The sequence below is a fragment of the Bubalus kerabau genome, chromosome X (assembly GCF_029407905.1).
Source record: "Bubalus kerabau isolate K-KA32 ecotype Philippines breed swamp buffalo chromosome X, PCC_UOA_SB_1v2, whole genome shotgun sequence".
In the NCBI taxonomy this organism is placed as follows: domain Eukaryota; kingdom Metazoa; phylum Chordata; class Mammalia; order Artiodactyla; family Bovidae; genus Bubalus; species Bubalus kerabau.
Window position 1 is genome coordinate 101,597,446 of NC_073647.1, and position 288,358 is coordinate 101,885,803.

The 288,358-nt window shown below is 39.5% G+C and overlaps 4 protein-coding genes, 1 non-coding gene and 3 pseudogenes across 13 annotated transcripts; 6 read left to right on the plus strand and 2 right to left on the minus strand.

Annotated features, from left to right (window-relative positions):
• The first annotated feature begins 279 nt into the window (after positions 1-279).
• Positions 280-46,927, plus strand: RP2 (RP2 activator of ARL3 GTPase). 3 transcript variants are annotated; one of them, XM_055563616.1, is made up of 5 exons: positions 285-554; positions 19,124-19,789; positions 24,974-25,088; positions 42,962-43,047; positions 44,497-46,927. In XM_055563616.1, the coding sequence occupies exons 1-5, from the start codon at positions 453-455 to the stop codon at positions 44,578-44,580; spliced, it is 1,053 nt and encodes a 350-aa protein (XP_055419591.1). In that variant the 5' UTR covers positions 285-452; the 3' UTR covers positions 44,581-46,927. The 3 variants fall into 3 exon arrangements, with proteins under 3 accessions (XP_055419592.1, XP_055419594.1, XP_055419591.1); XM_055563617.1 differs by lacking the exon at positions 42,962-43,047 and having other exon boundaries at positions 280-554; XM_055563619.1 differs by lacking the exons at positions 42,962-43,047; positions 44,497-46,927 and adding an exon at positions 33,685-35,809 and having other exon boundaries at positions 281-554.
• An 18,516-nt stretch (positions 46,928-65,443) lies between these two features.
• Positions 65,444-67,180, plus strand: LOC129640115 (60S acidic ribosomal protein P1-like). Its single transcript, XM_055565351.1, has 3 exons — positions 65,444-65,468; positions 66,843-66,907; positions 66,968-67,180. The coding sequence occupies exons 1-3, from the start codon at positions 65,444-65,446 to the stop codon at positions 67,178-67,180; spliced, it is 303 nt and encodes a 100-aa protein (XP_055421326.1).
• A 3,266-nt stretch (positions 67,181-70,446) lies between these two features.
• JADE3 (jade family PHD finger 3) lies at positions 70,447-207,995 on the plus strand. 7 transcript variants are annotated; one of them, XM_055565578.1, is made up of 14 exons: positions 70,509-70,595; positions 89,539-89,622; positions 90,904-90,966; positions 134,580-134,656; positions 140,701-140,757; positions 141,517-141,596; positions 160,019-160,176; positions 176,403-176,593; positions 179,784-179,995; positions 184,508-184,675; positions 187,148-187,264; positions 200,392-200,862; positions 202,617-202,734; positions 206,956-207,995. In XM_055565578.1, the coding sequence occupies exons 5-14, from the start codon at positions 140,709-140,711 to the stop codon at positions 207,864-207,866; spliced, it is 2,475 nt and encodes an 824-aa protein (XP_055421553.1). In that variant the 5' UTR covers positions 70,509-70,595; positions 89,539-89,622; positions 90,904-90,966; positions 134,580-134,656; positions 140,701-140,708; the 3' UTR covers positions 207,867-207,995. The 7 variants fall into 7 exon arrangements, with proteins under 7 accessions (XP_055421552.1, XP_055421553.1, XP_055421557.1 ...); XM_055565582.1 differs by lacking the exon at positions 134,580-134,656; XM_055565580.1 differs by lacking the exon at positions 90,904-90,966.
• LOC129639447 (4-hydroxybenzoate polyprenyltransferase, mitochondrial-like) lies at positions 146,343-156,575 on the minus strand (annotated as a pseudogene).
• On the minus strand, positions 173,938-174,952 carry LOC129640327 (histone-lysine N-methyltransferase SETMAR-like; annotated as a pseudogene).
• On the plus strand, positions 185,252-185,323 carry TRNAY-AUA (transfer RNA tyrosine (anticodon AUA)). Its single transcript has one exon. It is a non-coding gene; the product is annotated as a tRNA-Tyr (tRNA).
• Positions 207,996-232,672: 24,677 nt separating the features above from the next.
• On the plus strand, positions 232,673-233,619 carry LOC129639157 (serine/threonine-protein phosphatase 2A catalytic subunit alpha isoform-like; annotated as a pseudogene).
• A 5,565-nt stretch (positions 233,620-239,184) lies between these two features.
• RGN (regucalcin) lies at positions 239,185-255,953 on the plus strand. The gene is made up of 7 exons (XM_055563332.1): positions 239,185-239,258; positions 241,124-241,304; positions 244,225-244,407; positions 252,197-252,412; positions 253,992-254,123; positions 254,479-254,633; positions 255,545-255,953. The coding sequence occupies exons 2-7, from the start codon at positions 241,136-241,138 to the stop codon at positions 255,593-255,595; spliced, it is 906 nt and encodes a 301-aa protein (XP_055419307.1). The 5' UTR covers positions 239,185-239,258; positions 241,124-241,135; the 3' UTR covers positions 255,596-255,953.
• The last annotated feature ends 32,405 nt before the right edge of the window (positions 255,954-288,358 follow it).

Below are 288,358 nucleotides of genomic sequence, written 5' to 3' on the forward strand. Positions count from 1 at the left end.
GGCTGTCGCAGATGTACTGCCGGCAGCCGGACAGTCCGGTTGAGTTCAAAGAGGGGCGGGGCAGGTTGGGAGCTGGGTCGACTGTGCGGGAGCCGAAGCCGGCCGGACCAGCCCCTGGAGGCTGGCGCAGGAGCCCGGCGAAGATTGGTTGTGTTCGTGCGTCGACCTCTCTTCATAGGCCGCGCAGGGTGCTCGCGGGACTTTGATTGGTTCCCCGAGCGCTGAGCAGTCATTGGCTGCGGTGGGTCGTCAGGACAACTGAGAGGAAAAAGAACAGGGGTGTTGGGCCTGGCGGGCAAACCTGGGCTGCGGGCTACTGGGTGGTTCCGCGGGTCAGTGTTCAGACCGCTTCGGGGCCCAGGCGCCCGGGGTTCACGTCACAGTTCCAGGAGGTGTCTGAGCCAGCAGGCCGGCGAGGAGTAGTGGCCAGTGAGACCCGGCGGGCCAAGACCATGGGCTGCTTCTTCTCCAAGAGGTGGAAGGCTGAGAAGGAGTCGCAGCCGGAGGACGAGGAAGTGCAGCCGAAGCAGTACAGCTGGGACCAGCGCGAGAAGGTAGTGTCCCTTAGCGGCTGGTCTCAGTCCTGCTGAGCAGCTCGGCGAGGGTCCCTCGCGGCCAGCAGCGCTAAGGGGGCAGGCCCAGCAGCTGCTGCTCTTGCGCGCGTGCTCTCTCCCGCGAGTTGTTGAAGTCGAAGTGAATGACTTTTGGGGGAGCTGTGAAATTGAACGCTAGAGAAGGCTTCAAGGAGGGCGGTGCAGCTCTGGATGGGGCCCTAGAGCTCATTGTCCAGGCAGTCGGACACTGCGGGCTTTCCCTCCTCTCTGCATCCTGCTCTCTGGTCCAAGAATGGACTCCAGAGAAGGAAGGAGAACCTGGAATGCCCCAAATCACGTCTGCTCATTTCACTTGCAGCGCCGAGCAGGGTTTTGTCCAGTCCTCGAGTTACACTTGGGACTGATCTCATCTCTTTTGCGGCTTATGTTCTTTCTGTGGCTGTTTTCTCTTTTGTCTGCCTTAGTCAGTAAATCTCTGGTGCCTCCTGATATATTCCACTGCAGAATTTTCTCAATGACGAAGTGGACCATTTGACATATACAGCCCTGCTTTCCCTCCTCTTCCCCGAAAGGAATAATGAAAATCAAATCAGTCTTTGGAATGTGTGTTAAGACTGTAAGGTGAAAATAACCTTCATAAGCTAGACAGTATTTTACTGTTAAATGAGTGAAAATGCCCTTATTTTTACTTTTCCCTATAGCCAGAAACGAAAAACCTTTGAACACGTCCACTACCTTTGAACAGTTTCACAGTCTTACACAAAACACACTTAGTCATAAATTTCACAATACTTCCTCTTTCTACATAGTTCTCCATTTATGTTTAGAAAAATACTTTGATAGATCCATTAATTTTTTTCTCTTCCAAACAAAATGATAAGAAGTTTTAAATGAGTGTTATGAACAGTTAATACAACTCCTTGCTTAATGAAACATATCTTTATCAATGAATGCTTTATAGTAAATGTTTTATTAATGATTTGTTTTCATAGACCATCCTACATGATTTCCAGTCCCCCGCAGAATTTATTCACATGAACTCGGTTCTCCAAGTGTCAGATTTTAAAAATTGGACGCCTTTTTACAGACTTCTCAGCCCCATCTTTCTGCCCCTGCTTCACAGGGTTGCATAGTCGGTTTATTCTATTTTATCCATACTTGATAGCCGCATTTTTAAAATTATATTTATTTATTTTAATTGATTGATAATTGCTTTACAATATCGGTTTGCTTTCTGTGATAATCAGCATGAACTAGCCATAGGTGTACATATTTCCCCTAGCTCTTGAACCTCCCTCCCACCTCCCACCCTTTCCCACCCCTCTAGAGCCTTACAGCCTGGGTTTGAGTTCCCTGAGTCATACAGCAAATTTCCATTGGGATAGCAGCATTTTATAATGTAGGAGTGGAAAGTACTGTACTTTCTGTCTGAAAGCAAGCCCTTTTAAAAATCTTTTATACTGTTAGAGAATTACCAGCTTACATTTTGAGACAACAGAGATACCACATTTCCCAACATTGCTTTTTCTTTTTGGAGTTTTTTGTTCTTTTGGAATTACTAAGAATTCATTCTTGGGCCCCTCTAATTTATGATGACCTGCTAAGGTTTTATATGATTTTAAAGTTTTTTTTCTGCTCCTTAACTCATGAGCTCGATATGGGTAGTGTGCATATGTTCTATATTAATCCAGTGATACTTTTATTGAGTTTAGCATGGTCTTGCTTGCTCCTAGACGATTTTAATTGTACCTTAAAAGAAACAGGATGTAAATACAGCCCAGAGAACATGAATGAGATATATTGAAGGTATATAAACAGAATGGTTTGTATTAAAAGTTTAGATCTCTGTAATGTGATCATGAAATATAAACAATTTTAAAGTTATATCATACAATTACCATTCAACTTGTAAGATTTAGCTGTAAAAACAAAGTGCATTGCCTGAAAAGTTTCCTTACAACTTGGAAAAGTGGTGTTTAGACTTTTCCTTAGGTTGCATAATCAGTATCCTTATTGAGAGGCACCCTCAGGGGTTTGGATTTTGAGTTGTGTAATTGAGTCAGTCTTAAGGGACTGAAGCTAGAAGAAATTGTCTCAATTAGAAAGAATGTTTGGGGACTTAAGTATTGTCATGACAACTGATTTACTGTAATCAACAGTGTAAGAAGCTCATTTTCTGTTGCTGACTTTGAAAAAGAAAAAAACATCATACAGTTACTACATTGATAAGATGCAAAGTATTTTTGGATTGTAAGATCTGTGTTTAAGTCATTTAGAAAGAAATGCTTGTATCCTTATTATCTGTATGCTGCTTCCCATAGCTAGGCAAATTATTCAATATATATGTCCTCAAACACCAAGGAAGACTCACAATAACAAGAATTATTTTCCATGCCCTTGAAGAGCTAACTGGCATTTTTAAATTAAAACAGGAAATATTTAAGTACAAAGGAAGGATGAGTAGTACAGAAAAATAGCTTTCATTTTCTAGTTACTTATACCATTCTCTTCCTAGATGATAGAAATGGTGGCATAGGTATGAAAGTTGTGATTTTGAGCACAGACAATACATATTATATCCACTCAGTTTTCTGAGCTACAAAATGAAACCTGGTAAAGATTTCTCTACTATTTAGTAAGATAGACGCCTGTCCTGAGGAAGAGAGGTTAGACAGTACTGGCTACTTCTGAGGACAGAACTTGGACAGGCAGAACCAATCTTAATACAAGGCAGATCATAACTCAAGAGTTGTTCATCACCAGAAGGGGTGGCTTTGTGAAGAAACAATCTTCATGTTCGTCAGAATATTCACATAGAGGTTGGATGGTGATTTACTGGAAAGAAGTATCTGCATTGAGTAGGGGGCTGTTTTTGAGTAGATGATATTTTTAACCTCTTAAGTACCTAAGGTATTCTGTTATCCATGGTTGCCTAGCAAACTACCCCAAAACTTAATGTCACAGAATAATGGCAAGTACTTATTTTGCTTACAATTCTGCAATTTGTGTGGGGCTTAGCCTGGTTGGCTGTCTGCTCTGTGTGTCATCAATCGCGGCAACTTGACTGGGGGATGGAGGATCTGCTTTCAATATGACTTAATCACAGAGGTGGCTGGCAAGTTGATGCTGGTTTTGGCTGGAAGCTCAGCTGGGGCTAAGGGCCAGGGGCCTCGTCATGTAGCCCGGGCTTCCCCACAGCGTGATGGCTGGGTTCCAAAGGCGAGTGTCCTGAGACTGACAGAAGCTGCATGGCTTTTTCTAACTGCTCTCTTAAGTAATGTGACATTACTTCTGCCCTTTTTTTTTTTTGGCCATATCGAAGCATGTGGAATTTGGGATCTTAGTTCCCCAACCAGACCAGGGATGGAACCTGCGCCCCCTGCCCAGAGTCCTAACCATTGGACAGCCCGGGAAGTCTCTGCCATATTGTTTATTAAGGCAATCACAGGTGTCATCTACATCCAAAGGGAGGGGTTCTCTTGATGGGAGAAATGTCAAACTTGTCGACTTGTTTTAAATCCTTTACATAAAGTTGTTACTTAATGGAAATAACTAGTTCTTTCTTTATCCATTTAAAAATAGTTTTATTGAGATATAATTAATAGGCATACAACAAGTTCACAGAGTTCTGTTTCCATCACTGTGATGTAATTTTTTAACATTTCATCCCTCACAAAAGAAACCCAGATCCATCCCTACTCCCCCCAGCCCCAGGAAACTATAATTTTACTTTCAATCTCTAGAGATTTTGTCTATTTGGAACATTTATCAGTGAAATCATGCAGTGTATGTTCTTTTGTATACTTTCACTTAGCATGTCTTTGAGATTCATCCATATTATAGCATATATCAATAATTTATTCCTTTTTATTGCTGAATAACCTTAAAATAGAGTAGATATTTTATTTAATCTTATTTATAAATAAATTTTATTTATTTTACTATCCATTTTGTTAGACATTTGGCTTGTTTCCACTTTTTGGCCGTTACATTCCACTCCTAAGTATATCCCAGAGAAATTAAAACATACTTCCACACAGAAGCTTGTACACCAATATTCGTAACAGCATTATTTGTAATGGCCAAAAAGTGGGAATAAGCCAAATATCTAGAACAGTACGATCATTTCCTCAAATTTCCTCATGCCCTTTTGCAGTCAACTCTGCCTCTAGCCTCTGATCAGTTTTTTTTTTTAATTGAAGAATAATTGCTTTAGAGAATTTTGTTGTTTTCTGTCAAACCTCAACATGAATCAACCATAGGTATGCATATATACCCTCCCTTTTGAGCCTCCCTCCCATCTCCAGCCCCATCCCACCCCTCTAGATTGATACAGAACCCCTGTTTGAGTTTCCTGAGCCATATAGTAAATTCCAGTTGGCTATCTATTTTACATATGGTAATGTAAGTTTCCATGTTACTCTTTCCATACATCTCACCCTCTCCTCCCCTCTCCCAATGTCCATAAGTATATTCTCTATGTCTGTTTCTTCATTGCTCCCCTGCAAGTAAATTCTTCAGTACCATTTTTCTAGATTCCGTATATATGTGTTAGAATACGATTTTTATCTTTTACTTTCTGACTCACTTCACTCTGTATAATAGGTTCTAGGTTCATCCACCTCATCAGAACTGACTCAAATGTGTTTATTTTTATGGCTGAATAATATTCCATTGTGTATATGTGCCAAAACTTCTTTATCCATTCATCTGTTGATGGGCATCTAGGTTCCTTCCATGCTCTAGCTGTTGTAAATAGTGCTGCAATGAACAATGGGATACATGTGTCTTTTTCAATTTTGCTTTCCTCAGGGTATATGCCTAGGAGTGTGATTGCTGGGTCATATAGTGGTTTTATTCCTAATGCTTTAAGGAATCTCCATACCGTCTTCCATAGTGGCTGTATTAATTTACATTCCCACCAACAGTGCAAGAGCATTCCCTTTTCTCCACACTTTCTCCAGCATTTATTGTTTGTTGAAATTTTGATGAGGGCCATTCTGAACGGTCGGAGAAGGCAATGGCACCCCACTCCAGTACTCTTGCCTGGAAAATCCCATGGACGGAGGAGCCTGTTGGGCTGCAGTCCATGGGGTCGCTAAGAGTCGGACACGACTAAGCGGCTTCACTTTCACTTTTCACTTTCATGCATTGGAGAAGGAACTGGCAACCCACTCCAAGTTTCTTGCCTGGAGAATCCTAGGGACGGGGGAGCCTGGTGAGCTGCTGTCTATGGGGTTGCACAGAGTCAGACACGACTGAAGCAACTTAGCAGTAGCAGCATTCTGAATGGTGTGAGGTGGTATCTCGTAGTTTTGATTTGCATTTCTCTGATAATGAGTGATGTTGAGCATCTTTTCATGTGTTTGTTAGCCATCTGTATGTCTTCATTGGAGAAATGTCTGTTTAGGTCTTTTCCCCATTTTTTGATTGGGTTGTTTGTTTTCCTGGTATTGAGTTGTATGAGCTGCTTGGATATTTTAGAAATTAATCCTTTGTCAGTTGCTTCATTTGCTATTATTTTCTTCTATTCTGAGGGTTTTCTTTCACCTTGCTTATAGTTTCCTTTGCTGTGCAAAAGCTTTTAAGTTTAATCAGGTCCCACTTGTTTACTTTTGTTTTTATTTCCATTACTCTAGGAGGTGGGTCACAGAGGATCTTGCTTTGATTTATGTCATTGAGTGTTCTGCCTATGTTTTCCTCTTAGAGTTTTATAGTTTCTGGTCTTACATTTAGGTCTTTAATCCATTTTGAGATGATCTTTTTGTATGGTGTTTGGAAGTGTTCCAATTTCATTCTTTTACATATAGCTGTCCAGATTTCCCAGCACCATTTATTGAAGAGGCTGTCTTTGCCCCATTGTATATTCTTGCCTCCTTTGTCAAAAATAAGGTATCCATAGATGCATGGTTTTATCTCTGGGCTTTCTATCTTTTTCCATTGGTCCATATTTCTTTTTTGTGTGTGCCAGTACCATACTGTCTTGATGACTGTAGCTTTGTAGTATTACCTGAAGTCAAGAAGATTGATTCCTCCAGCTCCATTCTTCTTTCTCAAGACTGCTTTGGCCGTTCGGGGTCTTTTGTGTTTCCATATGAATTGTGAGATTTTTTGTTCTAGTTCTGTGAAAAATGCCATTGTTAATTTAATAGGGATCACACTGAATCTACAGATTGTGTTTGGTAGTATAATTATTTGCATAATATTGATTCTTCCTACCCAGGAACATGGAATATCTCTCCATCTGTTTATGCTATCTTTGATTTCTTTCATTCAGTTGAGTTCAGTTCAGTTCAGTCGCTCAGTTGTGTCCGACTCTTTGCGACCCCATGAATTGCAGCAGGCCAGCCTCCCTATCCATCACCAACTCCCGGAGTTCACCCAGACTCAAGTCCATCGAGTCAGTGATGCCATCCAGCCATCTCATCCTCTGTCGTCCCCTTCTCCTCCTGCCCGCAATCCCTCCCAGCATCAGAGTCTTTTCCAATGAGTCAACTCTTCGCATGAAGTGGCCAGAGGAGTTTCAGCTTTAGCATCAGTCCTTCCAAAGAAATCCCAGGGCTGATCTCCTTCAGAATGGACTGGTTGGATATCTTTGCAGTCCAAGGGACTCTCAAGAGTCTTCTCCAACACCACAGTTCAAAAGCATCAATTCTTCGGCGCTCAGCCTTCTTCACAGTCCAACTCTCACATCCATACATGACCACTGGAAAAACCATAGCCTTGACTAGACGGACCTTTGTTGGCAAAGTAATGTCTCTGCTTTTGAATATGCTATCTAGGTTGGTCATAACTTTCCTTCCAAGGAGTAAGCGTCTTTTAATTTCATGGCTGCAGTCACCATCTGCAGTGAATTTGGAGCCCAGAAAAATAAAGTCTGACACTGTTTCCACTGTTTCCCCATTTATTTCCCATGAAGTGATGGGACCAGATGCCATGATCTTCGTTTTCTGAATGTTGAGCTTTAAGCCAACTTTTTCACTCTCCACTTTCACTTTCATCAAGAGGCTTTTTAGTTCCTCTTCACTTTCTGCCTAAGGGTGGTGTCATCTGCATATCTGAGGTTATTGATATTTCTCCCGGCAATCTTGATTCCAGCTTATGTTTCTTCCAGTCCAGCATTTATCATGATGTACTCTGCATAGAAGTTAAATAAGCAGGGTGACAATATACAGCCTTGGCATACTCCTTTTCCTATTTGGAACCAGTCAGTTGTTCCATGTCCAGTTCTAACTGTTGCTTCCTGACCTGCATACAAATTTCTCAAGAGGCAGATCAGGTGGTCTGGTATTCCCATCTCTTTCAGAATTTTCCACAGTTTATTGTGATCCACACAGTCAAAGGCTTTGGCATAGTCAATAAAGCAGAAATAGATGTTTTTCTGGAACTCTCTTGCTTTTTCGATGATCCAGCGGATGTTGGCAATTTGATCTCTGGTTCCTCTGCCTTTTCTAAAACCAGCTTGAACATCTGGATGTTCACGGTTCATGTATTGCTGAAGCCTGGCTTGGAGAATTTTGAGCATTACTGAGCCAAGACTATGGTTTTTCCAGTGGTCATGTATGGTTGTGAAACTGAGTTGGACTGTGAAGAAAGCTAAGCGCCGAAGAATTGATGCTTTTGAACTGTGGTGTTGGAGAAGACTCTTGAGATTCCCTTGGACTGCAAGGAGATCCAAGCAGTCCATTCTAAAGGAGATCAGTCCTGGGTGTTCTTTGGAAGGACTGACGCTAAAGCTGAAACTCTAATACTTTGGCCACCTGATGCGAAGAGTTGACTCGTTGGAAAAGACTCTGATGCTGGGAGGGATTGGGGGCAGGAGGAGAAGGGGACGACAGACGATGAGATGGCTGGATGGCATCACCGACTCGATGGACATGAATTTGGGTGAACTCCAGGAGTTGGTGATGGACAGGGAGGCCTGGCGTGCTGCCAGGCATGGGGTCGCAAAGAGTGGGACACGACTGAGAGACTGAACTGAACTGAGCTTGCACGTGATTATTTTTAGTCCCATGTAGTTTCTTTGTATTTTGTTGCTGGAGAAGTGTGTCCAGGTGCAAGCATTGCAGCACTGCAGCAAAGGGTCCCAGGTCCCAGGCCTGTCTCAATAGTATACAACCCTCATGGGGGTTTTTATGAGGATTGAGTGAATGATTATAAAGCACTTAGAATGGTGCCTGGTACTTATGTAGTGCTTCTTATACTCCTGAGTTTTATTTTGAGCCTCTACCAAGACCAGATTCCCATTGAAACTAACAAATTCCATTATTTCATCTCAGACTACTATGGAAATTTAACTGTGGTGATGAATAATAATGAAAAATTTCCATAACGGCTCAGTAAAAAATAAGATGTTCACTTTTGTTTTCAGTTAGGAAAATAATACTTAACTTTGTTTAGTAGCTGTATCTGGGGAATTCCAATTCCTGAAATGTTTCATTGATTTTGAGAGTATATCCACTACGTTTCAAAGATTGTAGTTAGAAATATGGACTAAACTAAGCTCACTTCATAAGTAATTCTTGTGAAAAAGTAGTTTAATAACTTGAACTTTTGTGTTTGTGATTTGGGGCACTTTGAAGACTAGTAACTTTTGTAAAAGTATTACAGTACAAAACTTCAAGTTGTTTATCACTTTTGTTTTGAAGAGCTTTCAGGAATTGTTGAGAAAGTAAGTACAGCAACATAAATCCTAAATTTCTTCTTTTGTAGATCATATTGATAGTCCAAATAATTTTATACTGTAGAACTCTTTAGCTATAGGATTAATTTCTGAATAAATGTGAGAACTGAAGTGTCCAGGTGAAATACTTAGAATAGTAAATTACATTTAATTCCTCAGCATTGGCAGCTGTTATAGACTGATTGTTGGTGGTTCCCCACCCCCACCTCCGAATTCATAAGTTGAAATCCTAACTCCCAGTTCAGTTCAGTTCAGTCACTCAGTCGTGTCCGACTCTTTGTGAACCCATGAATCGCAGCACGCCAGGCCTCCTACTCAGACTCACGTCCATCGAGTCAGTGATGCCATCCAGCCATCTCATCCTCTGTCGTCCCCTTCTCCTCCTGCCCGCAATCCCTCCCAGCATCAGAGTCTTTTCCAATGAGTCAACTCTTCGCATGAGGTGGCCAAAGTACTGGAGTTTCAGCTTTAGCATCAGTCCTTCCAAAGAAATCCCAGGGCTGATCTCCTTCAGAATGGACTGTTTGGATCTCCTTGCAGTCCAAGGGACTCTCAAGAGTCTTCTCCAACACCACAGTTCAAAAGCATCAATTCTTCGGCGCTCAGCCTTCTTCACAGTCCAACTCTCACATCCATACATGACCACTGGAAAAACCATAGCCTTGACTAGACGGACCTTTGTTGGCAAAGTAATGTCTCTGCTTTTGAATATGCTATCTAGGTTGGTCATAACTTTCCTTCCAAGGAGTAAGCGTCTTTTAATTTCATGGCTGCAGTCACCATCTGCAGTGATTTTGGAGCCCAGAAAAATAAAGTCTGACACTGTTTCCACTGTTTCCCCATCTATTTCCCATGAAGTAATGGGACCAGATGCCATGATCTTCGTTTTCTGAATGTTGAGCTTTAAGCCAACTTTTTCACTCTCCACTTTCACGTTCATCAAGAGGCTTTTTAGTTCCTCTTCACTTTCTGCCATAAGGGTGGTGTCATCTGCATATCTGAGGTTATTGATATTTCTCCCGACAATCTTGATTCCAGCTTGTGTTTCTTCCAGCCCAGCGTTTCTTATGATGTACTCTGCATATAAGTTAAATGAGCAGGGTGACAATATACAGCCTTGACGTACTCCTTTTCCTATTTGGAACCAGTCTGTTGTTCCATGTCCAGTTCTAATTGTTGCTTCCTGACCTGCATATAGGTTTCTCAAGAGGCAGGTCTGGTGGTCTGGTATTCCCATCTCTTTCAGAATTTTCCACCGTTTATTGTGAACCACACAGTCAAAGGCTTTGGCATAGTCAATAAAGCAGAAATAGATGTTTTTCTGGAACTCTCTTGCTTTTTCGATGATCCAGCGGATGTTGGCAATTTGATCTCTGGTTCCTCTGCCTTTTCTAAAACCAGCTTGAACATCAGGAAGTTCACGGTTCATGTATTGTTGAAGCCTGGCTTGGAGAATCTTGAGCATTACTTTACTAGCATGTTAGATGAGTGCAATTGTGTGATAGTTTGAGCATTCTTTGGCATTGCCTTTCTTTGGGATTGGAATGAAAACTGACCATTTCCAGTCCTGTGGCCACTGCTGAGTTTTCCAAATTTGCTGACATATTGAGTGCAGCACTTTCACAGCATCTTCTTTCAGGATTTGAAATAGCTCAACTGGAATTCCATCACCTCCACTAGCTTTGTTTGTAGTGACGCTTCCTAAGGCCCACTTGACTTCACATTCCAGGATATCTGGCTCAGTGATCACACCATCGTGATTATCTTGGTCATGAAGATCTTTTTGTACAGTTCTTCTGTGTATTCTTGCCACCTCTTCTTAATATCTTCTGCTTCTGTTAGGTCCATACCATTTCTGCCCTTTATCGAGCCCATCTTTGCATGAAATGTTCCCTTGGTATCTCTCATTTTCTTGAAGAAATCTGTAGTCTTTCCCATTCTGTTGTTTTCCTCTACTTCTTTGCATTGATTGCTGAGGGAGGCTTTCTTATCTCTTCTTGCTATTCTTTGGAACTCTGCATTCAGATGCTTATATCTTTCCTTTTCTCCTTTGCTTTTCGCTTCTCTTCTTTTCACAGCTATTTGTAAAGCCTCCCCAGACAGCCATTTTGCTTTTTTGCATTTCTTTTCCATGGGGATGGTCTTGTTCCCTGTCTCCTGTACAATGTCAGGAACCTCCGTCCATAGTTCATCAGGCCCTCTATCTATCAGATCTAGGCCCTTAAATCTATTTCTCACCTCCACTGTATAATCATAAGGGATTTGATTTAGGTCATACCTGAATGGTTTAGTGGTTTTCCCTACTTTCTTCAATTTCAGTCTGAATTTGGCAATAAGGAGTTCATGATCTGAGCCACAGTCAGCTCCTGGTCTTGTTTTTGCTGACTGTATAGAGCTTCTCCATCTTTGGCTGCAAAGAATATAATCAATCTGATTTCAGTGTTGACCATCTGGTGATGTCCATGTGTAGAGTCTTCTCCTGTGTTGTCGGAAGAGGGTGTTTGCTATGACCAGTGCATTTTCTTGGCAAAACTCTATTAGTCTTTGCCCTGCTTCATTCCGTATTCCAAGGCCAAATTTGCCTGTTACTCCAGGTGTTTCTTGACTTCCTACTTTTGCATTCCAGTCCCCTATAACTCCCAGTATGGTTGATTTTCTTTAAAGATGGGACCTCTAAGGAAATAATTAAAGTTAAATGAGGTCATAAAGGTGGGACCCTTGTCTGACAGTATTAGTACTCTTATAAGAAGAGACATCAGAAAGCTTACCCTGCACTCACCCAGGAAAGACCATGTAAGGATAATTCAAAAAGGCAACCATCCAAAAGACAAAAAGAGAGGTCTCTCCAGAAACCAACCCCAATGGCACCTTGATTTTGTACTTCCCAGCCTCCAGAATTGTGAAAAATAAATTTCTGTTTAACTTAACCAGTCTGTATTATTTTCTTATGGCAGCCAGCCTTAGTGTACTCAGGCCATTATAACAAGATACCATAGACTGGGTGGCTTAAACAACAGAGATTTATTTTGCACAGTTTTGGAGTCTGGGAGGTATAAGATCAAAGTGCCAGCAGATGCAGTGTCTGGTGTCAGAGATAAATACTGCTGGACACTAGTTAAAGCAATGAAAACAGATCTTGTTCAGTAACTCCTGGCAGGGGAAACAGCTGAGTTCCATTCCAATTTGTGCAGAGGTGATTTAGGCCATTTAAGAGAGAATGAGGGATGGGGGAAGAGCAGGCCTCAGTAGAGTCAGAGAAGTGAAAAATTACAAAGTTGGTCCTTGTAAATGAGAATAGGCCAGCCATGTTTGTTAGCTGGCAGTTTAGAAGTTAAGATCTTATCTTCCCACAGAGACTGGTAAACAGAGGCCCTGTCCTTCCTAATAATTACATTTCATAGCAATGGCTCTCAGGTCCTTGAGAAAGACACTTCTAGTAAGGAATACAGTCACAACTGTAAGCCTTTTTCAGTAAATGTTCTAAGAAAGGGAGGTCAGGGGCCTATCATCAGATATTGGCTAGAACAAATAGTAAATGTTCATGCAGGGTTGAGCTTTTCTTGGGCAGGCATTTTAATAGGACATAGCCTTGTGTTACTAGAAGCCTTGCTAGAGTTTGGTCAAGTTTCTTAGTGCAAGGATTTGAATGGGCTTGCAGCGTGCCAAGAGTTCTGTATTTCTCACTGGTGAAAGCCCTCTTCCTGCTTGTAGTTAGCTGCCATCTTCCTGTGTACTCACATGCCCTTCTTTTCCTCAGTGCCTGCCTGCATCTCTTCTTATAAGGGCATTAATCCCATACTGAGGGCTCCTCCTTCATGACCTCCTCTAAACCTAATTGGGCTTCCCTCATAGCTCATTCGGTAAAGAATCTGCCTGCAATGCAGGAGACCTGGGTTTGATTCCTGGGCCGGGAATATCCCCTGGAGAAGGACATGGCAATCCACTCTAGTATTCTTGCCTGGAAAGTCCCATGGACAGAGGAGCCTGGCAGGCTACAGTCCATGGGGTCACAAGAGTTGGACAGAACTTAGTGACTAAACCATCAAGCAATCCTAATTACCTCCAAAGTCCCCACCTCCAAATACCATTAGAGCTTCAAGGCATGAATTTTGAGACAACACATTCAGTCCATAATACAGCCCAAGCCTAAAACAGCAGCTCAGTATTTTTGAAGTTAAAAATAGATTTTCTTTCTGCACTTGTAACAAGTCTTAACTACACTAGTGATATAGTACTAGTTATATTATAATTAATATAGTTGAAATTTCTGTATGTTAAATACTGTATGTTTATAATATATCATAAATCATTTCCCATGCCAAAAAAATAGCTGAATTCCTTTAAGAAGTATTAACTGTTTTATTTTTTATCTTTATCCAAACAGTGGTTTGTTTCCTACTTAATTCTGAGATAAATATGCTTGCAGACTTTTGAACTTGCTATCTATATCTTACACAAAGATAATTTGTCCAGAATCTTGAAGCCCAAATCAATTCCCCAGGAAAATACACACAAACTTTTACCTAAAAATTTTAAGGAGTTTCTGGTACAGTGAGAGTAACCATACTGAAGCTTGAAGATTTCCCCTTGCTCATTGAGTTTGAGGCCTTGGTAGAGACAGGCCAACTCCTGGGCTCTTTTTTTAAAAAGCAAAAAAACCTGTTGGTGGCACTCTAGATCTTCTCATTCCCACTGTGGGAGGTGGACTGGTGCCAAGAGACAAGCTGAAGACTAGAGAGTGTTTTTTATCCTGCTTAAGGCCTAAAGCAGAACCAACTTCAACCACTCTTGCATGTTGCTGACTAGATCAATATCCTATTATCCTGCTCCATGACCACATTCCCACCCCTTTCCACTGTTTGTGTTTTTGTTCTTTTTTCTTCATCATTCTTGACAGAAAGTTACCTAATTTTTAGATCCCCGCCCCCCGCAAAAACAAAACAAAACAAGACACCTATTTGGGGCTTTGCTGATATTTTCTACTGTATATTTGATTTCTAAATCAGTAGTCTCATATTATTTTTATCTATTTTCCTTCTACAGAAAGTCAGTTTATTCTACTTTTTATTGTCTAATTTCTTAGGATGGACATTTAATGCATTAATTTGAGAGTTTTTATTGTGGCTATTTAAGCACCATTTTTGGTGCATTCCATAGATGGTTTTTTAATATTTAATCCTAAATATTTTAGGTTATCAATTATTAAAAATAGAGACTTTCTTTATGATCTAGTACTAGTACATGAAAATGAAGATTATGGCATCTGGTCCCATCATTTCATGGGAAATAGATGGGGAAACAGTGGAAACAGTGTCAGACTTTATTTTTGGGGGCTCCAAAATCACTGCAGATGGTGACTGCAGCCATGAAATTAAAAGACACTTACTCCTTGGAAGAAAAGTTATGACCAACCTAGATAGCATATTCAAAAGCAGAGACATTACTTTGCCAACAAAGGTTCATCTAGTCAAGGCTATGGTTTTTCCTGTGGTCATGTATGGATGTGAGAGTTGAACTGTGAAGAAAGCTGAGTGCCAAAGAATTGATGCTTTTGAACTGTGGTGTTGGAGAAGACTCTTGAGAGTCCCTTGGACTGCAAGGAGGTCCAACCAGTCCATCCTAAAGGAAATCAGTCCTGTGTGTTCTTTGGAAGGAATGATGCTAAAGCTGAAACTCCAGTCCTTTGGCCACCTCATGCGAAGAGTTGACTCATTGGAAAAGACTCTGATGCTGGGAGGGATTGGGGGCAGGAGGAGAAGAGGACGACAGAGGATGAGATGACTGGATGGCATCACTGACTCGATGGACGTGAGTCTGAGTGAACTCCGGGAGTTGGTGATGGACAGGGAGACCTGGCGTGCTGCAGTTCATGGAGTTGCAAAGAGTCGGACACGACTGAGCGACTGATCTGATCTGATCTGATCTAAATCACTATCAAAGTTAATCACCACCCATTTTTCTTAGCTCTTCACCAGCACAGGGTTTTTACCTGAATTTGCTCCCAAGGAAATCTAGACCAGCAGTCTGAGTCCCAGCATGTGTAGGGGAAGCATTGTTGTCTCAAGATTTGGGAGGGGGAGAAGCAAGAGCAGAAATCTGAGTTTCCGTTTCTGTTTTATCTTTCACACCCACCACAGGGGTTTTGCATCATTTCCCCTTTTCTTAGTGTTTTTCTTACTTGATCCATTTGAGATTGATCTTGGGCAGTTGGGAGCCAACAACTATGCTAGTTCGGTATCTTGGTAGAGACCAAACTGGAGCACTGTACCTTTATATATATGCTTCACATGTAAAATCCTAGAAATGGAATTGTTTGAACACCCCTTCCCACTTTAAACGTGTTTTGCCTCTTGTATTTTCTTCTTCTTTTTTTTTTTTCTTTTTGGTGTGTGACAGTGTGCTGTACTATGCAAAGTCACTTCAGTCGTGTCCAACTCTTTGTGATTGCGCAGGCTGTAGCCTACCAGCATCCTTTGTCCATGGGATTCTCCAGGCAAGAATACTAGAGTGGTTTGCCATTGCCTTCTCCAGGGATCTTCCCTGCCCAGGGATCAAACCCGTGTCTCTTATGTCTCCTGCATTGCAGGCATATTCTTTATGACTAGCGCTACCTGTACCACCAACATCCAATCACATAAACCAGAGCAGTGTTTTTTCAAACCTGTGGGTGGGTTAATAGAAAATATTAGGGATTTAACACAAAATAAGTGTAAGTGTTATTTTGTGAAACTTTAATTTCATTGGTATGTGTATACAAATATTCATATATATGTGTACTGGGCTGTGCTGGATAATGTTCCGATGTGGATTGTAGTCAAAAAGATTGAAAAACCAGACTAGAGAGTTAGGTATCATGTTTGACTCATCCTTCTGCCTTACCTCCTACAGCCACTGAATTACTAAATCTGCTGATTCTACTTCCTCAATTTCTCAAATTCATCCTATCTTCCTCTTCCCTGCTAACCACTGATCTAGTTCCAGCCCTTTCTGGATGACTGAAAAGACCCTGATGCTGGGAAAGATTGAGGGCAGGAGGAGAAGGGGACAACAGAGGATGAAGTGGTTGGATGGCATTACTGACTCAATGGACATGAGTTTGGGTAAACTCCAGGAGTTGGTGATGGACAGGGAGGCCTGGTGTGCTGCAGTTCATGGGTTCTCAGAGTCGGACACGACTGAGTGACTGAACTGAAACTGAACTGAACTCCAATCCCCATGCCACTTGTCTTTATTCTTACCAAATAATCGTCCTAAAATGTAAATTTTGCTTATTTATTTCCTTCTGTGGTACCCTACTGCCCATAGATCACTTCCAAGTTTCATAATATGGCCCCTGCCTGTCTCTCTAGCTTTATTTGTTCCCATTGCAGTATCACTGGTAACACCAAACCACTTTCCATTTTCCTCACACTCCCTGAAGAGTTTTATTTTGTTTCATTTCTTTCGTTTTTGCCTGATAAGGGAAGGGAGATCCTTTTCTACCATCCTTTTTACCTGGTGAACTTCAGCTTATTCATTCTCACTTTGAACAGGAAGTCTAATACCCCTACCTTCCCTACCCTGGTGTTGCTTCTCTGTATTTCCAGAATATTCTGGGCATCTCTCATTACCCAGCCACATTATTTTATTGTTTTTTCCCCCCTAAATTCAGATGTCCAATTTATTTATTTATTTTTAACTTTTTATTTTGTATTGGAGTATAACCAATTAATGATGCTGTGATAGTTTCAGGTGAACAGCAAAGGGACTCAGCCATACATATATATGTATCCTTTCACCCCCAGACGCCCCTAACATCAGCCAGGTTGTTTTAAAATTATTTGTTTAGTTAGTGTTCAGTTCTTTTATGGAAAAAACTGGCCATAATCATTTTAGTGCTTAAAACAATGTCTGGCTCTTATTGGGCGTTCAGATGACTGAATGGGTGAGTGACTGAAGATCTAGAAAGTTAAAGTGCCTTTTTCATTCATGTTGCTTATAGGTGACCAAATTGAGGCTAGAAAAGAGGCCTCTTTTGTTGCCTCATGCTACAGACCAATATTTCTTCTAGTACATTGTGTAAAACCAAATGAGTACAACATTTATTGTGTAACACTGAATAAGTCACTTTAAGCTAATTTGCATATGATTAAGATGATTAAATTATTCCTTTGTAAATAATGAAGTTTTTGATGTACTATACCTATGGGAGCCTGTTTCTGGTACATGAATAGTTTTGCTTGAAATTTAATATTCACAAAGAGGTAAGACAGTGCAAGTAGATTTCAAAGTAATTTGGAGAAATCAAAATGGTCCTTTAATGACTACATTTTGAGAGGTCAGCTAAAATTTAAAAGATAATGTGACAGATTCCAGGTATACTGTTTAAAAGATTCTGTGGGTTTTAGTTTAAAATACCTAAAGCTAGAAATGGTGAAATTTGGGGGAAAAAAATTACATTGTAGGAGTAGCTTAATAAATGTTTGAATCAAATTTGTAGATACAATTTCTAACATACAGTGACTCTTATGCCTTCACGTTCTTCCATTTTCTGTAGCACATTGCAGAAATCAGTTGCAGTTTAGAAAGTAAGACCCCAGGCATCAGTTTATAGAAGAAAAAGAGAAGCATATTCCAATCTGGGTGTATTTCCAAATTCAGAAGTTTTATTTTTTTTTTTTTTTTTTAAATTTTATTTTATTTTTAAACTTTACAGTTTTTTTTTTTTTAAGTGAAGCATCAGAAAAAGAAAAGGGTCAAAGCTGAAATATTACTTAATATCATCCAATATGTTGTGTGTATGTATGAGAATTTCCCCAGTTGTTTCTAAAAATTACTTTTACAGTTGATATATTGAAACAGGATCCAGCAGTGTCCACACATTGTTTGGTTGGTATGTCCTTGAGCCTTTCTTTATCTATAACAGTTTCCTCTCCCTTTTCCCTCCCATGCCTTTTATTTATTTATTAAAAAAATGTTGTCATGTTTATTTTCTCACTATGTTGCAAAGTCAGTACGAGTTGGAATATATTATTTTATCATTAAAAATTGTTCCTTCCCTTCTAGGCACCATCTAGGGCTCTGAAAATCTTTCAAGTGAATGTCAAATGAAGTAGGTCTTCTGGGAATCCTAGCTGAGTTCCCGAGGACTAAGAAGGCCACTTTCTTCATAAGTCCTACCCAGTTTAGGGCATCATAAAAGACTCTGCAGCTCTTAGTCTCCCCACTGTATCCACTAGGTTAGCCAGAACCTACCAGTTTGAGATACAGGTAGATGTGCCTGACTGCCCCACCAAGAGATTGGACTGATTGGCCTCCTCCCATGGTTTCAATGACTAGAACCCAAAGGTAGCTTTCTACTTTGGGAACTGGGTACTCAGCTTATGTAAGCTTATTGGAACCCTGTGTAGGAAACTGCCAGGTCTGGTTATAAGAAAAGTTTGTGCCATCACCCCCACGCACATCAACCAGGCATGTCTCCCAGGAAGCAGGTGTCCTGGAGACAGAGTATGTCAGGGCTCTACAATATGTCTGTGTGGTTATTTGTGATCTTTTTTCTTTCCCTGTATTTATGAGGCTCCTGAAGGAGCCAGGAGTGTGTAGACCCCAGCTGGGGAGAGTAAAGATTACTGATTCCAGTTTTCTGTGTGTCCTTAGCTCTGTACTTGCTTGTATCCCTGCTGGCAAAGAGAGCAGGCCTCCCCGTGTCCACGATCCCAGGCTTTCCACTTGTGTATTCCAAGGCTGGCAAACCTTGGAGCCTCTGGGCTCTGACACTAGACAGTGATCATTAAAACCTGGCTTGAGTCTCTGTTCTGGCATTAAAAAAAATTGTTCCTGACACCTAATAGACAGTGTTTGCTGAATAATGTTAATAATACTGAAGGTCTGTGTTTTGTTCCTACAGGTTGATCTGAAAGACTACATGTTCAGTGGACTGAAGGATGTAACAGTAGGTCGCTTACCTGGGAAAGTGGCAGGACAACAATTTCTCATTCAAGACTGTGAGAACTGTAACATCTATATTTTTGATCATTCTGCTACCGTTACTATTGATGACTGTACTAACTGTGTCATTTTTCTGGGACCCGTGAAAAGCAGCGTGTTTTTCCGGAATTGCAGAGATTGTAAGTGCGCATTAGCCTGCCAACAGTTTCGAGTGCGGGACTGTAGAAAGCTGGAAGTCTTCTTGTGCTGCGCCACTCAGCCCATTATTGAGTCTTCCACGAATATCAAGTTTAGCTGTTTTCAATGGTATTACCCTGAATTAGCTTTCCAGTTCAAAGATGCTGGGCTCAGTATCTTCAATAATACCTGGAGTAGCATTCATGACTTTACACCTGTGTCAGGAGAACGCAACTGGAGCCTTCTTCCAGAAGATGCTGTCGTTCAGGACCATGTTCCTCTACCTACTACCGAAGAGCTCAAAGCTGTCCGCGTTTCCACAGAAGCGAGTAGAAGTATCGTTCCAGTGTCCCGGGGTCAGAGACAGAAGAGCAGTGATGAGTCATGCTTAGTGGTATTATTTGCTGGTGATTATACTATAGCAAATGCCAGAAAACTAATTGATGAGGTAAGGAAAAGAGAGAGAACCAAAACAGACATACACCTATATAGGAACAAACCACTTCCTGGAAAACATCCATTCTTTTCAAATTGGCTATTAGAAATACAGGCAATCCTTAAATTATAGTCCTCTGCCCACTATGGATTTATCTGAAGTTAGGCCTCAAATACTTTACCAAAGAAACTTTAAAAACATAATTCAATTCTGGAAACATCCATTAAGCACTCATTATGTGGAAGTTACTGTTACCATATTTCATTGATTATAGGATATGCCTTTGTTTTCCAGTTTTGCTTCTCAGAAATGCGTCTTACAATTGATGGAAGTTTAGAGCTGATGAAATGTAATATATGCTGTGAGGAGAGATACGCAGACAAAATTATCTGCCCTCAAATAATTTCCATTCTTTATCACAAAAGTAGTACTACAAAGTGAAGCATGACCTTTTATAATTACTTACTGGGGAAATTTATCTGGAGTTTTTAATTGTTTAGGGTGTGAGAAAGACATTTAGGAATTCAACTTTTGGAGCTTGTTTTGACTGTGAGAGCAACCTCCACATTACTTTCCTTACTTCCCTTTGCCCTATTGCCATGAAGAGGAAGTTAGTGTGATAGAATGAGGTGGCAGCTGGGACGCCAAAGGTTGTAGGCTCATGATCAGGGGCTTTTAGTGCATTCAGGAATAGAGAAGGGTTCTTTGGGTAGCAACTTTCACTTGAGAAATAAGTGGGAATCTGGAGGTTAGGGATTCCAGAAGGAGTAGTTCCTGGTTGGTGGATGCTCCAATGGGGAGGCAGCAGTAGGAAGTATTGATTATCCATTAATCAAGCTTTCTTCAGAAAGTCTCTTTGAATTTGAAAATCAAACTTCCAGAAATGGAGAGGTGAACGGAAAACTCTTTTTGAATGGATTTTTTTAAAGTTGTAACACTTCTGTCAAAAAGAATGGTTTTAGGGAAAAAAAAACTACAAGTGACTGCTTCTCTGTAGTTTATACATTCCACAATGTAGAAAGCCCATGTCTGAAATCTTCAAAGTATATCTGAGGTCCAGTTTTCCAAACAACTGAAGCCAAGTATAATCTTAAGAATTTGATATTTTCTTTTTGATTATGCCAATCTGATAAACATGTGCTATGGATCTGGTGAGATGTAGAGAAAGTACTCTGGCCTTTGAGCTGTCTAATCACATGTTAATCCAATATCTGAGGTAAACATTTTCATTATACTGTATGGTGATTTTTTTTTTAAAAATCTACATACAGTTTTCAAAAGAAGTAATTATTCAGATTAAACTCCTTTTTGGTTGATAGTTCAAAGAGAACATAAAGAATGTATAATATGTTTAAAGAAAAAAAGCCATCGAAGCAAACACTGTCATTCTTCATGAGTCATCAGACATTCTTAACCTTTTAACTTGGTATCTGATATGTGAAATGACAGGTTGTGTGCACTTGAAAGTAACCTGACCAGGAAGATTTGTGTTCTTTATATAGCCTTCTGGATTACAGAATAACTGAAATAAAAATGCAACAATAACAAAAATAAAAATGATGACAATAATAAAAATAGCTAACATTTATATAGTGTTTATTGTATAATAGTTAAGTGAATTAACTCACTTAATTCAGAATAACCTATGAAATAGGTGCCATTGTTCCTCTTTATACAGATAAGAAATTGAGTCACAGAGTAAGTAACCAGCAAGAGGTCACTCGCTGGTAAGTAGCAGAGCCATGATTTAAATCCAGGGAGTTTGGCTTTGTAGACCATAGTCTTAACCCTTAAGCATGATACTGTTATGCTGCCTCAGAGGTAAAGGAAAGTTGATAAATGCCTGGTAGAGTAGAAATGTGACCAAAAGTGTGTGAAGGCAAAGCAGATACTACCCTCTAGCCTAGAAGGAAGAACCATGGAACTTTTTGGCTAGAGTTATCCTAACTAATTCTGAAATCACAGAATAAAGAGAACAAAAAGAAGAAAATACCAAGTACATGTGAACAGGGTATCACAACATACTGAAAGACCAGTGACTTACATATTAAGAGAGAGATTACATAGTTTTTTTTTTTTTAAAAATGAAGCTAGAGTTCCTTGGAAAATATGTGTAGAAGCTAGTTAGTGCTGAGACGGAAAAAATAAAACAAGTCTTTCCATATCATAACACAAATGTCTTAAAACAGCTTAGACTAAAACTGTGATTGCTAGCTCTGGTTTTGTTAAACCGTAGGAGTAACACAGAATTTTTTTCATACTGTTTTTATAAATTAAAGCTATTGTAATAGTTTTTTGAGATAGAAAGTATAAAACTTGAGAGAGTAGGAAGTCTAGAAAAACTGGGTTAACCAGAAAACACATTCCATAGGAGTCAAGAGAAATTCTCATTGTTCAGTCGCTCAGTCATGTCCAACTCTTTGGGACCCCATGGACTGCAGCACACCAGGCTTCCCTGTCCTTCACCATCTCCCAGAGTTTGCTCAAATTCATGTCCATTGAGTCAGTGATGCCATCCAACCATCTCGTCCTCTGTCATCCAGGATGGTTGGATGGCATCACTGGAGCCTCAATTTTCTCATCTAAAAATCAAATTTCCTGCTGGCTCTTAACTGCATCACAGATATGCATAGGATAAATTAAAGTAAAAGTAGTTTGAGTTGTTTGGAAGTAACCACGTGCATACGTGCTCAGTCATGTCCGACTCTTTGTAACCCATAGACTGTAACCCACCAAACTCCTCTGTCCATGAAATTGTCCAGACAAGAACACTGGAGTGGGTTGCCATTTATTCCTTTAGGGGATCTTCCAACCCAGGGATCGAACCCATGTCTCCTACTTCTGCATTGGCAGGCGAGTTCTTTATGACTGCACCATCTGGGAAGTAAAGTATTGGATAATTTAAGTTGGGTAGTTACTGCTACTTTCAAGTCTTTAAAAGTAGAATTTTCATGAAACAGTTTCTTCACATGTCTGCAGTGAAACATCAAACTAGATATACTAGTTTCATAGTTCATTATTTGTTTTTAGGTAATGGTATTTTGAATTAATCATATTTTTTGTCAGTTTATGTGTCTGACTATAAAATGAGAGGTAATGAGCAGTCTAGGGAATTAGAAACAGATGTCGGATTGTTTCTGATATTTTAAGTAACTTTGCAGTCATCATCTGGCAGTGATGTTTATGTAATTTTCTTCTACTTTTTTAATGGGTGTTTCTTTTTATTTCTGAGGCAGCATTGAGGGCTCTGAAAAAGGATTTGAGTTTGAATCCAATTTGATGAAATAGTATGGAATAATGTAGCCATAGAATGAAATACTATCAAACATTAAAACTGATTTTATAGTAGAATAGTTGGAAAATGTTTACAACTAAGTAAGTGAAAATTTGTAGAATATTATGTATCTGATTTTTTTAAGTAGATAAGTCTGGAAGGTTATATATGCTAAAATGTTAATAGTTGTGGTTCTTCTTAGGAAGTGGATTAAGATCGGGGTTTTCTTTTCTTGTTTTTAGTTCTATGGATTTTACATAAAACCTGTATTATTTCTGTAATGGAACAAAAACTGGAAGGGTAAAAGGAAGTATACCAGGACTTCCCTGGTGAAGTGGTCCAGTGGTTAAGACTCTGAGTTTCCACTTCAGGGGGCATGGGTTTGATCCCTGGTTAGGGAACTTTTAAGATCCCACAGGCCATGTGGCATGGCCCAGAAAAGAAGGTGTACCTATTATAGCAGTGGCATCTTTGAGTAGTGGCAGTTTGGTCAATATTTCTTTGTTTCTGTTTTTTTTCTTAATGTTCTATATTGAGCTTATTTGTTACTTTTATGATTAAAAATTTCAATAGGCTTTAATTGGTTGAGTCACTTTGCATTTTTTAAAAATCTATTTATTTTTAATTGAAGGATAATTGCTTTACAGAATTCTGTTGTTTTCTGTCAAACCTCAGTGAGAATCAGCCATAGGTATACATATATCCCCTCCCTTTTGAACCTTCCTCCCATCTCCCTCCCCATTCCACCCCAGTAAGTTGATACAGAACCCCATTTGAGTTTCCTAAGACATACAGCAAATTCCCACTGACTATTTTACATATGGTAATATAAGTTTCCATGTTACTCTCTCCATAATTTTGCATTTTAAAAAACTATTTTCATAATTATCTTAAAAATTAATGTGTACTCATTTTATATATGACTGAACAGTCCTATTCCTAAATATTTGCCCAAGATGGATGAAAATTATTATCACACAATAAATTGTGTTTGCATGTTTAAAAAAAATATGTACTAACTGTAAAGAACTATAGAAATAGAGTAGAAATAAGCTTTTTATGCTGTACCTTGAATTATCTTTGTAGGAATAATTTTTAATTTATTTAGTCTGTAATCACATTTGAGCAAACCCAGGGAGATAGTTAAGGACAAGGAAGCCTGTCGTGCTGCAGTCCATGGGCTTGCAAACATGGTTATGACTTAGCAACTGAACAACAGCAGTCAGATTACTTGGATTCAAATCACAGCTCTGTCACTTAATAGTTGTGTGATCACGGGCAGATGTCTTACCCACTCTGTGCTTTAATTTCTCATCTGTAAAATGAGAGTAATAATAGTATCTGTCTTGTAAGAGGGTTGAACATGTTATACATATAGAATACATAAAACTGCCTGGCACATAGTAAGTGCTCCATAAACATAATCTATCATTGTTGTGCTAGACTATGTAAATTTGAATCATGGTTTTTAAAATTAACATTATTATATAAGCTTCCCCCATTATTATTTGTTATATTTAATGAACTATGGTATTTTATCATGTGAATGTACCATAATTTACTTAACCATTCTCCTCTCATTGGACATTTGCGCTATCACCAAACTAAAGCTTATATTTGTTAGTTTCAGTCAAAAAAATTTTAAATAATGCTTAAAATTTTGAGGGCTAATTTATGTTTCTTTGGCTCTTAATTGTAACAGTAAGCATAGCAGTACTCATTCTTAACCAGAACCATGCATCTGGAAGGAAGAATCTTGTGTATGTGAAAACTTGTTACAGTAAACACCCTGAATTACAGTTCTAACTAAAATGAAAATCAGAGTGCTGTGTTGCATTTTATATAGAAAAATTGTAGAATAGGAAAACACTGTTTTAGCCTCAGGTCATTTTCAAATCTGAATGAAATTTTATTTCCCACAGATGGTTGCTAAAGGCTTTTTCCTAGTTCAGACAAAGGAGGTGTCAATGAAAGCCGAAGATGCTCAAAGGGTTTTTCATGAAAAAGCACCTGACTTCCTTCCTCTTTTGAACAAAGGTACCTTCTGGATGATTGGTATATTTTTTGTGGTTATTCTTTTAAACTGCTGATTTGACTTACTCTTGCCTTTAGTATTTCTCTTAAATTGTCTTCTCTTTGTCATTTGTTTTATGTTTTTCCTGTTACCATTCAGAAATGTCAAAATTTCACATCATTCAAAATGCCAGATATAATTAACTAGACATTAGTGAAGTGAAAGGTGAAAGTGTTAGTCCCTAAGTCATGTCTCTTTTTGACCCCATGGACTATAGCCTGCCAGGCTCCTCTGTCCATGGATTCTCCAGGCAAGAATACTGGAATGGGTTGCCATTCCCTTCTCCAGGGGTCTTCCCTACCCAAGGATCGAACCTGGGTCTTCCACATTGCAGACAGATTCTTTACCATCTAAGCCACCAGGGAAGCCCCAAAGACAAATGGAAGGGACCTCATACATGTAAAGCACATGCTTTACCACTGATCTGCAACTCCCCCTGCAACTAGACACTACGCATTAGGTTTTTTCCTTCCCCTGTTCTATCATCTTATTTCTTGAAAGTCACATTTTATTATTATGTATTTTATCATCTTTAATTATTATTTTATTATTGTTGTATTATTATACTATAGTGAGTGATCATTTCCTTCTCCCTGCCAGTTATAAAGGACTTGATAAGGATTCTTTCTGCCTTCAGTGAGTGTGCTTTGACCGTACTGGAAAAGAAATAAGAAATATAAATCAAAGGGCATACCATTCTGTGTACTTAACATGATCGATTAAGTTTCTATGCATAATTAGAATTGTTTTCCCCAGTGGGCAAATGCCACCAGTAAATTTCAGATGCTGGAAATATGTCTACAAACAGAGGAACTAGAGTTCATGCGTACTTCTGAAGTGTTGCTGTTTGTCTCCATGTATTTGAAGGTGTCCTGATTCTAGAAGACAGAGTTCATCCGTCAGAGCAGGGATGTTGTTTGCCGAAGGCTCATCAGGCTTTTCTTGACTGGCCTGAGCAAAATAGATAATAATACATAATGATGATTGGATATACCCTGGAAAGGGGACACATCTGCATTCATATGCTCTTTATGTATAAATAAGTTATAATAAACTGCAAAAAGCTATAGGAAAATATTGGAGGATTGTTAGGATAATCTTAATAACTAATGCTGGGTGTGATTCAGTCCTTAAGTATTAATACAATATATTTTATATACTTTTGTGATTCCTCTGGTAGTACCATAGACTGTCTCTAACCAGTGTATGAATCTATCCCAGATTATATATAGGAAATTATGACCTGGCACCTTTGATGCAGCCTTATTGATATAGGAACATTCTGATGGAACCTTGAAAATAAATCTTTAAACCCTTAGCAGCTTTAAGAAAATTCAATCAAATAATAAGTGTAATAGACATATGAAAATGTGAGGATTAGGGATGAAGTGGGCATATGAATAGACCTAAATTAATGATTTATATGCTCGTGTAATGTTAGTGAAGTGGTTTCATAGAATTGCTCTAACACAACCATAGTATGTGTTTTTAAGTCACATAACATTCCACATTGGAAGAAGTGTTCTGTTCCTGCAAAAAGTAGAACTCAAACTAATGGACAGATGTTTTAAGAATTTCAGCAAATCAATATATAAACAGCTTTTAAAATCAGAGATGTCCATAGGAAGTAGTCAGAGACTAATGAGGCCATGTCAAAAGGTCACAGGAGTCAGTTTAAAGGAATCTCAAGGAATTTCCACTGGTCAAATTTGGGACAATTTGAGCATCAAAAGCATAACGAAGTAGGGAGTGTAGGTTCAATCCCTGTTTAGGAAACTAAGATCCCACATGCCACGTGGTGTGGCCCCCCCCCAAAAAAAAACCACAATAATGAAGGGAATTGATTTAACAACAAATCCATGCATCCATAGTGGTAATAAAAAAGAGGAGAGAGGAAATTGGCACTGGAACCATGGACCAGCATACCCAGTCATCTTGGAATCTATCTAACTGTATGGTCCTCACGGATATCATGAATGACTGCTAGATATTCCCATGATCCAGAAGCTTCCTATGTATGTGTTAGTCACTCAGTCATGTCCAACTCTTTGTGACCCCATGGACTGTAACCCACCAGGCTCCTCTGTCCATGGAATTCTCCAGGCAAGAACACTGGAGTGGGTTGCCATTCCCTTCTCCAGGGGATCTTTCCAAGTCAGGGATTGAACCTGGGTCTCCTGCATTGCAGGCAGATTCTTTACCATGTGAGCCACCAGGAAAGCACTCGTCCATTAGCTTGAAATGACCAGTTCTCCAGGACCCCAAATGGTCTCACAGTAATAATCAGTTTCTCATCTAGGTAATCATAAACAAATCATCTGTTTAAAATTTGTTTTTATAATCTGAGGAATATCTCTATAAAATTCATCAGCCCATGCTTTTTACCTAATTTGAAAAATCAATAGTATTCAATATATTCAGTTAATAAATGTGCATCAAGCACCTGGAGAAGGGAATGGCAACTCCAGTATTCTTGCCTGGAGAATTCCGTGGACAGAGGAGCCTGGCAGGCTACAGCCCATGGGGTCACAAAAAGTAAGACACAACTGAGCGAATAACACACACACACACAAGCATCAAACAAAAGGGTGGGCAGGGAGAGAGGGAATAAGGAAAGCTCTTCTGTTCTTTACAGAATACTGTGGGCTAATAAACATAGAAGGAATGATAGACTTCAGAAATCACTATTTTCCAAACCCTGATGTAATAATTAACTCAAAGTTTATCAATGAATGCTAAAATTATTGGGGTAAAAGTTGATGAGAAGTAGGATACACACATTCTAATTCAAATGGGAAGTGTACCTTTACATCAGGGTACTTGGCATTAGTGATGGCAGAGCAACCTGGCATTGTATATCTCCTGATGTGATGGCAATAATATACAACATCATCTGTGAAGTATTCTTGCCAAAAATATTTTACCTGAATCTAATTGAGCCAAGACTTAGCTTCTAGTTTATAGGGAATAAAGGAAATCTGGAGACATGTTAAATGACACCATGAGGGAACAATGAGACAAATAAAAAATGGAAGACATTTTACAAGGTAATTGGCAAGGACTCTGCAGACAACACCCTTGGATAAAAACAATGGGGGACTGTTCTGGATTAAACGAAACCTATATGCAGGTCAGGAAGCAACAATTAGAACTGGACATGGAACAACAGACTGGTTCCAAATAGGAAAAGGAGTACATCAAGGCTGTATATTGTCACCTTGCTTATTTAACTTATATGCAGAATACATCATGAGAAATGCTGGGCTGGATGAAGCACAAGCTGGAATCAAGATTGTCGGGAGAAATATCAATAACCTCAGATATGCAGATGACACCACCCTTATGGCAGAAAGTGAAAAGAAACTGAAGAGCTTCTTGATGAAAGTGAAAGAGGAGAGTGAAAAAGTTGACTTAAAGCTCAACATTCAGAAAACTAAGATCATGGCATCTGGTCCCATCACTTCATGGCAGATAGATGGGGAAACAGTGGAAACAGTGTCAGACTTTATTTTTCTGGGCTCCAAAATCACTGCAGATGGTGATTGCAGCCATGTATTTAAAAGACGCTTACTCCTTGGAAGGAAAGTTATGACCAACCTAGATAGCATATTAAAAAGCAGAGATATTACTTTGTCAACAAAGGTCCATCTAGTCAAGGCTATGGTTTTTCCAGTAGTCATGTATGGATGTGAGAGTTGGACTGTGAAGAAAGCTGAGCGCTGAAGAATTAATGTTTTTGAACTGTGGTATTGGAGAAGACTCTTTGAGAGTCCCCTGGACTGCAAGGAGGTCCAACCAGTCCATCCTAAAGGAGATCAGTCCTGGGTGTTCATTGGAAGGACTGATGCTAAAGCTGAAACTCCAATACTTTGGCCACCTGATGCGAAGAGTTGACTCATTGGAAAAGACTCTGATGCTGGGAGAGATTGGGGGCAGGAGGAGAAGGGGACGACAGAGGATGAGATGGCTGGATGGCATCACCAACTCGATGGACATGAGTTTGAGTGAACTCTGGGAGTTGGTGATGGACAAGGAGGGCTGGCGTGCTGATTCATGGGGTCGCAAAGAATCGGACACGACTGAGCAACTGAACTGAACTGAACAACTAAATGAAAGGAATGAACCTTAATTGGATTTTGGATTAGGGTGGGGTGAACTCTAAAGTTTTAAAAGTCATTTTGGGGACAACTGGGGAATTTTGAAGATAATATTATGGAATTATTCTTGTAGCCTTAAGTATGATAATAGTATTGTGGTCATTTATATAGGAGATGCATGCTGAAGTGTTATGATATCTACTATTTTCAAATGGCTCAGCAATGCAAAGTGTGTGTTTGTGCATGTCTGTGTGCATGTGTGTGGTATGTGTATAGTGTGTGGCAAAGCAAATGTGGCCAAATGTTAGCATTTGATGGGTATAGGTGAAGAGCAAGGGCTTCCCAGGTGGTGATAGTGACAAAGAACTTGCCTGCCAGTTCAGGAGATGTAAGAGACATGAGTTCTACCCCTGGGTCAGGAAGATCCCCTGGAGGAGGGCATGGCAACCCACTCCAGTATTCTTTCCTTGAGAATCTCATGGACAGAGGAGCCTGGTAGGCTACGGTCCATAGGGTTGCAAAGAGTTGGACATGACTGAAGCGACTTAACATGAATGCAAGCGAAGAGCAAATGGATGTTTGTCATTCTTCCAACTTTTCTATAATATCTGAAATTTTTCAAAATAAAAGTTGGGCAAAAATTTTAAGCTGCCAGTAGTGCATTGATTGACATGGAATAATGAACAGGCTGTCCGTGGAGATATTCCTGTAGGTATTGGAGGCATTGGGTCTTGATGTAAAAGTGGCCATCAGACATTCTAAGGAGAGTTTTTCAACCTCACCAGTATTTGATATTTTTAGATAATTCTTTGCTGTGATGGGTTGTTATGTACATTATAGGATGTTTAGCAACATCCTTGGTCTCTACTGACTAGATGCCAGTAGCACACTGCCCCAATTATGGCAACCAAAAATGTTTCCAGACATTGCCAAATGCCCCTTCGGGGGCTAAATTGCCCCCAGTTGCAAACCACTGTTCTGAGAGGGGAGGGGAGTGGACTTACCCTTTGGAAAATTTGCTTTTATTTCAAATAGTTTTTATTTTAGAGTCTCTAAATTTTCATCATCATTTAAAGTAGTCACAGTTATTTCCTTTCTATTAATGAAGCTATTTGACAGCTTAATGAGGGAATTCATTGTGTTTTTTCATCCTGAGAATCTTTCGAATGACTGATTCTCAGAACTGCCTGGGGTACTATTAAAGATTTAAATTTCCAACTCCCACTTCAGGACTGATTGAAATATCTCTGAGATATTCCCTTGGCATCTGCATTTTACAAAGTTCCCCATATGGTTCTGATGATTAGTCAGATTTGGGTTCCTTTGTTTTAAAGGATCATTCATTCATTTATTCAGCAAACATAGATGAGATATGAGAAGTAGTAAAGGAAGAATCAGATAATATAGGGCCATGTGAGCCACTGTAGAGACTTTGGCTTCTAGTTTGACTGAGATGAAAATCTACTAGACATTTCTATTTTTTTTTAAATAAACTTATATTGGAATAATTTTAGACTTTCAGAAAAGTTACAAAGGTAGTACAGAGAGTTTTACTACTTACCTTCCTCTTATGTTGACATAAGCATGGTACATTTGTCAAAACTTTACATTGGTAAAATACTCTTTATTCAAACTATAAACCTTATTCAGATTTCACTGGGTTTTTTTTTTTTTTTCACTTATGTCCTTTATCTGTTCCAGAATTTAATCCAAGACCCCACATTGCACTTAGTCACCATATCTCCTTAATCTCTTCTAATCTATAACAGTTCCTTAGTCTTTCCTTGTTTTTCATAACCTTGAAATATTTGAACAGTACTGGTAAATTATTGTAGAATGTCCCTCGATTTGTGTGTGTCTTAGTGTTTTCTCTGGTTATACTGGGCTTTTGAGTTTTGGAGGAGAGGTGAAGTGCCTTTCTCATCACATGACGTCCCATCACACCACACCGTAGGGCACGTGATAGCAACATAATTTATCACTGGTGATGTTGCCCTTAGTGACTTGGTTCAGGTGGTATCTGCCAGGTTTCTTAAACACTGTAAAGTTCCTTTTTCCCCCTTTCTATACTCTTTGGAAGTTCTTTCTATGTTTTATGGAAGTTGAATCTCTAAGAACAGTCTACACTCAAAAAGAAGGAATTAAGCATTACCTCCTAGAGAGAGGAGTATCTACATACATAATTTGGAATTCTATATGAAAGATTTGTCCCTTCTCTCCCATTTATTTATTCAGTCATTTATGTCTGTCAGTAGGGACTCATAGATATGTATTTTATTCTTTGGGTTATAGTCCAATACTGTCAAATTGTTCCAATTTTACTCTTTGGGAGCTCTTTTAGGTTAATTCCTCTGTCTCTTTGACATGCCTTTTATTTCCTTTTTTGGCATTATTGTGTTGGCTAGGTATTGTTGTGTAAACTAGTGAGAAGAGGACATCTCTGCCATGTTTCTGATCTCAGGATAAAATGTGTTCAGTCTCACCATTAGGAATGATGTTAGTTACAGATTTTTTTCATATATACCTTTTATTAGACTGAGGGAGTTTCATTCTATTCCTGGTTTGTTAAGTTTTTATCACGCATGGATATTGAATTTTGTTAAATTCTTTTTCTGCATTTGTTTAAATGACCATATTTTTTTTATAATTATTGAGTCATTTAATCTGGTCAGTGACTTTTGTTAATTTTGAATGTCTTACCAACCGTATATTCCTGAGATGTATGCCCTTGATCATGATGTTTTATCCCTTTCATATATTGCTGGATCCAATTTGCTAATTGAGAATTTTTACATTTTTGTTCATGAAGCATACTGTGTCTGTCATTTTCTTTTCTTGTAGTATCTTTGTCTGGCTTTGTTATTAGGGTAATGCTGGCCTCATAAAATGATTTGAGAAGTATCCTTCATCTTCTGTTATCTTGGAGAGATTATAGAGAATTAGTATCATTTTTTTCCTTAAATATCTGGTCGAATTTGCCAGCAAAACCATCTGGGCCTGAAGACTTGAGGGGAAGATTTGTAGCTATATGTTTAATTAATTTATTTGTATATTACATATAGAGCTCTTCAAGATATATTTTTCATCTTGGGTGAGTTTTGATAGTTTTTGTCTTTGGGGGAATTATTTCATTTCATCTGAGTTATCAAATATATAGGTGTAGAATTTATAGTATTTCCTTATTCTTATTAATGTATGCAGAATCAGTAGCGATGTCCTTATACTCCTATTGGTGATTTGAGGCTTCTCCCTCTCCCATTGGCCTTGATAGATTTATCACTTTCATTGATAATTTCAAAGAAAGAACTCTTTGTTTTATTGATTTTCTCTATTTCTCTTTTAAGTTTTATTGGTTTCTGCTCAATGCTTATTTACTTTTTATTGTTTTCATTTTTTTTAATTTTATTTTATTTTTAAATTTTACATAATTGTATTAGTTTTGCCAAATATCAAAATGAATCCACCACAGGTATACATGTGTTCCTCATCCTGAACCCTCCTCCCTCCTCCCTCCCCATACCATCCCTCTGGGTCGTCCCAGTGCACCAGCCCCAAGCATCCAGTATCGTGCATCGAACCTGGACTGGCAACTCATTTCATACATGATATTTTACATGTTTCAATGCCATTCTCCCAAATCTTCCCACCCTCTCCCTCTCCCACAGAGTCCATAAGACTGTTCTATACATCAGTGTCTCTTTTGCTGTCTCGTACACAGGGTTATTGTTACCATCTTTCTAAATTCCATATATATGCCTTAGTATACTGTATTGGTGTTTTTCTTTCTGGCTTACTTCACTCTGTATAATAGGCTCCAGTTTCATCCACCTCATTAGAACTGATTCAAATGTATTCTTTTTAATGGCTGAGTAATACTCCATTGTGTTTATGTACCACAGCTTTCTTATCCATTCATCTGCTGATGGACATCTAGGTTGCTTCCATGTCCTGGCTATTATAAACAGTGCTGTGATGAACATTGGGGTACACGTGTCTCTTTCCCTTCTGGTTTCCTCAGTGTGTATGCCCAGCAGCGGGATTGCTGGATCATAAGGCAGTTCTAGTTCCAGTTTTTTAAGGAATCTCCACACTGTTCTCCATAGTGGCTGTACTAGTTTGCATTCCCACCAACAGTGTAAGAGGGTTCCCTTTTCTCCACACCCTCTCCAGCATTTATTACTTGTAGACTTTTGGATCGCAGCCATTCTGACTGGTGTGAAATGGTACCTCATAGTGGTTTTGATTTGCATTTCTCTGATAATGAGTGATGTTGTGCATCTTTTCATGTGTTTGTTAGCCATCTGTATGTCTTCTTTGGAGAAATGTCTATTTAGTTCTTTGGCCCATTTTTTGATTGGGTCATTTATTTTTCTGGAGTTGAGCTGTAGGAGTCGCTTGTATATTCTGGAGATTAGTTGTTTGTCAGTTGCTTCATTTGCTATTATCTTCTCCCATTCTGAAGGTGAAAGAAATCAAAGAGGACACTAACAGATGGAGAAATATACCATGTTCATGGATTGGAAGACTCAATATAGTGAAAATGAGTATACTACCCAAAGCAATTTATAGATTCAATGCAATCCCTATCAAGCTACCAACAGTATTCTTCACAGAGCTAGAACAAATAATTTCACAATTTGTATGGAAATACAAAAAACCTCGAATAGCCAAAGCAATCTTGAGAAAGAAGAATGGAACTGGAGGAATCAACCTACCTGACTTCAGGCTCTACTACAAAGCTACAGTTATCAAGACAGTATGGTACTGGCACAAAGACAGAAATATAGATCAATGGAACAAAATAGAAAGCCCAGAGATAAATCCACACACATATGGACACCTTATCTTTGACAAAGGAGGCAAGAATATACAATGGATTAAAGACAATCTCTTTAACAAGTGGTGCTGGGAAATCTGGTCAACCACTTGTAAAAGAATGAAACTAGAACACTTTCTAACACCATACACAAAAATAAACTCAAAATGGATTAAAGATCTAAACATAAGACCAGAAACTATAAAACTCCTAGAGGAGAACATAGGCAAAACACTCTCTGACATACATCACAGCAGGATCCTCTATGACCCACCTCCCAGAATATTGGAAATAAAAGCAAAAATAAACAAATGGGACCTAATTAACCTTAAAAGCTTCTGCACATCAAAGGAAACTATTAGCTTATTTACTTTTAATTTGCTTTAGGTTTGATTTGCTCTTCTTTCTCTAGTTTCTTAAGGTTTTAGTTTGCATTACTGGTTTCATCTTTTCTAATAGAGTAATTCTCGTTAGTCACAGTAAATATGTTCTATAAAGTTGCTGTGAACATTGAATCAGTCAGTACTGTACTGCTACTCCTAGGAAAAATGTAGGGCTAGGTTCCTGTAAGTCTCTGGTCACAGCATTTCTTTCAACCAATCAGTATAACCTTGTTGTATGTGTATTTCTGTTTAAAACCCTCATTTAGTATATTTTTTTGATTCATTAACATTGAACTCACAGCCAACAGCACTATAACTTGTACCTGAATGAAGCTTATCTGTTAATAACAGATATTTTCTCTGTAAGGCACATCACAGATTTCCTAAGCTTAAGAACATTAGACCGTACTTGAGCACTACATTTGAAGGCCATTTTAAATACCAATATTACCAACAAAATGTATAAAAATGTGGTACTAAATGGACTGTGAAAAAGCCACTTGTTTACAGAATGAATGCTTAAACAAGAAGGCAGAGCATCACTTTGTTCAAATTTACCTTGGAGCATGGATGTGAGGCAGCTCATATTTTTTGCCACTTTGTATATGTCCATGAATGACCATGAAAAAAGTGCAAGTATTGATATTAGGTAAAATATTTTGCCTGTTTGGTAAAATAAATTTTACCAAGTAAGCAATTAGCAAATAAGGAACCTGCAAATAATGAAGATTGACTGTATATATATTTTGTGTTAGAAATTTTCCTTTAAGTGCTGCTGTAGCTGCATCCTGCCAATTTTGATATGATTTATTTTCATTTAACTCAGGGTTTGGCAAAGTATGGCCTACTGTATATTTTGTAAATGAAGTTTTATCAGAGCACAGCCACACTTGTTTATTTATTATGTTTTGCTGCTACATCTCTGCTGCAGAGATGATTAGTTGTGGCAAACATTGTATTTAGACACTAAGCCTAAAATGTTTCCCATCTGGCACTTTACAGAAAATGTGTGCTGACCCCTGATGTAGTAGTTTCCCTTGAGACTTTCCATTTGATCCATGGATTATTTAGAAGTATAATGTTTATTTTCCAAATATTTGAGAGATTGTCCAGATATGTTGCTATTACTGATTTCTAGATTAATGATCTTATGGTCTGAAAATGCACGTTGTATGATTTCTATTTTCTTTAAAAAGTTAAGGTTCTTCCTAGTCTGTGTGCATGTGAGAAGAATGTATAATCTGCTTTCGTTTCATGAAATGTTGTGTAAATGTCCACTAGATTGGTTTGGTTGATGGTGCTATTCAGGTCATCTGTATCCTTACTGATTTTCTGCTTATTTGTTCTATAAATTAAAGAGAGAAGAGTGTCAAAGTCTTCAACTATAATTGTGCATTTGTCTATTTCTTTTTTCAAATCCTATCAGATTTTGCCTTATGAATTTTGAAACTCTGTTTTTAGGTGCATACACATCTAGAATTACGTCTTCTTAAAGAATCCTTTATCATTATGTAATGTCCCTCTTTGTCTCTGATAATCTTCCTTGTTCTGAAATCTGCTTCGTCTGAAATACATCTACTGCAGCTTTTGTTTGGTTGTTAGTGTTTCATCATATATTTTTATCCATTTTCTTTTAACTATCAAAATCTGTGTATCTAAAATGAATTTTTTGTAGACAGCGTATAGTTTGTTCTTGCTTTTCAATCCAATCTGACAGTCTCTGTCTTTTAACTGCTGTGTTTACACCATTCATATTGAAAGAGATTGTTATAGTTGGATTAACATCTACATCTTGCTAGCTGCTTTCTGTTCCATTTGTTCTTTGTTTTTTTTTTAACTCTTTTTCTGTTAAATTGGGTATTTTTTAATAAAACCTATTGACTGATTTATTTATACTTCTTTTCCTAAGTCTTCTTTAATGGTCACCTTTGGTTTTACAGTATACATATTTAAATAATTTCTCCAGTATTCTTGGGCTTCCCTTGTGACTCAGCTGAAAGAATCCACCTGCAATACGGGAGACCTGGGTTTGATCCCTGGGTTGGGAAGATCCCCTGGAGAAGGGAAAGGCTACTCCACCCCAGTATTCTGGCCTGGAGAATTCCATGGACTGTATAGTCCATGGGGTCACAAAGAGTCAGACACGACTGAGTGACTTTCACTTTCACTTTATAATAGTACTGTACCACATTGCTTGTCGTTTATAAGGACCTAATAACATCATATTCTCAAATTTTCCTTCCTATCCTTGTGTCATTGCTATATGTTTTACTATTATATATGATGCTGCTGCTGCTAAGTCGCTTCAGTCGTGTCCGACTCTTCGCAACCCCATGGACTGTAGCCTACCAGGCTCCTCCGCCCATGGGATTTTCCAGGCAAGAGTACTGGAGTGGGTTGCCATTGCCTTCTCCATTATATATGCTACAAACACCTAATGCATTGTTCACATTATTAAACTGTCCATTATTTTTTTCTTTTTCTCAAGGATTTTAATAGACATTCAAGAACACATTCAATTTATCAGAAGTTGTCCCTCTACAAGAGTTGTCTGCTGTTAATCCCCTAACCACAGAAACACTTCTGGGCATCTAATATCTTTTCAGCAGAAACAAGAAATAAGGTTGCAAGATTATTGTAGTCACTCAGGAGAGAAATATTGTCCAGTAAGTCCATTGTCATGGGAAGAGGTGGAGAGAAGGGAACAAATTCTAGATATGTTTTGATCGTTTGTACATAATATCACATATAAAGGCCTTATTTCTATGACTTATATACACTGCTAATCAGCAAAGAGAATCCAAAAGTCCAATAAAAAGAAGCAGTGGATATGAAGCATTCACAGTACAAGTGAGTGAGGAACTCAACATCCTTCATTATTAGAGAAACGTAAAATAAAAGGAATATGTAAAATATCCTTCAGTGGGAAAAAATGGAGATACTTAAGAGTGCAATCTCAGTGTTGAATGACTATACTCTTTATTTCATTTTTTTAAGTTTTAAAAAATATTTATTTATTTTTGGTTGCACTACGTCTTTGTTGCTACACAAGGGCTTTCTCCAGTTCTGGCGAGTGGGGGCTACTCTCTAGTTGCAGTGTCAGGACTTCTCATTGCAGGGGTTTATCTTGTTGCAGAGCACATACACTAGGCACACGAGCTCAGTTGCCTTGTGGCATGTGGGATCTTCCTGGTCCAGGGATCAAACTGGTGTCCTCTGCATGGTTGCAAGACAGATTCTTAATGACTGGACCACCAGGGAAGCCCTTTATTTCAGTTTTAAAGAAAGCTATGGAAGAAAAAGTTTTTATTTTTCTTTTTTATATTCATCCTACTGTTTTAAACTTTTTACCATGGTTATTTCTAAATATTTTCATTTACCATTTGTTTGTTTCTCATGTCATTTATGCAGGGCTTATTTTCTCCTTTTTTGATAATACAAGCTTCAACACAAGTGTAACGAAAGTTCTGGACAAGCCTTATTCACAATCTTAGAAATGAAGTAGCATTGTTTTCCTCCAGAAACAATGTTTCTTATTCTTCTTACTCCTCTTCTCTTCTTTTCTCCCTCACTTTTCCTCCTTCTCCACAGTTGCCAGCATTTCCTACTGGTTTTCTCTATTTTGTTCCTCTTCTTTCTTTTTTACTGCCCTGCTCTTCCCTCCCTTCTCCCTGAATTATGCATTATTTCTCTTTCACAGATGCTTACATGACTTCAAGAGAGCTTCTCAATAAAAGAGGGAATCAGTGTGATATATGAACTGTTTTTCTCAAAGACTATTAGTCAAATATTCTTTTTTAACTTTGGAAAAAAATTCTTTAACAGTTACCATGCACTCCTAACTATAATCTTTCTTTATAAAAAATGAAATTAACAATTTATAGTAAGCTCTCTGTACATCTTTTCTGAAATAATTTTCAAATTATTGAAATAAATGTAAAATGTCATTTTCAGAATCCTTTTTAGAATGTGTTTTCCTAAGTAGAGAGACACAAATTGAGTCCCCTGATGATCTTGGCATTCTGCCTTGAGACAATTGCAGACTTAAGTTTCAAGAAAAGTGATACCAGGAAAACCTGATGGTATCCTTCAATTGAAAGGAATAAGATCAGTTTCTCTGGGTGTAGGCAGATGGGTTTTATAGGAAATAACAGTGAGGAGCAGCTTTACAAAGAAATAACTCTAAATTTCTGCTTAGAGTTCTGTCTTAATTCTGTTGTTGAGTATTAAGCTATTACCCTACCCTATGTGTAGGGTAAAACCAAGTTTCTTCTGCAGTTCTTCTTTTTCATGTTCACTGTCCTCAAGTTTTTCTGCAGTTCTTTTTCATGTTCATCGTCCTCAGGTTCTTTCTGCAGTTCTTCTTTTTCACATTCATTATCATTCTGTGGTACAAATTGATCCATATTTGTGAGAATTGGAACCTTAAGTGTCAACAAGGGACTTCCCTGGTGGCCCAGTGGCCAAGATTCCACACTTCCAATGTAGGGGGCCTGGGTTTGATTCCTGGGCAGGGAATGAGATCTATGTGCCACAATTTAGAGTTCACATGCTGCAACTAAGACCCAGAGCAGCCAAGTAAATAAATAAAAATTTTTTTAATATTTTAAGTGCCAACTATAAAAATATATCCACAACCTAAATGTTAAGAGTTGTGTTTTTTTTGGGTGGAAAATTTTAGAAGTTCAAGCCTGGGAGACAGCATCTCAGGTAATCCTGAGACAACTGCTCCCTAAACTGTCCATTATTTTTAGAACAATTAAAAATAAGAAAAATATAGACATATTTTACTGGAGGTTTTAGAGCATAGGAATGCCATGGTCCCTTTAAAATGTAGCTTTTATCATTCTGGTTACTCTAAGAGAAAAACGGAGAGACCAGCTGGGAGGCTGTTGCTGTAATCTAACTGAAACGTGATAATGGCTTGTTCCAAGGTCATGTTAAATAACATAGAGTTCATTAGATAGGATATCCAGAAATCATTTTTGTTTACTTCAGAGTCTCACATTTTTTTCATGACAGTTCAAATATTTAGATTTAAAGCTACTGCAAGCTGTTTGATAAGACAGTCACATTAAAACACTAAAAACATGACCAGTGATCTTCTTGACCTCATAATTCAGTTTGAAATAATCACTTGAAGTAATCACTTTGAAGTCATTGTAGTCCTCATCATTAGATGACTAGAGATGACTGCTGCTGCTGCTAAGTCACTTCAGTCGTGTCCGACTCTGTGCGACCCCATAGACGGTAGCCCACCAGGCTCCCCCATCCCTGGGATTCTCCAGGCAAGAACACTGGAGTAGGTTGCCATTTCCTTCTCCAATGCATGAAAGTGAAAAGTGAAAGGGAAGTTGCTTAGTCGTGTCCGACTCTAGCGACCCCATGGGCTGCAGCTTACCAGGCTCCTCTGTCCATGGGATTTTCCAGGCAAGAGTACTGGAGTGGGGTGCCATTGCCTTCTCCAGAGATGACTAGAACTGCTTAAAAACGGCATTGTTGGTGGTGTAGTTTTTTTAAATCTAGGGTAATGCACACATGTTAATCAAAATTGATATGCTTGTCCGCCTTTTTGGTTAATGTTTCTTTGTTGGCAAATTAAGTCACTTATCAGAAGTTCTTAATGTTCTATTCAAAGAATAGCAACCAAGTTACATACTTGGGTAATTCTACCAAAACTGTATTTCCAAATTCTAGATTTTATTGTCTTTGTAGAATACAGAAACTTTCAGTAATAAATGTCTGACTTTATATATATATAGTGTGTATATATATTATACATATAATATTTATATATATAATATATGTGTGTGTGTATATATGTATCTATATATATATATGTATCTTTTAGTGATCCTGAATAAAAGCATATTCCATTCTATCCTAATTAAAACTTTCCATTCTCTGCAAAACTGGAAACCCTACATTATCAACTTTTTCTTTTTAGTTCAATATTTATTCAGTTTAAAATGTATTTTTAAACTCTTTTTTGCAAATTTCTATATGTACTATCTCTACTCTAAAGTAGCTTCCAATGACTCCATGTGTACCCATACCCCAGTTTTATCAACTTTTTGCCATACTTTTAAAAATAATCTATATTCTTTTCTGCTGAAGTATTTTAATCAAGTTTTTTTTTTAATTTAATTTTATTTTTTAAACTTTACATAATTGTATTAGTTTTGCCAAATATCAAAATGAATCCGCCACAGGTATACATGTGTTCCCCATCCTGAACAGTTTTGATATGTCCTGTCATTTCATCCCTAAATATTTCAGTATGTGTCCTAAACAAAATGAAGTTAAAAATGACTGTTTTCTTTTTAAATAAAGATATAATTTATATACTACACAAATGTTCTCCTAAGTGGTATGTATTATCACATCCAACATGATTAACAATTTCTTAATATCTACTGACTAGTCCATATTCAAATTTCCCTAATTGTCTAAAAACGTTCTTTATGTATTTTTACAATTAATTTGATCCAGATCTAAAATTGGCCTCCTCACTCACTGGATGTGGTTGTTTTGTATCTTATATCACTCTTAACCAGAAACAGGTGTTCCCCGTCCCCTGTTTGTTTCATGCCTTTGTCTTGTAAAAGAAACCTGGTCAATTGTCCCATAGTATGCATGGGTTTGTTTAATTTGTCCTTCTGTAGTTCTTGTGGATTAAAAGTTAAATCAAAGCCTTGTTTACACTCAGATTTAAGGAGTTTTTTTTTGGGGGGGCGGCGGAGGGTAAGAATATTTCACAGGTTGTACTCTTTTCTGTAATGAGAAGGCACATAATGTTTGATTGTTGTACTTCTAGTGATGCTAAGATTCTTAGGCTCAGGTGGTGACAATCTTTTTATTGTAGTTTCCAGTCAGTCTTCCCTGTGGGATGCTAAAGCCATTGATGATTGTTGCCTGATCCAGTTATTTTATTAACAGTTTCAAAATGATCATTTTCTAATTGTGTCACTACCTCTGCATTTATTAATGGATATTAACAGAACTTCTTCTACACGGAGATATTTGACTAACTTGAAATCTGCTTCATATCAGAAATTCAAAGTAAATAAAGGAAAAATCATTAAACATCAATTTTCAGAGTAAAAAGTTGGTGCCCTAGCAACCTTCAATGGTGTCCAATGAATTTTGTTTGTTTGTGTCTTTTTTGAATGTTATTATGAGCTCATGACTTTATGTATTCAGTATGTTTTAATAAATTGCCATCATTATTCCTTCTGATCTCACTATGTATCATCTTTGGCCATTAGTAGCCTCTTCAAGCTGGCTCCTATATCCTTTTGATAAAACCCTATTGGTCTTTGATAGCCTGATTGTTTTTTGGCTCAACAAGAAATTCCAGGTTGATCTTACTCATTTCTTGCCTCGGACATAGACTCATCCATTTTTTTTTCTGAGAAAATATTCCTCAGTTATCTTCTTTACTCAGCACCTATCTTGATCTACATACTGTGATGCTGCCAAAAGTCAAACTTGTTCACTGTATCTAATTGTATAGTTGACTGTGACGTAGCCTGCCTTTTCTGTATTTGTTGTCTGTATTAAATCTCAAGCCTTTTTCTCTCCTTCTTGTGCCTTGTTCTGAGGCACATGTCTACATTCATCTTAGTATTTCATTCCTTAATACTTCATTATTCTCCCTTGTTCCATATTGTTTAATAGATTTCTGTCTTTTTTTCCAAGAAATTTGTAATTTCCTGGAGGTCAGAACTTCTACATTACTGGGAGATAAAGAGCAAATCTATTAGGAATATAACTGAAAAAATTTAATTGAATTGAAAGGCTTGTTTTGTTTGGCTCACTTATGGCCATGTTTGCCAATAACTTGACACCAGTAGTGCCAGGGCTACATTTAAATCCCCGCCCAAACTGAATCACTAATCTTTACACCAGAATTTCAAGTACAGGTGGTTTAAAAGTAATCAAATTAAGTATGGAAAAGGAGACACAAATGTTCTATCCAGAGAATTAAAAAATAAAATTTGTTCTTTGGTTCTAGAATATAGTTTTATGGTACATTCAAGAAAACACTTTCAGATGATCATGACTTTTGGTACCTGGCCTCAATTCCTACTTGGCTTAGCTTCATTATTGGTGGCCCAAAACTTGGCTGTAAGTAGGAGAGTTGGAAGAAAGACTGGCTGCCTGGCAAAATGACTTGAATAGCTTTTGATCTTATTTGTCATTTTATCAGCTATTTTTTGTACTGCTAAATGGGTGGACTTTTTATGATTTTCATAGAAGAATGAAAACCAGAAAAGCCAGACTATTTACAACACTTAAAAATGTGACACTAGACCTGTAATGGCACTGAAGCTACTTGTCATGTGATGAAACTCTGTTAATTTGTTTTATGATTAGAGTAAAAAGTAGCTGAAGTGATGTGTCCTATCTATCTACTCTCTTCTTTCTTTTCTCTTACCCCCAAAGAAAAGGCTGTAGATTTTTAAAGGAAGAATAAGATTAATTTGAGAATAGATTTGTGCTCATGATAAGACAACACTTCCTGGGTTTGCTTATAGGTCCTGTTATTGCCTTGGAGTTCAATGGAGATGGCGCTGTAGAAGGATGTCAACTTATTGTCAACGAGACATTCAAAGGGACCAAGGTACAAGATACTAGTGACTATATTTCAATTGAACCTTTCATTTCCTTCTCTTTTCATTACAATTAAATAGTACTTTTAGCACATCATGATTTTTAAAACTTTTGGTAAACAATTGAGAACTAAGCTTTGGTTTTTCCTTGCCAAACTGAAATTTTAATAGCTTAAAAATTCACAAAGTGTCCACGTGTTAAAAATCTCAATCATACGTGTTTCTAAAGTCAAATGTCTCACCAAATGTCTCTTCCTTTTTAAAAAATAGTGATATGTTGGGACTTCCCTGGCTGTCCAATGGTTAAGAATCTGTGCTCCCAGTGTAGGCAGCATAGGTTTCATCCCTGGTCAGGGAACTAAGACCTCACAAGCCGCACAGTGTGGCAAATAAATAAAAATAGTGATATGCTGAAAATGTTACATTTCTAAGATTGTATACTTTAAATGGACAAGCCTACTGCTCAGTGTTCACTTTTATTTGCTTCAGTAATACTTCATCAAAACTTGAGCTATATCTAGAAATCATTACATGTAGGTATTTTCTAGATGTGGTTGATGAGTCTAAGAATTTCAAATTTTTACTTAATATGGCTTAGAAACAAACATATAAGAGGATTAAATGAGTATATGTAACTTTTTTTATAAATATCTGAGAGGAAACGTTTGGTTTTGTAGTCTGATTTAGCTTATGGGCCTTTGAATTTGCATAATTTGAAGTACTTTGTCTTTTGTCTCATTTGATCATTGCACAAGTACTAAGGGAGAGGGCAAATATAATCAGATTGAATAGAAAAGGAAACAGAGAGAAAATGTTTATATGATTTGGAGCTTTTAGATCTGAATAAGTTATAGATTATCTAATCCAACTTTCTCATTTTACAGATGTGGAAATGGAGCCCAGAGAGGTTGATTAAATTGTCAGCATCATTCAGCTAGTTATGATAAAGATAAATAGAACTCAGGTCTCCTCTGATTTCTGGCAGACATTTATAAAAGCTGTTTTTGAAGGGTTCTATTGAGTACTGCTTTGTTGATGTTTGGAAAATAGTTAATTTAAAATTAGTAAAATATCTTTAGCAGCTTTGAAAAAAATAATCTCAAATTTTGCTTCTTGGTCTATTGAGATTCTTATTAGAAAATAGAAGAAATTAAGAGTTCTTTACATAAATCTCTTTATTCAGTAGCTTTCATAATATTGGTTTACATATTTTAAAAACTGAAATTCCAAGAGTAGTAAAATAAAACCAAAGCACTATAAAGCAAAGACTTTAATTATATCATAAATGCTTTTAAAAGAGCTCTATTTACATCATAGCTAATTGAAACTATACTGCATGAATTCTACAGAAAATCCAGAATTTCTTTTAAATAGCAAGCTTTTGACTGTTTTGTGGAGGATGTGGGCTTTGGAATTTGGGGATTACTAATATGTTATTTTTTCTCTTACATTTAACATAGATATTTGTATCAGAAAGCAAGGAGACGGCACCTGGAGATGTAGACAACTTCTACAATTTTGCTGATATACAGATGGGAATATGAAGTGCAATGAGGAACCAAGGACTTCGTATTAAGCCCTTTTCAATTTGTGTGTTAGCAATGGGTTTTTTTTTAAACTGATGCTAAAATTGTTAAAGTCAGTTTTTAAGTAAATTGTTGACTACTGCATCATTTACGTGAGATTCGGAAAGAGTTCATTTTAAATTAAGTAGTTTTAATCAGCTTAAAAACCATTTAACCCAGTTCAGTGAGCTTGTAGGTTTTCTCTGCATATGATACTGTTATTAGAAAACAGAAGTGACTAGCAGTTCATTATTTTAATCCTAATTAAACATTCTTTCAAATCTCTAATTTACACTTTACTCAGTACTGTATAATACTTGTTTGAGAATATCTTCCATTTTCTTTTTTAATTTAGAAGGATTCCTTACTAGTTGATCAGTTAAAATGAACCTGTGTACATTTTTCTTGTATACATATCCAGTTAAATATTTGCTTCCTAGTTCCATAATATGGAAAATGAGATTTTGTATACAGAGTTGACCTAATACTTTGTAAATTGAATTTTTTAATTAATAGGTATTTGATAACCAGTTTTGCAAGTAACTCATGTTGGTATAAGTGTTTAAAGACTACTTTAAACAGTTGTGAGTAGTATGCTTATTTGAATATATTCCACATTGTTTATTTTTTGAATAAAACTGTTAAATGACTCTTCTGCTTCCTGGTAGGAAAAGGTATATGGAATAATGAAACTATAGAAGCCCAATCACCAGCAGTTCACAAAGGTGATTACCGTTTTATCAACTCTTATGAGCTATTAGAATTAAAACAAAACCTTGCAGCATTTTTAGGTAAGAATACTTAAGCATCTTGATGAGTTATGCAGATTGTTAAGAAGCTAGATAAATTCCTATCAATCAATGTTCAAGTCTGGTAAAAATTATTTTGGTTGCTTTAAAGCATTATTTTCCAAATCAACCTGAACGTAATAATTTACCAGGGGGCAGGAGGGAGCTACTTGTTTAAAAATCCACATTCTTGGACCAGTCCTTAGGTGCATTGATTCAGTGCCCAGGGAAAACTGATTTAAGAGGGTTGTTGTAACAGAAAGTAATCAGAAGATTTTGATAGGTTGATCTTGTGAGAAGGGACTGAGCCTGCCATCTACATCATGTGCTGTATGCTTAGTTACTCAGTCGTGTCCAACTCTTGCAACCCCATAGATTATAGCCTGCCAGGTTCCTCTGTCCATGGCATTTCCCAAGCAAGAATGCTGGAGTGGGTTGCCATTTCCTTCTCCATACAGAGTAGCTAATTGGAAGTTAGCTTTCATAGGTCTATTTTTAAATTTAATTCTATTTTGATAAAACTAAGACTGAAAAAAATCACTTGCAAAAATTCCTCTTACAATTGTTACTAACAATTTATTTTCATGTTTAAACTCTTTGTGGATATTTTCAGATTCATTTAAAACTACTGTATTGTATGTCCAATGTTCAGAAATAATACATTAAAAGACTTTTCACTTTAAACTAATAAGTAATGTTGACCACCTACCCTGTGCCTCACCTGTATTAGCATCATATCATTTCAGTCTTTTTTACAAGAGCATTCTATATTACATAACCTCTCGTTAAAATCAAAATGATTTTATAAGATGCAAATAAAAATCAGTGATGGATTTAATATAATTTTGATCATAATTTACAAATGAGCTTTGCCAAATAGTGGTCAGAGGGCATTAATTTTTCTCATAGGTAAGCTAAATTAAGCATATTCTTTCTGATCATAATTATATTATTAAATCTCATTATTCACAGTTTTAAAAATCATAATACTTTTTGTCTTCCAAAAATATAGTACAATGTTATGCAATGCTGTAGATTGAGTTCTTTATCTATGGTATTTTAGCAAAAACTCAGGAATATTACATATAAGGCAGATGTTAATTTAAAAATTTCCACTAAATTTAGTGTCTATTAACCAAAGCCTAAAATTTTATACTCTTCAGTTAGGTAAGAGCTTTTACCCAGATTTAATTTGTCTTTTAGGACAGTTCTTGTTTCTGAATGTTTGAAAAGATTTTAAAAAATAAGTAGTACTATGGTTGTTGTTTCTATCACCTTAAACCTTGATTATAATTAGTATTATACATTTTATTTCTGAATAGCTTTTGAATTCATGCAAATGTATTAGCAATGAAAACTTAGTAATTTTATTGAGTTATAGATGTTTGACATTACATTATATTAGCTTATTTCTGTTGTGTCAATAGTACTGCTTTTTACTTCTATATATTTATGTCTAGCTTTTGTATGTAATTTATCTAGTGTTTATACAATGTGATTTGTAATAAATATTGTCAAAATGAAATTAATTTAACACCAATTTTTGAAGAGCACTTCTGTAGTATAAATTTATTCATATGTGTACCAAAATTTGATCATGACACAACTTTTTTAATGATAAAAGTAAAATACAGTGGTTCAATCTGTCTTATATTAGTGAGAAATGAACTGTATGCCATGTTGTGTGTACAAAGCTCTCTGGAGAAATGCAGAGGAAGTAGAAAACTTATTTTAATCTGAGGAATTTCCAGTATCATGTTCCCTTTGTTAAAAGATACATTTTGTTATGATTGAATACTTACTAAGATTAGGCAAGTTTTTCTTCCATACTTGAGAAAATAGCAAATTGTGACATACTTTCAGATTTATTCAAGTAGACCTTATTTTTAAATTACTACCAAATTTACCAGCCTTTCTATCTAGCTTCTCCCTCTCCCAGCCCATAAATCAGAGAAACTTCAGATTGGTGAGTTTTTTTAATAACATTTATTATTATTATTTCTATGTATAAAGCTTCTACATGTACATTTAGAGCATTTGGGGGGAAAAAACAGAACTGTACAAGACAGCAGCAAAAATTACTTCCTGCTTATTGGATAATTCTTGCTGTGCTGAGTTAAATTTTTTTTTCTCATTTTTAACTCTATTTTCCATAGGAAGAGAAGATATTGTAATTAGGGTATGATTCTCCTTCAAAATCCATTCTAGAAAATATTTCATCCTTTAAAAGTATAATCTTAAAAAGTCAAATTTCATTTTAATTTTAGTAATGAAAACTTTTTTGTGAAAATCGTTTTGGGTTTCTTTTTTGGTAGAGTGTTTGAGGAGGGGAGATGACCCCCTGGTGAAGGGAATGGCTACCCACCTTAGTATTCTTGCCTGCAGAATTCCATGGACAGAGGAGCCTGGTGGGATACAATCCAGGGAGTCACAAATAGTCGAACACAACTAAATGACTAACATACTTCATCCACACCTTAAAGTTGGAGAAGCTTTGTCCTAGACTATTGGCTCCTCAAGCACTAAAATCAAGGCTTAGAAACCTTTGTATTCATAGAGAGTAGCTTAGGGTCCAGTGAAAGTTGCTCAATTGTGTCCGACTCTTTGTGACCCCATGGATTTACAGTCCATGGAATTCTCCAGGCCAGAATACTGGAGTGGGTAGCCTTTCCCTTCTCCAGGGGACCTTCCCAACCCAGGTATCAAACCCAGGTCTCCCACATTGCAGGTAGATTCTTTACCAGCTGAGCCACAAGAGAAGTCCTTAGGGTCCAGTAATGTGATCATTATTACATTTAATAAATGTTTCTGACTGAATGAAATAATCCAGTGCTTCATTCTATTCATTCTTTATCAGATCTTAGTCTTTCCTGTAATTCCTCTCTTCACATACTCTCCTTGATTGGCTTTGGAATAAAAGCATTCTACAGTATTTACTCCCTGCTCCCTGCCCCCGTGTTTTGTGTTGAAATAGTAACCAGGGTCTCTGCCCACTGAGGCTCCTAGGGAGCTTTAAGAACATCAGTGGTATGCATTGTAAACAGATAAGAGCACAGCAGTTTCTGACTTAACTTTTCAACTGATGTTCATATTCAGGTTTTATTTAATGAGGAAAGTCAAGTCAAAGTCATTCAGTCGTGTCTGACTCTGTGCAGCCCCATGGACTATACAGTCCATGGAATTCTCCAGACCAGAATACTGGAATGGGTAGCCTTTGCCTTTTCCTTCTCCAGGAGATCTTCCCAACCCAGGGATTGAACCCAGGTCTCCTGCCTTGCAGGCGGATTCTTTACCAGCTGAGCCACAGGGAAGCCCAAGAATACTGGATTGGGTAGCCTATCTCTTCTCCAGCAGATCTTCCCAATGCAAGGATCAAACCCAGGTCTCCCTCATTGCAGGCGGATTATTTACCAGCTGAGCATGATAATTTATTGCAGAAGCAGTTGGAAACTAATAAAGCCAGATTTCTGAAACCATCCAGGCCATATCCCAGTAACAATAAGAAAAGCTTCATGGTATTTCTGTTATTCAGAAATGTAATATATCTATCGCTGAACCAATGTATTCAATCATTATCTGGTAATTATTGGTCCATCCAGTTATATATCCATTTCTCCAGTGCTTTTTATGGACCTCCATTTGGTTATCTAGCCTCTGGTCAATAATATAAGGAGGGGGCTATACACAATAAATACAATCAATGCACACAAATACATAATAAGTACACTGTAGGCTCACAAGTGGGCACAGAATAGGTACTTCAAATGGTTGGCACTGGTAGGCAATACATATGCTGTTGTTAGCTTATTTTGTAGGGGTACATGCCACAAATGAAAGTGAAAGTCGCTCAGTCGTGTCTGACTCTTTGCCACCCCATGGACTATACAGTCCATGGAATTCTCCAGACCAAAATAATGGAGTGGGTAGCCTTTTTCTTCTCCAGGGGATCTTCCCAACCCAGGGATCGAACCCAGGTCTCCTGCATTGCTGCGGATTCTTTACCAGCTGAGCCACCAGGAAAGCCCACTTAATGAGGAAACGTGTTGCATAAACCCGAGTGGTGCACTGTTGATGCTGGGGCTGAGTTAAACAGCAGTCAGCTAGTTGCTTTGGGCTTGTGGGGAAAGTCACTTAGTCCCTCTCAGATGTTATCCTCCCTCTTTATCTCTTGACATCTTCCTGCCTCGAGAGTGCTTAGGGATGAGAGTGGCATCATCATCAACAGAACACGTGCAGGATTATCCAGGGAAGTAGGGGAGGAGAAGAGTAACTCTGAGCTTCCTTTCCCTGAAGACCAGCATTATCATAGCAAGTAAGTGGTAGAGCTGGGGTTTAAATGGCTGTGTCTTAACCATTATTACAAAGAGAGGGGCCTATCAAAATTACTTGTGGGTATTTTTCAAAATATATATGGCCCTTCAGGCAGTTAGAAAGTCTAAACAAGGTGATTGTGTAAAGCATTAAAGGTGGGGGAAGAAGATCAAAGATGGGCAGAGAAACAACATTCACATAGCAAAAACCAAAGATCCATCTTGACCTACTGTGGACAAAAAATGTGGATTGCCATCTCAGTAAACAACAATGTTGCCCACCATTAAGCCGTCAGGCACTGCAGCCCCCAACCCCCACCCCAAGGTGACCCTCAGAGAAATTCAGATGGAGAAAAACAGGATAATGGTTCTAGATAGTTAAGATGCCTATCAAAGGAACAATTTCAATGACCAGTGCATCTTCCCGTACACAGAAAAGCACTAAAATCAGTAACTGGAGATAACTGGATTTTTTGTGATTAGCAGTAATCTTTCGATGTTCAACTACTTTTTTTGCAAAAGCTCCTATATATCCTGGCCCCTCCCTCACCTCTTCAGAACAGTTCCTTAGAGCTATCTGAGTGGCTGGCTCCTCGGCTATAGTCCTCTCTCAGTAAGGTTCTCAAATAAAACATAACTCACAACTTTTATGTTGTGCACTTTTCTTCAGTGGGCAGTCCTGATAAGGAGTAATGTTACTTGTAGGTTACAAAACTAAGGTCTACAACAGTGTAACCACTATGCTACCTTATGTATAAGAACAGGGGAGATAATAAGTACACACACACACACACACATATATTCTTAATTTTGCAAAAAGGACTACTGAAAGGGCAAATCAAAAATTGCCCACAGGAGGCAAGAGGAACCAAGGGGGATGAGGTTAGAAGTGGGAATGAGACTCCTTACAGCTTTGACTTTTGAACTTTGTAAATATATTACCTGTTTTTAGATCTGAGTTGGGGGTAAAAAGCAGAAAGAAGGTGGTTAGAGAGTAAAAGAGGAAAAGAATAAAAACAGATAGAAAAATTCACGAGAATACTTTGCCAAAGACTATTTTTTTAACTTGGGAGGGAATTCAGTTCAGTCGCTCAGTCGTGTCCCCATGGACTTTGGGACCCGATGGACTGCAGCACGCCATGCTTCCCTGTCCATCACCAACTCCCGGAGCCTACTCAAACTCATGTCCATCATGTCGGTGATGCCATCCAACCATCTCATCCTCTGCCATCCCCTTCTCCCGCCTTCAATCTTTCCCAGCATGAGGGTCTTTTTCAATGAGTCGGTTCTTCGCATCAAGTGGCCAAAGTATTGGATTTTCAGCTTCAGCATCAGTCCTTCCAATGAATATCCAGGACTGATTTCCTTTAGGATTTACTGGTTGGATCTCCTTGCAGTCCAAGGGACTCTCAAGAGTCTTCTCCAACACCACAGTTCAAAAGCATCGATTCTTCAGTGCTCAGCTTTCTTTACAGTCCAACTCTCAAATCCATACATGACCACTGGAAAAAACCATAGCTTTGACTAGATGGACCTTTGTTGGTAAAGTAATTGGAGGGAATTTAGGGAAAGTAAAAAGTTAGTACACAGAGATGGCTGGTAAGAGATGACCTTTGGCTTGATACCTTAGACTGAATCTGGGGTCCAGATAGAAAAGATGTTTCCTGAGTGACTGAGAGAGTTGAGGAAGAATCCAACTTGATGAAGGAATAGGAACCAAATAACTATCGAGTCAGTGGCACATCTTCTGTTGCTATTCCTGTGCATTACTCTGCCCTCCTTGGCATGTGTTCTCCCTGCAGTGGAAGCATGGAGTCTTAACCACTGGACCACCAGGGGAACCCCTCCCACTTTTTGCTGTGAGTGTCAATGCCACTTATATTTCAGAAGAGTGCCTCTAAATCTTCTCATGAAGATCCATAGATAGTTGTTGTCTTTTATTTTTTAAGATCACACTTTGTTCCCTGTAGCATTTTTCTCTGATAATCATTGCCTTGTTCTTTAAACTTTCTCCCACCTTGGTTCCTGTGATAATGATGCAGTTATCCACCATCCATGAATTCACTGAATGCTACTTCTTGGGCCAGGCACTGTGCTAGATTCAATTTTTCCTACTTCTTTGAGACTTAGTTTCTTTGGATAGCTCATTTCTTTTTTATTCTCTTACCTTCATTTTCCCTCTTCCATCTCAGCTGTCATCACAGTACAAGGGTCAGTTGTGAATCCTCTGCTTTGATCACCATGTCCTCTCCTTTGGCTCCATGAACCTTTCTCACAGCTTCAACCAGAACCACTGAGGACAGCTGTTTATCTGACTGCTATTGCTCAATCTTCAACTCTACCAAATATGTCCACTCCAGTAGTTAAATTTTAATTGTTCTCCTGGTTTCACCACATACTACACTGAACTCATCACATTTCTCCTTCCTAGATGGTCTCCCTGTCCTGGCATCTTTGTTTTCATTGATGACACACAATTATCTCAGTTATACCATTGACATTTTGGAGTCATAGTAGAATGTTCTTTCCCCACCCAACCCACCCCTTGCTAGACAATTTTTTTTGTTTTTTTGCTAGGTAGCTCTTAACTAGCTCTGATGTTGAAATGTTTCCGTTCTCCATCCTCCCCTTTTCATGCCCATACTCATCAACTTAATGTAGCTGCATGGTTTTTATATCAGTCTTCTCACTAGAAACCCTATTTAAGATCTTTGCTTGCTTCCTCCCATGCATCCCATACACTGCAGGGTTTTGCCCTACATAGTAAAGAGCATAGCCTTTGGGGGTAGTTTTCTAAATTAATTTTTATTGGAGTATTGTTGCTCTACAATGTGTTAGTTTTTGCTGTGCAGCAAAGTGAATCAACCATACATATATATATATCCACTCTTTTTAGATTTCCTTCCCATTTTCGCCACCATAGAGCAATGAGTAGAGTTTCCTGTGCTATACAGTAGTTTCTCATTAGTATGTATGTATCAACCTCAATCTCCCTTTGGGGGTGGTTTTGTTACCATTAATCTCACAGCATCTTGTGACACTTCCTATTGTGGAACTCTTAAATAATTTTATTCTCTCCCAAGCCAGATTGTCAACTTTTGGAGTAATCCAAATGATGAACACTTTCATTTTCAAGTCTAGGACCACTTTCTTGAAGAACAAAAATAACATAAAAAACCAAGTGGAGGGGAGTAGTGGAGGGATGAATTGGGAGACTGGGATTAGCAGATGCAAACTATTATATGTAGAATGGATAAACAACTACTATGGATAAAGGTCCTACTGTATAGCACAGGGAACTATATTCAATAACCTGTAATAAATCATAATGGAAAAGAATATGAAAAAGAATATATACATGTGTGTATAACTGAATCACTTTGCTATACAAGAGAAATTAACATATTATAAATCAACTATAATTCAATAAAATACATTTTTAAAAAACTGAGCAACAATTACATGCCAGGTACTTCCACAAAATTAACTTTGGTATAGCCCACAGCAGCTATCACAGGATGCTGACAAAAGTCAACAGTTACTTGTCTAAAAAGCTCAGTCCTCCACTTTAGCCGTTTGATCTCCTGACTGTCGAATAGTCATGATCAATGAAAACTGATCTTTGCTTATGTTCCTCTCCATGCCTGGAAACTTTGATCATTCTTACTGCCCCCCCTTACCCCAAAGCTTCAAATTCTGCCCTTCTTTCAGGACTGGCCTGATTTCTATCTCCTCCAGTAAGCCACTGGCCTCTGATCATTTGAACAAGTCAGGTCAGAGTTGCAAAGAACAATTATGGATTTGAGAACCATCAGATCTGGATTTGACTTAAATTCTGCTATGTATACTACCTTTGTAGATCTCCAGAAGCCATATATGTCTATAGTTTTATCCTCTGTAAAATGAAAATTATGCCTGCTTTTCAATTATTTTGAGTACTCAGTGAAATAAAGTAAAATTTTAGACTAGTGTTAACTCTTCTTAATTGTGCAGAACTCTGAAGTGTTACTTTTCTTGTGTCTTATTTTTCTAAAATGGCACAAAATTCACTGCGGACAGACACCAAGACTTCTGTACCTGCCATCTGTTAGCCTCAGGCAGCCAAATACTGCCTGATTGTAGATTTGAATACCAATGATTGTAGACTTGAACCATATCTACAAAACACCTTCACATCTCCATCTAGATTAGTGTTTGAATGAATAGCTGGGAACTATAACCTAGCCCTGTAACACTAATGGTGTTGGTTGGTGTTTCATTTTGTTTTTAAATTCCATCAGAACACTTTGATCTTTGTGAAAATAAATCACAAGCCTGAACAAGCTTCCAAGAAGAGAGAATACTGGTTGGATGAATACAAATATAAGCACGTATAGGGGGCTCTAGTACTCTAGTTAGTGTTAGTCACTCAGTCGTGCCGGACTCTTTGCCACCCCATGGACTGCAGTCCACCAGGCTCCTCTGTCCGTGAGATTTTCCAGGCAAGGATACTGGAGTGGCTTGCCATTTCCTTCTCCAGGGGTCTTCCCAACCCAGGGATTGAACCCGGGTCTCCTGAACTACAGGCAGATCCTTTACCGACTGAGTTACAAGGGAAGCCCTCTAGTACTCTAATGCGAATACCTAAGAACATTGAACTTTTATGAGCTGAGATGATGAGTCATATATAACAAAGTCTTAAGCTAGGCAGCTAAGCAGCCCAACAACTCCAAAATGTCTTTAAGATCCTAGGTTGTATCTTCCTGCTCTGCCATCATGTTAACTTTTTTGTTATGCCAGTAACATGTCTTTCATATCTCTAAGTATGTGACTGCTTTCTAGGTAGAAATAACACAGAAGGGGAATGCCAAAAGGCCAGGTAAGTCTGTACTTTTCCATTGGGAAAATAGTAACTTTCCCAGAAGTCTCACTCAATGGACTTCTACTTATATCTCATTTGCCAGAGCTCAATCAAATGGCCATCCTACCTTCTAGAAAGTATTCCCTATTCTTACTGGGCATATTGTCTCCCTGAAAAATTGAGGTTCTGACAGTAGGATCAAAAGATCAAAATGACTATTTGGTAAGCAACTATCAGTATTTGCAACATGAAACTTACAATCTGTATAGTTTAGACAAAACAAATGGGAGGGGGAAAGTTTAAGAACATTTCCCCAAATAGCCCAAAAGTTTTTTCAGAGGAATAAAGAATGGAATGAGTTCATTTGGGTAAAATCTCTCAGAGGAGTAAAAAAATTCCCAAGAAATTTCTGAAGAACTTCAGGAACCAAATTATTGCTGTTGTGATTCAAAGAAACAAACAAAAAAAAAACATGTATACCATTCAGTTCAATTCAGTTCAGTCGCTCAGTCGTGTCTGACTCTTTGCGACCCCATGAATCGCAACACGCCAAGCCTCCCTGTCCATCTCAGGGAGTTCACTCAAACTCACGTCCATCGAGTTGGTGATGCCATCCAGCCATCTCATCCTCTGTTGTCCCCTTCTCCTCCTGCCCCCAATCCCTCCCAGCATCAGTCTTTTCCAATGAGTCAACTCTTCACATGAGGTGGCCGAAGTATTGGAGTTTCAGCTTTAGCATAATTCCTTCCAAAGAACACCCAGGACTGATCTCCTTCAGAATGGATTGGTTGGATCTCCTTGCAGTCCATGGGACTCTAAAGAGTCTTCTCCAACACCACAGTTCAGAAGCATCAATTCTTCGGCGCTCAGCTTTCTTCACAGTCCAATTCTCACATCCATACATGACTACTGGAAAAACCATAGCCTTGACTAGACGGACCTTTGTTGGCAAAGTAATGTCTCTGCTTTTCAATATGCTATCTAGGTTGGTCATAACTTTTCTTCCAAGGAGTAAGCGTCTTTTAATTTCATGGCTGCAATCACCATCTGCAGTGATTTTGGAGCCCAAAAATATAAAGTCTGACACTGTTTCCACTGTTTCCCCATCTATTTCCCATGAAGTGATGGGACCACATGCCATGATCTTCATTTTCTGAATGTCGAGCTTTAAGCCAACTTTTGACTCTCCTCTTTCACTCTCATCAAGAGGCTTTTTAGTTCCTCTTTACTTTCTGCCATAAGGGTGGTGTCATCTGCATATCTGAGGTCATTGATATTTCTCCTGGCAATCTTGATTCCAGCTTGTGCTTCCTCCAGCCCAGCGTTTCTCATGATGTACTCTGCATAGAAGTTCAATAAGCAGGGTGACAATATACAGCCTTGACATACTCCTTTTCCTATTTGGAACCAGTCTGTTGTTCCATGTCCAGTTCTAACTTTTGCTTCCTGACCTGCATATAGGTTTCTCAAGAGGCAGGTCAGGTGGTCTGGTATTCCCATCTCTTTCAGAATTGGCCACAGTTTATTGTGATCCACACAATCAAAGGCTTTGGCATAGTCAATAAAGCAGAAATAGATGTTTTTCTGGAACTCTCTGGCTTTTTCCATGATCCAGCAGATGTTGGCAATTTGATCTCTGGTTCCTCTGCCTTTTCTAAAACCAGCTTGAACATCTGGAAGTTCATGGTTCACGTATTGCTGAAGCCTGGCTTGGAGAATTTTGAGCATTACTTTACTAGCATGTGAGATGAGTGCAATTGTGCGGTAGTTAGAGCATTCTTTGGCATTGCCTTTCTTTGGGATTGGAATGAAAACTGGTCATTAGAGATGCATAATTTATGGATGGCCTTGACTAGAGCAGAGAAGGCCTGGAACAGTTTTCATGGCCTTCTGTCTATGCTATAAGATCCTGGTGCTTATATCTTCAGAAAGTCAGATACAGAGACTTCTGAGAAGTCACTTAGAAGATGGTTTTCAAAAGGATCCACTCTCTCCTAAGCCACACATGGTGCAGTTTACTTCTAATATGGAAAATGATGGTTAGTCTCTAAAGTTGAGCATCCTCTGGAATCAGACTGTTCATCCCTTTTGAAATTTCCAATCTAGAAAAATCCTATCTAAGGAGAGAAAACAAAGTTCTAGATTCTGGATTTATACATAAAAGTAAAGACAGTGGTTGTATCATTCAGGATTCCAGCAGAGAAACAGAATCAAGGAATTGGCTTAGGTGATTGGGGCTGGCTAGTAAATCCAAAATCTGAAGCCTGTAGATGGGGGTATCAGGATGGGCAGGCTGAAGCTCTGAGGCACAAGCTGATGCTGCTGTTTATGGGTAGGATTTCTTCTTCAGGGAAGCCCTAGCTCCTAAGGCCTTCAACTGATTGAATTAGGTCCACCCAGATTATCTAGGATAATCTTCCTTACTTTAAGTCAACTGTTTGTAGACTTGAATCATATCTACAAATTGCCTTCACACCCCTATCTTGATTACTGTTAAATGAATAGTTAGGAACTATAGCCTAGCCCTGTAACACTAATGGTGTTGCTTGGTATTTATTTTGTGTTCAAATTCCATCAGAACACTTTGTTCTTTGTGATAATAAATCACAAACCTGGATGAGCTTCCAAGAAGAGAGAGAGAGCCAATATTATCAGTCTGTGGCATCAGCATTAATACATATTTGGTCTATAAAGGTCATTAGCCAGCTGGTAACAGGAAACTTCATTGATTATAACTCACCCATTAGGTGTATGCTATTGCTTGATTCCACTAAATTGTTTTCAGCTTATTGGGCTTCCCTGATAGCTCAGTTGATAAAGAATCTGCCTGCAATGCAGAAGACCTGGGTTTGATCCCTGGGATAGGAAGATCCCCTGGAGAAGGGAAGGCTACCCACTCCACTATTCTGGCCTGGAGAATTCCATGGACTATCCATGGAGTCTCAAAGAGTTGGACACAACTGAGGGACTTTCACTTTCTATTGGTAAGAAAACTAGTTCTCCAACTAAGTTGCAGTTTCTTCCTAAAAAGGAACAAAGTATTTCAAGGAATAGGTGTGTATTTCTTCATCTGTAAATCCTGTATCTATTTATTTGGCTGTGTTGCACAGCTTTTAGGATCTTAGTTTCCTGATCAGGGATTGAACCCAGGTCCCAGCAGTGAAAGCACTGAGTCATAACCACTGCACCGCCAGGGAATTCCCATCATGCAACAAATGTTTAATGAATATTGGGCTAGATTAATTGACAATTTTTACCCTCCCTTGATATAAAAATGGTGGATGTTTTAAATAATGAAACCTACACAAGAGTAAAAAGCATTTTGTTTGAAGCATATCTACTCTCTGTTAATGGTGTGGGGAAAGTTATTTTCTCTCTCAATCTCAGTCTGTGTACCTGTGAAGTGGGAATAATGATTACTATCTGGAGGGTTTGGGGAAGGATTAGATGACAAAATGTAAGTTGAAACACTTGAAACACACTAGATTCTCCATACATTGATTTTCTGTCTCCTTCCATGGTAGCCTTCACAAGTGAAATCCTGTGAATTAAAAGTTCTCTCCAATGTTCTTTGCAGATTGTTTCTATTTGATAGAATTATTTTGGATATCAATATATAGCAAAGAATCAACTGAGGTTACCAGTGCTTGTGAATTTATCACACTGGCTATACTCTTTCACTGTAGTTTCTTTTGTATTTACTTATGTGCATGTTTACATGTTATCGTTTCAACCACGAGTGCAGATAAAATTCTCCATGTGTTTACAATTGCTTTTTTGTTTGAAAAATCAACAGTTTTTCAAATTTTATCTGAAAATGTTCCTGAGTCATAGACGCGAAGTTCTGAACAAAGGTTAGGTGTCATCAGATTTCACAAGTCTGAAATAATTTTTGGCTGAGGAAAAGGGAGCATATCTTAAATTCTTTTCCTTATCAGTCTTTCTCATGTGGCCTGGCAGATGCACGGGTTGTTTTGTTTTATTATTAATTGTTAATTGTGGCTCAACTGGTAAAGAATCCACCTGCAATGCAGGAGACCTGGGTTCGACCCCTGGGTTGGGAAGATCCCCTGGAGAAGGGAAAGGCTACCCACTCTAGTATTCTGACTTGGAGAATGATGGCACCCCACTCCAGTACTCTTGCCTGGAAAATCCCATGGACAGAGGAGCCTGGTAGGCTGCAGTCCATGGGGTCATGAAGAGTCGGGCACGACTGAGCGACTTCCCTTTCACTTTTCACTTTCATGCATTGGAGAAGGAAATGGCAACCCACTCCAGTGTTCTTGCCTGGAGAATCCCAGGGACGGGGGGGCCTGGTGGGCTGCCATCTATGGGGTCGCAGAGTCGGACACGACTGAAGCAACTTAGCAGCAGCATATAGTCCATAGGGTTGCAAAGGGTCAGACATGACTGAGAAACTTTCACTTTCACACAAATAATACCATTTTATTTTCCCTGAGAAAAATGGAAATAAATCTAAAATCCTCTTTGATTCCTACTCCCCATTGATAACTACCATCATCAATTTGGTCTGTATTCTTCCAGACCATTTGTCTATGGATTTACACATATATTACAGTACACAGACAGATGAAATTATATGGAAAGTAGCTCTTTTGCTTGTCTAAGGACAATGGGGCCTATTATTGATTTTTATCATATAAAATTGGTGTTATGGGTAAGAGAGACTGGAAAGAAAAGAGAAGGATGGAAGGTCTTGCCAAGAGTGATAATTTAGTTCACTGTATTTCTTTGGCCTTTTCACTTTCAGTCCCCCTGAGCCCATTTCGGGCAAGCTACACAACATCATAATGTCTGCACGATAGCATAGGCAGTATAAAGATCTTGCATCCAGTTTCATCAAGGACTGGCTCAACAAAGACAGATACACAGTCCCCTAGGCCTTCTGAAAGTCTCTCTCCACTGAAGTCCAAGCATTAGTACTTCTAATTTACAAATTAAAAAAAGAAAGAAAAAGAAAAATAGTTTTGGCTTTAAAGTGCAAGCTGAAGTCATCATGATGGCAAATTCTTTCTGTTTTCCAAGTGAAACAAAAATCTCTTTGTTAATCATTTCATTAATTTCTTTTAAATGATGAGGTAACTTCATGTTCCAGACAAGATGAAAAGTCCATCATAAAGAGAATCTGGTGCTGGAAAGAGGAATGTGGGCTGGCCAGATACCACAGGACTTGAGGAAACATAGAGGTGAAGTCCCTGGTTTCTCAATATTCCAGATTGGGTGCTGGAGAAGCCTGCAAGCTAGAATCTCCAATCAGAGCAGACCGAAGCAAACAAAAACAAAGTCAAAGAAAAACCTGTTCTTTCTGGCCAAAGTACCTGGAAAGGAGAGAAACCCAGTCCAGCAGGAGAGAAACCTTTTTGACAGCAACTGAGGACCAGCACTAGACTTTGGTCCTCCATTCTGTAGCTGTAGTCAGCTAGGGAAAATGCTTTCCTATGCTTTCTTCTTCCTCAAAGAGCACAAACCATGTGCGTGGGAGTGCCGTAGCACCAGACAGCCTGGGAAGCCCTCCCTACCCCCACTCCACCCCTCATGGAGAGCAAGCTGGAGCCACAGTGGCAGCCACAGTGGCATGGGTGGGAGTTGGGGGGAGGGGAAGGCGGGGGTGGGGATGGTTCTGTGCTCTGCCGGCAAGAAATCCACACCACTGTGGCCCACCCGGCAACACCAGGTAGCCAGGGTTAGCACTATCAGCCCCAGCAGGCCTGGCATCTCCCAACCCCCTCCCCTCAACCTGGTGACATGGCAAGGCCAGGGAGGCACAGGATCTCCTGAACCCCATCAAGTGGCAGGTGGTGGGGAGTCACTTTCCTCTCCCACCACGGGTGTTGGCTGAGAGCACACGGGGGAGTTTGGATCTCTGTCACTCCTCTCCCACAAAGCACAAAGAGAGGATCCAGAGAGCCCCTCCCCCTGCCTGCTGTGTCAGTGGAGACCAAGTGAGAGGTCTAGACTTTTACCCTTGTCTGCCAGTGGCAACTATTGCCCTCATTCTCTCAATAAGAAAGTGAAGAGAGGATCTCAAAGAGGAGGGAGCTGGGGCGGGATTCTTTAAATCTGTATAGAAGTCCTGGAAAGATACCTGACTGACCACAAGGAAAAACCAACTAAATCAACATGTTTGAAGGTCTGAGAACTGAACTACAGTGTGGAATACCTCTTCACTTGTCAAGGTCGTTTCAAATAGTACACAAACAAAGCAGACAGGGATAGTACTGCAAAGGTTCTAAAAACAAAATTGTCATTGGAACCACAGCCCACAAAAGAAGGCTAGCACCTGTGCACTAAACCTAAATAGGATTACTGCCTGCTGAAATAGAAGATTTAAGTAGTATCCAGAGTCTCCTAATGTGCAAAATGTCCAAGAGACAATGGAAAAACACTCATCATACCAGGATCTAGTAAAATCACACCTTGCTGGAAAAAGAGAGTTAACGGATATACCACTGAGATCAGAGGTTATAGTTATCTTGAACGAACTTTAGCGCAGCTGTCATAAAAAATGTTGCAGTGAACAATTACAAATTCTCTTGAAACAAATGGAGAGAGAATTCCCTGGCAGTCCAGTGGTTAGGACTCCCTGCTCTCACTAGACTATGATTGAGGACAGAACAATAATATTTCTCCAATCTGAACAAAAGAGAGAAAAGAGGGGTAAAACTTCCCCTGTTGTTGGACAGTAACAACAAAAGTGCTAATATTCATAAAAATGAAGTCACTGAAAGAGAGGTGAAAATGAATTCAAAGAAATAATGGCTGAAAATGTCCCAAATTTGGTGAAAGACATGAATTTACAAATTCAAGAAGCTCAGTGAAACCCAGATAGGAAAACTAAAAAATATCCACACTAAGACATATCAAAAATAATTTCTGAAAACTAAAGATAAAGAAAACAAATCTTGAAAGAAGCTAGAGGAAAAAAAATGCATTATCTGCAGAATAACACTGATTTAGATGATGGTGAATTTCTCATCAAAAATTACAAAGGCTAGAAGGAAGTAACACATTTTTCAAATGATGGGAGAAAAGAATAGTCATATCTGGGAATTCACTGGTGGTTCAGTGGTTAAGACTCCATGCTTTAACTGTTGAGGGAATGGGTTCAATTCCTTGTTGGGGAACTAAGATCTGCAAGCCATATAGTACAGCAAAAAAAAAAAATCAAACCTGAATTCCATGATCAGCAAAATATCCTTCAGGAATAAAGGGGAAATAAAGACATCCCTGGATAAGAGAAAACTTATAACATTTTTTATTAACAGACTTACTATTAGTGAATGGTAAAGGGAAACTCTCCAAACACGATGGAAATGATAACAGAAGGAAGCTTGGAACTTTAGAAAGAAAGGGAAACAAGAAACCATCACAATATTGTAAAGTAATTATCCTCCAATTAAAATAAATTAATTTTTAAAAAAATGAAGGGAAACAAATGTGTCAAAATAAGGATAAATATAGTAGATTATCCTTCTCCTCATGAATTTTTTTCAATCATGATGGATTGTTGAAACAAAAATATAACACCATCTGATGTTGGGTTTCATGTATACAGAGAAATAGATAAGAAAACTGTATTTTAAAAGTGGGAGGGTAAAGGGATATAAATGAAAATAAGATTTCTACACTTTACTAGAATTGGTAAAATTATGGCCATAGTACACTGTGATATTACATATGTGTATTTTAATACCTAGAGCAAACATTAAGAAAACTATACAAGGAATTCCCTGGTGGTCCAGTGGTTAGGCTTCTGTGCTTCCACTGCTGGGGGCCTGGGTTCAATTCCTAGTCCAGGAACTAAGATCCTTCATGCCATAAGGCAGGGCAAAAAAAAAAAAAACTATATAAAAGGATATACTCAAAAAAACAATGTAAATAAAAATGGAATTCTAAAAAAATATTCAAGTAACCTACAGTTAGGCAAGAAAAGGAAAACAGAGAAATGAGAAATTGAGGGGAAAACAAAAAGCAAATAAGAAAACATTAGACTTTAGCCCTAAGGTATCAATGACTATGCTAAAGGTAAATAGTATAAATACATGAATTAAAAATAGCTCTGTATTTTAATGGCATTTAACAGAAGGGCTTTTAAAAATAACCTACTATATGTTGTCTACAAGAAACTCACTTCAAATATAACATGGGTAGGTAGAAAGTAAAATGATAGAAAAGGATATACTATTCAAACATTAATTTATAAAACTAGGAGTGGCTATATTAATATAAGATAAAGTAGACTTCGGAGCAAACAAAATTATAGGGATGAAGAGGAATATTACATAGTGATAAAAGAGTCAATTCACCAGGAAGACATAGCAATCCTAAATGTGTATGCACCAAACACAGGGCTTCAAAACACATGAAGTAAACTCTAATAGAACTGGAAGGAGAAACAGACATATCTATAACTATAGTTGGAAACTTCAATACTCATTCTCAGCAATAGAACTACTAAACATAAAATCAGCAAGATTATACAGCTCAACAACATCATAAAACAAGAGGACCTAATTTATAGGACACTCCACCCAAAAACATAATTCACATTCTTTTCAAATACCATTCACCAAGATAGCTCATATTCTGAGTCATAAAACAAACTTCAACAAAATGTCAAAGAACTGATATCATACAGAGTATGTTCTCAGACCATAATGGAATCAAATTAGAAATCAATAACAAAGTCAACAGGAAAATCCCCCAATACTAGGAAACTAAATAACACATTTTTCATTAATCCATAGGTCGAAAGGAAATCTCAAGGGAAATTTTAAAAAATATACTGAACTGAATAAAACTGAAAATACAACACATCAAAATTTGTGGAATGTAGCTAAAATAGTGCTGGCATGGGAATTTAGAACTAAATGCTTACATTAGAAAAGAGGAAAGGTCTCAAATCAATCATATAAGCTCCCATTATAGGAGACTAGAAAAAGAAGGACAAAAGAAAATGAACCTAAAGTGAGCAAGCAGAAGGAAGGAAATAACAAAGATAAGAACAGAAATCAATGAAATTTAAAAACAGGAAAACAATAGAGAAAATCAATTAAACAAAAAGCTGTTTCTCTGAAAAGGTCAATAAAATTTATAAACCTATAGAACTAATTGACTAAGATAAAAAAGAGAGAAGACATAAATCACTAATATCACAAATGAGCCAGAGAAATCTTTCCACAGATCCTGCAGCCAATTGAAAGGGAAATAAAGTTCTCAACCCAGTACCGAAAGTCTTTGGAAGAAAGATGCTATGGAAATGTTTGCCTATAGCAAACATATAGTCAATCCGTGACCAAAATATTCATTTAAAAATGTCACTATTTGCTTTTCTCTCTCTCTCTTTCTTTCTTTTTTTTTTTTTTTTAATTTTTTTTGGCCACATTGTGTGGTTTGTGAGATCTCAGTTCCCTAACCAGGGATTGAACCCAGGCCACAGCAGTGAAAGCCCAGAATCCTAACCACTAAGCCACCAGAGAACACCCCCAAAATGTCACTATTTGGAAAAGAAACTTGCAAATTATTGTATTTCTTTGACATTAGGAACCCCCCCCCAAAAAAAAAGCTACCATATGATCCAGGAATTCCACTTCTGGGAATATATCCAAAGGAATGGAAATCAGGATCTCGTGAGATATATGCACTCCTATGTTAAAGGTAGCAATATTCACAAGAGCCAAGGTATGGAGGCAACCTAAGTGTGTCAACAGATCAAGTAATGGATCAAGTAAATATGATATATGTATATATATATTTATTTATATACCATATATTCAAGAATATCATTCAGCCTTAAAAAAGGAGAAGGAAATCCTATTATTTGTGACAACATTGATGAATCTGGAGGGCATTATGTTAAGTGAAATAAGTCAGAGAAAGACAAATACTGCATGGTATCACTTACATGTGAAATTTTTAAGTTAAACTGATAGAAACAGAGAATAGAATAGTGGTTGCCAGGGACTGATGGAGTAGGGAAAACCAAGAGATGTTGGTTTAATGGTACAAACTTCCAGGGAATTCCCGGGTAGTTCAGTGGTTAGGACTCCGTGCCTCCACAACAGGGGACACAGGTTTGGTCCTTGGTCTGGGAACTAAAATCCCACATGCCACGTGGGCAAAAAAAAAAAAAAAAATAACAAACTTTCAGCTATAAAATGAAGAAGGTCTGAGAATCTAATGTATAACATTGTGAGTATAGTTGATAATACTATATTGTATAATTGAAATTGCTAAGAAAGTAGAACTTAAATGTTCTCACGAAAGAAAAAGAGGGAGTAAATATGTGAGATGATGGATGTGTTTGTTTTGTTTTGTTTTTAAAGGAATACTATGGGGAATTCCCTGGTAGTCCAGTAACTAGGACTCTGAACTTCGACTGCAGGGGACATGGGTTCAATCCCTGGTCAGGAAACCAAGATCCTGAATGCCATGTGGTGTAAAAATAAATAAATATATTTTTTAAAAAAAGGAATACTATGAAAAACCCATGTGTATAAATTCGATAACTTAGATAAAATGGACTGATTCCTTGAAAAACACAAATTATCACAACTCAGAAAATATGAAATTTATAATCTGAATGGTCCAATAACTATTAAAGAAATTAGATTTGTAATTTAAAAGGTCTTGGGAAGAAAAGTTCCAGGTCCACATGGTTTCACTGGAAAATTCTACCAAACATTTAAAGAATTAACACCAATTTTCCACAATCTTTTCCAGAATATCAAAGAGAAGGGAGCATTTCTGTGTAAGGGGTTTCCAAGACCATCCCTGTGCTCATGCACAATGATTCACTGGGACCTCAGCATACAATCAGACTCAAGGCTATTATTTATTACAGTGAAAGAGAACGGAGTAAAATCTTCAAAGGAAAAAGGCACATGGGCAAAATCCAGAGAAAACCAGGTACAAGGTTCTAAGAGTCCTCTCCCAGTGGAGTCACACAGGATATACTTATGTCCTCCAGCAGAGTTGTGACAACACATGTGAAATGCTGTCTATCAGGGAAGCTCATTAGAAACTTAGTTCCTAGGGCATTTATTGAGAGTTGATCATATAGGCACTCGCTGCTTAGCACTTACCAAAATTCCAGACTCCCAGAAGGAAAGCAGATGATCAACATAAACCATACTGTTTGTACAGTTTAGGCAGAGTGGGATATTCTTATCAGTCCTTGGAATGGGAGGAACTCACCCCAAATCCAAGTTTCCAGATGCCATCAAAGAACCAACTTTGCAAACAGGCTTTTCAAAGGATAACAGTCAGCCTGCTATGTTAACTCTTCCGCACAGCTTGGAAATCAGGAGACTTGAATTTTAGTCCCAGCATAAATCACATTTGTACAAACAGTTTAGGCATAGTGAGTCACTCTTATCAGTTCTGGGGATGGTGGAAATCCTCCTGAAATCCCAGTTCCCAGAGGCCCACCAAGGGCCTGCTATGTTAACTCTTTTCTGTACAACTTCTCTACTCATATTATGAGGCCAGTATTCACCTAACACAAAAACCAGACAAACACACTATGAAAAAACTCTCCAAACTTCTTTTAGGGACTTTGACACAGAAATCTGCAACAAATTATTAGTGATATAGAATCCAGAAAGGTATAAAAACAATTATACCATCACCAAGTAGGGTTTATTCCAGTTATGCAAGATTAGTTAAAAAATCAATATTCAATCAATGTAAACTAAACTATGATATCCACAGGCTATAGAAGAAAAATCATATGTTCATATCAAGTAATGTAGAAAAAGCATCTGACAAAATTCACCATTCATTCATGATAAAAACTCTCAGAAAATTAGGAATAGAAGGGTATCTGCTCAACTTGACAAAAAAAGCATCTACAAGAACAAACACACAGCAACTAACAGTTTTCTTAATGGTGAAAGATGGAATGTTTCCCCCTAATATAGGGAACAAGGGAAGGATGTCTGCTCAGGCCACTCTGAAAGTTCTCATCTGCACAATAAGGCAAGAAAAGGAAATAAAAGGCATACTGATTGGAAAGGAAGAAATAAAACTGTCCATATTCATGGACAACATGATTGTCTATGGAGAAAATCCCAACGAATCTACCCAAAAAACTGCTAAGACTAAATAATAAGTGAATTCAACAAAGTCAAAGGCTTTCCTCAGCTGCCGCTAAGGTACACGGTCCTTCCAAGGAAGCTAAGGCCCCGTTGGGGTGAGACCCTCACTTCATCTGGGCGACTAGCAGCATTCCCAGCAGCCCCCACCAGGCACTCGCCTGCACCATACTCGCATGCACCATAGCCTCCTTGGAGCTCGCCTGCATCTACTCGGCCCTCATCCTGCAGGACACAGAGTGTAAGATCAATGCCCTCATTAAAGCAGCCGGTGTAAATGTTGAACCTTTCTGACCAGGCTTGTTTGGAAAGGCTTTGGCCAATGTCAACATCGGGAGCCTCATCTGCAACGTGGGAGCTGGAGGACTTGCCCCAGCAGCTGGTGCCGATCCCACAGGAGGTCCTGTCCCCTCAGGAGGTCCTGTCCCCTCCACCATTGCTGCCTCAGCTAAGAAGAAAGTAAAAGCAAGGAAAGAAGAATCTGAAGAGTCTAATGATGACATGGGCTTTTGTCTTTTTGACTAAACCTTTTTAGTAACACATTCAATAAAAAGCTGAGCTCTTTGCTGCAAAAAAAAAAGTCAAAGAATACAAGATCAACACCCAAATTAACTGCATTTCTATATATTAATAATGAATAAAGAAGGTGAAATTCTAAACACAATATTATTTACAGTCACTCCAAAGAAAACGAAATATGGTATACACTTAAAACATGTACACGATCTGCATGCTGAAAATTCTGAAATGCAATGAAAGAAATCAAAGAATATCTAAATAAATGGAGAGATATATATTGTGTTTATGGGTTAGAAGACTCAGTATAGTATAGATTTCAATTTGCCCCAAATTGATCTATAGTTTCAACACAATTCCTATCAAAATCCCAGCAAGGTTCTTGTAGATAGAGACAGGCTTATTCCAAAATTTATATAGAAAGGCAAAAACCTTGAATGGTTAAAACAGTTTTGAAGAAGAATAAAGAAATACATACCTACAGTAATCAAGATTGTTTGGTGTTGTACAGCAGAAACCAATTCAACATTGTAAAGTGATTATCTTCCAATTAAAAATAAATTTTAAGAAAGACTGCTTGGTATTCGCAGAGGGATAGACAGGTATAACAGTAAAACAGAATGGTGAACCTAGAAATAGCCCCCAAACAGCCAAATACAATATGCCCAACTGATTTTGACACAGGTGCAAAAGCAATTCAATGGAGGAAAAAATAGTTATTTTAACAAATTGTGTTCAGCCATCAGACATTCATAGGCAAAAATATGAACCTCGACCTCAAGTTCACATTTTTTACAAAAATTAATTCAAATGAATCATGGCCTTATATGTAAAATATAAAACTCTAATACTTTTACGAGGAAATACAAGAGAAAATTTTGTGGGACCTAGGGCTAGGTGAAATTTTTCTCAGACATGACACCAATTCATCATACATAAATGCAAACGTTGATAATTTGGACTTCATCAAAATTAAAAGTTTTTACCTTCAAAATCTCTTAAGAGGATGAAAAGACCAGTTACAGACTGGGAAAAATATTTGCAGATCACTTATCTGACAGAGAACTTGTATCTAGAATATATAAGGAATTCTCAAAATGTAATGGGCAGGGCTTCCCTGATGGCTCAGTGGTGAGGAATTCGGTTGCCAATGCAGGAAACACAGGTTCGATCCCTAGTCCAGGAAGATCCCACATGCCAGGGAGCAACTAAGCCCCTGTGCCACAACTATTGAGCTTGTGCTCTAGAGCCTAGAAGCCACAACCACTGAGCTCACGTGCCACAACTCCTGAAGTCTGCATGCCCTGGAGCCCGTGCTCCACAATAAGGGAAGTCACCGCAATGAGAAGCCCCCACTTGCCACAACTAGAGAAAAGACTGCATAGCAACAAAGACCCAGCAGAGCCAAAAAAAAAAAAAATTTAATGTTGTGGGCAAAATACATGAGCAGACATTTCACTAAAGAGGATATACAAATGGCAAATAAACATATAAAAAGATGTTTAACAACATCAGCTATTGGGGAAATGCAATTTAAAACAAAGAGGTATCACAACACATCTATTAGAATGATGAAAATAAAAACATAGTCACTATACCAAATGCAGGCAAAGATGTAGAGAAACTGGATCTCTACATTGCTGGTGGAAATGTGAAATGGTATAGACAGTCTGGAAATTTTTGGCAGTTTCTTATAACACTAAACATACACATACCATCCAACCCAGCAATTGCACTCCTGGTTATTTGTCACGGAGAAGTTAATGTTTACACAAGAAACTCTGCATGAATATTCATCGAAATTTTATTCTTATACACAAAAATCGAAAACAACCCTAATACCCATCCAGGTGAATAGTTAAACTGTAGTACATTCATAGCAATACTACCACTCAGCAATAAAAAGGAATGATCTATTGATATGTGCAACTACTTGGATGAATCACAAAGAAATGATGCTGAATGAAGAAAAGCCAGTTTCAAAAGGTATAATCCCATTCACATGTGATAAAATTGCACAGTTCTATACATACAGACACAGAAATGAGTGCATTTAAAACTGGTGAAATCTGAGTAAGGACTGTGGCTTGTACTAATGTCAATATCTTGGTTATGTAAGATATTACCATTGGGGAAAATTGGGTGAAGAGTACTTGAGACTGTTTTGTAATACTTTTTTTTTTTACAGATCCTGTGAATCTATAATTATTTCAAAATAAGTATAATATTGAGGTAGGGCTTCCCTGGTAGCTCAGCTGGTAAAGAATCTGTCAACAATGCAGGAGACCTGGGTTCCATCCGTGAGTTGGGAAGATCCCGGGAGGAGGGCATGGCAAACCACTCCAGTATTCTTGCCTGGAGAATCCCCACGGACAGAGGAGCTTGGTGGGCTACAGTCCACGGGGTCGCAAAAAGTCGGACACGACTGAGCGACTAAGGACAGCACAGTCCAGCAATACTGAGGTAAATAAAAGGAGGATAATAAATAAATGAGGTAAGTCTGAAGGACCACGAATATTTTAGAATTCACATATTTGCACGTTATGAAATAGAACTACATCTTTAATACTGAAAACAGACAAAATACAAAAAGAGCCCACATTTTTGTTTAGCCTAGAAATGTGAATGAAAACGACAATTATGAGTTCATGGTAAAGAGTTTGCTGCTTAAACATCTGTATGAGTCAGTTTTCCACCAGAGACAGACACACAAAGATGCACACACAGTCACACTTTTATTCATTTATTGATTAGAAGACATTGGCTTACAAATGTGGGGCAGGCAAGGCAAATCCAAAATCTATAGGGCGTGCAATCAGAAAGGAACGACCAGACCCATCCAGATTATCCAGGATAATCTCCCTCACTTTATGTCAACTGATCAGGAGCTTTAATTACTCGAAAATACCTTCACAGCAACACCTTGGTTAGTGTTTGACTGAATAACTGGGGGCTGTACCCTAACCAAGTTGACTCATCAAAAAGCCACACCTCATAAACCACTTGTGCCTGCAACTGAATAAATTTATTCTGTGAATAGCCACTTCGGCTTGAATATTATTATAGGTGTAATTTAAGCGCAAACGGCTTAAATCAATAGTGACCGACAACAAGTTGCACACAGGAGGGTCCACTTATAGAACTTCAGAGTTGAAAGGGGCCCTGAAAAGCTTAGGTAGTATTTCAACACAACCCAGGCACCTCCCCGTCGTCGGCGTCTCCAGCCCTCAGAGGTGGTGAGGCGCCTCCAGGCTGCAGCGCACCCAGCAGGAGCTGAGAGGAACCCACCTGGAGCCCCGCGCGGCGCGTGCGGGAGCAGTAAGTGGGCGGGGCCTCAAGGCGCGCGGCGGTGGCAAACTGCGCCCGGCCCGCCAGAAGAGCGCGCGGCGGTCAGAGCGGTCGGACAGCAGGGAGCCAGAGACGGGTAGGGCGAGCGCGGCCGGCGGTTGGCTGCGGGTGGGGGGGCGGTTGGAGTGGAACGCGGAGGTTGGGGAGACGGTGGAGAAGGAAGGAAGGGGAAGAGGCGGAGCGTGGGAGCGCACAGTGTCAGGAATACAATAGTGTTCCGCGCCGCTTCAGCCGCTGCCGCCGCCGCCTCCTTCGCTGCCGCCGCCGCCCAACCGCCTGCCCAGCGCTGAGGCCTGACGGGCCGGGCGGGCGGGCGAGGGCCGAGGGCGGGAGCTGAGGCGCGGGGGCCGGCCCCGGCGGATCCGGCGGCGGGGCGGAGGGCGGGGGGTAAGGGAGGAGATTAGGGGGCAGGTGCGAGGGAGGGGAGAGAAGAAAGCGAGCGGTTCAGGGGGCGGTTACCACCTCCACCGGACTCGCCCGGCACGTTGCCGGGCCCTAGTGTGGAGCCGGGAAGGAGCAGCGGTCGCGCCGCGCTAAGGTAGGCGCCGCTGACGCTGGACGCGGGGCGAGCGGGTTTAGGGGGCGTCGCGTCGGGTGGGTAGCGGCAGTGGCGGCCTCTGGGGGTGGAAACGGGCGCCACGGAGCGCAACGTCCCAGACCAACCTCGCCGCGCTCCGGGTCGGTCCGGCTCCACACGGCGGTGGCCTCCGGCGTCCCCAGAGCCTTGGAGCCGAGAGCGTGTGTGGGCTGAGGTAAAGTGCCCGGTGGCTCCTTGGCCGGCCCGGGGGCGTGGGTGGTGGGGGCGGCCGGCCGTGTTCGGCTGCGGCTACACTCGGGCAGAAATTGAGCGCCATAACTGTTGCGGCCGTTTCCTCCGGTGCCCCCTCCTGGCGCCCCCTCCCTCCCGGTTCACTGCCTGCTCTCGGGGCTCCCGGGGTCCGACTCGCGGCGTGAGGACCCGCTCTGCGGGCCTCCTGGGGCCGGATGCTCCAGGGAGCGGGGGCGCACCCCGACTGTTTCGCTGTTGAGGGGCGGGAAGAACCGAGTCCCAGAGACTGGGGGCCGGGCGGTGCGGGCGGCGGCGTGGTCCCGCCGTTGGTGAGCCCCGGCGTCCCGCGGGCTGACGAACTTTCCCTCCCCCTCGCGTTATTGTTCCAGAGCTGCCGGTCCCGGGCAGCCGCGACCGGCGAGTGCCGGGCGGTCCGGGGGGGCGGGGGTGGGAAAAACGGGAGGGCTTTCCGAATCTTAGGGGAAATTTTTTCCCACAGCTGGGCACGGCAAACTTAACTTTTCTCAGCGATTGAGTTGGTTTTATTCCCCACGCCATGGGGATATCGATTAAAAAAAAAAAAAAGTCTGCCTCCAATCTTTTCCTCTCGCTTTTCTCGAGCTACTGCTTCGGTGAAGTCCGGCTTTAAATTGCACGCGGTAACCAACCTGCGTTTATTATTTGTGAGGGGGGAAAGCGGGCGAGGGACCTCGAGTGTGGGACCATAATGGTGGTATGTGAAGGCATGTTTAAAAGTTGGTATCACTGTGTAGCCCTGGGACATATGCAGCTCCTAAGCATTTGGCAAGAAACTTGTTTGGCCGCTTCTCTGACTTTCTGAGATGCAAGGAAATCCATGCTCTCAGATGTTCATGGGGTTGTTTTTGATGTGAGATCCGTTGATCTGTAAAGCTGAGGATGAGATACCCGTGTCCGGCCCCCCCCCCCCCCCGCAGGACCCGCGGGCCTCCTCGCCCCCCCCCAGACCCACCGGCCTCCTCGCGCCGCCCCCCCAGACCCGCGGGCCTCCTCGCGCCCCCCCCCCCAGACCCGCGGGCCTCCTCGCCCCCCCCCCCCTCCCCGCGCCTGATTGTGTAAGAAATCAAAACCGTGTTGATGGTGATTCCAGTGGCCTGGAGGGAAAGGCGACCTCATTCTCTGATAAAGATAACTGTCTGCTTCTCTCTAAACTGGCAAAGTAATGGAAAATAATTTAGGTAAAGACTGGTTGCACAACATCTTGGCTTAGTTTAAGCAACCCAGAATCCACTTTCCCAGAGTAGTTCTCTTAAATACCTTCCCTGCAGCCATTTCTTGTCAGCCTGGGGGGTGACACTGGGGCGGGGGGAGAAAGGAGTCGGCCTGAACAAAGCGTTGTATTTTTATTTAATACTTTCATAATATCTGTAAACAATGGGAATGTGGATCCTAGGCCTCTGTACCCTTTGAATAGTGTAGTTCTCATGCTTTTATAGCATCATGTGGATAAGTGAAATAGATGTAGGTTTTTTTTCCCCCTCTTCTGTTTAGCCTAGGAGTAAGGATCCCACCTGCTAACTCAGGAGACTTGGGTTTGATCCCTGGGTCGGGAAGATCCCCTGGAGGAGGGCACGGCAACCCACTCCGGTATTCTTGCCTGGAGAATCCCATGGACAAGAGGAGCCTGGCGGGCTATAGTCCATAGGGTCGCAAAGAGTCCGACTTGACTTAGCAGGCAAGCATTCTATCTACCTTTATAACGTGTCATTTTCTTTTTCATCTAAAGTGAGCTCTGAATTTAAATACTTGAACTATAAGAGGGTAAAAACTCTCTCCAAGGGTGAAAGAATTACGAGATCTTCTCAGTGTTATTTACCATCACTGACACCTTTTCTTCAACTGTGCTCTTCTCTACAGTTTTGTTTGCTAGAGAAGTGCTTGTAACCTAGTCTTGGTGCCTTGACAGAGTTTCTTGCATTCTTCGTCAGTCATTTCTGAAATATTCAGGGGTCCTTGTCTGGTTCTAGAACCTATACTTTCGTTCTCCTACTTTTCTGAGTCGTGTTGCTGTGAGTCGGTGAATCTTGGTCACAGGTAGGGGAAAGTGAAGAACGGCCTCCCAGTCCTTCCTGAAGTGTTTGTGATCAGTTGGCCGCCAGGAGTGACTTGGAAGCAGCCTGAGGGACACCTGTGACCCACCTTCTGGCCTGTAGAGAAGGTTCCCAGGAGCAGGACAGATGATGGTTCATGGCTCTCATAGTTGAGTTGTATGGGTTAGCGAAAGTTAAAATATTTAAGAACAAAGGATGTTGAAGGCTGTAGGTTGAATATTAATTTCTTTGGTAATGCTTGTCTTTTTTCTCCTTTGTCTTCCACCAACTCTGTCAACCCATTTCTCCCCTAAGCTACCCAAAGCCATTTCTTCTTTCTGCATACTACTTTGAGGTATGGCTGGAACTAAGCAAGTATTTGAGGGGATGCAAGAGGCAGAAGGCATTGGATGTTTTTGAAGATAGGACATTACAGAGGGCTCTAATAAGCCTTGATCAGGGATACAGAGGTTGAACATTGTGTAGGACATAATGCATCTACCTCCTCATAGAGCTTACACAAAACAGGAGCTGAGGAAGGTAGAGATCATATGCTGGTTTACATTAAGAAAATCTCATCCGAGGATAACTTACTATGATCTTTATTTGTCTCACCTTATAGGTGAGGATTGAGTGTTGGGTGACACCCATGTGGCACTCTTCTGAAATGGCTAATATGGGGACACTTGAATGATTTACAAGTTTCTACCTGTTGTCCTACTTACAGTGGCTAGGAAAGCTGAAGCATTCTGGTTTGGGGAGTGGGGAAGGTCTAGGACGAGTAGGTAGAAGTGATGAATGAATAAAAGGGTGCTTGCAAGTGGTTGTTACAGACCAAGAAACTACTGCTTTGAGTTTTATGTTTTCTGGAATCTTTGTGATTCCCCCAGGGTTATTTTTTCTTACTCCCTGTAAGTCTCTCCATAGACAATAGCAGCAAAGCTCTTACCATCTGATCTGTCTCTGTGCTTCTCTTGTGTGGGTGGAACAGTGAGCAAGAAAGTGTGAGGAGAATTTGCCTGGCCCCATAACTGAGCTTGGGGAAGGGAAAGTAAGGACTCAAAGGGTAGCTGACTGAAGAAAGTAGGGTGCCTGGTGTGGGGAATAGTGCTGGAGCTTTGTCCAATAGGATACCTATGTGTTCATTAGTACTCTTCAAGCAATAAATAATTTAATCTCTGTCTCAACCCAGAAGCGGTGGCTGAGCCCTGTTGCCCATGGGATTTTTGTCCTTTGATATTGGCTGATAGGCAAGGAAACATGACTCTGGAGTGTGTTTTTTGGAACAGGTGACAAGATAATACGATACCAGCATGGCCAGTACCTTATGTGTTCAATCTCCTGGGAAAATCTTTTTTTTTTTTTTTTTCAAATTTTCAGAACATTTCATTTTGATATAATTACAGAAAAGTTGCAAAAATAGTACAAAGAACTCCTGTATTCCTTTTACTCAAACTTACCATTTACTAACAGTTTGCTCCCATTTGCTTTATCATTTGCTCTGTTTTCTTTTATGACCCATTTGAAAGTAACCATTGAGATATTTGTCAAAGGCATCCGCTCATGAGGGTGGCTCAAATGCAGCTGCTGGGTATAGCAGAATATTGGTGAGTGGTCTACCTAAAGTTGTAAAATACACATTTGTAAATAACATGGAATCTCTAATACTAGATATAGAAATCATTATCAATTGTAAAAGTGGTTAAGATAAACTCCCTTTTTGTTGTCATTTTTGTCAAGTTTGTTTTTAGCTATGCCAAACTTTAATATTTTTATGAAAAGTCATTCCACCACTCCCCAACTTTGTACTTACTATATATTCTCCAACATTTTAATTTATTTAGCAAATTTGTTTGGTAGGGGTATAAGAAGTGAAAGATATTCATCCCCTTGAAAGCTCAACATCCAGTGGAAAGGTAAGGAAATCTACTATCTCAATCAAGGGGAAGAGTATTCTGCTGAAGGAATTTACACGGCTGATTGGAACATCGGGCTGGTTAAGGATTTGAAGAGTTAAATACCTGGGAGTCGTTTGAGAAGTATGTACATGTGAAGATTCATTTTTTCTGATGCTTGCTGCTCTTAGTTGACAAGGTTCATGAGTTAGAGAAACCTTTGGTGTCATATACAGCACAGGCTGTAGGGTCATGCCAACTTGGATTTTAATCCATCACTTGATTTTGACCACTTAACTTCACTGTGCCTCGGTTTCTTCATCTGCCAAAACACACTTTTGAGTTAATAATTGCTCTATAAACATTCATCTTCCCTTCCAGAATTGCATTATGGGGGAAATAGCATGAATGGGATTAGGTATTAAGGTGAAATCCAAGGAGGTGTTTCTATTTCTCTACAAATAAATATCTAATTACTAACTGTACTAAATTGCAATGAAGATTACTATGAGATAATAGCTATAACAGCAGTGATGATTTGTTAACCATTTTTTGTGTGCTAAGCATTGTGCTAAGTGCTTATCACAGGGTTTCTTTTGAGATATGAAACTCAAAGAGGTGAAGCAAAGGTAACTTGCCTAAAGTCAAACAGCAAGTAAGAGGTAGAATCCTTCAGAGAGGGAGATGGAGACCAGCATGGTGCCTTGAATCCCGAAGACTTAGCAGGAAAAAGCAGGGAAAAAGAGAGAAGGGATTGCCAGGCAGAGGTGTTGTAAGGGCACTGAGGTGGGAGAGAGGTGGAAAGGATCCAAAGAGGTTTGACTAGGACCTGGAGAAAGAGATGAGACAGGCAGGGTAAGATTGACAGGGTCTTAGGGGACCTCGTTAAGGAGCTTGTGTTTTACTCCAAGGGCTGTAGGAGGCTGCTAGAAGGTGTTTCTGTGTGTGTGTGTGTGTGTGTGTGTGTGTGTGTGTGTGTGAATCCAGAAAGGCATCTCCTGAGGCCTAAACAAAAGTGGCTTAAGAGAGTCATTTCCCTTTTAGTGTCTCACTTAGTGATCCAATAGAGGCAATGTTTCTGGCCCAAATGTGTAGATCTTAAACAGTTTTTACTGCCCGCCATTAACATGGCTAAAAAGAGTTGCTGTGATGCTGGAAGAAGCTGGTCCTGTGGAATGCTTCTAGAAGGAGGTTTAATTGGGCTCTATTACCTGATGCTTTTTAGGCTGCATTGAGGGAGCTCTTTGAGCTTTCACCAAGCCCTGTCAAATGGGGAAACAAGTAGAATTGAAAGAAAAAGTAATTCCTGGAAACCTGAGTTCATGTTAGAAATGGAACTGTTGACTATAAGACTTTGGTTTAAATATATCATGATAAAGATGCTTCATTGACTAAATGGAAATTTTTTGTGTTGTGTGTGTGTTTTAGTGTGTGCCATCTGTGATGGCAGACAGTGCATTTGTGAGAATCCAAGAGGACTCAGGAATTTTTTTGATACTTATATATTTATTCTCATCCAGGTACTGCAGGTTTTTCTGTTTGGAACTATTATGTGCAGAGTAAATTTCATAGGGGAAGATCAGTGTTCTCTTCCCCTTTCCATATGTATTGGACCACAGACATACTTACTTTGGAGTAGCCTATGTCAGTTAACTTTTTTTTGGAGGAGGAGAGGAAGGGTGGTTAGCTGGCAAATGCATGATCTAGGATGGCCTTGCTCATACATCTGGTAGTTGCCAGGCTGGTTGGTCTAGGAGGCCTTAAGCTGGGATGGCTCATCCTCACTCCAAGTGGTCCCTCATCCAGCTGGCTAGTTTGGACTTGTTAACATCATAGTCTCAAAGGCACAAAGAGTAGCAGATGAGAGCAAGCACCAAGGCAAAAGCACTTCTCAAGTGTCTTGTCTGTCACATTTGATACTGCCCCATCAGTCAAACCACAGAAGTTCCTTGGCCAAGCCCAGAGTCATTGTGGGAGAGGACCCTCCAAGGCGTGGACACAAGGAGATGTGAGAAAATTGGGGACCATTACTGCAGTAATGCATATTAATTATTAATGAATATAATCTGTTTTCCTTTGATAAATCATTTTAAACACTTACTTATAAATGTAGTGTATTCTTTTTTTTTGCCACACCACACAGCATTGTGAGATCTTAGTTCCTCAACCAGGGATCAAACCTGTGCCCCTGGCATTAAAAGCACAGAGTCTTAACCACTGAACCACGAGGGAAGTCCCAATGTAGTGTATTCTTGAGACTAAATAATATGATTGTGTCATCTCTCTTTTATCAAGTTTGAAGCTGAGTGATGGTTTTTCTGGAAGGAAGCCAGAGGGTGACAGTGTGGCTCAAGATATAGTCTCACGAGTGGCTTGTTGCTCACTGATCTTATATGGCTATTATCAAAGGAGCCCCTGGGTTTCCTCAACCTCTGGTTCAAGCTTTAGCACAAAAACTGTAATGTGCTAGACTGCACTAGGTTTTGAGGTCAAGCAAAAAGATAGTTAATTGGGAATCCTTCACTACCTGAAAGATAAGAGAAACATTTGCAGCCTTTCTTCATAACCTTTATGTGAGTTACAGTTTTACCTAAGAGAAGAAATCCTTATTTGGGCATTATAATAAGGACAAAGAATTCTGTTGCTGCTGCTGCTGCTAAGTTGCTTCAGTCATGTCCGACTCTGTGCGACCCCATAGACGGCAGCCCATCAGGCTCCACCGTCCCTGGGATTCTCCAGGCAAGAACACTGGAGTGGGTTGCCATTTCCTTCTCCAATGCATGAAAGTGGAAAGTGAAAGGGAAGTCACTCAGTCTTGTCCGACTTAGCGACCCCACGGACTGTAGCCTACCAGGCTCCTCCATCCATGGGGTTTTCCAGGCAAGAGTACTGGAGTGGGGTGCCATTGCCTTCTGTTAGGTATGTTTTATTTGGTCAGAATTTTAAAATCTCTGTGTGGTTGCAGTGAAGAATCCACTGTTGTGCTACAGAGTTAGTGGCCAGTGATTAGTAATTTGGGGCATCAGCCGGCCTTTGCTTGTGACGATTTTAGAAGTAATACCTTTTACATACCTGAAATAGGTTTTGCAACCAGCTTGTGGCCTGAAATATATTACATGAAAATTCAACTGGATCCTAGTAAGCACGTGGGGAAAACTGAGTAGAAGGCTTTATTTTGTACATCTTAGAGCTCCAGAAAATTGCCTGGTGATAGAATCTCAGTTTCTTTTTTTTCCTCTTAGGAGAAAAACTAAACATCCCTGATATTTTAAAAGTCAGTGACTTGGAAATAGCCATCAAAATTATAAATGCACATATCATTTGACCCAGCAAACACTTGCAGAAATGAATTCAACAAATACTTGCATATTACTTGGAGTATTGCTTATAATAGTAAAAGAGTGGTTATAGCCTAAGGATCAATCAAGGCTTGATTTTCGCAGTAGAATATTACATTGATATCACATGATCTTCAAGATGTACAAAATGAAAAATAAAGCAAGAAATAGAGCACTGTATATTGTATACTACCATTTGTGTATAATAGTGGGGCAGTAATACATGCATTTTTGCTTATATAAGCATAAAATATTTCTGAAAGGATATTCAAGACATTGAGCTTTGGGGCACACATGGCTGGGATAGAGGGAGGGAAGGAGACTTCATTGCATAAACTTTTATGTATGCTGCTGCTGCTGCTGCTAAGTCGCTTCAGTCGTGTCCGACTCTGTGCGACCCCATAGAGGGCAGCCCGCCAGGCTTCCCCGTTCCTGGGATTCTGCAGGCAAGAACACTGGAGTGGGTTGCCATTTCCTTCTCCAATGCATAAAAGTGAAAAGTGAAAGTGAAGTCAATCAGTCGTGTCCAACTGTTATCGATCCCATGGACTGCAGCCTACCAGGCTCCTCCGCCCATGGGATTCTCCAGGCAAGAGTACTGGAGTGGGGTTCCATTGCCTTCTCCGACTTTTATGTATACTTTTGGAATTTTAAGCCATGTGAATATATTACCCTACTTTAAAAATGAAGGACATTTATCTAAAAAGAAATGGTGTATGTTTATGGTGATATGAACTTCCATTGACCTGGTCAGAGCTATCCTTGGTAAAAAATATATCCAGCCAGTTTTGTTTCCTAGAAATGCCTCAGAATAGCATACTTCTGAATTTTTAACTATAGCCCTACCTTTTCCAGAATGTCATATGAATGGAATAGATGCAATATGTAGCCTTTTTTGGTCTGCTTTTACTTGATTCATCTAATAATACTTCTTTCCTTTTTATCATTGAATTGCATTCCATTGTATGGATGTACCACAGTTTGTTCATTCACCTGTTTGAGGACACAACTTGGTTGCTTCCAGGCAATTATGAATAAATCTGAATAAACATTTTGTGTGGATATAAGTTTTCAGTTCACTTGGGTAAATACCTAGGAGTGGGATTGCAGAGTTTTTATAAGAAACTGCCAAACTATCTTCCAAAATGGTTCTCTATCATTTTGCATTCCCACCAGCCATGAAAAAGAGTGTATGTCAAAGTTCATCTTCCTGTGTATGGATGTCCAGTAGTTCCAGAACCATTTGTTGAAAAGACTGTGTTTCTCCATTGAATTGCTTTTGTACTTCTGTCAATGCTTGTGACATATGACAATGCTTGTGTGGGTATATTTCTTAGGTCTCTATTCTGATGAATTGATCTGTGTGTCTATCACTTTGCCATTACCACACTGTCTTGACTACAATAGATTCATAGGATTCTTGAAATCAGGTAATATGAATACTGTTATTTTTTCTTCTTTATCAGAGTTGTAGTGGTGAGAGAGGACATCCTTAATTTGATCCAATCTTGGAAAGTATTCCATCTCTCACTGTTAAGTATGATGTTAGCTGCAGGGTTTTTTTTTTTTAACCCTCTTGTGCTGAAAAGGGCTTCCCAGGTGGTACTAGTGGTAAAGAACCCACCTGCCATTGCAGAGATGGAAGAGATGTGAGTTCAGTCCCTAGGTCGGGAAAATCCCCAGGAGGAGGGCATGGAGGACTGGCAACCCACTCCAGTGTTCTTGTCTGGAGAATCATATGGACAGAGGAGCCTGGCGGGCTACAATCCTTGGGGTCACAAAGAGTTGGACATGACTGAAGAGACTTAGCATGCACACACACTGAAAAGATTTAATATAGGCCTAAGGGTGCTATCTTTAGAAGGCCTGCTTGAAAGATTGACCCTTGACTGGTATCTGGGAAATTGGCTTTTCAAACATTTTTCTAATAACATTTTTAAAAATTTTATTTGGTTGTACCAGGTCTTGGTTGTGGCATGCACAGTCTTTGATCTTTGTTGCAGTGTATGAATTCTTTAGTTGCAGCATGTGGGATCTAGTTCCCTGACCAGGGATCAAACCCAGGCCCCCTGCGTTGGCAGCGTGGAGTCTGAGCCACTGGACCACCAGGGAAGTCCCTCATTTTTGAAACATTTTGAAAAGAAAATATTATATTCTACATTCATTTATTCCTTTCCCAGTGCTTTTCATTTCTTTATGCTAATCCAAGTTCCTACCTTATTCATAATCTTTCTGCCTGAAGAATGTTCCTTTAACATTAACTTTTATGCCAGATATACTGTCAGTAAATATTTTGTTCCTGTTTGAGAAAGTCTTTTTTTCCCTCACTTTTGAAGGACATTTTCATGGAATGTTGACACTTTTTTCCTCTCTCCATTGTTGCCTTGTTTGCATGGTTTCTGATAAGTCTGCTGTAATTCTTTCTTGTTCCTCCATAGTTAATTTGTCTTTTTGCCTCTGGTTCCCTTTAATCACTTTGTATTTGCTTAGGTGTGGCTTTCTTTTTTTCATATTTATGCTGCTTGGTATTCTCTGAGCTTCTTGTATCTGTGATTTGTTGTCTGTCACTAATTTTGAAAGTTCTCAGCCATTATTTCTTCAAATAATTATTGTGCCCAGTTCTTTTTTTTCTTCCTTCTGGGGTTCCAATTACAAGTATGTTATTCTGTTTGATATTGCCCCACAGTTCTTGAATGCTGTGTTCTATTTTTTCTCTTTTGTCTCTTTTCATTTTTATTTTTATTGACCTGATCAGTAAACTTTATCTGTATGTTCACTTATTCTTTCTTTGTCTGTGTCAGTTCTGCTGTTGAGCATGGTGTGTTTTTACTGTTATTGAGCATTTCCATTTGATTCTTGATCACAGTTAACACCTCTTTGGTGAAATTATCCATCTGCTCTTGCATATTGTCTACCTTTTCCATTAAGAGTTTTTAGCATAGTAAACATAATTCTTTTAGATTTCATTTCTGATAGCCCCAATTTCTGTGTCATACTGAGTCTGGACCTGATGGTTGTTTTGGCATTTGGAATATCTTCCTGCCTTTTATTATACCTCGTAAATAAGCTGAAAGCTGAACATGGGTAGGAGAACACAAGTTTTCTTCTGCTAGGCCTTTAGTGTGGGGATTTAAATTAGTCAGGAGTTGGCCTATGTTCCATCTTTGTTTTTGCTATGGGCACCAGAGATTTCTGATTCTTCTAGTGATACCTTCTTTTTGACTCCTGCTTAGCTTTGGGTTTTTCCTTGTGCTGTTTCCCAAGAGCTATCTCTCATAGCCCTCCCAGTTGTATTCCACCATTGCTAACCCAGTAGCTGGTTTGCCAGGTGGTGGTTGGTGGGGGAGGAGGAGTTCTCTGATGATTTGATTAACTCTCAGGCAGGTGCTGGAACTGCCTTTAGTGTGTCTTGAGTGTGTCCTTCATAAGATTTCCTGCCCCTCTTCCAGGGGTGGAGCTTCTTTTTCTTTTACCTCTGTTCCTTCTCCCAGCTGCAATGAGTATCCACCAGTATCCTCAAGCCAGAGATTTTAAGTCCACCCCTCAAACCCCTGCAAATTAAGCCTTTTGTTCTGTGTGATAGATAAAGGAAAGGGGTCTGGGTGGGTTTCACAGTGAGTGCTGTTTTCCTCAGCCAACCAGCACCTTGGTGGAAGCCTCGACATTTTTCCTAATCCCTGTAGGAACCTTGTGGGATTCCTTTTGGTAAAACTTGAGGATGGGAAACCCCACCCCCACAATGTGGAGCCCAGGAACTTCATACTCTCATGATGTTTCCATACTCTGGTCTCCAGTAATTTGTCAGAAGCTCTAGTTTAATCTTCCTCCCAGCTTACACATTCAGATCCTGTGTCTACCTGCAGGCACCAGTCTCTTCAGATAGTGGGATGGTGGTTTGCCCTGTGACTTCATTTCTCTGATAGGGCCATTGGACGTATCAAGAGGAGTCATTGATTTTCAGTGGATCTAGCTTCTTTCTTGTTGTAAAGGTGGAAATGATGGCCTCCCAACACTTTACATGACCGAACTGACACTTAAGTCCTCAAAGAAAGTTTTAATTTACATAAATGTCTAGTATGCAGCCCACAGAAACTTAGTGCAGGTTAGTTTTTTCCCCCTATTTTTATTTTTCTCATACCCTTGAATTTTATAGTTGTATGGTTAGGGAGCCAGGAATAATTGATTCTGGTTTGGCTTCTGCCTATTTTAGACTTTAAAAACCTCTGTACCACTGGCAGTATGTTAAATGTTTGTCTTGCTCTCTTTCAAAATTCTGTGTGTGCCTTTGTAATTATTGAGTATGTTGTTAGCAGTCAATAATAATTTGCTTCATTCAAAATTAGAGCATGGTTTAGCCTTTTTAGATTATAGGGTTTGTTGATGACCATGTGTTTGTCATTTTTATTCTCCACATTTCCAGGTGCAGTTCAGTTCAGCTAATATTTGAGTGCCCACTGTGTTATGAGTGAGGCACTAAGTGTTAAGTAGAATACAAGCCTAACCTGGTAAATAGAGTAACCAAGGGGTTCCTGAAGGCAATGGAAGCCCCATGGATGGAAATATATTGTAACTTGGGAATCATCTCCGTTTTAATTGAGAAGGATTTTTAAAATTCTTTTTAAATTTTTGTTTTTAATTATACTAGTGATGCATGAATGCATTCTAGTAAAAACTGAAAAGTTGTAGAAAGAGCCGTGGTTGTCCATGACATCCTTATGACACTCATTCCATCACGTTCTCCTTCCCAGAGTTAATTTTGGTTACATGCTTTTGTTTTAGTCTGCAAATTGCTATATTAAATATATCATCTAATAAGTTTACTGCTGCTGCTAAGTCACGTCAGTCGTGTCTGACTCTGTGTGACCCCATAGATGGTACCCAACAGGCTCCTCTGTCCCTGGGATTCTCCAGGCAAGAATACTAGAGTGGGTTGCCATTTCCTTCTCCGATGCATGAAAGTGAAGTTGCTTAGTCATGTCCGACTCTTAGCGACCCCATGGACTGCAGCCTACCAGGCTCCTCCATCCATGGGATTCTCCAGGCAAGAGTACTGGAGTGGGTTGCCATTGCCTTCTCCAATAAGTTTACTGAAATACTTTTAATATTTTTTGGCCACGCCACATAGCATTTGGGCTCTTAGTTCCCCAACCAGGGATCGAACCCATGCCCCCTGCAGTGGAAGCACAGAGTCTTAACTTGGACTTCCTTCAGGGAAGTCCTGTGAAATACTTTTATTTTTAATGAAATGAGCACCCAAATTCATTTAACTTTTAAGGAATGTTTATTAGAGGTAACTGTCATCATTCCGATTGAATGTGTGGCCTAATCATGGTTCTTTGCTTCACATTATAATTTAACTCTTCTAATTTTTAAACCTGAAAACTAGTGTTGGTGATACATTGAACTGTAGAAGGTTATTGTGAGTAAATGAGAAATACAGAAATTAGTACTGACCAAAAAGATGATGACCTGTTGCCTTGTTCTTTATCTTACGGTATATATGACTTTTAGGGGGATGTGTATAGTTGTATGGATTTTGACACATGTATATAGATCAGTGTAACCACTGCCAAAATCAAAGTACAAAACAATTCCATCACTTCAGGAAATTCCTTTGTGCTACCTCTTTTAGTCACATTCTGTTCCCACCCCAACTCCTGGCAGCTACTGATCTGTGCTCTATCATACTCTAGTTTTGTCACTCTGATGTAACATAAATGGAGTCAGACTATATGTAATCTTTTGAATCTTATTTTTTTTCACTCAGCATAACGCTTTTGAGATTCATCCAAGTTGTGTGTTTCAAATGGCTTGTTCCTTTTTATTATTGAGTAATCTATTATATGAATGTACCACATTTTGGTTGTTTCCAGTTTGGGGTGATTATAAGTAGAGCTGCTATAAAAGTTCACATGCAAGTGTTTGTGTGCCCATAAATTTGCATTTTTTCTAGGGTAAATACCTGAGCGTGAGATTGCTAGAATTACACTGCCATTCATGGTAAAACTAGTTAGCTAAAGTTTGAATGCTAGAATGGATAGAATAGCAAAGAGCTAAGTTGTTTAAATCTTGCTTTTGCCTTTTTCTAGCTATGCAACCTCGAGTGAGTTTAACCTCTTTGTGCCACAGTTTCTTTATTTGTATAGTTTTAATTGAGTTTTTTTTTTTTTTCCCTCGCCTCTCCACATGGCTTGTGGGATCTTAGTTCCTTGACCAGGGATTGAACCCACACCCTCTGCATTGGAAGGTGGAGTCTTAACAACTGGGCTGATGGGGAACTCCCCAGTTTCCTTGTTTGTAAAATGAAGTTCATATGGGCTTCCCAGGTGGCACTAGTAGTAAAGAACACACTTGCCAATGCAGGAGACACAAGAGACACTGGCTTGATCCCTGGGTGGGGAAGATCCCCTGGAGAAGGACATGGCAACCCACTCCAGTATTCTTGCTGAGAGAATCCCATGGACAGAGGAGCCTGACAGGCTACAGTCCATGGGGTCACAGAGTCGGACACAACTGAAGTAATTTAGCATGCACAGGATTATTGTGTGGAATTAATGGCATATTAAGAATAAAATGCTCATCAATGTCTGGCAAACAAATACATTATTCTTATCATCTCATGTTTAATAGAACCTTTACTTGTCAGAAACATTTACCTTTAGTCAGCTAAAATGGAGAAATTAAATAATCCATAGGGGTGGCGTGTTTGGTAGTCAAGTCTTCAAAGCATGCTGTCTATGAGTGAAATCTTAAAAGTCGTCCTTAGTGGTGAAAAAGTTTAGAAACATATAGATGTATGGGAGTCCTATATAATATCTGAAGCTTGGACCCACTTTTGGACAACCCAGATGCCCACTGTTAATGGTTTTCCTTGTCCTCCCAATGTTAAAGAATCAGTTCACCAAAAATTTAGTGTATTGCTATATTTTATAAAGAAGCTGCAAAAAGCTCAGAATCAGGTAGTTCAGAATCAACTAACACTCCTTGAGTGCTTGCTGTATACCAAGCCCATGTCTAGACACTCCTCAAGTATGTATATAAACCTGAGTATCTTCCCCATGAAATAATTTGGATAATCACTAAATGTTATTTTTATACTTTTTAAAAAAGCTAGCTGTTAAGGACACTAATGAGGCATGATTTCTTGGAACCTCCATGATATGAACCATTTATGATTTCTTAGATCCTAAAATAAAACACATATTTTTAAAGGAAGTCTCCCCAGTTTTGAAGAGCACATTGAGAGAATTGGCAAAAACTCAGCATGCCCACTCAGATCTCTACCTAGAACACTATGTCATTAGGAAATGCAGTGGAGTCTCTTTCTTGCATAACTGCTATATACTGTGGTCTGGCTCAGTATATAGCAGAGGAGATGTGTTTTCCCCTTGAAGAACTTTTTCCTATCCTGTGATGTACTCACAAAGGGCCGCCCATTCACCTACCAGATAGTAGATGAAGCCCTGTATATGCAAAATGGAACCTAAATATCCTTTCTTTTCCTGTCTGTTAGTTGAGTTGTTTGTAATGTTTTCACATGATACAATCCATCAACTAAGGACAGTTCTTCACCTGGAATTTCAGAGCAACTAGGTAGAACAGTCTGGGAAGTCATTTCTGAGTTGTTTCCTCACTGCCTCCCCTCTACCAATACCACCAGCACTCCAGTTTACCTAGAGGCTTTCCTCACAACTGGATCATCCTGTCCTCTTTGCCCTGCCAGTCAGTCCTGCCTGAGCCAATTCCAAATTCTTGGAAATTCTAGCTTAGCAGGAGATTCCCCACTTCCCCAAAGGCCACTCATTTGGATGTAATCCTCTACACTATATTCTCTCATTTTAAGTCTTGTCTTTTGTATTCACTTTGGCGCCTAATGCCATACTTCCTTACTCTGTGACTTATTTCATATACACATGACCTGAAGGTTACAACTAGACTTCCACTCCCATGGTGCTAGGAAGCCTTCAAATTCTCTACATTTTATCTCTCAGAAATACCTGAAACAGAATTGTTGCCTGCTGATGTTTTTATTTTCTATTGAAGTATAGTTGATTTACAATGTTGTATGGTATTAGTTTTAGGTGTACAGCAGAGTTATTCAGATACATATATATGTATGTATATAAGTGGCACTAATGGTAAAGAACCCGCCTGCCAATGCAGGAGACATAAGAGATGTGGGTTCAGTCCCTGGTGGCTCAGACAGTAAAGAATCTGCCTGCAATGTGGGAGACCCGGGTTGGATCCCTGTGTTGGGAAGATCCTCTGGAGAAAGGAATGACAACCCACTGCAGTATTCTTGCCTGGAGAATTCCACGGACAGAGGAGCCTGATGGGCTGTAGTCCACGGGGTCACAAAGAGTCGGACACAACTGAGTGACACACACACACACACACACACACATTCTTTTTCAGATTATTTTCCCTTATAAATTATTACAAAATATTTAGTGTAGTTCTTTGTGCTATACAGTAGGTCCTTGTTGGTTATCTATATTCTGCCTGCTGTTCAATTAACAAACCAAATATCACTTCTCATTTTGTGTTTAAAAATCACACATAGCATATTCTGATGGCCACATAAGTCCTGTGGAAAGCAGTAATTTGGGGGAAAGAAATACACATTTTGCAGACTGTCAAAAGAAAACTGGTATTTTCCTATGTTGCCAGTGTGAAAAGTGTAGCTATACAGTCTGCCTGGGCAGAGCATGGCTTCACAGTATAGATTACAGTCAAAACTGCAGGCAGCTTTCACCTGGCTCCATCATGGTTTCCAGCCTTTTCCACAACCCCTTGCCTACTTATAATATTAAGGAGCACTAGGATTTTTTCTTTTCAAATATAGACAAAACTTTGACTGTAAACAGTTGTATCCTACTTGTCACACATGAAACTTTTGCATCTTACACAGGAGAGAGGGGTGTGTGTGTGTGTGTGTGTGTGAGTGATGAGTCTAAGTTTAGCTCTCTCTAGGAAGGCAGTGGCACCCCACTCCAGTACTCTTGCCTGGAAAATGCCATGGATGGAGGAGCCTGGTGGGCTGCAGTCCATGGGGTCCCTAAGAGTCAGACATGACTGAACGACTTCACTTTCACTTTCATGCATTGGAGAAGGAAATGGCAACCCACTCCAGTGTTCTTGCCTGGAGAATTCCAGGGATGGGGGAGCCTTGTGGGCTGCCGTCTTTGGGGTCGCACAGAGTCAGACATGACTGAAGCAACTTAGCAGCAGCAGCAGGATAACCTTATATGCAGAGTACATCATGAGAAACGCTGGGCTGGATGAAGCACAAGCTGGAATCAGGGTTGCTGGGAGAAATATCAATAACCTCAGATATTCAGATGATGCCACCCTTATGGCAGAAAGCGAAGAAGAACTAAAGAGCCTCTTGATGAAAGTGAAAGAGGAGAGTGAAAAAGTTGGCTTAAAAATCAACATTCAGAAAACAAAATCATGGCATTCAGTCCCATCACTTCATGGCAAATAGATGGGGAAACAGTGGAAACAGTGGCAGACTTTATTTTTTGGGGCTCCAAAATCACAGCAGATAGTGAGTGCAGCCATGAAATTAAAAGATGCTTACTCCTTGGAAGGAAAGTTTTGACCAACCTAGATAGCATATTAAAAAGCAAAGACATTACTTTGCCAACAAAGGTCCGTCTAGTCATGGATGTCAGAGTTGGACTATAAAGAAAGCTGAGCGCTGAAGAATTGATGCTTTTGAACTGTGGTGTTGGAGAAGACTCTTGAGAGTCCCTTGGACTGCAAGGAGATCCAACCAGTCCATTCTAAAGAAGATCAGCCCTGGGTGTTCTTTGGAAGGACCAATGCTAAAACTGAAACTCCAATACTTTAGCCACCTGATGCGAAGAGCTGACTCATTGGAAAAGACCCTGATGCTGGGAAAGATTGAAGGTGGGAGGAGAAGGGGATGACAGAGGATGAGATGGTTCGGTGGCATCACTGACTCAATGGACATGAGTTTGAGTAAACTCCGGGAGTTGGTGACGGACAGGGAGGCCTGGTGTGCTGCAGGCCATGGGGTCATAAAGAGTCGGACACGACTGAGTAACTGAACTGACTAACTGAGGATAACCAATTAAATCCAGAATAAACATTTTTTTATACTTCTAAATAAGCTTACTTGTAAAAACTCCAATTATGCCCTTTAACTCCTTGAGCAGAATCCATGTAAGCACTTGTCTTTAGGGAAACCGTCTCTAGGCTGATTTCTTGCCATGATCTCTGTACCACTCCAAGTCCAACTCAACTTCCTTCCAAATGGCTGTTCATAAAGATGCAGGTTGTAAAGGCCTCTTCCGTATACCCACTTCTGCCACTAGGCCACCATGCACCCCTCACTGCTCACTGCATAGTAGGTATGTCTGTACTCCTGAGAGCCTAGCAGGTAAAGTCCCCCACAGCCAAGTATGACCTTTCCCATCATTCTTACCACTTATGTCTGAAATCCTCTCCTCTACCCATTGTACCCAAGTGTACATTCACTAGAGTCTAAACATACCATGAGTCATCCTGCCACTCCATCTGTACTGACTCTGCCTGAAGTTCTGCACATTCCTCTGTGTTTGTTCTAGCTGCATGTTTCTCAGGATCCACTCAGAAGCTCATATTTTTTTCACCTCAGTGGTTCCTACCATCTCTCAAGGCTCAAGAACTATGTGCTCAACACTTATATTCCCAAATGGGATAGTGTGATAGAGTGCTTAGTGCCCACCCAATCTTACACCTCTGTATATATACTACTTTACAGTGTGACTTTGCAGCTCCTCCCATCAGAAGGTGGAATATATTTCTGTACTCCATGAATCGGGGCTGTTTTTGTAACTTGCTTTGGCCAATATATGCAGCATGAGTAACTCTGAGTGACTTCTGAGCCTAGATCTCAAGAAGTCTTGTATCTTTCCTCTTTTTCCTGGGAACTCTGAAGCAACCATGTGAAGAAGCCCAAATTAGTCTGCTGGAGGAAGAGAGATGGTGTGGAGAGGCCAGTCAACAGCCAACCATTAGACATGTGAGTGAGGCCATCTTTATTCAGCCCTAATCATATTGCCAGATGACTAACCTCATGAGGGACTCTAGGAAGGACTAGCAGAAGAACCACTCAACTGATTCTTGCCCAAATTGCTGATGCAGAGAATTATGAGCAAATAAAATGGTTGTTATTTTAAGCCACTAGGTTTCGGGGTGAATTGTTTCATGCAGCAATAAATAACTGAAAGGGCAGATTTTGTTCTGCTGTACTCCTGGCTTCTAGAGAGCATGTCCATGATAGGTTTTCAGTAAGAGATTGTGGAAAACTGTTATTATCAGGTCATTCCTCTCTTTACTTAGTAAGCAACCAAACTTCCCAGTCCTCATGTCTCTCCCTGGCTCTCAAACAATTCAAAGCTTGAGCTCAACACTGTCTTCCAGAATGACACCTTGTAGTTCTCTTTTGCTCCACTGGACCAACATCCATTCACTTGCTCCCTTCACACCCCTGTGACAGGTTGTATCTCTCAGCCCTACTCTGCATCCCTCATTACTTACCTCATTCACTAACTCTGAGGGGCGAACCCATAGACTGCCTCAGTGCCATAAAGCTGTTCTCAATTTCCCAGCCTTCCATCATCACTCTGAACCCTCACTACCTGATTCACATGTGCTTATAGTTAGGAGAGACCCAAGAGATTGTCTAGGACAACCCCTTCTAGTTATGAATGAGGAAAGAAGGTCTCAGATAAAAAAAAAATAATAAATGGCTTATTCAGGGTCATATGGTGGCAGTCTCAATACCAGAACCCACATGTCATGTAGATTATCACCTAGTAGATTGCTTATTTATGCTTGGTTCCTGTGTGTGCAACTGTGCCCTGTGATTTAGACTGTGGAAGTTCTTTGGAGACGGACATAATATCTTTAACTTCTGCTTTTTTACACTCTCCTGCTATCCCCAAAGACTAACCAGTAACTATTGGACACATCAGTAGTCAATAAATACTTGTTGATTAATTGACATTTAAGAGGAAATTATGCTTGGAACTGTTTTGTATTTGGTTTCTGATGTTAATTGCAACCATAGGTATTTGTCAAAACTCGAACTGTATATTAAAAAGGGTAAATTATACTGTGTGTAAATTTTTCAATTAAGGTATAATTCAAAGCAATTATGCTGAAGAGATCTATTTATTTGATAAAAGTGCCTAAATATATAGGTAATGTATTACTGCGAGAAAATAAATTTGTACATAATAGGCACTCAGTAACGTTAGTTTCCTTCCTGTACACAAATGCTTCATGATTACCTGTCAAGACTATGAAAGAAAGCATTCCTGTCCTAGGAGATGCCTGGATCTCAGATGACTTGGTTTGAAAGGTAAATAAATTATTATTTTGGAATGTATGTGTAAAGTAAAATACAGAAGTGCTACCACACTATTCTAAAGGTGAGCCCCCTAGAACCTTAATTTTATCTCCAAAGATTTAGACTCACTTATAAAACTATTAACCCTCTTTTAATAGAGATTATTTTAAAACTTAAAAGTAATACAAAAGAATGATCAAATGTCCTTTCATTGTCATCCTGGAGCATTGTCCCTGGGTGGAGAGGCCCACCCAGGGATTATTTAGTTCTCTAGGGAATTACATCTTTGCTTGGCTTATTATTCACTAATGATTAGGAGCTAGACCTTTTGAAGAGACATGTTAACTTACAGATTTTTGTCTGGTAGAGATGAAAAAAAAAATTCTGTTCGGTAGAAGAAATAATCCCAAAGACTATGGATTAACTGTCCTATAGTGCATTAACCACATTTCTATCTAATTTAGCTATCTTATTTTAGCCTTTTTACTTTCAGTATCTATATTTACTGAGTCTCTCAAACATTCTTTGAATCAGCCTTGCATAATTCTGGGCCCTCACTAATAGTCTTTGACATGTTCATTCTGTATTTGTATATGAGTCATGTTTTTAATTTTGAAAATTATATTTTGACACTCCAAACATCGTATGATGTTATCTGTGGACCATGCCCCATCCTATACAAAGTCACTGAAATCTACTACTGATTGCTGGTTTAAATGCTGTATGAGCACCTTGAGATACATTTTTGATCATGCTGGTACCTAAAGAGGTCTTCTCAGGAAAAAAACTAAGTGCCTCTGCAAGTGCTCAAGAAAACTGCAGAAAGACTTTCTGGAACTACTCCCACAAAATTCGAAACTGATGTTCTTTCCTATCATGTTACTGTTCTCTATCTATAAACCAAGAGGATGGCATTAAGAACCGTGGTTTTAGAGATCCAGAGCAAACAGACTCACACTGGGCCCTTCTTTCCTGTTAAACACTAATCCTATAATCTGCTTTTGCTAGTAATAGCCATAAAATAACTATATTGGGGCACTAAAAATTGATAAACTAGCAGCTGCCTCAAAAATCTAATAGCTTTGGCAAAATATACTGCAGCTTGTTGTGATAGAGCTTCCTTTTCCCTAACAGGTTTTATTTTAACACTTTCTTTTTCACACCACTGAATAGCATAATCAAATTAACAAATTCAGCAAATGCTCAGTGAGTTCCAGGTACTAGGCACTACTCAGCCCTGACTGCCCTCACCCCCTTCCCTAAGCAGGCTCAGCTAGTACTCAATATCAATCATTGATTTTCAGTTGTCCAGGATGAAAATGGAGACTAGAACCCAAATGTAGGGTTGCAGTCTGCCCTGTCCTCACCCAAAAGATTTAAAATAGAGTCAAGCAAAAGAATGGATCTGTTTCACTTTAAAACAATTTAATGATCTACAACACCACTGAATAGTAAATGCATACATATTTGAAACATACTGAGAAACAGGAAGGGTGGGTTAAAACATGGTTCACAAACAAACTGGTATTTATAAATATTCTGAAATCAGCTTGACAACTTTATTGAAAGAGGTATGAAACAAATATCTTCCAATAAATATTCAAACTCAGAAATAATCCAAATGTGCCCTTTCTTACAAAGACCAAAGTGCCACGTTTCCATGCAGTGTAGGGAATCCTCTGCAAAGAAAGTCTGAATCAAAATTCTAAAACACCAGAGAGGAGGGGGTGAAGTGGGTTGAGGCTATGGAACAGGAATAGGAGAAAGTGTTTTAACCTACCTTTTCTCTGGTGATTATTAAAACAAAATTCTGTAATAGTTCACAATAAAATGCTTTTGAAAAATAATCATTTTGGGCCAGCTTTGCCTTGGGATGTAGGGAGCTGGAAGTAGTGTTGCTCTTACCCTTATAATTTAGCCAAACTAAATTAAAATTCATGACCTTTATTGAGTCCATCAGAGAGTAGTATTTTACTCAAGTATTTGTTGAGAAGAATATTTGTTCAAATATTTCTGCTCATTTTTAAATTTAGTAGTTTTCTTACTGTTGTGTTTTGAGAGTTTCAGGGGTTTTGTTGTTCTATTTTGTTTTGTTTGGCTGCACTGTGCAGCATTTGGGATCTTAGTTCCCTGACCAGGGGTCAAACCCACACCCCCTGCATTGGAAGCCTAGAGTCTTAACCATTGGATGCCAGGGAAGTCATGTTCATGTTTTGTTAGATTTACACCTGAGTGTTTCATTTCTTTGAAGCTGTTGTAAATGATATATTTTTTAAAGATTCAGTTTCTAGTTTATTGCCACCATATAGAAATATGATTGATTTCTGTATTGACCTTATATCCTGCTTCCTTGCTAAGCTGTTAGTTATAGGACTTAAAAAAGTAAATTCTCTGATATATTCTAAGCAAACAATCATGTTGTTTAGGAGTAGGGATACTTTGATTTTCTTTCAATCTGTATACCTTTTATATATTTTTTGTCTCTTATTGCACAGGCCAAGATTTCTAATATGAGCTTTAATAGGAGTGATGAAAGAGCACATCTTTCTTTTGTTTCACCTTTAAGTTCTTTATCAAGTTGAGGAAGTTCCCTTTTCCTAGTATGCTAAGAGTTTCTATTACAAATGCATTCTGAATATTGTCAGATGCTTTTGTCCTCATCAACTGATATGATCATTTGGTTTTTCTTTCTTAGACTCAATATGTTGATTACACTGAGTGACTTTCAAATATTGGACCTGCCTTGCATTCCTGGGAGAAACCCCATTTGGTTGTATATGTGTGTTCAGTCGCTCAGCTGTGTCCAACTCTTTGTGACCCCATGGAGTATAGCCCACCAGACTCCTCTGTCCATGGAATTTTTCAGGCAAGAATACTGTAATGGGTTTCCATTTCTTCTTCCAGGGGATCTTCCCAACCCAGGGATCGACCTTCATCTCTTTGCATCTCCTGCATTCACAGGCAGATTCTTTAACACTAGTGCCACCTGGGAAGCAAGGTGTTAGTTTTTTGTTTTTTTGTGTTTTTTTGTTGTTGTTGAGGGTATTTTCTGTTATATTCCGGAGGGATATTGGTCTATAGTTTTCTTTTTCATATTATGTTTGTCTGGGTTTAGTATCAGGGCTTTATAAACTGAGTTGGGAGAAATTTTCTATCCTCTACTGTTTTCTAGAAGAGATCTTACAAAATTAGTGTTACCTTTTCTTTAAATGTTAGTTCAAATTTGCCAGCAAAACTATCTGGGCCTGGGCATTTCTTTCCAAAAAGATTTTTAGCTATGAATTTAATTTCCTTAATAGATGGAGCATTATGCAGGTTACCTATTTCATCTTCAATGAGTTTTAGTAGTTTGTGGGGTTTTGAGGAATATATTTCATTTAAGTTATCTAACTTACATGCATAGAGGTATTCATCATTGTATCCCCCTTATTATCTTTTTATGTCTGTGGGGTCTATAGTGATAATCTCTTTTGTTCTGCATATTGGGTAATTTGTTCTTTTTTTATTTCTCAGATAAAGTAGAGGTTTATCAATTTTATTGCTCTTTTGAAAGTACCAGCTTTTGTTTTCATTTATCTTTCTCTGTTGTTTTTCTGTTTTCACCTTCATTGATTTCTGCTTTATCTTGATTATTTCCTTTTTCTGCTTGCTTTTGAGTTTATTTTACTTTTTTAAATAGTTTCCTAAGGTGGAAGTGTAGATTATAGTTGACCCTTGAACAATAGGGATTTGAACTGCATAGGCCCACATATATGTGGATTTTTTTTTCAGTAGTAAATACTACAGTACTGCATGATTGGTTGAATCCACAGATGTGGAACTGCCAATACAGAGGAACAGACGTTATGGAGGAACCATGGATAGGGAGGGCTGACAATAAGTTAGATAAGGATTTTCAACTGTGCAGAGGTTTGCCACCCTGGCCCCTGCATTGTTCAAGGGTCAACTGTATTTATATGAGAACATTTTTTTATCTAAATTATTATTTATTGCTATGAGTTTCCAAGTCAACAAGTTGAGTTATGTTGTATTTTCATTTTTCTTTAATTAAAAATATTTTCTAATTTCCCTTAAAAGTTTATCTTTGATTAATGAATTATTTAGGTGCATGCTATCCAATAGCAAGTATTTGGAGCTTTTCTTCTTCTCTCTCTGTTGTTGATTTCTGTTTTATTTCCTTTATAGTCAGGGATCATATTCTTTATGATTTCAATTCCTTTTATGTTTGAGGTTTGTTTTGTGGCCCAGGATGTGGTCTCTCTTGTTGAAAGAATATATATTCTGCTATATTCTGCTATTGTTGGATAGAGTGTTCTGTACATATTGGCTAATTCCACTTGGTTGATAATGGTGTTCAGTTCTTACATATTCTTGCTGATTTTCTGTCTACTAGTTCTGTATATTAATTAGAGAGCAATATTGAAACCTCAAACTATAATTGTGGATTTTTCTGCTTCTGATTGTAGATCTAAGAGTTTTGCTTCACCCATTTTGAAGCACTGTTGTTACGTGTTTACACATTTAGGATTGTTAAGTCTTTGAGGCGAATTAAATAACCCTTTTAGCATTATGATACTCCCTTTATATCCCACTTTATCCTTTAGTTGAATATACATTTATTCTATTATTATATATAGTTGAACAGCCGCTATACACAAAATTGTATGGTTTAAGTTTGTTTGTTTGTTTGTTTTTTTGAGTGGGAAGGAATTTGGGTCTCAGAAGTTTTTGTGAGCCTGCTACATGTTTTCTGGCAGTCATTTAAGTGGGTTTTTTAAAAGCCCCTTGAAGAAAATATGATAAAAGTTGGTTCAAGAAAACCAGCAGTTAGATTTCAAAATTAAACTACCTGTTAAGATAGTAAACCAAGAATTGGAAAGAACTGGGGCAATTCCTCTTCCATATTTCTTACATACCCAAATCCACCCTGGGAAACAGAAGCCTAGTCTAATGGGAAGACATGATGAAAGCAGAATGTGGTGGTATACCCAACCACAACTGATGGCCTGGCAAGTTTGTGGAATGATGAGGCTCTTGAGGATAGTTTGAGCAGGGATGAGAAAAATAGCTGTAGGCAACACATAAAATTGGAAACCAACTGAAATTGTGTTGACACCAACTACATGACTTTTCTCAGTAGCCTTATGGGAATGGATAAAGTGACTTGACCCATAATAACACTGATTAGACTTTGCAATGTTATTTTTAAATAAAACCAACCCTATTTCCCCCCTAAGGTGGCTTAGAGATTTCATAATGGTCACCAAGTAATACTGCAGATAAAACATTTAAAGTTTTGGTCCAAGCTTTTTCTGTCCCCCTGCACTTGAAAGGTATTTGATGAACACCAATTTCCCAATCCTAGCATCACTAGGGAGAAGGCAATGGCAACTCACTCCAGTATTCTTGCCTGGAGAATCCCAGGGACAGAGGAGCCTGGTGGGCTGCCATCTATGGGGTCGCACAGAGTCAGACATGACTGAAGCGACTCAGCAGCAGCAGCAGCAGCATCACTAGTTTACAAATCTTAGGGCTAATTAACTCTCTTCTCATTTACCTAATGTGCAGTTTCCATCTGTTTCAGTAACCAGTGTAAATAGTGTGATTATTTTGCATGAAGTTCAATATTCTGCAGATCCCAGTTTTGTGATTGAAACAGGAACTGCCACCTTTTATGTGAATTTTAGTGGTACCATGGAGGCCAAAGCATTTTAATTTAGGTTAGCCAGGATGTTTCATTTGTAAAACCCTCTTGCAACAGGTTTATTCCGTTCTCTTTAAAATGGTGGCATTCCTTTACTTTTCACCTTTCAGAAGCAGCAGTTACATAAATTGAATATTAGATTGTCTAAAAATGTGGGCCCTATCAACTTTCATTGTTTTTCTGTATATGATCATGATAAAGGATTAAGACATCCTTCACATTGCAAAGGAAAATCCAATTTAAAAAGTTTGTCCTTGTCAAACTCCATAAAATAGCCACTTTAGAGTAAACCAGCAGAGCATTGTATCACCCCCAAAAAGCTGTAGATTTCATCACATGCACCAATAAATCTGCATGGCTAGTTTCTGCACTCTTCTTTTACAGAATTTATTTTACACCGATTGTACCAAACAGCATTTTAAACACAGACATATCAACTCTCTCATAAAGCAAAAAAAAAGACATTTCCCATATTAGAAACAAGATACAGCATCACTTAAAGTCTTCAAACATTACTGCACTTTAATTTTCATAATTTGACACTGCATTCAGTGAAACAATCTGCAGAAAACTAGTTTTAACAGACAAATTAAAAAAGCACTTTTAAGCAGACATTTATTAGGTAAGAATTTTACAAACATTACTTACATTAATGGTAATGGTAGAACTGGAGAGTATTGTACCTTTATTCCTATAATTTTCTTTGCTCTAAATTCTTTGTTTTGATTAGCATTTGCATCATATCTTTTTTCATCTTTTACCTCTCATCTACCCATATCATTATATTTTAAATTATTTTCTTATAGTCTGTGTAGTGAGGTTGTGTTTTTTTTTTAAATTTGTTCTGACAGTCTCCGTCTTCTAATTGTATGTTTAGACCATTACACTTAATGTTATTGATATGCTTGGTTTAAACCTACCATTTTATCATTTTTTATGTTACCTCTGTTATTATTTCTTCTCTTTTCTACTTTCCTGCCTTTGGGGATATTTGAACATTTTTAGTGCTCTATTTTAATTCATCTACTGTGATTTTTGAGTTTATTGCTTGGCATATCTTTTGTGTTTGCTCTAGGGATCGTAATATACAGCTTTGCACAGTCTACTTAGAATCTATACTTTACCACTTCAAGAGGAATGCAGAAACCTTATACCCTGTAGGTTCCTTTATCCTCTCCCCTTTATATTATATGTGTCTTACGTATTGCATCTACACATTTGAAAATCCCTTCACACATTCATTATTTTTGCTATCAGCTGCCAAACACATTTTAAATAGTTCAAGAGAAGAACAGTCTGTTACATCTACCCAAATTTTACTATTTATATTGCCATTTATTCATTCCTAATGTGCTAAATTTCTTTCTGTTGTAATTTCCCAACTGACTGAAGAGCTTCCTCTAACAATTCTTTTAGAGTAGATTGCCGCTATAAATTCTCATTCCTGAAGGATATTTTTGCTAGATATAGAATTGTATGTTGACAGTTCTTTTTTCCCCACACTTCAAACATGTTGTGTCATTTCCTTCTGACTTCCATGGTTTCTGGTAAAAGAAATCCACTGTAATTCAAATTTTTATACCCTGATAAGATAATGTGTTTTTCCTCTGGCTGCTTTCAAGATTTTTTTCTTTGTATTTATGTGATTTGGATATGTCTGAAAACAGGTTTTTTGGCTTTATTCTGTTTGGGATTTTTCACTGCTCAGGCTATTCAAAGTCGTCCTATGAGCAGGCTGTGGCTCCAGAATAGATTGGAATAATAATGACAGAATACTTCTTATGAAAGTATATTTGCCTCATAGGGACCTTCACACAGTAGAAAAGAAATTTTTCTGTATATCCCAGATGGAATTTAACATTAGTGAATTATAGTTGTAATTCCTGCTCCCTTTCAGTGATGTGGAAGATTATTACAAATGGACTAGAATGGAGAGAACTGAGCTTCAGAGAGAATGAGTTTTGTACTTCTACACACCTAGTAAATTTGCAGGTCTCTAATTTAATGTTCAAGTTCTGCTTACATTACTATAATATGTTCTTATGCACTTACAGAATTTATCCCTCCTCCAAAGCTGAAATTTTAACATAAGTTTATGATGAGATGCTGGTTTGAAATGTCTGCTTTTTAAAAAAAATCAGGGAAGGTCTGAAATTTTAAATTCCTTCAGGGAGGCATCGAGTCTTGGTTTGAGCAAAGACTGGTACACTCTAGTGTGCCAGCTAAATCTGGCCCACTACCTGTTTTTATACAGCCCATAAGCTAAGAATGGGTTTTTCTGTTTTTAAGTGGTTGAAAAAAATCAAAAGAATATTTGATTACATGTGGCAATTATATGAAATTCAGATTTCAATGTCTATGAGTGAAGTTTTATTGGAACAAAGCCATGTTCATTTATTTACATAAATGTCTGTGGTTTCTCTTACACTGTAATGGCAGAGTTGAATAGTTAAGACAGAGGCTGAGTGGCCTGCAAAGCCAAAAATATATACTGTCAGGTCCTTCACAGAAAAAGTTTGCTAACTCCTTATTTAGAACAATGTCCAGTGAATTGAGTTAGGATGTCATTGATCTGAACTGTGTGAAAAGGGTAGCTGGAATTCAAACTTTGCTCTTTGAATAAGTGTCAGGTATAAGAAAAGTAGAAGATAAGAATTATTAACTGATTGCAGTACTAGTCTATTGACATGTATTAAATGTTTTCAGTTCTGCAATATTCTGTTCTTTTCAAAGTAGCCCTTTAGGAAATCCTGCATTTGCAGCACCATGAACAAACCTGGAAGGCATTAGGCTCAGTGAAATAAGCCAGACAGAGAAAGACAAATACTGCACGGTATCACTTACATGTGGAATTAAAAAGGCGGGGGGTCAAACTCATAGAAACAGATTAGAATGGTGGTTGCCAGGGGCTAAGAGTTGGAGGAGATGGAGAGAGGTTGGTAAAAGGGTACAAACTTTCAGTTATAAGATGAATAAGTTCTGGGGATGTAATGTACAGCATGGTCACTATAGTTATCAATACTCTATTTTGTACTCGAAAGTTGTTAAGAGAATGCTAGCTACCATGGTCTCAGTGGTAAAGAATTAGCCTGCAGTGCAGGAGATGTAAAAGACACTGGTTCAATCCCTAGGTCGGGACAATCCCCTGGAGGAGGAAATGGCAACCCACTCAAGTATTCTTGCCTGGGAAATCCCATTGACAGAGGAGCCTGGCGGGCTATAATCCATGGAGTTGCGAAAGAGTCGAAGGCCACTTAGTGATTAAACAACAAGAGAGTAGATCTTAAATGTTCTCACCACAAAAAGATAAAAAGGTAACTGTGAAGTGTTAACTTGATGGTGGTAATCCTTTCACAATGTATAGGTATATCAAATCAAATCATCACATCATGCACTTTAAATATATTATAATTTTATTTGTCAATTATACCTCAGTAAAACTGAGGGAGAAATTAAATAAATAAAAGGCAAAAAAGTAAAATTAGTGTTTCAGATCGGGAGGAATTGATTAGAAGAAAAGGCAGAACTGTTTCTACCTGGTTGAAGATGACTGTCAGTTGGAGGTATATGAGGCCCAAGGTGGGGGGGACTTTGGGAGGTTTTCTTGGCTGGACGAGATAAAGGTCATTATTTAAATTTTGTTTTCCTGCTTCTCTGTTTGCGCTTTTGTGAGTCTTTTTCTTTACGACTAATGAGAGGAAATGGCTGATCACTTTTAAATGAAGAGGAAAGCCCATCTCAGAGCAGGAATCATTGCCACTCAACCCAACCCCTATAGGTGGGCCTTTCCTCTGGGCTTACTGACCTGCCTTGCCAGCTGCCATCAGAAGTCCATTGAGATGTCCATGGCCTGTTTCTGCTATAACCTCTTCCCTCCATCTCAAGGACCAAATGAACCACATCTGAATTATGCACGCATTTAAGGACTTTTTTAAGTCTGAGTGAACTTCTGTTGCCCGTTAGAATTTAAACATCCCAGGTGGGTTGCCTATCATAGAGTTCCTAGCAACAATCAATTTTAAATGCACAATATACGTTAATTTTTAGGGTAAGAATATTATCTTGATTTGGAAGCTTACCTTTTAGGTGACAGGAAAACAAATCTCTCTGTACTATGCATACATATGTATTTTCTATATATATGTCTTCTATAATTTTATAGCCACTCTTGGATATATTACTATCATGAAATACAGCTGTTCTGAATGTCCTTGGCCACACCATTCTGGAGGTGAAAGCAGGGTTTGAATAACAGTCCCTTAGACTTTTGCTATTTCTGTTATAGTTCTGCAGCTTCCAGGGAAGTCTTCAAACATACCCAGTTTACTCTGGAGGTATCTGGTATTTTCCTGAATAGGTATTCTAGAGCTCCAAGTGTCATCTTGCTCCTCTCCTCTTTCCTCTTAGCACCTTTGGTGACCTCTGGGGCAGGGTCCTTGATGGGCTTCTAGTGTTTTTAGCTGCTATAGGTTCTCCTGTGTTTGTACAGCCTTCAGTGCTGCAAACACCACTGACATGCCTGATTCTGTCCACATGGATGACCCAGTCATACAGTACCCAGTTAAGGGTACTGGTGTGTGTGCTATGACCCTTGACTCTCTCTCATCCTCCTGCTGCAACTGGAGTTTCTGGGGCTATGGGGGCTGCGTGTCAGCTTGTTTAGATTTCTGTGGTAAGTCCATCTCTCACTGGATTCTGAACCAAGTCCTTGAAAGCTAAGCTTTTACATAAACCTGAATAACACCCTTCCCTCCCGTTTTCTGAGTCATTCCTTTCTCATACCTTGGGGTATTGCCTCTAGATCCAGTTGATGAGCTACCATCTTCCTTGGGAACCCCTTCTTTACTAGGGAATTCTTGGTCCCTCAAGAAACTAGATTCTTAGTAAGATAGACTGCACACCTGACAGGTGAGAATCCACTAGTGTGTTAATCACCTTCTACTCAAGTTAGGCCCCTCTGTAAGTCTGTGTGTAGGTACTGATAATATATGCCCTGTGGTACATATCCTTGAAGAGATTTTAAAACTGGACAGCAACTATAGGAAGCCCAGAGCTTATTTTCTCCTTTTACCTAAACTAGGCCATCTCTTGCATTCATCTGAGATGTTAGCATTCGTTTGGCCTTCTCCCTGCCCAAACATTCTGCCATGTACCACCTGGTGCCCATTTCAGGCCTGAGTCGTTGACCTACCTATCCAGTGTTGCTGTTTCATAGAAGTTGACTATCATTCTTCCCAAATCTTCATCTACTTTTGTATCCTATTCCAAGAATTGTTCTCCTCTTTTGTTCTAGTTTCTCGAGGCAAGTGCTTTGATTATTGACTTGAGACTCTTCTTTCCTAATGTATTTAGTACTATAAACTTCCCTCCTAACACCACTTTAGCTGTGCCCAACAAATTTTGATATGTTCTATTTTCATTTTTATTCAGTTTAGTGTATTTTAAAATTTTCCCTTGATATTTCCTCCTTGACCCATGGCTCATTTAGAAGTATGTTATTTACTGAGATTTTCCTGTTGTCTTTCTGCTATTGATTTCTGATTTGAGTCCATTGTAGTCAAAAATGCACTCCACATGATATCTATCCTATTAAATTTGTTTAAGCTTGTTTCATGGCCCAAGATATGCTCTATCTTGGTATATTAACTGTGGGTGCTTGAAAAGAATGTAATCTGTTGTTTTGGATGCAATGTTCTACAGATGTGAATTAAATCCTGTTGGTTGACTGTGTTTGTTGAGTGCTTCTATCAGTATATCCTTGCTGATTTTCTGTCTACTAGTTCTGTCAATTGTTGAGAGAAAAATTTTGAAATCTCCAACTATGACTGGATTTATCTGTTTCTCCTTTCAAGTCAGTCAGTTTTTGTTTAACATTTTGCAGTTGTTTTTTTAGAACATACACATTTAGGATTGCTATGTCTTAGTAGATTGACCCTTCTATCATTATTTAATGTTCTTCTCCATCTGTGGTGATTTTCTTTTTATTGATATTAATATAGCCACATCTGCTTTCTTTTGTGTAATATTTATATCCTCCATTTTTTTCACTTTCAACCTACTTATATCCTTATATTTGAAGTGAGTTGTGGCAGACAACATATAGATAGATCATGTTTTTTAACCCACTCTTCCAGTCTCTCTCTGTCTTCTAATTGGCTTATTTGAACCATTTATATTTGCTGGTCATTCAGATACCAATAAAATGTCTTATCTATAGAATGTATTTTCTAGATTTGTGTCTAACTTCTTCATGAGTGACTCTTAAATATATATTATAATGAAAAGCTCACTAGATGAGGAGCCAAATGTCTTGGGACATAGGCCTTCCTTTGCCATACAGCAATTCTGTGACATTGGACAAATGATACTAAGCAGATCCATCTAAAAATGCTCACTGATTTTCTGTTGGACGCTAAATACTGGGTTATGTACTAGAAACATAAAGATAAGACATGACATACTCCACCTTCCTGGAATTTAGAGTCCACTGGGAGACATGTACAAATGATCAAATGATCACAGGGGATGAATATTATGGTAAAGTTTAGTATGGGCATTTTAAAGCTTGGTAGTGGGAGGGGAGATTAGGTAAGGCTTCCAACAGAGATGATGACTGTGCTGAATTTTAAATGACTGGTAGAGACTGACATGGAGAAGGCAGTGGCACCTCACTCCAGTACTTTGCCTGGAAAATCCCATGGACAGAGGAGCCTGTTAGGCCGCAGTCCATGGGGTCTCTAGAGTTGGACACGACTGAGCAACTTCACTTGCACTTTTCACTTTCATGCATTGGAGAAGGAAATGGCAACCCACTCCAGTGTTCTTGCCTGGAGACCCAGGGACAGGGAAGCCTGGTGGGCTGCCGTCTATGGGGTCGCACAGAGTCGGACACAACTGAAGCGACTTAGCAGCAGCAGCAGCAGAGACTGACAAGGTAAAATGGAGCACAGGAAGAAAATTTAGAATATTTCTGAGTTTTTGTTTTCTTGTGTTCAAGGAGATTGGCAGTCCAATCAAAAAAAAAATTCAGCTCCTCACCCCCTGAAAACACATTTAATATTGTGTAATCTTGATATCCTCAGGCCTTGGTGTCCTGTGGCTCTGTTTGTACCCAAATTGCATGGTTCATGGTTCTACTGGCTCCTACTGGTCTTTCAGGATCCAGCAAAGTGTTTGTGGGGTATCTTACATGTCTTATAAGTCAATATCAATTAAAGTCATTAATCTTCTATGCAAAATATTTGTACAGTAGATGCTTAGGATAGATGGTAGGGAAAGGGACGAATCATAGTCTTTAAAGGACTATTAATTTATGTTTGATATTTTTCACATTTCTAATTCCTATATTCACCCTAGTGGTGTCTTCGTATAAAAGTAAGTTTTATAATATTTGTTTCCCTCTTCCTAAATAATGTTTGTATTTATTAGTAAGGATTAAATAAAAAAATTTTAAGTTCTTTAACTAGCTTAATTATTCTTAACTCCCTTTTTGAGAGTTCCCATGGTTTTTCTAATAATTGATAAATATATGGTAATACAAAATACAGGAACTACAGGGTAATCTCCTTATGGTGTTCACCAGCAGTCATGCCTTTTAGAAGAGTATCTGGCTTGGGAAAACATGGAGAATAATAAAGAGTTGGAAAGCAAGACTTTAGAGTAGCTGGTAAAGCATTATGATTATTGACTCTGCAAAAGAGAAGGTTGAGGGTACTCCTTCAGTACTTGGGGACATTTTAAACAAAATTTGGTAGTGGCCAATTATAACATGAGTACTAAAAATAATATAAGAACTTTATTGCTATGATGGGTTTAGGAAAAGAAGGAAGTATTTCTAACAACTGTTGAGATGGATTCCGAAAGTATATAGTAGAATTTCCTAGCTGGGCCTGAGAGAAAAATTTCAGTCTCCCTTTTAGGAGTTCAGGTAAATGTAGAGAACTTAAGAGGCAGTGGGGCAGGATTAGGAAGGGGCATTCTTACATCATCACCCAGCCTTCCCATAGAAGTAACATGAACTAATGGGGAAATATGGTTTTGGGAATCAGTCTATGGGTAAAAACCTCAGGTCCATAATCCTTCACTGAGGCTCTTTTGTATAAATGGATAATATCACATGACAGGTATGATTTAATGAATTAAAGTATATGAAGTATTTACCACAGCAAAGGGTACCCCTATGATACCCCAATCCCCCTCTTTATATTCTGTCCCTAGCTTGGCTCCCCAAATTCACTGCTCATCCATCTCTTATACCACCCTATAATCTACAGAGTGAATATTCTGGTCTATGCAAAATTACTTATTTCTTTGTCTTTTAGCTTGTCAATTTTATTTTGTTTTTAGCATGATGTGCCTTTCCATGCCATCATGTGTGTTACGCTCTTCACCTTGGAGAATTCACCTTGGTCCAGGGCTGCTTCCACTTGGTGGACTCCAAACTCCAATAAGGATGGACCCCTACTTAGGGATTGACTTAAGGTCACTTAGCTCTTGAGATCTGATCTTTATAAGCCAAGATGACAATTTATTGATATATAGTGGAAATTTAACTGATTGCATGTTGGTATGGTAGTCACTTCACACCAGATTGCAAGAGCCAGTTGTACACATCACTTTCAAACTCCATGATGGGTGACATCATCTTAATAGCTTGAAATTGACCATGGTGAGAGTATCTACATTTTAGAAATCAGTAAACTACATATCAGAGCTTTCCTCCACCCTCCTGGAGAGCCTGTTAAACATTTATCAGCATACCGCTGATATTATCTGTCTCTTTGGGCAGGTTGTGTGGGAAGCCAAACCATCTTCACAAGATTTTTACACATAAGTGTGGACTTGGACCAGGGACTTTAGTGATTCTCATATTTGATGTTAGCATGAGAGCTGCTTTTCTGAAACTGTGGTGTTCCAGTTCTTCAGCCCAGAGGGGTGGGTACTTGGACATGAGCCCTGTCTTCTCTGAGCCATGCTTAGATGGGAACTTCTTACTGTGTGACTTTCCTGTTTGCAGTCCTGATCTACTTTTTATTCTGTCTTTTTCCATCCTAAGTAGAACATAAAATGTAATTTTATTTTTGCTCCTAGCTGTAGTCAGTCATATCTCAATCCTGCCTCCCTGAAATGAAGTCAAACTGTTTGTTTGTTTGTTTGTTTTACATCCAGGCCACTCCCAAATTAATTTGTTGGGAATTTTAGGTGTTGAGCTTTTTGGTCACCTGTATAGGCAGTATGAGGGTTTGCCCCCATAGGTGTTCAATCACATCCAAATGTGGGTTTTACTAGTCATTTCTCAGAGTAAACACCTGCATTTTGCAATTCTAGGTTCTTGAGATGTCTCATACTGAGAGATCCCATGCTGTTTGGTTGGTCCAGATACTGATAATGGGTCACTTCCAACAGGGAATCTCCATACTGTCTCTGGATAGATTTAGTCACTATCCTTGCATGCTCTTAGGAAATTCGGAGCCTTCCCTTCTTTTTCTGTTAGAAACCCTGTCACCCTGGTAATTTGTTTTCTTCTCCTTATCATTCCACCAGAGCCATGAGCTCCTTGAAATTACAGGCCTTGCAGTTTTATCTGTCCCTGTATCTTTAGTATTGAGCACGGTATCAGGCCTGTGGGATCTTGTATGTAAATTTAGATTGTGGGTAAATTAACAAATAACATTCTTTGAAATTAGGGAATGTGGAAGTTAGCCTGTGGGAGTTTTTAAAATTAAGATTCCTTAAGTCCAAATTTTACATTGTGGGTTAAGAATCAATTCCAGACAGCCTTTTTGCCTCCTCTATAATATTTTTCAACTCTGATAATTGCTAAAGTATGTGAAATTGCCTTTAGGAAAATTCCCTATACAGGAAGGAACATGTAAAAAAATGTCACTCTTGGGTCTCCAGCTTTGTCCTAGAATTATGTGGACAAATAAACTAATCCTACTATTTACAGGATGGTTTCCTCTCTGTGGATAGACAAGGGCTGACTTCTTTGATGCTGATTCATGAAATTCTGCCTGTTTAAAGGATGCCTGTGTTCTCCCTGCAGTTATTTAGTGGGCTTGCTTTCAGATCAGTCGCTCAGTCATGTCCGACTCTTTGCGACCCCATGAATCGCAGCACGCCAGGCCTCCCTGTCCATCACCAACTCCCGGGGTTCACTGAGACTCACCTCCATTGAGTCGGTGATGCCATCCAGCCATCTCATCCTCTGTCGTCCCCTTCTCCTCTTGCCCCCAATCCCTCCCAGCATCAGAGTCTTTTCCAATGAGTCAACTCTTCGCATGAGGTGGCCAAAGTACTGGAGTTGCAGCTTCAGCATCATTACTTCCAAAGAAATCCCAGGGCTGATCTCCTTTAGAATGGACTGGTTGGATCTCCTTGCAGTCCAAGGGACTCTCAAAAGTCTTCTCCAACACCACAGTTCAAAAGCATCAATTCTTCGGCGCTCAGCCTTCTTCACAGTCCAACTCTCACATCCATACATGACCACAGGAAAAACCATAGCCTTGACTAGACGAACCTCTGTTGGCAAAGTAATGTCTCTGCTTTTGAATATCCTATCTAGGTTGGTCATAACCTTCCTTCCAAGGAGTAAGCATCTTTTAATTTCATGGCTGCAGTCACCATCTGCAGTGATTTTGGAGCCCCCCAAAATACAGTCTGACACTGTTTCCCCATCTATTTCCCATGAAGTGATGGGACCAGATGCCATGATCTTCGTTTTCTGAATGTTGAGCTTTAAGCCAACTTTTTCACTCTCCAGTTTCACTTTCATCAAGAGGCCCCTTAGTTCCTCTTTACTTTCTGCCATAAGAGTGGTGTCATCTGCATATCTGAGGTTATTTATATTTCTCCCAGCAATCTTGATTCCAGCTTGTGTTTCTTCCAGTCCAGCATTTCTCATGATGTACTCTGCATATAAGTTAAATAAGCAGGGTGACAATATACAGCCTTGACGTACTCCTTTTCCTATTTGGAACCAGTCTGTTGTTCCATGTCCAGTTCTAACTTTTGCTTCCTGACCTGCATACAAATTTCTCAAGAGGTAGATCAGGTGGTCTGGTATTCTCATCTCTTTCAGAATTGTCCACAGTTTATTGTGATCCACACAATCAAAGGCTTTGGCATAGTCAATAAAGCAGAAATAGATGTTTTTCTGGAACTCTCTGGCTTTTTCGATGATCCAGCAGATGTTGGCAATTTGATCTCTGGTTCCTCTGCCTTTTCTAAAACCAGCTTGAACATCAGGAAGTTCACGGTTCACATATTGCTGAAGCCTGGCTTGGAGAATTTTGAGCATTACTTTACTAGCGTGTGAGATGAGTGCAATTGTGCGGTAGTTTGAGCATTCTTTGGCATTGCCTTTCTTTGGGATTGGAATGAAAACTGACCTTTTCCAGTCCTGTGGCCACTGCTGAGTTTTCCAAATTTGCTGGCATATTGAGTGTGGCACTTTCACAGCATCATCTTTCAGGATTTGGAATAGCTCAGCTGGAATTCTATCACCTCCACTAGCTTTGTTCATAGTGATGCTTTCTAAGGCCCACTTGACTTCACATTCCAGGATGTCTGGCTCTAGGTCAGTGATCACACCATTGTGATTATCTGGGTCGTGAAGCTCTTTTTTGTACAGTTCTTCTGTGTATTCTTGCCATCTCTTCTTAATATCTTCTGCTTCTGGTAGGTCCATACCATTTCTGTCCTTTATCGAGCCTATCTTTGCATGAAATGTTCCTTTGGTATCTCTGATTTTCTTGAAGAGATCTCTAGTCTTTCCCATTCTGTTGTTTTCCTCTATTTCTTTGCATTGATTGCTGAAGAAGACTTTCTTATCTCTTCTTGCTATTCTTTGGAACTCTGCATTCAGATGCTTATATCTTTCCTTTTCTCCTTTGCTTTTCTCTTCTCTTCTTTTCACAGCTATTTGTAAGGCCTCCCCAGACAGCCATTTTGCTTTTTTGTATTTCTTTTCCATGGGGATGGTCTTGATCCCTGTCTCCTGTACAATGCCACAAACCTCATTCCATAGTTCATCAGGCACTCTATCTATCAGATCTAGGCCCTTAAATCTATTTCTCACTTCCACTGTATAATCATAAGGGATTTGATTTAGGTCATACCTGAATGGTCTCATGGTTTTCCCTACTTTCCTCAATTTAAGTCTGAATTTGACAATAAGGTGTTCATGGTCTGAGCCACAATCAGCTCCTGGTCTTGTTTTTGCTGACTGTATAGAGCTTCTCCATCTTCGGCTGCAAAGAATATAATCAGTCTGATTTCGGTGTGGACCATTTGGTGATGTCCATGTATAGAGTCTTCTCTTAATGTTGTTGGAAGCGGGTGTTTGTTATGACAAGTGCATTTTCTTGGCAAAACTCTATTATTCTTTGCCCTGCTTCATTCCGTATTCCAAGGCCAAATTTGCTTGTTACTCCAGGTGTTTCTTGACTTCCTACTTTTGCATTCCAGTCCCCTATAATGAAAAGGACATCTTTTTTGGGAAAATGTGGTCCACTAGAGAAGGGAATGGCAAACCAGTTCAGTATTCTTGCCTTGAGAGCCCCATGAACAGTATGAAAAGGCAAAATGATAGAATACTGAAAGAGAAACTCCCCAGGTCAGTAGGTGCCCAATATGCTACTGGAGATCAGTGGAGAAATAACTCCAGAAAGAATGAAGGGATGGAGCCAAAGCAAAAAGAATACCCAGCTGTGGATGTGACTGATGATAGAAGCAAGGTCCGATGCTGTAAAGAGCAATATTGCATAGGAACCTGGAATGTCAGGTCCATGAATCAAGGCAAATTGGAAGTGGTCAAACAAGAGATGGCAAGAGTGAATGTCGACATTCTAGCAATCAGTGAACTGAAATGGACTGGAATGGGTGAATTTAACTCAGATGACCATTATATCTACTACTGCGGGCAGGAATCCCTCAGAAGAAATGGAGTAGCCATCATGGTCAACAAAAGAGTAAATGGAGTGGAATGAGTGAATTTAACTCAGATGACCATTATATCTACTACTGCGGGCAGGAATCCCTCAGAAGAAATGGAGTAGCCATCATGGTCAACAAAAGAGTCTGAAATGCAGTATTTGGATGCAATCTCAAAAACGACAGAATGATCTCTGTTCGTTTCCAAGGCAAACCATTCAATATAACAGTAACCCAAGTCTATGCCCCAACCAGTAACGCTGAAGAAGCTGACGTTGAACGGTTCTATGAAGACCTAGAAGACCTTTTAGAACTAACACCCAAAAAAGATGTCCTTTTCATTATAGGGGACTGGGCTTGCTTTACTCACTGCAATTTTGACTTGACATGTTCTGTTCCTAGTCACTGCCAATGAAGATTCAGGTTAAGTACCAAGTGTTATTGATAGCCAGACAAGAATTCAAAGGAAGGGAAGTGTACATGCTAAAGAAGGATAAAGGGGGCAAACGGAGTAGTGGTGGTGGTAGTGAGCAAAGAGAGAAAGCCTTAATTATATGTACATATAGCATAAGCGACAGTCTAAAATATAAGTGAAAGTAGAATGTACCTGAAGAGAAAGTGAATAGGTCATAAGTGCACAACTCTATTCATAATCTCAAAGTGAGCACATCCATTTAACCAGTGCCCAGGTCAAGAAAAAGATCATCATCAGCACCTCAGAGGGCCCCTTCCTGACAATGACTTTCCCCTTCCCTCTACCCTGAAGGTTACCAAGTTAGTGCTATCTTGAATTCCATCAATATAGATTAATGCCATCTTTTCACTTTGTGTAGATGGAAAATATATGTATATAATACATCATACGGTTTTTAAAAATCTATACTGTGATGAACATGTCTCATCTGAACATTCTCACACATCTTTTGAGGAACAAATGTGTGCATTTCTGTCAGATATGTAACTAAGAGTTGAGTCATAGGGTATGCTTATGATAAGCTTTAGTAGAAGTTGTCAGGCAGCTTTTCAAAGCATTTTTACTAATTTCCATTCTTGTCAGCAGCATACAAAAGGTACCATTTGTTCACATCTTTGATAACACTTGTGTTATTAATTTTTTTTTAATTTTTATTCTCAATATTGTATTGGTTTTGCCATATATCAACATGAATCTGCCACAGGTTCTTTACCCCTGGGCCACCAGGGAAAGCCCTAGGCAACCACTAATCTACTTTCTGTCTCTACAGGTTTGCCTTTTGTGGGCATTTTGTATAAATAGGTTCATACACTATATGCTCTTTTGTGTCTGGCTTCTTTCATGTGTCACAGTGCTTTTGAGATTCATCCGTGAATATGCCATGTATCAGTAATTCATTCCTTTTTATTGTTGGATGGTATTACATTATATGGATATAAGACATTATGATTATTCTCTGTGGATGGACATTTTTGGTGTTTCCAGTTTGGGATTCTCATGAGTAATGCTCCTGTGAACATTTATGTACATGTCCTCATGTGGGCATATGTTTTCATTTCTCTTGAGCAGATTCCTAGGAGTAGAATTGCTGGGTTGTGTGGTAAATTTATGCTTAACTTCTTAAACAAACTGCCAAACAGTTTTCCAAGGTGGCTGAACCAAGTTATAGACCCACCAACCCCTGGAGAATGTTCCATATTCACTTGAAAAGCATGTGTATTTTGTAAATGAGAGGTGTGTTTTGTAAATGCCAACTAGGTCAATTTTGTGGTAGTGTTGTGTAAGTTTTCTATATTCTTGCTTGATTTTCTTTCTAGTTCTGTTGCCTTATCTCGTTCTGTTAGCAAAAGTGGGATGTTGAACTCTGTTAGTGTGAATTCTCTGTTTCTTCAGTTCTTTGTCTTTAGTTTTCAGCAGTTTGATTATGATGTGTCTGGGTGTAGATTTCTTTGTATTTATTATGTTTGATATTCTCTCAGCTTGTTGGCAGTTTTCAGCCATTTTTTTCTTCAGATATTTTTCGACAACACACTCTTTTTCTTCTCTGTATTGGATTCCAGTTACACAAATGTTAGATCGTTTTGACACTTTGATTCCCCCTGCACAGTCTTTTTTCTTTCTGTTATTTAAATTGACTACTTAGTCTGTTTTCAGTTTCACTGCCTCTTGCATTCTGCTATTGAATTCTTCCAGTCAGTTTTTTATTTCGGTTATTTTATTTTCCAATTCTAAAGTTTTAATTTGGTTATCCTTTATATCTTCTCTGTACTTTGCCAATAACTTTCTGTTTACCTTTATTTCAAGAGTGTTCAAGTCTGGTGATTGCTCATTTGAGCATTTTTATAATAGCTGCTTTTACCTACTTGTTAGATAATTTCAACATTTGGGTCATCTCACTGTTGGCATCTGTTGATTGTCTTTTCCCATGTTAGTTGGCATTTCTGTTTTCTTAGGTTTTATCCTGGACATTCTGAATATTATTAGACTCTGGATCTTGTTTCAGTCTAATGGAGAATGTTGATTATTTGTTCAGCCGTCAGTTGACCTGGTTAGGTTTTGACTGCAAGTTTCAGCTCACTTTCTGTAATGGGCTGTAGTTCCAATATGAGTTCAGTATTCAGTGCCTTTGCAGTGCTATTTAGATCTGTCCCATCTGTGATGCTCACTGGTCAGTCTGAGACCTAAGTGTCTCTTAGCTCAGTTCTCAAAGTCTTTGACACGCTAATTAGGATCAAATCCACACATACACGATGAGGTGGTGATCACAGTTGTTCATAAGCAGCTTTATGGGTTAGCTTTCCTGAGGTCTTCCCTATTCATTATTACCTTACCATGGTACTTTCTGGTTTTTTAGAGGTTTCCTTTTCAGTCCTCTATAGTCAGGAACCACCTGCTTTCATGATGTACTGCCTCCAGGGCATAAGGGACAGGCAGACAGAAAGAAAGCAAGAAAAAACAGTGGGACTTGGTTTTGCCCTTTTGGAGCTAAGCTGTAAGCTCCACCAAATGGAATGGAACGTTCTTTCCCTCAAGAGTTTTAACTCCTACAGTCTCACTATGCCAGTCAATTTTGTTGCTATTGGCACAACCTCCACCATGAGATTTTCTGGATACGAGAGAAAGGAGGAAAAGGAGAGAAAACCCCAGGGGATTTCCCCCCAGTCTTTCTGAGTTTTAAAAGTTCCCTTTTCCAAAAACAGCTCCTTGAGCCAGAATATGTGTTCTAAACATAGTGTTCACTTTCAGGTTTTGGTATGTTTTCAGGCCAGGGAATACTGGAGGAAAAAAAGGAGTGAAGTTCAGTTGTCCTGGGCACTCTGATACTCTTCCCTGATTCACCTGCTGATAATATACTTTCAGGAAGTCTGTAACAGCTGCCCAAGCATTCTATGCAGATTTTATAGCTGCTGCTTTCAGTGGACAGAAAGGTAAATATGGTGACTCCATCTTACTTGCAACCAGAAGTCTTAACTGATATTTTAAATGATGTTTTCAATTGGCTTCCTCAACTCCCCAAAGTATTTATGTCTCTGAAATAATAGTTTCAAACATGCAGTGTTTGGTGTAGTTAAGTGGACAAAAGTTTCTAAGTGTAAGTAGAGAAGCTGCACTATTGGCAGAATCATCATCTCCTGAAAAAGCCACTTTTCTGCAAGGCATATATGGTAACTTCATCCGGAAGCACAGTTCTTTGTCCTCATGCAGCATATCATTGACCTCCTTGTTTTCCTTGGCCTTGCCTCTTTGTCACATTCTCTTACTTCTGACCTGCTGTTTTTCAGTAACCTTTGCCCCTCAGGACTTCATTCAACTCCTTTCTCCTCCTACTCCCTCCCCCATTAGTCTCTAGTTTCCCTACACTGTCTTATTCCGAACATTACATTCTTCCATTTTATCACCAGACCCTGTCTTCCATGGATAAATACACTGGTCTTGGGATGTAAGTGCTTGCACTTGAAGGATGGAGAAGCTAGGCTGGGGAGATGGAGGATGTCTCCCCAGCCTAGCTTCTCCATCCTTCAAGTGCAAGCACTTACATCCCAAGGTCAGACCTGAGTCCCTGCAGCTGTCTAGCCAGCTGTTGTTTCAGCATATTAAGGCTTTTCCTCTCATACAGTATTTCTGGTGAGAGTGGATCCAGGTCTGGTGGAGCTCCAACATAGCCAGAAATATTGGTCCAAAAAGAAGGTAGTGCTCAAGCCACACTAACCTCATTAACTTGGGAATAAATCAGAGCCTTCTGAGCTATTTTGTTTTGCTGTTAATTGTGAGATTTAATAGGAAGAAACTATTAAATAAGTTACTTTTATGCAAGCATTTCCTATTGTTTGTTATGGTAGTACAGAATTACTGCAGGAAGGAAATCCTAAAAGGGCAAAAACACATGGACAAAGCACAAGTTTTTATGTTGCAGCACACTTTCAATATTTTTATGGTGGAAGCATAACATTCCTTAAAAACCACAGTGGGCTTCCCAGATGTCTCTTCAGACCCGTCAGGTTCCAGGCATGCAAAGACTGCTCAACTCATAATCTTCTGGGCCTGTATTAACTATGTATATTAACTATGTGTAGATAAAACTTGTAGGTACACAAAAGATATGGTACCTTTTGGAAAGAAAATCATCAGGTACAGCATGTTGTCTCATTTACTCCCACTGAAATTCATTATCTTCTTGTCTGAGAACAGGGCAGCAGCAGGGAGCTGCCTGAGTTCTGACCCACTGTTTTTATGCCAGACTGGCCCTCCTTACACAAGGACAGGTCAATGATACTCTTTTCCCCTGATTAAATTTTTATTTTTTCAGGTCAATGATAACTGTTTTTCACTGCTAAGATTTTTATTTTTTTTCTTTTGGTAGTAGCCAAAGCAACTAGTTAGAATAATGAGTGTGTTTTCTTTTTAACTCTTTCATTTTACACAGTAATGCTCATTTCAGTGGCATGTTTCTGTGGAGATCTCTTTCGCTATCAGAGCAATTTGACTTTGGTACTAGAAAAACAGTAAGTCACAGAAACAGTGATTAAATAGGCAATAGTTAATTATGTACGTAAAGTCAACCAAGGCATGAGAATTAAAGTGAGCTTTATTTAAGGCCAGTATAGTTCCTGAACATCCCCTGCCCGCCCCCTAGACCTGTAATAATTTTCAGGCCCAATTAAGTGAATTTTTCCTCATTGATTGTGAAATATTCCCAGGTAAAACCATTAAAGGCTATATTGATTTTGGATTGTTGCATTATTTTTTAAAGCTTGTCTTGGGATAACTGTTGAATTTTCCAGAGTCTGTGAGCTCTAAACTGTGAAGTTCTTACCTAACCTTGATGGAACCTGAGAACTAGAAGGGCTTTGGGGATCATCAAATCCAGGTACCTTCCCAGTGCAAGAATCCTCTCCACAATATTCTGTCAGGCAGTTGTTTGACTCTTGACCACTTTTCTCCCCAAAGAATATATATTTTTTTCCTCCATACATTTTTGATGCTATTCACTTATCTTTCCATGATAGGTCATTTTCTTATTCCCAAGCCAAGATCTGCCTTCTAGGGTCTCTCACCATTATTCCTAGCTTCTCCATTACTGCACAAAGCAAATCTCCTTCACCCAACATAGTTAAGGCCATCTATTTTCCTACTTTCCCTTTCTCCCACCTGTGACCCCAGGCTAAAAAAGTTAGTGGTTCTTTCAACAGCTTATATCAAGGATTTTTAACGCAATGGAAAATTTAAAGAATAATATAATGAACCAACCAAAATTATCAACAATTAAGATTTTATCGGGCTTCCCTGATAGCTCAGTTGGCAAAGAATCTGCCTGCAATGAAGGAGACCCTGGTTTGATTCCTGGGTCAGGAAGATCCGCTGGAGAAGGGATAGGCTACCCACTCCAGTATTCTTGGGTTTCCCTGGTGATTCAGCTGGTAAAGAATCCGCCTGCCATGCGGGAGACCTGGGTTCAATCCCTGGGTTGGGAAGATCCCCTGGAGAAGGGAATGGCTACCCACTCCAGTATTCTGGCCTGGAAAATTCCATGGACTGTATAATCCATGGGGTTGCAAAGAGTCGGACACGACTGAGCAACTTTCACTTCACTTCACGATTTTACCATATTTTACCATATTTTTCTTAAGTAAAAGAATTAAAGCATTACAGAAATGGTTATTTCTCCTTTGATCACCCCTTCTAGTGTCTTCATCTTCCCTCTTGGTGTCATGCATATATATATATATATAAACAACATATAGACTTGTTTTAATTTACACAAATGGTGTTATTATGGATGTGTCTATATATTTTGTCCATACAGCAAATGTCTTAGATCTTTTCATATGTTTTGTATTAATCTTCCCATACTGTGTATTGTATTAGTCATTATATTTATAAAACATAAAATATTTGGCTGTCTGTCATCTGGGCATTTGGTCGGTAGTCCTGCCTCTTTTGAAATTAGATGATGTGGCTGTGACTTTCTTTCATCAATGAAATGTCAGTAAAAGTAACAGGTGCATTTTCAAATGGAAGTTTTAAGAGCCAGTATGAGATTACCATATTTCATTCCCCTGACAAGTAGAGATGGGCTCTCCCTGTCAGCCTGGGTCTGAGAAAGTCTTGGACTTTCCCGCCAATTCACTTTTTAAACATGTAGTGTAAGGAATAAATAGACTTGCTGTATTAAGCCACTGGAGAAGGCAATGGCACCCCACTCCAGTACTCTTGCCTGGAAAATCCCATGGACGGAGGAGCCTGGTGGGCTGCAGTTCATGGAGTCGCTAAGAGTCGGACACGACTGAGCGACTTCACTTTCAGTTTTCACTTTCTTGCACTAGAGAAGGAAATGGCAACCCACTCCAGTGTTCTTGCCTGGAGAATCCCAGGGATGGGGGAGCCTGGTGGGCTGCTGTCTATGGGGTCGCACAGAGTTCGACACAACTGAAGCGACTTAGCAGCAGCATTAAGCCAGTGAGATTTTAGGTTCCTTTCATTAATTTGGCAAACTTATCCCATCCTGATTTATAATTACACCTACATCACTGATTTTAGCAGCTGCAAAGGATACTTCACAGTTTGAATAGACCTTATTCTATCTAGCCATTCTCCTATTGACAGAAGAAGCCTAAAGATTTACTGAATTTTGCTGTTAAAAACAGTTTTGTATTGGTAATTGTGTAAATTTGTGAGTTTCTCCAGAATATATCATCTAGAAATAGGATTAGCTGGGTCACAGGGTATGGATATTTTCAGTTTTACAGGATTCTGTCTTTGCTATCTAAAGTGGCTATATCAATTTACATTCTCACCTTTTCAACTGTCATTTGTGTGACATGATTCCCAAACCTTTTTCCTAATCTTGGTTCCCCTCTCTGGATTCACTTTTGTTGGTTATTGTTTCTTTGTGATACTCAGACTGGAACTTGCTTGTCCTGTTGTTGTCCAACTGAGGTAGATGATATATTTTTGAATCCAGCCTAAGTTGAGTAGCTGTATCACCTTGGGGTATTTGCTGACATAGAAAACTGAGCATCTATCATCCTGTATTTAGAATATATCCTGTATTTAAGAGTTTAAAAACTTCCAGTGGCTTTACATATGTTCTCATTCAATTTCATCCTGTTTTTGCTTATATTAGCTTTTGACTTTTGCCCTTTCCTCTGATGTTACCCCTCCTACATCAGTAATCCTAGGTTCATCTACATTACTGATCAAAGTTTGGATCAACCAGGGCCAAGGACATAGCTCTGTGTCCTACCATGCGACGCATTTCAGGTTTGCCTGTCTGCAGGATTCTCCATCTTATCAACTGGAAAATCCTGATGGCCTTTGTCAGCTATGCCATATATACTCGAACTAAAAAGAATTATCCCAATAAATGAATTGAGTGACTGGAACAGAAAGAAGTCTGGGGTAAGTTGGGTATATCATGATTTTAGAGAGTCTGTGCTGAGTGTTAGTGATTATTTTTTCTTTTTCAAGTACTTATCCAACTAGTGCTTTATTAATCTGGTATAGAATTTAATTTGGAGTGAGATTCAAGTTTTTTATCAGTAATAATTATACCCTTTGAAAATAAGAGAGATTTTTGCCTCTCTCCAGTCTGTTCAGAGGTCTGGTTTTTGTGAGTTTTCATAGATGAAAGGAAGTGATTCTGCTGTCATAGCTGCAAATAGTTTTTTATCCCTGGGGAGAGAAACAGGGAGGTTTTTAGGATTATGAGCAGCCGGAATGCCTGTGCTCTCTTCACCAGCCAGTGTCTTTTCTTCCAGCACCAGAACCAGACCTTTTCATGGTTTAGGAACTAAAAGGATTCCCTTGGCCAGTAGCTGACATTAGGCTTGTTGATGGTCTTTCTCTTGTTCTTTGGGACCAACTGCATGTCTAATTCTTGTTCCTGTTTTTGTATTAGGTTTCTTAGTTACATGTGTCAGCATCCCAACTCAGATTAGCCTAACAAAGGAAAAGAAAGTTTACTGGTTTATCAATAACCCCATGGATGGCTGGCTGCCTTTATAAATGGGTGCATTCTCTCACTCATCACAACCCTGATCCTCCTCTCACATTTGCCTTCCTCTTAGTTTCACTCACAGGCAGGCTCTCTGCAGCAGATGTATTACTTGTTTTCCAGTACTTCTGTCAAAACCCTTGAATGACTTGTTGATCTAGCCTGGTTCATGTGCCTTAGGCTCAAGAGATATGTATGTGTTGGGAAGCGAGGCAGAGATTGCCCTTACCCAGACTGCATGAACTGAGAGTTAGCCCTCATTCATTCCTCTTTCATTTTCATACATTTGCTGAGTGCCCACTATGTGATAGATGTCATATTAGGCTCAGGGGTTATTATAGTGAACAACATAGTCAAAGTCTCTGCCTTCATTTTTTTCAAAAGATATTTTCTGATTATTTGGTTGTGCTGGGTCTTAGTTGTGGCAGGCAGGATCTTTAGTTGTGGTAGGTGAACTGTTGCGGCATGTAGGATCTAATTCCCTGACCAGGGATCAAGCCACTGGGCCACCAGGGAAGCTCCATCTCTGCCTTCTTGAAGTGTATAAGTGTTTTATTAAATGGACTTTAATCTGCTCACAGTAATAAAGGAGGAGTTACTGGTGCCGGAAGGCAAATGACAGGAGTTCTGACCTACTCTGGGGCAGGTAAGGGAAGGCTACCCTGAGGAAGTGCTTCATGGATTGAAATCTGACATGAGTAGGAGTTAGCTGTGGGAAGTAGATAGGAAGATTGATGGCCAGCAATTGGTGGAGGAAGGTGGAATGTAAAGGGCCTTGGAGGTGGAAAGGAGCACTTTCCAGGCACTAAAAGAAGGGCAGGATGTTTGGATCATAGAGACTGAGGGGCAGTGAGGTACATGTGGGGCTGGAGAAGTAGGTTGGTGCCACTTCTTGCAAGGCCTCGGGGCTTGGCAAGAGGTTTGGAAACCATATAAATAGCTCTAGTCTATGTGGGTAACTCACTTCCTTCAGCTGAGTCTAGATAATTAACTAGCCAGGATTACCCACATGGTTGGGACTTAAATCTAGGCACACCACAGTATCTGTCACGTGTCTAGACCTGGCTCAGGCATTGCGTCTCCCAAGAAGCAGTCCTTCCTGCCAGTGGGAAAGGGTAGGTGTTCCTCCATTCATGCTGCTCAGAAGACTCTCATGGTTTTATACCCCATCTACACCTGGGCAGGACATGTTGATGCCAACCCAGGCTAACGATTGGCACTTGTGTAAAAAAGTGTTGTCATAGCAGGCCTGACTTGAAAGGGTCCCTTTGCTGGCATCTGGATCTTGGTTTTCAGGGGGATTCGCACCAGTACCATTCCCAGAACTGAGAAGGGTGGCCCAGTGTGCCTGAACTGTTTATACAAACAATGTGGTTTCTGCTGAACACCTGCTTTCCTTCTTGAGGTCTAGAATTTTTATATTTGCCAATCAGAGGGTGCCTATGTGGTCAACCTCCAATCAAAATTATGGGCACTGAATCCCTAATGAGCTTCCTTAGTGGACGAGCTTCCTTAGTGGACAACATTTCATGTGTGTTGTCACAGCTTGTTGCTAGGGAAATTAAATGTATCCCATGTGACTCCACTGGGAGAGGACTCTTGAAAGTTTGTGCCTGGTCTCCCTGTATTTCAGTCCATTGATTTTGCTTTGTATCTCTTCACTGCAATAAATCATAGGCGATGAGTGGTTGTATGCTGAGTTCTGTGAATCTTCCTAGTGCATCACAGAACTTGGGGTGGTCTTGGGAAGTCCTGACACAGCACCCCTGCAAAACCATTGTTAAGCATTTTTCAACACTTATTTTCGAAGGAGTGAATGAGTCTGGTGAGGAGCTAGGGCAGAGAAAGAGGCTCTCTGGTGGTGACACTGACTCTACTCTCCTTTTGTTGGTCCTAAACTTGTACTTTCCACTCTACTGAACTTTAGGCCTGTGGAGGCCTGCAAGGGAACCTGTGACTGGGGATCAATGGAAAGGTTTTACACTAAGGAGTCATGATCAGATTTACATTTGGGGAAGAATAAATGCCCAAGAATTGTCAGGAGAATTTGTAAGTAGAGTTTGCTTTACCAGAATAAAACTTATTACAAAGCCAGTGTCATAAAAGTAGTGTTATAATGGACTAAAAATTTGATGTAACAGCCAGATTTCCTGAATTCCAGCCCAGGTCCCTTCATCAAATTTTTATTGAGTTCTTTGATAAACTCTGTAAGAGTGAACATATGAAACTCAGTTCCTTTTTTGGTTTACTTCTGAGACAGATTATGCAAAAGCAAACATTATTTATACTGTCTGCAGTGGAACCCTCTGAACTTCTTTTTAGGTGGTTGGGATGCTGTCAACTGTCAAAGTAGGAATGTGGGGTTCTGAATTCAGAACGTGGGGAAAACAGTAACTAAATAATCAACTTTTACTCCTTCCTATGAATTGCTGATATTTCACATGCTAACAGCTTAGGAGTAATTTTGGCACTTTTGAGTTTTATAGTTTTTCAATTGGTAAAAAATATTCCTATTTTCACAATCTGCCACCATTGTTTTATCTTCTTTGCATGTCAGGGCTGATGTTTCCTAAGGGGAAACCTAATTAGACCATGCGATAATCTTCTTGGGGAAATAGAGAAAGTTGGTTATTTAAAACACTAAATGAAAGATCTTATTTTCTTCAAAAACCTTTGAAAGAATAAAACATCCTGTACTGAGGGAACAGAGGTGGGATGATGGAGTTCTGCTGTCCCTGTTTTGCATTTCTATCAGTAAACTTGAAAGCACAGGATCTTCTGACCATTGAAGCTGAAATTATGTATTCACTGTTTCTCATGAAATAACATTTACCATTAAAAAGAGATTGCATTTATATTTGTCTTGGGAAAATTTCTATGCAGGAAATTCATAAGTTCAAGACCCGCAATAGTACACAAAAGCATCACATTGATTACATGTCCCATGTATTGGCTGATTCCTGAAATAGTGTCTCAGAAGGATTAAAATTGAGCCTCTGTTCTAAGCACGTGGTGTTGACTGTGGCTTGGGAATGTGCCAGTTAGTCGCAGCACCTGCGCCTCCTCACAGGGTCTTGTTGCTGCTGTCCAGGAAGATGGAGGAAAACTGCCTCAGCATTCCAGCCACAGATGCAAGGCTAGAAATCCTGTCTCTGAGGCTTCTTCTCCTGCTCTGACTGACAGGAGATCCAGAAACAACAGTCTAGCCAGCTGGCTGCAATGCTGGGGCAGGAAGAGCAGCAAAAATGAGAATAAAATCATCTCCCCCCCACCCCCAAGCCCACACTGATAATAACGATTGGACACCTTTTTGTTGACAACCTCATCTTACATTAAACAACATTTAGGAATCCTGGGTGTGATGGCCTATTTGCAGTGTGTAAATAGAACATGGGAAGAGGATGCTCAGATCTGACCTAGAAATTCGAGATGTACGTGGAGAGACCTAACACCCCACTGGGGACTCACAGGCCAATTACCTTGAGTCTGGTAACTGGAATACAACTCCTAAAGGAAACTAGGTGTTTTGAACTAAGAAATAATATATGTATAGGTGAGGCTTCTTGCATTCTTCCTTTGTTTATTATAAGTCCTCAAAAGTTCATAGAAATTAAGGTTTTTCAGAGAGTGTGAGAGTTTTGGAGACAAAGGAAGAGAAGCAAAGGATAGGGCCTTTTCTTTTTTTTTCTTTTTTCTTTTTTTGTTCATGAGCAAGATCCTGCAGTATTAGATTGAACGATATGAAATTGCTGATACTCAAACATTTTTACCTTCAACAATGGCAATTTCATATGATTTAACTTGATATGTCTAAACTAATTTCACCACACAAATGCTTTGAAAATATTCTCAGCTTATTTTATTGGGTATAACTTCATCAGAGGAGGAAGGAGATCATAAATTCTTACAAAGTCATTTATAATAATTTATGACATAATCATCACTTATCAAATGTGTTCTAAGCAGTTCTGTTGAAGTATAACTGATACATTAAAACCACACATTCCATTGTATACAATTTGATGAGTTTGGACTCTGCATATACCTGTGAAACCAGCACTACAATCAAAGTAATAGACATATCCATCACCTTCAGAAGTTTCCTTATACCTCTTTTTTGTGATAAGAACACTTAACATGAGATTTACCCTAGTAGATCTCTGGAACTTATTATCTTGCAGTTTTGAAATTTTACACTGATTGAACAATAATTTCGCATTTTCCCTTTCTCACAGTCCTTGGCAACCATCATTCTACTGCCTGATTCTGTGAGTTTGACTATTTTAGATACCTCATATAAATGAAATCATGCAGTATTTTTCCTGGCTTATTTCACTTAGCATAATGTCTTCCAGGTTCATTCATGTTGTCATATATGAAAGGATTCCCTTCTTTTTTTAAGGCCAAGTAATATTCCATTGTGTGTATATACCACATTTTCTTTATCCATTCATCTGTCATATGGACATTTGGATTTTTTATATATCTTCACTACTGTGAATAATGCTGCAGTGAATATGGGAGAGCCAATATCTCTTTGAGATTCTGACTTCAGTTATTTTGGATATATGTGGCTAACAGGTGTGTGTGTGTCTATATATATATAAAGGTGCTCAACATCACTAATCATCAGAGAAATGCAAATCAAAACCACAATATCACCTCACACCTATTAGGATAGCTATTATATATAAAAAAGCTAAGTGTTGGTGAAGATGTAGAGAAATTAGAACTCTTTACTCACACACTATTGGTGGGAATGTAAAATTGTGCAGCCACTATGAAAAACAGTATGCAGATTCTTCAAAAATTAAGAATAACAGCTACCATGTGATCCAGCAATCTCACTTACAAAAACAATATTTGTTTTTAACTTGGATATTCTTGAGAGAGAATCCCAAAGAAATCCAGAGCCCCAAGGCCTGCTGTCTTAAATACAATGGCATTGTGATCAGTGGTCTAGATAGACTGGCTGCTGCTGCTGCTAAGTCGCTTCAGTCGCGTCTGACTCTGTGCGACCCTGTAGACAGCAGCCCACCAGGCTCCCCTCTCCCTGGGATTCTCCAGGCAGAACACTGGAGTGGATTGCCATTTCCTTCTCCAATAGATAGACTGGGGTAGCCTGGAATTTTTAGTTCATTTCTGGCTCAGTACCTCATTCACTAGGCTTTCTTAGGCAGTCATTAGGCCTGACTATAAATCAGTTGTTATTCTGACATTTCATAACTTCATTCTCAAAATGCATGTTGGAGACACTCCCTTGTTCATAATGTTTTTGGGGCTCTCCTTTTTGGAATTACCTTTGGAGCCATTTAATAAACCACATGTAGAATTGATTATTCACTTCATTCATTCAATAAGTGTTTCAGTTTTTTCAAATTTATTTATTTTTTTATTGAAGGATAATTGCTTTACAGAATTTTGTTTTCTGTCAAACCTCAACATGAATCAGCCATAGGTATACATATATCCCCTCCCTTTTGAACCTCCCTCCCATCTCCCTCCCCATCCCACCCCTCTAGATTGATACAGAACCCCTGTTTGAGTTTCCTGAGCCATACAGCAAATTCCCATTGGCTATCTATTTTACATATGGTAATGTAAGTTTCCATGTTATTCTTTCCATACATCTCACCCTCTCCTCCCCGCTCCCATTTACAAAGTTGGGCACTATATCAGATACAGAAGCAGATGACATGGACATAGAAGGTGGTCCAGGGAAGGAGTGTGAACAGATCCATGTGTGCAGGAAAGCACCAGGACATGTGAGTGGGGAGCAATGAGTGGCGCATCTTCCCTAGAGAAGAGACTGTGCAAGGAAAATAACACTGGAAAGGTGACCCACAGCCACATTGTGGAATGCCTTGGATACTAAGCTTGGGAGTCTGAAATTTGTGCTGTGAGCAGTAGGGAGCCATTGAAGGTTTTATGCTTTTAGAGTTTTTAACTGCCGCTAATGACAGTAGAATTGGAATTGTAAATCAGTCTTGCAGTTTATTTTCCCAGCTTGTTACTGACTAAAACTGGTTTTACATACCTCCATCGCATGCCCATTTGAATAGATTTTGAATAACATTTGATTGTTTCCAAAAGTGAAATTCACTCTCAAAGGAAGAAAAATTGCTTCCATTGACCTTATTCAAAGAAATATGATACGCCAAAGGGACAGAAAGCAAATTCAAATAAAAAATGTCCTAAGTGTTTTGAAGAATTGCGTTTGCTTCAGAGGGTCTCTTGGAAGTCAGCCTATAATTGAATGTGTGAATTCTGGTATATTTGGGTTTTTAATTACTTCATAGTTACATACATCTGTGTAATTAACCTTTTGAGTTGGCATCTGCCCTGTCTTTACTGGAGTACACTGAAGGGTAACAGTGTGCAGATAGAGGATGGGGATTATAAATAAAAAGAATAGGGGTTCCAATAGCAATGCTGAGTTCTCTTCAGGTGAGGTATTAGGGGTGTGGGCCATGTTAACTAGTTAAGTGCTTATTGTAGGTACCACTGCCTCTGGTCTGAAAAAGTACCTGCCTTGGCATCAGGTAGGATAAGAGACTTACACATAGAGTGACATTTGCTATTTGTGTGGCTGTTATTACAAATTTCTTCTTTGGGATCAGATGGTTGACTCCCTCTGTGATCTTGGCATTAGCTAGAGTACCCTTCTAGAGTACTCTAGAGTACTCTTCTCTAGTGGAGCCCAGCAGTAGTGCCTGCTTTGGAGAAGTATTTACTGTCTAAAGTGTCAGTATAGTAGGGTTGTGGTATGTAATGAAATTTCCATTCTATATTTAATCATTAAAAACTGACTTCTAAATTCTATCAGTTAACTCTTGCTGTATACCTTGCCACTTCAAAAGTTAGTGACTCAGTGTAGTAATAATTATTTATTCTGTGAGTTGGCCATTTGGGCTGGGTTCTGCAGACCAGTTCCGTTCTTAGCTGGTCTCCTTTATGCCTGTGGTCAACTATAGATCAACAGGGAGCTCTACTTCTCAGGTTGGCTATGACTGTCAACTGGGACAATGGTAGAGGGTAAGAGTATTGGGCTATCCATCTCTTAACCTACAGCAGTCTACCCAGGCTTGTTTTCATAATAGCTGGGCAGGCCTCTTGAGGCTTAGAATTGGCATAGCATCACCTCTGCTACATTTTCCTGGCCTAGGCGAGTCACAAAGCCAGTCCAGATTCAAGGAATGGGAGGGAGCTTCAAAATCGCCTTGAAAGAGCATAGATAGAAGAAGGTGGAGAATTGAGAGCATTTGTGCTATCAGACAAATGCAGATTTCTCTTCTTAAAGGCTTCAGTTACTTCTGTAACATTTAAACACTCATGTGTTCTGTATATTCACATCATTTGTATTCACAGGGTTAAAGACTGATCAGAAACAAATAAGAAAATACTAAGTTTTTCACAAGTCAGAGCCGTGATTATAGCCCTTTTGTTAAGTTGGCTTTTTGGGGGTACTTGGATGTTCTGAATGTGCCTCACCTTTTAAATCAAAGCTCCTCCATCCATTGGATTTTCCAGGCAAGAATACTGGAGTGGGTTGCCATTTCCTTCTCCATGGGATCTTCCCAGCCCAGGGATTGAATCCGGGTCTCCCGCATTGCAGGTAGACGCTTTACCGTCTGAGCCACCAGGGAATTCCTTTAACTCGGGATTCTTGCTACTAAGTGATGTGACAAGCATAAATGGAAATTTTAAAATGTAGCCACAGATTCTTTGACATTACCCTGATCAGGAGGTAGAGCCTATATCTCCTTCCAGTTAAATCTGGGTGGGCTTGTGAATGTTTCAACCAGTGTGATAGAGCATGTGATTCTGAGGCTAAGTTATAAAAAGCATGTAGCTTCTGCTTTGTTCATTAGAACATTTATGCTGGGACTCCTGAGCTGCCATGTAAGAAGTCTGTTTACCCTGAGGCTACTATGCTGCAGAGGCCTTGTGTAGACACTTCAGAGGTAGTCTCTGCTAAGCCCAGTCATCTCTGTCAAAGGGGCTAGCTGAGTGAAGAATCCTCTAGATCATTCCAGCTGCTTTGAGTCTTTCCAGCTGTGGTCCCAGACATCATAGAGTAGAAAAACAGCATCCCTGCTGTGTGTCACCTGAATTCCTGATTCACAGAATTTGTAAGATGATAAAATGATGATTCTTTATGCCACTGTGTTTTATAGTGGTTACATAGCAGTAGATAACTGGAACAGCAGAAGTGAATGGCCATGGCTGTATTCCAGTAAAACTTGTTTCATGAACACTGAAATAAGAATTTTTCATGTCATAAAATATTCTTTTTTTTTTCAACAATTAAAAAATGTAAGGGCCATTCTTACCTCATGGGCTATACCAAAAATCAGCAGTGAGCTAGATATGGCCTATAGGCCAGAGTCTACTGACCTCTGCCTCCAAAAGATTATGTTGTACTTGTAACATTTAAACCTAAGGGCTTTCGTCAAGATGGCTCTGCTTTCATGCTTCACACTCATTTCTCCTGTCTAAATAAAGTGATAACAGATAAAATAAAAAATTAGAAAGACACAATCGGTGATGAAGAAAAGATAAATCTCTGGACCAGAAACATATCAAATAGTAGGTGAAGATTATTAGTCATGAGCTTCTAGTTACTGACCTACTGGACTCGAGATCCAGAAGAAGGTAGAGATGGCTGGGAATTGTTTTTCTGTAGATAATGGAAAATCAAAACACTCTGTGATTGGAGGAAGTGATCCCTGGCTGTGCAAAGTCAAAGGTTGCTTATGAACAGAGACTGAAAAAGATGTTACTTCCGTTTGTAGTGGCAGACAGACAAGCAGAGAGAAACTGTTTGCTTTGTGTGTGTGTAAAGTTTACTGTCTGCAGCTGTACTTTTATCCCTATTGGTGGGATGGGACCGAGAATGCTGGGAGGAAGCCACTCTCAATGGAAAGGGTCAATGAAGGAGGGAAATGAACTTTCTCCAAAGTTAGCTTACAGACTAAAACCTCAAAGTGAGAACAGTTGTCCAAATTAGCCACCAGCAAATACATTTACTCCAAATGAGAATCATTTTAGAGTGATTTTAAAGTTTATTTTAAAAGAGCTAAAGAAACAATAACTTCCACTATAAATTTCTTAAAAACCCTAGCCATATTTGGTAGGAACTCATATTCTAGTTAGGGTTAGGAGAAGGAAATGGCAACCCACTCCAGTATTCTTGCCTGGAGAATCCCATGGACGGAGGAGCTTGGTGGGCTACAGTCCACGGGTCGCAAAGAGTCAGACACGACTGAGCGACTTCACTTTCACTTCACTTTCATATTCTAGTTGGAGATTTTTTTTTTTTAATGAACACCATAATATTATACCTCTTTAATAATATTTAACTTTCTGGAACATTTATTATATTTTCCCTTTAAGAAATTTATAACTTTTTTTTAAACATGTATCGGTGACTACAAAATAGCTTATGTAAGCGATGGTGCTGTACACAGCCCACTCTGAGAGTATACTGCTTTGGCAGCAATTGTCAAGGGGGTGAGTCAGACAAGGGAGGCTTTTTAGAAGAGGTGACATGTTTGCTAAGCCTTATGAGAATGAATTTATGTGTTTGCAAAGTGAGGAGGTTAGAAGAGAGCCTTCTAGGCAGAAGGGATAGTATAATTATATAAAGCAAAGGGGTGAGATGCAACGTGAGTGTGGAAACTACAGAGGTTCAGCATTGTTTGAGCATAAAACTGGAGCATAGTGTATTGAGGGATAAAGCTGCAGAAGTAGGTGTAGCTCAGCTTTGGAGGATCTTGTTGGCCTTGATGAGGACATTAATAAAGATCTAGGAGCAAAGGGAAGCCATTAAAGTTTCAACAATGATGGGGCATGGTCCAATTTGTGTTTCAGGTAAGTCTCTGGCATTTGGGTAGAGGGTGAATTGAGGACAACAAGATCAGGAGCCGCAAGACAAGTTAGGAAGCTGCTGTTGCAGTTTCAGGAGATGGTTAAGTCCCAAGCTAGGAAAATGAAGGCTAAAATGGGATAGGAATATTAATTTAGAAGATTATTTCAGAGGTTAACTTGGCAGGGTTTGATGAGGATGTTCTAGGATGAGAGAAAGGAAGAGTTAAGGAATGTTTTCTAGATTTTGCAGCTAAGTGGAGAGTGCCAATTGAAACCACTAGAAAAGAGAAAACCAGTAGAGAAAAGATAATGGTGTTGGTGTTGATCACCTTTCAGGTTGATGTGTCTGGCTGGTGGGGGTTGGGGATGTGTGTAGGAGGATGGTGGTGGTCGATTTTTTTTCTTGTTTTATCTTTTCCTTTCCTTCCTCTGTCCTCCTATGCCTCTTTCTATTCTGGGAGCCATAACATGGGTTTAGTGTAGTAGGGCACTTTGGGGAGACACCACCACTTACAAGATGGTTAGAGGAAGAAAAGGGTATGAGGAAGCAATACAGGGAATCCGGAAAAAAGCCTTTGGAAACCAAGGAATCTGTTTTAAGAGGGAAAGTGGGAGGGAGGGACTGAACGATCATATGTCGGATGCAACGTACAGATACTTAAGAGATGGGGGTTGAGACTGCACAAACTGGTGACTTTGCCAAGAACTCTATAGAAGCCAATTGAGGAGTGACTGAGAGCCAGGAAAGGAAGACAGACCATAGACTACATTTTGAGAAGTTTCCAAAAGAAGGGAAAGAGATTAGGTATTAAATAGAGAAAAATGAGGGCTTCCTGGGTAAAGAATGCTAGTAAAGAATCCACCTGCAATGTAGGAGACCCCGGTTCAATTCCTTCCTGGGTTGGGAAGTTCCCTTGGAGAAAGGATAGGCTACCCACTCCAGTATTCTTGGGCTTCCTTGGTGGCTCAGATGGTAAAGAATCCGCCTGCATTGTGGGAGACTTGGGTTTGATCCTTGGGTTGGTAAGATCCCCAGAAGGAGGGCATGGCAACCCACTGCAGTATTTTTGCCTGGAGAATACCCATAGACAGAGGGGCCTGGCGGGCTACAGTCCATGGGGTCACAAACAGTCGGACACAATTGAGCAACTAAACACAGCACATAGAGAAAAATGATGTAAGGCAAGAGATAATTTGGGAATAAAGGTAGGGAGAGATTGGAATCTGTTAACAGAAACAAGTCTTAGTATAAAGGCAGACTTTTTTTTTTTCTAGTCATAGAAAGTTATTCTTTGTTTAGAGCTGCCTAAAAATGAAAATGGATTGCCTTATTAGATAGTTGCTCCCTGTCACTGGCGTGGTCAAATAGAGGTTAGATTTAGATGTGTAAAAAGATATATTGGTTGGTGAGTGTCTTTGGGTGTTTTAGTCTCTGTTCAATTCTCGACACTTTGCCCAAAGTTGTTTTAAGCATTATAAACTGATGAGTTATTCTGTGGACTTGTGTTGCCTGGCAGCTCTCCATAAATTGATCAAATCAATGGACCAAGTTAACTTACATACCTTTGATCTTGAAGGATGAAATTAAACTGCAGATTCTCAGATAAGAAAATATTGAGGCTCAGTGTCCAGAAAAGTTTCATCACTCTGACAGTCAATCATGGTCTGTGTTCACAGGTATTTTTGACAAGGTAGTCATTTTCCACACACAACAGCAAAGCCTTTATTTCAGATTTTTGAGAGTTTTATTTTTTATCTGTCCATCATTTTTGTAAAACACTGTTCCTTGTAATAATTAAAATTGCACTGAGATGGATAGAGAAGAAAAACCTGTTTCCTTTTCTCTTTCTGTGATTCATATTCCTATATGGATGCTTTTAGTTTACATAGAAGTTTTTTTTTTTTTTTTTTTAAGGGCTAAGAGCAGATAGTTTCCATCTATGCTCTCTAGTCCTCATCTTAGATCTTTTTAGTGGTTCTTTTGGGTCGTGTTTAAAACAGTTCAGGGGTAAATTTTGCTGTTAGTCTCAAATGACTACTTATCTGTATCCAAATCTGGCTTCCTGGGGTACTGAAGCATGAACGGCATAAATTACTGAACTCAACTAATTCTCAGAAAGCCACATTTTAGTCAGTACTTTCCAGCTTTCTCACTCACTTCTTTTACAGAACTAACAAGTGGTATAACTAATTACTTAGACTTTTATTCCTTCTCAAGTTGTACATTTTAAATTCTGTTAACCTTTTGAAAATGTTAATATGTAGTAAAACAACAAATCCATACAGAGAAACTGGAAAATGCAAGTATTGGGGAAAAAACAACTCCCCTGACCCAAGAATAAGCACCAGGTGTGGTGGATATTTATCTTTTAAGGAAAAATAGATGCGTCCTTGTTACCAACTGACTTTCCTTCTTATGGCCCTCAGATAGGGAATCGGCCTCCCAGTTACTTCTAGGCCTGTAAATTTTACTTGTTTCTTTGTTTCCTTGTTCTGAGAGAATGCAGTAAGTGAAAATCTCTCAGGTTGATTTTCCTTTCTTAATACTCTTCCCATCATGTTAGGGACATGAATAAAATGCCCCTTTAATTGTATACTTAAGTTTTTAACAGTCACATTTTTTATCTTGAAATAAGAGATTTTGAGATAATATGTCTAAATTTAGAGAGGAATTGCAAAAATAATATAGAGAGCAAATTTCCTGTTCCAAACAAAATGGAGTAGACACATTTCACAGTGTTCGAACTAAATACAACAATACAGGTAGTTTAAAAGTAAATGGGTGGAAAAAGACATACCATGCACATACCAATCAAAAGAAAGCTGGGGTGGCTATACTAATATCAGATAAATTAGACATCAGAGCAAAAAAAAATTACAAAAGACAAAAGGAGCACCGCATAATGATTCAGAGGGTCAATCCACCCAGAAGACAGGACAGTCTTAAATGTGTATGCACCAAACAATAGAACTTCAAAGTACATGAAGCAAAACTCTAGATAACTGAGAAATATTAATAGATATAAATCCATAGTTATAGTTGGGAACTTCAGTAACATTATATGCTTACTTTTCAAGTGCACATGTAATATTTACCAAGATAGACTATATCCCAGGTCATGAAAAAAAAAACCAACAAATACGAAAAAATTAAAATCATACAGAGTATATTATCTGACCATAATGGAATCAGACTAGAAATGAAAAACAGACTACAGGAAAGTCTTCAAACACTTGGAAACTAAACAACACACTTATTAATCCATGGGTTGAGGAGGAAGTCTCCAAGGGAAATAAAATGCATTGACCTGAGTGAAAATGAAAATGCTGCATATCAAAACTTGTAGCTTGTAACAAAATCAATGCTGAGTGGGAAATTTATAGCACTAAGTGCTTATATGAGGAGTAGATGAAAAGTTACAAATGAATAAGCTTCCACCTTGAGAAAATAGAAAAAAGAAGAGCAAAATAAACCGAGAGTACGCTGGAGGAAGGAAATAATAAAGAATAGTTAATATAATTGAAAACAAAAACAATAGAGAACAACAGTGAATCCAAAAGTTGGCTCTTTGGAAAGAGAAATTCTGACTTAATTGGTAATGGGTGCAGTTTGGGCGGTGGAATTTTTACAATCTCCCCAGATGACTTTTAATCCCAGAAAATGTTTAATAGGGATTGAGAATCTCTGCTGGGGAGGCCAGATAATTTTCTCAGGGTTTAAACTGTGTTGGCATCTATTGCCCAGCCACTTTTCATTTCGCCTGAGAAAAATTTGTAGCCGTTTTATTTTCTCTCACTTTTTGTTGTCCTCAAAGTCAGTGCTGATCCTTTCCCTTATATGTTAACTTCCCTGTCTGACTACTCTTTGGCCTTTAGTATATCTCTGAACAGAGGTGAACATTTAACTGTAACCCCCCTCCACTTCACACCCACACCACCTTGATTGATTTGGGATTAACCCCAAAACCCCCCTCTGATTGGTTTGTCATACATCACTGGTCACTAGCTTTAGGCTGTGATCACCCAAGCCATAGTAACAGTGTGTCTAGCGCACCTGGTCTTGTGACCTGTCTCTGAGGGAGCCAAAAGACTTGGTTTTTCCATTCTGGTGGCCAGTGCAGTGCCTGCCCTCTATTAATACAGTACTAACAGTTGATGTGCAGTGGATTTGCTCTTGCTCAGTAAGTTTGGGGTTGTTTATTTGTTTGACCTTACATGTGAGACCTGTTATTCTTTCTAAAATCTGGGATAAAGGTATTTTTCCTCCTAATAAATTCTGATGATCATTTTAAATCAGGTAGATGTTATTGTAAATGTATTAGGGGTACATGTGACTAAATTTAAATGTGGAAGCAACCCACAGCAGGAGATAAGACATAATGAAAATCATTATTTTTTAAAGTTGTTTTGAGTTTCTATCTAGAGAAAGAATTATGTATTTCATAGTAAAAGCTTTTGTTGATTCACTTAATTCTTAAGAGGTCTAATTTGCAAATGGCATTTTATCTTAAAAGGATTTATGCTTTGTACATATATCTCTTTATTCTTAAGATGCCAAACCTATATTTATCTGGGTAGTTGAAATTGTTGAATATATGTTATAAATTAAAAAGAAAATGTGGGGAATTCCCTGGTGGTCCAGTGGTTAGGACTCTGCACTGTCACTACCATGACCCAGGTTCAGTCCCTGGTCGGGGAACTAAGATCCTGCAAGCCATGAGGTGCACTCAAAAAAAGAAAGAAAGAAAGAAAATGTACTACTAAGTTTTAAAAAGTTATTAGAACTGAGGCCTTTTTGCTTAAAAGACACAAAACAGATTTTAATTTAGAAAGATTCTAGGACCATTAGAATAGGCCACCCAAGCTAAAAACCTTCCAGTGAGGTCTGTATTAACCAGTGGGGCTGAGAGATTGGGAAGGAGGGAGTGTTGTTAGGATAGTGATAATTCAGTTGTATGCTTCCAATTTTTAATAGTCTATCATTAAAAGAAAGGTTTCTTATAGTTTAGATCAGAGGTTGACAAGGTGTGACCTGTGAGCCAAATCTAGCCTGCCACCTGTTTCTGTATGGCCTGGGAGCTAAGAATGGCTTTTAACATTTTTAGTTATAGGTTTAGTGAAATGTTCAGTGAATTTGAAAAGTGAATAGTATAAGTGAAAATTATATGAAATTTGAATTTTAGTATGATAAAGTTTTATTAGAACAGAGCCACGATCATTTATTTGTTTATGTACTGTCTGTGGCCGCTTTTGTACTACAATAGCAGATTTGAGTAATTGCCCTAGAGACCATATGGCCTACAAAGCCAAACATATTTGCTATCTGGTTCTTTACAAAAAAAGGTTGCTGAACCCTAATTTAAACTCCCTTCCCAATGTGGCCTTCCCATGCAAGATGATTTCTACCCAGGAGGTTTGAAATTTGTTAACATGTCTATTAACATTAAAGAGGGTAAGCCTGTTTCCTGGCAACAGGGATAACTGTGGTTGACATAGAAATACTTTACTGAGTGGCAGGCACCTATCTAGGTAAATTTGTATTTTTTTTTTCTTTAATGGTTTTTGAGAGCTTTGGAAAAGATTTGACCTCCAGACTATTCATCTGATCATAGGAGACTCATGAGTCACACGATGTGTCTTTTAATTTTTAAAAACAAGCTTTAAAATGACTGAGATGAAGGCAGGTTTATTTTTAGAAAGTACAGAAAAGTTCATCTACTTCAACTTCTGGTATCTTTTTTAAAGACAAAGGAGAAGCAGTAAAATATGTAGGATATGTTCTTTTTCTTCTGATTTGTTTACTCTGTTCCGTATTTATGGTTTTAGTTACTGGACTACTCAAGAAATACATTTATAATATTTATGACTTCTGTTTAAGGAAAAGTTTGGGAGGTTCTTTGCCCACATGGGCAGTAATTGATCCTTAAGGATGAAAGAAGTGTTCTACTCTGGTCTGACTAGTGGCCTAACTCAAACATCTCTCTCCATTAATGGCTCCGAAGGGTATTCCTGAAAGTCTAAGGGAGCTAGACTTTCAGATGCTCTTTTATTTAAGGATTACTTCCAAATACCATCATGGATTTATCTTCCCTGATTTTTATCTCAGTCCTTCTTGAACCTGTTTACATTTTCATTCTGTTCCACTTCTTGAGCTGATGAGTTCTCTAAGTTCCCTAAGCATTGCTCAAAATCCTGCTTTCTTTTTGATAAAATTGCCTTTAGGTTACAGGGAGTGCCCCTTTGTTACTTTAACTTTGTGATTGGGTGAATAAAGTCAACAATTTCCACACTCTTCTTGATTCTTATCAATCTGTTTCATTCTTGTAGAGCAAGATTTCTCAGCCTTGGCAGTATTGACATTTCGGGCCAGATAAATATGTGCATTGCAGGATATGTAGCAGCCCCCTTGGTGTCTATCCCCTAGATGTCAGTAACAATGCCCCTTGCCAGTTGCAACAACCAAAGATGTCTCTAGATATTGCCACATTGTCCCCAGGGAACAAAATTGCCTTCAGTTGGAAACCACTGCTTTAGATATTTGTCTTTGTCTTTTCTAAACTGTAAGGTTTGGTGCTTTGGGGACTAACTTTATAAATATGGAGGTTTATATATCCAATTAATTATATTGTGCTTTTCTGGATTTTTTCCAGCCCTGCTTGATGTCCATCGTGAACAACAGTGAGAATCACTTTCATAGTTTCAGTTTTTCAAGTCAGCTGCATCATTTGTGAGTGACATGGGGAACAAATACCTTGAAATCTTAGAAGTTTTTTCTAATTATAAACGTCCTGTGTGTACTGTAAAAAATGTGGAGAATGGAAAAAATTGGAAAGAATGTTTGTCACTCAGAAAACTTCAGTGTTATTGATGCAACTAATGTCAGTAAATTGGTTTATGGCCTTTATTATTTTCTATGTATTTTATTTCATAGATACAGTCTTGCTATAAAACTAATTTTATACTGTTTTTTCCACAATGTTTTAACATACACATTTTCTGTATATCATGTTTAAATAATTGAATGAAATACCATAATATTAATATACTTTATTCCTCTTTTGTTTGATAGCTAGATTTCATTTATTTTTATTAGGGAGCTTTAGTGAACATTTTGTTCATAAATCATTTTCTGTGTTTTGGATTATTTTTCAGACATGGATGTTGGAAGTAGATTTCCTGGATCAAAGGGTGTGGATATGTTTAAAGTGGAGCCTCAAATTATTTTTAAGCTGCTGCATAGCCCCATAGATGGCACTCAATTGTGGCTCTTTGCACTGACCATGCATTTCATAAGTGTATCTGGTGGGCATATAGAAGGAAAGAAAAGGGCTATGCTTGAGTTAATCACTTTTCCTGCCCCCTTCTCTTCTGGAACATTAATGGGGAATCAAGAAAGTGAAGTTGCTCAGTCGTATCCAACTCTTTGCAACCCCATGGACAGTAGCCTGCACCAGGCTCCTCCATCCATTGGATTTTCTAGGCAAGAGTACTGGAGTGAGTTGCCATCTCCTTCTCCAGGGAATCTTCCCGACCCAGGGATTGAAACCAGGTCTCCTGCATTGTAGACAGACGCTTTACCGTCAGAGCCACCAGGGAAGTCCTAATGGGGAATCAAGTAGCCACCAAACCACAGACTTAGATTCTCAGCCCCAAATAATCCTAATTGGGTTGACTTCCGACAATGCTCCTTTAAGAAGGAGTTTCACCCAAGGAAGGCATTTACTTTATACTATTGTGTTTTGCCTGGCTTACAGCACTTAAGATAAATCAGAATCCTGTTAATCATTTTGAGTGAGATTATAGTAGGAATAAGATCTGAAAAGGCTTCCCTGGTGGCTCAGACGGTAAAGCATCTGTCTGCAGTGCAGGAGACCTGGGTTCGATCCCTGGGTTGAGAAGATCCCCTGGAGGAGGAAATGGCAGCCCACTCCAGTATTCTTGCCTGGAAAATCCCATGGATGGAAGAGCCTGGTGGGCTACAGTGCATGGTGTCACAAAGAGTCGGACACGACTGAGTGACTTCCCTTCACTTCACTCCAAGATCTTAAAACTGCCTTCAAATTACTGTTCTCAAGGGTGCAAGGTGAGGGCTGGTACATATTTCATTTCTGCCAAAACCAAGGAATACTCATTGTGGGAGGTAAGGAAGAAAATAATGCCTTTCTAAAGTCTGCACCCTAAATAGAAGACTAGAATATAAACAGCTGAATAACAAATCCAGATGTAAGACAATGAGGTGCTTTGCATTGTACTTATTTATGGTTTTGCTTAGCAAGAAATTTTATTCTAAAGTACTTTTTAAAGTGTGCCTCCAAGTGAAGTTTCACATGTTGTTTTAGGGATGGCCGTAAGCAGAATCTGGGACTGTATTTGAATGTACATGATTTGTTGAGGGAGTGCTTTCAGGAGAAACTTAAAAGGGAGCGAGGACAAGAAGGTAGGAAAGAGGAAGGAGCTTAAAGTGGAGATATGGTCTTAGGAAAGTGTAGCCTTAGCCAGTTATGGTTAGGGGCAGGTGTAGAGCAATTATTGGCTGCTGGCTGCCCCTGGGAGGGAAAGAGAGTATAATCTCCCTGGCAGGACTCCAGCCCTTGGGGAAGGGGACAGCTGTGAGCCATTAGCAGCCAACAGGCAGTAGCTGGGAGATGGGTATGCTAGCTAGTAAAGGAGATCTGGGTGAGGCATCTTTTACTCTTTCTCATGTTTATGTTGTGCAGGACACTGTGCTGAGACCTGGGGGTAAAAGATGAATTTGACATAATTACTGCTTTGAAGATGGTTGTGGTCTTGTGGCAGGGCTGACCATGTAAAGCATATTTACAGTGCAAATGAAGAGCACTTTACATGGACTGAAGTATGTATAGAGAGAACCTTACTGAGGAGATCCAACAAATGAGTCAGACCAGATTGAGAGAAAATGGGACGGTCCAGGTAAATAGGCAGGGTACTGTAGGCAGAGGGAAGAGCCCTGTCCAAAGGCTGGCAAGTATTAAACAAGATGATACATTCTTGGAATCACATGGCGCATAGCATGTGCAGGAGGTAGGAGAGCAGCAGCTGATGAGATCTGACAAATTGATGCTGGAATGCTCTGGACCTAGAAGGCCATGCTCGGGAAGCTTGGGCTTAGAAGGGGCAGCATTCCTGCTGTTAACTCCCTAGCCTGCCTCAGGTCTCAGGGTCAACTTGGAGTGTCCATTCTCCATATACTTGCCAGCTGTGCTCTGCCCTCTGGTGGCCATGTAGCTCCAAGCATGTTATTTAAACATCTCTGGTGGCTCAGGCAGTAAAGAATCTGCCTTCAGTGCCGGAGACCAGGTTCAATCCCTGGATCAGGAAGATCCCCTGGAGAAGGGAATGACAACCCCCTCCAGTATTCTCGCCTGGGAAATTCCATGGACAGAGGAACCTGGTGGGCCTCCGTCCATGGGGTTGCAAAGAGTCAGACATGACTGAGTGACTTAACACTTTGAGCCCCAATTTCCTCATCTGTAAAATGGTGGTAATGATATTTATAGAACTGCTGTTGTTCTATAAACTTGATTAAAGGTAATAAAGACAGATCTAAAGGTTTACCATCATGGAATTATTCTGCTGATATTTACTGTTCTTTGTCATTTTTCTATAGTAATTAAAACAGCAGTGATCATTGAAATAGATCAGTGGACTTTAACAGCCCAGACCCCCAAATTTGCTTGCTTTGTTTTCTTTAAGTTATAAGCAACCCAGTTTCCGGGACTGGTGTTATTGGTGTTAATCTGTTTCCTAGGCTCTTTATTGATAATACAAGATTTTTTGGTTTCCATCTATAACAAAAAAGGATTGTTACTGTATTAATTTAGAAAGTACCATATTTGGGAATTCCCTGGTAGTCCAGGGGTTAGGACTTGGCACTTTCACTACTAGGGTGTGAATTCAGTCCCCATGCATGTCTCATAATTTTTTGCTGTAAACTGGGCGTTTTAGATAATATAACAATTCAGTACTGGCACCCTGCCGCCCAACCCCAGGGCTCTTTATTATTTGCTTATTTACTCTTTTAGTGACTAGCTGCATTATTTTACTGAAGTCTATTTACTCTCCCCATTTGCCTGAAAGTGTGTGTAGTCTCTCTCTGTCTCTCTCTCTCTCTCTCTCACACACACACACACACAGATGCTTAAACCACTGGAAATTTTATTTAGAGACATTAGTTTTCCCAACATAGGAGCTTTCTGTAACATTCCTCGGCACTGAAATACTGGGTTTCATTTGTCTGGGCTTCCCTGGTGGCTCAGAAAGTAAAGAATCCACCTGCAATGCAGGAGACCTGGGTTTGATCCCTGGGTTGGGAAGATACTCTGGAGAAGGAAATGGCAACCCTCCAGTATTCTTGCCTGGAGAATCCCATGAACAGAGGAGCCTGGCGGGCTATAGTCCATGGGGTTACAAAGAGTTGAACACAGCTGAGCAGTTAACACTTTTTTTTAGCATTCCTTGCGATGGATGTAACTTTAAGTTAGGCTAGTTGTTTGTCAGTTGGGAACAAGGGATAAAGTGCAAAAGGGGGGAAAGGGGCAGGCAGAAAAGCAATGAGTTGTGCTTTCAACCATTTTTCCTTTTTGCACTTCTTTTTCTTGGGGATGGTCTTGATCACTCCCTCCTGTATGTCACGAACCTCTGTCCATAGTTCTTCAGGCATTCTTATCAGGTCTAATCCCTTGAATCTATTTCTCACTTCCACTGTATAATCATAAGGGATTTTATTTGGGTCATACCTGAATGGTCTAGTGGTTTTCCATATTTCTTCAACTGAAGTCTGAATTTGGCAATAAGGAGCTCATGATCTGAACCACAGTCAGCTCCCAGTCTTGTTTTTGCTGACTGTATAGAGCTTCTCCATCTTTGGCTGCAAAGAATATAATCAATCTGATTTCAGTATTGACCATCTGGTGATGTCCATATGTAGAGTTGTCTTTTGTGTTGTTGGAAGAGGGTGTTTGCTATGACCAGTGTGTTCTCTTGGCAAAATTCTGTTAGCCTTTGCCCTGCTTCATTCTGTACTCCCAAGGCCAAACTTGCCTGTTACTCCAGGTATTTCTTGACTTCCTACTTTTGCATTCCAGTCCCCTATAATGAAAAGGACATCTTTTCTGGGTGTTAGTTCTAGAAGGCCTTATAGGTCTTCATAGAACCATTCAACCTCAACTTCTTTAGCACTACTGGTCGGGGCATAGACTTGGCTTATTGTGATATTGAATGGTTTGCCTTGGAAACAAACAGAGATCATTCTGTTGTTTTTGAGATTGCATCCAAGTACTGCATTTCAGACTCTCTTGTTGACTATGATAACTACTCCATTTCTTCTAAGGGAGCCTTGCCCACAGTAGTAGATATAATGGTCATCTGAGTTAAATTCACCCATTCCAGTCCATTTTAGTTCGCTGATTCCTAGAATGTCGATGTTCACTCTTACCATCTCCTGTTTGACCACTTCCAATTTGCCTTGATTCATGGACCTAACATTCCAGGTTCCTATGCAATATTGCTCTTTACAGCATTGGACTTTGCTTCTATCACCAGTCACATCCGCAACTGGGTATTATTTTTGCTTTGGCACCATCCCTTCATTCTTTCTGGAGTTATTTCTCCACTGATCTCCAGTAGCATATTGGGCACCTACCGACCTGGGGAGTTCCTCTTTCAGTATTCTATCATTTTGCCTTTTCATACCGTTCATGGGTTTCTCAAGGCAAGAATACTGAAGTGGTTTGCCGTTCCCTTCTCCAGTGGACCACATTCTGTCATGACCAACCTAGGCAGCATATTAAAAAGCAGAGACTTTACTTTGCCAACAAAGGTCCGTCTAGTCAAAGCTATAGTTTTTTCCAGTAGTCATGTATGGATGTGAGAGTTGGACTATAAAGAAAGCTGAGCAGAGAATAATTGAAGCTTTAGAACTGTGGTGTTGGAGAAGACTCTTGAGAGTCCCTTGGACTGCAAGGAGATCCAACCAGTCCATCCTAAAGGAAATCAGTCCTAAATATTCATTGGAAGGACTGATGCTAAAGCTGATGCTCCAATACTGTGGCTACCTGATGCAAAGAACTAACTCATTTGAAAAGGCCCAAATGCTGGGAAAGATTGAAGGTGGGAGGAGAAGGGGACAACAGAGGATGAGATGGTTGGGTGGCATCACTGACTCAATGGACATGAATTTGAGTGAACTCCGGGAGTTGGTGATGGACAGGGAGGCCTGGCGTGCTGCAGTCCATGGGGTCGTAGAGAGTCGGGCATGACTGAGGGACTGAAATGAACTGTGCGTTCAAAGATGGGACATGCCTCACTTCTTTCTTCATCCAGCCTTGTCTTATGCCTTTCAACCTTGGCCTTTGACAGCTCTACCTTTCTAACTGCTTTTCCTTTCTTGCTCATCTCTTATTGGGGATCCCTGACTGATAATGACCCTGTGGCTGCCCCTCTTTGTTTGGTTGGATAGTGGTCATGTGGCCACATTTGACATAGGACTTGCCAGTCCTATGTCATTCATCCTCTGCAGCTTAGATTTCCTCCTAAAGCTAGTATGTGGCCTCACCCAGTCTTTCACACTCTGTAATGGGGAGAATTTGGTAGAATTCTTCTCCCACCACTCTAGGTCATTTGAGAATATTCTTAACAAAAATAATATGATTTGTGTAATTCACCTGCTGCTGCTTCTTGAGCAGTGTTGACTGCCCTATGGGATGGATCTGTGTGTTGAGTATTTATTCAGTGTTGCCTTCTCTTTCCCAGGATGCATCATGATGAAGCGCCGTAGAAATATCAGCAGCAGTGACAGTTCAGAGGACAGTGAGTAGAACCAGCCAACAGCTGGTAACTCTGTATCTATAATCTTTTAGAGTTTCTTTGACTTGAGAACAAGCTGTTTCATGCTTCTTTCAATGGGTTAAAAAATGTTTCTAAGAAGGAAAACTTGGGGTACCATTTTTCTTACTTGTTTAAATTCCATTAGACAGGTAAGTTAGATGAGAGAATTGGTTTTGTGTGGCATATAGCATTTTGTTTTGCACTTTTTATTTACCCAGGCAACAAAAGCCACATCTACCAATGGAACAGTGCTTTTCTAGAAAGAAAAGTGTGAGAGCATAAATTGTAGACCCGACAGTTTTATTTTAGCTGAGGTGCTAAGTGTTTGGATGTGTCATCATTTGTAAAAGACAACAACTTTATTAACAGTAGCATTTGGGAAAATGCTGAAGGATAGGCAGATTACTTGCTCCACATTTTTAGTTTTTTCAGTTGCTTTTGTGGATACTTTTTCTGTAGATGGAACATAAATTGTCTTGTTCTAAATTATAATGAAGTATGATTATACCAAATTGAATCTCCTCAGTATTAGCATTGTTGAAGCTTTTGCACCCTGGGATGTCACCTATAAATGTCATTAAACTTCTTTATGAGGCTTTTGTGGTTGCAACTTAACTATTTTCTTCAGAGATATGAGGTCACTGTGCTCTTCTCCATCATATATTTCACATACTCTTGGATGACATTTAGTTATAATAACAGGTAATAAGTCTCAGTATTTTTTCTAATTATCTTTTACAGATCCTTGCACTTCCTCTACTTTTGGCTCAATGTATAGGAGCAAGTCAAAAATGCCAAATGAACGCAAGAAGCCTGCCGAGGTGAGATCAGATATTAAATTTTTAGATTTAAAAAATTAGACAGCTACCTTCTGCCTACATACCTACAATACCCAGATCTTAAGAGATGTGAGTAGTAAACAGTGTTCCCGTGGATAGGCTTGTATTTCTGATGAAAACAAGTCTATCTACTTTTTTTTTTTTCAAGAAAGATTCCATTTTATTTTTCCTTTGGGAAAGCAGTGGTCTACACTCTGCTTTCATTTTGGTAATGACACCTAAGTGCCTGGCTTTAGAATATAAATCCTCCTCTAGCCAAGAAGTCGGAGTAAGCCAGAGAATTGGGATGGACCAAAAGAGCCAATGATCTGGCCTATGATAGGAAAGAGCTAAGTTGGTAAGTGGGAGGCAATGCAGAAAGGGTAGATGAAGAAGTCATTGATAGAGGAGAAGACTGGGTTGGGGATCTTTGGGGCTATGGTAAATATTCACAGCCTTCAGGGCACTACCACGAAGCCAGGAAAAATGGCCCAGTCCTTGTGAGGCTGGTCATCTTCTGCCTCAAGGGCAGCAAAGTACCAGAGTTGCACTTGGATTTGGGAATAGTTTAGTGGATCTTACAGACTTTCCTCTGTGATAATTAAATGATGAGAAACTGATCTTGCCTATCTTCACTTCTACTATAAGTAGTCTTGCTTGGCTGCAAAGGAAAAAAGAATGTATTAGTAAACTATTGCAGCATTATATGTTATCACAAAGTTAGTGGCTTAAAGCAGCACACATTTATTATCAGTTTCTGTGGGTCAGGAGTCTGGCTACAGCGTGACTAGATTCTCTCTGTTCAAGGTCTTTCAAGGCTGCAGTCAGTGTGCTGGCTGGGCTGTGTTCTCATTTGGAAGTTTGATTAGGGAAGAATTTGTTTGCAAGTTCATTCAAGTTGCTGGCAGAATTCATCTGGCTGGAGTACTGAGAGGTCCCTGTTTGTTGTCATTGTTGGCTTTTGGTAGAGGACCACCCTCCACTCTTAGGTTGCTTATAGTTCTTTGCCATGTGGCCTTCTCCATGGGTCCTCTCAAAACACAGTAGCCTACTTTGAAATCCAGTGAGGGGAGAGTCTTTTACTCCAGTCTGACTGAGGCTTATATAACATAATCATGAGACTGATGTCCCATCATGTTTGCTATTTTCTATTGATTAGAAAGAAGGCCAGGTTCCATTTGACCTCATGCAGGTATGGTGGGGGGAGGCATTGCTTTCGGGTGTCAGAGAGAACATTTCTCCCTTTCTCAGAGATCACTTTTCTATTTTTGCCAGGGATCTTTCTGGGCACAGTAGACTATCAGTGTGTATTTATATGTGTCTGTGTCATACAGAAAAACTTAGGAAATAAAATACACATAAACAGGAGCAAAACAAATTTCCCATCTATCCAGAGGTGGCTTTGACTGCAGAATTGATGAGAAAGAAACCTTGCTACTTTCCCATTTAGGACAACCAGTCCTAGAACATAAAGTGACTCAAGAGCTTTGGGTCGCAAGGCCTGCTGCCTCCAAGTCAGAATATCATTCTTTTGCAAAAGATTGAAGACCTGGGCTACTGGAAGCAAATTTTTTTCATTTATATGCCCCATTCTGTTACAAAAGAAAGAAGCTGATATTGTATAGCAAAACCAGCCTTGGCATTAGAAGAGATTGATTCCATGTTTTGCTGGTTTATTTCATCTCTCTGAGGTAATTTGTTTTGTTGTTATAACATGGACATTATCACATCTACCTCTCATAGGTTCCATTTATTGAAATTTTATGTGCTAGAGCTTTATATTAGATTGTCTGATTGTTTCCCAAAAGTAAGCAATTATAAAAATATTCTTAGATGCTTCCATCATTTGAAAATTTTATTTAATAACTTATTTATATCTGTATGAACTTATGTATATTTATTTTATACTTTGGATTATAATCCAATACTACATAATATATCGTGTTGCTAAAGTTAGTCTGAAATCAGTGAAATTATCTCTTATTTTTCTCTTTTCAATTTCTATTGATTTCTGCTCTTATATTTATTATTTTCCTCCTTTTTGCTTTAGTTTTATTTTGTACTTTTTTCTAGAATCTTGAGGTTGATGCTTAGGCTTTGAAAGTTTTACTTTTTTCTAATATAAGAATTTTAGTGCTGTAAATTTCCCTTTAAATACTGCTTAGCTTCACCCCATTAATTTTGGTATGTTTATTTTCGTTTTCATCCATTTCAGCATTTTTATTTTCCTTGAGACTTCCTCTTTGATACGTGTATTATTTAGAAAAGTGTTGTTTAGTTTTTGAGCATTTGGAGACTTTTCTTGCTATCTTTCTGTTACCAGTTTCTAGTTTGAGTTCACTTTTGTCACAGAACATAATTTGTATGGTTTTAGTTCTTCTACAGGTGTCAAGGTTTGTTTTCTGGCACAAGATATGGTTTATCTTGGTGAATATTTCATGGGCACTTGAAAACAATGTGTATTATGCTGCTGTTGGGTCCTATTAGTTCATGGTACTCTTCAGTATCCTGGCTGATTTTCTGCCTAGTAGTATCCGTTGTTTAGAGATGGCTGTAGCAGTCTCCAACTGTAATTGTGGATTTGCTTCTTTCTCCTTTTATTTCTATCAGATTTGCTTTGTGTATTTTTAAGTTCTGTTGTTAACTACATACATATTTAGTGTTACTGTACCTTTTTGGTGAATTTATCATCATGTAATGTCCCTCTTTGTCTTTGGTAATTTTATTTTTCCTGAAGTCTATACTATCTAATACTAATATTGTTTCTGGCTTTCTTTTGATTCATGTTTATATGGTATATGGTATAATTTTCCATCTTTTTACTTTTAATTTACACATACGATTTTTATTTGAAATGAGTTTCTTATATAATTGGGTCATTTTTTACTCTATAAATCTCTGTTGCTTTATTGGCATATTTAAAACATTTATATTTAATGTAATTTTTATTATGATTTGGTTTAAGTCTGCCATTTTACTGTTCATCTATTTATTTTCTCTGGTTTTTTTTTTTCCCTCTTTTATTTTCTGTCTTGTGGATTACTTGAATATTTTTTAAAATTCCATGTTGTTGTTTTTTGTTTTGTTTTTTTTTTGGCTGTGGCATGCAGCTTACAGGATATTAGTTCCCCAACCAGGGATTGAACCTGAGACCTCAGCAGTGAAAGCAGAGAGTCCCAACCACTGAACCACCAGGGAATTTCCCCCATATTGATTTTTCTATGGTGGCTTTTAAGATTTAAAGACACATATATCTTTGTGTAGATTTTTAGTGGTTGCTTTTGAGAAGCAACCTTTTAAAGAGAGGCCCATCTTCCAAAATGACTTATCAGTCTACTGTTCTCTACATTTTATATATACTATTTTGAGTGAAGTAAAGGAAGGCTACCACCATTTAGGTTTGTTTATCCACCCCCGACTTTTATCATATAATTATTTAAATATTTTCTCTACATACGTTGAGAACTACATTAGACAATGTTAGAATATTTGCTTCAACCATAAAATATTATTATAAAATTCAAGAGGAAAGGAGTAGTCTAGTTTATTTACCCATATTTTTATTCTCTTGTTCTTTCTTTATTCCTGATATTCCAACTTACTCCTTTTGTTTCCTTTCTCTATGAAGAACTCCATTTAGCTATTCTTTTAGGGGAAGTCTGCTAGTGATAAATTCTCTTAGTTTTCATTCATTTGAGAGTGTCTTGGTTTCACCTGAAGGGTATTTTCACTTGATATAGAATTCTGGTTTGACAAAACTTTTTTTTTTTCAGCACTTGAAAAATGTGCTAGTTCCTTCTTGCCTCCATGGTTTCTAATGAGAAATCTGTTCTCATTCAAATGGTTGCTCTCCTATAGGTAATCAGTCATTTCTTTTCCAGTTGCCTTCAAGATTTTTCTTCATCTTTAGTTTTCCAAAGAAAACTTTACAACTGCATACCTGGGCATGGATTTCTTTGGATTTATCCTGTTTGAGATTTGATTCTAAGTTAGATTGTATAATCTAAGTTTATATCTTCTGCCAATTTTGTGAAATTTTCAATCATTATTTCTTCAGCTATCTTTCAGCTTCATCTTTTTTTCTCTTCTTCTTCTGAGACTTCAGTTGCTTGAATGTTAGATCCTTTGTTATTTTCCCACAGATCCTTGAGACTCATTTTTTCCAGTGTATATTCTTTCTTTGGTTAGATTAATTTCTCTTGTTCACTGATTCTTTTTTTTTTTTTTGATAGGTAAAAAAATTTTATTTACTTACTTAAATTTCTCCTAAAATATAAAAACCTGAATGGTTTCCTGAATTGCAGCTTTTGGAAGTAAATAAAGGTCAATGCAAAGAACAGTAAGCCCCAACTTTCTGTAGCAGCTTTTTATTTTTCTCCGAAAAAGAGAGTCCATTTTCCTAAAGAGACATTCATTCAGATGAGACATATATGAGGGTTTTTTGCTAAATTGCTAAAAATCATATAATTCCTGTAACTCTAGGTAAGAATTACAACAGGAAGAAAGCATTAACTTAAATACTCCAGGTCACTGCAAATCCTGCAAAGTCCCTGGTGTCTGTGACAGGAGAAGAATCTGACATGTACATACTTGAACTAAAATCTAGGCCACAATGCTCTAAAACTTCATTTACTGGTCTGTAATTCATTAACATACTGTAAGACTTACTTAAATCTAATTATGTGGTAACAAGACCTGAGAGTGTTTTGTAAAAGTTTGTTTTAGAAATCCTTAGATAAACTTAATTTGCTAATTTTCTATTCTGTTTTCTATATTTTTCTTTGTTTCATTGATCTCCTTTGCTTTCCACAAATTCCTAAGGACAGTCCCTAAAAAAATTATTAATTCTGTTGTTTGGTTGGAGGTGAACTTTTCCCAACAGTCTTCAGGTCTGTGGATGTCCAGAGTATAAATCTGGTGAGCCACATGGGCTCCTATAGCAGCCAGGGGAGTGTAGTAGGGTGTAGTCTGGCCACTCTTCACTCCCACCAGGCTCAGCGCCCCCAGCAGGCCACACTGAAACCACTGAGCCACTTCTTGGTGTCTTCCCAGAACTGCAGTGCCGTGGACTTAAGCCCGATCAAAGCATCATCTCTCTTATTCTGATGGGCATAGATAGTATCAAATATTAGAGTCCACATAATTCCAGAAAAATAAAGAGGAAGGCAAATAGATGGATCACAGGAACCCTTGATAGCAGACCACCCAAGTAATGCTCCTCAATTAAGTGTCAATTCCAAGGCTAACTAGGCCAGTATGTAACTCCTTTCTTTAGTGGGTAGGTGACGACAAGAAGTAGGGATGCTGCTTCAAGAGCTGTAGTAATTCAGACACAGAAGAATGCCCAGGGCCAAGGTCAGCTGTTCCCCAAGAAAAACAAAGGATCAAAAAGTTGAAATGTCTCCAGCAGCTATTGGGTGACTTGCTGTTCTTGTAACCTTTTTATCATAGTCCTGGTCCCACATGTCATTAATAGTACAGCCTGCTTCACACATCAGAACAGCTCCAGTGCCAAGGAGGGATAACGTGTACCAGTCTGGGAGACAGCCTGGGTCCGCTGCCAGACCAGTGCTCCAAGTACATGGTAAACAAAGCAGCCAGGTTCCTAGGGGCTTGTCTAACCGCATGAGGCACAGGTAGGGCAGCAGAGGGCAGGGACCGAGTTCATGATCATGGCTGCCAGCAGGCTCAGTGGATGCCCACTTGGCCCCTGCCCAGCCAAGGGCTGCCAGTTCGCAGCATGGAGCCCATGGGCCATGCATACGAGGGCCAGGGAGCGGCTGCCTGAGCCCCACAGCCACTCCTGCACCCCAGCCCTCAGGCCCCATGCTGCCCACTCCCAGCTCCTGTCCCCTGATTCTTTATTCTGTTAATTCCATTATTCTATTGAGCCTATAGTATGTATTTATGTCAAATTATTATGTTCAATTCAGTCACTCAGTTGTTGTCTGACTCTCTGCGACCCCATGGACTGCAGCATGCCAGGCTTCCCTGTCCATCACCAACTCCCGGAGCCTACTTAAACTCATGTCCCTTGCATCGGTGATGCCATCTAGCCATCTCATCCTCTGCTGTCCCCTTCTCCTGCCTTCAATCTTTCCCAGTGTCAGGGTCTTTTCCAATGAGTTGGTTCTTTGCATCAGGTGGCCAAAATATTGAAGTTTCAGCTTCAGCATCAGTCCTTCCAATGAATATTCAGGACTGATTTCCTTTAGGATGGACTGGTTGGATCTCCTTGCAGTCCAAGGGACTCTCAAGAGTCTTCTCCAACACCACAGTTCAAAAGCATCAATTATTCTCTGCTCAGCTTTCTTTACAGTTCAACTCTCACATCCATACATGACTACTGGAAAAACTATAGCTTTGACTAGATGGACCTTTGTTGGCAAAATCATGTCTCTGCTTTTTAATATGTTGTCTAGGTTGGTCATAGCTTTTCTTCCAAGAAGCAAGCGTCTTTTAATTTCATGGCTGCAGTCACTATCTGCAGTGATTTTGGAGCCCAAAAAAATAGTCTCTCACTGTTTCCATTGTTTCCCCATCTATTTGCCATGAAGTGACAGGAGCAGATGCTGTGATCTTAGTTTTCTAAATGTTGAATTTTAAGCCAGTTTTTTCACTCTCCTCTTTCACTTTCATCAAGAGGCTCTTTAGTTCTTCTTTGCTTTCTGCCATAAGGGTGGTGTCCTCTGCATATCTGAGGTTATTGATATTTTTCCTGGAAATCTTGATTCCAGCTTGTGCTTCATCCAGCCTGGCATTTCTCATGATGTACTCTGCATATAAGTTAAGTAAGCAGGGTGACAACATACAGCCTTGACGTACTCCTTTTCCTATTTGGAACCAGTCTGTTCCTCCATATCCAATTCTAACTGTTGCTTCTTGACCTGCATACAGATTTCTCAGGAGGCAGGTCAGGTGGTCTGGTATTCCCTTTTCTTTAAGAATTTTCCAGTTTGTTGTGATCCACACTGTCATAGGCTTTCAGTTCAGTTCAGTCGCTCTGTTGTGTCCGACTCTTTGCAACCCCATGAATCATAGCACGCCAGGCCTCCCTGTCCATCACCAACTCCCGGAGTTCACTCAGACTCATGTCCATTGAGTCAGTGATGCCATCCAGCCACCTCATCCTCTGTCGTCCCCTTCTCCTTCTGCCCCCAATCCCTCCCAGCATCAGGGTCTTTTCCAGTGACTCAACTCTTCACATCAGGTGGCCAAAGTATTGGAGTTTCAGCTTCAGCATCATTCCTTCCAAACAACACCCAGGGCTGATCTCCTTTAGGATGGACTGGTTGGATCTCCTTGCAGTCCAAGGGACTCTCAAGAGTCTTCTCCAACACCACAGCTGAAAAAGAATCAATTCTTCAGTGCTCAGCTTTCTTCACAGTCCAACTCTCACATCCATACATGACCACTGGAAAAACCATAGCCTTGACTAGACGGACCTTTGTTGGCAAAGTAATGTCTCTGCTTTTGAATATGCTGTCTAGGTTGGTCATAACTTTCCTTCCAAGGAGTAAGCGTCTTTTAATTTCCTGGCTGCAATCACCATCTGCAGTGATTTTGGAGCCCCAAAAAATAAAGTCTGCCACTGTTTCCATTGTTCCCATCGATCCCATCGATTTCCCATGAAGTGATGGGACCAGATTCCATGATCTTCGTTTTCTGAATGTTGAGCTTTAAGCCAACTTTTTCACTCTCCTCTTTCACTTTGATCAAGAGGCTTTTTAGTTCCTCTTCACTTTCTGCCATAAGGGTGGTGTCATCTGCATATCTGAGGTTATTGATATTTCCCCCGGCAATCTTGATTCCAGCTTGTGCTTCTTCCAGCCCAGCATTTCTCATGATGTACTCTGCATCATAGGCTTTGGTATAGTCAATAAAGCAGAAATAGATGTTTTTCTGGAACTCTCTTGCTTTTTCAGTGATCCAGTGAATGTTGGCAATTTGATCTCTGGTTTCTCTGCCTTTTCTAAATCCATCTTGAACATCTGAAAGTTCACGGTTCATGTACTTTTGAAGCCTGGCTTGGAGAACTTTGTGCATTACTTTGCTGGCTACTTTGTGTGATGAGTGTAATTGTGCGATAGTGTGAGCATTCTTTGGCATTGCCTTTTTTGGGGATTGGAATGAAAACTGACCTTTTCCAGTCCTGTGGCCACTGCTGAGTTTTCCAGATTTGCTGGCATATTGAGTGCGGCACTTTCACAGCATCATCTTTTAGGATTTGAAATAGCTCAACTTTAATTCCATCAACTCCCCTAGCTTTGTTCTTAGTGATGCTTCCTCAGGCCAACTTGACTTCGCATTCCAGGATGTCTGGTTCTAGTTGAGTGATCACACCATCATGATTATCTGGGTCATTAAGATCTGTTTTGTGTAGTTCTTCTGTGTATTCTTGCCACCTCTTAATCTCTTCTGCTTCTGTTAGTTCCATACCATTTCTGTCCTTTCTTGTGCCCATCTTTGCATGAAACATTCCCTTGTTATCTAATTTTCATTATGAGATCTCGGGTCTTTCCCATTCTATTGTTTTCCTCTATTTCTTTGCATTAATCACTGAGGAAGGCTTTCTTGTCTCTCCATGCTATTCTTTGGAACTCTGCATTCAAATGGGTATATCTTTCCTTTTCTCCTTTGCCTTTTGCTTCTCTTCTTTTCTCAGCTTTTTGTAAGGCCTCCTCAGACAACCATTTTTCCTTTTTGCATTTCTTTTTCTTAGGGTTGGTCTTGATCACTGCCTCCTATACAATGTCACAAACCTCTGTCCAAAGTTCTTCAGGCCCTCTCTCTATCAGATCTAATCCCTTGAGTCTATTTCTCACTTCCACTCTACGGGATTTGATTTAGGTTATACCTGAATGGTCTAGTGGTTTTCCCTACTTTCTTCAATTTAAGTCTGAATTTGGAAATAAGGAGTTCGTGATTATTGTATTATTTCATTTCAAATTTTCCATTTGGTTATTCTTTATATCCTCTTATTTTTTTGCTGAAACTTTCATTTTTTTTAACATGTTTGTAATTTCTCATTGAAGCATTTTTGTGATGGCTGCTTTAAAATCCTTGTCAGATAATTAAAACATTTGTGTCATCTTGGTGTTGGTGTCTATTTATTGGTTCTTAGTATTCTGAGAAATTTTCTGTTGCATCCTGGGCTAGGTTTTTGTGGGGCAGGGCGGGGAGGGGTATTATGTTAACAGACACCAGGTCTTTAAAAAAATTTTTTTTTGTTTATTTCTTTTTGGCCATGCTGGTCTTCACTGTTGCAGAGGCTTTTTTCTAGTTGTGGAGAACAGGGGCTACTCTTTAGTTGCAGTGCGTGGGTTTCTCATTTCAGTGACTTCTCTTACTGTGGAGCCTGGGCTCTAGGGCAAGTGGGCTTCAGTAGTATCAGCACATGGGCTCAGTAGTTGTGGCTCCTGGGCTCTAGAGCACAGGCTCGATAAGTTGTGGTGCACTGGCTTAGTTGCTTTGAAGCATGTGGGATCCTCCCAGATCAAGGATCAAACCCATGTCTCTGGCATTGGCAGATTGTTTCTTTACCACTGAACCACCAAGGAAGCTCAGACACTAAGTCTTATTTAAATCTTTTTTGGCAGGCCTCCATAATAACCAGACCGGTGGGGAAGAGGCCTGCTGACTTTTTACCACCAGTTGCAGATTTCCCTACATTCTTCATCCTAGTTCTGTTATCTCTCTAGGAAGGTAGTTCTGTTCTCTCTCTGGGAATGGGGAAGGGTAACTCATTACTACTTGGCAGGGGTAGAAATCCGCATTTTGTTGCCTCCACTTATAGCAGGGAGTGGTGTGGTAACAGGTACTGCATTACTAATGGACAGTGGCGACAGTCTAGGCTCCCTACCCAGTCTCTACTGATATCACATTGAGGAGGAGGAATGCCTTGTTATTGCTAAGTGAGAGTGGATGTCAATGCCTTTCAGATGATGTCATTAGTACCATAGGGATTGTTCTTTTTAAAAAAACATTTTTATCATCTTTTCTGAAATATTCTTACAGCATATAATTCATCTACTTAAAGTGTATAATTCAGGGGGTTTTAGTATATTCACAGAGTTGTGTGGGTAAGCATTACCACAATCTAAATTTAGAACATTTTCACTACCCTAGAAAGAAACACCCTATCCATTAGCAGTTAACTCCCCAGACCCCACTCCCAGCCACTGGCAACCACTAATCTAATTTCTGCTTCTATGGTTTTGCCTATTCTGGACATTCCATATAAATGGAATCATACAATATATGGCCTTTTGTGACTGGCTTCTTTCACTTAACAAAACATTTTCAAGATTCATCCATGTTGTAGCATGTATCAATACTTCATTTCTGTTCTATGACCAAATGATATTCCATTATATGCATATATCACATTTTAAAAATCAGTCCTTTAGTTGATAGAAATTAGGGTTGTCTGCATTTTTGGAACATTATGAGTAATGATGCTGTGAGCTTTCATATACATGTTTTTAGGTGGACATATGTTTTCAAAAACACCTAGGTGTAGGATTGCTGAGTCCTATGGTAACTGTTTAACCACTTGAGAGAATGCCAGACTGTCTTCCAAAGGGGCTTCATCAGTTTATATTCCCACCAGCAGTGTACAAGGGTGTTTGAAATTAGTTCTTACTATGGGTACCAGAGACTTGGAATTCCTCTGGTGACCTTGTTTTTGTCTCCTTTTTTGACCTTTTCCTTTATGCTTGTCCTCAGAGATTTTGTCATCTGCAGCTCTTCTAGTATACCTACTGTTATCATTGGAGGCTTTAGTGTGGTGGTAATGATATTAAATATTTAGGATATTTAGGAGGGATAGTGTTCTCTATTCTTCTGATTACATCTCAGTCTTAGGAGTGTGTAGTAGTCCTGTGTTTGGGAGCAGGGTTGGGGAGTGGCCTTCAGGGATAGAGCATTTTGCCCCTGCCCACTATTATCCTGTCTGCCTATAGCAGGTATCCTCTGGTATTCTCAGTCTGTGTCCTTGAGATTCTCTCTCTTGAGATTAAGGCTTTTTTCTCCCTTGAGTAACACAGGGAAGCTGAGGCTGGGTGCTTCTCCCTTCCCATAGCACTAATCAAATTATTTCAGTGCCCTCACTTGAAATCCTTCCTCTGTAGATGAAGCCTTTTGTTCAGTAAGGAAGCCAGGACACTGAACACCAGCAACCCAGACAGTACCACTGGGGGAGCTTTTTCTCCAGGTTCTCTCCCTAACTTCCCTGTGAGATCCCTCCTAGGTTTCTAGAGAAAAAGCTTACAAGAAGGTGGGAACTCCCTATGAGTACAGCCCCCAGAAACTTCATATTCTCATAGTAGTCCCCACTTGGCCCCCAGAGATTCATCAGAATTTCTAATTTAATGTTCCTACTGGGACCTCTGCCCCAAGTAAGTAAATGCTTCTGTCCTGTGTCTCCCTGCAGGCATGCTTGTCTCTCTTTGAGTCTGACCATTTGTCCTGTGACTCATTTCTCTAATGGTTTCACAAAAAATCGTTAATTTGCTGCCTCTCCTGCCTTTTTCTTCTTGTAAGGATGAGAATTTCTTTTTTCTGACTCTCTACAGGTCCAAGATGAAACCTCATGTGTTTTTTTTTTTTAAACTAGGAGTTAATCATTGAAATGCAGTATAAATGATCTTTTTCTCTGAGGCTTAATTGGCTACACAGAGAGACAAATATTTTCTTTGATGTTTAGTGCTTTGCTGAGATTCCTGTGTGTGCCTCCCCCTGATTTATCCTCTAGAGAAGCATTTCCTAGGGCTATGTGAATTCCACATACGTTTAGGGGCTTTGATACCTTGTGAAAATTGTATGCAGACTTTTAAGGATATGTTTTTATGTATTTTTTTTCTGAGCTAGTAGCCTTCTTCTGATTCTCAAGTGGGCCCCTATTCTTGAAGAAGTTTTTAAAAAGCTAATTGCTGTAGAAAAAGTTCATAGTACTAGGTGACCAATTTGAATATATTAAAAAATCTTTCATTCTTTCTCAAAGCCTGGATATTTTCACCTAATATTAGTCTAACTGGTCTATAAAACATATCAACCTACCTTAAAAGATTGACTGTGTGTCTCCTCTAGGCCTAGAGTCTCATTCGTTACATCTGAGACTTTCATAGCAGCAGGGTGAAAGCTCATATATTTCAAGTCAGCAGAATACACTGCATACTCTCAAATAGAGCCTATCATTTTACCTGTATCTCTAACAAACTTGATTATTTGGTTTTCTGACCCACAGCAGATAAAAAGTACTAAGCTTGCAAATTGCACACTTATTACACAAAAAGGGACGTTGAGGAATGGGAGAAAAACTTTGAAAGCAAACTTCAGTTGTCATCTCTTATGCGAAAATTGCTCAGATCTTCAAGTCAGACTCAGTTGCTCCCACTCCTCCATTACCAGGATATATCAATATCATGGTAAATACCTCTGTGATACAGGGTAGGAGAATTATCAAACCTATCTAAGCAGCCTAAAAGTACATTGCTTTTTGGGAATCAGTGTTTCAGTTGATGTCAGCCCATAGCCATCAGAAATGTCCTATTTATTCTTTATAAGAAACCTAAGAATTATTTTAAACTATCTGAAAGATATGTCCATGATTTTTAAAGCTTTAAACTGAGAAATAGGTTTCGCCTCACTGGAAAAACCACTGTGGGACATAATGTCTTGACAACATTGGCTATTTTTGTTTATAGAAATTCTTTGCTAGGCTTTCTCTGCTTTGAATGGTTTATTCTTTCTAGATAACCTGAAAAGTCTCTTTTTGCCTTAAGATTTATAATTCTAAGAAAATCACTTAGAGTTTATTCCTTTTGATTAGATATAGTTACTGTGTTTGCAGCTGTTTTTTCTTTTTTAATGCTTTTGGGGTGACATCTGTTTGTCATCAGTTATGTATAGTTTTAGATTTAGTGACTATGAATCAAAACTGATCAATCTCTCTGCTTCATTATACATGGACCAGACAGTGTTCCCCTTTGTGTCATATAGGAAGTAAATGTTTTGGCTTTTCCTCTAAAAAATGTCACAGAAATGTTCAGACTAGCTGTGCTTTAAGAAACTGCCCACTGAGAGATGTTAATGAGAACAGTAAAAGCCAGAGCTGTCCATGAAGGGCATTTTCATTTTGTGGCTCTGGCAGGTTAAGCATTGATATTCTAATTGAATTCATAGTGAGGCCTCCTTTGTTTCCACAAGCATCTGAGGGGCCAGGATGGGCATGCACTGTTGGACTTGGCATAGCTGCTGGGCTGTATGTTAGGCTGTGAATTCCCTCTTTGACCATAAATGAGCAGATATCTGGTAAGTACAAAGTCTTTTTGTTTCAGGAACTTTTGGGGAAACTACCAGTGCATATAAAATAGGCACACAATTAAGAACTTGTAAAACTTGTAAACTTCATTACCTAGGTCAGTGTCAATATCCAGATCCGTCATTCACAATCTTTAATTTAGCAGCAAATACCCATGTTTCATTTTGTGAAGTTTCTGCATTACCTCGTGACGTATAGAATGTTGGTTAAAGTTCTCGATGGGGCTCTTGCTTGGGAACACTGTCTTTGGAAGTCAGACCATCCACATTTTAGTTGAGCCATGAACTCACGTCTCCTTTTACCTATCAACAATTAATTTATGGACTGGAAAAGAGAACTTTCTGCTTTTAGAACTAAAGCTGAGACTATGTTGAGGATAGTAAAATAACTGCAGCTGGAGTTTATTTACCAATTACCATGAGCCCAATACCATACTAAAGATCTTTACATAAATTCACCTATTTAATCCCTACAACTACCCCAGTGAGGTTAAGGGTTCTTATTCTTGTTTTACAGATAAGTAAACTGAGACATAGACAATTTAGACAACTTCCCCAAACTAGTAAGTGGTAAAATTAGTAGACCGATCCCAGCAGTCTGTCCCTAGACCCATATTCCTTTCTTTATAAAGATTTTTAATTTATTTTTAACCATTTGAAACATTTGTTTGGCTCAAATATCAAACTATGAAACAAAATACATTCAGAGAGATCCAGCTTTTGTCTCTCTTGTCCCTGTTTTCTCCCCTTTTCTCAGCATTACATGGTTTTCTTTGTAAGTTCTTGGCTTATCTTTTTATTGTTTCTTTATGAAAATAAATACAAATATGAATGTATGTGTGTACTACTATATATGTATAAAACTGATACCTCTATCAGGATACACTATAACTATTTTGTTTGCCCATGTTTATTTTAAAAACCTTAAAAAATACCTTTTCTTACCAGAAGCAGATTCATGAGACCAGTCTGGTAAATATATTTTGTATCACTTTGCAGATATCTTCCTGAGTACTGAACTCGCATTCCTATCCCCTCTTCAGCATTTTAAGTTCTGCCTCATACTTGAAATGTTTGACTTCTACAGCAAGATAAGGCAGACTCTTGCACTCTGCCTTGAGTAAAAATGCTTCTCTGGAAACCTTGGATCTGATGCTATTTAATCTGGCTAGCTTGTTAAATTGAAATCAAGCTTACCATGTAAGTCTTTTTTTCTAAAGGTGGAAGAGAGAATTACAGTAGTCATTGGATTTAGCTTTCATTTGCTTAAGAAAAATAGGTATGAATTGATTGGTATTTCTACAGTCCCAGGTTCCCCAGACTTCACAGTGTTCCTGTTCCCTGGAAGTTTGCTGTTTCTGAAGCAATGGACAAGAGCCAAATTTCATTGGCCTCTGCTTTTTCTCTTTGTCTAGAGTCTTCAAGTTTCTCTTATGTTTGGTAAATGTGTGTATTAGTTTCCTAGGGCTGCTGTAACAAATTACCACAAACTGAGTGGCTTAAAACAACAGGAATTTATTTTCTCACAAGTCCAAAATTGACCAGATTGCTCCCTCCAGAAACTTTAGGGAAATTCTGTTCTTTGCTCTTCCAGGTTCTGATATCTGTCAGCACTTACTGACTTGTGGATTAATGAATCATTCCAGTCTCTACCTCCATGGTTGTACTCCCTTCTCTTCTGTCTCAAATTTGCCTCTGGCTTTCTCTTATAAAGACACTTGTTACTGGATTTAAGGCCCACCTGGATTTTCCAGGATTATCCTTTCATCTCAGAATCCTTAAATTATTTTTATCTGCAAAGAACTCATTTCTAAAGTAATGTAACGTTGACAGGTTCCATAAATTAGGATGTGGACATGTTTTTGGAGTTGGGGGGGCACCATTCAGCCCACTTCTGTGTCTCTAGGCTAACTTAGAAAATGCTACAGAACAGATTTTTGTAAGCAATTTTATCAGGTATGAAGACATGGTATATGCTATGTGATTGTTACTAAACCCAAAGCATGACTTTGCAGTCAGTTGATATATTTCGAGAAATATATGAAAAATAATGAAATATTTTAGGAGGTTGAAAAATACTTGGTTGTAATAGTCTTTCCAGAGCTAAGGTAGGATTTCCCACAGAACCCTGTTTCACAGAGGCAGTAGTTGAGCACAATTGTAAATTGCTACCTCTTCTTAACCACTGTCTCATTAAAGGCATTCTGGTAATTTATAGAGATGGTTCAGAGTCTTCAGCAAAATGGTGATTCAGTTTCTCCCACTGGCCACCCAGAACACTGAGCTCTGTGCAGAATATGTTAATAGATATGTCTGTGATCCTCTCTTGCTTCCTTATACAAAACATTATGTAATAAACCTCCCATTTTCGTTTCCTATAGACTTAGCTTTCTCCCCACACAGTAGCCAATTAATTGGCTAGGATTCTTCATAGGAAGGTCATTTTGTTACCACCTCATCACCAGCATGTTCAACGTTGGTTTCCTGTTCAGGTCATGTTATTAATTCTAAATCTTCCCTAAATGAAACCAATAGGCATTTGCAGAGTTGTCCCTGCAAAGTAGCAAATGGAATGAGTCCTTATTCATTTAAATGACATCATTGGAAGGACTGATGTTGAAGCTGAAACTCCAATACTTTGGCCACCTGATGCAAAGAGCTGACTCATTTGAAAAGACCCTGATGCTTGGAAAGATTGAGGGCAGGAGAAGAAGGGGACGACAGAGGATGAGATGGTTGGATGGCATCATCAACTCGATGGACATGGGTTTGGATGAACTCCGGGAGTTGGTGATGGATAGGGAGGCCTTGCGCACTGCGGTCCATGGGGTCACAAAGAGTTGGACACGACTGAGCAACTGAACTGAACTGATTATATGATCGTTCAGTCCTGTACTTTGTGAAATGTCAGTTTAAACAGACTACACCAACTGAGAATTAATTGCTTTATTGTATCATACTCTATACTTCAACTTTCATGGTAATGATGACCCTATATGCGAAACAGCAAAAGAGACACAGATATAAAGAACAGACTTTTGGACTCTGTGGGAGAAGGCAAGGGTGGGATGATTTGAGAGGATAACATTGAAACATGTATATTACCATATGTGAAATAGATGACCAGTCCAAGTTCGATGCATGAAACAGGGCACTCAAAGCCGGTGCACTGAGGGATGGGATGGGGAGGGAGGTGGGAAGGGGGTTCAGCCTGGGGGACACATGTACACCCGTGGCTGATTCATGTCAATGTATGGCAAAATCCACTACAATATTGTAAAGTAATTAGCCTCCAATTAAAATAAATAATTTTTTTTTAATGTCTTGAACTTGAGAGGTCAGAGAAAGCAACCCAATAGTGTTAAATTCACAGAATGTTCTCCATTTATTGGATAAATCAAATTTTAAAAATCACCAGAAAAAAAAAGAATTCAGCAAGGTGGCAGGATATGACGTTAACATATAAAATCAATAGCTTTTATAATCAAGTGGAAGATGCCTAGGGCATGTTGTAATGTAGGAAGTTTAAAAAGTACTCAAAAAAAGAGTGGGATGTGTCAGAAGTGCATAGGTGCAAGCCAACCTGAAAGAGCTCCCAGTGACCAAAGGTAGAACAACTTGAGCATCAAGTTGTTAATTAACAGTAATACTGAATTATAACCCAAAGAATAAAATAGATCCATGAGGTTCTGGAGGCTTCCCTCATAGCTCAGTCGGTAAAAGAATCTGCCTGCAATGCAGGAGACCTGGGTTCGATCCCTGGATTGGGAAGATCCCCTGAAACAGGGCATGGCAACCCACTCCATCTTGCCTGGAGACTCCCACGGACAGATAAGCCTGGCAGGCTACAGTCCATGGGGTCACAAGAGTCGGACACGACTTAGCAACTAAAACAACAAACCACCATATAAGGCGCTAATGATATAAATAAATAATTGAATGAATGAACAAAAAAATAAATTAGGGAGAAGGGGCAGGCCTTTTTTTTTTTTTTACAGAGGAATTCCAATTCATAAATGTAGGGCTGGTAGAACTGAGGAAGATAACAAATCACCATTAGAATACCATAACAAAAGTAATAACTTTTGCGGGGAAGAAATATATCTGTCAATGCTAAAATTAGTTCATGACAGTTTGAGGAGAAACAGGGTGTTTTTTATAATCTCAGAGTACCTCCTCTAAGATATTTATTAAGTAGAAAGGAAAATATAGTAACCTGACAGCTGAGAAAATTGGCAAGACACACTATCTTAACCAACTGATCGAGTTTAACATTACCACTAAGATGACATTGGCATCATACATTCCTTATATAATGGGATAAGAGAGTCATAGCATCCTTTCTGTGGCATTTTTGCTCAAAAATGAATAACCTCAATCTAATCATGAGAAAATACCAGACAAACCCAAATGGTATGGACATTATATAAAGTATGTGAGCGGTACTGTTCAGAAGTGTCAAGGTCTGGAAAGAAAAGGAGAAACTATCACAAATTGAAGGATACAAAGGAGACATGACAACTACTGCAAAGTGTGATTCTGGATTGAATTCTGGAACAAAAAGACATTGGGGGAAAATTAGTTGTAGATGAATGTTAATTTCCTGGTTTAGGTAATTATAATCTGGTTATACAAGATGTTAACATTAGAGGGAAATATAAGAAGGATATATGGGATCTCTGTATTATTTTAGTAACTTCTCTGTAATACTAAAATTATGTCTATGTAAATAATTTTAAAATAAGGTGATAGCTAAATGATCATAAGTTATCATAGGATACTTGTTGATTAATTTGAGAGAGTTAAGGATTTTTGTTTTACATAGACTTTTTAAGAGTAACCTGTACTGTTGATTTAAATTCAAGGAACCCAAGAAAATTTAGGAAGAACCCCTTTACTCTTTATTAAATCCAGAACAAGCTGACTTTCCTGTCAATTCTTCACACCCTTTCCAAATAGAAGTTGATGGGACCATTTAGGAAGTTAGAGATGTCTCACTTGTTGGAGTGCAGAGTGGGTGGGGATGGTCTTTTTAAAAGAACATTAAATGGTATTAATTCCATAGTGATGGTCTTCTCAAGGTGTGTGCAATGTCTTACCAGGTATTCCGGAAGGACCTTATCAGTGCCATGAAGATTCCAGACTCGCACCATATTAACCCTGACAACTATTACCTCTTCACGGATACATGGAAGGAAGAATGGGAAAAGGGAGTCCAAGTACCAGCCAATCCAGACACTCTTCCACAGCCTTCCGTCAGGTATTTTCATGATTGTATCTTTGATTTAGGGGATGGATGCTCTTACGGTTGTCTGTGAGCTGCTTGAGGGGAGACTTTGAGTGGCTAACTATACATTTATAATGCTAAGTCACATACATGTTCAGCAATTCATTCAGACCAATGGCAGATTATACCAGACTAAGATAGGTCAGTTGTCAGTCAGACTCTTTATTTAGGGCTATAATATGTACCTATTCGCAGGATAAAACTGTTTGAAGTCCAATCTGAAATTATGATAAGGTTTTGGAGACCAAGATTTCCCAATCTGACTCAACAATCAGTAGCATTTATTAGCCTTTGAAGAGAAACAGAGCACTAATTACATAACCCCATAATACCCCTATTAATATATAACTCCATGAGAAGTTGCTTCATTTTAATAGGGGCCTCATAGTCATAGCATCTGTAAACAGAGGGCCAAAACATACAGAGTTTTTAAAATGCATAAACCCAAATGAAAGGGGATAACTGGAATAATTGGGTTGACCATAAGCACACAGCCTTCCTTTGCAAAGACTTGAGAAGAAGTTTAAGTAGGAGAGTATTTTTTGCCAAGAGGACATAGTAAGTTTAGCTCTTCAAGAGTAATGACTAGTTTTGGAAGCCATTTTTTCCTACTGGTCTTTGCCAGTGTTTTGCATGAAGGCCAGCATGAAATAAAATGCTTGGTATAAATTTAAATGAATGAGTGAGGGAAGGAAGGAAAAGGAAGGCATAACATCAGATAAAGGGGCTGGTGGGACCTCCTGGTTACTATGAGAAATTGTACATCTCATTGTACAGCTATCTATTTCTAGTACATATTAGGTTGTTAAAGATCAGAGACCACATTCTTTTTTTTTTTTAATTGTATTTTATTTTTAAACTTTACATAACTGTATTAGTTTTGCCAAATATCAAAATGAATCCGCCACAGGTATACCAATGTTCATCAGAGACCACATTCTTGAATTTTTGGCCCCAGCATCAGGTTCTTGGAGAAGGAAATGGCAACCCACTCCAGTATTCTTGCCTGGAGAATCCCAGGGGCAGAGGAGCCTGGTGGGCTGCCGTCTATGGGGTCACACAGGGTCAGACATGACTGAAGCAACTTAGCAGCAGCAGCAGGTTCTTAGGTCTTAGTCATGTTCCAGAAATGCTTGTCAAATCACTTCTAAAAACGCAAGCCCAGGCTGTCCCACCCACAGAGAGACTGTCTGTTCTCTGTTAAGAAAAACTTCAGTCTTGCCCAACACACATACGTACCCTCACTAGCTCATCATCATTGCCACCATCCTCTAGAAATCACAAGAGTATCATGAATGAACATAAGAGTCAGACATTTTCATGTCTTTACTGTCAGTATTTTTATATACCGTTGCAGTAATAGCGAGGAGCCTAGACTACCACCTTAAACCAGTAATAATCATGTATCCCTCTCTTTCCCATCTGTAGGAGACTTTAACCACTCCTTAGAGGTGATGAGGACACCTCCCCCTGCCACATGGTATCAGTGAAGACCATATAGGGAGCAGTAGTAAGGTTATCTTACCAATCCCAGCAAGGGAGGTATCAGTGGAGGCCTGGTGAGAAGCCAGAACTCTCAGTCTCCCCCAGTAGTAACAAAGAATTCCTGCCCCTGAATGTTGACATAGGCCAGATGGTGAACCAGGACTTCTACAATCACATAACAGTGATGAGGCGATATCCTCCCCAACCAGATCTCCAGCCAGAGCAGTGTCAGAGGAAGCCAGTAAAAATAAAAGGTTTAAAGAAGATCCAGAGTCTTGTAGCATAATACCCAGGTTCCAGTGGAAAAAAAATCACTCATATCAAGAACTAAAAAGATCTCAGCTTGATCAAAGATAATCAGTAGCTGCCAGTACCAACATGACAGAGATAGTAGAATTGTCTAACAAAGATTTAAAAGGAGCCATCATAAAAATGCTTCAGTGAGCAATTATGAACACACTTAAAGCAAAAGAAACAGTTGTATATCCCCCCTCTTTCATACCTGATATTGGCCATTTTTATCTCCTTTTTTACTTGCTACAGGTTGGTCATTTTTATTGACCATTTCACAAAGCCATCTTTTTATCATGAATTAATAAACATATTCATTGTCTCATGAAACCAAACAGGCCCAAGTTGCTTTCTGTTTATCTGAGTCAGCTCTCTATAAACTCATTTATCTCAAACTTGCTGTGTAATAAAACCAAGATATTTCGTTTCTTCTTTGCAATTAACAAGAGATGACAAAGGGCTCAACCCTCTAAATCAAAGGGTTCTTGATTCAGAGTCAGAAAGTACTTCTTCTTAGGCAGAAGGTTCATAGTCTCTTGCGTTTTCAGTCAATTCAATATCTAACTCATCATTACTATCTGTACTGTAATCTATTTCTTCAAGGAATCGAGGTTCATCTTCATCCATAACATAAGTGGGGGGTGGGGCTAGTTACTTTGCAGCTCCATTCAATCAAGTCATTTTCAAAGTCAAGCAGACGGGAAGGCAGATTATATTTGAATGGGGATATCAGTCTTTTCAAACATGATAGGCCAACACAAAATTTTGCTCCCATCTCTTCCAATTCTCGAGTACCAATCTGTAAACCCTTATATGTTCTCTGATCACAGCCACACAAAGTACTCTCCATGGTATAGCTTCTTTGTGCTTCTGTCTTTCTCCAAACTACAACACGTGCTGTAGATTCTTTAGATTTTTCTACTGCAAAGCTATATAGCTGCTCATGCAAAATGAGGGGCAGTATGGCTCAGAATCTTAGGCAATGTTCTGTATCCCACATGTTCCACAGCATCACAGGAAGCTGCATTGTCATTCATATGCCACACTGTCTGTTTGGTGCTGCAGCCATACATAAATAACATTCTTCTTTCAGGAGTGGCCAAGATAATCACAATAAACCAGTGGTAAACGCTTCACTGCAGCCAGGTATTATAGCAGACCCTTGACGTGATAAATTGTAGGATGTAAATCTGAATTTGGAGTTTGGTTTCATTATCTTTTCTGTTTTTAATTTATTTCTGCTCTTACCTCTACTACTTCAATTATTTTACTTGCTGTGGATTTATTTTGTTCTTCTAGTTTCTTGGATTGGGAGCATAGCTTATTGATTTGAGACATTTCCTCTTTCCAATATGAGCATTTAATGTTATAAATTTCCCTCTTTAGCTATGTCACAAAAATTTTGATGTGTTATATTTTCATTTTCATTCATTTTAGTGTATTTTTTCCTTTGAGACTTCTTTTCTTCACTTTTTTCCCCTTGAGACTTCTTTTATTTAAAAGTGTGGTTTTAACTTTATTTGAATATTTTCTTATCTTTCTATTACTGATTTCTAGTTTTGATTCCATTGTATTAGAGAACACTCTGTATAATACCAATTTGTTTAAATTTGTTGAGTTTTATTTTATAGCCTAGGATATGGTCTATCATGGTATATGTTCCATGGGTGTTTGAAAATAATGCCTGTGCTGCTACTATTGGGTGGAGTATTCTATAAATGTCAGTTCAATCCTCTTAGTTGATAGTGTTGAGTTCGTCTATCTCCTGGATGATTTTCTGTCTGTTCTATCACAGAGGTTGAAGTCTCCAGCCATAATCGGGAAGTTATTTTTTCTCCTTTCATCCCAATCAGTTTTTGTTTCAAATATTTTGTATCACTGTTGTTTGGTGCACATATATTTATGATTGCTATATTTTATTGGTGAATTTATCCTTTCTTTATTATGTAATATTCCTCCCCATCTCTGGTAATTTTCTCTGCTATGAAAGCTACTTAATCTGATACTAATGTTGTCACTCTTGCTTTCTTTTGAGTAATGTTTGTATTTATATCTTTCTCCTTTATTTTACTTTTGACTTATTTATATGCTTCTATCTTAAGTGTTTTTGATAGCATATATTTGAATCATGTTTTTTAATCCATTCTGCCAACCTCTGACTTAATGTGTTTAGACCATTTACATTTAATGTAATTAATGATATGTTAGGGCTTAAGTCTGCCATTTTATTTTATTGTGTGTGTATATGAGTGTTCTCTGTCTTTTATTTTTCTCTTTTGTTTTTCCTGCCTTCCTGGGGGTTATCTAAACAAATTACCACAACTTACTCAATGTGAAATAATCAGTTGAATAGCCTCATAACTATTAATGAAATTGAATTTGTAGTTAAAAACTCTCCATAAAAAATACCTCCAGGCCCAGAGGTTTCACTGAGAAATTCTACCAAACATTTAAAGAAATAAAAACTGATAATACTGAAAGAGAAATTTGAATCAAATTCAATGTAGTTATTGAATAGTTGAACATGGGAATGTGGATGCACTGTTGCAGTTTGAGAGGCTCTGGATATGCAGCTGCTGCTGCTAGATATGCAGCTAGAGGAGCTTAATGAAGGCAGACATACAGACATGAAGAAAGTGATTGTGATGAAAAGAATGAAGATGTTCCAGATAAAATGATGCCAGAATAAAACTTCACATTAAAGGAACTCTCAAAAAATTTTACAGCAGTAAAAGCACAAAGGACAAAATGTTGGAAACTAATCCAAGTTCATAGAGTAGTATGACAACTTTCCAGGACATAGAAGAGTTGCTTATTCTATTTCATAAGTTTTATAAATTAAGAATTAAGCACTGTACTCTTGATAAGTTTTACAAAGAGATAAAAGAGTTTAAATTCTCAGTGTTTCAAATGATAGGGTATCAAATACATATTGGTTTCAATATTTTTATTTCCCTATATAGTATAGCCAACAATAAGAGAGTAAAATGTTTTGACAAAAATTTTAAAGGTCACTGAAAAATCATAATTTCCCCAGTGATTATTAAGATTGCTTTTCACAGTTTCAGTTTGCACAGTCATTTTTATAGTACAGTACCACTGTGCAAAGTGAGGACTACCTGCTTTGGTGACAGCAGATCATTGGGTTTTTTGAAAGTGGCCAGTGGAGCAAGAGGATATAAGAGAACTTTTAGAGGTGATGGTTATATTTATTATCTTGGTTGTAGTTCTTGTTGCACAAATTTATATGTCTGTCAGAACTTGTTAATTTGTACATTTTAAATATATGTAGCTTGATATGTCATTTATACCTCAATAATGTTAATAAAAATATCATCCATATATATAACTATAAATATATGCAATCATCACAAATACAAGAGTGTGTAAATGGGAAGAAAATGTGGTAGTGGGCACATGACAGCACAGCAGTATGAGATTAGAAGAGAAAAGGAAGAAAGACAACAAATGTGACTATAAGCTACTTAAGAGCAGAACCCTTACTGCCTAATAGTAGGTTTTCAGTATATATTTATCATTGTAAAGAGAATAGGATGAAGGAAGCAAAGAGGGAAAGTGGGTGGGTTTTAGGAAAGAAAATTAGTAAACAACCAAAAGATATTATAGTTGACCCTTGAACAACGTGAGCTTGAACTGTGCAGGTCCACTTATATGTGGATTTTTTCAATAGTAAACACTCTAGTAATACGCAGCCTGCAGTTGTTTGAATCCACAGATCCAGATCCACACAGATATGGAGGGCCAACTGTAAATTATATGTGAATTTTTGACTGTATGAGGTGTCAGTACCCCTTACCCCTGTCTTGTTCAAGGGTCAACCATACATTCCTACCAGCATTTTATGAGGATTCCATTTTCTCCACATCCTAACCAACACTTCTATTTTTTTAATTATAGCTATCCTAGTGGGTATGAAGTACATCTCATTGTGATTTTGCATTTGCTTGTTGGCTAATGATGTTGAGCATCTATTCTTTTTTATTATTTATTTATTTGTGTATTTTTTGGCTATGTTGGGTCTTAGTTGTGGCACCTGGTCTCTCTAGTTCTGTGGTACAGGCTCAGTAGTTACCCCTGGGCATGTGGGATCTTAGTTCCCAGACCAGGGATTGAACCCACATCCCCTGCATTAGAAGGTAGATTCCTAACCACTGGACCACTAGAGAAGTCCTAACATCTTTTCTTTATGTGCTTATCAGCCAGTTGTATGTTCTTGGAAGAGAGCTTTTGTATTTTATTACAAAGAGAAAAAGCTTTTATGTGGTTAGCAAATACAATGTTTTTTTTTTTTCCTTTCCTGTGAAACATTACTGTTCAAACTGTAAAGTGAAACATGTCAGTTCATCTCTTTATGTTCTGTCATATTCACTTTGGAATGGCTGCCTTTGGCTGCTGAAAATCTAGCCTTTTAGTGAAAAGGGTGATGATGTCCCCCTGACCAGCAGTTGTAGAATGTTCCATTTTTACTTGATGCATCCAGGCATACCTCCTATGTATATCTCTTCTTTGGGGAAATTATTCACATCATTTGCCCATTAGAAAAATGTGTTATTTGTCTTTTTATTGTTACATTGTAAAAGTTCTTTACATAGTCTAGATACAGGGTTTTTTTTTTACCAGATACATGATTTGTGAATAATTTCTCCCATTCTCTGGGTTGTCTTTTCACTTCATTGGTGGTGTCCTTTGAGGCACAGAAGTTTTTAATTTTGATGAAGTTCAGTGTATCTATTTTTTTCTTTTGGTTGCTTGTCCTTTTGGTGTCATATCTAAGAAATCATTACCTAAACCAAGATGAAGCTTTATACCTAGAATTCTTCTCAGAATTCTGTAGTTTTAACTCTTATATTTGGGTCTTTGATCCATTTCAGTTGATTTTTGTGTATGGTGTGAGGTGTTAAAGGTCTGACTTCATCCTTTGGCATGTGCATATCCAAGTGTCCCGACACCACTTGTTGAGCAGCTTCCTTTTTGAAAATGGACACTATATCCCAACCTCAACCACCTTGGTTCCACCAGGCTGCTAAGAAAGAAAGCATGGTTCTTGAATAACCAAGAAATCCCAGTTCCATTTTTTTAAATCCCCTTTCACAAATCTACCAAACTGATTTTTTTAGTTATTCCTATTTTGAACTGCGATGCTAATTTCTCTACTGTACCTTTCACTCTGTCCAAAGATGCTACTTTTCCCCACTATATAGGACAATATCAGATATGTTCCTTTTTATTGGTTAATTTTATAACTTTTTATGTTAGTGTTTCTTTTTGTATGTTTTTGTTGTTTTTTTCATAGATTACAAATTTCCTAGCAGTTAAGGAGGTGCCTGGTAACAGTGTGGTTATTTGCACTATTGAGAGAATACTTAGTTTTTGAAATTAAAAGATGTAGCTTTATTCTCAAAATAAATAGAAGTATTTTCTTCTGACACAACTTTAGCCAAATCTAAACAAATGTAAATGTTTCATAACAAACCCTTTCTATGATTGCTTTTAAATTTAAAACTAATGTTTTCAATGATTATATATTACTTTCATATACAAAGAAATATTCACAGGGTGGTTTATGCACATAAAACTCAAAACCTGCACCTCGAGAATCAGTGCTAGATTCATCTTTGAAATAGTGATTTTAGTTTTGACCAAACATTATTACATTAAATTAATATTGTTACATTTTTAAAAAATAGAAATGTTCACTAATAGTTATTTAATTGTAAAAATTCTTCCTGCCTCCCAAACTTAAAAAATTAATGTGTGTGTAAAAGCATGAGGACATTCCTTGATTTTGTGCTAAATGTTTTTAATAAAGAATGTTTCAGCAGTTCACCATACCATAGAAAAAGTATCAGAATGTAAAAATAAAAATCTTTTAATATATTATTTTGAGTTGACTCCTCCATATTAGTTTTAGTAAAATTTAAACCTTGTTGGTTGGTTATTTTCTACTGATGGATATCTCTAGAGAGAATATCCCAAAATATAAATCTGTTAGAGAAATTTAAGAATGAATCTAATGTAATGCAATAGTTAAGTGGAAACAAACATGAAAATACTGGGAAATAACTTTTTACCATTATGTATGTATTAGTCATGATAGGCCAAATGCTATAACAAACATCTCCCCAAGAATCTCAGTATCTTAACACAATGAAGGTTTTATTTTTTGCACATGTCTCCATCCAGTGTGGGTTTGGGATGTGAATCATCTCTGCCACTCATAGTCATTCAGAGACTCAGGCTCTTTTTTGGAGTGGCTCCTCTATCTGCTAGGTCTTTTCCCACTCTTCCACCCCCAAACTTCTAAACCCAGTTTGCGGGAAAAGACAAGACAGCATGGAGGGTGATGCAGGTAGATTTGGAGGGGATCTAGACTTTGAAGTAGGTGATCTGCACATATGCCATTAGCCAAAACTCATTCATATGGCCCACCTAACTGCAAAGGGTACTGGGGAATGCAGTCTTGCTATGTGCCTAGATGGAAAACATCTAGAGTTTGGTGAACATATTAGCATTTCTCTCTTACACTTTGGTAGTGGCATTACAAACTCAAAGCTACATGAGCACAGGAGCCTTACTGATTTTACTCACCACTGTAACCCTGTAGTTGATGCTATGATGTGTACTGCCCAGATTCCCACTTAGTATTAGGACCTGTCCACATGATCAGGATAGCCTGACTTCTTACATGGCAGCTCTGGGCTCCAAGAGTGAGTATTCTTAGAGATAAGAAGTAGAAGGTGCCATTCTCAAGGCCTGGACTCAGAAAATGGCACAGTACTACTTCTACCATATTTCATTAGAGCAGTCTCAGACTGAAGAGGAGGGAAATTGACCCTACCTCTTGACAGGACTATCAAAGGATTTGTGACTATCTTCAATCCATCACAATAGTAATGTTTGTAATGTTTGTATTTGAGTTACTTGTCTTATTGCCTACAGCCAGATTAAGTCAATCAGCTAGAGAAACTTAAATACTAATAAAACTAAACATGCTTTTTATTTATTATCTAAGTCACAAGATTGTCAAAATACTTCAGAATTGTGTTTTCTAATAGACTTACAGAAGAAATTTTGGATGTATATGAATTGACATGTTTCTTGGGTCCTAGAATTACTCTTATTCATTGCTGTAGTAACTGAAAAGGGATGGAAAAAGATACAGCAGATTAGGTGGAGCAAATCCGTTTAGAATTGTTCTGGCTTTCAGGTAAGGTTTTCCTCTCTGTTCTATTGTCATTTCTGCAATTCTCTTGTCCTTTAGGATAGTGTAGTATGTATATGTGGTGATTGAGGTGAGGGGTACAGAGAATTATGAAACAGAGCCATCTTGCACTGCAAGTTTCAGCTGTTTAGATAAGCCTGTTCATTACCACAGGAATTTTTTGAAGTTAAGTTCAACAAATAAAAATGATTGTAACACCATTACATGTTTTTTAGGTAGACTGGATGATTTTGATGCTCATCAGTGATAAGCTTCAGATAGTTTTTGTTTTGTTTTCATTTGTTTATTTAAAGTAGTTTCTTTCACAGTAAGGGTCCAATGGAAGGAAAACAATGCTTTATGTTTGTTTAAAAGGAAGCATGCATTATAAGTTATATTGCACATAAATGGTTAATGTTGTATGTGTGTGCTTGTGTGCCCGTGCTCACTCGCTCGGTCATGTCTGACTATTTGTGGCCCCATGGACTGTAGCAGCCAGGCTCCTCTGCCCTTGGAATATTCCAGGCAAGAATACTGGAGTAGGATGCCATTTCCTCCTCCAGGGGATCTTCCCGACCCAGGGGTGGAACCCTCATCTCTTGTGGCTCCTTCATTGGCAGGCAGATTCTTCACCACTAGAACCACCTGGGAAGCCTTAGATTAATTATTAATTGACTTACTGTAGAAACAAAAACATCAGAACACAAATATTAACTGTACGTGTGTGCTTATACAACATGTACATGCTGCTGCTAAGTCGCTTCAGTCGTGTCCAACTCTGTGCGACCCCAGAGATGGCAGCCCACCAGGCTCCGCCATCCCTGGGATTCTCCAGGCAAGAACACTGGAGTGGGTTGCCATTTCCTTCTCCAATGCATGAAAGTGAAAGTGAAGTCGCTTAGTTGTGTCCCACTCTTCGCAACCCCATGGACTGCAGCCTACCAGGCTCCTCCATCCATGGGATTTTCCAGGCAAGAGTACTGGAGTGGGTTGCCATTGCCTTCTCTGACAACATGTACATACGTATGTACAAATAAATGGGAATATTCTGTAGCTTGCTTCTTTCACTTAACAAATATACTTCTGAGTCATTAGTGATATTGAAAGAGAGGATGATTAGATATCCAGAGAGGCCCCTATTTCCCCTTGGAATGTAAATGTTTGATTAGGTTACAGACTGCAGTACTTTCTTCACTAAACTCTAGACTCAAATAGGTAAACACCAATGCAGCATTTCCACTTGGATGTCCAATAGACATCTCAGACTTAAAATGTCCCAAACTGAATTACTGATGTTCTTCCCAGACTAGTTCCACCTGTAATTTTATACATTTAACTGATAGCAGATTCATTCTTCCTGTTCAGTCTTTCAGACCAAAATTCATAGAATCATCTTGCCTCATACCCCATATTCAATATCAAAGGAGATCCCCTTGGTTCTACTTTCAAGATATATCAGATTTCATATATATAAGTCAAAGGAAGAATGGCCCCTAGTGATATATGGGACCACAAGCCTGCCTCTTACTCCACTGCTGTATTTCACCATCATACTTCTGTCACCTCCCTGTACTCTCCTTGCCCCACTCTTCAGCTCTTTTTCCTTTCCGTTTTAGGCAGCAGCAGTCTACCATTTTGCTTTCAGTTACGAGAATCAATAAAGAGTACTTTTATGTACACATCTATCTTATTTAAAGTTTAAAGCAGTCTCTTGGTGGTTTTTCCAGTTACTATTGCTGTATAAATTGTTTTTTCAGTTACTGTTGCTCCCCAACTTATTGTCAGGCAACCATGTTTTTATACTTATAGGTTCTGTGGGTCAGAAATTCAGACAGGGCACAGTTGGGATGGTTAGTCTTTGCTCTATGATGTCTAGGGCCTCAGTGAGGAAGACTTGAAGTTTGGGGTGACTCAGTGGTTGGGGGCTGGAATCATCTAAAGGTTTTTTCACTAACATGTCTGCTCCCTGGGCTGGGATAATGTAAATATTGCACGTGGCCTCTCTGTTTGATTTGGTTTCCTCATAGCATGACAACCTCAGTGTAGGAAGACCCTTCACAGGCCTTAGGTACAGGGGTCCATATACATGTGTTCCAGCAAACAGGCTGAAAGCTGTTTTCCCTTTTATGACCCAGCCTTGCAATTCTCATAGCATCACTTCTGCTGTATTCCATCCGTGGAAATAGTCATATTGCCCTCCCTGATTCAAGATGAGGGGAAATAGACTTCACCACTTGGGGGAGGGGCAGAGTCACATTGTAGAACAGCATGTGGAATTTTTTAAATACCTTCTGTCATAGACGTTATAATTGTCCTTTGTTTCATAGATGAGACATGGAGTCTTGCAGAGAAGCAAGAGTGGCAAGATTAACAAGGGACATCTTGGGAAACTATTCCTAGGGATATTATTAAAAGGGGCTTCTATTTAGTTAGCTTTTAAGACATTTACTCAAGCCTTTTAGAAGTCCATGATGTTATGGTATTTGTGCAATTTTTGTGCTATTCACAAATGATTCTGATCCACTCATCAGGAAATGAAGTCTCTTTGATAATAGTCTCTCCCTGTTAAATATTTAGATCAACTGAAGGACTCACTGAGGACTCAGTGCGCATAAAACACTGGAAGAGGCTATAGGTCAGCTTAGAGTGCTTCCAGCTTCCTTTTAATGCCTCTTTAGTGTCACAGCAGTGTTCACATGGGCCAGAGGTTAGCTGACCTACCCTGAGGAGCAGGTGGAGAGGCCTTCTTTCTGTGAGGCTAAGCAGGTGTGGTTGTGGGTCCTTTGACCAAAATTGGTCATCCAGGAAGTTATTACACATTCATTTACATTCAGGCATCCAAATTTATAACTGCACTTACTACATCACCCTAACAAAATTGCTCATACCTCTAGACTTTTGTGCTTTTGCTATTTTGTTCAGTGATCTGATGACCATTGAGAGAATGTCCCTCTACCTAGTGTATAGTGGCCAGAGAAGAAAATCACCAAGGAATGATCCTGGTATTTCCACCAGCTATAGCAATATAATGTGTACTTGAAGATCTTAAAGCTGCATTTTACAAAACCCAAAGCAGTATTTTTTCACTTATTGTTATAGACCTTCCCTCTATCATAAGAATTTCTCCTTGTGGGTATCCTTTGGCATTACTGTTTCAGCCTATAATTTTTTTTTATTGTCATAGTCTTAGTTGTTAGATTCAGACATATGAAAAGATGAATGAGATAATATCATCATGTTATAAATTTTGCATTGAAATATACACACAGAAAGATAACTAATGCATAACTGTATAACTCAGTTTTCATGATACACTTGTTTAACCTCCACCCAGATCAAGAAATAAAGCATTATCAACACCCAAGAAGCCCTCCTTCTCCTTCCCACTGACTTCATTCACCATAGGTGACAGTTTTGCCAGTTTTTAACCTTCATCCTGAGACTGGATTGTTTTGTTCATCATTATGGTTGTGAGATTCATCCATGCTGTTGCATGTAGCATTTCATTAAGTTTCACTTCTGTGTAATATTCCATTGTGTGAATATACCACACTTTATTTATCCATTCTGCTTTTGATAGATATTTGGGTTGCTCTCAGTTTTCAGCTATTATGAAAAATGCTAATATGGACATTTTTGTTCATCTTTTAGTATATATATGTATGTGTACTTTTTAAAGTATATTCCTAGGAGTGGGTTTGCTAGGTCATAGGGTATGCATATGTTCAGCCATAATATCTGCTGCCAGATAGTTTGCCAAAATGATTGTACCAGTTCACACTCCCGGCAGCAGTGGTCTGTTTGCTCCATTTCCTTACAAGCGCTTAGAATCTTCAATTTTTAGTCAATCTTTTCAAGTTTAGCCATTCTGGCAGGTAATGATGATTATGATTTCAATCTGCATTTCTGTATTAACTGATGAAGTTGAGAACCTTTTGAGATTTTTGCCATCTGGATAGCCTTATTTTTGAAGTGTCTATTCAAATTTTTTGCCCAGTTTTTAATTGATTTATCTGTCATTTTCTATTTGATTTGTAAAAGTTTATTATACACTGTTGACAACAGTATTTCCAATCTCTTCCTTTATGGTTAATGACTTTGTGTCTTACTTAAAATATCTTTGTCTGTCCCAAGGTCATAAAGATATTCCTTTTTATTTTCTTCCAGAAGCATAATAAATGTATTAGTTTAAGTCAAGAACATCTATAGGTCTACCTTTTTCCACAGGGAATTTGAGGCAATTAAGATGAATAGATAAGCAAAATATTATTCCTATTAGAAAAAGATGAATCTTGAAAAAAATATTCTATAATTACCTCATAAAGCATGCACCAAAAAGCACAGCATATTTAATCTCATGGACTGTGAAGAATTCATACACATGTCTTGGCCTTTTCAGTTGGGTTCATTTCAGTGGGAAGCAGGCCTCAGATAGCATTTCCCAAATTTTTAGCTTCCATTAATTATTTTAGAGTTCTACTTTTTCCTCAAATATTTTATTGCCTTTGGCTTAAGCTCCATATGGTTTTTTAAAAATTAAAATATGTGATTGCATGTAGTTATTTTATTCAACATGCATTATTTGGAGTCATAAGTTTCTAGAAGAAAGCTTAGGAAATATTCACTCTATATTTACAGAGTGGACTGTGCCTCTGTATATTAGGTTGGTACAAAAGTAATTGCATTTTCAGACCATGAATTTTAAATCATTATAACTAGGCTCAAACACATCTTTATTAATCAAAACAGGAACCATTACAGTCAACACATTTTTGCTAACGAGAAATAGGTTTGTTTATTCCTGTAGTGCAAAACTCCATGCTTCAGGATTCAGTGAACTCCTAGAAAGTATTTTCTGCCTTCTGCTGGTTGTGGAAGTGTTTTCCCTGAGAAAAGTTGTCAAGATGCTTGAAGAAGTGGTAGTCAGTTGGCTAGAGGTCAGGAGAATATGGCAGATGAGGCAAAACTTGATAGCCCAATTTGTTCAACTTTTGAAGCATTGGTGATGTGATGTGCAGGCATTGTCGTGGAGAAGAATTGGGCCCTTTCTTTTGATCAGTACCAGCTTCAGGTGTTGCAATTTTTGGTGATCTCATCAACTTGCTAAGCATATTTTTCAGATGTAATAGTTTTGCTGGAATTCAGAAAGCTGTCGTCAATCAGACCAGCAGCAGACCACCAAACAGTGACCATGACCTTTTCTTGGTGCAAGTTTGGCTTTGGGAAGTGCTTTGGCACTTCTTCTCAGTCCAACCACTGAGCTGGTCATCGCTGGTTGTCATATAAAACCCACTTTTCATCACACATCACAATCTGATCGAGAAATGGTTTGTTGTTGTGTAGAATAAGAGAAGAAGACACTTCAAAATGACAATTTTTTTTTTATTTTCACTCAGCTCATGAGGCACCCACTTAATGAGTTTTTTCACCTTTCCAATTTGCTTCAAGTGTCAAACAACCATAGAATGGTTGATACTGAGTTCTGCAGCAACTTCTCATATAGTTGTAAGAGGACCAATTTCAATGATGCTCTGAATTGGTTGTTGTTACTTCTGATGGCCAGCCACTATGCTCCTCATTTTCAAGGGTCTTGTCTCCTTTGCAAAACTTCTTGAACCACCACTGCACTGTATGTTTGTTAGCAGTTCCTGAGCCAAATGCATTGTTGATGTTGTGAGTTGTCTCCCCTGCTTTACAACTCATTTTGAACTTGAATAAAAAAATTGTTCGAATTTACTTTTTGTCTAACATAATTTCTATAGTTCAAAATAAATATAAAATAAACAGCAAGTAATAAGGCATTAGCAAAAAACATAAAGCAAAAATGTACATTAAAATGATGTGTAACATAGCCATGTTTATTTAAGGATGTATTCTAATATCAAACAGCAAAATTCAACAGTGCAAAAGCACAGTTACCTTTGTACCAACCTAATACAGTTATGTGTATTCATATGAATACATTAATGTTTATGAATCATTCTACATACATAGTAACTCTAAAGTAAGGAAACTGGCTCCAGAAGCCTTCCGGAGAAACAGTTTTCACTATTTTATATATGTATATATATTTCTTTCTCTCTTTTTTAGATGGCTTACCCTGTTCTTTGTATATCTATTTCTTTATTTTTTAGATGGCTTACCCTGTTCTTTAAAGTTTCCAGGGAATAATTATTCAGATCCCCTCTTGGTTATGTGTTCTGATACTTCATGTAGCATCTAAAACATTGATTATGGAGCCAGTCATTGGTGTGAGAATTTCTGTTTCTTCCCTTATTTGGTTTCCTTGCCTTAGGATCTTAAGTATCAGGAGAGGTTAGGGGAAATACGGGTTGACTCAGGCCTGCTAGATAATATGTTGGAAGAATGGGAATCCTTCATCCCATTGCCTTATCCTGGCCCAGACTTACATTTATGGTTGATAAATGCCTTAAGTTTGTATAAATCTATAGCTTCTTGGCTTTAACTCATCTGTATAAATAGTGAAAATAAGAGATATAAAAATAACAATGGCATTATTAATCATCCAGCTTTTACTGTACACTGTCATAAGCACTTTATGTATTTTATTTCATATAATCATCATAATAACCCTATGAGTTTGATACTATTATAATTTATGATTATCATCCTTATATTTTAGCTAAGAAAACTAGACTTTATAGAAATTAAGTAATTGCCCAAGATCACCACGTGAATGAGTGGAAGTGAAAAACAGATGGTGTGAGTCTATAGCCTCTACTCTTTACTACCATCCAGTATGGCCTCTATGATAGAAAACATGAGTTTAGCTAAAACTTACCTTTGGTGTGGAATCTGGCTGTGCCTTTGTACAAGTATCACTCCTTCTGCTATTTTCCTTCTAAATAAATGTGGTGGCCATTGCACCAAGAACACGCAATGCAACAACATTTTATTAGAATGAGTGGTAGTAGGGACTTAGGAGCCATGGGGTAAATGAAGCATTTCATTAAAAGTCAGAATATTCACAGCAAATGACAAAACTGGATTTGCAGAACCATTTGCCTTCTAAAAAGGAGTCTTATCATGCCTTTCAGTTGGCAGAGCAGGGGATTTCCCCAGGGTGGGGAAGGATAACATTTAGCTCCACTGCATGGCCTGAGTGCTGTCGAGCCATCCAGTCAGTGCATGGCATCTGTCATTCGTTGATTGTTATCAGTGTCTTTTTTTGCTTTGCTAGGGTTATGGCCGACAAGAAAAAAGAGGTCCTGTTTGTCCGGCCCCGGAAATATATCCAGTGCTCCAACCCAGAGACCACAGAGCCTGGCTACATCAACATCATGGAGCTGGCGGCATCTGTGTGCCGCTATGACCTAGACGACATGGACATCTTCTGGCTCCAGGAACTCAATGAAGACCTCACAGCAATGGGTAAGTTGTTTCCTCACATGTAACTTGTTCCTTGTCTGAATTTGTTATTTTTTTTAAGTTGTCAGGACCATTTAATTTGCTTTCATTCTGTGGCTTCCTTTCTTTTCTGGGCTCTTCATTTATTTTCCTCTTGAATCTTAATAAGGCATTTCCTGAAGTGCATAAATATATTGAGGTAGAGCAGTGGTATTTAAATCTGACCTTTTCTTTCCTTGTTTATGGTAAATATCACAGATCAGAGATGGCATGTAGGTTTCATGAGGCCGTTTCCCATTTCTGAGTATGAGAATGGTCCTGGCTGGACTTCGGGTTGAGAAGGATTCTGAGACTGGTTCTTCACTCAGCCCTGGAAAGTACTATGATCAGTGAGCAGGGCCAAGCGTAGTGGCACCTCTAACATTGCCACCTAATGTCAAGAAGCTCCAACTTTAACATTAGGCAGCACCACTGCAACTGACAGGTTGATATGACCAAGGATGCCTTAATGAAGGACTTAGAATTTTGCTGCCTGGAAGAAGAATGGCAGGCCTAAGGCAAAACATCCCCAAAGCAGTTCTTAGCTACCTCCAGTGAGTTCTAAAGTTGTCGTGCAACTCTCAAAATATAGAATAAAATGAAGCAAAAACAAGCAAACAAAAAAATTGGAAGTAAACATAGTAGTAATTTTAAAGTAAACATATGCCATACAGTACCATACCAGCAATGTTTGGAAATTCTGGGCTGAAAGGAAGTTCACCTTATACTTACACACAGTTCTTTTTGACCTGTCTTCCATCTAAACAGTGTTTAGGTCCAAGCGGTCCTGTGAAACTGGGTGGTTCTTAACTCTCTGTATGAGATACAGTAAAGGATACATTTGCTTTTGTTTGAATCACATTTGTTCATTGTTAGTACAGGGATCAGTGGTTTTCCTTTTCTTCCCTCTTTTTTCTTTCTTTTGAGGTTGGTATCTGAATGCATGTGAATAAAAAATTAAAATTATATTAAGTTCAATTTGGCATGATAGTGATATTTATTCTGCCAGTAACCGATATTTACTTCTTGCTTTATAAAACTTTTTGTTTAGCGTCTTCTCTTATTCTACCTTCTAAGAGGAAAGAGAGGAGTCAAAAAAATTTAGGGTGGGAACCCCAAAGAAAAGGGAATAAAAAACTGACAGAAAGGGAAAATGAGAGTATGAGGGTATAATCAAATGGATCGATGGCTCAATGTGCAAATGTATTTATGAACCATATAGCATTCATATACACTGAAGACATTACAGTGCTGCCTTCAACATGACACTGCCTTATAACAAAGTCCCTTTGGTATCTCACATTAATTCTCTTAGGATGAGTTTTTTAAAAAAGATTTTTGAAACAGTTTTAAGTCTGAAGAAAAGCTGCAGATTTAATACAGTATACATACCCCTCATGCAGTTTGTTTCCCCTCATGTTAGCATCTCACTTTACTATGATACATTTGTCAGAGCTAAGAAACCAGCGCAGGTACAGTGCTATATTACCTAAATTCTAGGCTTCATTGGGTTTTCACCAGTTTTTCCACGAATGACCTTTTTCTGTTCCAGGATCCCATCCATGATACCACATTGCATTTAGGCTTGAATGATTTTTTAAAAGAGGATAACTTTATCTCAAGCCTTCCTTTAGAGAGATATTGTAGTAAGGTTTTAAGAACTTAAAATAGTTTTTAAAATAATATTAACTTCAGCATGTTTTTATTCAGATTAAGGAATTCTAAAAATTGAGAGCTTACTGCATACTATACTATACATACTATACTATACATTGCACTATACTAAGCAATGTATGAACATGATCTCATCTCTGCCTCATAAGAAATCAAGAGTTTGGTATTATTATCCTTATTTATATAGATAAGGAAGCTAAGTCCTAAAGAGGGCAAATAACTTGTCAAAGCTTCAGTTCAGTTCAGTCTCTCAGTTGTGTCCAACTCTTTGCAACCCCATGGACTGCAAAGCTTATGTAACCAATATGAGGTCAAGTGGGAATTTGAATCCAAGTGTTTTTTTAACCAGATACTATAGTCCTTCACTTCATGGGGAAAAGTGTGTAATTTGTCTTGGCTGGAAAAATTAAACATACTTCCTGAGTAGTTTTTGGTTTCATAAGTAGCTACAGCATTGAAAAAGTAGTTTATGTGAAATTCTAAAGTTCCTTAGGGTCTTATATTACAAATTAAGTGAAATATTTGGGTAAATTTGTTTTGGATCATTTTGAGAATTATTCCTGAGTTTATAAGCTGTTAGGGTAAATTCATGTGCGCTCTCACAAAATCATCAGTCCCCCTAAAAAGAAAAATGTTAGTTGTTATCAATAGCCACCATATGAATCTTTGAGTTGGGTTATTATGTATAGAAGACTGAGAAAAATTAAAAGTATAGAAGGAAAAGGAATCAAGAGGCAAAAAAAGGTAATTTCAGAATTTCCAATTAGATTTGTGAATCCTAATAAGTTTATTTTATATTATAGTTTGTCATTAGAAAATATTATTGAATTTTCTAAAAATCAGATTTGAAAAACAAGTATTTCATATGTGTAGTCACATATACAGTACCTAGAATTTTCTTTTATGACTTAATACATTTTTGTATGAAAATTTCCATTAAATGGGCTCATTGGAACTAGTTTGCTGAGAATTAATTGTTATTTATATCCAAATAGTTACATGATTCTAATTATTATACTATAAATTAAAGTGTTCAAAATTACAAAGTTCAGTGAAAGTCCTCCCTCAGTGGGATTAAGAGAAAACAGATTCAGGGGGGTTCCCTGCTGGTCTAGTGGTTAGGATTCCAGGCTTTTACTGCCATTGCCCAGGTTCAGTCCCTGGTTGGGGAACTGAGATCCTGCAAGTCAAGTGGTGCAGCCAAAAATAAAAAAGAAAGAAAACAAATTTAGGAGGAGACTGGCTAGGATCTGGACAGAAAATTGAAAGGGTCAGTATATGTAACTTACAAGGAATATGGTGAAATGTATTTCTCCTTTCATGTCTCAAACACTAATTTTAGAACAGCTCTAGTAAAAGATTCTTTAAAATCTGGTTTTAAAATCAGAGATGATTTTATCCTTTAGAATCCCCACACCCTTGCTTGCACCGGGCTCACAGTAGGTGATTTGGGAATGACAGCTGACTGATGGGTTGATTGATTGTTTGTATTTCTGTGCAGGTTATGGGCCAGTTGATGAGAATCTTATGGAAAAGACAGTAGAAGTCCTGGAACGCCATTGCCATGAAAATATGAACCATGCTATTGAGACAGAGGAAGGGCTAGGCATAGAGTATGATGAAGATGTGATCTGTGATGTGTGCCGGTCTCCAGACAGTGAAGAAGGGAATGATATGGTGTTCTGTGATAAGTGTAACATCTGTGTGCATCAGGTTAGTGAGAGTGGAGACCGCCACCTCCCCACGGTCACCCTTTCTGAAGCTCAGTGATGATCTCCAGCACCCATATCTGGGTAGCAACTTGCATTTAAGGGTGAAAATACCAACTTGGCCTGGCTGTTCTCCAGTAATTCCTTTAGAAATAATACTTCTTATGATCCCCAAGTTGACTTATTAACTTTAATCCAGGGGGCTAAACCCAGGTCTTTATTGTGTCATCATGCCCAGGCCATTGAGATTGCCTTGTTCAATACTTTTACAGTCCCCTGGGGAGTCTCCTTGCTACCTGCCTGGGAGTCTCTCCTGTGCTTTGGAGTCCCTTTTATATCGTCAGGTTACACCCATGGTCAGTAACCTTCGTGAGTTTACACTTCCTGTATCTGGAAGTGCGGACTTCTCATCCTGGCACCCAAAGCTCTCCTCCATCTCCCAAATATACCACTCCCAGAAAACTTGGTCCACTCTACTTTTAAACAGTAGAATTTTAGGATTGTAAAAAACTGACCCACACCCTAATTTTACAAATAACACCAAGAGAGATGAAGTGACTTTACCCAACCTCTTACAGCCTTCTCCCACTTCTGGTTAACAAAACTTCACATATCTTTCAAGATCTAGTTCAAGTCCTTTCTTGAAGTCCCTTACCCTAAGTAATTTTTCACCCTTTTGAACATGTGTGTTTCATTCATTTCGTTAATTTATCTAGCAAATAGGTATGCAACACCATCCACGTACCAGAACTCTGCTGCATGCTGAAGACACAATGATGAAGAGGCAGACAAGGTCTTTGCCCCCAGGGAAATCAGTCTGGTGTAGGCTCTACGAGGAAACTGCCCATTGAGCATAGTATACCAAGGATTTTTGTAGATAGAGGTCCATGCTGCTGTAGAAGTGCATGGGAGGGATAGAGGTTGGGGATAACTTCCAGGAGGTGGCACCCAAGCTGAACCTTAACAGCTAAAGGGAAATGCCAGAAAAAAACAGCAGCATGTGTTCAGACAGAGAGGAGAACATGTTCAGGTGGGGTAGTAAGAGTAGGCAAAGTATGTCAGAGGCAACTCTGAGCAGTTCAGAACTGTGGAGAGTGATGGGGTCAAGTAGGGAAGGCATGGAGAGTGAGACTAGAGAGGGATACATGGAACATGTGAAAGGCCTTCCCTGATAAACTAAGGAACTTCGATTTTGTCCTGTCAACCCTGAAGGATATGATTTGTAATTCAGAAATGTCATTCTGGCTACAAAACTACTAAAATGATTTAAATAATACAGGAGAGAGAAACCAGGATTTAAGACTTTAATTCTCTGGGCCACCTAACCTAACCCTTTGTATTAAAAGGTATTCAGAATTATTCTGTAATCAGTTGGGTCTCTTTCTTCCTTTTACTTGCATCCTTTTGGAGTGAATTTTGAAAATTTATCTTCACTCTACCAGGTATTAGCATTTATGTCCCACCTTTAGTGACAGAAAAAATCTTTATCACTTAAGTATGAACTTAAATATATAAATATCTGACAGCACAGGTCCACAGCCCCTTCTCTGCATTTCCAGAATTTTAAAGCTGTGAAAACTATAAGTTTTGTTTGTTTTTTATATAAGTTTGACACTAAATGATTTGAGGGAAGATGCAGGACTTACCCAGTGTGAGACTTTTTGTAGTCTTTAGTCCATTTTGTGAAAATACTCATATTTTGTTAGAGAACTATTAATGTATTGTATTTGATTATATGGTACTGCCCTGATCCCATTATGGGGTTATATAATATGCAATATAATATGCCATGTATATACTGTATTACTTTCCTGAGATATGCACAGTTCTAAATTTCCTGATGTTTCTTACCCTAGAGTTTTCAGATAAATGATTGTGAATCTTTAGTAGATTTGAAGGTAATAGTACCAAGATCATGTGTATATGTTTTCTGTATTTTTCCTTCACAGTCAGGACAAAATATTAATGAATTATTTCCAGGTTCTTTGGGTAACAAAATGTAGCATAATAATTCTCCTTAAAGGTATTTTACTTTGAAAACATACCCAGTAATGACTATAAATGGTCCCTTTCCTCACGTAGAAAGAAATGACTAACACATAACCAGGCCTTGCAGAATATAAGCTGGTATGTATTAAAGCTGAATGTTGGTGCCACACAAAGTTTCATGTAAGAGAATTCTTCCTAAGTGAGTATGTTCACTTGAATTCTAAAGAGATACTTAGGTTAGAGCTCCCTCTGTTGACTGAAAAGTGACTTTAAATGATTTGGAAGATTTGGTTTACTTAACAGAATTGGGGACATGTTGACCAATTGTTTTTATTAAACATAATTTTTCTTCTTTACTGCCACCATATTATATCAAATATTTGTTTCTTTGTGACTACAATACACTTATGGTCAGTGCTATAGAAGAGAGTTTTATTTTACATCAGTAGATTTTGGATTTTAAAAAGAACTTAAATTTTTTTCGTTAAAAAGTGTGAAAATTGGGACCATTCCAAGTCCCTTAATGTGTTCCATTTTCTGCTTCTTAGCCCAAATATTGAACACTCAAACTGAGGCCTAAATTAATTTACCTGAAGGTACATGCTCGTAGTTTTTATACCTATCATATATATAATGTTTGGCACTAAATTTATTAACCCCCTGAAGTTATATGTGAAACATATGTTCGTGCATGTGGGCAGTTTTTTTTAAAATAAAGAGTCCAGCCTTCATAATTTTATAGTCTAGGAAAAGTTGAGAGCCACTACAGTAAATTACAAGCTTCTGTGATCTTATGACTAGGAATAAGTCTACATAAGAGCTCAGTAAACGATTTTCTACCCAATAAAATGGCCATGTAATAAAGGGTATTCCTAGAACCAGCTACTGGTTTTTCTTCTGCTGGTCTGAAAGAGGCTCTATTTTAGGGAGGAAGCTTGCTTTCATTTCTTTGCAGACTTTCTGAATTTCAGAAAAGGAAAAAGCTTTGAAGGTTAGGGACCTTATAAAATGATGTCCTGCTTTTGTGAGAGCAGCCTAGTTAGAATCCAGCTTCAGTTCTTGAGTGAAATGTATTTGTTCTACCAAACCACCTACTCAAGCTCAGCATAGAGAGCCGTCCAGATAAATTGATGATAAAGAACCTACCCCAATGACCTTACAGTATCACTGAGGAGATAAAACATAACAGTTAGAGAAGAATACATGATATTGACCAAGTACCCCTTATGAAATGGGCCTTAAGTAGTTTGCCAACCCCTGGTTTTAGATGGGGTTGGGGGTGGGAGCAGAAGGAGATTTTAGAGGCTTTATTGCTGTGCATTGGTATGAAGACTATAGCACCCAAATAGAAGGATTGAAGGTATGAAGGAAAAAGAAGATAATTTAGAAATAAATCAGTCCAGGCATGATATGAATAAGGACTTGGGTGGAGTAGTTGTGGTGGAGATGGAGAAGGTGGTCAGAGTCTAGTGACGACTCTGAAGGGAATATTAGCAAGCCCAGGGACAATAGATGAAGGAAAGTGGATAATAGGGATCAAGGAATTTGGATCTGGAAGCTGCAAAGTATGGTGGTGATATGGATAGAGTTTGGAAAGGGGGTTAGGCTAGTTGGGGCTAACATAATAATGACTGTTGGAACTTGAATCTGAGCTGTGGGTGAACTCTCTGGGGCAGGCACAGACTTTGAATCTGCAATGGTGAATCAGTCATTGGTAAAGGTATGCTAGGCCACCTGGGGAGCCAAGTGGCCCTCAGCTATAGTCTCTAATGGTCAGGATTGAGCAGTAAGGGGGAAGGATGGGTGAGATTAGAGGTAGTGAAAAGGAAATCTAAAATATTACCCAGTCTAATCTCCCTCCCCCCCCATAGTAGTTTATTTATTTATTTATCCATCTTTATTCTGTAAGGAATTTGAAGTGGCTTCAAGAAATCATTATGGAGTATTGTGATTAGTCTAATATTGTGTTCGGTTTAGGATCCATTAAGTCCCTTTTTCTTCAACCGAAGCAAGTAATTGCTCCAATTTGTTCAGAGTGCTTTTTTATGCACCAGGCACTATCAGGCTCTTTAACATTAGCTCATTTGCTTTTCAGAAGTGTCATTCTGCTTATTTCCTAACACTTTTTCCTTGATCACAACAGTGCATGACATACAGACATTGTTCAGTAAGTATACGACTGACTAATTATAATACATAAGCATTGAGAAAGCTTTAGAAAATGGAGGCAAAAAAGAAAAAAAATATGTAATCACAAAACTCATAACAGTTGGGCTAACCTTTGTGTGTATATCCTTCTAGTCTTATTCTGTTGCCCTTAAATCAATTCTCATATAGAGACATGCTGATCTTAGATGCTAGAAGTTGCTTTTTATTTTGAGTGTTTTAAAATTACTAAATCCTGGATATGAGCTTGTTTGACCTTTTCTCCTAAAAGTGGAGGGTACTCTGTGACTGTGTACCAGAGCAGACATTGACCCAGTAAGTAGATGCTAACCATTCCCTGCTCTCCTTCCTGTGCCTCCAGGCCTGCTACGGCATCCTCAAGGTCCCAGAAGGCAGCTGGCTGTGTCGCTCCTGTGTCCTGGGCATTTATCCACAATGTCTGTTATGTCCAAAGAAAGGTGGAGCCATGAAGAGCACCAAAACAGGGACTAAATGGGCTCATGTCAGCTGTGCCCTATGGATTCCAGAGGTATGAATTCATCCAGGTCTGTGAGCCATTTGTTCTCCCACTGCATTCAAACTGACTCAGGCTTTGTAGAGATGCTTCATGCCTGCCCATGATTCTGAGTTGATAATGGTTTGCCTTGACCTCCATCACATCCTTCTTGGATGCATGTGAGCCCATGCTAAATAATTTATAGGTGGTACTACCAGCAGTATTGGATAAATTTGGATGAGAGAAGAGGGTATGAGCAGCAGATTTTTTAAAATGTAAAACCTACCTTAAATACCACCAGGGTTATTCCCTGGTGGCTCAGATGTTGAAGAATATGCCTGCAATGCAGAAGACCAGGGTTTGATTCCCTGGGTCAGAAAGATCCAGTGGAGAAAGAGAATGGCTACCCACTCCAGTATTCTTGCTTGGAGAATTTCATTAACATAGGAGCCTGGCAGGCTATAGTCCATGGGGTCACCAAGAGTCAGACCCAACTGAGCGACTGACACTTTCATGTTTCACTTTTGCCAGTGGTATTGGATAAATTTGGATGAGAGAAAAGGGGATAAGCAGCAGACATTTTTAAGGTAAAACCTACCTTAAAAGTAATCCCTGGTGGTTCAGATGGTAAAGTGTCTGCCTATAGTGCAGGAGACCCAGGTTCAATCCCTGGGTTGGGAAGATCCCCTGGAGAAGGAAATGGCAACCCACTCCAAAACTTTTGTCTGGAAAATTCCATGGACTGAGGAGCCTGGTAGGCTATAGTCCATGGGGTTGCAAAGAGTCAAACACAACTAAGTGACTTCACTTTCACTTTTCACTTACCTTAAAAGTACCATATCTTGGATTTCCCTGGTGATCCAGTGATTAAGAGTCTGCCTGCCTTGGGTTCAATCAGAGGACATGAGTTCAATCCCTGGTCCAGGAAGAATCCACATGCACGGGCAACTAGGCCCGTGCACCACAACTACTGAACCTGCATCCTCTAGAGCCTACAAGCTGCAACTTCTGAACTGAAAATCCTAGGTACATACTATGGTATTCTTATGGATATGTGTGCCGAGTCTGACTTTTTTCAACCCCATGGACTGTAGCCCACCAGGCTCCTCTGTCCATGGGATTTCCCAGGCAAGAATACTGGAGAATACCCCATTTCCTACTCCAGGGGATCTTCCTGACCTAGAAACCAAACCTGCATTGGCAGGCGGATTCTTTACCACTGCACTGCCTGGGAAGCCCTCTTATGGATACAGAAGTCAGTATTTTTTTTTAATTTGAGTAGTGGTTTTGTTTTTCTTACTAAGAACATCCAGCTAATAGACATGTGAAATGAACTCTGAGGTTTCTGGCCAGAGAATCATTAATTTCCAGTAGCAAATTCCCTAGCTAATAAAGCAGATTCTTTCAAAATATTAAGTCTGAAAAAATTGTTAAAAGTCTGGAATATGACTCAGAAAGAGTTTTTTTCAAAAGAAGCTTTCTCACCATTGACCTTCTCTTATGGTTTCTAGTACCTGATTTCTAGTACCTTTGGGCCTGTTCAAGATGTCCCTGATCTTTGTACTGTTGCTTTCTTGATGTGGGTGGAACTTGTACTCATTTGACTGTCCTTATTCAATGGTCCTTCACTTTTTTAAAGTTGTTTCTTAAAAACACATTATATATTTTTAAAGAGAAGGAAAAGAAAACACTTCTTACCAGAAGTTGCTTGACCCCTTATTTTCACACACACACACACACACACACACACACACAAATTTCCATCTTTTTTAAAAAAGCATTTCTTTCAGCACTCTCTCAAAGACTTGTTTCACTTTAAAGCTACTTTGAGTACGTCGTTAGGACTCTGCTTCTACTGCAGGAGGCACGCACGGTTCAATCCCTGATCAGGAAACTAAGATCCTGTACACATGGCATGGCCAAAAAAAAAATGAAAAATAAATAAAGCAAGCAAGCTACTTTGGCTGGGAGAATAGACTAAGCTGGTAATAGTTACATGATTTTAAAAACTGGTTTTAAAATGTTAGCATCCTCATCTTTTCTACTTATGTGCTGCAGATTGCTACTACTTTCCAATAATATTATGTCACTGCCTCTGTTTTTCATCGTTCATTAGTTAAATGAAAAAAAACAAGGCATGTGGCACCATCTCAAACATGTAAGAGGTGCTAGATTTTGTGAATCTTAATTCCTTTCCTCAGTAGCTTTCTTTGGTTCCTAAGTAAAGTGTAGATATCTTTGATTCATTAAGGTAACCATGCTTAGTCTCTACTTCTGCCCTCTCCACCTATATATGAATTGTTTATATTACTGGAAATGATTGAAGGCCTGAGCAGTGGCTAGAGACAGGTTTCATTTATTCTTAGTTCCATAATAACCTTAAGAGATATGGCTCACCTCATTGTTTTGATGTTCTGAGCTGCAAATAATACCACTCATGGTTTGTGAAAGGTACTTCTGCAATGCCTTGGTGCCTTCTGCCTTATGGTGTTGTTTTATTTGTAGGTCAGCATTGCTTGTCCTGAGAGAATGGAACCAATCACAAAGATCTCCCATATTCCACCCAGTCGGTGGGCCTTAGTCTGCAGTCTATGCAAGTTGAAGACAGGTGCTTGTATACAGGTAAGTCCAATGAGAAGTGGTTGAGTGGGTTAACACCAAATTAGCCAAACTCACCCTCCCAGTTAGAGCATCCTGCTAACTGAAAGGTTACTCAGGAAGCCACCTCCCACTCACTTCTGGAGCTCTGCTACTGTGCAGACCATTTCTGGAACCGTTTTTTGGATGTTGCCTCTGGACCCTTCAGCTTATTCTTCTTGGTAGCCATAGTGGTGGTTAATTTCCATCCTTTGCTGTCAGATCTGATGAATTAGGTGAGTTCTGAAGCTAGATAATCCTGGGTGGAAACAAGCTATAACTTCTAAACAACCAGGCCCGTGTTCTTGTGTGGCTCACCCATGGAGGATGGACGACTTGGGTTCCAGGGCAGTTTGACAGATGATTCTTTTGTTGGACGAAGTGCAACTCACTTGATAGGAAAGATGCATCTAAATGGATAAATTCTGGTTTGATAGACTTGAAAGTCATTCTCAAAGGCACAGTTGTTGCATATGGTAGTGCAAATAAGAGTTTTCTGAGACATTTGAGGCATAGAAATTTAGCTACTTGAAGTAGAAGTGTAGCTGGCGCACCCAAAAGCATCATTTTGGGGGGGTGGGGTGGAGAATGGCCAGTCACACCCAGAAAAGGCAGAAATATTGATCCTTCATAATCTAGTTTTCCAGAATGTCATCTCACCTTTTATTCCAAATGTAATAAGGTGGCTTTCCTGGCAAGAAGAGAGGAAGGGCTGACCTTCCACTCCCCAGACCTCTTGCATAGGAGCTACAGGCTGGTTGCAGTTAGGTTTGCATGTTCACTTTCTTCACAGAAAGGGGGCCATATGATGTCATAGGTTGGGGACAGTGTCTCTAGGTGTTTCATGAGGTTTCTTGCTATCTGATTCATCTTGTAGATTTTTAAACTCATTTTTACATTTGACAGGACTGCATACTTTGTCTTGCTTTTTTTAAAAAAATTTTTTTCCAGCTGATTTTATTTAACTATAGCACTTTAGCAAATATAAGGAGGAAATTGTTTAAGGAAAACTATTCCCATGGGGTCTACTGCATTAACACATTGCCTTTTTATGCTTTTCTAAGTTCCCTCCTGATTGCTCCCCAGATATGAGCTTCTTGAGGGCCAAGGTTATGCATCATTGTTTCCCTAGCACAAAGGAGAATGCCTGCCCAGTGTCAGCCCATTGAATAACTATAACTATTTAATTGTATCATAGATTAAATGTAATATGCATTCTTCCCAGTAAAAAAAAAATATTTTCCATGTTTTCATAATTACCATATAGTCATTTTATAATAGCACATTGAATTTATATCCATTAATTTACTTACTGTCCTTACTGTTCTCCCTGCATTTCCCCCCATATTTGCTGCTTTAAAGGATGATTTTTTTACAGCAGTTAGTAAATTGGCAGCATGACTGTGATGAGAGAAAAAAACACACCATATTATCACATTCTTCCCTCTATTGTAGTTACTTACCTACAAGTCTTAACTTCCCTAGGAGGCTACAAGCTTGGACTGTTTCATCCTTAGATCCTCTAAACCCCTGACATGGCAGATTGACAATAAATATGAGATCAATAGGTAGAAGATAGATGAATAGATGGATGGAAAAAACATTCTGGAGTGGGTTTTTCATTTGCACTGAAGTGGATTTTGTTTTTATTACTTAGAGTTTAGATTCTGCGTTTTGTAAAGGTCTTTCCAAATTAAGACTTAATTTTTTTTTACTGAGTAAATTAGAGATTTAATGAAGTTCCAATGAAGTCTTAGTTTTTCTCAATCTTAACAGATCCAACACCTTTTTATAACAGATAATTTGTAATGCATCTATACTACCTTTACTTTTGTAATATCTCTGCTTAGTATACTATGAGTTTACTAAATGAAAGTAGTGGCTTAAAATATGGTTGTTAAAATACAGATATATAATAGCTAATTCTCAGCTTTCTTGTTGAGGTAATAAAAGAAAATACATTCATCATTTTACTTGTTTCAACATTCCCCATCCAGTTCCTCTGTTGCATGTAGTTTCATGAACCAGCATTAAGTTCTAAGCAAAGGATAATCGGGCTTCAAAATTCTGACTCTGGTGTTCCCAGCAAGTAGTGTTAAGCAATGAGAAGACTCGATAACACTTGTCATCACTCCAGTTGCTTTGTTCTGGTGGACTTCTCTGAATGGCCCAAACTAGAAATGTTTTGGGGTTTTTTGGGGGGACTGTCTCCATTTTCTACATAATGACCCTCCTTGGGAATTCAGCCATCATCATTTTGTCATGCCTTGATCCCAGACTCCACACCCCATGTATTTCTTTCTGGCTAATCTCTCTTATTTGGACCTTTGCTATACCACCTCAGCTGTCGCCCAAATGCTGATCAGCATCCAAAGCCACTGGAGAAATACCAGCTATGTAGGATGCATAGCTCAACTTTTCTTCTTCCTTGGTTTAGGAGCCACTGAATGTATACTTTCAGTAATATCCTTTGATTTTTAGGTAACTATCTGCCAGCCTCTCCATTACAGTTACCATGCATTCTTAGCTATGCCAACAACTGGCAGCAGTGGCTTGGATAAGAGATTTCAGCAACTCTTTGGTGTAAAAAATGTTGACTTTCTTGTTGCCTCGCTGTGGTCAGTATCAGGTGGAGAATTTCTTCTGTGAGGTACCTGCCATGCTTCAATTATCATTGTGTTGATACATGGATCAGTGAAGTAGAGATGTATGCTGCTGTGGTGATCATAAAAGTCTCTTAAAATTTTGATTATTAGGAATTTCACTTATTCAACAAATATTTGAGTGCCTAATTGTGTGCCAGGCATTGTTCTAGACACTTTGGATTTATCAGTGGACCAAAAAAGAACTTTGCACCAGGGAACTTACATTTTGATTTGAGAGAAATCAGTGATAAGCAATAGATACTAAATAGCACATTATAAGACAGTATGTGCTATGGAAAGGGAAGATGTGCCAAAATACGAAGTATAGAAAGAAGATGGAGATTGTCGGGCAGGGGGCATACACTGCAAGTTTAAATAAAGTGGTCAGAGTAAGACTCACTACAGTTGTGACATTTGAGCAAAGACTCAAAGGTGAGAGAAGACACTGCATATATTTGGGGTAAAAATGTTCCCAGCAGAGAGATCAGCCAGTGCAAAGGCCCCGAGACAAGAGTGTGTTTGGCCTGTCTGAGTGATAGGAAAGAGGCCAGTGAGACTGTAATGGAGTGTGTGGGAAGAGAAGATCAGAGAGATTACACAGGGACCTGACTGGTTAAGGCAAGGGTTGGCAACTTTTTTCTGTATAGGGCCAGATAGTAAATATTTAAGCTTTTCAGGCCATATACTCTGTGTCACAATTAGTCATCTCTGTTTTTATAGCACAAAGGCAGCCAAAGACAGTACTTAAGCAAATGAGCATGGCTATACACCAATAAAACTTTATTTATGGACTCTAAAATTTGAAAGTCACTTTATGTCATAAAATAGTCTTTTTCTTTTGATTATTTTCCACTTTTTAAAAACATAAAAACCATCTTTAGCTCCTATTCTTATTTCTTGGGCCACATAACAACAGGCAGCTGGCTGCATTTGGTCTGTGGGCCATGGTGTGCAAGCCCATGGTGAAGGGTTCCCAGGGCCCTTATGCTGCTGTTAAGTTGCTTCAGTCGTGTCCGACTCTGTGCAACCCGACAGACAGCAGCCCACCAGGCTCCCCCGTCCCTGGGATTCTCCAGGCTGGAACACTGGAGTGGGTTGCCATTTCCTTCTCCACTGCATGAAAATGAAAAGTGAAAGTGAAGTTGCTCAGTCATGTCCGACTCTTAGCGACCCCATGGACTGCAGCCCACCAGGCTCCTCCGTCCATGGGATTTTCCAGGCAAGAGTACTGGAGTGGGGTGCCATCGCCTTATCCGAGGGCCCTTATAAGGTCTTTTATTTGAGGACTTTCCTGGCTGTCCAGTGGTTAAGACTCCAAGTTTCCAAGGCAAAAGGCATGGGTTTGGTCCCTTTTCGGGGGAACTAAGATGCCACATGCCACACAGTCCTGCCAAGAGATTAAAAAAAAAAAAAAATCTTTTGTTTTTGCTCAGCATTTAAAGGGGGAGCCTTGGCAGGTTTTGAGCAGATGAGAGACATAATTTGATTTATATTTTTAACAGATCACTATGGAATGATGTCTAAGATTTGCTTCAAAACATTCTGGAGAGCAGGGTACTACAGAGGTTAAAAATGAAACAAGATAGGTCATACATTAATTATCAAAGCTGGATAAAGAGTATATAATGAGTGTTCTCTATGCTGTTATGTAGATTTTTCCATAGTAAAATGTTACAAACAAAAATAGGCACTTTTGCTGCTTATTTGGAGTAGACTGTGAGGAGGGAAGGTTAGGAACAAGAAAAGCAATTGGGAAGCTTTTACAGTAATCCTTGAGAGATGGCTGGGGTGGCTTTGTCTGGAGTGATAGCCCTGTGGAGGTGGTGAAAAGTGATTGGGTTCTGGATGAATGTTGAAAATAGAGCCAACAGGATTAGCTACGAATAGGATGCAAGGTGAGAGAGAAAGATAGGAGTTGGGGATGTTTCCAGATTTTGGCCCAAACAGGGAGAAGGGTAAAGTTTCCATAAACTGAATGGAATAATCGCCAGTTAGAAGAGATGTGGAGGGAAAGATCAACATGAGTTCAGTTTTAGATATTTAAGTTTGAGATGTCTATCAGTTATCATAGTGGAAATAAACTGACGGTTGTCTGTGGGAGTTTGTAAGGAAATTTTACTCTGAAGACATAAATATGGGAGTCATTGTCATGTAGATATCTTTACCCTGAACTGGGTGAGATCACTGAGTGAGTGTGTGTAGACAGAGAGGAGAATAGTACCAAGCACTAGATCTTGAAGCATTCCAGTGTTAATTAGTTGGGGGAATAGGGAGAGAGAGCAGAGAAGACTGAGAAGTCATCAGGGAGACAGGAGGAAACCAAGAGAGTGTAGTAGCCTAGAAACCAAGGAAAGAAAGCATTTCAAGGAGAAGGAAATGATCAGTGACGTAAAAATACTGCTGAACTAGGATGAGGACTACAAATTGATCCCTGAATTTAGCAATGTGATTATTAGTAATCTGGATGAGCAATTTAGGTGGAGTGGTGATGGCAAAAGCTACATTGCCAAAGGTCAGGGCAAAGAAATAGAGTAGGAAGTTTGGAAAAGTGGGGAAAAGAAGTTCACTCTTTAAGATGGAAGAAATAACAAGTATGTACAGTCAGCCCTCTGTTTCCACAGGTTCCATATCCACAGGTTCAACCAATGGCAAATTGAAAATATTCAGAAAAAATTCCAGGGAGTTCCAAAAAGGAAATTTGAATTTGCCTTGCACAGACAACTATTACATAGCATTTGCATTGTATTAGCTTTTATAATGATTTAAAGTATGGGAGGATATAAATAGGTTACATGTAAATACTTTGCCATTTTATCAATATATAAGGGATTAAGCATCCATGGATTTTGGTACCCACAGGAAGTCTAGAACCAGTTCCCTGTGTATTACTGTAGCTCAGTCCATAAAGAATCTGCCTGCAGTGCAGGAGACCCAGGTTCGATCCCTGGGTCGGGAAGATCCCCTGGAGAAGGAAATGGCAACCCACTCCAGTATCCTTACCTGGAAAATCTCATGGACAGAGGAGCCTGGTGGGCTGCAGTCCATGGGGTCACAAAGAGTCGGACACGACTGAGCGACTAACACTTAACACTGTATGTTTGCTTGTTAACATATAGAACATAACAGTGTGCATGCAAAGAGAGTGACCCAGTGGAGAGGAAAAACTGTTGGATAGAGGTTTTTCAGTAGGTGAGAGAGGGGCGGCTTCAGGTAAGAGCACAGATTGTTCTTCCTGGGTAACAGACTCAAAGGCAGAGTATGTAGGCGCAGTATTAAGTAGGTGTGCTGCTGGGAATCTGCATAGTGCTCTTTTGATTGTTGTAATTTCCTCAGTGAGGCAGGAAACAGAATCATCAGCTGAGAGTTAGAATGTGGGTGAAGTCTCCAGTCTAGAGAGAGAAGAGGTGTGAAATAGTGTTTTGGTTTGGGAAAGTGCAGTTTAAGTGCCAGGCTGCATTAAAGATCTTCCCCCCAGGTGAGGGAGAGTGAACTGCAGGTGACCTTGTAAAGTGTGGTTGTGTTTTTCTCCACCTATGTTCTGCTTATACCAATATACTGTATTTGTTTACTACTTTTGATTCCCATACAGGAAACAAGATTCTAAATTACTTACCAGTTTGGAATTAACTTAATGGTGGATTAAAAGGGAAAAGGGGTTTTGGTCTCTTTTGCCACAGTAAAACTAGATGTCAGCTAGGAAAACAAAGCACACTCTACTAGTATAAGCCGAATATGGGTGGGGGTCAAGTTTTATTAACATCATTGTTTTTCAGAGGTTTATTTAAGGGTATTTGTGATTAGTCACACATTTCAAGTACTTTGCTTTATAAAATCTTCATGGAGATTTCTTAATTCTTCCTACCTTCCAGCAGTGGGGAATACCCACATCTCTCCCCTTCTTTGGATTTGGAAACATTCATTTGGCAAGGATAGACTCTTACACTGGTGGTTTTGGGGTCTAGACTAGCCACTATCTACAGCCTCCATATCTGGGAGCTAGAACCTTTCTTCTAAGGATGAAAGTTTCTGGTAATCCTGGAACAGATTCTAAAGACTGGGTTCGAAACAGATGCCCCAGACAGCTCCGAATTTTGCCTAGACCATGGACATACAGTCCATCTGCCACCTTTCCAGAATTCCTTTAGGGTCCTTATGTATCTTATCTTCAAGCCCCATTAAGCCTAAATCTAGATGTTTTAGGCCTTCCTTGAGGAAAAAAAAAAAAGAACAGTTGTTAAAAATATGACATTTGAAGCCAGATTCCTGGGGTCCAAATCCTGGTTCCATCTCTTGTTTGTTATGTAGTCTTGAGGAAGTTACCTACCAGATCTGTTCCTCAGTTTCCACATCTATAAATGGAGATGATAAAATAGTACCTACTTAAGGAGGTGGTGAAGAACTTAACACAGTGCCTAACAGATACTGAATACTCAGTAAATATTTGTGGTACTAGTAGTTGTACTTGTTGTTACTGTTCATATTAATATTATTTCCTGGCATCAGTCTGACTTTGTTGATGTAAAGTCCTGGCATTCATCCACCAGCACCAAGTGTCTAGAATCATTAGACACTTGGTTCTGGTGTAGGTGCCCCTTTTTACAGTAGAGGAATGTGGGCATGTCTGGAGTTACATACATGTATATTGAAGTCAGAATAAATTGGTGGGCAACCAGGAGTTTACTGTTAGGCTAACAGTAAATAGCTTTTGACTATAAGAGAAGTGAACTTTTTTAAAACAAGTGAAAATCTTTGACAAGTGGGGAAATGCAAGTATGTCTACTCAGTGACTGTTAAAGATAGTACTAGTAGAAAAGGAAATTAAATACTAAGATTAAAGGGCACCAAAAAAAATAAGAGGGAAAGCACCTTAATATTTTTTTCATATATTCCAAATTTTATTTGTGAATACAGATTGTTCCTGTTCTAAGATATTTCTGGTTCTTGCCTTCAGGCATGTATAGTGTATTAAGGGAGACCAGATACAAACATAAGAAAAGTTAAATAACACTCAAGTGACATCACCCATCAGACCTTGCAGACCCTTAGGGATGAGAGATCAGAAAGACTGGTGGCCACTGTTGGTGCTAGAGTTTAAGTACATAACAGCTAAATAAGTTTTGTAGGCTGACTTTGAACCATTTATGACATGGTGTCAGTGACCAGACTTTGAGAAAATTGCTCTGATATCACCCATTTGTCTGTTCACAGATTACTGGGTATTAAGGGCAACCAAATGGACACTGCCCTGCAGCAGGATAAAAACTGCTGAGGACAAATGCACCAGGCCCATGGTGTTCAGCACAGATGTTATCTGCTTTTGAGGAGTACACACTGTTTTCTTTTAGGGCGGGTAATAAAATATTTCTTTAAAGAGGCAAGAAATAATTTAATTCCTAAATCAGTCTCTGGTGTTTTTTCAAAGATTTTTATTCTAACCGCCCTGATTCAATTCTCATCCCACAAGAAACTCCAACTCCCCTTACAAATGTGAACATGTAAGGATAGCATTTTCCCTCTAATGGAAGTATTTCAAAAACTCATTTCTCTTCTATAATTTCTGAAAAATAAGTAGAAAATTATTTCTTCTTAACCCCTTTAAAAGTAAACCACAGTGAGATATTACTTCATACTCATTAGGGTGGTAATAATCAAAAAAGCAGACAATAACAATTATTGGCAAGAAGGTGGAGAAATTAGAACACTTATGTGTTGCTGGTGGGAATGTAAAATGCATAACTACTGTGGAAAACAGTTTGGCAATTCTTCAAAAAGTTAGACATAGAGTTACTGTGAAAGTGAAATCGCTCAGTCTTGTCCGACTCTTTGCGACCCCATGGACTGTAGCCAATCAGGCTCCTCCATCCATGGGATTTTCCAGGCAAGAGTGCTGGAGTGGATTGCCATTTCTTTCTCCAGGGGATCTTCCCAACCCAGGAATCAAACCCGGGTCTCCCACGTTGCAGGCAGACGCTTTACCGTCTGAGGCACCAGGGAAGCTAGAGTTACTATATGTCTTGGTAATTCCACTTCTAAATATATATCTACAAGTTAGAGGTCCCCAAGACCACCCTCAAATTCAATAATTCATTAGAAGGACTCACAGAACTCAAAAAACAATTACACTCACGGTCATAGTTTATTACAGTGAAAGAATACAGATTAAAATCAGCAAAAGGAAGAGGTACGTAGGGCAGGGTCCAGAAGAGACCAGGCACAGAGCTTCCAGTTTCCTAAGTGGAATCTTGTGGATAGTGCTTATTTTTCTCAGCATTGATGTATGATAATACACACAGAGTATTGCCAACCAGCAAAACCACCCAAACCTTGGGGTTTAGAGATTTTATTAGGAGTTGGTCACGTAGACATGACTGACCACCTGCATAGCTGGACTTAGTCTCTAGGCTCTCCAGTCCCTCCAAAGGTCAGGCTGATACCACATGACTCAGAGCTTCCACCATAAATCACATTGTTAGCAGAGACTAGCTGACATGGCCCAAGGCCTTCAGGTAAATAAAGACACTCTTATCAGACAGGACATTCTGAAGGTTAAGCGGTTACCTCTCAGGAGCTAGAGGCAAAGGGCCAAAGTTTTCTTTGGCAAAGTTAATCCTTTATTGCACGTTACCAAAGAGAAATGAAAACATTTGTCCACACAAAAACTGGTACACAAATCTTCATAGCAGCATTATTTCATAATAGCTAAAAAGTAAAAATAGTCTAAATGTCCATCAACTGAAGAATGGATAAACAAATGTGGTATATCCAATATAATGGAATATTATTTGGCCATATTTTTAAAAGGATGAAATTCTAATACATGCTGCAACATGGATGAACCTTGAAAACATGCTAAGAAAGAAACCAGATATAAACTGCCACCTATGATTCCACTTACATGAAATGCCCAGACTAGGCATTTCTATAGAGACACAAAGTAGATTAGTGGTTGCTCAGGGCTGGGATTGGGAACAGGGAGTGGCAAATAGAAATGAGATTTCTTTTGGGGGTCATGAAAATGTACTGGAATTACATAGTGGTGATGGTTGTACAACTCTGTAAATACACTAAAAACATTGAAATGTATACTTAAAATTGATGAGTTTTGTGGTGTGTAAATTATCTCAGTAAAGCTGTTCTTTTTAAATGGGCATTAAAACACCACCACTCCTGTCACCTTAAGTGATTACAGTAGAAATGAGATATTTACAAAAGCATTTTGTTTAATAGAATGTGCCAAATATATATTTTTGGAAAAAAGTAAAAAGTTATTTGATTGGTTAGCATTTCTCCTTTATCACCAAGATATGTATGTGGACTTCCAGCTTTGAGTATGACCTTAGAATGACCTTTTTTGAAACTAGATGGATTTTATGGCAGTTTCCTAGGGACATTTCATTTTTCATCTAAGTACCTAATTCTTGTTCATATTATTGTCTTTTATTTTGAGTAATTTATATTTATGTCTCTACATTTTATAAATTTGATCTAAGAGAGATGATCAGTTTTTAGCTTCCCATCAGTTTTATGTCACACACTCATCTCCATGAAAAGAAAACAGTCCTTTTGCTTTCTCTTCCCATATTTTTGTCTATTAAACAGCAGAAGAGCACTATGCCCAACATTTTTAACCTTTTCCTATGGAATGCCTTTTGCTACTTGTTTTTTAAACGACCAGTTAGTTTCTTAGTCAAGGGATAACAGAAGGTATCCAGATAAAAGTATAGTTTGGGCTTTTTATCATCCTTGTTTTCATGAGGCTTTTCAAATCATAGAATTTTTAAGGATACAAATTTCAATGTAATGGAACAAACTCTTCCAGTTAAGCTAAGTTGGGGTGGGCTGTTTTAGGAATGCAGTAGGTGGCTAGAGTACCACTTAACTGAAAAGTAGGAGTTGAGGGTAGGGGCCAGTTTAGGTATAAAATCAGGTACTTTACAGGAAGTACAAGTAATAATGGGCTTCCCTGGTTGCTCAGACAATAAAGAATCCACCTGCAATTCAGGAGACACGGGTTCAATCCCTGAGTCGGGAAGATCCCCTGGAGAAGGAAATGGCAACACACTCCAATATTCTTGCCTGGAGAATTCCATGGACAGAGGACCCTGGTGGGCTACAGTCCATGGGGTCGCAAAGATTCAGACACAACTAAGCAACTAACACTTTAACTACTTTCACAAGTAATAACACGTGTGAGGTTGGATAAGATGATCTTTGAATTGTTGTTCATCCTTGGAATTCTTTATCCTGTGAAATTAGATTAAGTGGAATCTGCTCCCATTAAAGCTTTGGTGGTTGCCAGTATTCTTTTTTTTAATTGGAGGATAATTGCTTTACTATGTTGTGTTGGTTTCTGCTATACAACAACATATCAACCATAATTGTGTGTGTGTGTGCACACACATATATATATATCCCCTCACTCTTGAGCCTTCCTCGCAGCCCCCCATCCTACCCCTCTAGGTCGTCACAGAGTGCTGGGCTGGGCTCCCTGTGTTATATAGCAGCTTTTCGTCAGGTATCTATTTTACACATGGTAGTGTATATATGTCAATGCTACTGTCTCGATTCCTTGCACCTTCTCCTTCCCTTGCTGTGCCCACAAGACAGTCCTCTACGTCTGTGTCCTTCCCTGCAGATAGATTCATCAGTACCATTTTTCTATATTCCATATATATGCCTTAACACACGATAGTTGTTTTTCTCTTTCTGACTGACTTCACTCTGTATAACAGGCTATAGGTTTATCCACCTCATTTCAACTGACTCAAATTTGTTCATTTTTTATGGCAGATATTCCACTGTATATATGTACCACAACTTCTTTATCCATTTATCTGTTGATGGTCATCTAGGTTGCTTCCATGTCCTAGCTATTATAAATAGTGCTGCAATGAATATTGGGGGTACATGTGTCTTGAATTACAGTTTTTCAAAGTACATGCCCAGTAATGGGATTACTGAGTTATATGTTACTGAATTATATGGTAGCTTTATTCCTAGTTTTTAAAGAAATCTCCATACTGTTCTCCTTACTGGTTTTATCAATTTACATTCTCATCAGCAGTGCAAGAGAGTTCCCTTTTCTCTGCATCCTCTCCAGCATTTATAGTTTGTAAATTTTTTTGATGATGGCCATTCTAACCAGCATGAGGTGATAACTCACTATTATTTTGTTTTGCATTTCTCGAATAATGAGCGATGTTGAATATCTTTTCTTGTGTTGCCAGTATTCTCTCAAGTGTTGAATTTCTCAGTCTTTAAGGAGGCCTACCAGGTTTTGCATTTTTTTAGTCTTTATTCGTATCCAAGGTCCTTCTCTATGTTTTGTTATCAAAAACCCAACATATAGATAATTGAGCAGTCTGCTCTCCAGATGCGTGTTTCCAAAAGATGTGAGACTTGGCTTTAATCATGGGAATTCCTACTATATCTTTTGAAACAAATCCTCCATTGCTTTCCTTCTTTTATTTGCAAAAAAATATAAATACATGTGCATGTTAAATCCTTGGAAGGAAAACCGTAACATAGCCATAACAAATGGTAATTGAAACTAACTGAAGCACAAGAGTCTAGCAGTCATGGGCTAGGTTCTGTTTGCCTCCCTGTGAATCCTCAGTGCATGTCCCATAGTGATACCTAAGAAATGTGTTACATCTATGAATGGAAGAATATTGTAAACTTAATTCCAGGTTGTCTGTAACCATACTGTCCAGTAGAACTTTCTATGATGTGATGGAAATTTGTGCTGTCCAGTATGGTTGAAATGTGGCTAGTGTGACTAAGGAATTGAATTTTTAATTGTATGTAATTTTAATTTTATTTTATATGTAATTTAAGATAGCCAGTTGGCTACCTTAGCTACCATGTTGGACAGCACAGCTCTATAAGACCAATTTCAAGAAGTTAGGTTACTTAAATATTGGAGTTCCTGTGACTTTTTTAGAACCAGTAGCTGTTCTGGCAGTAATATTGATTCTGTTTTTCTTTCATTTGTTCAGAAGCATTTCTTGAGCACTTGCTAGTTCAATAGTTGATGACAATGCAAAGATGAATGACACAGCTTCTGTCTTTAAGAACCATGGCCAGGAATTTTACATTTGTTATGCTCTAAGTATAGTTTAAAAGGACCATTATAGAAGCATATGATGAGGTGATATTGGGGTCACAGAAAAGATACAGCATGACTCTTTATAGGGGCCAAAGAAGAATTCTCAGAAAAACTTAACGCTTGTGCTAAAATTTAAAGAAGAGTTTGAAAAAAAAATTTTTTTTGCCTCTGTTTTTACTGTTTTGTAAAAGAGCAGATTTCTGGGCTTACTTGTAAGGTGTCCGTCATAGTCAGTTTAAGACCAACTTTCTCCCTGTCTTTCCTTTGCTTCCTATGAGCTCTCAGTTTAGGCCCAGGTATATAGAGCTTCCTCTTCCCCACACAGCCCTGCTGCCTTAACACATCTTTTCTCCCCACAGTGCTCAATAAAAAGTTGCATCACTGCCTTCCATGTCACCTGTGCCTTTGAGCACAGCCTAGAAATGAAGACCATCCTAGATAAGGGGGATGAAGTAAAGTTCAAGTCATACTGCCTCAAGCACAGCCAAAGCAGGCAAAAGCTCAGGGAGTCCGAGTACCCCCTACACAGGGCTTCAGAGCAGAGCCAGGCCAAGAGTGAGAAGACCAGTCTACGGGCACAGAAGCTTCGGGAGCTGGAGGAGGAGTTCTATTCCATGGTCAATGTGGAAGATGTGGCCACAGAGCTGGGGCTGCCCATGCTAATTGTGGACTTCATCTATAACTACTGGAAGCTGAAGCGGAAGAGTAACTTCAATAAGCCATTATTTCCTCCAAAAGAGGAAGAAGAAAATGTCCTGGTACAGCCAAGAGAAGAGAGTATTCACACTCGCATGAGAATGTTTATGCACCTACGGCAAGACCTAGAGAGGGTAAGGTGACCAACTATGACCTAGTGTATACATCTTGGTCTGCATAGGAATGGAGGCCACACTTCCAGATTTAAAAAAAAAAATAACCCATTTATATTTGTAGTATAGGCTTCTGTGCCCTTGCTTATCTTCTGATTTCATTGTGGCCCCAAATGTTGGGCTTATTTGAAATTCTGCTAGACACATCAGAGAATAGAAGAGTCTATCCTCCCTTAGATGCTTTATGAACCTTTAATTTGAAATAAATATTTCATTTGGTTTACTTTTTTTCCACGGTTGAACCTAAATTGGCTCAGCTATATTTTACTGACACACTTATGAGACTGCAGGCTGAAGAAAGAATGAATTTTGCTTAGGAAAGTGCCAGATTAGAGTTTCTTAAACTTGGTACTATTGACATTTGGGACTGGATGGTTCTTTATTGTGGGGGACACTGTAAAATGTTTAGCAGCATCCCTGGCCTCTACCCACTAGATGCTAGTAGCAAACCCCCAACATGCCCAGTTGTGATAACCAAAAATGTTCCCAAATTACCAAATGCCCTCTAGGGGTGAAAAATTACTCCTGGTTGAGAGCCTCTGTGCCAGATAATTCAGTGTAACTCATGAGATACACACACACACACACACATACACACACACTCACTAAATTAGGTACTGTAGGGATTTAAAGATAAGTTAGGTCCTGTGTTTACCCTAGAGAATCTTATAATCAAGTGTAATGGTAGCTTGTTTTTTTCTCGGCTACCAGAATTTGGAGAGGAACTAATAGATTTTTTGTTGTTCAGTCACTCAGTCATGTCCGACTCTTTGCGACCCCATGGACTGCAGCACACCAGGCTTCCCAGTCCTTCACCATCTCCCAGAGTTTGCTCAAACTCATGTCCTTTCAGTCAGTGATACCATCCAAACATCTTGTCCTCTGCTATCCCCTTCTCCTCCTGCCTTCAATCTTTCCCAGCATCAGGGTCTTTTCCAGGAGTCAGTTCTTCATATCAGGTGGCCAGGGTATTGGAGGTTCAGCTTCAGTCCTTCCAGTGAATATGCAGGGTTGATTTTACTCACTTTTTAAAATTTAACTCACACATATATAGCACTTACTGTGTGGTACCACTCTTCTAAGCATTTTGTAAATATTAACTCATAATCCTGACATGCATATGAAGAAGGTACAGTTATCCCTATTTTCAGATGAATAAACTGGGACACAGAAAGTTTGAGTAACTTGTCCAGATGGGAGAGCATGAGAGAGTGAGGATTTCACCCTTGTAGCTATGGAAACTTGACTGAGCTGGAAGTGTGAGCAAAAAAAGCTACTTCCAGTCTTCCCAGCAGACTTGTATCCTGCTGGTCCAGCACTCATTAGAATACTGGATCCAGCATTGCCACCATTTACTCACGGATCTAAAGGGAAAGCTAAACTGTTAAGTCATCATTCAGTTCTCCAGCCTGACTGCACAGATAAATACAAAGCCCATGAAGCCAAAGGAAGAGTAGACTTGAGAAGGTAGCTTTGGAGCTTTTGCTTGTGCTGCTGATTGATATGGGAACCATGATCCTACCATTGACCGTGCCATGTGAATACCTATGTAGCGGCTCTCTTTATCCAGCTTTTAGGTTCTGTCTTCTCTCCTCAGCCCCCCCACGCCATGTGACGTAAAATTAAGTTGTCTTAATTTTAGCCAAACAATGTTCAGTTGTCAGGTTTGTGTAACATGACAAAACTCTCTTATTTGTTGGGGGTTGGGCTTACAGGTCCGAAACCTGTGCTACATGATAAGCAGACGAGAAAAAATAAAGCTGTCATGCAACAAATTACAAGAACAGATCTTTGGTTTGCAAGTCAAGCTGGCTAATGAGGAAATTGCTGCAGGTAAGCTGTATAAATTTTATATCAATTGTTTCACTTAAAAATCTTTTAAATTCATTTGTTCTAGTCCAACCATGATGTAACATGGCCCATTTCACTGTTGACTCATGAGGCAAGAAATCCCAGGGTAGGGTTGGTGGAGTTGCAGGTCTAGGACAGATAACTTACATCCCAGACAGATATTAGAGGCTGTTAGTTGGAGCCATGAAATGATTCTAAAATCATTGGATTCATTTAGAAATCAGTAGGATACGATCTAATCCTAGTTTCCGGAAAACATTTAATTCCAGGGTTACTCATCCTAACAATCTGTTATATTAATAACAAATCCTTAGCCAGAATTTAGTAGGAGATCTGGGTTCTTATCTTTTCACTTATTCACTGATGTTTGTTGAGCACCTCCTATTAACTAAGAGCTGAGCTAGAAGACAGAGCAGTGAGCAATACAGAATTCCTTCCTTCAGAGAACTCTGCCCACTTGGTGAGAGAAACAAGTGAACATAATTACAGTACTCTAAGCATAGGAGCTTGGCTGGAATGATGACAGTCATATTCAGAGATATTTGTAACCTCCCTTTGCCTCATTTAATACAGAGGTCAGTGGGAGAGCCTGGGCAACTAGGGGTCACTGGGCAATGTGTGCAGAATCCAGCTTCTGCCAAGGGCCAGCTATAGAGCAAGAGAGACACCCAGAAATAAGGTGTGAGGTAGGTGTCAAAGTCTTATGGAAAGTTGTGAGGATCACAGGCCATGGCAGAATGGTGTAGGAGGAAACAGCAGGGCTGCTCAGCCATAAGAGTACCATGATAGACAAGACAAGGAGAACCAGAGGACAGCAGGAAGAGCTTCCATGGTGCCAAGGAAATTGGCCCCTAGACCATGTGACTTCTGATTAGTGGGACCCAGCCCCATAACTGCTTGTGGCAGCAACAGATGGCAGGCTCTGGTAGAAGTGGGGACTGAGTGCTCAGCTTAGACCTTTAGGGAACCATTGAGGCACATAATAGTTGTCTTCTCTGTATGTCATCTTTGTGCGGCTACAGTGAGATGGTAATGGGCAAAGGTCAAGTCCTTATAACAAAAATAAATTGTTTGATACTAGTGCCCTTTTGATTTCAGAACACTCAGAGTAATAGAGAGAGGAAGACTTGTCCTAAATATGATTATAGGGTTGATATAACCAGGTAATTGATTGCCAGTACTCCCAAGGCCAAGCCTATAGCAGTAGAAATATCATGATTGGCAGAAACATCATGATTCTTTTCTGGGGGCCTTGCCACTACAAAACCTGCCCCACACCTCCATGATGGTCATTCATAGTGAAGAAATTATTTTAAGTTAAGGACATAAAATATATGGAAACCACCAAAACCTGTACTACATTCTTATGAGTTTGTATTTGACTTGCTTTAGGAAGACTGGAGGGTGTGATCCGAAATGTCTATGTTCAGAGTAAAAGAAAGGGAAAGTGTTGGTGGCTCAGTCATGTCTGACTCTTTGCAACCCAATGGACTGTATGTAGCCTGCCAGGCTCCTCTGTCCATGGGATTTCCCAGGCAATAATACCAGAGTACCATTCCCTTCTCCAGGGGATCTTCCTGACCCAGGGATCAAACCTAGGTCTACCACATTGCAGGCAGATTCTTTATCACCTGAGCCGCCAGGGAAGCCCGAACATTCAGGCAAGTTCTGAATGCTATGCGGTACCCACTCATGCACATGTACAGACACACAAATAGGAAGACCCTATTCTAAACCATTGCTAGTGACATTCTTTTCAGAAATAGAAGGAGCAGAAAAGATGTATGAGGCATCACACTAGTCTTTGTGATTATTTTTACAGACTAGGAGAACAGAGGTGAAGAGGTTGGGAGTCACACAGCAAAAAGTGGCAGTGCTAAGTTTTCCACCTGTAGCAATCCCCACCCTAACCTCTAGTTCAGCTAACTTCAGCTGCTATATGCACATATCAAACACAGGTATTTGTTCAGTATTTGGAAGAGTGGGTACATGAACTCTGCTGTAAGAATGTATGCCTTTATTTGTTTATTTTTTTATTGAAATATAGTTGCTTTACAAAATTATATTAGTTTCAGATGTACAGCATAGTAATTCAGTATTTTTACAGATTGTACTCCATTAAAAGTTACTAAAAGATAATGGCTATAATTCCCTGTGCTATACAATACATCCTTGTTGTTTATTTTATACATAGACCTAAAGGTCTAGTTTGTATCTCTCAATCCCATACCCTAATTTTTCCCTCCCCTTTTCCCTCTCTCCTTTGCTAACCACTGGTTTGTTTTCTATATCTGTGAGTCTGTTTGTTTTGCATATATAATCATTTGTATTATTTTTTAGATTCCACATATAAGTGATGTCATAAAGTATTTGTCTTTTGCTGCTGACGTATTTCACTTAGCATATTCTCTGGGTTAATCCATGTTGCTGCACATGGTAGAATTTCATTCTTTTTATGGTTGAGTAATATTCCATTGTGTATATATATATCACCTCCTCTTCATCCATTCTTCTGTTCATGGGCTTTTCATTTGCTTCCATATGTTGGCTATTGTAAATAGTGCTGCTGTGAAAATTAGGATGCACATACCTTTTCGAAATAGTGTTTTTGTTTTTTTCCAGGTATATACCCAGGAGTGGAATTGCTGGGTCCTATGGTAGTTCTAATTTTAGCTTTTTGAGGAACCTCCCTACTGTTTTCCATAGAGGCTGCAGCAATTTACACACCCACCAACAGTGTACAAGTGTTCCTTTTTCTCCACATCCTCTCCAACATTTATTATTTGCAAACTTTTTGATGATAGCCATTTTGACAGGTGTGAGGTGATATCTCATTCTGGCTTTGATTTGCATTTCTCTAATAGTTATCAATGTTGAGCATCTTTTCATGTGCCTGTTGGCCATCTATATGTCTTCCAAAAAATGTTCAGGTCTTCTCCCCAATTTTTTAATTGGGTTGCTTATTTTTATAATATCAAGTTGTATGAACTGTTTTATGTATTTTGGATATTAACTCATCATTGGTTGTACCATTTACAAAAATTTTCTCCCATTCTGTAGGTTTTTTTTTCATTTTGTCAGTGGTTTCCTTTGCATGCAAAAGCCTTTAGGTTTAATTGGGTCCCATTTGTTTATTTTTGCTTTTATTTCTTTGGTCTTATGAGACAGATCCCCCCCAAAAAATACTGCTGTGATTTATGTCAAAAGTGTTCTGTTTTCTTCTAGGAATTTTATGGTTTCAGGTATAACATTTTAGGTCTTCAATCCATTTTGAGTTTATTTTCATAAATGGTGTGAGGAAGTGTTCTAATCTCACTGTTTTACATGAAGCTGTCCAGTTTTCCCAGCACCACTTGTTAAAGAGACTGTCTTTTCTCCATTGTATATTCTTGCCTCCTTTGTTGTAGGCAAGTGTAACTGACCACAGGTGTGTGGGTTTATTTCTGAGCTCTTTAGTCTGTTCCATCAATCTGTGTGTCTGTTTTTGCACCAGTACCATGCTGTTTTGATTACTGTAGCTTTATAGTATAGTCTGAAGTCTGGGCACATGATACGTCAAGCTTTGTTCTTTTATTTCAAGGTTGCTTTGGCAGTTCAGGGTCTTTTGTGGTTCCATATGAATTTTAGGGTTATTTATTGTAATTCTGTAAAAAATGTAGTATGGCCATTTTAACAACATTAATTCTTATAATCCAAGAAATGATTTGTGGCTTCACATATGATATATCCTGGAAAACATCCCATGTGCACTTGAAAAGAATGTGTATTTTGCTGTTTTGGGATGTAATATCCTATAGATATTGGTTAAGTCCAACTTGTCTATTGTGTCATTTAAGATCACCATTACTTGTTAATGCTCTTTCTGGGTGATCTGTCCATTAATGTAAGTGGGGCATTAAAGTCTCCTACTATTACTGTATTATTGTCAATTTCTCTTTCATCTCTGTTAGTATTGGCTGTTTATATTTGTTGTTCCTCTATTTGGGTATATGTGGTAACAAGTGTAATACCTTCCTTTTGTATTCCTCCCTTTATCGTTATTTAATGCCCTTCTTTGTCTTTGTTATAGACTTTGTTTTAAAGTATACTTTGTCTAATTATGAGTATTGCTGCCCCCACTTTCTTGTTATTTCCATTTGCATGAAAACAGATGCTGTTATTTAGATTGGTTGTTAAAATGAACCTTTCTTTTTTTAATCTCAGGACTTCCTGTGACAAATGCACTAGAAAATTCATTGTTTTACCCACCACCAAGAATTACCTTAAAGTTAAAAATGCCCAAATCAGCCACAGAAGATGGCAGTAACAGCTCCACAGAGCCTGATCAAGGACCTCTCTATCCTGATGACAGCTCCCCTGCTTGTAATATGAGGAGCATGCAGGTGGCTCAAGATTCACTGGAAATGAGAATGAAGTCATACCCAAAGCATCCACAAGAGAGCCAGACTGACTGTTTACTGACCAATCCCAGTGATGATAGAAGTGAAGCAGAGGATCCCAGTCCTGCTTGCAAACCTCCATCCCCTAAGTTCTATCATGGGCAGTCTCTGGGAAAGCCTCTGGTCCTTCAGGCTGCCCTGCATGGACAGTCTTCCATTGGGAATGGGAAAAATCAACCTAACCCCAAGTTTGCCAAATCCAATGGCCTAGAGGGTACCTGGTCTGGGGATGTCACCCAAAAAGACAGCTCAGGTGAGATGTTCTCTGACCAGGAGCCCATGCTCAGCTCCCACTTGGGTAGTCAGGGCAGCCTTAGAAAATCTACTGTGGAGCACACTAGCAGGTCCTTTAAGGAGGCCACCAATAAGTGGGTGAAGATCACAGAGAACCTCCAGCACTGTGTGAAGGCAGCCAAGAATATTAACCCCAAAGAGCAGCTCTGGGGCAAGCAGCTTGTTAGGCGGTCTGCAGGGAGAGCTCCGTATCAGGAGAATGATGGGTATTGCCCAGATGTGGAGCTGAGTGATTCAGAAGCAGAAAGTGATGGTAATGATGAAAAAGTCAGGGTAAAGAAAGAGAGTTCTGATGGGGAAAACCCTCCCCATGATTCCAAACGAGATTGCCATGGTAAAAGCAAGACATATCCTCTTTCCCACAGTTCAATGCAGAGGTGATTAGAAATTCCAAGAAAACCTCCATCTTTGCCTTTGCCTCATATATTGGGGAAAACTCATACACCAAAATGACTCTAGTATATGTTGGGAGAAATACTAATAAAATGGAATAAATTTTTCCACACTAAATTGGCTTGCAGTTTTTGAACTGGTATCGAGTCTAGTTTTTACAAGCACATTATAGGGATTACATACTGTCCAAAAGTTTGGGTGGTTGTGTTTTTTTTTGCCAGAAGCTAGTGAGAACAGCTGGGACCAGAGTAATTTGCTCCATAAATACTTTGGGGCAGCATTCCAATTATATTAACACATTGATATACATACATATTAAGAGTCCATGCATTGTTAATGGATTTGCAAGAGACCATGATTATCAGACACTAAAACTACTTATCTTTCGAAGCTACAGCATGTGACTCCCAGACCTGGTGTCTGTAGGAAGTTTCTAACTCCACTGGTACCTGGAAACACTCTTCAGGGAGAGACCAGGGACCAATATTTCAGATACTGTCAAATTCACTACCCTCTTCCTTGGCTCTGCACAAGGTTGAGTTCCTTTCACAGTATCTTAACTTACCAAGTCAATACACCTAATGCTTATAAGTGTTCAGTGCCTGTTCCTAGACTTGCTTGTTGGGGACACACTCGTAACTATTTCACCCAGCTAACAAGCATAAAAAGCTAACTTGTGGATAGTGTTTACAAAAGTACTACTTCCAAGGAAAATGCTCTGATTCTCTCAGTTTAGGCGCTTGTGAAGGATCCCAGAGCCTTTCCCAAAGTGAGAACATTTCTGAGGGATTTGTATCAGGTCAGGGTTTTTGTGTTAACTGTTTTCAAATAAGTTTGGCTTAAATAAGTTTGGCTGATAGTTTTTGTATGCCTGCTTTAATGTTTATAAAAATTTTATTGAGGTATAATTAAAAGATAATAAAGTGCAGAGAAGTTAAATATTCTTATCTGCTTTAATTTTGAAACAGATTTTTATTGTCAAACAGAATTTGAAAGCATGTGTTTAAAAACACATGGATATAATTTAGCTTTGTACCAACTGTGAGTTCAAGGCAATTTCCAAAACAAAAAGGCTGGAGCTGTTTTTCAGAAGTTGCTCATACTCTGTTCCCAAACTATCAGCCTTGATTAATTCTGGGGAAGAAGAGAATAGTTAGGTTTGTGGAGGATAAAACATACCTGCTTCCCATTTAAAGAAGAGGAAAATGTTACAGTTTTTAAAATGTGAAGCCAACTATATATAATTCTCTGCTCACTTTTCTTAGCCTTAAATTAATGTTCTCTTTCTTCTATTTTGGGAACATGTAGTGAGACTTTTCAGACGATGAGGCCATTTTAGATTTTTAAAGTTGCTTCCTGGTGAAATATCCCAGCTGCAGTAAAGGCAGGGGCCCTTCTCTCCATAAATATGGGAAACTCAGTAGTTTTCAAAACCTCTGTCCCACTTTTGTTTCTGTAGCCGTCTTTGGTTTTATTTCTTCCTCCTTTTCTGAAAATTTCTGTATTTTGCCTCTCCTTTGGCTACACCTTCAAAATGTTTCTTTTGTGCCTGTGTATATGTGTGAACATACCATAGCATGTGTGATCAGTGTCCTGTATTTCATTTGAATACAAAGGAAAAGGCTATGGATTATCCAAATGAGGAAGAGAATTTCTCCAATTTATGCACTAGGTTTCTGTACTTGTTCTTTGCATTTCCTGGGTTAGATAATAATTTGACACCTTCATGGTAATGCCATTCTAGTGGAGCTATGTTATAAACTCCTCTGTTAAAGGCCAGTACAGTAACCTGTGTCCTTTCATGCCTTTCAATTCTGAGTGAGTGGGAAGAAAAGCAAACATTGAAAAAAGTGCTTCAGCCAAATTCCATATATGTAATGCCATTGGGATAGTATTGACAAAAATAATTTCAGTCAGGGAAATATAGTTGTAATATTTTTACAGAATTTTCCTAAATAAATGAAGGAGCCTTCAGCTGTATACATTTCAACTGCCCCAAAATGTATTTGCTACATTTTGCTGTTGTTTGAAGTATTACCTCTTAACCTTCTTGTTAAATCTTTTTCATTTTGTCTTATATAGTCCAGTTTTCAAAGACAAACTGTCTTTTTTCAAATGTCACCTTTTTACCAATACTTTTTCATTAAATTATGAAAACTGCTAACTGCTGTCAGTGTGGTAGTTTTTTGGGCATCTGGGTTTTCAAAAAACTTACATAGGTGCCTTTTATATAAAAAAAATCTTATTCATTAAAACAGATGGTAAGGGGAAAGGAAGAAGAAGGAGCGATTGAATGTTTAGAAGCACAAATTCATGATTCGTGTCAATACCATGGACCAAAGAGAACTCTGGGGAATTGGACTCTACCTGGAAATCACAGTTTCATTGGGCTGATAAGATGGAACCATAGGGTCAACAGAAATCACTAGGAAAATGGATCCTATCTAAAGTCACAAAGCTCAGAGGGCTTAGATCAAGCCTCACTTTTAGATACACATTCTTTACAATATTCATTCTATTTGGAGTCATGTGAGTATATTAATGTAATAAAGGTTATATAGTGTCATGGGGATTTTGAGGGAATTATAAACATTTTCATTATGTTTGCAAAATGTATTTGGTAAAGGTCACTGGGTAAATCATTAGTGAATATAGTTAAAAGATAACTATCTTTTATAGTTTCTCTCCCCCTTCTTCTCATTTCCTCTCCTCCCCCCCCCCCTGCATTTTCCCCAACACCACATTCATAGATAACTCTTTTGATTCAGTAAATTTCTAGGTAAAATGTTGTGGTACCAAAACTACGAATACCACTCTTTTAGCCAGCAAAAGCTTTGGGTTTATGCTGATGACTGTATTTCTAATAAGAGATGAACCTTTGTTTTTATGTTGAAGAAACTTTCAAATTCACAGAATAAACCAGAGGATATACAGTCCTGGGGCTTTTCCCCCAGGACTTTACAGTCCTCAGCATGCATGCTGACCCTTAAGAATGGAAGAAAAATACATGATAGGATTAAAACCTAATTCACCACTGAATAATTATCATGTAACATTTTTAAAAATGTATCTTATTTATAACAAATATTCATTAGATTTTCACGACCTTAATTCACATTTTTCAAGTTTTATGAAAAGCATCCATTACATATTGATTTTTTTATAACTTTTAATAAAGGCCTGCCCTGAGACTGTCTCTCCTACACATCAGTTCAGTTCAGTCACTCAGTCATGTCCGACTCTTTGCAACCCCATGAATCGCAGCACGCCAGGCCTCCCTCTCCATCACCAACTCCCGGAGTTCACTCAGACTCACGTCCATCGAGTCAGTGATGCCATCAAGCCATCTCATCCTCTGTCGTCCCCTACTCCTCTTGCCCCCAATCCCTCCCAGCATCAGAGTCTTTTCCAATGAGTCAACTCTTCACATGAGGTGGCCAAAGTACTGGAGTTTCAGCTTCAGCATCATTACTTCCAAAGAAATCCCAGGGCTGATCTCCTTCAGAATGGACTGGTTGGATCTCCTTGCAGTCCAAGGGACTCTCAAGAGTCTTCTCCAACACCACAGTTCAAAAGCATCAATTCTTTGGCGCTCAGCTTTCTTCACAGTCCAACTCTCACATCCATACATGACCACTGGAAAAACCATAGCCTTGACTAGACGGACCTTTGTTGGCAAAGTAATGTCTCTGCTTTTCAATATGCTATCTAGGTTGGTCATAACTTTCCTTCCAAGGAGTAAGCGTCTTTTAATTTCATGGCTGCAGTCACCATCTGCAGTGATTTTGGAGCCCCAAAAAATAAAGTCTGACACGGTTTCCCCTGTTTCCCCATCTATCTGCCATGAAGTGATGGGACCAGATGCCATGATCTTCATTTTCTGAATGTTGAGCTTTAAGCCAACATTTTCACTCTCCTCTTCCACTTTCATCAGGAGGCTTTTTAGTTCCTCTCCACTTTCTGCCGTAAGGGTGGTGTCATCTGCATATCTGAGGTTATTGATATTTCTCCCGGCAATCTTGATTCCAGCTTGTGCTTCTTCCAGCCCAGCGTTTCTCATGATGTACTCTGCATATAAGTTAAATAAGCAGGGTGACAATATACAGCCTTGATGTACTGCTAAACTCTTTGGAACCAGTCTGTTGTTCCATGTCCAGTTCTAACTGTTGCTTCCTGTCCTGCATACAGATTTCTCAAGAGGAAGGTCAGGTGGTCTGGTATTCCCATCTCTTTCAGAATTTTCCACCGTTTATTGTGAACCACACAGTCAAAGGCTTTGGCATAGTCAATAAAGCAGAAATAAATGTTTTTCTGGAACTCTCTTGCTTTTTCCATGATCCAGTGGATGTTGGCAATTTGATCTCTGGTTCCTCTGCCTTTTTTAAAACCAACTTGAACATCTGGAAGTTCACGGTTCATGTATTGCTGAAGTAGGGAAAACCACTAGACCATTCAGGTATGACCTAAATCAGATTCCTTATGATTATACAGTGGAAGTGAGAAATAGATTTAAGGGACTAGATCTGATAGAGTGCCTGATAAACTATGGAATGAGGTTCGTGACATTGTACAGGAGACAGGGATCAAGACCATCCCCATGGAAAAGCAAAAAAGCAAAATGGCTGTCTGGGGAGGCCTTACAAATAGCTGTGAAAAGAAGAGAAGTGAAAAGCAAAGGAGAAAAGGAAAGATATAAGCATCTGAATGCAGAGTTCCAAATAATAGCAAGAAGAGATAAGCCTTCCTCAGCAATCAATGCAAAGAAATAGAGGAAAACAACAGAATGGGAAAGACTAGAGATCTCTTCAAGAAAATGAGAGATACCAAGGGAACATTTCATGCAAAGATGGGCTCGATAAAGGACAGAAATGGTATGGACCTAACAGAAGCAGAAGATATTAAGAAGAGGTGGCAAGAATACACAGAAGAACTGTACAAAAAAGATCTTCACGACCCAGATAATCACGGTGTGATCACTGACCTAGAGCCAGACATCCTGGAATGTGAAGTAAAGTGGGCCTTAGAAAGCATCACTATGAACAAAGCTAGTGGAGGTGATGGAATTCCAGTGGAGCTCTTTCAAATCCTGAAAGATGATGCTGTGAAAGTGCTGCACTCAATATGCCAGCAAATTTGGAAAACTCAGCATTGGCCACAGGACTGGAAAAGGTCAGTTTTCATCCCAATCCCAAAGAAAGGCAATGCCAAAGAATGCTCGAACTACCGCACAATTGCACTCATCTCACACACTAGTAAAGTAATGCTCAAAATTCTCCAAGCCAGGCTCCTACACATGGAGCTCTGTAATACTCAGTTCACCACTTTTGAGGGAGGCTTCTGTGAATTCAGTTCATTTTACTTCATGGATTGGAATGAATTGCATGACCTACCATGAGGATAGTTATCTTTGAAGTGAGCCAATATGAAGGGGGTTGTCACACCCCAGACTGGTACCTTCTACCTTGTCCAGTCACTGATGAGTTCTTTGCCTTGACACTCCCTGAATACATTATCTTAATAAACAAAACATCCATCATTTTTCATCTTGTTCAAGTGAGTTTGGGTGTGAGCATTCCAACCTCAAGTCCTGGACACTCCCAAGCATTAATTTCTCTTCCCCTGACTATTCGTCCCACTCTATCTTCTCAGTTTCATTTTATTTTAACTGATTGTCAGGTTATAAACAAACTAAAAAGATGGAATTGGGCTGATTAAGCTGTACTTGCTGTCAGGGATTTTCTCCCCGGGACTTGAAAATGACAAACCTGAAAGAACAACACTCAGACAGTCTCTTGCAAGGACTGACAAGTTTATTTCTGCAGTCGAGCCTTTTTATAGAAGCAGAAACAAAGAGCTTAGAGTATACAACCAGCAGAGCATGTACAGGGTTAAGACATAATCAGTAAAAGATATTTCAAGGACAGTGCGTTCTAAATGACCCATGTGTTTATCCCATGACCCATTTTCTCAAGCAACATCCTTAATATTTGATTATTAAATCTTGGCGCTGAGCACGTTTTTCAGCTCGAGGCAGGAGATGTTTTTCAGCTATCAGTACTCAAAGCCTGGGTACTTCTGGCCCCTCCGCCATTTTCCCAAGGACCTTCTCCTTCAAGGCTATTTTGCACTGCGCTTCCCAACACTTGCTATAGCAAGTTTCTACTCAGCTTCTCCCTGAAGAAAGCAACCTGAGAGGGGGTTACTCATGAATTCTGTACCACTTGATTCTTGCCATATGGACAGATGATTGGACTAGTCATCTAACACAAAGGCAAACAGTTCAGAGGCTCACATTCAAAGAACAAGATAATTCACACAAATCTGGACTCGACAGGCCTCATGCCAGAGCTAGGACCTAGTGAACTTGACTTCTCCATAGCTAGTCTAACCTGTAATTGGCTAAATAATGGCCCCCTAAAGATGTCCACCTTCTAATCCCTGGAATCTGAATGTGTTACCTTGCATGATAAAAAGTACTCTGCAGGCATGCTAAGTCGCTTCAGTCGTGTCTGACTCTTTGCAACTCTATGGACTATAGCTCACCAGGCTCCTCTGTCCGTGGGATTCTTCAGGCAAGAATACTGGAGTGGGTTGCCATGCCCTCCTCTAGGCAATCTTCCTGACCCAGGGATCGAACCCACATCTCTTACAAGTCTCCTGCATTGGCAGGCAGATTCTTTACCACTAGTGCTACCTGGGAAGCTGGAAAGGATTTTGCTGGTGTGATTAAGGTTACGGACCTGAAATGTGGAAATTATCCTTGGTTGTCCAGGTGAACCCAACCAGTATAATCATAAGGGTACTTTTAAGAGGGAGGCAAAGGGAATTAGCATTAGTAGAAGGAGGAGTGTGAATAATGGAAGCAAGAGGTTGGAGTGATGCTAAGAAGGGCCATGAGCCAAGGAATGCAGGTGACCTCTACAAACTGAAGAAGGAAAGGAAATGAATTCTCCCCTGAGGTCTCCATAAGGCACCCAGCCCTGTCTACACCATGATTTTAGACTTCTGACTTCCAGAACTATAAGAGAATAAATTTGTGCTGTTTTAAACTGCTAAATTTGTGGTAATTTATTGACAACAGAAATAGGAAACTAATACACTAGACAGAGAGCAAGTGCTTCTTATCCTTTAGGAGCACATTCCTCCTCACCAAAGGGCCCACCTGGCCTGCAGCTGACCACTCTAGGTTGGTCTTGTTTTTTCAATCTTAGTTGAAACACTTTCTGGAAATGTAAAAAATACATGTGGGTTTTTTTTTTTCAGTCAGTAAAATCCTTCCTCTTAGAAATTAGTTTTCTATTTCCTTCTCCCCCACACTTACTTTTTCCAAGGTAGCCTTTGGTACTTCTTAAGTAGCCTTGGGTAATCTTCCATGGGCCTGCTTGATCCAGTGTGGCTGGATCTGGCACTGCCTAAGGACTTGCCATAGGTTTGGATGTCCATGTTGTCTGAAAAACTGTCCTGGGGCAGTGGAAACAATTCACTGCTATTCCTGGGGGGGCACAGGGCAGGGAAGTGATAGAAGGCAGGCGGGGCTCTCATTATGAGGAATGATGCTCTAAATTATCACAGCCTCCTATAAGGAGATGGGTAGCCTGGAGAATTAAGAGAGTTCTTGAAGGTCCCAGGGATCTGAGCAGAGTTTGAGGATTAAAGAATGCAACTCTATACTGCCCACAAGAAACACTTTTAAGTATAAAGACATGAATAAGTTAAAAGTAAGAAGATGGAAAAGGATACCATGTTCACACTAACCAAAAGAAAGCTGGAGTGGCTATATTAGTATCACATGAGGGCAAATTCATCAAGAGGCCATAAAAACCTTAAATGTTTATGCATCTAATAACATAACTTCAGAATACATTAAGGGAAAGCAATTTGAACTTCAGGGAGAAGTGAACAAGCCTGCAATTACAGTTTATGTCTAATTAATAGAACAAGTACACAAAAACAGGACATAGAAGATTTGAACAAAACTATCAACTACCTAGTTTTAATTGATTCCACTCCACCCCACAGTAGGAAAATATACATTTTTTTTTCAAATGCAAGTGGAACATTCACCAAGATGGACCATATTCTGGGCCATTAAACAAGTCTTAATAAATTTAAAACGATTCAAAAACAAAGTATGTTTTCTCTGACCACAATAGAATAAAGCTAAAAATCAATAATGGAAACATCTCTGGAAAATCTAAGTATTGGAAACTAAACACACCTCTAAATAACACATGAGCCAAAGGAGAACTGAAAAAGGAAATCAGAAAGTATTTTGAACTGAATGAAAAAAAAAAACATACAATTTGTGGGATGGTGCTAAAGCAGTGCCTTGGAGAAGTTCTATACATAGTGCCAAATGCCTATATTAGAAAAGGAGGGTCTCAAATCAGCGACCTCACCTTCTACCTTAAGAAATTCTAAAAAGAGGAAATTAAATCCAAAGTAGAAGAAATAAAAGATCAGAGCTGAAATCAGTGAAATAGGAAAGAAAATGAATAGAGAAAATTATTGAAATCAAAAGTTCAATCTTTGACAAGATAAAGTGATAAACTTCTAATGAAACTGATGAGAATAAAATAAAAGGCAAATTATTAATATTAGAATTGAGAGAAATGACATTGCTACAGATTCTCCAGATATTAAAAGACTAATAAAGGAGTATTATGAACAATCTGATGCCAGTAAACTCAGCAACGAAGACAAAAGACACAAACTACTAAAGCATATTCAAGAAGAAATAGATAAACTAAAAAGCCCTTTATTATTAAGTAAATTGAATTTGCAGTTAAAAACTTGCTTATGAGGAAAACTCCAGGCCCAAAAGACTTTGCTGGTAAATTCTAACAAACATTTAAGGAACAAATAATATCAATTCTACACAACTCTTCCAAAAATTTTTAATACAAGAGAATAGTTCTCAACTCATTCTATGAGCCAGCATTAACCTAATACAGAAAACAAAGACATAAGAAAACTACAGATGAAGAGTTCCCTGGCAGTCCAGTAGTTAGGACTCAGCACTCTTACTGCCATAGACCCAAGTTCAATCACTGGCCAGGGAGCTAAGATCCCACAAATAGTGTGGCATGGCCAAAACAACACAAAACAAACAAAATAATGCAGGTCAACATCCTTTATTTAAAGTATATGCAAAAAAGTTCTTTAAACATTAGAAAATTGAATTCCAACAATGTGTCAAAAGGATATTATATCATGACTATCTTGGTCCACTTGGGCTACTATAACAAAAAAACCTGTAGACTATAGACTGGGTGGCTTAAACAGGAATTTATTTCTCATGGTCTGGAAGCTGGAAAGTTTATGATCAAGCTGCCATCAGATTCTTGTCTGGTAATCCAAGTCTATGCCCCAACCAGTAACACTGAAGAAGCTGAAGTTGAACGGTTCTATGAAGACCTACAAAGACCTTTTAGAACTAACATCCAAAGAAGATGTCATTTTCATTATAGGGGACTGGAATGCAAAAGTAGGAAGTCAAGATTCATTTTGATATTTGGCAAAACTAATACAATTTTGTAAAGTTTAAAAATAAAATTTAAAAAAAAAGAAAGAAACAACTGGAGTAACAGGCAAATTTGGCCTTGGAATACGGAATGAAGCAGGGCAAAGACTAATAGAATTTTGCCAAGAAAATGCACTGGTCATAGCAAACACCCTCTTCCAACAACACAAGAGAAGACTCTACACATAGACATCACCAGATGGTCAATACTGAAATCAGACTGATTATGTTCTTTGCAGCCAAAGATGGAGAAGCTCTATACAGTCAGCAAAAACAAGACAGGGAGCTGACTGTGGCTCAGATCATGAACTCCTTATTACCAAATTCAGATTTAAATTGAAGAAAGAAGGGAAAACCACTAGACCATTCAGGTATGACCTAAATCAAATCCCTTATGATTATACAGTGGAAGTGAGAAACAGATTAAAGGGCCTAGATCTGATAGACAGAGTGCCTGATGAACTATGGAATGAGGTTCGTGACATTGTACAGGAGACAGGGATCAAGACCATCCCCATGGAAAAGAAATGCAAAAAAGCAAAATGGCTGTCTGAGGAGGCCTTACAAATAGCTGTGAAAAGAAGAGAAGCGAAAAGCAAAGGAGAAAAGGAAAGATATAAGCATCTGAATGCAGAGTTCCAAAGAATAGCAAGAAGAGATAAGAAAGCCTTCCTCAGCAATCAATGCAAATAAATAGAGGGAAACAACAGAATGGCAAAGACTAGAGATCTCTTCAAGAAAATGAGAGATACCAAGGGAACATTTCATGCAAAGATGGGCTCGATAAAGGACAGAAATGGTATGGACCTAACAGAAGCAGAAGATATTAAGAAGAGGTGGCAAGAATACACAGAAGAACTGTACAAAAAAGATCTTCACGACCCAGATAATCACGATGGTGTGATCACTGACCTAGAGCCAGACATCCTGGAATGTGAAGTAAAGTGGGCCTTAGAAAGCATCACTACGAACAAAGCTGGTGGAGGTGATGGAATTTCAGTTGAGCTCTTTCAAATCCTGAAAGATGATGCTGTGAAAGTGCTGCACTCAATATGCCAGCAAATTTGGAAAACTCAGCAGTGGCCACGGGACTGGAAAAGGTCAGTTTTCATTCCAATCCCAAAGAAAGGCAATGCCAAAGAATGCTCAAACTACCGCACAATTGCACTCATCTCACATGCTAATAAAGTAGTGCTCAAAATTCTCCAAGCCAGGCTTCAGCAATACGTGAACCGTGAACTTCCAGATGTTCAAGCTGGTTTTAAAAAAGGCAGAGGAACCAGAGATCAAATTGCCAACATCCGCTGGACCATGGAAAAAGCCAGAGAGTTCCAGAAAAATATCTATTTCTGCTTTATTGACTATGCCAAAGCCTTTGACTGTGTGGATCACAATCAACTGTGGAAAATTCTGAAAGAGATGGGAATACCAGACCACCTGACCTGCCTCTTGAGAAATCTGTATGCAGGTCAGGAAGCAACAGTTAGAACTGGACATGGAAAAACAGACTGGTTCCAAATAGGAAAAGGAGTACGTCAAGGCTGTATATTGTCACCCTGCTTGTTTAACTTATATGCAGAGTACATCATGAGAAACGCTGGGCTGGAAGAAGCACAAGCTGGAATCAAGATTGCCGGGAAAAATATCAATAACCTCAGATATGCAGATGACACCACCCTTATGGCAGAAAGTGGAGAGGAACTAAAAAGCCTCTTGATGAAAGTGGAAGAGGAGAGTGAAAAAGTTGGCTTAAAGCTCAACATTCAGAAAACGAAGATCATGGCATCTGGTCCCATCACTTCATGGGAAATAGATGGGGAAACAGTGGAAACAGTGTCAGACTTTATTTTTGGGGGCTCCAAAATCACTGCAGATGGTGACTGCAGCCATGAAATTAAAAGACGCTTACTCCTTGGAAGGAAAGTTATGACCAACCTAGATAGCATATTGAAAAGCAGAGACATTACTTTGCCAACAAAGGTCCGTCTAGTCAAGGCTATGGTTTTTCCAGTGGTCATGTATGGATGTGACAGTTGGACTGTGAAGAAGGCTGAGCGCCGAAGAATTGATGCTTTTGAACTGTGGTGTTGGAGAAGATTCTTGAGAGTCCCTTGGACTGCAAGGAGATCCAACCAGTCCATTCTGAAGGAGATCAGCCCTGGGATTTCTTTGGAGGGAATGATGCTGAAGCTGAAACTCCAGTACTTTGGCCACCTCATGTGAAAAGTTGACTCATTGGAAAAGACTCTGATGCTGGGAGGGACTGGGGCAGGAGGGGAAGGGGACGACAGAGGATGAGATGGCTGGATGGCATCACTGACTCGATGGACGTGAATCTGAGTGAACTCCGGGAGTTGGTGATGGACAGGGAGGCCTGGCATGCTGCGATTCATGGGGTCACAAAGAGTCAGACACGACTGAGCGACTGAACTGAACTGAATGAGGGCCCATTTCCTGGCTTGTAGACAACTGCTTTCTCACTGTGTAGTCACATGGCCTTTCCTTGGTGCCTACTCATGGAGAAAGACATCTCTTTCTCTTATAAGGGTACTAATCCCCTCATGAGGCCACCCTTCTGGCCTAATCTAAACCTAGTTTTCTCCCAAAGACTCCACCTCTGAATACCAAATCACTGTGGGCTAAGCCTTCAACAAATGAATTTGGGGGCACACAAACATTTCATCAATGTCAAACAAACAATGGCCAAGTGAGATTTATTCCAGAAGTGCAAGATTGAGTTAACATTCAAAAAAAAATGTGATTTGCTGTATCACAAAGATACATGAAAAGCATTTGACAAACTTCAATATTTACTCCTGATAATGCTTTGCAAACTAAGGATAGAAGGGAACTTTCTGAACCTGATAAAGGACATGTATGCAAAACCTACAGCTAACATCATATTTAATAGTGAAAGACTTCATGTTTAACCTCTACGATCAGGAATAAGACAAGAGTATCTGTACTCACTACAGAGAGTAAGAATTCAACACTATACTGGAATTTCTAGTCAGTGAATTAAGGCAAGAAAAAGAAATAAAAGGCATCCTTATTAGAAAGGACGAACTGTTACTTTATTCTCAGATGACATGATTTTCTATGTAGAAAATCAGATGGAATTCACCCAAAAAAAGCTACCAAATCTAATAAGTGAGTCTAGCAAGGCTGCAGGATAAAAGGCCAATATACAAAAATCTATTATATATTAACAAGGAACAATCAGAAGCTGAAATTTTAAAAATTATACCATTTATGAAAGAGAAAAACAAATATCATATATTAACACATATGTATAGATCTGGACTTCCCTGGTAGCTCAGCCGATAAAGAATCCGCCTGCAATGCAGGAAACCCCGGTTCGATTCCTGGATTGGGAATATCCTCTAGAGGAGGACATGGCAACCCACTGCAGTATTCTTGCCTGGAGAATCGCCATGGACAGAGGAGCCTGGCTACAGTCCATGGGGTCGCAAAGAGTCAGACATGACTGAGAGATTAAGCACAGCACAGCACATATATAGAATCTAGACATGGGTTTGATCCCTGGGTCAGGAATATCCCTTGGAGGAGGAAATGGCAACCCACTCTAGTATTCTTACCTGGAAAATTACATGGACAGAGGAGCCTAGTGGGTACAGTACATGGGGTTGCAAAGAGTCAGACATGACTGAGCAACTGAACACACACACACACATGGAAAAATGGTACCAATGAACCTAATTGCAGGGCAGGAATAGAGGCACAGACATAGAGAACAGATTGTGGAAACAGTGGGGCATGGAAAGAGGGATGAATTGATATAAAAACACTACCATGTGTAAAATAGATAGCTAGTGGGAAGCTGCAGTATAGTACAGGGAGCTCAGCTCGGTGCTCTGTGATGACCTAGTTGGGAGGAATGGGAGGGTGGGAAGGAGGCTCAAGAGGGAGGGGATATGTGTATACATACAGCTGATTCATGTTGCTGTACAGCAGAAACTAACACAACATTGTAAAGCAAGTATATTCCAATTAAAAAACGAATGCAACATAAAATAATAAAAATAATACCGTTTATGACAGCATCCAAAAATGTGAAATTCTTATGTATAAATCTGACAAGAGATGTGAAAGACCTTTACAATCATTAAAACATTACAGAGGTGGGGAGTTGCTATACAACACAGGGAGCTCAGCCTGGTGCTCCCTAGAGAGGTGGGATGGGAGGGTGAGGGCAGTTCAAGAGGGAGGGGATATATACATATACATATACATACATACAGACAGACAGACACTTATGGCTGATTTGTATCATATGGCAGAAACCAACACAACATTGTAAAGCAATTATCCTCCAATTAAAATTTTTTAAAACATTACTGAGAAAAATAGGAGACCTAAATAAATAGAGAAAGACACCATGTTGATGGATCAGAAGGCTCAATATTATTATGATTTCATTCATCCACAAGTTGATCTACAGATTCAGTACAATTCCAGTCAAAATCACACCAGGAAAGCAGGCATAGAAGGAACATACCTCAACATAAGAAAAGCCATATATGACGAACCCACAGCAAACATTATCCTTAATGGTGAAAAATTGAAACCATTTCCTTTAAAATCAGGAACATGACAAGGGTTCCAATTCTCACCACTACTATTCAACATAGTTTTGGAAGTCCTATCCACAGCAATCAGAAAAGAAAAAAAAAAAAGGAATCCAGATTAGAAAAGAAGAAGTAAAACTCTCACTGTTTGCAGATGACATGATCCTCTACAAAGAAAACCCTAAAGATACCACCAGAAAATTACTAGAGCTAATCAATGAATATAGTAAAGTTGCAGGATAGAAAATTAATACACAGAAATCCCTTGCATTCCTATACACTAACAATGAGAAAACAGAAAGAGAAATTAAGGAAACAATCCCATTCATCATTGCAATGAAAAGAATAAAATACTTAGGAATAAATTTAGCTAAAGAAACAAAAGATCTACATATAGAAAACTATAAAATGCTGATGAAAGAAATCAAACATGACACAAATAGATGAAGAAATATACCATGCTCATGTATTGGAAGAATCAGTATAGTGAAAATGAGTATACTACCCAAAATAATACGGTATGAAAAGGCAAAATGATAGGATACTGAAAGAGGAACTCCCCAGGTCGGTAGGTGCCCAATATGCTACTAGAGATCAGTGGAAAAATAACACCAGAAAGAATGAAGGGAGGGAGCCAAAGCAAAAACAATACCCAGTTGTGGAACTGACTGGTGATAGAAGCAAGGTCTGATGCTGTAAAGAGCAATATTGCATAGGAACCTGGAATGTTAGATCCATGAATCAAGGCAAATTGGGAGTGGTCAAACAGGAGATGGCAAGAGTGAATGTCAACATTCTAGGAATCAGCAAACTAAAATGGACTGGAATGGGTGAATTTAACTCAGATGACTATTATCTTTACTACTGTGGGCAGGAATCCCTTAGAAGAAATGGAGCAGCCATCATGGTCAACAAAAGAGTCCAAAACGCAGTACTTGGATGCAATCTCAAAAACGACAGAATGACCTCTGTTCGTTTCCAAGGCAAACCATTCAATATCACAGTAATCCAAGTCTATGCCCCAACCAGTAACGCTGAAGAAGCTGAAGTTGAACAGTTCTGTGAAGACCTACAAGACCTTCTAGAACTAACACCCGAAAAGATGTCCTTTTCATTATAGGGGACTGGAATGCAAAAGTAGGAAGTCAAGAAACACCTGGGGTAACAGGCAAATTTGGCCTTGGAATACGGAATGAAGCAGGGCAAAGGTTAATAGAGTTTTGCCAAGAGAACAAACTGGTCATAACAAACACCCTCTTCCAACAACACAAGAGAAGACTCTACACATGGACATCACCAGATGGTCAACACCAAAATCAGATTGATTATATTCTTTGCAGCCAAAGATGGAGAAGCTCTATACAGTCAGCAAAAACAAGACCAGGAGCTGACTGTGGCTCAGATCATGAACTCCTTATTGGCAAATTCAGACTTAAACTGAAGAAAGTAGGGGAAACCACTAGACCATTCAGGTATGACCTAAATCAAATCCCTTATGATTATACAGTGGAAGCGAGAAATAGATTTAAGGGTCTAGATCTGATAGATAGAGTGCCTGATGAACTATGGAATGAGGTTCGTGACATTGTACAGGAGACAGGGATCAAGACCATCCCCATGGAAAAGAAATGCAAAAAAGCAAAATGGCTGTCTGAGGAGGCCTTACAAATAGCTGTGAAAAGAAGAGAAGCAAAAAGCAAAGGAGAAAGGAAAGATAAAAGCATCTGAATGCAGAGTTCCAAAGAATAGCAAGAAGAGATAAGAAAGCCTTCCTCAGCGATCAATGCAAAGAAATAGAGGAAGATAACAGAATGGGAAAGACTAGAGATCTCTTCAAGAAAATTAGAGATACCAAGGGAACATTTCATGCAAATATGGGCTCGATAAAGGACAGATATGGTATGGACCTAACAGAAGTGGAAGACATTAAGAAGAGGTGGCAGGAATAAATAGAAGAACTGTACAAAAAAGATCTCATGACCAAGATAATCATGATGGTGTGGTCACTCACCTAGAGCCAGACATCCTGGAATGTGAAGTCAAGTGGGCCTTAGAAAGCATCACTATGAACAAATCTAGTGGAGGTGATGGAATTCCAGTTGAGCTATTTCAAATCCTGAAAGATGATGCTGTGAAAGTGCTGCACTCAATATGCCAGCAAATTTGGAAAACTCAGCAGTGGCCACAGGACTGGGAAAGGTCAGTTTTCATTCCAATCTCAAAGAAAGGCAATACTAAAGAATGCTCAAACTACCACACAATTGCACTCATCTGACACACTAGTAAAGTAATGCTCAAAATTCTCCAAGCCAGGCTTCAGCAATGTGTGAGCCGTGAACTTCCAGATGTTCAAGCTGGTTTTAGAAAAGGCAGAGGAACCAGAGATCAAATTGCCAACATCCGCCGGATCATGGAAAATGCAAGAGAGTTCCAGAAAAACATCTATTTCTGCTTTATTGACTATGCCAAAGCCTTTGACTGTGTGGATCACAATAAACTGTGGAAAATTCTGAAAGAGATGGGAATACCAGACCACCTGACCTGCCTCTTGAGAAACCTATATGCAGGTCAGGAAGCAACAGTTAGAACTGGACATGGAACAGACTGGTTCCAAATAGGAAAAGAAGTATGTCAAGGCTGTATATTGTCACCCTGCTTATTTAACTTATATGCAGAGTACATCATGAGAAATGCTGGGCTGGAAGAAGCACAAGCTGGAATCAAGATTGCAGGGAGAAATATCAATAACCTCAGATATGCAGATGACACCACCCTTATGGCAGAAAATGAAGCACTAAAAGGCCTCTTGATGAAAGTGAAAGAGGAGAATGAAAAAGTTGGCTTAAAGCTCAACATTCAGAAAACGAAGATCATGGCATCTGGTCCCATCACTTCATGGGAAATAGATGGGGAAACAGTGGAAACAGTGGCTGACTTTATTTTTTGGGGCTCCAAAATCACTGCAGATGGTGATTGCAGCCATGAAATTAAAAGACACTTACTCCTTGGAAGGAAAGTTATGACCAACTTAGATAGCATATTGAAAAGCAGAGACATTACTTTGCCAACAAAGGTCCGTCTAGTCAAGGCTATGGTTTTTCCTGTGGTCATGTATGGATGTGAGAGTTGGACTGTGAAGAAGGCTGAGCGCCGAAGAATTGATGCTTTTCAACTGTGATGTTGGAGAAGACTCTTGAGAGTCCTTTGGACTGCGAGGAGATCCAACCAGTCCATTCTAAAGGAGATCAGTCTTGGGTGTTCATTGGAAGGACTGATGCTGAAGCTGAAACTTAGTACTTTGGCCACCTCATGCGAAGAGTTGACTCATTGGAAAAGACTCTGATGCTGGGATGGACTGGAGGCAGGAGGAGAAGGGGACGACAGTAGATGAGACGGCTGGATGGCATCATTGACTCGATGGACATGAGTTTGAATGAACTCCGGGAGTTGGCGATGGACAGGCAGGCCTGGTGTGCTGCAATCATGGGGTCGCAAAGTGTCAGACACGACTGAGTGACTGAACTGAACTGAACCCAAAACAATCTATAGATTCAATGTAATCCCTATCAAGCTACCAATGGTATTTTTCAGAGAACTAGAACAAATACTTTCACAATTTGTATGGAAACACAAAAAAAACTCGAATAGCCAAAGCAAAGAAAGAAGAATGGAACTGAAGAAATCAACCTGCCTGACTTCAGACTATACTACAAAGCTACAGTCATCAAGACAGTATGATACTGGCACAAAGACATATAGATCAATGGAACAAAATAGAAAGCCCAGAGATAAATCTATGCACCTATGGATACCTTATCTTTGACAAAGGAGGCAAGAATATACAATGGAGAAAAGACAATCTCTTTAACAAGTGGTGATGGTAAAACTGGTCAACCACTTGTAAAAGAACAAAACTAGAACACTTTGTAACACCATACACAAAAATAAACTCAAAATGGATTAAAGATCTAAATGTAAGACCAGAAACTATAAAACTCTTGGAGGAAAACATAGGCAGAACACTCTCTGACAAATCACAGCAAGATCCTCATGACCCATCTCCCAGAGAAATGGAAATAAAAACAAAAATAAACAAATGGGACCTAATTAAAATTAAAATTAAAAGTTGCTGCACAACAAAGGAAACTATGCTGCTGCTGCTAAGTCACTTCAGTCATGTCTGACTCTGTGTGACCCCATAGACAGCAGCCCACTAAGCTTCCCCGTCCCTGGGATTCTCCAGGTAAGAACACTGGAGTGGGTTGCCATTTCCTTCTCCAATGCATGAAAGTGAAAAGTGAAAGGGAAGTTGCTCAGTTGTATCGGACTTGTAGCAACCCCATGGACTGCAGCCCACCAAGCTCCTCCATCCATGGGATTTTCCAGGCAAGAGTCCTGGAGTGGGGTGCCATCGCCTTCTCCGAAAGGAAACTATAAGCAAGGTGAAAAGACAGGCTTTAGAATGGGAGAAAATGACAGCAAATGAAACAACTGACAATCTCAAAAATATACAAGCAGCTAAATTCCAGAAAAATGAACAGCCCAATCAGAAAGTTGGCCAAAAAACTAAACAGACATCTCTCCAAAGAAGACATACAGATGGCTAATAAACACATGCAAAAGATGCTCAAAATCACTCATTATTAGAGAAATGCAAATCAAAACCACAATGAGGTATCATCTCACACCAGTCAAAATGGCCACCATCAAAAAGTCCACAAACGTTAAATGCTGGAAAGGGTGTGGAGAAAAGGGAACGCTCTTACACTGTTGGTGGGAATGCAAACTAGTACAGCCACTATGGAGACCAATATGAAGATTCCTTAAAAACTGGAAATAGAACTGCCATACGACCCAGCAATCCCACTGCTGGGCATATACACCAAGGAAACCAGAATTGAAAGAGACATATGTACCCCAATGTTCATTGCAGCACTGTTTAGCCAGGACATGGAAGCAACCTAGATATCCATCAGCAGATGAATGGATAAGGAAGTTATGGTACATATACACAATGCAATATTACTCAGCTATAAAAATGAACACATTTGAGTCAGTTCTAATGAGGTGGATGTAACTGGAGCCTCTTATACAGAGTGAAGTAAGTCAAAAAGAGAAACACCAATATAGTATATTAACACATATATATGGAATTTAGAAAGACAGTAACAACAATCATGGAGAAGGCAATGGCACCCCACTCCAGTACTCTTGCCTGTAAAATCCCATGGATGGAGGAGCCTGGTGGGCTACAGTCCATGGGGTCGCTAAGTGTCGGACACGGCTGAGCGACTTCACTTTCACTTTTCACTTTCATGCATTGGAGAAGGAAATGGCAACCCACTCCAGTGTTCTTGCCTTGAGAATCCCAGGGACGGGGGAGCCTGGTGGGCTGCAGTCTATGGGGTCACACAGAGTCGGACACGACTGAAGTGACTTAGCAGCAGCAACAACAATCATATATGCAAAGCAGAAAAAGACACACAGATGTAAAGAACAGACTTTTGGACTCTGTGGGAGAAGGCGAGGGTGGTATGACTTGAGAGAACAGCACTGAAACATGTATATTACCATATGTAAAATAGATAACCAGTGTAAGTTCGATGCATGAAGCAGGGCACTCAAAGCTGGTGCTCTGGGACAACCCAGAGGGATGGGGTGAGGAGGGAGGTGGGAGGGGGTTCAGGATGAGGGGACACATGTGCACCCATGGCTGATTCATGTCGATGTATGGCAAAAACCACTACAATATTGTAAAGTAATTATCCTCCATTTAAAATAAATAAATTTTTAAAACTCATACCAGGACACCAAAAATGCTTTCCTTAAAAGAACATACTTATATTACACTTCATCAAAATTAAAACTACTTTTTGAAAGACACTGTTATAAGTATGAAAAATGAAGTCAGACTGGGGGGAAAAAAGGTTTGCAAATCATTTATCTGATAAAGGAGTGGTATCCAGAATGTGTCAAGGATCCTTACAACTTAATAACAGGAAAATAACCTAACTGTGGACTTCCCTGGTGGCACAGTGGGTAAGAATCCTCCTGCCAATGCAGGAGACACAGGTTTGATCCCTGGTCTGAGAAGATTCCACATGCCACAGAACAACTACGCTCCTCCACTGCAACTACTGAGACCACATGCTGCAACTACTGAAGCCCAAGCTCCTAGAACTTGTGTTCCACAACAAGAGAAGCCACCACAATGAGAAGCCTGTGCACCGCAATGGAGAGTAGCCCCCACTCGCCACAACTAGAGAATGCCCTCAGAAAGCAAAGAAGACCTGGAACAGCCAAAAAAGGAAAAGAAAATAACCTAATTAAAAAATGAGCAAGGAGACTTCCCTGGCAATCCAGTGGTTAAGATTTTGCCTTTCCAGTGCAGGGTGTGTGTGTTTGATCACTGGTCAGAGAGCTAAACCCCACATGCCTTGTGGCCAAAAAACCAGAACATAGAAAACAACAGAAACAATACTGTTACAAATTCAATAAAGACTTACAAAAAATTTAAAAAACAAACAGGAATTTGCTATATGATGTAGGGAACTCAAACCCAGTGCTCAGTGACAGCCTAGAGGGGTGGGATAGGGTGGGATGTTGGAGGGGGATTCAAGAGGGAGGGGATATATGTATACCTATGGCTGATTCATGCTGATATATGGCAGAAACTAACACAATATTGTAAAGCAATTATCCCTCAATTAAAAATAAATTTTAGAAAATGAGCAAGCCATCTCAATAGGCACTTTAGTGAAGACAATAAATGGCAAATACTCACATAATAAGATGCTCAACCCCATTAGTCATTAGGGAAATGAAAATTAAAACCACAATGAGATACCATTACACCTCTAATAGAATGGCTAAAATTGAAAAGACTCACCATACCCCATGAACTGAAACTCTCATACAATGGGAGAAGGGAATGTAAAATGGCACAGCCACTTTGGAAGCTTCTTACAAAGTTAAACATACACCTACCGTAAGATTCAGCCATTCTGCTCATAAATATTTACTCAAAAGAAATGAAAGCAAATGTTCATACAAAAATTAGTACACAAATGTTCATAGTAGCTTTGTTTATGATTGCCCAAACTAGAAACAACACAAATGTCCATCAACACTTTAATGGATAAACAATTGTAGTATTTACATACAGTGAAATATCTCTTAGTAACAAAATGAAATGAACTACACACACAGCAGGGTGGATAGTTTGATTCTCAAAATAATTATACTGAGTTAAAGAAGCCATACAAAACAGAAAACATACTGTATAATTCCCTATATATATATATAAACCTAGAAAATGAAAACCGATCTAGAGTAACAGTGGATCAGTGGTCACCTGGGAGTTAGGAGCACAGGGAGGCAGGACAGAGAGATAATAAAGGGGCAAGAAGAAACTCTGGAGAGTGATGGATATATTCATTATCTTGATGGTGGTAATGGCTTCGGGCATATGTTGAAACTAACCAAATTATACTCTTTGTATATGTCAGTTTATTATATGTCTCTTATACATCAATAAAGCTATTAAAATAAAACCTTAGAAAGACTTCTTTAAAAAAAAAAAAAGACTTCTTAAATTATGTCTCTGAGCCCCTAAGAACTTTGTTTCATTGGCCTGGGATCAGGAGGTTTTATTTAGCTTCTGATGAGTAATGGTTGGGCTTCAGCCAGGCTCTAAAGACACAAGATTGCACAAGCACGGACCTGACGGCTCATGAAGTTCTCATGGGGGTCTTCTGAATCTAAAACTGCAACTCTTCCATGCTACACACCCACTCCTTCATATTTTCCTACTAGAATACTCTCTACCTGGCATAATTCCTCTAGGGTCAATTTGAAATTACCATGGCTACATTGGGGAATTTTTGACATGAAGACTGTTCACTTAAGAGGGCCCCAGGTTCAATCCCTGGTCAGGGAACTAAGATCCCACAAGCTTTGTGGCATGGCCCAAAAAAAAGGACGTTAGAACAAAAAGGGAAGAAACTCTTATGAGGAAATTGTTTAAAAAGAGAATATTTTTAACATAAGAGACTATATTAGCTTTGTTTCTATACTTCAAGGATTAATGAATGGTAGCTTTAGATTTGTTTAGATTGGTAAAATTGTCAGTGGCCTGAGTTATTGTCCAACCAGCTGTAATCTCAATATCTATATATCTGTTTATTTCTTTCTCTTTCTTGTGTTTTTCAAAATGTGGTTTCTTTATCAATACATTCTTCCTTCTCCTTCAAAAAGCAACATAAATAGCCTTTAAAAAGTAAAAGTTCACATTTGTCTGAAGCTGTGCGTGCTGTCTCAGTCATGTCCAACACTTTGCAACCCCAAGTGCTGTAGCCCACCAGGCTCCTCTGCCCGTGGAATTTTCAGGGTAAGAACACTGGAGTGGGTTGCCATTTCCTACTGCAGAGGATCTTCCTGACCCAGGGATTGAACCTGAATCTCTTGCTTCTCCTGCATTGACAGGCATATTCTTTACCACTGCACCACCTGGGAAATCTTGTCTGAAGCTGGGTCCTCCTAAATTTTTTTTGTCCCTCTCTCTCCATTTTACCTCTTTAGGAAACTTTTAAAGATTAACTGATCAAAAAAACATTAAGTTGTTATGTGTATGTACACTTTTCTAGTCCAAACTAAGCCATCAAAAAGTCTAAAAACAAGAAAAGAAACTGTTATTAATGATGCTTCTTTTTGTCGACACTGAAAAGTGTACTTACATAATAGCCTTTGTTATTCTAATTATGAGAAAAGAACTTAATTCCAAGATGAAGGAGAAATTTTGATACAATTGAGAGTCTTTATAAATTAGTTTACCATTTAAAAATAATGTCACCACAATATTTTGGTTTGTACAAAACCAGGGTTAAATTATTTAAACTTTCTAAATTTCTTATACTGGTTTTATGAGTTAAGTAAGTTACCATTGTCTCCATAATTTTATGAGAAAATATATATACAAACAAATGTCTTTTTATAGAGTTTAATTTTATTAAATTCTTAAGTTGCTACAAATCACAAAAATTTAACATATTAGCTAAAATTGAAATTTCCACATCCTGACTACTTTAAGGCCTTAGATAAAAGGTTAAGTTAATTAATAAATAATCTTTGGCTATCGGGACAGTTTCTATGTAAGAAACAGATACAAAACACTGGTCATTGAACACAATCTTTTATTCTTATCTCCTGGAATGACACTGTCTTTATCTTCCATAAATTCAGGAAAAGTGAAGAGAACTAATGAGATTTCAAAACCAAAAAATTTAAAGCTCTCAGAAACTCCTTGAATGTCCATAGCCTAAAGTCTTGCCATTATACTTAATAGCAGTAAGCTGTCTCCTCTAGGATCCACAAGTTACCTCCTTCTGAGTAAATATCAGGTTGCCCCCATGGATTTGGAAAGTATTCTCCATCTTAGACTCTACCCTATGACATGCTGATATCACTAATTACAGCAGGGGACGCATACCTCCAGTTTTATCACCAACAAGTACAGCTGTTTTTTTTGAAACACCCACCTAAGCAGCCTCTGCATGATACCAAACCTGAAGGCTTGGCTTCCTGAAGAGGCATCAGAGAAAAACTGCCCTTGAGCCTCAGTGGAAAAGAGATTTTCAGGTACTGTTAGCAACTGACACAACAAAACTCCAAAGTACTGAAGTTTATGTTTTCTGACTTAAAAGACATATATCACTTCATCCTGAATACTGGACAGCCATTCCATTGGCACAATTTAACACTAGTCTTAGGATCCCTCCAGGAACTGCTGACTGCAGAAGTGGATAGCTTCTGCCCAAGGTTAATCTCATTCTTCAGCGAGCGGCCTTTTTCTTTCCCTTCACCACTCATCATGCCTGTTATTGTACTTTACACTCCCCAGTAAATCTTCTCAATATGTTCTCCCTTACCTTCATCCTGCGACTTTTGACCCTATATGACCTTCTGCCACTTAAAAAATAAAACGTCCTGACAGGTCTTTCTCAAACCATAACTACTGCTCTGAACTTAACCGTTTGCTGACAAAAATTTAATCATTTTTCTTTTAAACACTTAAGAAGATGCATTTCCTATTAAGGCCCATTCTGGTTCTTCTGGGCTTCCCTGGTGGCTCAGACGGTAAAGAATTTGCCTGCAATGCAGGAGACCTGGGTTTGATCCCTGGGTTGGGAAGATCCCCTGTAGAAGGAAATGGCTACCCACTCCAGTATTCTTGCCTGGAGAATCCCATGGACAGAGGAGCCTTGTGGGCTACAGTCCATGGGTCACAAAGAGTCGGACACGACTGAGCCACTAACACACTTGTCTGGTTCTTAAGTTTCCCTTACATCATTAATCCCAAACTTTGGTCATATAATAACTGACCTCCAGTTCTGCAGCTCCAGTTCCGGCCCTTCTACTCCTCCACATCCCACCACCTCCTGACGCTGGGCGTGGCGTCACCACACCGGCAGCCGCAGTTACAGAGAGCAGAGCTCTGGAGCTAGAACAAGTGGAGGAGGGCAGCGGCTGGTGGCCAAGCACAGAGGGGCGAGCTAGAGGGCCAGCGCTAGCACCAAGCAACTGCCAGTACCTGCACAAGTACCCTGGGAACTGGCGACCGCAGGTACTTGTGGCCCATGTGCGGGTGGTGGCCTGGAAGGAGCACGGTTCGGGCGGGTGGCATCATGGATGAGAAGGTGTTCACCAAGGAGCTGACCAGTGGACCAAGCAGCTGAACAAGTGCAAGCAGCTGTCCCAGCCCCAGGTCAAGAGCCTCCGTGAGAAGGCTAATGAAATCCTGACAAAAGAATCCAATGTGCAAGTTGTTCGATGTCTAGTCTCGTCTGTAGAGATGTGCATGGGAAATTTCACGATCTCATGGAATTGTTTAGAATTGGTGGCACATCACCAGATACAAATTACTTGTTTATGGGCAATTATTTAGACAGAGGATATCATTCAGTGAAAACAGTTAATCTGCTTGTAGCTCTTAAGGTTCATTACCATGAATGTATCACCTTTCTTCAGGGAAATCATGAGAGCAGACAGATCACACAAGTACATGGTTTCTATGATGAGTGTTTAAGGAACTACGGAGATGCAAATGTTTAGAAATATTTTACAGATCTTTTTGACTATCTTCCTATCACTGGATAGGATATCAATTCCTATTACTGGATGGGCAGATCTGTCAACATGGTGGCCACTCAGCAGCCATAGATACACTGGATCACATCAGAGCACTCGATCGTCTACAAGAAGTTCTCCATTAGGGTCCAGTGTGTGACTTGCTGTGGTCAGATCCAGATGAAAGGTGGAGGTTGGATTATATCTCCTCGAGGAGCTGGTTACACCTTGGGGCAAGATATTTCTGAGACATTTAATCATGTTGATGGCCTCACGTTGGCGTCTAGACCTCATCAGCTGGTGATGGAGGAATATAACTGGTGCCATGACCTAAATGGAGTAACGATTTTCAGTGCTCCAGACTGTTGTTATCCTTGTGGTAACCAAGCTGCAATCATGGAACTTGATATTCTAAAATACTCTTTCTCGCAGTTTGAAAATACTCCCAGCACCTTGCAGAAGTGAGCCACATGTTACTCATGGTACCCTAGACTGCTTCCTGTAATGAAATTTTAAACTTGTACAGTTTTGGTCTTCCCATGTCATATGGGAAGAGCAACTCCACAAGTGTCAGAGAACAGTTAACACTCAAAAAAATTTGTTTTCACATGGACCAAAAAGATGTGCCATATAAAAATACAAAGTCTCTTGGAAGGACTGATGAAGGACTCAGCTGAAGGACTGATGCTGAAGCTGAAGCTCCAATACTTTGGCCACCTGATGCAAAGAGCCAACTCATTGGAAAAGACCATGATGCTGGGAAAGACTGAAGGCAGAAGAAGAAGGAGGCAACAGAGGATGAGATGGTTGGATGGTATCACTGATTCAATGGACATGAGTTTGAGCAAGCTCCGGGAGATGAAGGACAGGGAAGCCTGGTGTGCTGCAGCCCATGGGGTCACAAAGAGTTGGACACGACTGAGAGGCTGAACTGAACCTGTCATCAACAGCCATGATCACTTTAGAATGAACCAATTCATTGCATGCTGAAGCAACACTGTTGGTCAAGAAACCAGTTTCTGTCCTAGCGCTGTTTGTAGTTACTTTGCTTTCTCTGAGAAACTGCAGATAATAAGATGTAAACATTAACACCTTGTGAATACAATTTAACTTCCATTTAGCTATAGCTTTACTCAGTATGACTGTAGATAAGAATAGCAGCAATCATTGGAGCTTAGTGAAAATTTTTAAAAATAAGTACCAAAGCCTCCCTTCTATTTGTGAGTTTTGAAATCATTTTGTTTATTTTTAGGGATACCATTTAATTTAACTGTATGATTTGTCTGCGCTCGATTTATCTCCATTTCTAAAATCTTGGCCTCATATTGTTCTTTGTTACTGTCAGAACCTGGTGAGTTGTTTTGAACGGAGTTGTTTTTTTTTTTTTTTTCTCCCTCCTATAAAATGATGTTACTCCACAAGAACACTGCAGTGTTTTTTCATAATAAACTTGTGAACTAAGAACTGAGAAAGTCAAATTTTAATTGATCAATGGGCAAGACTGGTGTTGTTTATTTAAAAGATGCATCAATTGATAAATGTTAGAATCTATAGAATTCTAGATAAAGAAAAATAAGAATCAAGGCCACTAAACAAAAAGTGACCTCACATCAACAAAATACTTCTACTGAGGCTTGCTGTTCAGTTGCTCAGTCATGTCCGACTCTTTGTGACCCCATGGACTGCAGCACACCAGGCTTCCCTTTTTTTTTTAATCTCTCCACAAGGCTTGCAGGATCTTAGTTCCCCAACCAGGTATCAAACCCAGGCCCCCTGCAGTGGAAGCATGGCGTTCTAACCATTGGACCACCAGGGAAGTCCCTGGTGGTACAAATACTTGTTCTCTTCAGAGACATTCTTTTGGGGAACTGTTTACTTCCACTCACATTATCCGCCCATTTTAAGGGACATATAATTAACTCATGCAAAATGATACTTATACTTCCAATAAGGTCTGTGCTCCATTAGAATACCATTTCTTATGTGGACATCAGACTTACGCCCACCCGCCACACACTAACTTATCCAATATATTGAGGTAATTGTTAGAGATTTTCAGATATTTAAAACTACCTCTCTTCCAATGGATCAAATTTTCATGTAAAGTAAAGGGAAACTGCAGAATCTGGACAGCTCCCAGAAAGGTAACTGACTCTTCATGCATTCTCTGTGAGCTGCAGTTCCCACAGTGGTGAAAAGGTGGCCCCAAACCTGTCTCTGATCTTAACAGATGCCATAAATGACACAACTTTTACTCAAGAAGACTCCCCCACCCCACCCCCCAAAAAATGTCTAAATTTATTAGCCATATTGTCACTAGCAGTCTTATAGCCCTTGATTTCCTTGGCTAGCAGAGGAAAGGGTTCTCCTTTAGCAAACACCTCTTGATGCACTTACATAAATACTACAGGTCAATAGAACAATTTCTGATGACACTAAAAGAAAAAGGCACCAGGCTGTCTACAATAGACCAGCTGAACCATAGGACATGTTTCCATGGCCTGGGTTGGGTCACCTAGGCTCCTATGTCCAGGGTCTATTACAAGGATGAATGATCATCATTTTGTTTCTGGTAACTGCCTGTGGTGCTTTGGGGCAGAGCCTGTCCAGAGCCCTAAATGCCACTGAGCAGCCCTTGTCACATCACAAGATTCAGCACTTCATCCTGCAATAAAAGGAGCAAGAGAGACTTGCCCAAGTCCTTCTGCAGACAGCTTTCTCAGTGCTACCTCCAGATCAGCAAAATCTCAATAATGGTGGTGACTAGAATACATAGATTCATGTCCTGTGGCCTGACCTCATCTGCCCTTGGATGAAAGGGAGGAGCAAGAAAGACATGCAGCCCCTGACATGCAGGAGCTGGCCTGGCACTCACAGCAAGGCCTTGGTGCTCTCCTGTTGAACATGCCCAGTTTCACAGATTCCCAACATCAGACAAAGCCACTGTGACTAATGGATCAAGACCAAAACTAGACTAATAAACATTGTCCAAATTCCCAAAATGACTAAACATTACCCTCTCCTAGCTCATATAAATAAATGGGTGCCGCTTCTTTGTCAATCACTCCCTTCACCTCACCTTTCTAGATAATAATTAATATATCCAATCATAAAATCACTCTCACTTTCTAACAACCTCCAATCCTTGGAATCTCCCCCACAAATCGCCTTATATGAGGCCACATCCCATAAAAGAATCTTCCCGACCCAGGGTTCGAACCGGGGTCTCCCATATTGCATGCAGACGCTTTAACCTCTGAGCCACCAGGGAAGCCCCATAAAAGAATCTAACACCTTCTTATTGAGACATCCCGTGGAATGTATGTTCTCCCTCATGACAAGGAATCAATGAACTCAGATTTGCATGACTGGATGAACAAATTAATGAATGAAAGGACTTACCTCATAATAAAAGATCCAGGACTTACCCCCTAAGAGCTCATGATGTAGCAAGAGAGACAAAGAAACAGTTCTGTCAGTGTGATGAATATCATAATAAAACATAAAGACAGGATGCTGTACAAGTGACATGTCAGAGCCAGGGATGTCAGTGAAGGCTTCCTGGGAGAGGGGAAACTAGGGTGAATTTTAGGTAGAAGTTAGCCCAGTACAGAGGCAGGGGTTGGATTTAGTGGGAGGAAAATAATGTTTGAGTCAGAGAGAGTAATAAGTTCAAAGGCAAGAAGCAGAGACAGTATATAACTAGATCATGACTGAGGTCAAGAAGGGACTACCATCAAGTCTTCTGGGCCTTATATGCTTTTAGGTCCACTGAAGGGTGGTAGGATTAGATTGTATTTTATGAAGATTCAATAACCACATACTGTGATCAAAGTTAAAAAATCATTTACCTCCAGATATTAAGATGGAGGTAAATCCAGCATCACTTTTGTTGTATTGCAAAAAAGACATAAATTGAATTAACCTTGAGGAAAAATTAAATGATCACAAATTAAGGAACATTCTACATTTTGAACTCCAAAAATATCAATGTCATGAAACAAACAAAAATGGCTGAGAAGCTGTTCTAGGTTCAAGGAAAGTAAACATGACTAAACACCATGCTTTGCCCTGAACTGGATTTGGGAATGAAATACTTTTTTTTCTTTTGCTAGAGAGGATGTCAACGGGACAACTGATGTAACTCAGCTAGATAATACTATGTCCATGTTAATTGCCTCATCTTGGGAATTCCCTGGTGTTCCAGTGGTTAGGACTCTGCATTTTCACTGCTGCTGAGGGCTCAGATTCAATCCCTGGTCAAGAGAGCCAGGAGCTCTCTTGGAGAGAGCTTCCCAGGAGCCATGTGGCACCTCCCCCCCAAAAAAATTGCCTGATCTTGATAATTGTACTGCGGTTATATAAGAGAATGTCCTTGTCTTCTGGAAAGGTGCACCACATTTAGGTAAAGGAAGATCATGTCCATAACTAACTCTCAAACTGTTTAGAAAACTGCTCAGGAAAAAAAAAAAATATATATATATATATATGTAAATGAAAGAAGCATAAAGCAAATGTGGTAAACTGTTAATATTTGGGGAATCTAGGTGAAGGATAGTCATGAATTCCTTATATTATTTCTGTAACTATTCTGTAAGACTGCAACTTTGTCAAAATACAATTACCCCTTCCCTATCAAAAATAAATAAATAAAAGCATGTAGTTGAAAAGTTTTATGTGTTAGCACTGTGGTGGGACCTGGGGAGGTGAAAGTGAATAAGATGCTCCCATACCCTACTGGACTCACAGTCTAGGAGGCCATCTTGGCAGCAGATCCAAAGGTATGAGACAGGATCTCCAAGAAGATGACAACAATTTGGGCAAGAAGCAGGGAAGGCCTGAATGAACTAGGACAGTGCCAACATAATTAGAAGGACACTGAAGGGACAATATTTATGACCCGGTGACTAACTGGACTTGAGGCAGGGAACAAGCGAGGTCTAGTGAGGTGTCTGAGTTTCTTAAACAGACCATTGGTTGGACCATGGTCGCAGTCACCGAGAGAGTGCCCAGGCGGTTTGTGCAGAGGAAGGGCTTGATTTTGGACAGCTCAATGATGCTGTTAAGTAGAGGGTTTGAAATAAAGGACTGTAGTTTAGGGGAGGCATCTGAGCTGAGATATATGTGGGGGAGTCATCAGCAGTGAGGAGTTAGAGGAAGCTGCTGAATAGAAAGAAGACACAAGAGAACTTCAACATCTGGAGAGGTGTACAGCACAATGATTCACAATTTTTAAAGGTTATATTCCACTTATAGCTATTATAAAATATTGGCTATATTCTGTGCTGTACAATATTTTTTGTATCTTATTTATTTTATACATGAAAAGTTTGTGAAAGTGAAGTCGCTCAGTCATGTCCGACTCTTTGCAACCCCATGGACTGTAGCCTACCAAGCTCCTCCATCCATGGTATTCTCCAAGCAAGAATACTGGAGTGGATTGCCATTTCCTTCTCCAGGGGATCTTCCCAACCCATGGATGGAACCCAGGTCTCTTTAACCTCTGAGCTACTATTATACATATAAATATAGTATAATAGTTTGTGCCTCTTTATCCCCTACCCCCGTCTCTTACCCCATTCCCCTTCCCTCTCCTCACTGATAACCACTAGCTTGTTCTCTATATCTGAGTCTGCTTCTTTTTGTTACTAGTTTGTTGTATTTTTTTAGATTCCATCTATAAATGAGATCCCACAGAATCTGTCTTTCTCTGTCTGGCTTATTTCACTTCACATCAACTAAAGCCTCTCCTCTTCCCCAACCAAAAAAAAACCGTTTTTGCAAGAGTTGGCCTCCAGCCTGCCGACTCTTCTCCACTAGGAAAACTGAAGATTTGTTTAACCGCTTTGAACTTTCCTTTTGAACCTGTTTGTGTTTAATCAGACCCTCGACCCAATCTCTCATCGAGGCATTTCAATAACTTTTTTTCAGTTAAGTCAGAGATAACCTTTAGCTATCCGTCCAAACTCCAAAGCTTGGGTTCACTGGGCCCCAAGCCTTTGCCCCATCTCCCTGCCCCTGCGGCTCTGCCAGATTCTTGCAGCCGAAGAGTAGAGGACGGCGTGGAGGATCCCCACCCCCAACCGCAGCCCCGGCCAGGCGACTGTCCACCTGACCTCCAGCCTCCTGCTAGTCATCAGCCTGGTGAGTTCCCCGGGTCGAGCCGGCCTCCCGGTCCCCTCCCTGGAGCGGTACCATTTGGCAACAGCCACCCCCACCCACAAACCCGCGCGGCCGGAAGAAGACCGATCGCGGGGGAAGAAGACCCCCGCGCCCCGCGCGCACCCCACGGGGCCGACGGGGGCTGGGGACTAGGCAGGCGCAACCTTCAGCGTTCCCGCGGTCACGCGAGGCCGCAGCCCCGCCGCCAGCGGGTGCGCGGGGGCGAGGCCCCCTAGCCCGCACAGATGGCCCCGTGCAGCGCGGCCATATGACGTCGTGTCCCCGCTGGGCGGGCCACCCATTCACGGCCATGGCCTCCTCTCACACCCTGCTCTCCGAAGCCCGAGCGGAAAGGGGTCATTGGCATCACCCAGCTTGCGCCACGGAGCATGGGGCTGAAAGTTGCGATTGCAAAAGTCCCGCGTCTGATCTTGGGCCTTATCTCAAATTGATAGCAGGAAGGCCTTTGGAACCTCTGCCAATTTTGAACAACCAGTGAGATGCTACGGCGCTGGCAGGCCGTATGTGAGAACGATTTGAGCTGTATGTTTCTTTTTTAAAAAAAAAAAAAACTGTTTATGGATGGAAATATTAAACCAAAGATTACTTTTCTTTTTTTTTTCCCTGTAATTAATTTGCCCATCTGTGTGTGGAACCACTGACTTCAAATCAGATAGCTGTCAGGAAAAAGGATAAAGATGCAGGCAATTTTGATTATCATTAGGACAGAGCTTGGGAAAGAGAGAAGGCTCTGGAAAGTTGTCTTTCCTCTCCCACGTGAGTTGCTTAAGTAAGGATTTTTTTCTTTTCCAATAATTTTTCTTTTTCTTCTACCAGTTCACCAGTCACAGCCTCTGGCCTAAAAGTCCCAGCATAGAATGTTCCTGCCTGTGGAGTTCAAGAATCCTTGCCAAACTGGCAGGGTGCCTTCCTAGATAGCAAGGAATAGCTAAGGGCCTGTCATTTCCTACAAGGGTACCCAGAAAGGTTCTTTTCTCCCCCTTTTCTGGTGTCTGAATTTGAAAATGAATGTTATAGAGAAAAGACTGGTGGTTACCAAGGGGGACGGTTTGGAGGAGGGATGAAGTGGGACATTGGAGTTAGCAGATGTAAGTTTTTATATATAGAATAGATAGACAAGGCCCTACTGCACAGCACAGAGAACTGTATTCAATATCCTAAGATTAACCATAATGGAAAATAATATATTAAAAAAGAATGTACATATATATGTATAACTGAATCACTTTTCTGTACAGCAGTAATTAACACAACATTGTAAGTCAACTGTATTTCAATTTTAAAAAAAGAAAATGGATGTTAATTCTAATTTAGTGTATTTAGTGCATTTTTAAAAATGCAGAGAAGGAAGATTGGCCTTTGGGCAGTGAAAGAAGGCAATCGACACCATGGGCGGATCTGAAGGGCAGAGAAGAAGGTGACCTTCAGACGCCCAATGAGGGAACTGTCCGCCCCCTGACCAGCCTTGGGGGCTTGGGTGCTGGCATAAAAGCAGCCTTGCCTAGTCCAACTAGCCAGCTCTCTCTGGGGGTCAGCTAGAGCCAAGGTGTGGATGTTGGAGTGTTGTTTTTGTTCTCTTTTTTACAGAAACCTTGAAAAAAAAACACTGGTAAGTTGATTGAAGATGTCTTGTGTTATGGCTTCTTTTTTCTTTTTTATGCATCTCCTCCTGCCACATTGCATATTTTGTTCTTACCTGGAGAAAGTGTGTCCAGCCTTTCCAGTTCCGATTTTAAAAACAGCCTCTACTGGGATCTTACCAGGGTCTTAAGTCAGGTGTTTTGCTGAATTTGCTCTATGTGATGACATGTCTCTGTTGCCTTCAGTAGGTCTCCCCCATGACAATGTCTTCCATTAAGATTGAGTGTGTTTTGCGGGAGAACTGCCGCTGTGGTGAGTCTCCAGTGTGGGAGGAGGCGTCCAACTCTCTGCTCTTCGTAGATATTCCTGCCAAAAAGGTTTGCCGGTGGGATTCTCTCAGCAAGCAAGTGCAGCGAGTGACCGTGGGTAAGGATGAAGAATGGGCCTGGATCTGCCCAGACAGCAGATCTTCCCTGGGGAGGGGCGGTCACTTAGTGTGTTTTTCCTCTGGGACTTGATTGTTAAAGCTTATGCTTGAAAACTATTGTATTGTCACCCTTTCTGGATCCCCCACTTTGACCCAAGAGTAAAATCTGTATAGTCGATACTTTCTTCTTCCCCTGTGGGTGCTGTGCCACATTCCCTGTCTTGTTTGGGATGGTGAGTCACAGTCCAAGAAAGTAGGCTCTTTCCTTAATACCTTCAAACACCAGCATTGAAAGTTGGAGACCCGGTTTGTGGCACAGCAAAGGTTATCTACCTTGGGTCAGTCCAAAGCCTTAGTTTGCAAACAAATAAACAACAGATATATCCTCTCTTTGAATGTGCAAAGAAGAGCTTTTGGATTTAGCATAAACCGGGACTTTCTGTTCATTTTTGGTTTTTTTTTTAAGGTTTTATTTTTATTTTTTTAATTTAAATTTATTTATTTTAATTAGAGGCTAATTACTTGACAATATTGTATTGGTTTTGCCATATATCAACATGAATCTGCCACGGGTGTACATGTGTTCCCAATCCTGAACCCCCCTCCCACTTCCCTCCCCATCTGTTCCTTGTTCTAAATGGGATTCACAAGAGAGTTTCAAGTGCCTGTTAATGGCCCTGTGATTTCCCAAGGAGGGGTTTATCACCTTCTATGGCCCAAGGGTATGGGCTTCAGAAGTAATAAGTTTCTTTTCCTTATTGTGCTGGTGGGAAAGAGATACCAGGGTCCTGTGACCTTAGGACACTCTCTCAATTCAAAACTGGGGACTTTTTTCCTTTTTAATGAGAGGGAACAGCTTTTAATACACTCAGGGACATGACTGTGGCTAAAGGCAAAAATGACTATGACCTGCTATGATCAGAGTCCGGGGAGGGACCCACGACCTTCTCTAGTCTCCCTTTCCTAGGGTGCATATATTAAGGATATATGTGAATTGTGAAAGTCACTCAGTCGTGTCCGACTCTTTGCAACCCCATGGACTATACAGTCCATGGAATTTTCCAGGCCAGAATATTGGAGAGGGTAGCCTTTCCCTTCTCCAGGGGATCTTCCCAACCCAGGGATCGAAGCCAGGTCTCCTGCATTGCAGGTGGATTCTTTACCAGCTGAGCCACAAGGGAAGCCCAAGAATCCTGTAGTGGGTAGCCTATCCCTTCTCCAGCGGATCTTCCCGACCCAGGAATTGAACAGAGTCTCCTGCATTGCAGGCGGATTCTTTACCAACTGAGCTATCAGGGAAGCCCAGGGATATATTCCTACCCCTAATCTGCAAAACAAAGACAAAAACTCAAACCCCCCGAAGGGCTTAAACGCTAACCGGGTAGCTCAACTGATAAAGAATCCGCCCGCAATGCGGGAGACCCCGGTTCGATTCCTGGGTTGGGACTGAGCAGACTGAGCGACTAAGCACAGAATACAGCACAGGCCACAGGTTGGGATCCCTGATGAGGATGTGACGCTCCTAATACTGTCCTGCACATTCCCTGAGAGTCTTCCCAGGTGGAATGTGTGTGCGAGAGCTCAGTCGTGCCCAACTCTTGGTGACCCCATGGACTGTAGCCTGCCAGGTTCCTCTGTCCATGGGATTCTCCAGGCAAGAATACTGGAGTGACTTGCCATTTCCTCCGCCAACATCCCTATGTTGAATCTTCCCAACATAGTGATCAAACCCGAGTCTCTTGCATCTCCTGCATTAGCAGGCAGATTCTTTACCACTAGCGCCACCAGGTGGTAAAGAATTCGCTAGCACCACCAGATGGTAAAGAATCCGCTAGCGCCACCAGGTGGTAAAGAATCCACCTGCCAATGCAGAAGATGTAAGAGACGCAGGTTCGATCCCTGAGTTGGGAAGATCCCCTGGCAGAGGAAATGGCAAACCAGTCCAGTATTCTTTCCTGGAGAATCCCGTGGACAGAGGAGCCTGGCGGGCTACAGTCCATGGGGTCACAAAGAGTCAGACATGACTGAGCAGGCACACACATTCCCTGGGACAATTCACGGCTGGAATCCACTTCTTTGCAGGGCTTTTAGCTAAGAGCCTTTCCCAAACACCCAGCTGCTCCCAAGCACCGTCTTGTACAGAATAGCTGCTTGCAAAATGTTTTCACCATAAATTCTGTCATTTTGTTTCCCTTGAGCAGTCACCACAGTAATCAATCTATCCACTTAAAAAAAAAAAAGTTTCCATGGAAAAATATTAAACCCAGGAAACCTAAAATTTAAATATACAAAATAGAGTACTATAAGGACAATGTGAGTTTTAAATCACTGCATCTACATTTCTTTTTTTTTTTTTTACTATGCTTAACTACCAAAAAGGATTTGAAAAGAAAATTTCAGTTAAAAGTATACAAAATATGTCCCTTAAAAAAAGATAAGTCCTAATTAAAAAGAAAAACAAGACAAGCCCTTTTTTGGAGAGAGAGAGGGTGCAAAACCCTGTTGCTAGAACAAAACACAATTTTTGTCTCTGAATTTCTTGAAGATCAGGCAAATTGAGTATCACTTCTGTATCAACTGTCCTGGTACACACACACACACCACACATCCTTAGGAACCTCTCCTCTGAACTTGCTTTGGTGCCTGCCCCAGTGTATGGTGCTGCTGTGGTTTGACTTCTCTGCTTCGCCCACTAGGCTGGGAGCTGGATTTCATCCATTTTTCCATCCCTGCTGCCCAGAACAGCACACAGAGTTCATGCTCAACAAATATACTCGGTTATGTAGCCTTCACTGTTCAACAGAAAGGGGGAGAGCACTCCTATTGTCAAAGAGCTGCACACACCTAGAGATGCGGGGTAGTGCGATGGCTGCAGTGTGACTGCTGGCTACCTTCTGACTGCTGCTTTTGCCTCTGCAGATGCCCCTGTCAGCTCTGTGGCCCTTCGCCAGTCGGGAGGCTATGTTGCCACAGTTGGAACAAAGTTCTGTGCTTTGAACTGGGAAGATCAGTCAGCAGTTGTCTTGGCCACAGTAGATAAAGAGAAGAAAAACAATCGATTCAATGACGGGAAGGTGGATCCCGCTGGGAGATACTTTGCTGGTATGGTTTATTTTTAGCACCTACTTACTGAGATTTGGAGCTTCCCAGGTGGCTCAGTGGTAAAGAATCCCCCTGCCAAAGCAGGAGATGCAAGAGATTGAGGGTTCGATCCCTGGGTTGAGAAGATCTGGAGGAGGGCGTGGCAACCCACTCCAGTGTTCTTGCCTGGAAAATCCCATGGACAAAAGGGACTGGAGGGTTACAGTCCATGGGGTAACAGAGTCAGACATGACTGAGTGACTTAAAATAACAGAAGAATATGACTTATAAAAGTCTCACAGCTGCAGTGGTAAAAGAAGTATCCATAATAGGTCTTGGGTTCTTCTTTTCTTATTACTTAAGTCACTTGTATCAAAAAAAAAAAAATCCCATGAGAAAAACTTCATAGATATTTCTTTCAATTGCTGTCTGAGGCAGCCTAAATTTGTATGGTATTTTGTAGTTTAAATAAGTTTTAAGACAAGGTTATTGCCTGGAAAATCTCATGGGTGGAGGAGCCTGGTGGGCTGCTGTCGATGGGGTCGCACAGAGTCGAACACGACTGAGCGACTTCACTTTCACTTTTCACTCTCATGCATTGGAGAAGGAAATGGCAACCCACTCCAGTGTTCTTGCCTTGAGAAACCCAGGGACGGGGGAGCCTGGTGGGCTGCCGTTTATGGGGTCGCACAGAGTCAGACACGACTGAAGCGACTTAGCAGCAGTAGCAGCAAACTGTGATTGCTGTTTAAATTGGAAATAATTTCAAATTTACAGGAAAAAAAGTAAGAACAACACAAACAACACCCGTATAGCCTTTACCTGCTGCTGCTGCTGCTAAGTCACTTCAGTTGTGTCCAACTCTGTGGGACCCCACCACACGCAGCCCACCAGGCTCCCCCGTCCCTGGGATTCTCAAGGCAAGAACACTGGAGTGAGTTGCCATTTCCTTTTCCAATGCATGAAAGTGAAAAGTGAAAGTGAAGTTGCTCAGTCGTATCCGACTTGTAGCAACCCCATGGACTGCAGCCTACCAGGCTCCTCCGTCCATGGGATTTTCCAGGCAAGAGTATTGGAGTGGGGTGCCATTGCCTTCTCCGATAGCCCTTACCTAGACTCACCTATTAACGGCATTTTGTTCTGTCTGTTCTTAGTACATATAAACATTTTTCTCCAGAATCATTTGAAAGTAAGTTGTATATATCATGTATCTTTACTTCTAAAATATTTCCCTGTGAATTTCCCAAGAAAAAAATGACATATTCTTATATAACCACAGTACAGTAATCAATTCAAAGAAGTTTAACATTATACAACAATTTTATCTGATGCACTGCCTACATTCCAGTTCTATCAATTCACCAAATTCACCAGCCTTTTTACATATATATTATTTATATATAATATAGTTTATTATTAAATATATAATATATTGTATAAAATGTATAGTATATTTATATATATTAAAATATATAATTATATAATATAATATTTATATAGTTTATATAAACATTTTATATAAAAATGTTTTTAAGAGTAGTATTTTTCCTTCTAGTACAGAATTCAGTCTAGGATTATGTACTGCATTTAGTTGTCATTTCTCTTTCATCTTTTTTCATCTAGAACAGAACATAGCCTTTCTTTTTTTTTTTATGACATTGCCATTTTTGAAGACTACAGTCCTACCCAACTCTCCTCTTTTTTTTATAGAACATTCCTCATGTTGTTGCATTTGTCTAATGCTTCCCTGTGATTAGATTGATGCTATATATACATTCATGGCTGGAATCACTGCACAGTTCTGTCCTTCTCAGGGTTCCCATCGGGGTAACATCTGTCCCCCATAAGTGATATTAGTTTTGATCACCCAGTTGAGGTCTTAGATTTCTCTACTGCATAGTTACTATTTTTAATTGAGATTTATAAGCAGCTTGTAGGGTTTGTTAGTGATATATTACCATGTAACAAATTACCCTGAAATTTAGTCATTAAAATAACAAACATCTATTATCTTCTGAAGGTCAAAAACCTGAGTCTGGCTTAGCTGGATGGTTCAAGGCTATGTCATGAAACTGCAGTCAAGTTGTTGTTTGGGTCTATAGCTTTGGAGGAGGCTAGAGTCTCTAAAGGGGTCTGGAGGATCTGCTTCAAAGCTCACTCACATGGCAGTTGGCAAGAGGTTTCAGTTTCTTACTACATGGGCCTCTCCATAAGATTGCTCAGGCTTCCTAGATCTGGTGATGAGAGGGAGGGAGGGAGAGAGAGAAAGAGGGAAAACACTCAAGATGGAAGCTACAGTCCTATTATAAGCAATCTCAGAAATAACATAGCATCACTTCTGCCAGGTGCTATTGGCCACATAATTATGGAGGGGACTAGACAAGGGTGTGAATAATGGGAGGCAGGGATCATTCAGGGCCATCCTAGAGACTGGCTACAACATGAGGAGACACTTTAAGTCCAAGCAAATATCCTGGTCCTCATCAAAATTTCTCCCTTAGGTTTTACATTACTTGATGATTTGTGCTTGAAGCCATCTTTAAGAAGATGGCTGCAGAATGACTTATACACAGCTTAAAATGAATTTTAAGTCTGTGTTGAAATTAATAATGCATTTCATATTTAGTTCTCATTTTCATCCCAACATAACAACCCTATAGTTAACCAAGTGTTAGGTGCTCAGTTGTGTCAGACTCCTTGCAAACCCCTGAACTGTAGCCCACCAGGCTCCTCCATCCATGGGATTCTCCAGGAAAGAATACTAGAGTGGGTAGCTATTTCCTCTTCCAGGAGATCTTCCAGACCCAGGGATTGAACCCAGGTCTCCTGCATTGCAGGCAGATTCTTTATGTCTAAGTTACTAAGGAAGCCCAATAATTAGCCAAAATTGATTCTAAATGCCTGCTGTTTCCACTCCCTGCTCAGCCCCTCACATCATCAGCCATGCTGTCTGGCTTCGTTCACTTTCAACACTGAAGGGAGGTAAGATCTGAGCAGGTGGTGTGAATAGTTTCCCATCTACCTGGACTTTATACAACCACAGATTTAGTCCAAGACAGGTTGAAAGATTAAAGCTGATAATCCATTGGAAGCCCTTCAGCCAGTACTGTGGGATGAAGAAATATGATCAGATATCCTGCCTTCTGTTGAAATTGATTTTCTCTCTCCCTCTTAGCTATAAGTGTATAGCTCTGTGGAATTTGGTGAGACAAAATTATAATGTCCTCAGAGGCCTGATTTCTTAGCCTGGAGTCCCCAGTCCCCAGTTCTTAACCTTTGCCTTCTGGAGACCCCATAAAGTTGTAGGCATCAGTGTGAGTATGCACACCGGTCGTGTGCATCTGTCAGTAGCATCGAAGAACTTTTTTCTACAGAGAGCTCATAGCTTTCGGCAGGTGTTGAGAGCTGTCCCTGGCCCAGAAAAGGGTGAGATCATCTGATAATCTGGATGGCGTCTCTTAGTGGTGGGTAGTACCCTGAAGGTGTCCCAACACCCATGTTCTCACCTGTCGGGTCTCACTACTAGACAGTGATGCATAAACCAGGGCTCCAGGTTGTTCTTTCCCACTAAAGAAGAGCCCTTTCCAAGCAGTGGGGGATTCCCTTTCATGTTACAGACATCTCTTTCTGTGAGGCAGGTAGTGGGAGAAAGAGATGAGTTGGGGAGGGGGCGCAGTGGAATAGTAACGAAACAAGCCCAATTGTCTTATAGCAAGAAAATAGGGAGGAAGGATTTACCCTGTCCAGCTTCCTATTCAGGCTTGCCAGTTTCAGTCCATTTTGCTCTAAGTCACTCTTCTTTCAGATGGAGTATGTCACAATAAATGAGCTTTCCAGTTTCTACATTATGTGAAATTCTACTCTGTCCCCAGAGATCACACTCAAACCTAAGTGAATTGTCCATGGGCACTTGAGTTAATGGAGTGTTCTCTATAAATGTCACTTAGGTCCAGTTGGATGATGGTGTTCAGTTCTTCTATTTCTTTGCTGATTTTCTATCTACATGGATCTATTATTGAGAAAGGGATGCTGACATCTCCAGCCAGATTTATGGATTTGTTTCTCCCTTCAGTTCTGTCTTTTCCTTTGTATATTTTAAAGCTCTGTTGTTAAGCGCATGAACATTTAGGATTATTATGTCGGCTTAGTAAAGTGACCATTTTCACAATATATAGTACTCCTATTTATCCCTGGTAACTTTCTTTGCTCTAAGTATATCTTATCTGATATTAACATAGCCTCTGCAGTTTTTTAAGTTAATATTTGCATAGTATATATCTTGGGCTTCCCAAGTGGCACTAGTGGTAAAGAACCTGCCTGCCGATGCTGGAGATGCAAGAGACGCAGGTTCAATCCGTGGGTGAGGAAATCACCTGGAGTTGGAAATGGCAACCCACTCCAGTATTCGTGCTTGGAGAATCCTATGGACAGAGGAGCCTGGCAGGCTACAGTCCATGGGGTCACAAAAGAGTCAGACACAGCTGAGCGACTAAGTACACAAGCACACGCTTTGACTTAGAGCTACCATTTTGTTATTTTCTCTTCTTTCCTGCTGTATTTTTTTGTTATTCTGTTTCCCTTTTCCTGCCTTCTTTTGGGTTATTTGAGCATTTTATAGAATTCAATTTATTTATTGTGATTTTCATCATATCTTTCTGTGTAATTTTTAAGGGCTCCTGAAGGGGTTGCAAATATATAGTTAATTTTTCAGTCTATCTAGAACCAATATTTTACCACTTCAGTTGATAATCACCCACTTATGTTATAGTTGTCTTTATATACATAGATTAAAAATCCCATCAGAAAAATGTAATTTTTGTTTCTATTATATTTACTCATACATTTACTATTTCTTTTTTTAATTTAAATTTACTTATTTTAATTGGATGCTAATTACTTTACAATATTGTATTGGTTCTGCCACACATCAACATGAATCCGCCACGGGCATACATATGTTCCCCATCCTGAACCCCCCTCCCACCTCCCTCCCCATACCATCCCTCTGGGTCATCCCAGTGCACCAGCCCCAAGGATCCTGTATCGAACCTGGACTGGCGATTCGTTTCTTATATGATATTATACATGTTTCAATGCCATTCCCCCAAATCATCCCACCCTCTCCCTCTCCCACAGAGTCCAAAAGACTGTTCTATACATCTGTGTCTCTTTTGCTGTCTCGCATACAGGGTTATCATTACCATCTTTCTAAATTCCATATATGTGCATTAGTATACTGTATTGGTGTTTTTCTTTCTGTATATTCACTCTGTATAATAAGCTCCAGTTTCATCCACCTCATTAGAACTGATTCAAATGTATTCTTTTTAATGGCTGAGTAGTACTCCATTGTGTATATGTACCACAGCTTTCTTATCCATTCATCTTCTGATGGACATCTAGGTTGCTTCCATGTCCTGGCTATTATAAACAATGCTGCGATGAACATTGGGGTACATGTGTCTCACATTTACTATTTCTATAGCTCTTTCTTCATTCCTGATATTCCTTTTGGTATTTTTTCTTTCAGTATTTCCTTTCTACCTGAAGAACTTCCTTTAGCGATTCTTTTAGAGCAAGTCTGCTGGCTATGAATTCTCTTAGTTTTACTTCACATGAGAATGTCTTTATTTCTCCTCTATTCTTCAAGGGTATTTTCACTTAATATAGAATCCTACCTAGGTTTACAAATTAAATATGTATCACTTCCTTCTGACCTCCAGTTTCTCATGAAAAATCAACAGTCATTGAAATCATTATTCTCCTATATGTAGTATGTCATTTTTCTTTTATTAATCTTAAGGATTTCTATTTAACCTAAGTTTTTGGAAATTTGATTACAATGTGTCTAAGTATAGGTTCCTTTGGACTGATTCTGTTGAGGTTTACTCAGCTTCTCAAAGGGCTTCCTAGGTTGGCGCAAGTGGTTAAAAACCCTCCTGCCAATGCAGGAGACTTAAGAGACGCGAGTTTGATCCCTAGGTCCGGAAGATCCCTTGGAGGCAGTTCATAGTTCAGTCACTCAGTTGTGTCCAACTCTTTGCAACCCCATGGACTGCAGCATTCCAGGCTTCCCTGTCCTTCATCGTCTCCTGGAACTTGCTCAAACTCATGTCCATTGAGTCAGTCATGCCATCCAACCATCTCATCCTCTGTCATCTCCTTCTCCTCCTGCCCTCAATCTTTCCCAGCATCAGGGTCTTTTCCAATGAATCAATTCTTCACATCAGGTGGCCAAAGTATTGGAGTTTCAGCTTCAGCATCAGTCCTTCCAATGAATATTCAGGACTGATATCCTTTAGGATGGACTGGTTTGATCTCCCTGCAGTCCAAGGGACTCTCAAGAGTCTACTCCAACACCACAGTTCAAAAGCATCAATTCCTTTGAGGAGGAAATCAATCAAACCCCTTGGAGGAAGGCATGGCAACCCATTCTGGTATTCTTGCCTGGAGAATCCCACGGACAGAGGAGCCTGGCGGGCTACAGTCCATAGGGTTGCAATGAGTCAGACACAACTGAAGTGACTGAGCACACATGCACCCACCAGTTCCAACCTGCTTTCTATTAGGTGGCATTAAGTGTGCCACTCAGTGGTCACTCTGAGAATTAGAACGAGTTCTATCCATTAGCTCCATTCTCCAAGTCTTTTAGTATGCTAATTAGAATCAGATCCGTGCATGGACAAGCAGATCACAAACAACTTTATGAGACTGCATTCCTGAGCATCATCCCTCTTCACTAGCTTCTAGTACTTTCCAGCTTCCTGGAGCTCTCCTTTTCATTCCTCCAGCCAGAAACCACCCAGTTCTATGATTATTCTGCCTCCAGGGCCAAGTGGCAGGCAGAGAGAGAGAGATAACATGAAAGCAACAGCATTTGAGCTGCCCATTTGTCCCTGAAGCTTCACTAAATGGAGAGGAATGGCACCTTTGATTCCTGCAGTTTCCTGTTGCTAACGGCTCTCTCCCTTTGCTGCTCTAGCTGCAAAATTGCCTGGGGGCTGGTGCATGAGAAAATGGAAAAAAGGGAGTGGAATATAAGCAGGGGTTTTCTTCCACTCTCTCTCTCTCTCTGAGTCACAGGAGTGTTTTCTGCTCCTTGTGCCAGATTCGGAGGTTTCTCTTGGACCTCATTCTGCCTGCACCACAGCGCTCACTTCCACATCTCAGACTGGGTTGAGTTCAGGCCAGGACATGTGCTGTGCTGTGTTTAGTCCCTAACTGGAGGATAAAATGGAGAACTTGAAAACTCACCGCTGGTTAGGTGATACTTCAAATTCTGTGTTCTTCTCTGAGCCGACTTACATCACAGAGTTCTCAAAAAACTACACTGTGTGTTTTGTCCAGGTCTTAGAGTTTGCTTAGGTGGTTCAGACAGTAAAGAGTCTGTCCGCAACACAGGAGACCCAGGTTTGACCCTGGGTTGGGAAGATCCCCTAGAGGAGAAAATGGCAACCCACTCCAGTATTCTTGCCTGGAAAATCCCATGGATGGAGGAACCTGGTGGGCTATAGTCCATGGGGTCGCAAAGAGTCGGACATGACTGAGCAACTAATACTAGAGTTTGCTGAGTGGGAGAAAATGAGTTGATGCAGATGTCTTGAACTAAAACCTCTCCAGGTAGTTTTAATTAGCATGGCAAGCAAGGTAGTTGCCATTAAAAAAAAAAAAAAAAAAAGCATAGGACCCAGATTGGGACTGTATCATCATTTCCTTGATTTCATCATGGGGAAGGAGCCCTGGTGAGAGATGACACCGTGCACAGGCAGGATGCTGTGTGGCTGAGCTCCATGCTCTTTGGATTTTGTAGGTACCATGGCTGAGGAAACAGCTCCGGCAGTTTTGGAGCGCCGCCAAGGGTCCCTGTACTCCCTCTTTCCTGACCATCATGTGGAAAAGTACTTTGACCAGGTGGACATCTCCAATGGTTTGGATTGGTCTATGGACCACAAAATCTTCTATTACATAGATAGCCTGTCCTACTCCGTGGATGCCTTTGACTATGACCTGCAGACGGGAAAGATCTGTATGTGCCTTTTCATTATTTTTCGTGGTATCTTTTTCACATGCATATGACTAGTCAGCTGTTGCTCCCTTAATCCATTTGAAAAGGTCCTTATTTTTCAAAGAACTGCCCAATGTTATAATTCCAATATTGTAATGATTACACAGACTTGACTATGCTGCCAGTCAAGCCATGGCTGTCAGCAGGAGACCTGGGCTCAATCCCTGGGTCTCAGCCATGCTCGCCTGGCTTTAGCGCTCAACTAAGTATGGCCACCATTGCCATAAGGTGGCTAGGTCCTCAATCTTTTTTCTTGCAACCATCACTAGAAAGAGGCTCACTGTAAAATGGATCCTGTTTTGCCGGCCAGTGTTTAAAGTCAAATAATATACAGCCGAATGGGACAAAAGAACAGAAAATTAGAGTTTGGGGTTGATATTTCTTATTTGTACTTTAGTCAACTAAAGGAAAATACTCAAAGACAAATTAACAACCATTCAAAATGGAAAAATTAAAAAGGTAGTTACAGATTGTTCAACTCTACCACTGGGCTCTAAATGAGCCATAGTTGGAAGCTGGGAGGGAAGGAATTATTGGGAGGAATTTAAAAGGGCATGTTTGAAACTTTCATGAAAGGTGCCAGACCACAAGAGCAAAACCAATCATAAAAATGACTTGAAAAATATCCTAAGAGTCTCATGCAGATTTAGTCAGAAAATTTCCAGCATAGGTGTTTTGCTTTGAAATATGTAGTGCCCTATTTCATGACTGTTTTTACCCATTTTACTTACACATGGTTTCAACATTCCTTCCATTATACCTCAATCTGATTACTGTAATGACTTGGATTGTATAGTGTAAAGTTCCTATGAATTTTGATGTTTGTTTTATTTTGTATATTATGATTTTCTTTAAGGCCAGCCAGCTGGTTTCAAAATACCCCCTTTTTTCAGAAACAAGCCCTTTTAATATTTAGTTTCAATAAGGTGATTTTGGAGCATTTAATTGGGCAGAAACAGAGCCTATACGTCTTGCCAGTTTTTGTGCATGAACTAGTTGCAAATCGGACCCAGGCCCTCGGCAGTGAGATCATGGAGTCCTAACCACTGGACAGCCAGGGAATTCCACAAAACAGGCAATTTTGGAAGTAAAACAGCAAAGGTTTAACCATAGACTGAAGTGTGTCTGAGGTGGGCAGGCAGGGCTTCAGTTCAGGTAAGCCTCAAAAAGGTCTTTTGGCATTTTATTAAGAATTCTGCTTTCCTTTTTCTCTCCTCCTCTGAAAGCTTAAGAGAGCTGTGTCTGTATGCAGACTGAAGGGAGCAAATCCACTGCAAATCCTGCAGTGAAAAATCCTTCATTGAGGGATGCCCACTCATGTTTCTAAACTTTTTTGGAGTTAGGAATCCTCATGAATCATCCTGCCTGTGGCACCCACTTGTCAGACCCTGGATAAGCAGAAGTAATCAGTATTTATAATCAACTTGATTGCTCATTGTTTGATGCTCACTAGTGAGTGACCTGTGGTTTTGGGGGGTGTGTGTGTGTGTGTGTGAGTGTGGTTTGGTGTTGTTTTTGTTTGTTTTCTTTTTTACCATAGCCAACCGCAGAAATGTTTACAAGCTGGAGAAGGAAGAACAAATCCCAGATGGAATGTGTATTGATGTTGAGGGGAAGCTCTGGGTGGCCTGTTACAATGGGGGAAGAGTGATCCGTTTGGATCCTGAGACAGGTAGGCCCAGCAAAATGATAAATTCCCACCATGTCTAGAAAACACCAGACACTAGGGGCCAGAGAAGCTTCCTTACTAATGAAGTTATAGAGAAATATATTCAAAGGTCTCAGTTGGATGATTTTGTAAATAAAGGCCAAAGATAAAGCCCAAAATGTTATGGTTAGAATTCCTTTATCTGTAGAGGTATATCTTTTTTCTCAAAAGAAATTGTCAAGGAAGGTAGGTGAAACTCCTGGGAGAATTGACCTTCAAATCTTCTTTGAACTTTCTTATTGCTCCACAAGGGGTCCCAAAAGGTTATGTAGTTGGAGATTTGCTAGAGCTAGACTGAATGAAATATTTGGTGATCTAGGGAAAAGACTCCAAACTGTGAAGTTGCCTGTTGATAAAACAACCTCATGCTGCTTCGGAGGGAAGGATTACTCTGAAATGTACGTGACCTGTGCCCGGGATGGGTTGGACTCCAAGGGTCTTCTGCAGCAACCTGAGGCTGGTGGAATTTTCAAGGTGATCTGGCTATCTCTTATATTTTGAGGGTGAGGTGGGAGATTTTCAGTTAGGTAACTCAGTGATTAGTGCTTTTTCATACTTTCCAAACACAATTCTACTTGGCATTTTAAGCTTATCAAGCTAGACTTAAAAACATTTTATTTAGATTTTCTAGATTTTAAGTTAGACTTTCCTGGTAGCTCAGTGGTAAAGAATCTGCCTGAAATGCAAGAGACATGGGTTCAAGATCCCTGTTAGATCCCTGAGTTGGAAAGATCCCCTGGAGAAGGAAATGGCAACCTATTCCAGTATTCTTGCCTAGGAAATCCCATGGACAGAGGAGTCTGGCGGGCTACAGTCCATGGGATCAACAGAATCGGACACAACTTAGAGACTAAACCACCGCCACCACAGACCTTACGTTATCTAAGTCCAGGACAATGTGTTTAGCTTACTTTGGACAGTACTTTAAAATATTTTTTGCTTCAGTAGTGTTTGTCTAAATTCTATAAATCAGTAGAATAGGCTTAGAAAATCAGTGTTTAAAACACACTGATAAGATTAGTTGATTGCTTTGATGTTACAAGAATATTTTCAGGTTCTTAACTTTTTGGCAGTGAAATAAACACTGGTAAAAATTATAGACCTCTTGAGTTGAAAAGGAATGTAGAAATCCCTTGCTAAACAGATGGGAAGAAGATAGTAATAAATTCAGTTTTCAATCCTAGTTGTAAATGGTTGCTAGTTGAATTATTATCATGTGAATAATTGATTGGACCATAAATACCTAATCAAATAATTCTTTTTTATTATAGGAAATAAAACAAGGATAATAGTTGGCTAAATATACTATTGTGAATCATAAAAATGCTTTTGGAGAATACTTGTGAATTACATTGTATCAGAGTTTCTCTTTCTTTTTTTAACAGATAACTGGCCTAGGAGTCAAAGGAATTCCTCCCTATCCTTACACAGGATGAGTGACATCCTCTTCCTAGTGGAGGAGATGTAGAAGACAATTAGAAAATTCTGGAGCTAAAATTTCCATCTAGTTACCAAAAACATGAAGCAATGACATTAACAGGATTAAATTTTTATTTACAATTTTTAAAAGGTAAAGCATTTCTAACAAGGGGTGACAGGTGGTCTTGATAACCTACTATAAGGCCTTCTGCAAAGGTACTATAGAAATATAGGGGTGTTTAACTATCAACGAAGCTTCTTGATTCTTTGCAAATTGCTGGTGGAGTTGGGGGAGGGAGAAGAGACTGCATCTGTTATTTACTCTGCATTCCATACTTACTATACCTAAACCTTCAAAACGCTAATAAATAGTAGTCTGGCAATGACTTATTGTGATTATGTTCCTTTTTATTTTCATCATAATCGTATAAAAAATGCTGCAGAAAAATGTTTTAAATGCTGCAAAGCCAGCCTATCTTCATATTACTCTTCCTATATGTTATTTTACAAACTAAAACATTGCTAGAAGATAAGAATCAAACATTTTATCAAAATGCATGGTTCCAACTGCCACCTAGATGTAGATGTAAAAGTAATGTATCACTTTGGAAAGAATACTTTTTAAAAAAAATAGCTTTATTGAGTTATAATTGACCTACACATATTACATATTTAAAGTGTACAGTTTGATAAGTTTGACATATATATGTGTGTGTGTGTGTGTGTGTATTCATGGAACCAATACCTCAAATAAGATAATGAATCTATCCACTACTCCAAGACCTTCCCTGTGTCCCTTTGTGTCTTTCCTTTTGTATGCCTGCCCCCATCCCCAGGAAACCACTGATCTGATTTCTGTCACTATAAATTAGCCTTAAAATTGAATACTGTGATTTCTCAACTTCCTTTTTTTTTTTTTTCAAAATTGCTTTAGCTCTTTTAGTTCCTTTGGCCTTCCATATAAATTTTAGAATCAACTTGACTATATCTACAGAAAAATCCTGGAGCAATTTTAATTGAAATTGCTTTAAATCTGCAGAACAATTTGAAGAGAAATGGCATTTTTACTATTTTGATTCTTCCAATCCATGAACATGACATGTCTTTCCAATTATTTAATCTTGTCTGACTTGTTTCATCAGCATTTTGTAGTTTACAGCATACAAATCTTATACATGTTTTGTTAGATTTATAGCCAAGTATTTCATTTTCTGGAGCTATCATAAGTATCATTATTATTTAAATTTTTTGTTTCTAGTTGTTCATTGCTCACTTATAGAATTATGATTGGTGTTTGTAGGTTCACCCTGCATGTGATGACTTCACTAAACTCACTTATTAGTTATTACTCCCTTGACTATCTCTATAGGTTTTCTGAGGTTCTTTGAATATATAATCATGTCTTCTGTGAGTAGGCAGTCTTATTTTGTCCTTTATAATATGTACATTTTAACTTCTTTTTCTTGCCTTATTGCACTGACTACAACTGCTGGTATTATTTTGAATAAGAATAGTAAGAGTGGATATCATTGCCTTATTCCCAGTCTTAGGAAAAAAGCATGCAGTCTTTGTTCATTAAATATGATGTTAGCTGTAGTAATTTGTAGATGGCCTATCTCAGGTTGAGGAATTTCTGTTCTAGTTTAGTTTGCTGAGAGTTATTATTATTATTATTATTATGGATGGATTTTTATCAATTTTTTCTGCATTTGTTGATATGATCATATGGCTTTTCTTTTTTAGACATTGCTATGATAGATTTTTATTCCTGGGATAAACCTTGCCCTGGATTATTCTTTTTATATATTACTAGATTCAACCTTCTAAAATTTTGTTTAGGATTTTTGCATCTGTGTTCATCAGGAATATTTGTCTCTAGTTTATTTCTACTGTCTTTGTCTGGTGTTGATATCAAGATAATAATAGCCTCAGAAAATGAGTTAGAAAGTAGTTTTTCCTCTTCTATTCTCTGGAAAAGATGGTGTTTATCTATGGTTATTTATTCTATAAATACTTAGCAAAATGCACCAGTGAAGCCATTTGGACCTGGAAATTTCTTTTTCAGAAGGTTTTTCAAACTTTCTTAAGTAATTATAAGGTTACTCAGGTTATCTATTTAATCTTGGTGAGGTTTGCTAGTTTCTGGCTTTCAAGGAACTGTTCATTTTCATATAAATTGTCAAATTTTTGTGTGTTGTTCACAGTGTTTCCATATTTTTTAATAATGTCAATGAGGTTTGTAATAACATCCCCCTTTTCCTCTGGTACTGATTATTTGTATCTTCTCTTTATTCTTTATCTTTCCAGAAGCTTATCCGGTTATTAATCTTTTAAAAGAACCAATTTTTTATTTAATTGGTTTATACTGTCTTCATTATTTTATTTCTTCTGCTTTATTTCTATTTATGTTTATGTGTATATATGTTTATTTCTTTTTCTAGCTTCTTAAGTTAGAATCTTAGATTATGAACTTGAGACATTTCTTCTTTTCTAAAATAAGCATTTAATGCTATAATTTTTCCCTCAGCACTGCTTTTTCTGAAGCCCACAAAGATTGATATGTTGTATTTCCATTTCTTTAAGTTCAAAATATTTTCTAATTTCCTTGGAGACTTTCTTTAAGAGTGCTGCTTAATTTCCAAATGATTGGAGAGCTTTATTGTTCTTTTTGGCAGTGACGTCAGGTTTAATTTCATTATGGTCAGAGAGCATACATTCTATAATTTCAGGTCTTGAAATTCACTGAAGTTTGATTTGGGACCTAGGTAAGGACCTTAGGACCTTGCTAAGTATTATATGTGCATTGAGGAAAATGTATATTCTGCTGTTGTGAGTGGAGTGTTCTACAGATGTCAGTTAGATTCAGTTGATGGTGTTGTTCAGTTTTACATCCTTCCTGAGTTTTTATCTTCTAATTCTGTTAATGAGAAAGGAGTGTTGAAATCTCCAACTATAATTTTGGATTTGTTTCTTTATTCAGTTCTGACAGTTTTGGCCTTGTGTATTTTGGAACTCTGTTGTTACGTGCATATACCTTTAGAATTGTATGTCTTCTTGGTGAATTGACTCTTCTTATATATGTAAGGTCTCTCTTTATCCCTGGTAATTTTCTTGGTTCCAAAGTCTACTTTGTCAGTTTCCTTTGGTTCATATTTGCATGGTATATCTTTTTCCAAACTTTTACTTTTCAAGTATCTATATCATATTTGAAATGAGTTTCTTCTAGATAGCATATAATTGAGTATTTTAAAAAATTAAGAATAATTAATTTACAATATTGTGTTAGTTTCAGGTGTAAGTTGAGACATTTTTAAAATCTTCTAATAATCTCATATTTTAATTGATGTGTTTAAACTATTTACGCTTGGTATAGTTTCTGATATGTTGGAATTTAGTCTGTCATTTTATTATGTGCTTTCTCTCTCTCTCTTTTTTCCTGTTTAACACTCCTCTGTTTACTCCTCCCTGCCTTCTTTTGGGTTATTTGAACTTATTCTTGTGTCTATCATGATTTTGACTATATCCATTTATGTTAATTTTATGACTACTTTGGGGATTATAAAATACATAGTCTTCATAGTTTATTTAGAATCAATGTTTTGTCACTTTAATTGGAATGTACAAACTTCACCACCATAGACATCCCTTTACCCTTCTTCCTTCATGTTATAAGTGTATTGTATACTATATCTGTATACATACTATATCTACATACCATATTTATATCATCAGTGTTAAATTTTTTGCTTTCAACTATCAAGCATATTCTATTCTTCTTTTTTTTTTTTTTTTTTTTGGCCATGCCATGTGGCTTGTGAGATCACAGTTCCCCAGTCAAGAACTGAACTCAGGCCACAGTGATGAAAGCCCAGAATCCTAACCACTGGGATACCAGGGAACTCTCAAGCATGTTTGAAAGACCTCAAGAGAAGAATGCTATGTTTACCAAGATACTTACCATTTTTGTTGTTCTTCATTTCTGATATTCCAAGTTTCCTTCCTATATTATTTTTATTGTCTGAAGAACTTCCTTTAGCAATTCTTTTAGAGTAGATATGCTGGCTATTATTTCTCTTAATTTTTCTTTGTAGAAGAATGTCTTTATTTCACCCTCACTCCTGAAGGCTATTTGCACTGGATATGGACTTCATGGTTGATAGTTCTTTTCTTTAAGCCTTCTAGCAGTTTAAAAATGTGCCATCTCCTTCTGGTTTTCATGGTTTCTGATGAGAAATCTTCAGTTGTTGAAATCATTGTTCCACTACAGGCAAAGAGTCATTTTTCTCTCACTGATTTCAAGATTATTCAATCTGTCTTTAGTTTTGAGCAATTTGGTTATAATGTGCCTGAAGATTAATTATTTGGGTTGATCTTGTTTACGGTTTGCTCAGCATCTTAAATCTATAGGTTTATGTGTTTTACCTAACTTGAGAAGTTTGGGGGATCCACTATTTCTTAAAATATATTTTTCTGCCTCATATTCCTCTTTCTGGGCTTTCAATTACCTGAATATTAGACTTTTTATTGTTTTACCACAAGTTCCTGAAGTTCAGTTAATTTTTTTCAATATTCTTTCTTTCTTGTTCAGGTTGGATAATTTTTACTGATCTAGCTTCAAATTCACTAGCTTTTTATTTCTCTGTTATCTCTATTCTGCTGTTGAGTCCATCCAGTGATTTTTTTTTGTTCTTGCTGTTGTTTTATTTTTCAGTTCTAAAATATCCATTTGGTTAATTTTAAAAGTTAACTTATTTATTTTAATTGGATTCTAATTACTTTACAATATTGTGCTGGTTTTTGCCATACATTGACATGAATCAGCCATGGGTGTACATGTGTCCCCCATCCTGAACCCCACTCCCACCTCCCTCCCCATCCCATCCCTCAGGGTTGTCCCACTGGGTTTTGAGTGCCCTGTTTCATGCATCAAACTTGGACTGGTCATCTATTTCACATATGGTAATATACATGCTTCAATGCTATTCTCTCAAATCATCCCACCCTCGCCTTCTCCCACAGAGTCCAAAAGACTGTTCTATACATCTGTGTCTCTTTTGCTGTCTCACATATAGGGTCATGGTAACCATCTTTCTAAATTCCATATATATGTATTAATATACTGTATTGGTGTTTTTTTTTCTGACTTACTTCACTCTGTATAATAGGCTCCAGTTTCATCCACCTCATTAGAACTGATTCACATGTGTTCTAATACTTGAGTAATATTCCATTGGGTATATGTACCACGGCTTTCTTATCCATTCATCGGCTGAAGGACATCTAGGTTGCTTCCATGTCCTGGCTATTGCAAACAGTGCTGCAATGAACACTGGGGTACACGTGTCTCTTTCAATTCTGGTTTCCTCTGTGTACATGCCAAGCAGTGGGATTGCTGGGTCATATGGCAGTTCTATTTCCAGTTCTTAAAGGAATCGCCACACTGTTCCCCATAGTGACTGTACTAGTTTGCATTCCCACCAAAACTGTAAGAGGGTACCCTTTTCTCCACACCCTCTCCAGCATTTATTGTTTGTCGACTTTTTGATAGTGATTCTGACAGGTATGAGATGGTACCTCATTCTGGTTTCGATTTGCATTTCTCTGATAATGAATGATGTTGAGCATCTTTTTATGTGTTTGTTAGCCATCTGTATGTCTTCTTTGGAGAAATGTCTGTTTAGTTCTTTGGCCCATTTTTTGATTGGGTCGTTTATTTTTCTGGAATTGAGCTGCAGGAGCTGCTTGTATATTTTTAAGATTAATTCTTTGTCAGTTGCTTCATTTGCTATTATTTTCTCCCATTCTGAAGGTGTCTTTTCACCTTGCTTATAGTTTCCTTCGTTGTGAAAAAGCTTTTAAGTTTAATTAGGTCTCATTTGTTTATTTTTGTTTTTATTTCCATTACTCTGGGAGGTAGGTCATAGAGGATCCTGCTGTGATTTATGTTAGAGAGTGTTTTGCCTATGTTTTCCTCTAGGAGTTTTATAGTTTCTGGTCTTACATTTAGATCTTTAATCCATTTTTAGTTTATTTTTGTGTATGGTGTTAGAAAGTGTTCTAATTTCATTCTTTTACAAGTGGTTGACCAGTTTTCCCAGCACCACTTGTTAAAGAGATGTCTTTTCTCCATTGTATATTCTTGCCTCCTTTGTCAAATATAAGGTGTCCACAGATGTATGGATTTATCTCTGGGCTTTATATCTTGTTCCAGTGGTGTATATGTCTGTTTTTGTGCCCGTACCATACTGTCTTGATGACTGTAGCTTTGTAGTATAGTCTGAAGTCAGGCAGGTTGATTTCTCCAGTTCCATTTTTCTTTCTCAAGATTGCTTTGGCTATTTGAGGTTTTTTCTTTTTCCATACAAATTGTGAAATTATTTGTTCTAGTTCTCTGAAAAATACCATTGGTAGCCTGATAGGGATTGCATTGAATCTATAGATTGCTTTGGGTAGTATACTCATTTTCACTACATTGATTCTTCTGAATCATGAATATGGTCTATTTCTCCATCTATTTGTGTCATTTTTATTTCTCTCATCAGTGTTTTATTGCTTTCTATATATAGTTTTTTTGTTTCTTTAGGTAGATTTATTCCTAAGTATTTTATTCTTTTCATCACAATGGTGAAAGGACTTGTTTCCTTGATTTCTCTTTCTGTTTTCTCATTGTTAGTGTATAAGAATTCAAGGGATTTCTGTGTATTAATTTTATATCCTGAAACTTTACTATATTCGTTGATTAGCTCTAGCAATTTTCTGATGGTGTCTTTAGGATTTTCCATGTAGAGGATCATGTCATCTGCAAACAGTGAGAGTTTTACTTCTTTTCCAATATGGATTCCTTTTATTTCTTTTTCTTCTGATTGCTGTGGCTAAAACTTCCAAAACTATGTTGAATAGTAGTGACGAGAGTGGGCACCCTCGTCTTATTCCTGCTTTTAGGGGAAATGCTTTCAATTTTTCACCATTGAATATAATGTATATTGTGGGTTTATCATATATGGCTTTTATTATATTGAAGGTTCCTTCTATGCCTGCTTTTTGGAGGTTTTTTTTTTATCATAAATGGATGTTGAATTTTGTTAAAGGCTTTCTCTGCATCTATTGAGAGAATCATATGGTTTTTATCTTTCAATTTCTTAATGTGGTGTATCACATTGATTGATTTGCAAATATTGAAGAATCTTTGCATCACTTGGTCATGATATATGATCTTTTTATTATGTTGTTGGATTCTGTTTGCTAGAATTTTGTTGAAGATTTTTGCATCTATGTTCATCAGTGATATTGACCTGTAGTTTTCTTTTTTTGTGGCATCTTTGTCTGGTTTTGGTATTAGGGTGATGGTGGCCTCATAGAATGAGTTTGGAAGTTTACCTTCCTCTGCAATTTTCTGGAAGGGTTTGAGTGGGATAGGTGTTAGCTCCTCTCTAAATTTTTGGTAGAATTCAGCTGTGAAACTGTCTGGTCCTGGGCTTTTGTTTGTTGGAAGATTTCTGATTACAGTTTCGATTTGCTTGTGATGGGTCTGTTAAGATTTTCTATTTCTTCCTGGTTCAGTTTTGGAAAGTTATACTTTTCTAAGAATTTGTCCATTTCTTCCAAGTTTTCCGTTTTATTGGCGTATAGTTGCTGATAGTAGTCTCTTATGATCCTTTGTATTTCTGTGTTGTCTGTTGTGATTTCTCCATTTTAATTTCTAATTTTGTTGATTTGACTCTTCTCCCTTTTTTCTTGATGAGTCTGGCTAATGGTTTGTCTATTTTATTTATCTTCTCAGAGAACCAGCTTTTAGTTTGTTGATTTTTGCTATAGTTTCCTTTGTTTCTTTTTCATTTACTTCTGCCCTAATTTTTGTGATTTCTTTCCTTCTATTAACCCTGGGGTTCTTCATTTCTTCTTTTTCTAGTTGCTTTAGGTGTAAATTTAGATTATTTATTTGATTTTTCTCTTGTTTCTTGAGGTAAGCTTGTATTGCTATGAACCTTCCCCTTAGCACTGCTTTTACTGAATCCCATAGGTACAAACATATGGAGGCTAAACAACATGCTTCTGAATAAACAATAAATAACAGAAGAAATTTAAAAATGCATAGAAACAAATGAAAATGGTTAATTTTATGTCTTTTTTATATTCCAATGCTTTCCATTTTCATATTTGTTTTGAGAATTTTCATGACTGCTCATTCAATCATTTTTATAAAGTGCTTAGCAGATAATTCCAACATCTGCATTATCTCATTCTTGGCACCTGTTGATTGTCATTCCCCACTTGAATCAAATATTTCATTGTTCTTTATATGCTGAGTAATTTTGGATTGTATCCTGGACATTTTGAATATTACATTATGAGACTCTAGGTCTTGTTTAAATCCTATAAAGACTGTTGATTGCTGTTTTTGTTTTAGTCACTGAGTTGTGTCCAACTCTTTGTGACACCATGGACTGTAGCCCACCAGGCTCCTCTATCATGGGATTTCCCAGGCAAGAAGACTGGAGTGGGTTGCCATTTCCTTCTCCAGAATATCTTCCCAACCCAGGAATCGAACCCACATCTCCTGCATTGGGCAGATTTTTTACCATTGAGCCAGCAGGGAAGCCAGAAGAATGTTGATACATTTGTTTTAACAGACAATCTTCATGGTTAAGCTCAGTCCACAGGTTCCATCCTATCTTCTGCGAGTGTGGTTCCAGTGTCAGTTCAGTTTTCACAAGCTTTTCAGTGCTATTCAGATCTGTCTCATGTGTGTATTCCCCAGTGGTGAGTCTGAGACCAGGGGAGAGGTACAGCATTAGCTCAGTTCTCAAAATCTTTGGATCTTTAATCAAGATCCAATCCATGCACATGCAGATCAGTTGCTGGGGAAAGCAACTCCATAAAGTTGTTTATGAATACCTGGGCTCAAACTCAATCTGCAAAGACCTTTTCGTTGGAGATCTCACGCAAACATGGTGGATCTGAAGCCTCACCCAGCCTTCTGCCCCAGTCTTCACTGCAGTCCTCTAGTTGTCTGATCTCCACTTGGTCCTGTCCTACCTCCATTTCTCAAGGGAGTTCAGAGAGCAACCAGGCTGGGGTGAGGAGACTCCCAGCACTCCAAGAAGGATATGGAAAGCTTTACTGTAGACCATCAGGAGACCAGGGATGATCTGAAGCACAAAATAGAGCACCTTTTCCTTCCCCCAATTCAGCTGGCTCAGATCTTAACCCATTCACTTCCAAATAGTGACAGCAGTGGAATGGCTGAGGAGGCACATCATTCAAGGTAGATCAGAGAGTGGTGAAATATCGGAGGAGCTCCAGGGACCAAGGTGGCTTGTCTAAGGACTTTGAGGAACAAATCTAGAATTTCAGGTGATCCCAAGCTTCCAGAGTGACTCTCCTCTCTCCAAGACCCCTAGACCCAGAAACTCAACCTAGTGGGACCCAGGCTCTAGCCCCCTCCCCTGGCAGTGGAAGTCTTTCCCATGACAAACAACCCCCTTGCACTATCTGATTCTTTTCTGGCTAGCTGCCCAGATGGCCATCTAGTCAACGAAACTTCTAAAATAACATCTACTTGGCAGTGAATCAAGACATCTGTTTAACCCACAAATGCACAATTCAGATCAACCCCTGAATCAAAACATCTTGTCAAACGCCAAAGCAGATCATCTGGTCACTTTGACTTATCAAAGAGAAATCTTTTATTATCCCTGAGGGTACCTGTACATTTCTTGCTGGACATGCCAAGAATGCAAGGCCCTAGTTACTCTTAACTCAGTTTATTTTTCAGAGTTGTGTTTGCAGCAAGCTCCCTTGAGAAATGAGGTAATATTTCCTTCCAGACAAAAAGCAGGCTTGTTGCTGCTTTTTGGAGCAATTCAGTTCAGTTCAGTCGCTCAGTCATGTCCGACTCTTTGCGACCCCATGAATCGCAGCACGCCAGGCCTCCCTGTCCATCACCAACTCCCAGAGTTCACTCAGACTCACATCCATCGAGTCAGTGATGCCATCCAGCCATCTCATCCTCTGGCGTCCCCTTCTCCTCCTGCCCCCAATCCCTCCCAGCATCAGAGTCTTTTCCAATGAGCAATTAATACCCAACATTTAGTGTTCCTTTCCACTATGTGCACAGGCATGTATCTAGGCTCACCTGTGTTACCCGCTTGGAGAACCAGTTCAAACACTATGCTAGCTCTTTGGCTACTGCTTTTGCTGTGAATAGTAAAGTACTTTATCTCTGACCCAGGAGTCTCATGTCTTCTGCTTGAAACAGGATAGCATGTTAGCTTGCAAGTAGGGTAAAATCTCAGTGTGAAACTGTTAGTCGCTCTCAGTCATGTTCAACTCTTTTGTGACCCCATGGACTGTAGCCCGCCAGGCTCCTCTGTCCATGGAATTCTCCAGGCAAGAATACTGGAGTGGTTTGCCAGCCCCTTCTCCAAGGGATCTTCCCGACCCAGGGATAGAACCTGGATCTCCTGCATTGGAGGCAGATTCTTTACCATCTGAGCCACCTTTTACAGTTCTGGACATTGACCTGCACCCATCAGACACTGAGTCCAGGGTCCTCAGGCCAGGCAGTAACACCAGCTCCTCATACCAGGCACTAGATCCTGTCTCCCTCCTGCCAGATACCAACTCCCAACCTCTGCTGCCAACTACTACTGCCCCAATTCCCCCTCCAGAAGCTAATTCCACACATATAGCTCCAGAATCTATCTCCTACTTTATGCTTCAGAGACTAGATTCCAGTCTCTCCCTACAGAGGCCAAGTTCTGACCTCTCCTGCCAAAAATCAAGTCAGGCTCTCTGCCTCCCATCCTGTGCCATGATCAATAAGTTCCCCAATTTCTCCACCAGAGGCCAAATCTCCACTCCCCATCCAAGTGCTAAGTCCCAATTTCAGCTCCAGGATCTAAGTCCTTGTTCTTAGTCATGAGATGAAGGCTCCAATTTTCAGTGAAGAGGTTAAGTCCCAACTTCCACAAGTGATCACCAAAGCGGGTTTAACCACCTGATCTTAACCAAACATTTCATGGTACCATTTCTCAGGCAGAGGAGAAAGGAACAGGGAGAGACTAGCAAAGGTAGACCCTGGAGTCTTCCAGAGAAGGTACAGAGTCCCTTCAGGACTGATCCTAGAAAAACCAGGAACAATTAGAGACTCTGAGCAGACCCCTCCTACCTTCTGTGGCTGGTTGGTCTGTTGATAATGACCCAGGCACCTAGAAGCCCCCTTTCTTGGGTAGAGGAAGTTGGGGAGCAGTGGCACAACATCTGGGGCCAACATCAAGGGTACAGAGGCCTTTTAGGATGGACCCACTGGGAAAAAGGGGTAAACCCAAATATAAGCACATGTTCTCCCGACAGAGTTGGCTAGACACACAACCTGCACCTGGACACTTTGTGGCCTCATTTCTTATGTAGGGGAGAAAAGAATTCATGAAAATAGCACAAGTCAAGTCTGGGGTTCTCCCTGGTGGGTGCAGTGAGTGGCCTTTCAGGAGGGGCAATGTAGGAACTGGATGGATCTGAGGCCCCAAGCAGCCCCACTGTCTGTATCCAGCTAGTCTTCCAATAACTACCAGTGATCTGTGCTCCAGTTTATCATGTGAAGGAGCAAAGGAATCTCATGCAATGACCCCATGAGCCAATGTGAAGTATAAAGAAATCTTTCAGGGGAACCTCCTATGGAACAGGGACCATTTGAAACCTCATCTAAGCTCCATCCTCTCCAGCCTAACACTGTCACTCTCTCATGCTGTAGTCTGGAAAGTTGACTGACTTTCTCAGCTCCCCTGGACCACCACACAGGGTTCAGAGGCCTTTTAGGAGGTCCCCTCCAGACATCTAGCTCTAGGAAAAGCCTCAGATCAAGCTTCTCACACCTCAGGAGGCTAACTCTTTCACATCAACCCTGTTGCTTCCCAGCCCCAGTTCTCAGAGGTGAGGTCAGAGAGTAGTAGGACAGGCTTCCTGGCCCTTTGATGGCTTCCACACAGGATAAGCTTGTGGGGCCCTGGGTTCCTACCTTTGCAATCAGTAGGACCAGTGCCAGGAGCCCTGGGGGCCTCTTCAGGAGAAGAAGAGGCCTTTTTGAAGAAAGCTCTGACATTCAAGGCTGGTCCCTACCTCCAGATCAAACTCCTCCTCAAACTGCAGCAAGTTAACGAGGTTACTGCAACCCAGTGACATCTTGGTTTTGGTTATCATCTAGGAGAAGTCATTTGCATTGGAAAAGACTTGAGTCCTTGAGAGTCCCTGCAGTGAAGGAAGAAGCATCAGTCAGTTCAGTTCAGTTCAGTCACTCAGTCGTGTCCGAATCTTTGCAACCCCATGAATCACAGCACGCCAGGCCTCCCTGTCCATCACCAACTCCCAGAGTTCACTCAGACTCACATCCATCGAGTCAGTGATGCCATCCAGCCATCTCATCCTCTGTGGTCCCCTTCTCCTCCTGCCCCCAATCCTTCCCAGCATCAGAGTCTTTTCCAATGAGTCAACTCTTCGCATGAGGTGGCCAAAGGACTGGAGTTTCAGCTTTAGCATCATTCCTTCCAAAGAACACCCAGGGCTGATCTCCTTCAGAATGGACTGGTTGGATCTCCTTGCAGTCCAAGGGACTCTCAAGAGTCTTCTCCAACACCACAGTTCAAAAGCATCAATTCTTCGGCGCTCAGCCTTCTTTACAGTCCAACTCTCACATCCATACATGACCACTGGAAAAACCATAGCCTTGACTAGATGATCTTTGTTGGCAAAGTAATGTCTCTGCTTTTGAATATGCTATCTAGGTTGGTCATAACTTTCCTTCCAAGGAGTAAGCGTCTTTTAATTTCATGGCTGCAGTCACCATCTGCAGTGATTTTGGAGCCCCAAAAAATAAAGTCTGACACTGTTTCCACTGTTTCCCCATCTATTTCCCATGGAGTGATGGGACCAGATGCCATGATCTTCGTTTTCTGAATGTTGAGCTTTAAGCCAACTTTTTCACCCTCTACTTTCACTTTCATCAAGAGGCTTTTTAGTTCCTCTTCACTTTCTGCCATAAGGGTGGTGTCATCTGCATATCTGAGGTTATTGATATTTCTCCCGGTAATCTTGATTCCAGCTTGTGCTTCTTCCAGTCCAGCATTTCTCATGATGTACTCTGCATATAAGTTAAATAAGCAGGGTGACAATATACAGCCTTGACGTACTCCTTTTCCTATTTGGAACCAGTCTGTTGTTCCATGTCCAGTTCTAACTGTTGCTTCCTGACCTGCGTACAAATTTCTCAAGAGGCAGGTCAGGTGGTCTGGTATTCCCATCTCTTTCAGAATTGTCCACAGTTTATTGTGATCCACACAGCCAGAGGCTTTGGCATAGTCAATAAAGCAGAAATAGATGTTTTTCTGGAACTCTCTTGCTTTTTCCATGATCCAGTGGATGTTGGCAATTTGATCTCTGGTTCCTCTGCCTTTTCTAAAACCAGCTTGAACATCTGGAAGTTCATAGTTCACGTATTGCTGAAGCCCAGCTTGGAGAATTTTGAGCATTACTTTACTAGCGTGTGAGATGAGTGCAATTGTGCGGTAGTTTGAGCATTCTTTGGCATTGCCTTTCTTTGGGATTGGAATGAAAACTGACTTTTCCAGTCCTGTGGCCACTGCTGAGTTTTCCAAATTTGCTGGCATATTGAGTGCAGCACTTTCACAGCATCATCTTTCAGGATTTGAAACAGCTCATCTGGAATTCCATCACCTCCACTAGCTTTGTTCATAGTGATGCTTTCTAAGGCCCACTTGACTTCACATTCCAGGATGTCTGGCTCTAGGTCAGTGATCACACCATCGTGATTATCTGGGTCGTGAAGATCTTTTTTGTACAGGAAGAAGCATATCAGGTAGAATTTCAGCAGACCACAGGGCCATCTGAAGCCCAACACTATGCTCCCTGACCTGTACATAGCTAGCTGCCTAGCATAGTTCTGATTGTCCTCTGACCTCCAATCCCAACCTGAGGAGGTCTAAGAGGGGCCGGACTAGTACCAAGAGGCCTCAAGAGCCTGTGCAAGGGGTGCAGAGACTGTGGGGGATATCTGTGGGAAGTCCATGGAATTCAACACAGAGGACTCAGAGACCTTTTAGAAAAGGCCTACTGTGGAACTGGGGTGATCTTAATCCCCAAGACATGCTCCCCCAATCCCAGTTGTAGCCAGCTATCTAACCAACCTCAAGTAAGGAGCTTCTTGGCCCTCTTTCTCAGCCATACCTAACCCTGACCCCAAAATCGAACAATTAAATATGGACCTCATCCTAAACTTAATCCCAAACACTGTCAGACCATGAACTCGACCTTCACATTAATCATAACCCTAAAGTCAAAGCTTTCGTTTTTCCAGTAGTCATGTATGGATGTGAGATTTGGACCATAAAGAAGGTTATCAGATCAGATCAGTCACTCAGTCGTGTCCGACTCTTTGCGACCCCATGAATCGCAGCACGCCAGGCCTCCCTGTCCATCACCAACTCAAGAAGGTTAAGTGCCAAAGAATTGATGCTTTTGAACTGTGGTGTTGGAGAAGACTCTTGAGCATCCATTGGACTGCAAGGAGATCAAACCAGTCAATCCTAAAGAAATCAGTCCTGACTTGTCATTGGAAGGACTGATGCCAAAGCTGATGCTCCAATGCTTTGGTTACCTGATGGGAAGCGCTGACTCATTTGAAAAGGCCCTGATGCTGGGAAAGATTGAGGGTGGGAGGAGAAGAGGATGACAGAGGATGAGATGGTTGGATGGCATCACTGTCTCAATGGACATGGGTTTGAGCAAGCTTCAGGAGATGGTGAAGGACAGGGAGGCCTGGTGGACTACAGTCCATGGGATCTCAAAGAGTCAGACACAATTGAGCAACTGAACAACAACAAAACCTAGTTTTAAACTTGACTATAAACCCTAACCCTAAAACTAACCATAAACTAGAGCCTAAACATTACCTGATCATGACCCTGACTCTAACGAACCCTTAGGCTAATCCTAAACTTGATTTTTACCCTAACCCTATCCCTAATCATGAACCTGACCCTGACTGAAACCTAACCAGAACACTAACCCTTACTGAGAACCTGACGTAACTTTACATCTAACTCTAATCTTGACCCTGAAGTTAATACTAAACCCTAATTCTGACCCTGACAATGAGCTTGATTCATCCTGATAGTGATTCTGAAACTGACACTCACTCTAACTCTGACCATGAACCTGACACTAATCATGAAATTAACTGTTTCCCTGATCCTGTACCTTACCCTGATCCTAAATCTGGCCATAACGCTGATACTAACATTATCTCTAAACCTGATCCTATGCTTATTTTGTAAGAAAATGTGTTATTCTGATCTTGTTTTTACATATACTGTTAATAATAAAAAGATTTTCTCTAATTAGTCATAAGAAGTTACTTTTAAGAAAAATGTGTTATTTTAATGTTTTCACTGACCTTGTCCTCACAAATATTGCTAAGTTTCATCGAAGTTTACTCTAAATCACAGTAAGTAGCTACTTGGGAGAAGAATGTGTGATTGTGGGCACATTTTTACTTATACTACTTAGATTAATCTAAATTTGCTCTAACTTTCAAGAATTTGTTTCCTTGGCAAAGAAACTGAGATTCTGAGCTTGTTTTAAAACATGCTGCTTCTTTTCGTCTAAGTTTGCCCTAATTTGCACTGGGGATTTACTTCTAAGAAGAATGTGTGATTCTAAGCTTGTTTTCATTTATATTGCTTAATTCCATTTAAGTTGCACTAAATCATCACATGCATAATTTTTTAGAATTATGTGTGATTCTGTGCTTATTTAAACATATACAGCTTAGTTTCATCTTCATTTACTCTATCCATAAAAGTAGTGCTTTTAAGAAAAATTTCTGATTCTGAATGTGTTTTAAAATAAAGCTCTTGGGAGTTCCCTGGAGGTCCAGTGGTTAGGACTCTGCACTTTCACTACTGAGGGCCCAGGTTCAATCCCTTGTCAGGGAACTAGATCTGACAAGCCAGGTGGCATGGCCATAAGTAAATAATAAAATAAAGCTCTTAGTTTCATTTAAATTTACTTTAACTCACTGTAAAGAGTTTATTTACAGGAAATATGTGATTCTAAACTATTTACATAGAAACTGCTAGTTTCATTAGATTTTATTCTAACTGGTATTGAGAAATTACTTTGAAGAAGAATGCAGATTCTGAGCTTGCTTTCTTTCTTTTCTTTTCTTTTCTTTAGAGGCTGATCTTCTTAAAAAATATTTATTTATTTATTCGTTTGGCTGTGTTGGGTCTTGGTCGGGGCACGTAGGGTCTTTACTGGGGGCTCTTGGTTGCAGCTCCCAGGCTTCTCTCTAGTTGTGACAAGTGGGCTCTAGAGTGCAGCCTCAGTGGCTGTGGCACAAGGGCTCAGTTGCCCCACAGCATGTGGGATCTTAGTTCTCTAACCAGGGACTGAACTCGAGTCCCCTGCATTAGAGGGTGGATTCTTAACCACTGGACCACCAGGGAAGTCCCTGAGCTTGTTTTCATGTAAGTACTTACTTTCATTTAGATTTATTGAAACCCAATTAAGACTTTTTTGAAGGGCCCAAGTTATTTGAAAGTAAATTATTTGGTTTTGTCTAGATTTCTTCTAAGTCATATTGAGCAGTTATATTGGAGAAGAATGTATGATTCTGGTTCTGCTTCCATCAAATATAGACAGGGACCAGATTTGTACTCCCACACGAAACAATCAAAGGAACCTGACAGAATGAATGAAACAATAGGGGGCTTCTTTATCATGTACACACTGCTATATTCATTGCTTATTTATTTATTTATTTTTGGCTATGCTGGGCCATAGGACTGGAAAAGGTCAGTTTTCATTCCAATCCCAAAAAAGGACAATGCCAAAGAATGTTCAATCTACTGCACAATTTCACTCATCTCACACACTAGCCAAGTAATGCTCAAAATTCTCCAGGCCAGGCTTCAAAAGGACATGAACTGTGAATTTCCAGATGTTCAAGCTGGATTTAGACAAAGCAGAGGAACCAGAGATCAAATTGCCAACATCCGTTGGCTCATAGAAAAGGCAAAAGAATGCTAGAAAAACATCTACTTCTGTTTTATTGATTACATCAAAGCCTCTGACTGTGTGGATCACAACAAACTGTGGAAAATTCTTCAAGACATGAGAATACCAGACCACCTTACCTGCCTCCTGAGAAATCTGTATGCAGGTCAAAAAGCAACAGTTAGAAAAAGACTGGGGTGTACACCCATGGCGGATGCATGCTGATGTATGGCAAAACCAACACAATATTGTAAAGTAAAAAAAATAATAAATAAACTTTAAAAAAAAAAGAAAAAGACTGGGGAAAATGGACTGGTTCCAAATTGGGAAGGGAGTACGTCAAGGGTGTATGTTGTCACTCTGCTTATTTAACTTATATGCAGGGTACATCATGCGAAATGCCAGGGTGGATGAAGCACAAGCTGGAATCAAGATTGCCAGGAGAAATATCAATAACCTCAGATATGCAGATGACACCACCCTTATGACAGAAAGCAAACCAGAACTAAAGAGCCTCTTGATGAGAGTGAAAGAGGAGAGTGAAAAAGTTAGCTTAAATCTCAACATTCAGAAAACTAAGATCATGGCATCTGGTTCCATCACTTCATGGCAAATAGATGGGGAAACAATGGAAACAGTGAAAGACTTTATTTTTGGGGGGCTGCAAAATCAGTGCAGATGGTGACTGCAGCCATGAGATTAAAAGACACTTGCTCCTTGGAAGAAAAGCTATGACCAACCTAGACAGCATATTAAAAAGCAGAGACATTAGTTTGCCAACAAAGGTCCATCTAGTCAAAGATATTGTTTTTCCAGTAGTCATGTATGGATGTGAGAGTTGGGCTATGAAGAAAGCTGAGGACCGAAGAATTGATGCTTTTGAACTGTGGTGTTGGAGAAGACTCTTGAGAGTCCCGTGGACTGCAAGGAGATCCAATCAGTCCATCCTAAAGGAAATCAGTCCTGAATATTCATTGGAAGGACTGATGCTGAAGCTGAAACTCCAATATTTTGGCCACCTGATGGCAAGGACTGACTCATTGGAAAATACCCTGATGCTGGGAAAGATTGAAGGCAGGAGGGGAAGGGGATGACAGAAGATGAGATGGTTGGATGGCATCACCAACTTGATGGACATGAGTTTGAGCAAACTCTGGGAGTTGGTGATGGACAGGGAAGCCTGGCATGCTGCAGTCCATGAGGTCGCAAAGAGTCAGACATGACTGAGCAACTGAACTGAACTGAACTGGGTCTTCATTGCTGCATGTAGGTTTTCTCTAGTTGCAGAGAGAGGGGGATGTGCTCTAGTTGTGGTACATGGGCTTCACTGTGGTGGCTCCTTTCATTGCTGAGCACAGGCTCTAGGCACACAGGCTTCAGGAGCTGCACACAGGGTCAGTAGTTGTGACCAGCTGGCTCTAGAGTGTGTGGACTTCAGTAATTGTGGCACAGAGGCTCATAAGTTGTGGCTCTCAGGTCCTAGAGCACAGGCTCAACAGTTGTGGTGCACGGGCTTTAGTTGCTCCACAGCATGTGGAATCTTCCTGGACCAGGGATCGAATCCATGTCCCCTGAATTGGCAGGTGGATTCTTATCCACTGTGCCCCCAGAGAATTCCTGAAGCAGCAGGTTTTAAGCACTGAACAGCAGGCAACCAAGCACTGAGAGGTGGGAAACAAATGAGGTGAGTACTTAGGATTCCCCCAGGCTGCCTTGAAAAAGTGTTCAGGCCATGGCACAGGGTGGAGGAAGTGAGGCAGAGCCCAACTGACTCCCTGAGTTGAGGATTTGGAGCTGAGTCTCCTGGAAGATTGAATCAACTAGAGATGATTGAACAAAGTACCAAAGAGTGAAAAAAAATGTGCAGAGAATGTTACAGTTAATTTTTTATGTGTCCACTTGAGTAGGTTACAGTATCCAGAGGTGTGGTCAAACATTATTCTAGATTGTTTTCTATTGTTTTAGACTATTCCTGCTGGTTCTGTTTCTCTGCGTGAATGCTGACTAATACAGAGAACCCTGGAGAACTGGAGAGAGTACCCCTGAGTATTCAGAAGAGTACTAATCAGTGCATGCATGTGAAAAGAGCACCTGAGGCCACAGAAAGAACCATCTGAAATGATTAGAGGGAACAGTGCCTGGGACTCACACAGGAACAAGAATAGGTCCTGCTCCCACCAGTCAGACTGGGAAAAACACCTAATTTATCAAACATTGGGTAAAGTCCTCAGGAAGGTCTTGCCTCAGAATAACTGTCTCAGGAGAATAATCAATCGTAGACTGAGCATTGGTCAGGACCCCATCTAACAAATCCTAAGGGCAAGACTTGAAAGGATAGAAATATTTCTAAGAAACTTAACTACATTCCAAAACAAAGCTCAAGAACATTTATAGTAATACAAAAGTATCCAGCACCCAACAAAATGAAATTCACAGTATCTGACATCCAATCAAAGCTTACCAGAAAAGGCAGGAAAATATAAAAACAATAATCAATCAAGGCCAACCCAGATTTGACACAGATATTAAAATTAGCAGAGAAAGACATTAGAAGTTACTATAATGGTATTCTACAAGTTCAAAAACTCAATGAGAGACACGGAAAATATAAAAATGATCCACTGAACCTACATCTTTAATAAATTGAAAAAAAAAAAAAGTCTAGAATTCTATACCTGGCAAAAAAAAAAATAGCTTCAAAATTGAGGGTTAAATCATCTAGTTTTGAGAGCAAACAGGGCTCAGTATTTGTAAGTCTCCCATGACCACAGAGGACAAAGCATTCTTTTTAAATGGGTGCACAAATACTACTTATGGCTACTCCCGCTGGTTCAGCACAGAAAAAAAGGCAAAAACACCCAGATTGTAGTTCCTCCCTGAAGGGGATCGACTGCAAATTTAATGACCTGACTTTCCCACCTGCTGCCCAAAGATCAATTCAGTCCAGTTCAGTTGCTCAGTCATGTCCAACTCTGCGACCTCATGGACTGCAGCACGCTAGGCTTCTCTGTCCATCACCAACTTCCAGAGTTTGCTCAAACTCATGTCCATCAAGTTGGTGATGCCATCCAACCATCTCATCTTCTGTCATCCCCTTCCCCTCCTGCCTTCAATCTTTCCCAGTATCAGGGTCTTTTCCAATGAGTCAGTCCTTGCCATCAGGTGGCCAAAATATTGGAGTTTCAGCTTCAGCATCAGTCCTTCCAATGAATATTCAGGACTGATTTCCTTTAGGATGGACTGATTGGATCTCCTTGCAGTCCACGGGACTCTCAAGAGTCTTCTCCAACACCACAGTTCAAAAGCATCAATTCTTCGGTCCTCAGCTTTCTTCATAGCCCAACTCTCACATCCATACATGACTACTGGAAAAACAATATCTTTGACTAGATGGACCTTTGTTGGCAAACTAATGTCTCTGCTTTTTAATATGCTATCTAGGTTGGTCATAGCTTTTCTTCCAAGGAGCAAGTGTCTTTTAATCTCATGGCTGCAGTCACCATCTGCACTGATTTTGCAGCCCCCCAAAAATAAAGTCTCTCACTGTTTCCATTGTTTCCCCATCTATTTGCCATGAAGTGATGGAACCAGATGCCATGATCTTAGTTTTCTGAATGTTGAGATTTAAGCTAACTTTTTCACTCTCCTCTTTCACTTTCATCAAGAGACTCTTTAATTCTTTCTTCCTTTCTGTCATAAGGGTGGTGTCATCTGCATATCTGAGGTTATTGATATTTCTCCTGGCAATCTTGATTTCAGCTTGAGCTTCATCCAGCCCGGCATTTCGCATGATGAACTCTACATATAAGTTAAATAAGCAGAGTGACAACATACACCCTTGACGTACTCCTTTCCCAATTTGAAACCAGTCCATCCATGTCCAGTTCTAACTGTTGCTTTTTGATCTGCATACAGATTTCTCAGGAGGCAGGTAAGGTGGTCTGGTATTCCCACCTCTTGAAGAATTTTCCACAGTTTGTTGTGATGCGCACAGTCAAAGGCTTTGGTGTAGTCAATAAAACAGAAGTAAATGTTTTTTGGGAACTCTCTTGCTTTTTCTATGAGCCAACAGATGTTGGCAATTTGATCTCTGGTTCCTCTGCCTTTTCTAAATCCAGCTTGAACATCTGGAAGTCTATGTTTCACATACTGTTGAAGCCTGGCCTGGAGAATTTTGAGCATTACTTTGCTAGTGTGTGAGAAAAGTGTACTTGTACAGTAGTTTGAACATTCTTTGACGTTGCCCTTTTTGGGGATTGGAATGAAAACTGACCTTTTCTAGTCCCGTGGCCACTGCTGAGTTTTCCAAATTCGCTGGCATATTGAGCACTTTAAGAACATCATCCTTTAAGATTTGAAATAGCTCAACTGGAATTTCATCATCTCCACTAGCTTTGTTCATAGTGATGCTTCCTAAGGCCCACTTGACTTCACATTACAGGATGTCTGGCTCTAGGTGAGTGATCACACCATTGTTGTTATCTGGGTCATTAAGATCTGTTTTGTATAGTTCTTCTGTGTATTCTTTCCACCTCTTCTTAATCTCTTCTGCTTCTGCTAGGTCCATACCACTTCTGTCCTTTATTGTGCCCATCTTTGCATTAAATGTTCCCTTGGTATCTCTCATTTTCTCTTCAGCCATCCCCTTCTCCTCCTGCCCCCAATTCTAATTTTCTTGAAGAGATCTCTAGTCTTTCCCATTCTGTTGTTTTCCTCTATTTCTTTGCATTGATCACTTAGGAAGGCTTTTTTATCTCTCCTTCCTATTCTTTGGAACTCTACATTCAGATGTTTATATCTTTCTTTTTCTCCTTTGCCTTTCACTTCTCTTTTTTTCTCAGCTATTTGTAAGGCCTCTTCAGACAACCATTTTGCCTTTCTTTTTCTTGGGGATGGTTTGATCACTGCCTCCTCTACAATGTCATGAACCTCCATCCATAGTTCTTCAGGCACTCTATCAGATCTAATCCCTTGAATCTAATTCTCACTTCCACTGTATAATTGTAATGCATTTCATTTAGGTCGTACCTGAATGGTCTAGTGGTTTTCCCTACTTTCTTCAATTTAAGTCTGAATTTGGCAATAAGGAGTTCATCATCTGACCCATAGTCAGCTCCCGGTTTTGTTTTTGCTGACTGTGTAGAGCTTCTCCATCTGTGGCTGCAAAGAATATAATCAATCTGATTTCAGTATTGACCATCTGTTGATGTCCATGTGTATAGTCTTCTCTTGTGTTGTTGGAAGAGGGTGTTTGCTATGACCAATGCATTCTCTTGACAAAACTCTGTTAGCCTTTGCCCTGCTTCGTTTTGTATTCCAAGGCCAAATTTGCCCGTTACTCCAGATATCTCTTGACTTCCTACTTTTGCGTTCCAGTCCCCTATGATGAAAAAGACATCTGTTATGGGTGTTAGTTTTAGAAGGTCTTGTAGGTCTTCATCAGATCAGATCAGCTCAGTCGCTCAGTCGTGTCCGACTCTTTGCAACCCCAGAATCGCAGCACGCCAGGCCTCCCTGTCCATCACCAACTCCCGGAGTTCACTCAGACTCATGTCCATCGAGTCAGTGATGCCATCCAGCCATCTCATCCTCTGTGGTCCCCTTCTCCTCCTGCCCCCAATCCCTCCCAGCATCAGTCTTTTCCAATGAGTCAACTCTTCGCATGAGGTGGCCAAAGGACTGGAGTTTCAGCTTTAGCATCATTCCTTCCAAAGAAATCCCAGGGCTGATCTCCTTCACAATGGACTGGTTGGATCTCCTTGCAGTCCAAGGGACTCTCAAGAGTCTTCTCCAACACCACAGTTCAAAAGCATCAATTCTTCGGCACTCAGGTTTCTTCACAGTCCAACTCTCACATCCATACATGACCACTGGAAAAACCATAGCCTTGACTAGATGGACCTTTGTTGGCAAAGTAATGTCTCTGCTTTTCAATATGCTATCTAGGTTGGTCATAACTTTCCTTCCAAGGAGTAGGCATCTTTTAATTTCATGGCTGCAATCACCATCTGCAGTGATTTTGGAGCCCAGAAAAATAAAGTCTGACACTGTTTCCACTGTTTCCCCATCTATTTCCCATGGAGTGATGGGACCGGATGCCATGATCTTCGTTTTTTGAATGTTGAGCTTTAAGCCAACTTTTTCACTCTCCACTTTCACTTTCTTCAAGAGGCTTTTTAGTTCCTCTTCACTTTCTGCCATAAGGGTGGTGTCATCTGCATATCTGAGGTTATTGATATTTCTCCCGGCAATCTTGATTCCAGCTTGTGCTTCTTCCAGTCCAGTGTTTCTCATGAGGTACTCTGCATATAAGTTAAATAAACAGGGTGACAATATACAGCCTTGACATACTCTTTTTCCTATTTGGAACCAGTCTGTTGTTCCATGTCCAGTTCTAACTGTTGCTTCCTGACCTGCGTACAAATTTCTCAAGAGGCAGGTCAGGTGGTCTGGTATTCCCATCTCTTTCAGAATTTTCCACAGTTTATTGTGATCCACACAGTCAAAGGCTTTGGCATAGTCAATAAAGCAGAAATAGATGTTTTTCTGGAACTCTCTTGCTTTTTCCATGATCCAGTGGATGTTGGCAATTTGATCTCTGGTTCCTCTGCCTTTTCTAAAACCAGCTTGAACATCAGGAAGTTCACGGTTCATGTATTGCTGAAGCCTGGCTTGGAGAATTTTGAGCATTACTTACCATTCAAATTCAGCTTCTTCAGCTTTACTGGTTGGGGCATAGACTTATATTGAATGGTTTGCCTTGGAAACAAACAGACATCATTCTGTCGTTTTTGAGATTGCATCCAAGTACTGCATTTCAGACTCTTTCACTGACTGTGAGGCTTACTCCATTTCCTCTAAGGGATTCTTGCCCACAGTAGTAGATATAATGTCAAGCTTCAAATTCACCTTCTTGGACTTCCCTGGTGGTCCAGTGGTTAAGAATCCACCTGCGATTGCAGAGGACACAGGTTTGATTCCTGATTGGGGAAGATTCCACATGCCATGGGGGAACTAAGCCCTGTGCCACAATTACTGAGCCTACACGCTAGAGCCCACACACAGCAAACAAGACTCAGTGCAGCAAACAGACAAGAAACAAAACAAACAAATTAGCTTGCCACTGGGAGCTGAACGGGCAGGCAAGTAGTAGTCTTTTGGGAGACTGAACAGGCATGTGAGGATCTGCCTTGCTTCTACCGCACTGAAAGGACTAGGTACACCCTAGTCTCCTGGGGCCCCACTAAGAACAAAGATGGTGGTTTGCACAAGCACAAAGGCTTGAGAGGCACTCCGAATATTTGGCTGCGTAAGTTGGGTGAGGTTCATCTCTACACAAGGCAAGTCTGTTAAGACAGGGAGAAGCAGCTGCTTTATCTAATGCACAGAAGCCAACAGAGGGAGTCAAGGAAAATGAAGAAACCAATGTTTTAGTTCCAAACAAAAGAGGAAGATACATCTCCAGAAACTGCCCCCTAATGAAATGAAGATAAGTGACTCCCCTGACAGGGAATTCAAAATAACAGTCATAAAGATTCTCACTGAGGTCAGGAGAGGAATGCATGAACAAAGTAGGAATTTCAATAAAGAGAAAATATTTTTTTAAATACCAGACAGAAATCATAGGGCTGAAGAATACAATAACTGAATTGAAAAATTCAATAGAGGGACTCAACATCAGACTAAGAGGGACGTTTATGGTGTAAATGCCTACATTAAAAACAAGATCTCAACTAAATGACCTAACTTGATATCTCAAGAAACTAGGGGAAACAAACTAAACTCAAATTTACAGAAGGAAGACAATAATAAAGATCAGAGTAGAAATAAATCAAATAGAGAATAGAAACACAGTCAGTTCAGTTCAGTTCAGTCACGCAGTCGTGTCCAACTCTTTGCAACCCCATGAATCGCAGCACACCAGGCCTCCCTGTCCATCACCAACTCCCGGAGTTCACTCAGACTCATGTCCATCGAGTCAGTGATGCCATCCAGCCATCTCATCCTCTGTCGTCCCCTTCTCCTCCTGTCCCCAATCCCTCCCAGCATCAGAGTCTTTTCCAATGAGTCAACTCTTCGCATGAGGTGGCCAAAGTATTGGAGTTTCAGCTTTAGCATCAATACTTCCAAAGAACACCCAGGACTGATCTCCTTCAGAATGGACTGGTTGGATCTCCTTGCAGTCCAAGGGACTCTCAAGAGTCTTCTCCAACACCACAGTTCAAAAGCATCAATTCTTCGGTGCTCAGCCTTCTTCACAGTCCAATTCTCACATCCATACATGACCACTGAGAAAACCATAGCCTTGACTAGACGGACCTTTGTTGGCAAAGTAATGTCTCTGCTTTTGAATATGCTATCTAGGTTGGTCATAACTTTCCTTCCAAGGAGTAAACATCTTTTAATTTCATGGCTGCAATCACCATCCGCAGTGATTATGGAGCCCAAAAAATAAAGTCTGACACTGTTTACCCATCTATTTGCCATGAAGTGATGGGACCAGATGCCATGATCTTCGTTTTCTGAATGTTGAGCTTTAAGCCAACTTTTTCACTCTCCACTTTCACTTTCATCAAAAGGTTCTTTAGTTCCTCTTCACTTTCTGCCATAAGGGTGGTGTCATCTGCATATCTGAGGTTATTGATATTTCTCCCGGCAATCTTGATTCCAGCTTGTGTTTCTTCCAGCCCAGCGTTTCTCATGATGTACTCTGCATATAAGTTAAATAAGCAGGGTGACAATATACAGCCTTGACGTACTCCTTTTCCTATTTGGAACCAGTCTGTTGTCCCATGTCTAGTTCTAACTGTTGCTTCCTGACCTGCATATAGGTATCTCAAGAGGCAGGTCAGGTGGTCTCTTTCAGAATTTTCCACAGTTTATTGTGATCCACACAGTCAAAGGTTTTGGCATAGTCAATAAAGCAGAAATAGATGTTTTTCTGGAACTCTCTGGCTTTTTCCTTGATCCAGCGGATATTGGCAATTTGATCTCTGGTTCCTCTGCCTTTTCTAAAACCAGCTTGAACATCTGGAAGTTCATGGTTCACATATTGCTGAAGCCTGGCTTGGAGAATTTTGAGCATTACTTTACTAGTGTGTGAGATGAGTGCACTTGTGCAGTAGTTTGAGCATTCTTTGGCATTGCCTTTCTTTGGGATTGGAATGAAAACTGACCTTTTCCAGTCCTGTGGCCACTGCTGAGTTTTCCAAATTTGCTGGCATACTGAGTTCAGCACTTTCACAGCATCATCTTTCAGGATTTGAAACAGCTCATCTGGAATTCCATCACCTCCACTAGCTTTGTTCATAGTGATGCTTTCTAAGGCCCACTTGACTTCACATTCCAGGATGTCTGGCTCTAGGTGAGTGATTACACCATTGTGATTATCTTGGTCATGAAGATCTTTTTTGTACAGTTCTTCTGTGTATTCGTGCCACCTCTTCTTAATATCTTCTGCTTCTGTTAGGTCTATACCACTTCTTTCCTTTATCGAACCCATCTTTGCATGAAATGTTCCCTTGGTATCTCTAATTTTCTTGAAACACAGTAAAAAATAAAAAACTAAGTGCGTTTGTGGAGGTGGGATATCAACAAACCCTTAACTAGACTGACTAGGGAAAAGAGAAGACTCAAAGTCAGAAATGAAAGAGGAAGACTTCCTGGTGGTCCAGTGGCTAAGACTCCGAGCTCCTAATTTAGGGGGCCTAGGTTCAATCCCTGGTCAGGGAAGTAGGATCCCACATGCCTCTCGGCATGGAAAAACAAACAAACAAAAAACACCAGTAGTGTTTCTTTACACCAACAATGATCTATTTGAAAAGGATATCAAGGAAACAATCTCATCTATAATAGCAACAAAAAGAATATAATACTTAGAAATAAGTTTAACCAAGGAGGTAAAAGAGTTGTACACTGAAAAGTATAAAACACTGATGAAATAAACTAAAGAAGCCACAAACAAATGGAAAGCTATCCTGTATTCATTGACTGGAAGAATCAATATTGTGCTATACAGATTCAGATTCAATACAATCCCTATCAAAATTCCAATGACATTTTTCACAAAAATAGAAAAAACAATTCTAAAATTTGAATAGTCAAAAACAATCTTGAAAAAAGAAAAATACAGTGGTTAACAATTGTCATGGGAAATAGGAAGATGCTGGTCAAAGTGGAGAAAGTTGCAGTTTTGTAGGATAGGTTCTAGAGATCTAATGTACTACATGATTATAGTTAATAATATGGTATTGTATACTAGAAATTTGCTATTAATAAAAGGGTAGATTTCAGGGACTCTTACACACACACACACATATAAATATATATATACAATGGATACTACTCTGCCATATAAAAGAATGAAATGATGCCTTTTGCAGCAACATGGATGGACTTAGAGATTATCATACTAAGTGAAGTAAATCAGACAAAGACAAATGCCATATAATACCACTTATATGTGAAATCTAAAATATGACACAAATGAACTTATATACAAAGCAGAAACAAACTCAAGAGACAGAGAGCAGACTTGTGGCTGCCAAGGGGAAGTAAGGGAGGCAAGGATTGAGAGTTTACAGTTAGCAGATGCAAATTAATATATATAGAATGAATAAACAAGGTCCTATTGTAGAGCACAGGGAACTATATGCATGATAAACAACAATGGAAAAGAACATGAAAAAATGTATATATATATATATATATGTGTATATATATATATATATATAACTGAATCAGTTTGAGGTACAGCAGAAATGAGCAGAACATTGTAAATCAACTATGCTATAATAAAATATATTTAAAATAAATCCAAGGATCAACATCAGAAATTTTTAAATATACTATCAAGTTAAACAAGAAAATAACATGTAATAATTAATAGATGTCTAAAAAGTAACTGCTAAAATTTAAAACAAAATCCTAATAAATGTATCTTACAGTGTAAAGTAAGTCACTCCCTATCCACAAGGTCCCCCCATCCTGCAAGTCCTGAATCCATAGGAGTTACCCTGGTGTATTACTGTCCCTATTCCCCCAAATTGTGTATAGTCTTATACTATGGACATGCTGAGCATTTTCCACAATAGTCTATTATACATTTTACATACTATTGGTACTATATATTATCTCCATTTCACAGATCAGGAAACTGAGGCTCAGAAGGAATAAGGAATTTGACCAAGGTAAAACTATGCTGGTGTGAGATAATAGAAAATAAATACATTGGTCTCTGCCCCCGGTTCCTGGCAGAGCTCTTAAAACTCTCGTAATTTCGTATGTGATAAGAGCACCGGCAGCATCTTTTATTCCATTGAAGTGACTCTAGGTGGGTCTGGATGGCTCCTGGATGCAGGCTGGTCACCAGAAAGACCACACCATAGTTAGAAGCTTGAAATTTTCAGACCCATCTCCCCATCCTCCAGAGAGGGGAGAGGGCTGGAAATGAAGTTAATAATTGATCATGCCTATGTGAGGAAGCCTCCATAAAATCCCAATAGTGTGGAGTCCCAAGAGCTTCAGGATGGGCGGACCATCCACATAACAGGAGGGTGATGTACCCCAACACCACAGGGACAGAAGCTCCTGCACTTGGTACCCTCCCAGATCTCACGCTATGTATGTCTTCATCTGACTGTTCATCTGTATCCTTTATCATGTCCTTTAATAAACTGGTAAACATAAGTATTTCCTTGAGTTCTGTGAGTTGCTCTAGCAAATTAATCTAACTTGAAGAGGCGGGTCATGGGAACCTCCAATTTGCAACCAAATCAGACAGAATTTGTGGGTAACCTGGGGACCTACTACTTGTAATTAGCATCTGTAATGGGGTATGGGAAAATTTTGTGGGATTGATCCCTTAAACTCTTGGATCTGATGCACTCTCCAGGTAGTGTTAGAATTGAGTTAAATTGTAGGATACCAGCTGATGTTGCAGAGAATTTTGCTTGATATGGGAAAAACCTGCACACACATTTGGTGACCAGCGTGCCAGAAGTAAAGTGTTAGTAAGGGACGGAGAGGGAAGGGAGAGAGTAGGATTTTATTTTTCCTATACAGAAGCGAGAGAGCTGGATGATTTTTCTACACAGGTGGTAAGTGGTTAAGAGCTAAGTGAGCTTCCCTTGTGGCTCAGCTGGTAAAGAATCCGCCTGCAATGCAAGAGACCTGGGTTCGATCCCTGGGTTGGGAAGATCCCCTGGAGAAGGGAAAGGCTACACACTCCAGTATTCTGGCCTGGAGAATTCCATGGACTGTATAGTCCATGGGGTTGCAAAGAGTTGGACACAACTGAGCGGCTTTCACTTTCACTTTCTTTCACTTTTAAGAGCTAAGTACCAAATGCAGGTGGGTCTTAATCTAAAGGGTAACTATTATCTAAGAAAAATTCTATCCAATATCTCCCTGAAGATTCCATATCTTTCTGAAGACAGCTCTATTTCCCACAGGGTCCTCCAAAATCCCCAAACACCCATGACCCAGCCCCAAACACTGACCCTCAAAGAATCCAACGAAGGAGACAACAAAACCCCATCAGAGTGTTACTCGTCACTGCCCCCTGCCTCATAAACTCTATCAGCACAGCCTCCCTCCCAGTGGTTGACAGTCACATGCCAGCAGCCCTGCAGGTCTCCAGTCACTAATTACCTCAGGACTCAAAATTTTGGAATCGCATTCCTGACACCACCGGCAGCAGATCACTGACCGTCCAAAACTGCCAATAGCCAAATCACAGGGACTATCAGAATATACAGAACCATCCCTCAGTCCTGGAGAGACTGACCCAGTCAGGGTCAAGATTCTTCTATAAAGTGTCTGAGACTTTACTCTCTTATAGGATAGCAAATTTTAGAGATGATGACAGAAGACACGAGATTCCTGAGGCAGAGACAAAGGAAGTTTACTACTCACCGTGGGTGCAGCACTCACACCATATCAGCGCCCCATGTCCTCTAAGTCCCACAGAGGTGACACAGAGGGACCCTGGTGGATGTAGCACACACAGTGGGTTTACATCACAGCCATGAAAAGCTGAACTTGGGAATCCAGGCAGCTCTTTGTCCCAGAGGGAGACATGACCTCATCCCTCAAGATTCCTCACTGTCAACATAGCCCTGAGAAATGGCTAAGTGGTCAGAGCCCACTCTTCGACAACCACAAAGTAGTCTAAGGCCAGGCTATTACACTGCAACCCACACAAGGAGTTTAGACTGACTTTTGCACATTTGGTGTCACCAGCAACAATGACAGAGTCCAAAATCAAACCCCAATCCCAGTGGAGAGATGATATGCACCCCCGTCTTTCCTCCATATACAAACACATAACCCAAAGGGACATGGTTCAACTCAGTTCAGAATTTGTTGTTAGATCTATTTGGGAACACCACAACATGGATTTGGTTAAGTCCCATGCTTGGTAACATCAATCGCTAAATGTGGCATAATCCAAGACCTCTCAGGTATCAGGAGAATATGAATTTGTATCAGTCAGATCTAAACAAAGTCATGTTGGCCCCTGTGTTTGTACAGTGATGAGGGTGTCTGTGTTCAGGAGGTGACATTGACGGCCTCTGGCACAGCAGAATAGTTTAAGACCAGCCATGTTCAAGTGAGATTTTCTGTTTTTGTCATCCCAAGGAAGGGATGACACACCTGGTAGCAGGTCAGATTGCTAGCTGTCTGCCTGACTCTGGGAAACCATTCGATTGCTTTGCCAGGTTTTAGTGCTCAATGTAGGAGACAAAGAATACTAACTGGTTCCCATCTCACACCTCTCAGGGTCTAAGATTTTCCTTCCCCAAGTACATTCCTTCCATAGCCATGAAATTGGTGTTTCCCATCCTAGTGCCTATAACTTCACTTTTATTAAATCATCTCCTGTTTGCACACAGACCTTTCATCCAGACACTGGGTCAGATGCAAGAGGATAAAAGGCATTTTTATAAAATTTATGAGATTATTTAAATGTCATCTATCTTGGCCCCTGTGGGCCACTGGAGGGGAATTCAGTGAACAGTGTCTCCAATTAAGTGGTCATCATGCTTATGATCTATAACCATGTCCATTCAACAAGAAAATCCAGGTGACTGAACCAGAATGAAGTTCAAATCCCCTAGACCCATTTTGGGCTGAGTTGTCACCACTTTTATCCTAACCATTACCCAGAAGGTACCGAATAGGCAATGATCCCTTTCAGGTGACAGTCACATTCAGTGAGCAAATTGACTTATTTAAGTGTGTGGACCAGGAAGAGGTGGGAGAGGTAGCATCTGAAATCCTTCAGTTCATTTCTTAGGAGGCTGTTCAATGTTCAGGGCTTCCCTGGTGGCTCAGATGGTAAAGAATCTGCCTGCAATGCAGGAGACCTGTGTTCAATCCCTGGGTTGGGAAGATCCCCTGGAGGAGGGCATGGCTACCCACTCCAGTGTTCTTGCCTGGAGAATCGCCAAGGACAGAAGAGCCTGGTGGGCTACAGTCCATGGGGTCACAAAGAGTCAGACATGATTGAGTAAACACAACACACAATGTTCAACAATATCAGATATCTGATGATAGTAGGAAGCATCATTGGGTGCACCACTGTCAAATTGCAAACAGTTTGCATTAGCAACACAGAGTTTTTTGCTTTGTACCCAGTCTCTGGTGGTGGATATGATGCCATGTCCAAGGTGTAGCAGCAGTGATCTGGACAGTGCAGGCTCCATCCATTGCTTGATTCCAGTTGGTCTCATCAAAGAACAAACCTGAGCTATCATCGTCAACACGGGTCACCCAGACTGACTTCAACCACTCACCATCCATTACAGACTTCCCACCACTGTCCTCAGAAACCCCCATCACTCTCACCAGAGACCCTGTATTAGACCGCCTCCTCCATCACAGTCTCTGAAGCCCTAAAATTCAAATCAAGTCCCAACTCTATGCCAACTGCTGTTCAGCTGCTTCTGAGAACCACTTCCAGTTCCAGTCTCCACCCCTAAGATCACCTTTCCTAGGGGCTGCTCTTTTTCACAGATTCAGTGAGGCTGCCGTTTCTGTCCAGCATGAGAAAGCCAAATTGCTCTAAAGCTGTAATTTTCCAACTTTGTAAAGTATCATAGCCTTTTTAAAAACAGAAAAGGGCGGGGGCTTCTTGTGAAATCTCAGTTTCCTCATTAAACAAAACAAGGGTCAGTCAAGGACAAGACCCTGCCTTTTCTGCCACGAGCCGTCCCGCCCCCCCCCCCCAACTCAAGCAGGCATGCTTACTGGATGATAATGTGTCAGTCAAAGCAAGACCCTACCCTCGACTGCCAATAGACACGTGCCCTGTGACTCAGCCGTTCTCACTGGTTGGAAGGCTATCAATCAAGTCCCTCTCCCGCCCCCTACTCGCAGAAGAGGAGTGGGTCCAGACCCTGTACTCAAAGACAGGGTGGCTGCTGAATCAGTCTTCCACCCTCTGGCTCAGCACACCCAGAGCCCCCAGGAGCCAGAGTTTTTGATTGGCCGCCTGCTGCCCTTTTTAAATGGAGAACCCACCCCGCCAAAGGAGGCAAAGCTGCTGTGATCAACAGCTGATTATCCCAAGGGCTGTCACTAGCGCACAGATGTGTCACGATTGGCTGTGCCTCTTTCCAGACATCTATTGACACGAAGCCACGGGCCCACAAACAGGCTCTGCGTCCATCCCAGCTTTGTTCTGCTGGTCCTTTTAAGATGTCCAG

Bases quoted from the DNA above. Each gene is read 5' to 3' on its own strand.
- LOC129640115 (XM_055565351.1), top strand. From the start codon at position 65,444: ATGGGCAAAATCCAGAGAAAACCAG. The intron at 65,469-66,842 runs GTACAAGGTTCT...CATGCACCATAG, and splicing joins CAAAATCCAGAGAAAACCAG to CCTCCTTGGAGCTCGCCTGC. The intron at 66,908-66,967 runs GCCCTCATTAAA...TTGTTTGGAAAG, and splicing joins ACACAGAGTGTAAGATCAAT to GCTTTGGCCAATGTCAACAT.
- JADE3 (XM_055565577.1), top strand. From the start codon at position 140,709: ATGATGAAGCGCCGTAGAAATATCAGCAGCAGTGACAGTTCAGAGGAC. The intron at 141,597-160,018 runs GTGAGATCAGAT...ATGTCTTACCAG, and splicing joins AACGCAAGAAGCCTGCCGAG to GTATTCCGGAAGGACCTTAT. The intron at 184,676-187,147 runs GTATGAATTCAT...TTTTATTTGTAG, and splicing joins GTGCCCTATGGATTCCAGAG to GTCAGCATTGCTTGTCCTGA.
- RGN (XM_055563332.1), top strand. From the start codon at position 241,136: ATGACAATGTCTTCCATTAAGATTGAGTGTGTTTTGCGGGAGAACTGC. The intron at 244,408-252,196 runs GTATGGTTTATT...TGGATTTTGTAG, and splicing joins CGCTGGGAGATACTTTGCTG to GTACCATGGCTGAGGAAACA. The intron at 254,124-254,478 runs GTAGGCCCAGCA...TTGGTGATCTAG, and splicing joins CCGTTTGGATCCTGAGACAG to GGAAAAGACTCCAAACTGTG.
- RP2 (XM_055563616.1), top strand. From the start codon at position 453: ATGGGCTGCTTCTTCTCCAAGAGGTGGAAGGCTGAGAAGGAGTCGCAG. The intron at 19,790-24,973 runs GTAAGGAAAAGA...TATTTCCCACAG, and splicing joins CCAGAAAACTAATTGATGAG to ATGGTTGCTAAAGGCTTTTT. The intron at 43,048-44,496 runs GTACAAGATACT...CATTTAACATAG, and splicing joins AGACATTCAAAGGGACCAAG to ATATTTGTATCAGAAAGCAA.